This window comes from Oryx dammah, unplaced genomic scaffold, assembly GCF_014754425.2.
Source record: "Oryx dammah isolate SB20612 unplaced genomic scaffold, SCBI_Odam_1.1 HiC_scaffold_4, whole genome shotgun sequence".
Taxonomy (NCBI): domain Eukaryota; kingdom Metazoa; phylum Chordata; class Mammalia; order Artiodactyla; family Bovidae; genus Oryx; species Oryx dammah.
In genome coordinates, this window is record NW_024070188.1 from 56458014 (window position 1) to 56746371 (window position 288358).

General features: G+C 39.4%; 2 protein-coding genes, 1 long non-coding RNA gene and 1 other non-coding gene across 15 annotated transcripts in view; 3 read left to right on the forward strand and 1 right to left on the reverse strand.

The window, feature by feature from the left end:
* EPB41L2 (erythrocyte membrane protein band 4.1 like 2) overlaps positions 1-33683 on the reverse strand; it is a 207269-nt gene extending 173586 nt beyond the window's left edge. For 8 of the 9 annotated variants that reach the window (XM_040239212.1, XM_040239218.1, XM_040239217.1 and 5 more), the window contains exon 1: positions 33537-33683. The gene's annotated coding sequence lies outside the window, so the exon portion shown is untranslated. Of the gene's footprint in view, positions 1-33181; positions 33287-33536 lie in introns of those variants that run through there. The other variant, XM_040239211.1, reaches the window with a different exon arrangement.
* Positions 33684-51417: 17734 nt separating this feature from the next.
* TRNAE-CUC lies at positions 51418-51490 on the forward strand. Its single transcript has one exon. It is a non-coding gene; the product is annotated as a tRNA-Glu (tRNA).
* A 38558-nt stretch (positions 51491-90048) lies between these two features.
* AKAP7 (A-kinase anchoring protein 7) lies at positions 90049-220505 on the forward strand. Of its 4 annotated transcripts, none has more exons than XM_040239223.1 (8): positions 90049-90173; positions 96590-96718; positions 104683-104822; positions 114213-114349; positions 119988-120148; positions 136436-136548; positions 163011-163158; positions 218476-220505. In XM_040239223.1, exons 1-8 carry the CDS (start codon positions 90155-90157, stop codon positions 218670-218672), a joined length of 1044 nt encoding a protein of 347 aa, XP_040095157.1. In that variant the 5' UTR covers positions 90049-90154; the 3' UTR covers positions 218673-220505. The 4 variants fall into 4 exon arrangements, with proteins under 4 accessions (XP_040095157.1, XP_040095156.1, XP_040095159.1 ...); XM_040239222.1 differs by having other exon boundaries at positions 219350-220505; XM_040239224.1 differs by lacking the exons at positions 90049-90173; positions 96590-96718; positions 104683-104822; ... (2 more) ...; positions 136436-136548; positions 163011-163158 and adding exons at positions 185754-185920; positions 188249-188317.
* Positions 211211-211724, forward strand: LOC120863023. Its single transcript, XR_005720903.1, has 2 exons — positions 211211-211412; positions 211672-211724. It is a non-coding gene; the product is annotated as an uncharacterized LOC120863023 (long non-coding RNA).
* Positions 220506-288358: the final 67853 nt, after the last annotated feature.

The window sequence follows — 288358 nt, forward strand, 5'->3', positions numbered from 1 at the left end:
TCACTCTAGAGTAACATCAGACTTATTGACACCTTTGGAAAATTAATAATCCTTTTAAAAGAGAAAAAACAATTATGAGGCCCCTAAGAAAAGTAAAAGCCGAACAAGTCCTTCGTGAAAGGCACAGCAAGGCTTTCTGTTCTGTGTGCAGCACTCATTTCCCCCTTCTGGGATTACCCTTCCAAGTCATGTGCTATTTGTCACTAATGGATTGCGTCATCCCTCAGTGTGACGCTTTTGCTCTCTAGAGAATAAAGCAATGAATTAAAAATATCCCATTGTCTGATGCTCATAACTACTGATCTATTATTTAAAAAGGGAAAATATTTACTATAAATGTATGACGGAATCCTCATGTCTGATCCAGTACTCTGAACATTAAAACATTATCTCATCTAAAGGACATGTCCCTTCTCAAAGTCACCCTCAGACAAATGAATTTTTTATGTCTCCATAATCAGAAAAACAGAAAAGAAGATCATGCAATCTCTAAATCATACACCAAATTATCCAAAGGGATCGAACTCGGGTCTCCCGCATTGCAGACTGATTCTTTACCATACCAGGGAAGCTCAAATTATCCAAATCAGATACTAAAATTATATCAGTTTCATGGAAAAGTCTTCGGGGTACATTACCTACTGATAAATACATACTTACATATATATTTTTATCTTCATTACTGCTCTCCAATCATCCTTGAGTAATCAGATGACTCAAATATTATAAATAATTATTGGGAGTAAGTTTCTCACTCCGAAATAATCTGAACTTGTCACGTCTTTATTCCTCGTGGCCCCACTTCTCCAACCATCTGGAAGAAGTCTTTTCACATTTGTGAATGCTAGAATTACTGAGAAGACACCATAATGACTGCCCAACTTGGCTGAAGAGGACTGCAAAGCAGGAAGAGACCTCCTTGTCAGGAGGAGCAAGCTCTCCCTGGAAGTTCTGAGGATCAGTGGCTTTTGTTGCTGCTGCTGTTTCATGGACTCAGTCAAGTCCGATCTTTGTGACGCCATGGACTGTAGCCGGCCAGACTCCTCAGTCCATGGAATTTCTCCAGGCAAGAAGACTGGAATGGACTGCCATTTCCTCCTCCAGGGGATCTTCCCCACCCACATAGGGTCTGGGCCAAACTGGCGTCTCTTCCATCTCCTGCATTGGCAGGCGGATTCTTTTAACACTGCACCACCTGAGAAGCCCTTAGTTGCTTTCATCAAAGAGCAAATGTTTCAACCTTCCAATCTTCCAATCAGTATTCTCAAATGAGAATATTAAAAGGAAAAAGAAAATCCTAAACATTCCATATTTACATGGGAATTTTCTTCCCTAGAAGTTTTCCTTTCCAAAATTCTGATAAGGGCATATAAAACTTTATCTCCTTAAGATTTACTTCCCTCTTTGGTGGTCTATATTTGGGAAAAGCATCCAGTGAATGCTGAGGGCTGTTGTTTAGGACTGAAAAAGTTTAAAAGTTTAGTGATTACTTTGCCAAAATCTGAAAATATCACCACACCCCACTCCTCACTTGAGCATTTGTGTAAAGGCATTTTTAGTAAATTCTACTAATCAAATTCTAAAGAGTTACCTGGGTAAATAGCACATTAATCATGTTTTTCAAACTTTAAATTTACATTCTATAATTTCATTCTATGCAAATTTTTTTAAACATGCAGTAAGGATTAGTTATCATAGCTCTATTTTTAAACTGCCAAATTAATTCTAAAAGTTAAAAGGGCATTTCCTTCCATGGAATCCTGACTGTGAGTCCCATGTCAAAGAACGACTTAGATTTTATACATTTACTCTGGAAAATCTGAGATGCCTGTCAAATTACAAAGCAAGTGCATAAACATTCCAGTGACATTTAACTGCTACCAAACTGCTGAAAGTTGATCTTTAATAGGCCACAGCTGTTGGTGGCCATGCTGCCTAAAAGTCTGAACCAAGCTTTGACTGTCCGGAGCCCTTTATCCAACACTGAAATCCTCAGGGGAGGATTTGCTTTGTTTTGTTTTTCCCACAGAGCACCCGGAACCCAATGAGGAGAACATGTGGACTGCAGCCATCGACAAATACACACACACACACACAACATGTGGACTGCAGCCATCGACAAATACACACACACACACTATTCAGAACCGCTGTCTGTGGTTTGTCAACCACCTTAACAAAAACTATTTCTCCCTTAACTAAACAGCCAGGAGTTACCTGCATAACACTCTGCTGTATCTCATATCAACAGAAAGCAGAAAGTAAGTGGCAAGTAATTTGTTTTCTATAAGGTTTTTTTTGTATAGCAATAACATCAGAGTAAAATATACAGCCTCCCCTGCATATCTTAGATCCACAGATATCAACAGTATCGCTTTAAAATGCACTGCCTTTCTAAATAGGCAATTTCTCAAGCACTTACCTGAGTGGTCAATAATTTTCTTAATCTGGATCATTTATACAATGACTCTACCAGACTCATCTTATAAAAATGCTCTTGCAGTCAAATACAATCACATGTATATAGCAACAGCTGCTAATAAATTAAATGACATCCTTCGCCTAGAGGCACCAAATGCTCTGATTCAAGTTTACAAAGAGTGATAGAGAATACTGAAATGTAGCATAGTGTTAAATATCTACTGGACAACTCAAAAAAAAGGCAACAATGATTGAACTGTCAGTGTATGTACTTCAAAAGCAGAATTATCCAACTGTTCATTTAGACTACTAGGTAGAAAAGTAAAAAAACAAGTAAGATGAGAAAGAATGCAAAGATCAAACAAAGAAGGTACAACGGTTAAACAAATTTTAACCAACAACAATGAACAAAATAAATTAATTCCATAGAGCTGACTAGGTAACCAAAGTGGCTCCAAAATAATAGAAAATACAGGCAGCAAATTCAATATGTTGTGCCAATAAGCAGGTTGAAAGAATAGACGCTAAACTCTAAGCATTAGAATCATCTGCTTTAATTTATTGGAAATCTTACTAGTCACAAATTAAATCCAACTTACGGCCAATGTCAAACTTTCTAATTTCTTCATTCAGTTCTTCCATTATATGAATTACCACAAAAAAAAAGAAAATAATTTATAAACATACTGAAAATTCAGTAGAATTATAAATATTCATAATCAAAAGAGTGAAGAATCCAACCCACAAGTTATTAATTATATTAGCTCTAAAATGAACCATGGAAATTATGGATGTATTTTCCAGAATTCTGACAATGACGGTCTAATAATACATCTTCTATCTCAACCTTTCTCCAACTCTGAAGGCAGCATTTAATAAAATACACCAATGAGAATCAGAAAAAAAAAATCCTATTTTAATATTCACATTAAAAGGTCTATTTTCCTCCTTGCTGTTGCTGCACGGCACAGTCCTGTCTGACTCTATGTGACCCCACGGACTGCAGCCCCCCAGGCTCCTCTGTCCATGGGATTCCCAGCAAGAAACTGGAGTGAGTTGCCGTTTCCTACTCCACAGGATCTTCTTGACCCAGGGACTGAATCCACATATGATTTCTTGAGGAAGAAGAGGGCGTAACCACATCCACAAATGACAAGGTCATTGACCCCAAGAGAATAATGTGTACAGGGGAAGAGGAAACCAGCATCTGTTTAAACTATACAGCAAATCTCAAAACGGCTTCAACTCTGAGAAAGATGTCCCTAAAAACACATCTGAAAAAGAAAACCTCTCAAAGAAATGCTGACCAGATAAACTCATGATCAAATGGTTTTGTATATGTGATCACATCAGAACAACAGGAGAGGGGTGCCTTAAGACAGCACTGTGAAGTCTTGCTTGAAGAGAGTTGAGCACCAGTGGTTTAGAAAGCTGTGGAACAGCACAAGGGATTTATCCCTTCCTTTGCTTTCTTTTACGCGTCAAAATACACTAGTGTTCATCTCCTTTCAGCTCCTGAGAGTGTGAGGGGAATAAAGAAAGTAATTTGGGATCTTTTGAAGAAACTGCTTAGCTACCTTCATTTTTTTTTTCCTCTCATGCTTCAAAAACTGGCTTCCACAGATTGCAGAGTCTCAATGGGCCAAAAGTAAAAACTCATCAACGGAAGTATCCACTTTACAAAGTACATTCAGATTCATACTTCATTCTCAAGGACCAGTAGTGAGGTAGCACAACCCTTCAACTCAGCTGGTCCTCTTGCCAGGCTAACTGGCCCAAGGCAAGGACTCAGGTCCTGAACTCTAAAACCCAAGTTCTGTTTACTTAATATCACTTAAGATCCCAAAGCACAAAGAATTCGTATTTGTGAGAAACTGTATGAAAGAGGATGCTTTCTTATCTACTAGCCAGGGCAAAATAATAACAGTAAGGTAACAACCTAACATTACCAATACTGAGATAAGTATCATCATCACCATGCTTAGTCATTCAGTCATGTCCGACTCTTTTCGACCCTGTGGACTGTAGCCCTCCAGGCTCCTGCTTCCATTGGATTCTCCAGGTAAGAATACTGGAGTGGGCTGCCATTTCAATGGTGGCTTCCATATTCATATCAGATTTAAAAGTCAAGGTCTAACTACTCAACAACTACAACAGCAAAAAATTAAAAACAGGCAAAGGTATGGAATGGAAATTTCTCCAAAGATGCTCAACATCACTCAGTCCTTAGGGAAATGCAAGTTAAAACTACATTGAGACCCATTAGCATGGCAGTTATAATCTTTTTTAATGGAAAAAAACATGCACAGAAAAGGATGTGGAGAAACTGAACCCTTTGAGAATTGCTAGTGAGGGCATGTAAAATGGTACAATCACTGGAAAAAAACAGTGTGATGGTTCCTCAAAAGTTTTAAGAATTACCGCCTGACTCAGCAAGTCTTGAGGTATACACCCAAAATAATTGAAAACAAGGACTCAAACAAATATCTGCATATAAATATTCACAGCAGTATTAGGCATGATAGCCACCGGGTAGAAACAACACAAATGTCCATCGATCAATAAATGGATAAATAAAATGTGGCATAATTTCTAGAATAAAACTGCAACCTTAAAACACAATGGAATTCTGTCACATAACACAACATAGATGAACTATGAAAACATGCTAAGGGAAATAAGCCAGGCACCAAAAGACAAATACTGTATGATTCCACACACATCAAGTACCTAGAACAGGCAAACTCAGAGACAAAGCAGAGTAAGAGTTTCCTGGGGCTAGGAAAAGGGGAGGAGGAGGAGCTACTGTTTAACGGATATGGAGACACTGCTTGGGAAGATTAAAAAGTTCCAGAAATACATGGCAGTGATACTGACAACATCGTGAATACACTCAATGCTACTGAATTACACACTAAAAAGTGGTTACAGTGGTAAATTTATGTACATTTGTATGTATTTTAATGTGGATTTTTACCACAATAAAAACTCAAGGGCTAAATTTATACTCAGCAACCATTACTTGAAGACATAAGCACAGAAAGGACTCATATCATCAAATCACCCCCTAATGAATATGGGGAACCATAAAGCCAGATTTCCAGCTTCTGAATACAAGTCAGGATTAATACTGTTGCAAATTGACACTAGAGTCATATTTTCCCAAATAAATAAGAATATTACTTATGGTTTCATATCTATCAGAAACAAACTGTGAATCTGACATCTGAAGTGAACAAACATGATGGGGTTGGGTGGTATATACGCCAACTCATTAAAAACAAGAAATGAACAAAATGAAGCTCAGAGTTACTTTTTCAAAATCATACTACTGGTTAATGATAAAATAAAGACTAGAACAAGTCAGATGTCTCATTTATAGTGCTCTTTCTACACTTGGTTTAGCTTATTTTACTTATCCTCCCTCTCAAGATAAGGATAAGCATTCATTTTAAATAAGGTTATTCAAATGTCCTGAAAATTATACTTCACTTTTACACCCTGTAACCCTTAAATCTACTTCCCTTAACTGAAAGCAGTTCATTCCCATACTCGTGATCACTAATGAATTAAGCTGGCACATTTTTCTATGGGAGAGGGGAACAGTATTTCAAAAGAACAAAGACAACTAATTACCTCAAACACTAAAAAATGGAAAGCCAATATGCCTGAAAGCTTAAGGGTATCACTTTGCTAATAGGAAGAAGGCGCAAAAGATTTTTCACACCTAACTGCCTGACTATAAAAGGGCAGTCATGTAACCCACATCCATAATCAAAACGTACCTGCACAGTTTAAGGATCCCACAAGTTCGGAAGTTCTCAGTTGAGAAGAAAAAGTTCAAGAAATTCTTTGAAAGAAGAGCCAGAGACCTCTCTTTAAAAAAAAAAAAAAAAAAAAAAAACCACTCATATTTGGAAAGATATTTGCTCATACCCTGGTTGGGAGAGAAATTCAAGACTATTCAAGAAGCCAACACCCAATACAAAGAACAAAGCCAGAGAAAACAATACGCCACTGAGATGCTTTTGCAAAATCTCACAGGTAGATAAAGGTATAATATCTCATTACAGCCACTAAACATGGAAAGTTATAGAGCTCTCTTGTCCTCATCATTCCATAGAACCTTCAGTCAACCCCACACCTACATCCCCTTCTTAGATCTGGGGCCTAAACTTGAGAAAAGCTTCACACGTCACCTGTTCCTCCCCACAGCACATAAACACATTGACCTTCAGAACATAGCCACCAAGTTATGCTCCTCCCAACCGAAATCAGTAAGTATTTACTGAATTCTTCTATGATAGATGTTATAGGAAATACAGGAAAAACAAAGACATTAATGACCTGTTCCTTATTATCAAGAAATTTATGATCCAGTGAAAAATAAAAGATGTTTACCACCCTTAAGAAAAAAACAAAAGATGTTTACCAGTAAAAAAGACTACAAACACCACAGATGGGCTTGGCTTTGGGATAAAACCCATCTGAGCTCAAATCTAAGCCTTGACCCTTTCATGAGATGCTTGGATGGCATCACCGACTTGATGGACGTGAGTCTGAGCAAGCTCCAGGAGTTGGTGATGGACAGGGAAGCCTGGCACGCTGCGGTCCACGAGGTCGCAAAGAGTTGGACGTGACTGAGCGACTGACCTGAACTGATACCTCAGTCTCTATAAGTGGATAACAATACCTACCCTGTCGTGTGGTTGTAAAGTAAAAATGAAATAAGCACTGAGTTAACGAGTTGACTAGTGTTCACAGTTCTTCAACTAGTAAGCACTAGTAAGTAAGCACTCAAAGGTCAGTAATGTCATTGTTAATTATTATGAACACAGAAGCACAAATGCTGCCATGAGACAATAAATAGCACTAAAGACTGGAGGCCAGAACAGACTCTCTAACTGAGGTGATCAGAGAAAGTCTGAGAAATGCTAGAATGAGCTGCATCTTAGGAAAAGGTCTTGAGAAAAGTGAACAAAGAAAGCTGAAATATAACCCGGGTCTGAGGCTGATTTGTTGTGTGGCCTGGGTGGTGGCAGTAACTGAACATTTCAGAGTCTCAGTTTCTTTATCTACAAATTAAAGATGTGAATCAAATGACTGCTGAAATATTCTGAAACAAAGATTATATGATTTGGTGTAGGAACCAATGGGCAAAAGGAAAGAAGTAAGTAAGTCTAGGTACTGTTTATGGAATTTTCTTTTAAAAAGTCAGATATGTGACTGTACAAAAAACAGGGAAGAATCCTCTGGCTAGAGCATAAGATCCAAAGAAGGAGGGTGGTGAGGTTGAAAAACTGCTAATTTCAACTTCGCTTACAGCAAAAGGGAACTACTAGAGGTGCCTGAGCAGGAGAGCAGCATAAGAACAACAAATAGTAAAAGAACATGGGAAAATAAAGGACAGAATAAACTGGGAACTGGAGATTAAGGGTACAAAATCCAATTAGGAGACTGAAAGTCAAAGTGTTAGCAGCTCAGTCATGTCCGACTCTTTGGGACCCCATGGACTGTAGTCCATCAGGCTTCTCTGTCCATGGGTTTCTCCAGGCAAGAATACTGGAGTGGGTAGCCATTCCCTTCTCCAGGTAATCTTCTCAACCCCAGGGATCGAAGCTGGGTTTCCCACATTGCAGGTGGATTCTTTACCATCTGAGCCACCAGGGAAGTCCTTAATTAAGCGATTAAATAGATGGAATTCAATGATTCTGGGGTGGAGAGATGGAAAATGGCAGCCAAGGAAAGGATTTACATATCCCTGAGTTCTTGCCTTATCTTTAATTAGAAGTATTGGGCTAATTAATTAAAGTAAAACAAAACTTTTATTTCTTTCAACTCTACAATTCTAGGATTCAAAGATTCTAATACAATTGATCTCTGTTGGAGCCCAGGCTTTTTTTTCCCACAGGTCCCTAGGTGACATTAATGTACAGCCAAGGTTGAGAACCACTGTCTACAAGAAGGGAAAACAGACACAGAATAGGTTAGCAGTTAATTCATAGAAGGGTATCTCTGAGACAGCCAAAAGTGATGCAGATAGGATTCTAGAGTGCAACTTGGAGCTTCCTTATCCACAGAATAAAAGGAGGCTATCCTTTCCACTGAGGGGCAGGAAAGAGGAAAGGATGGGTAGTCAGTGCTTGATAGAAAAGCAGTTGTTACCAGCTGACCATCTTCATCTTCTCCATATAAGAATCTGTTTCAAATTCTCTATAAGTCAATTCACATTACTATTGGCACTTCAGAGTTTTCTCTATCTTAGAAAGATTATCAAACTCAGTCAAAATATTCACTTCTTCCAAAACAAGCAAAATATTTAATAGTATAAACTCTATTAAAACTTTAATTTCACTTACTGGTCTTCATTCAGTCCACAAACATCTATATAATGCTTTCCTCTATGTCAGTCACTGGGAATACACAAACAATATAGGGTTGTTGCCCAGGAAAAATTTATATAAGAAAAACTGACCTTTTTAGGATTTTGAAATCCAACCTGGTAATTGCCAACAGATTTCTTGGGAGAGACAGGAAATAGAGATATTATTAACTGTACTTGTGGAAATTAGAAAAGACTTCACAGAAAATGTGACATATGAGCTGTACCTCGGAAGAAATGACTCACTTTCACACAGGGACCAAGGTTTAAAAGAACTGTCTCTTAAGAATATAAATGCTTGTCATTTTTTAAAAACTTAAAAAATATCAGGTTCAACTATTAAGTATCATGACTCCTTTTTTCAAAAATGTTATTCATCTTTATATTTTAAAATGCCAAAACATTTAAAGATAATATTCATGGAAAAGAATCTTCAATAATTTCCAGTAGACATTTCAGAGAAGAGTAATGACTTTATCATTATATTCTTTAAAAATACTTGTGTAAAAACAAAACATATACAAATATACACAAAAACAAAACATCAATAAAAATGTATGCCTGTTGTTGCAGTTTAGTCACTGAGTCCTATCAGACTCTTTTACGACCCCATGGACTGCAGCCTCCCAGGATCTTCTGTCCATGGGATCTCCTAAGCAAGAATACTGGAGTGGGTTGCTGTTTCTTTCCCCAAGGGATCTTTCCCACCCAGGGATGGAACCCACATCTCCTGCATTAGCTGGCAGATTCCCTACCACTGAGCCACCAGGGATAGCTACAGGAATAGGAGGTGTGTGGAGGGTAGATTTAAAAACACACAAACACTTTTTATTTTTGTCTTGGAGTACAGCCGATTAACAATGTTGTGACGGTTTCAGGTGAACCGCATAGGGACTCAGCCATATATATTTTCATTTTGACATTTTCTTTTTATTTCTAATTTACCAGACTTCAATTTGTTTTTTACTTCAGCAATTTAATCATACATACTCCATATAAGATATCGCAAATCCAGTTACAGTGGTGGAGAAAATAACTAAATCTAAATACATACACTGGGTATTTCTCATGCAAGCCTCTATGGTCTTATACAGGCAATCCAGTACAAATTACAACTGCACTAATTCACAATTCATTAATATTACGAATGAGAAGAAATATATCAAATTCCTCCAGTTGCTCTCACCATCTGGAAAATTCACAGAATGAACTTAATTTACTAGATATAACAATATTCATAGCTTCTGCAATTAAAGCAACTGAACACATTTTTAAAGGGTTGGCTTTCTTTGAAAAAGTTAATGATCTTCTCATACATATAAAAATTATCTTAGAGGGTTATTGTACAAACCAACCACGGCTAACGCTGAAAAGAAATATTTCTAACTAAAATACAGTATAGCCTTTTATTTACATAAAAACTAAACTCATTGATGAATAAATACAGAATTCCATAATACTTCTTTCTAGGAGAAGAAACTGTTTTTCAAGGCAAAACATTTTGTTTTTATTAGTATGGTATGCAGCTGTATTATTTGTACTTCTGCCCAACATTCAGTATGTGTTCAAAGTATTCAAAAAAAACTGGCAATTCATATCCAATTCCTAACCAAAAGTCATCATAGTGTACCGGGGGCATAAGGATAAAACTGAGCCACACTTATTCTGAAAAAGAAAACTGAATGGAAAAGAATGACTGTTTATGGGATGACCATTATCCACATTACACTGGGAAAAGTCAATTTTCAAAACCAAAAAGTTTTTTTTTTTTAATGTCAGATGGTATCTTCCAGAGGTTTGAAAACATGATACAAGTATTATGATGCTGGTCCTCACAAATTCAGTTATACATTTAAACTCTTGATAAAACCTCTTCTGTTTACTCAAATGAGAGGAAATAAAACTGTCTGCAGGAAACAAGACAGCAGCTTATTGATTGAGCGTTATAAGGTTGACCTTCTCTACGTGGAATGTTTAGCCACATTTTATTGGAATAAAAGGCAAAGAGGTTAGGATGCAAACCCCTTCATGCTTCCTCTGAGGATGGACTTTATAACTGTGAAACGTGTGTGTGAAACCCTCACATTTCCAATTTACAGTCCTTTAATCCAGGGCCCAGGAAGCTATCAGAATAGGAAGAAACTAATAAAGATGTTATTTAAGGAAAAACCTAACAACATTCAAACTCTTGAAATATTTTGTTCCAGTAATAACAAAATGGTAAAACAACCTTATAGATGGTAAAAGATCACACAATATAAAATGAGAAGAGGCCTTAAGAGGTCTTCTAACTTCACCTTATTTCTCCTTATGTTGATGAATTAGGACCTTGGTATTTTACTCTGTTCTATGGCACTTTTCAATAATAAGGATGTTATTTGTGCTTCGGCTAATACAGGTTTGACCCTATTCTCCAAAGAAAATTTTAGTGCCTTTAAACAAACATATCCCTTACTTTTCAAAGCCTGATAGGGTCATGCCAAAAGGATTTAAGAACCAACTTGAAGGGACTCCCACTGGCCAAGCTTGGAACAATTTGAACATCAAAAAGAATGACTGTACTTGATGGAAATACATTGAATATATAAAAATCCACAAACCAACCAAAAAACCTTGAGATTACTATTACATATTAATGGCTCATTTTAAAATTTGATAAAGGAAAAAATTAAGTTTTTAATTGTTTACTCCTACATTTTAAATTAAAAACTATTTCATGGTAATCAAATAGCCTACCTTGATGAGAAAAAGCTATTTTTCACAGAAAATTGCAAGCTTACAAAGCTGAAAGCATGAGAAAACTCTTAGGGTAAAGAGTTCCAGTTTTGCAAAATGAAAACAGTTCTGGAGATTAGTTGTGCAACAGTGTCAATGTATTAACACTACTGAAATATACACTTAAAAATGGTTAAGATAGTATATTTTCATTATGTGTATTTTACCATAATATTTTTAATCCCATTTTATCCCATTTTGCAACTCCCCGTCATATGATTGATTCAGGAACATCAACAGATATTAACATCATTAGATGAACGACTGATAAAGAACTAAAATATTTGTATGGTGCTAAAGTCTCACTCCCTCCAGATTATTTGCCTACCACAAAGGGGAAAATATAACTCTAAATGAGGAATTTAGTTACTGTCTTAATCTTAGCTTCACTAGTAGTGGGATAACTATATTATGTGGGTCTTGATTTGATGTGATATGAAATATACAACTTGGCTATTAAGTACTCTTACCAAAATGTTTATTCTGAATCTAATCACACCTTTAGATTTAAATTCTACTTTGCAGAAAATAAAGAGTACTTTCAGTTCAGTCGCTCAGTCGTGTCCGACTCTTTGCGACTAGACTGAGGTAAATATCACCACATGGAAACAACTGGACAAACCCAGAAAAACAGAAAGATTCTCCAAGACCTTAGGCAGCCATCCTGCATCTTTCATTGTCAGAAAAAGAGAAAGGAGGAGGACTGTTTTAAATCATGAGGCTTAAGTGACATAACTATATACATGCTCCTTCAGCATCCTACTTTGATAAATGAGCTATAAAAGAAGTCATACGGATGATGGGAGAGATTTTCATATAAACTCAATATCAGATAATAGAGAACTATTAGCAATTGTTATATACGATAGCAGTGTCCCAGTTAAATGTGAAATTTTTCATTTTTTACAAATATATAATGAAGAAATTGGGGCAAAATGTTATGAGTTCCACAATTTAAGTAATTCAGAGGAAAAAATACATGGTTAGAAGTTAATGCAATGAAACATGTATCTAGGCAAAGATTATCAGCAGCAGCTAAAAACCACTAGGCAAAAGCTCCATAAGAAACTACCATGGATGGATTGAGCTGGCTGACAATACCTGAGCCCACTGATCAACCTTCATCTCAGAAAGCAAGCCAACAATCTACGGCCATACCACCCTGAACGTGCCCTGATCTCAGAAGCTAAACAGGGTTGGGCCTGGTTAGTACTTGGATGGGAGAAAGCAGGCCAACCATATATTGCCATACATCTTGAAGTGATGCAATAAGAAATAAATACCAACAACTATGATGGATTCTCCAAACCACTACCACCAAAAATCAACTTTGAGTCTTATTAAGCATCAGATCTAGCTAACAACTTACAGAAAACTCAGACAAGAAAAACAAATTAAGCACTATCACAGGAACGCAATCAACAAAATTCAGAAGGTGGGAAATTCTAAAGAAACAACCCAGTTTCTTCAACAAATGGACTGAAAAAGAGGAGAAAGAAACTTCATATTGAGATATTTAAGAGACATTATCAACCGTAATGTGGACCTTATCTGGGTCCTAACTTGAAGAAACCAACAAGAAAAACATTTATGAAATAAATGGGAAGATAAGAATAGTCACTGAATATATGATGTTAAAGAAGTGTTAAATTTTTTAGATGTGACAATGGAATTGTGGGTTTGGTCTTTTTTTTTTTTTTTAATGCTTACCAGACATACAAAAAAGCATTTATGGGTAAAGTAATATAATATCTGGGATCAGCTTTAAAACAATCCAGCGTGACAGGGTAGGAACCCAGAGATTTGTGGGTACATAAATGAGACAAAACTGACCATATGTTGATAATTGCCTAGAAGATGGGCACATGGGAATTCATTATTCTACTCTTTCCATCTCTCTACATTTACGTTAGCTTCCATTATATAAAAAAAAAAAAAATTTAAACAGAAGGCAGAGAATAAAGCCTAATCACAGCATCTTCATCAAATAGAATCTTCTTCACCTACCACCTAACATAATAAACATGAACCAAAATAAAATAAAATCCAGCAAAAGATTTACCAACACAAACCAAACAAAGAAGAAAAGACAGAAAGCCTAGGCTACGAGTCTTACAACAAATGAAAAAAAGATTCTGCTGAATTACAGCATGACTCCCGACCCAACTGTGGAAAACGTGCTGAACATGAGAGGGGGAAAAAAACTGTGTAATGGAAACATGGATACTCATCATACTATCTTCTCTATTTGTACATTTGAAATTTTCCATAATAAAAAAATAGGAAGAAGATTACCAATATCCTTCAAAAGGACCACACAGTTATTTGTGAACACAGTTATTTGATTCCTTGCATACATACCAACTCATCGGAAAAGACCCTGATGCTGGGAAGGATTGAGGGCAGGAGAAGAAGGGGACGGCAGAGGATGAGATGGCTGGATGGCATCACCAGCTCAATGGACATGAGTCTGAGCAAGCTCCAGGGGATGGTGAAGGAAAGACACAGGAGCCTGGTGTGCTGCAGCCCACGGAGTCACAGAGAGGAAGACACGACTTGGCAACTGAACCACGACACACTCCTTTCTGACCTGCCATCTTCCCATTTTTATTTTTTTACTTACAACCACCAAGGAAGAAGGGATGGGGAGTAACCACTGACAATACTTGCTTACTGAGTGGGAAATTTAACCAACAAAACTGCAAGGTCTCCACAGTGTGCTAGAATAATCAAGACTGACTTTACTGTAAAATGTCTCACTTTAGCTAAAAACCTGATTTGTGGTCTGTAGTAATTACCAAGGCATCTGCTTTCTCCCTTTCTTTTTTGGAAATGAAGCTGGACAAGAAACTTGCAATTTGTATTTGGATGTGGTGTTTGCAGGATTATCATGTTCCCAAACTTCTAAGTGGTTCCATCTGTTTTTATGGGGAACTGGGCTTAGGATGACTTTGAAAAATGAAGAACTAAGAAACCAAACCAATCATCCTTACAATTAAATCTGGTATACCCTGAGCAATTTTAAGAACAGAACTAATGAAATATTCATGCCAAAAAATATTTTAAAATTTGAACCTCTAGCTGATAAAAGCTTCTGGATATGACTACCAATTTATGGGACAGAGGAACAGGTCAAACTAAACCACAGGGATGGAATCCACAAAATCAAAACTGTAGGGAATGAGAGAGGACAAACCACCCAATTTCTTCAAAAAACTAGATTACAAGGAAATACAAAAGAGACATTCTATTGATTAAAAAGAATCACTAATTGCAATGTGTGATTCCTAACTTGGATCCCCATTTCAGCAAAAAAAAAAACAAAAAAAACTATGAAAGAAAATAAGAACAAATGGAAACTTGAATCGAGTTAGTATTTGATATTAAAGATTTTCTGTTAACTTCTTAAGTATAATAATGGTATTGTGATTTTTCTAAAAGTCTTATATTTGAATGATCAGATGCCTGGGATTTGCTTCAAGATAATACAGTTGGGGCGAAGGCAACAGAAACGTAGATCAAACAAGGCTGGCCATGAGTGATAAACTGTTAAAGCTGAGTGGTAAGAGTGCACGGGTTAGGATGAGGGGTGTCATTATACTATTCAGTTTACTTCTGTATATATTTAAAACTTCCCAAATAAAGCTCTTTGTTGAAAAAACATGGAATAAAGTTAGCTTATCAAATAAAAAATTTTATCAAAATGGGAACCAGAAAATCTTAGACTTGGAGGACACCTTAATGGTGTCACAAAATCCCATCCCTCACCCAATGACTCTTTCCCACAACTTTTAAGAGGTGACTATCAACCCTGGGGTCTTTCTTTTTATTTATTTATTTATTATTGATGGATAATTGCTTTACAGAATTTTGCTGTTTTCTGTCAAACCTCAATATGAATCAGCCATAGCCCTGGGGTCTTTCAAACCCCTTCCTATGGCAATCCCTTCCATTCTCTGCCTGCTTCAACTGTTAAAAAGTTCTTATAGTGGATCGGAAACTTCTCTTCCCTGAATCTCTTATTTTATCCATGTGAAAAGGATAAACAGATCACAGGCCACTGGTGAGTTGTGAAATCTAGTCAGCGGTTTGTAAACTGACATTTTATCATCATTATTTAGAAAAGAAAATCTGAGCATACAGCACATAAGTAAGGCTAAGAACTAAATCTACAAAACATGTCTGTTATTCACATATATACACACATAGACTTCCACTGAATAAACGGTCAAGGTACCAAATCTATTTTTAAAGTGGATTTTGTCCTAAGAAAGTTAGAAAGCCAGTGCTCAAAAGACAGTCTCAACAGGCTGCCCACCCCAGCGAGTCTTGCTCTTTCAGCTGTTTCAACATCTAGTTCCCCATGTGCTGTTTTCTCCTAACTGCATCATTCCAGGAACCCTTCCATGGACATGGACTCAGTATGTCTATGCTTCCACTCATTCTTACCCAACAAATACATACTTACTGCATACAACATATCCCTTAAAATGTAGTATCTAAAAATGAACAAAATTATTCCAAGTTAAACACAAGATGGAGAAGGCAATAGCACCCCACTCCAGTACTCTTGCCTGGAAAATCCCATGGGCGGAGGAGCCTGGTGGGCTGCGGTCCATGGGGTTGCTAAGAGTCGGACACGACTGAGCGACTTCATTTTCACTTTTCACTTTTATGCATTGGAGAAGGAAATGGCAACCCACTCCAGTGTTATTGCCTGGAGAATCCCAGGGACAGGGGAGCACGGTGGGCTGCCATCTACGGGGTCGTACAGAGTCGGACACAACTGAAGCGACTTAGCAGCAAACACAAGATATTTCACATATTCACTAAAAAAAAAAAAAAAAACCAACTTTGAGATACTGGTAGATTCCTGTAAGTCATATAAGAATTCAGAGCTGAAAAGAAAGACAGTCTGGTGAGAGACTTGAGTTAACAAATTATGATTGTAGGTGAAGTCATGGGTGATACGAAATTAGTCAAGGCTAAGCATCAAAGACCAAGAACCCTGGGAAACAGAAAAGAAATGAAGGGGTAGTCAGAAGAAAAGAAAGAACAGAAAGAATATATAAATCTTGCAAAGAACAGAAGGAATATAGAAAAAGAGCCCTAACATGTCAGGAGAGAATTTCAAAGACAATATGGTTGGCCACTAATATCAAAAATAATATAAGGAAAATGTGTTCAGTGGACTTGACGACAGAGCAATCTCTGTTGTTTCCAGAGCAACGTGGAAAAGAACAATTCCACTGGAGTGGTGAGGCCAGAAGTCAATAAAAGGAATAAAAAGATATCTACTACTTTTCAAGTAGAAGTATTGAAAAGAAGGTCAAGCTATCCTGTTTCTCTTTCAAAAACTTTGTAATAGACAACCTTTACTTCTAACAACTTTCATCTTCTTTATTTCAACCCATTTTGTAGCTAATAAGACAATCTATATAAGCCTTATTTGGTTTCCCTACAACACTTCCATGAAATCTGTAAATCTGATTAGCAGTCCTTGTCTGTCATCAGGAAGATTACAGGCAAAAATATTTTGGATAGAAGATGACAAAGATTAAAATTTCAGTAACACCACCACAGATTCCCCCTAACACACAGTTTTTCCCTAATGCTGCCATTCAGACAGCATGAAAACATTATCAAATGTTTTGCCAAAACTCTATGTCTATGTTTTTCCTATATGGAAAAGCATCTTAAATTACTTTCTCTACAAACGGAGACAAATAAATGAGCCACAGACAATATCTTAAGTGGATTTGGACCTATGATAACTGAACTACTTAAAGAGAAAAACAGACACAAGAACAATGTCACTTGCCCAATGTCACACTTAGTAACTGGTGAACTATTTCCTTTCTATCCTCTGCTACTTTCAGAAGAGGAAAAAAAAGCAGGGGCGGGGGGGGGGGGGCGGTCTGAGAATATCAGAGACCTGGTCTGTTAAACTTCCAGTCACTGTAGACCCAGGACAAACCCCTGACAAAAGTCTACACTTTTCAGGACAGCCCAACGAAGACCAACGTTCCAACAATATACCTACACTTCAAGGTACTCAACTGAAGGTTCAGCGGTACACTGAAGTACTGGCCTCAACAGCTCCTTTGTGACCTGTCAGCATTCCAGATGGCTCAGCCTTCTATTGGGGGTTGAGGGTGGGGGAGGAAGCCCCTTCAGTGGTTACCAGGTTACTTTCCACATGCTTCCACTTTTCCTCTCTTCTCCTTTATAACTAAAGCCAGGAAAGGAACATGAGTAGAACCTCATTAACAGCTTTCAAGCTTCTCAATGAAAAATACCCACCCAGTAATTAAATGATAATCTCATACAATGGTGTAGCATTGGCTCTGGTTCAAAATGGCTCCTCTGGGGAGGGGAATGCAAGCACAAACAGGGTACGAAGAGGAATTTACATATTCTCAGGGATAATGCAGGACAGTAGTTATGATTTTAGACTCAGATGGCCTGGATCAAATCCCTACTCTGCCATTAATTAGCTGAGTGACCTTGAGCAAACTGGTTAATCTTATGGTGCCTCAGTTTTCTTAAGAGGCAAACCTAGAATAACAGTACCAACCACACAAGACTTCTGTGAGGATTAAATGAATAATATGTGTAAAAGTACCTATAGGGTAGTGTCTGACACATACTAAGTATTCAAGAAATGTTATCTATCATTATCAGCATTTTCTAATTCAATAAGTGATATCTTTACAAAATATCTATTAAACTAAGTCCTAATTTAAAACAATTAAAATATAAAGTAAACTATCTCCAACATAAAAGGCATGCTTATTAATTAGGAAAAGTACTTCAACTATTAAGTGAGTGTCAGCTTTGGCTATTATGCCAATCAATGTTTTACAAGTGATTTCTCAACGAATATACAACCATTGTTTAAGGCATATACTTTCCCCGCTGTGCTGCCAGACAGAACTACACAGATGGCAAGTTGCTATGATTTTATAACCACACAGTCCCGTTAAATTTCAGTCAGCTAAAAAAAAAAAAAATGTTTCACCTGGTCTTATTCCAACATATTGCCACAAAACTATGCTAAGCAAAAGAATGTAAGGCAGAAAAAAGAACTGAGAGAGGGAAAGAAAAAAGAAAAATCTAAAAACAAAATCACTGAATCACTTTGCTGTACACCTAAAACACGACACTGTGAATCAGTCACATTTCAATTAAATAAAACACAGAAATAAAAATAAGTAAGAACATTAAAATCTAGCATTAACACAGACAGGAGCCATGGAAAAACAAGTCACAGAAGATCAATATTACCTTGAGAATGCACTAGAATTTGAAAACCCATTCAGATTTTGGTTTAGAAATTACGTTTTTGAGCACTGGCTAAAGCTTTTCCTTTATGTCCACAGCACTGCATTTAGATGAAACTGCTTCCACTGGTTAAAACTCACATGAAATTGCTTTTACTGATCAAAACAATATTCAGATATTTATTCCAAAAACATGACAACTGAATATGATGTAAATGAACTAATTTCTGTAATTCTACAAAATCAGTAATAAACATGAACTTTATTTTGGAGACCAGAGAGCACATGCCAATGGAGGGGGAGGGTGGGAATCTTACCTACTTACAAATGAAATTATATAGTATCTGGAATTTGCTTCTAAGTCATGAGAGTGGGGTGTATCAACAAGACTGGCTGGCCCTGTGCTGCTAAGTGTCAAAGCTAGGTGAGGCTTCTCTATACTTCTGAATATTTTAATTTTTTCCATAATAAAAAATTTAAAAAAGAAAAATACTTTTCTATTGCTGACAATGGTACATTTTTTCTCAAAAAAAAAAAAAAAAACCACTTCAAAACATAATCAGATACAGTAAAAGCATGACTTTAAAAAAAAACCTAACAGCAGCAACAACAAAAAGAGAAAGTCTTAAAGAGCCACACTGGGGAGTGGAGGGGAAAAAAAAAGAGCCATATTATCCTTCACTGTTCCATGTGTGCTGCGCAGAGCAAGTAACACAGATCACAGGTCTATAGAATGCTCTAGATTCCACCCTCAAATCTTTCCATTCAAGTCAGCCGCACCGAGGATGAAAGTGAACTGGCCTCAATTAGGAGAGAAGTTGGAGCCACGTCTGCGCTACACGCGCTCCCCACAGCAGCCGCTCACTGCAGAGCGGCTCCAGTGGAGACTATCTTCCCCGCACCTTTATTTTTCTGTTTGGGGGTGGGGAGAGAGGGCGGAAGGAAGAAAAAATGTTCACGTTCCCCTCTGTGCGTAATTTAAAACAGACAATCTTAGCATTAAGGAAATTAGGACTCCAGCTTTACTGATGTTGATTTTAATGGCCAAGATCCAAAAACAGTTCTGGTTACAAGCCCATGGATAAACTCCTGATTCCTTTGTCAGTGGAGAGACCCAACTCATTACTTGGCACTCTAACCTTTCCCATACACAATTTGGGCTCATTTTATTAAGAAAAAAGATGTCTGCCTTTTTCTCCCTAAGAGAAGTGAATTAAAGAACACCTTTTAAGAAAGATGTTCATTTAGCAGCTTTCCTCCCAAAGTCTAAAAGCGATTAAACAGAGTGTACTGGGGAAAAGTAAAAGATTATCATATAAAAATGGGCTCCAAAATGAAGGCTGAATATGCACCATTGTCTAGCATATGACCACCGAGCCACATTTGCTTTTCAAATTCTTGTGAAAGCATTTGGCACCGTTTTCCAATAATCCCATGGGACTTCTACTTCCTTGTTTTTTCAATAGTATTTCAAAACGTTGACACATTTATTGAACTATTTTTGGAAGACCTAGCTCTGTCTACCTTCAGGGCTCAAGATACAAATATATAAAAGCTACAGACAGCTATAAAACTTGGCAGGCTTCCTAAGTTCTCCAAGAAAACTTCAATTGGCAACTCCATTAACATCAAAAGAACACACACACTAGAGGGAACAACTCTGGACACTGGGAGACCTTGGCTGTGCCTGAAGCTCCATTACTAAATTGCTGAATGCATTTGAGAATGTTTAACTCCTTCCTAACTCACTTTCCTTACCTGAAACAGAAGTTTATGCCACAGTCAGCATACACAGTTTTATGTTGTTATCTATTAGGAGAAATCTTATTTTAAACCTGCCCAAAGTTTATCAACCTTTAGTAATCAGACCGACTTTATAATTCTTGCCAAATCCAAACAGCCACTGTATTATTGTTGATGTGACATTTATCCTTATATCGTCACTTTAAAATACCTACTTTAGCCTTGTAGTACGTAATATCAATGAAATCATAGTTTTGAGTACTTGGGTATTTTTCTGATAAACACTAACGTGTATTTAACCATTAAAAGAAAAAGATTCATCTGTGTACCACCTCAAATCATTTTAACATACCACCACATTTTGGGGAGATACTGCCCTGATCTATTTGCCTATAACATCCTCTACATTAATGTATACAGTATTTGAATTAATAAACTGCTAAAACCCACTCAGCAACTTAACCAACACTAATCACATGTACTCATGAGCCCTGGGATCATCCTAGAGCTTCTCAGACCTGTCAGCTACTACCTTATTCAGAACCTCCATTTTTCTTTCACTTTTCCCAAAAATCACACAAAAAAACCCCTAATGTGTGTGTCTTTCCATTAGAATAAGTTCCACTCTCTATTTATGCGCTAGTAATGAAAATTTTCACCCTTAAATTATTTAACAGAACTCCCATGAGTTCAAAGTTTCCTCTAATAACCAAAGAATATTCAAATAGTCAAAGAATATTCAAATTTATGTATGCCAATCATGTGTCAGTCTAAAGACAGACAAACTAAGATATTCAGTAAATTCCATAATAAGGTTGCCAATTCTGATACATATACATCAAATTGGTTTCTATTGTGTATTTTTAAATCTAGATTCAAATATATAAGTGTGTGTACTGAATTAATCCTTGAAATACCACAAGAAAAAAATATAGTACATTTTCTGAGCTCTTCCTAAGAAGCACTTTCTTATTTAATGACATATCAGTCACCCACTCCCACCCACCCTAGAGGTAGACTCAATCGCGTGACTTTTCTGTTTTTCTATATATATATAACTGAAGTTCAACTCAGTTACTGGCATGATAAAAAAGGACAATTTTATTATGGCTGCAGTTCTTACCAACTGTGAGTACCACAATAATCTTAGAAATTTATTTTTATCAGTTGAAAACCCTAAAACCAGTGGGTTGAACATGAGTTAATTTCTGCTCACTCCCAAAACCACACTAAATGACAGAAGGAAAATTAAAGGAAAAAAAAAAAAGGTACAAACCCACAAAAAAAAGGGAGGGGACAGGCCAGCAGATGAGATATATCAATAGAATTTTAGAAGATGGAAAACAGATGTACAAAGTAACTGACTTAGCAGAGCAGAGAAAGTCTAAACTTGAATTGCTACTCTGGTGGGAACCTACCAAAAACAATGTGATTGTTGGGAAGCCCTGAGAGCCTTAGGAATTGGAACTTCCAGAAACTTCTGAGGGCTGAGATATGAGAGAGAGTTGAAGACAGGGACCTGTTGGAAATAAGGGCAAGGAATGTTTAAATCACACATACACTCTCATCAAACCTTGGCAGCCAGAAGACAAGAGGTTCACTCTACAGAACTTAAAAAAGAAAAGCTTTGCATTCAGAGGGCAGAGGTGAGGTTCTATACAGTAAAACAGGGAGGTCCAGTCACTCAGTCAACAAATATTTACCAAGTGCCTACTCTGCACAGGCACTGTTGTAGGTACCAGAAATACTGGACAAAAGAATATAGAAAGATTTGCCTTCATCCAGCTTACATTCTACTGCTGCTGCTGCTGCTAAGTCGCTTCAGTAGTGTCTGACTCTGTGTGACCCCATAGATGGCAGCCCACTAGGCTCCTCTGTCCCTGGGATTCTCGAGGCAAGAATACATTCCAGTGAGAGGAGATTTAATAAACAAAAAGGAAAATATAAAGGTATCTGATGACAGCAATACACATTGCAGAAGAAAGAAAGAAAACACACGGCATTCAGGACACACTGGGGTAAAGGAGGCGGGAGCTGGGTTGTAGTTTCAAATAAATGATCGTGGAAGCCAAACTCTGATAGAGCTAAGGCAGTAAGCTGTGCAGGCATCTGCGGGAAGACCATTTCAGACAGAGAGAAAGCAAAGGGGGACATCAAGATGGGCAGGATCGGAGAAACAATATACACACACAAAAAAGAAACGGACATTATCAGAAAGAATATTTACCAGCCAAGGAGCAGCTTTGAAAATAGGAAAGCAAAAAAGTTCTGTAGAGAGATTAGAAGAAAACATTGAAGTAATTTCCAAAAAGAGGGAACAAAAGGACAAAGAGATGACATCAGAGAGAAAAAAGTAACAAAACTGAAGGCACTGCAGGAAATTCAACATCCAAATTAACAGGAGTTCCAGAAAGAACAGAGAACAAAGAGGGAGTCATTATCATAGTGGAATATTTCTGAAAGACAAGAGTTTCCAAGCTGAAAGGGCCCAGTGAGTGCTCAGCACAATGAGTAAGACTCCCAAATCACAGCACATCATCATGAAATTTCCAAACACCAAGTTCAAAGATAAAAATCCTGAAAACTTCTAAAGAAAGCAAACTAGGCACATACACAGAATCAGAAACTAGAATCTAGTCAGTCTTCTCAAGAGAACATTGGAATGCTCTAAAATATTAATACGATGAAGCAAATACCTTCAAAATTCAGAGGGAAAGTAACCACTAATTTAGAATTCTATACCCAGCCACACTATAAATGCATTCAAATTAAGAGTACAAAAAGGCATTTTAAGAGCAGGAAAAGTTGCTTTTAAATAACAAGGTCTCAAGAAATTCACCTTTTTTGCACTTTGTTGGGAAACTACTGGAAGATATACTCATGTAAAATAAGAGATAAAGAATAAGTCTGGCACCTTGAAGTTAGGAAGAAAGGAAAAGAGAAATTTCAATGATCCTATGGAGGAAAGCATGGCAACCCACTCCAGTATTTTTGCCTGGAAAATCCCATGGATAGAGGAGCCTGGCGGGCTACAGTCCATTGGGTTGCAAAGAGCTGGACATGACTGAAGGGACAGCACACACACAGGCACAGAATACAACTGCAAAGCAGTTCTAGAAATAAACCAGCCCGGGAAGGATGTTCTTCATAAAAAAATGAAAATGGTTTGCAATATAGTTTTCAACACAGTTTAGAGTTAAATTAAGGATAGGAACAAAGAAAACTAAACAAATGAGGAAGAAGTAGGCAATTAACTTCAGGATAAAGCAAAAAGTTGTAAAAGAAAGTATATGCAGCCAAAGAAGGATACACAGCTTGGCTGCCGATTATATGTGTTGTAGAAAGAGAGCAAAGTGTGTATCTGTGTTGGGGAGGAGGGAGTCAGTAAAGGAGAATAACCATCCAAGGTGGAAAGTCAATAGCTACTACTGTCTAAAATTCAAAAAGCAAGAAAATTATGGTTTTAAACAAAACACAGATAATAAAACCAAAACAACTGAAAGTAGTTGCCTCTACGGAGCAGAAATCTGTCATGAAGGGACATGAAAAGCAGGTGTCTGCTGCTTTTCTTTATAATCCCTACACTAGTACCTGACTTTCTAAATTATATACTAGCCCCCTGGGGAATGCCATTTGCACTGTGAATGAAGTAACAAAAAGTGTAAAACTGCTTGAAAAATAAAAACTGAAAAGGAAGGAGGCACACATTTTATTCTGATGTGTTTTATACTCTGGGACATTTTTCTTACATTGAAACATCAGCCTGGCAACATTACACTAATGTGAAAAACAAGATGAAGGAGGGCTCTCGCCATTCCAGCTTGAGTCAAGAATCATGCAGCTAAAAGCAGGACTTTGCTTCATAATCACACCATAACAAAAGAAACTAGAAGGCAGAAAACCAGTTAGGAAAACAAGTTTCCCTTTTGTTAAGTCAGATACTGTAGATGCCAATGAATTTCTGAAATCTTCAAGTTCTACAGAGTAATAAGCATTAATCAATTAAAGCAAGTAACTCACCCTCCCCTGCAGAAGAAACAGAAGTTTTAGCAGCACACAAGCTGAGTGCCCTTGAGCAAATTATTCTGGTTTTAAGCCTCAATTTTTCATCTGTAAAATGAGCATACCAGCTATTTCAAGGTGTTGTTATGAGAAGGCTTGGGGATACTAACATGTATAAAGCACCAACTACAGTGCTGGCTGTTGTTGTTCAGTCTGTTCTCCAAAGGTTAATTTTCTTCCTTTTTCACCTGTTTATTATCAATGCTTCCAGCCTTATCAGATGACATACAATGAAACCTAGAACAAGGCTAAGCCACAAGCATAAAATGCACTTGTCCAGCACAGACAAAGAAGACAACACAGCTGATGGGACAGCACCTCCAGCCAGGATGAAGGCTGGATGGAAGGCAAGCAAGAAGTGTCAAACAGAAGCCTACATCATGGAGGAATAGTATAAAAACAAGAAGAAAATAAAGAAATTGAATTAGACCAATTTTGTATATCCAACTACGTATTTAAAGAAAATACAAAGGAAAAGGAACAGGTTAACTACGCTGCTGCTGCTGCTGCTGCTGCTAAGGCGCTTCAGTCGTGTCCGACTCTGTGTGACCCCATGGACAGCAGCCCACCAGACTCCCCTGTCCCCAGGTTTCTCCAGGCAAGAACACTGGAATGGGTTGCCATTTCCTTCTCCAACGCGTGAAAGTGAGGTCCCTCAGTCATGTCCGACTCTTCACGACCTCATGGACTGCAGCCTACCAGGCTCTTCCATCCATGGGATTTTCCAGGCAAGAGTACTGGAGTGGGGTGCCATTGCCTTCTCCACTAGAGGGTTGAAATCGGCAAAATTCACGCTGTGAGAAACCACATAAAACAACTAACCAAATTTCTTCAATATATAAACTACTGCAGGGAGAAATAAAGAGATAAAGGGGAAACTAGAGCTTATCAGTCTTAGAAGATACACTAACCAAACAACCTAAATGGGAAAAGAATTTGAAAAAGAATAGATACATGCATATGTATAAGTGAATCACTCTGTTGTACACCAGAACTAACACACATTGTTAGCCAACTATACTCCAACATAAAATGTTAAAAAAGATGTACCAACCAGTCATAACATGAGGATCTTAACCCAATCTGGATTCAAACAAGCTTTTTCAAAAATTGATACTTAAGATAATTGGAGCTTTGAATATCAAAAATTGAATATTTGATGAAATTAAAGAATGTTCAGTGTGATGATGGTATACCAGTCATGTCTACCAAAGAGTTATCTTCCTAGATATATATACCAAAATATTGGATGAAATGAAAAAAAAAAAGGTCCTCTAAAAAACCTGAATAACATACAAACCAGGTACAGCTATGGGGTACAGCAGTGTCACACGAGGCTTCAGAGAACCAGGCAATCTGCTTCGGAGAAGGAGTGACAAACTCTGGGAAGAACCTCGAAAGAGTATTCTTTCCACATGTGACTGAGGATCTACTGCATGCTAGGCTCCAGAAACCATGACTGACTGTGAGCCAGAGATCAGCCTTTGCTAAGGGAGAGGTGGGGAATGACCTCTGGCCCTAAAGGTAGAAAAGCCCCACTGCCCGGGACACCTTCTTGAAGGTCACAGAGATTGGGTCCTTTTTGTATCTTCCAAAATTGCTATTTAGTAAAAAGAGATTCATCTCATTTTACTGAAATTACATCTCATTTACTGAAATTCATTTCACTTACTCAATGAAAATTCATTGAGTTGAGTTTTCAACTCAATAGTCTAAAGGAGCCAGGTATTTGATGCAAATCTGAAGGAAAATGGGAGGGACTTGGGCAAAGTAGGGAGAGCATGATCTGTGCTAGATGGGGCAGGAACTCAGCACTCCAAGAGAGGAGTGTGGGCCCAGTTTTGCCAAGGTCCTCCAATTTCCCCAGAGAATCCTAAAATGAAGATATTTCTGTGACTTTCCTGGTGGTCCAGTGGCTAAGACTCCATGCTCCCAATGTAGGGGGCCGAGGTCAGATTCCTGGTGTGAGAACTACAACCTACACGCCACAACTGAGTTGGCATGTCACAACTAAGACCTTGCACAGCCCAATAAATAAATAAATAAATTTCTTTTTCCAAAAAAGATATTTCTGTGAAACCTCCTGACTTCTTAATGTTGTCGACTAACTGAAAGTTAAAACACTGTTACGGGGAAAATATGTCTGCAGATCTACTTCATGTACAAAAAGATGTACTGGATGCAAAAAGGTCATATTTTAATGCCATATGTAGAGGTTTAAACACTATCAATAAGAATTTCATTAACAACTTTCTTGCACCAAGCTCACTGAAGTTACAGAGGAAGTTATAATACGATAGCATATACATACAAATTTTACACTCCAAATCAGTTACCTCCAGCAACATAATAAAAAAGACTGCAATCTGTCTGTGATACTGAAATTAGATCCAAACAGTTTTGCCACCTATATGCTTTTTAAACACTGCAAAAAGCAGTGGGTAGTTTGTTAAAAAAAATTCTAGAGATACCGTACTGAAATTGTGAAAAAAGTGGTTTTAACTTGTGATCACCATAGGAAATTACAGTTTCATATCAAAGACTGTACTTCCACACAGATAATTATTCCTGATCACTGCAGAAAAAGAAAAAGAAAAAACTGCTTACACGTATTCACATGAAACCCACTAGATCTTTTCCTAACCTAACGATCACAGAGGCCAGGCCCTGTGTGAAGCGTTTTATAAGCACTAGCTCATTTAGTCCTCTTCTAACTTTTTGAGGTAGGTTATGATTATTAATCCCCACAGTGAAGATAAGAAAATTGAGGCCTTGAAAAGTATTTTACCTAAGGTTCCACGGGCATAAACGGCAGTCTAACCAACACCAAAGTGTGGACTTGTCACTGATCTCTTCTAATTAATATTTTCACCAAAGAAATTTGTAAGGAAATAATGACACATTAAGTTCAAGGTAAGAAAATGAGAGGTCAATATTATATCAGAATTTAGTTTAACCTTGACAATGGGCTAAAATGGGATAACTAAAAGAATTCAACTGAAAGGAAATAAGCACAATAGTGGGGGCATGAAAGTGCAATGGGGTAACACACACACAGAAAAAGGAAATCTCTTAAGACTTTGATTCTCTAATCTCAAAAATAAGAATAGAACTACATCAGCAGTTTTTAACATTTTCTGTTTCCCAAAACCCTTTCAAAATCTCCTCCCGAAAATCCTTCTCTCTCTGACACAAACACACACACACACTTTACTTAACAGTCTCAGGCAGTTCATGAACCCGTGGGGCCCACTCACCCTGGGCAACACGTTCCCCACTAAACCCACACTTCTCACCTCAAGGTCAAGAATCTAAACTAAATGATTCTCACTCTCCCTTCTGGTACTTTAGGGAGATGAAGTGAAGGTGAAAAACAAGTAGTCTAACTAGACAAAAAGGAAAAGATGTAAGAATTATAGCAAAGTGTAAATTACATATTAATTTAGTAGCTTCAGGATACTGGGATGTGTACATATATGAATAGACTACAGGAAACTCAAAAACATGATTAAACTTAGCACTTTTTTATCATGGTGGTAGGTCCAGCTCCAGCTCTCATCAGGAGGTCTGGAAACCTGAATTCAGAGCTTAGAAAAAAATGATTAGAGAGTTGGTAATCAGACTTATGTGAAGTTTTTAAAATCACACTTTTCTTGGAAAAAGGCAATTAGAGGGTAACATAAGTCTTCCAAGTATTGAAAATTCTTTCACAGAGTAGACATAAAGGCCATAAAAAGAGCAAAGCAAGAGGAAGCTGGCTTTTTGGTAAAAATATGAACAATTCAGTTTAAATATCAATACAATGAACTCCCCTGACTGACCTAGACAAGATCCTACAGATGAACATGTGACAAAATCATTTTGAAACTCTTTCCGTGCCCTCTGGTTCTTAACCTGGAAAGAACTAAAACCATCCCCATGACACCCAACTTAGTTACAAATGTGAAATGTCTACTGGGCTACTAAAGGAAATCTTACTCATGATAGTTCTCAGAGCAAATAAAAAGACAATTCTTATTCTTCAAACTGCTTTCATATGACTATAAAGATTATTTCTGAGGCAATCTATATACATTTAGACCTTTATGGCTCTATCCAATACACTAGATATCGGGCTTCCCAGGTGGCACTAGTGGTAAAGAACCTATCCATCAATGCAGGAGACATAAGAGATGCAGGTTCAATCCCCGGGAAGATCCTCTAGGGGAAGAAATGGCAACCCACTCCAGTATTCTCACCTGGAGAATCCCCATGGACAGAGGAGCCTAGGAGGCTACAGTCCACAGGGTCACAAAGAGTCGAACACAACTAAAGCTACTTAGCCCACATGCACAATACACTGGAGTAAAAAATAATAATAATAATACCAAAATGCAGGGCATATGTGATTTGAAAACATATTTCTATTTTTAAAGTAACTAAGTATATGAAATTAGTCCAAATTCAATCTTTGCGGGGGAAACAAAAAGCAAAAGGGACTTCCCTGGTAGTCCAGTGGTTAAGAATCTGCCAGCCAATGCAGGGGACATGGCTTCCGGGAAGACTCCACATGCTTCAGAGCAGCTAAGCCCACAGAACACAACTACTGAGCCTAAACTCTAGAGCCTGTGCGCCACAACAGAAGCCACTGCAATGCCTGTGCACCACAGCTAGAGAAAGCCCACAGACAGTAACAAAGACCCAGCACAACCATTTAACAAATAATTATTTTTAAAAAGCAGCAGCAGTATGGATATACTCATAAGCCACCTGAGGTCTACCCCATACAAAGGGGAAAGCAACATCACTTTAAAAAAAAAAAATGAGAAAATTGAGAAAACTCACTAACACTCTCATTTAAATCAATGATATCCCAACCACCAGATATTTAGGAAAATAAAGTACAGGTTATCTACCCTCCTAGACATGAAAAACATGCATCTAAGAAACCCATATAGATTAAGCCAACCACAGAACAAGAGGAAATAGTAAGAGTAAGAAAACCAAATCCTCTATATGAAATATAACCTACATAACATTTCTACATGCAACCGTACCAGATTCTACAATGTTAATTCCAACTTTCAAAAAACCCTCACTAAATGCACTTCCAATATATTACATAAAGTTTCAACAAATTAATTCATCAAATTATTAAGTACCAACAATGTTATAGGCACTTCACATAACTCTACAAATGGACTCCCTTTCTCATATAAAATATACATACTTTATGGGAAAAAATTTTTTAAAACATTAACCATCACCATTTATTTCTAGTTGATATTAGAAATTATTTCCTTCCTTTTTGGCTTACCTGTAACATCTAAGTAACAACAGTATTTACACTTGGAAGCCATTCCCCTATACTTAAGGATACCAGGCACTGACTCCATTTTAGATTTTAATCTGGGGCACTGCTCTGTCAGAGGAATGATAGAAATCTTATGAGTATCAGGTTGCTGGTTTATGCCAAAACATGGCATTCCCAAAGGGCACTCTGTCTGGAATCTGTGGGGGAATCATATACAAATCTTCTATGTACCAAGGCCTTCCAAAGAGGCTTGGAAATGTTTGTGTGTTGAGGGGAAAAGGCTGAGAGTGGATCTGCTGACTCCTAAAGGTCCGGCCCTGAGATTCCAAGATTCTATAAACGGGCAGTAAATTAGAGTTTGGCTAGTATTTGCTGAGTACTGAAGCCAGCATAAACATTTACTTGAGGCTTTTAAATGTGTAAGGGTAGCCGGTGGTTAGGTACAGTAATTCTGAATCTGAAAAAAACAAACAAGGCCACTGGATGTGTTTCTAAATAAAGGTGGGGAGGGGGGGAGGTCAGCATATTTCCTTTGTTTTCTCCAAGTAAACAATATAGACGTTCAGAAATGCAAAATTGGATCCTCAGCAATATTGATCCCTATAAACTATATTAATGCCTTATACAGATACTAGCAATTCGTACTTCTTCAGAAAGTCCACACATATGTCAGTTCAAAAAACAAAAGAAAAAGGCCTATGCTTTCCTGTGGAAACAGAAACAAAACCAAATCTTCAAAAATATTTAGCATTCGGCTATATAAAACATAAACCCCACATTCCTAAATAAAATGACAAAGACAGAACCTCTGTAGTTCTCTAGTCAGTTATATGAGAGTGGTGATTCAGGGCAAAACCTGAACTTAAACATAACTATACAATATTACTAAATCACAGAGTAATTTTACCAATAAATATTCCAGTTAAGGACTGCTTTGTCATCTTTGCAAGTATTTTTAGTTGAAAGCAAGTGGTTGGGAAGTCCACGTGGACATGGTTCTGATTTTTAAAAAATCTATTTTTAAGATCTGGTGACTGGATAGGTTTTCTAAACTCAGTTCTTTCGAACGGGTAATTTGGAAAGGGTAAACCACAAGAACGTTACTTAAGAAGCAAAGGACCTAACAAGTTTAGCAACTCAGATCCACACAAAACTAACTTAGAAACCTCCAAATCTAATGATGGGCCCAGTCATTAAAGCCTATATGTACACAAAACTGAACTGAAAGCTACTTCTCCAAATACAGCAAGGGCTATCTGAATTCTCTTGTTTTATATTTCTATAGTTGTTTGAGGGTGGGCTTCTCTTTGCATTTGTCTCCTAAATCTGCAAATCTGCTCCTTTTCACTTGGAATTAATTTTCAGATTTTAATATACATACCCAGTTTTTTATATATATATATATACACACACCCAGTTTAATATACATACCCAGTTGAGAATACTATATAGCAGTTTAAATTTTTTTATTGTAGTAATAATTTTACTGAAATTCGTTAAATGACTTTTTTTAATCACTTTTGTTTTAGGCAATCCCCATCCAATTTAGATATCAAGAATCTGAAGTTGAGGGCTCCACTCAAACACTTCTTTTCTCTGGAAGGTCTAACTTTGACTAGAAATAAAAGATTAAAGCACTGTTATGACTAGGTCTTTCTTAAAGAGGGGTGTTTTAAAAGAGAAGAAACTGCCCCCTCCTGTTACTCTAAATGAGCAGCCTCTTGTTCTCAGCAGTCCTTCTGCACACAAGACCACTACTGACTTCAGTGGGAATTCTGCCCAAGAAGTGAGGAAGACAGGGTAGGATTAAATTAGCCCTAAATCCACCCCATTGTTCCAAGTCATTACTACTTGTACAGTTGTCCAATAACCTCTATAAAGTAGACATCTGAGATTTGACAGTGATTTCTCCAATTGAATTTTAGGACTGACCCCTGGAGCTCTGACAGGTGACACAACCTAGCTCTTTAAAAGCTGTGTCAGCCTGATGGATGTACTCAGCTGGCCCTTATCACAATCCAAGATTGTGATTTCTCACAGCAGAGTCCCGCAAACGGAAACTGAATAGGATTAAGTACTATTCGTTTCCGAGTAAAACCTGTTCACAGACAGAATTTTAAATCCCAGCTCCTGCGGCCAAAGAACTGACTCAGTTTCCCTCAAGTGCTAAACCCAAGAGGAAATGTGATAGGACGCGAGTTAAAACTCAGATTCTCCATACAGTATTATAAATCGAGAATACAGAAATAGCTGATTCTGGTGAAAGAAGGAAAAAAAAAAACAAGGGAAAAATAAAAAGAGAACTGAAAAAAATGCAAGAATAAAGGATAAACTGTTAAGATTCTTCATTAAAAAAAAAAAAAGCTTAAATAACAGTAACAAGAACAAGACGCCTGGCATACACGTGCCATTTCAGATGCGAGAAGTTCAAAAAGACTGAGGAAAGGATGTGATTCAGAAAAGAGAACATATATTCACAGATCCTCTAGGTTCTTCCTTCCCTCTTACCCCACTAGAGCTCTTAAAAACGGCCAGCTGGGCGTCCTAAGTCAGAGGGAAGGATTCACACAGACCTCTCCCCAAAATAACAGACTAGGCAAGGGCCCTTCTAACCTCGCCAAAACACCCTGGACCTCAAGGGAGATGAGAGATCTCAGAAATTACGACCGACGTCTTCCCGAGCTGCCCGGGGCAGAGACTCCTGCTGGGGATTTAGACTCTGATTCCAATCCTGCTCGCTCCTGGTCCTTACCCCAGCAGCGCAACTAAAAATGCTCCCAACTCTGCCGTCAAACAGAGGAGAAAAATAAGCCATCGCTGGTGAGATGACCTGGGTGCCGGGACTACAAGGATCAGAGAGCAAAATGTGCGTTTCTCTCCACTTTGGTCGGGAGGTCCGCGTCTGGAGGGACAGAGCGAGTGACGCCGACCGAACCCAGCTACCCTGAGCGCCCAGGCGCGCGGCCCGCCCCGGGACGCGTGGCGTCCTCGGCTCACGTTTCCTCTTCCAAAACCATCCTGCTGAAGGGCAAAGCTGCCGCCGCCGCTTGCCCCCGGCCCGGAAGGAGGGGGCCGCTCCGCATCGGGACAGACTCGCGCGCCGCGGCCCGCTCCCAGGATGGAGCCGGATCCCTCTTGCAGCCGCGCCGCGGGGCCCGGGACGCGTGACCCTGAGCCCACTGCACCCCCACTGCACCCCCGCGGGGCCGGCGCAGGCCTCACCGTGCCCCCACCTCTCTCGGCGCCGACCAGACGCGGCCCCAGCTCTCACGAAGGGAGAAGCAGGGGGACCGCAGTGGAGCGGGGAAGCGGAGATCCGGCCTGTAGTAACAGGACCGGTCTCCGGGTCAGGAATGGGGAGGAGGGCAGACAGGGAGCCGCAGAAACCCCCAACACCGGCAGCCCTCCCCCTCCCGGTGGGACCGTCCCGCCACCGCTTCCTGCCCGGGATCAGCTTCCCAGCTGCAGCCACAGGAAAAATCCGAGCCGCCCCTGCAGATCCGCAGGGACCAGACGCTCGGCCCCGGGATTCCCCCGTCTCGGGCCAGCCATTCCGTAGCTCCGCACGCCTCCTTACCCGGACGCCGCACTCAGGAGCTCGCTAGCCGCCGGGACCAGTCCCGCTTCAGCCCCAGTCTCCGGCCCGCCGCGCCCGCCTCCTCCCTCCGCTAGGTTTCAAATTGAAATTCCCTGGCTGGGGCCGTCAGAGGACTAGCGCCCCAGCCCCGCCCCCTCGCGGCGGAAGCTCCTCCCGCATCCCCGCCGGACGCGCCCCCGGTGCGGAAACCCCCGCGGGCCACGACACGCCCCCTACGCCCAGGCCACGCCCCCGCCCCCGCTAGCCCGACTGACTCTTTCTGCGGGATTAGCGGCTCGCGGTCGCCGGGTACCCAGCGCGGAAAGGATGCGTCTCTCCCTGGGAGCTACCTAGATAATGACTGCTGATGCCTGTGTTCAAGCCGCTCTTAACCCGCGCATCCAGATATTAAATGCCCTTTTATCAACTTCCAAAGTTATTTCTTAAAAGTGAATCCACTGACTAAACCTTTCTTGAGCACCTCTTCGGTGGCAGACCCCAAGCTAGGCCCTGGTGAAACAGAAATAAGGAAAACTAGGTTCTCCTCTGTCTAGAGTGGAAGAAGTGCTTTCACAGAGAGGACAGTGAAAGGGAACCGTTTATTCCTCCTGTACGAGGCACGGGAGGGATTGGGGAAGCCCCCTGGAAGAGGGGCTTTTATACTGAACCCAAACTGTGGGTAGATCTCCAGGCAGGGGCCTAGGAGCCTGGACTGCAGAGCAGAATGTGGCAGGGGAAAAAAAGCTAGAAACCCGAGGTTCAGGCCAGTTGTGGAAAGACACACAGACGATTTCTTCCGGTTCTTTTGTATAATTAGATCGCTTTCTCTCAGATTCTACTCCTTTCTTCTTCTCTGAAAGTTGGCATGTCGGTCGGACTTGTCCTGGTCATTGCCTCCAGCGTCTGCCACACATGTACCTCTTGTTCTTTGCCTCCTCCCACCTCAACTGAGATCTTTAAAGACTCCACCTCGGCCAAAGTCAAATCTTTTCTTTCCTAAACAGTCTTTTCTGAAATTACCAATGTCAAATGAAACACCAGTTACAGTACCTTTCACGTGGATATTTTCAGTTAACAAAGCATATTAACATTTTATCTTTTGATCCTTACAGGAGTTTTATGAAAAAGGCAGGGCAAGTGTTATCTTCATTACATCAAAGAAAATAAGTAAGAGTCAGGAAGATAAGTTACTTGCTAAGATCCTGCCAATGAATAATAAAAATAATAAAATTAACATTTATCGCATGCTTTGTGTGCCAGGGATTGTTCTCTGTCCCACACATGAGTTAACTTACTTAATGCCCTCTATGCTAAGTACTCAAGTAAAACTTAATAGGGTATGTTAACTACCACAGAGAGGAAGTCTGACTAGAAAGCAGTTCTGGTAAAGAAGACCAGGGAATATTATGAGACAATACTATTATAAACTTTCAGGCAGATTTACAATGAAATGAGGACTTGAAACTACACAGGTCTTGAAACTATGCAGACATTGAAACTAACTTCACATGTGTCGTGTTATTCTTTTAAAGAATCCCTAAAATTATATAAGATTTAGGGCCCATAGAACCTTAATCTACCTGTGATGAAACCCTTTTAAAATGTTAATGCAATATAATAAATTAAATGTAGGCATAATTTATAAAACATAATGTCCTTATCAGAGGAAATTATGTTCCCTGCTATATCATCTATTGAAGTTTGCAAATCACCTCTGTATACCACTTTTTATTTATTTATTTATTTATTTTTTGTATACCACTTTTTAAAAAAATTATTTGTTTATTTTTGGCTATTCTGGGCCTTTGTTGCTGCACCGGTTTTTCTGTAGTTGCAGTGAGTAGTGGCTATTCTTCGTTGCAGTGTGCAGGCTTCTCATTACGGTGGCTTCTCTTGTTGCAGAGCACAAGGGCATGTGGGCTTCGGTAGTTGCACCCCATGGGCTCATTAGCAGCAGAGCCAGAGCATAGGCTCAAGAGCTGTGGCACACAGTTGATCTGTGGCACAAGGGATCTTCCCAGACCAGGGATCTAACCTGTGTCTCCTGCATTGGCAGGCAGATTCTTTACCACTGGGCCACCAGGGAAGCCCTGCACACCACCTTTTAAGAGGAATATTGACAAGTTAAATTATATCCATAGATGGGTAACCTTGATAATGTGGGAACCAGCAAATCTTAGCCTAAAGAGACAATTAAACGTGATGGAAAGGTTGTTATCAAATATCTAAAGGCTATTATGTAGAAGAATTATACTCTGTTTTGGACACAGCCTTACTTGGCCCCAACATCTGAATGGAATGAAGCAAATTTAGCAAAGACCTAACAGGAAGTGAAGGTAGGAAGATCACAAAGTGGGAGCTATAAGGAAGTAAAGAAAACAGGTGGAACATGGTTACCATACAGATGTCAGTAAACAACAGGTGGTAGTCCAGGCAAACAGAGAAGTCCTAACAGGGCAAGAAGAAGGGACTGGACGGACAGCAGGACAAGGTCCTGAACAGGTGATATGCAGAGATGTAAGCAGGCTGGAACACTGGCTACACAGACAAGGCGATAATATTAATCCCTCAGAAAACAGACTGATAAGAGCAAGTCTGGGTTTTCCCACTAGACAGATTGGAGTAACAGGCGAGACTGACACTGAGAACAAGATAGGAGTAGATACCAGATCTGAGATTCATACTACATCCACATTTAGCATCACAGCCTTAATTCTGGGCACCATCTGCAAGCAAAGCCAGTCTGGCAATTTGGACTATAAATTCACCCAGGACTTCGTTGGTATTCTTATTTACCCACTCACTCACACAGGCATGCTCCTGAGAAATCTTGATCTCACTATGCTGGTGATTCATTCTTTTATCTTTTGCCTTCTGGGTACAAAGCCCAACCAGGTAGAAATATCTGGGTGACTCTGGATTTGAAACCTGCCCTTCTTTCCATGATGCACAGGCAAGAAGACCCGGCACTGCCCTAGCATGCTGTCTGATGGAGACGATCTCAGGCTTCCCTGTGAATGCATCCATCCCAGTTCCACTGCCAGAAGCTACAAGGACACCATGCAAATGCCAAGAGGAGTCACTCTATCACTTGGCCACTCACTGGAGCAGTTTCAGCTATCTGTGACTCCATAACTCCAAATTTTAATGACAACCATTTTATTGCTTCTGATTCTTTGCGGCTGCCATTCAGGCAGGGCTCAGCAAGATGGCTCATCTCTGCTCCATGTGGTGTCAGCTTGGGAGGCTCATCCATGAATGAAGGATCCAAGATGGCCTCACCCCCATGTCTGGCAGTTGGTGCTGCCTGTCACATGGGGAGCTTAATTTCTCCTTTACATGGACTCTCATCTTCCAGAGCCTCTCTCTCTCCATGCAATCTCTTAGCTGGATAACCCAGGCTTCTTTACATGACACCTGGCTTCTGAGAAGGTAGAAGCAAAAACTGCAAGGCCTTGCAGGCCTAGGCCCAGAAGTCCTACAGCCTCACATACGTTCCATTCTGTTGATCAAAGCAAGTCACAATTTCAGAAGACTTCTTTCATAGACTTCATCTCTTCTTCATAGACTTCATCTCTTGCTAGGAGGAGTGGGAGGGGTGTACAGTGATAGGAAGAATTATTGGCAGTCATCCTGGTAAACAATTCATCATAGAAGCCAGGTTTTTTAAGCAACCATTCTCCTTTCCATGTATAGTAAAATTTCCCACAGGTTTTTCCTCAAAAGCAACACAAGGCCCCTTTTCCATCTAAGATACGTTGTGAGATGATAATCTCCTTTTGAAAGGCCATTCCCAGCTATTACTAATAATGCAAATAAGCATATCAAGCCTGTTAGATCACAAGGAACACAACTGATACTAATGGAGAAGATTGCCCATTTCCCGGAGATCCTGGACATTGTGCAGGATTCCATGACAGAGTGAGACTTTGCATTGTTCCCCTGGTGGAGGAAAGATATATGTTCTTTGTGTGGAAAGAAGGATGAAACAGGTATTTGCTGACAGAATCGATAATGGCAGAGACAAGGCTATGTGGTTACCAAGCCATATTCTCTTTTCCTCTGGAGCACAAAACTATCTGCATCTCTGAGCCTCCTTTGCAGTTAACCGTGGCCATGTAAGTGGGTTCTCGTTAACAGGATGTGGTTAGAGTTGATATAAACTGCCTCTAGGAATAGTTCCTATTAAAAAATCCCCTGCATGATCTTTCACACTGCTTCTCTCTCTTCCTTTATTTGCCAGATTCAGAGGACCCAGAGAACTCTGAGCCCTGAGATGATAGATTCTCTAGTAAGTAAAGCCAAGATCCCTGAATGACTGTATGGAGCAGAGTCCTTCCTCATCCCCATCCATAACCCACATTGGATTATGGGCAAGAAGTAGATGCAGAATAAACCTTTATCATGGTTGCACCAATACAATTTTGAGGTTGGTTTTTTAAAATAGCAATTAGCCTATCTGCAAGACTTTCCCAGTGACTCAGTGGTTAAGAATCCACCTGCAGTACAGGAGATAGGAGTTGGATCCTTGAGTCAGGAAGATCCCCAGGAGGAGGGCATTGCAACCCACTCCAGTATTCTTGTATAGAAAATTCCATGGATAGAAGAGCCTGGTGGGCTACATTCCACAGGGTCACTAAGAGTCAGACACAATTGAAGTGACTGAGCACAGACCTATCCTGAAACTATAGCAATGCTAAACTAATTCTTCCAGAAAATAGGAAAAGAAGTAACATGCTTCAAGTCATTGTATAAAACCAAAACTCACTGAGAATGGTACAATAGGGAAGATCTTGAGGTTAATCTCAAAAAACAAGGCAGAATAGTTCTAATAGTTCTAACTGAAGATACTAGTAATATAAGGAAAAGAATGATAAATTCTCATTAAGGGTATTCATGGAAATTAGACAAAGTGGGTAGGTAGCTTTTAGGAGGAAACACATGAAAAAAGGCATTAAGACTCTAAAAAGGAGCTTGAGTTAGGATTCACTGCAGGTTTTCGTAAGATTGTTAGTTTATTAAATGTTTTATCCATTTATTATTTTAAACTTAACTTTCCCAGAACGTCTTAGCTAAGTAAAAACCCCGAAGCATGCCAATTCGATTTATTTAAATTCAAACTCAGTCAAATTGAGCTAATATTTTCATCTGGTGCACCATATGCTAAGTAGACTGGCGAGCCACCCCATCCCCACCCCACCCCCCAAAAAAGAGTAATACTTGGCTTACAACTGTTTAACCCATTTTTCAATGACACCTAAGTAAGTAGTTGCTTAGTGAAAGTATTATATATAAAAAACAATGCATACTTCATCTGAGAGCCTCATATATCCTTTGTAAGAGTATAACATTCATCCTAATGGGTTGTAAATGTCACGTACATAATTAGGGAAAAAATGTAGATGAACTAAAAGAGTGTGACTGAGTAGAATCTTCCAAAGGTGGATGGACATGAGACTTTGAGGTAAGATCTGATTGTTTGAGCTCAGTGATGTCAAGCAAAGCTGTCTTGTCAAGTTAAACTGGGTGCTCCATTGACCGGAGTGGAGTAAGGACTCACAGGAAGAATTCCAGACACATGGGAGTTTTTCAGAGAATGAAAGTTTAAGATGTGAGAATAGTCTGATTGGGACACCTATTAATTAAACCACCAACCTTGATAAAGCTTATCAACCTGGTCAAACAGCTTTCCTGTTTCTGCACTGACACCTGTTTGGACTTCCAGAAAGTCTGTGACCTCAGAGCACAGGTTTCCCAGTTGATTTCAGTTATAGCTTTAATAGAAAAAAATAAAAGGTTTTTGGTATGTCTTAGAAAACACAAACAGACAGGATAGACTTTGAAAATAAGAGTAGTGTCTAATCCTTACACCACGGAGAAAATTAATAAGGTTGTCTGGTTGTCCAGACTTAACCAAGGCGTGGTGGAGGGTGGCGGGGAGGGGTAAAGAAAACCCATAGTGAAAAATTAAAATTTCCCCAAGGGAAGACTCATCAATAATATATATGCAAATAAGACAGAGTGAAAGAAATCTATCAATCTGTGTCATTCTGTTTAACAGGTAAATGTTTAGGTTAAAATATACAGAACTTGTCTCTTACCAATAAACATGTATATATTAAAAAATTTTTGTTTCTATATGCAATACCTACAACAAAACTAATATCCTTGTACCTACATCTATGAGTACATGTAGGAGTCTTTTGGTCAATATCCTGTACCAAATTAAGAACTTTTTAATCTTAAATTGCCAAGACTTTTTGCTTTTTCTCTTTTTAAATCATGAACACTTGTTGAATCAAATAATTTTTTCTTGTTTTATTAATATGATCATAAATAATTTATTTCCATTATCTGGTTGTGACATAAATTACATTATATGATTTTCAAACATTAAATCAATTTTGCCTTCCAATAATAAAACTTGATTTTGAAGTAGTATCTTTTGTATACACTGATCTGATACATTCAGTTTGCTAGTATTGTAGCTAGAATTTTTAAATTTTCATTCATGAGAGAAATTGGACTGTAATAATTTCTTTTTAACAATACCCTTTTCAGACTTTGACATCAAAGTGAAATGAAGTGAAGTGAAAATTGCTTAATCATGTACAACTCTTTCAGACTCCATGGACTATAAAGTCCATGGAATTCTCCAGGCCAGAATACTGGAGTGGGTATCCTTACCCTGAATTTGGCAATGAGTTTATGATCTGAGCCACAGTCAGCTCCTGGTCTTGTTTTTGCTGACTGTATAAAGCTTCTCCACATTGGCTGCAAAGAATATAATGAATCTGATTTCAGTATTGACCATCTGATGATGTCCATGTGTAGGGTCTTCTCTTGTGTTGTTGGAAGAGGATGTTTGCTATGACAAGTACATTCTCTTGGCAAAACTCTGTTAGCCTTTGACCTGCTTCATTTTGTGCTCCAAGGTCAAATGTGCCTGTTACTCCAGGTATCTCTTGACTTCCGACTTTTGCATTCCAGTCTCCTATAATGAAAAGGACAATCTTTTTTTGGTATTAGTTCTAGAAGGTCTTGTAGGTCTTCATAGAACCATTCAACTTCAGCTTCTTCAGCATTACTGGTCAGGACATAGACTTGGATTACTGTGATACTGAATGGTTTGCTTGGAAATGAACAGAGATCACTCTGTTGTTTTTGAAATTGCATCCAAGTACTGCATTTTGGACTCTTTTGTTGACTATGATGGCTACTCCATTTCTTCTAAGGGATTCTTGCCCACAGTAGTAGATATAATGGTTATCTGAGTTAAATTCGCCCACTCCAGTCCATTTTAGTTCACTGATTCTTAAAATGTCAATGTTCACTCTTGCCATTACTTGTTTGACCATTACCAATTTGCCTTGATTCATGGGCCTAACATTCCAGGTTCCTATGCAATATTGGTCTTTACAGCATCAGACTTTACTTCCATCCCCACTCATATCCACAACCGGGTGTTGTTTTTGCTTTGACTCTGTCTTTTCATTCTTTTTGCAGTTATTTCTCTACTGATCTCCAGTAGCATATTGGGCATCTACAACCTGGAGAGTTCATCTTTCAGTGTCCTATCTTTTTGCCTTTTCATACTGTTCATGGGGTTCTCAAGGCAGGAATACTGAAGTGGTTTGCCATTCCCTTCTCCAGTGGACCATGTTTTGTCAGAACTCTCCACCATGACCCATTCATCTTGGGTGGCTCTACGTGGCATGGCTCATAGTTTCATTGAGTTGGACAAGACTGTGGTCCATGTGATCAGTTTGGTTAGTTTTCTGTGATTGTGGTTTTCATTCTGTCTGCCCTCTGACAATAAGGATAAGAGGCTTATGGAAGCTTCCTGATGGGAGAGACTGACTGTAGGGGAAACTGGGTCATGTTCTGATGGGCGGGGCCCTGCTTAGTAAATCTTTAATCCAATTTCTGTTGATGGGCAGGGCTGTGTTCCCTCCATATTGTTTGACCTGAGGCCAAACGATGGTGGAGGTAATGAGGATAATGGTGACTTCCTTCAAAAGGTCCCATGCATGCACTGCTGCTCAGTGCCCCTGACCCTGCAGCAGGCCACCGCTGACCCATGCCTCTGCTGGACACTCCTGGACACTCACAGGCAAGTCTGGATCAGTCTACTGTGGGGTCACTGCTCCTTTCTTCTGAGTCCTGGTGTGCACAAGGTTTTGTTTGTGCCCTCCAAGAGTCTGTTTCCCCAGTCCTGTGTAAGTTCTGGTGGCTCTATGGTGGGGTTGAAGGTGACCACCTCCAAGACAGCTTATGTCATACCCAGTTCTACTCCCGCCCCTGCAGCAGACCACTGCTGACCTGTACCTCTGCAGGAGACACTCAAGCACACTTCTGGCTCTGTGTCTTTGGGACCTCTGGGTCTTGGTGCACCCAAGGTTTGAGCCCTCCGAGCATCTCTGGCGGGTATGGGGTTTGATCCTAAATGTGATTTTACCCCTTCTACCATCTTGCTGGGGCTTCTCCTTTGCCGTTGGATGAGGGGTATCTTTTCTTGGTGGGATCCAACATTCTCCTGTTGATGGTTGTTCAGCAGCAAGTTGTAATTTTGGAACTCTTGCAGTTCTCCACCATCTTTTGGTAAATTTGGAAATTTGGAAAACTCAGCAGTGGTCACAGGACTGGAAAAGGTCAGTTTTCATTCCAATCCCAAAGAAAGGCAATGCCAAAGAATGCTCAAACTACCGCACAATCGCACTCATCTCACACACTAGTAAAGTAATGCTCAAAATTCTCCAAGCCAGGCTTCAACAGTGAACCATGAACTTCCAGAAGTTCAAGCTGGATTTAGAAAAGACAGAGGGATCAGAGATCAAATTGCCAACATCCGTTGGGTCATCGAAAAAGCAAGAGAGTTCCAGAAAAACATCTATTTCTGCTTTATTGACTATGTCAAAGCCTTTGACTGTGTGGATCACAACAAACTGTGGAAAATTCTTAAAGAAATGGGAATACCAGACCACCTTACCTCCCTCCTGAGAATTCTGTATGCAGGTCAAGAAGCAACAGTTAGAACTGGACATGGAACAACATACTGGTTCCAAATAGGGAAAGGAGTATGTCAAGGCTGTATTTTGTCACCCTGCTTATTTAAATTATATGGAGAGTACATCCTGTGAAATGTTGGGCTAGATGAAGCACAAGCTGGAATCAAGATTGCTGGGGAAAATATCAATAACCTCAGATATGCAGATGACACTACCCTTATGGCAGAAAGCGAAGAAGAACTAAAGAGCCTCTTGATGAAAATGAAAAAGGAAATTGAAGAAGTTGGCTTAAAGCTCAACATTCAGAAAACTAAGATCATGGCATCTGGTCACATCACTGCACGGCAAATAGATTGGGAAACAATGGAAACAGTGAGAGACTATTTTTTTAGGTTCCAAAATCATTGCAGATGGTGACTGCAGCCATGAAATTAAAATTGCTTGCTGCTTGGAAGAAAGACCATGACCCACTTAGACAGCATATTAAAAAGCAGAGACATTACTTTGCCAACAAAGGTCTGTATAGTCAAAGCTTTGGTTTTTCCAGTAGTCATGTATGGAAGTGACAGTTGGACTATAAAGGAAGCTGAGTGCCAAAGAATTGATGCTTTTGAACTGTGGTGTTGGAGAAGACTCTTGAGAGTCCCTGGGACAGCAAGGAGATCCAACGAGTCCATCTTAAAGGAAATCCATCCTGAATACTCATTGGAAGGACTGATGCTGAAGTTGAAACTCCAATGCTTTGGCCACCTGATGCAAAGAACTGACTCTTTGGAAAAGACCCTAGTGCTGGGAAAGATTGAAGGTGGGAGGAGAAGGGGAAGACAGAGAATGTGATGGTTGGATGCCATCACTGACCTGATGAATATGAATCTGAGCAAGCTCCAGTAGTTGGTGATGAACAGGAAAACCTCATGTGCTGTAGTCCATGGAGTTGCAAAGAGTCAGACATGACTGAGCAACTGAATTAAGCTAAGTCTTTTCCTTCTTCAGTGGAAGTTCCCAGCCCGGGGATCGAACCCAGGTTTCCTACACTGCAGGTGGATTCTTTCCAGCTGAGCCACAAATTATGTTGGCCTTATAAAACGAAATAAAAAGTTTATATTCATTTTTTACTTTCTGAAAAAGGTTGTATAACATTGGAGTTATTTTTTCGTTAACTGTATAGGTAATTCACTGGTAAAGCCATACGAGCTTAGAGTTTTCTTTGTGGAAAGAATTATTATGGGCTCATAATTGTATTAGATAATGTTTTGGTAAGTAACATTTTCCAAGGAATTTTAAAATTTCATCTAAATTTTCAAATTTACTAACATTCATAGTTTATAATGCTTTTTGTTACTTCTTTCCTGATCCAAGTCATTGTGCCTATCTTTTTTTTCCCTTGGTTCATCTTCCCAGAGGCTTATTTTATTTATTTTAAAGAAAAACTTTTTATTTTATTGGTTTTTCTAATATGCAAGTATTTTCTATCTTATTAGTATTTGCAACTATTATTTCTTTAATTTGCTTGTCTTTTTTTCCCCAAAATCTTGAAAAAGTCACTCAGATAATTGATTTTTGGTACTCTTTCTCTAATAGAACTATAAAATTCTCTTGAAATATTCTGCACATTTTCCTGTTACATTTTTGGTTTTATTCATTTAAAAATATTCTTTTAGAGGTTTTTTTTTTTTTTTTTTTACAGTATTTGATGTCAAGATTTATTGCAAAGCTATAAGATGTGTGATAATTCTAGAAAGATAGAAAAATAGACCACTGGAACACAATAAAATGCCCCAAAACAGTCCTGCACATATATGGTCATTTATTCATGAGAAAAGAACCACTGTAGGGAAATGGAGAAAGGATGGTTCTGTCAATATATGATATCGAGTCTACTGAATAACCACACAGGGAAAGAAATAAATCTTGACCCATATTTCCCTCCATACATAAAAACCAGTTGCAGGACTTTCCTGGTGGTGCAGTGGATAAGAATCTGCCTGCCAGTGCAGGAGATATTGGTACAATCTTTGATCTAGGAAGATACCACATGCCGTGGAGCAACTAAGCCCATGTGTCAAAACTACAGAATCCGTGCTCTAGAGCCCACACTCAACAACTGCTGAAGCTGGCGTGTCTGAAGCCTGTGTTCTGCAATAAGACAAGTCACCTCAATGAGAAACCTGCACACGAAAACGAAGAGTAACACCCCTGCTCTCCACAACTAGAGAAAGCCCACGTGCAGCCATGAAGACCCAGCCCAGCCAAAATGAATAAATAATTTAAAAAAAAATAGCTGTAGCTGGATTGTCAGTCAGTCAGTCAGTTCAGTTGCTCAGTCGTGTCCAACTCTTTGCGACCCCAATGAATCGCAGCATTCAAGGCCTCCCTGTCCATCACCAACTCCCGGAGTTCATTCAAACTCATGTCCATCGAGTTGGTGATGCCATCCAGCCATCTCATCCTCTGTCGTCCCCTTCTCCCCCTGCCCCCAATCCCTCCCAGCATCAGAGTCTTTTCCAATGAGTGAACTCTTCACATGAGGTGGCCAAAGTACTGGAGTTTCAGCTTTAGCATCAGTCCTTCCAAAGAACACCCAGGACTGATCTCTTTTAGGATGGACTGGTTGGATCTCCTTGCAGTCCAAAGGACTCTCAAGAGTCTTCTCCAACACCACAGTTCAAAAGCATCAATTCTTCAGTGCTCAGCTTTCTTCACAGTCCAACTCTCACATCCATACATGACCACAGGATAAACCATAGCCTTGACTAGATGGACCTTTGTTGGCAAAGTAATGTCTCTGCTTTTGAATATGCTATCTAGGTTGGTCACAACTTTCTTTCCAAGGAGTAAGCGTCTTTTAATTTCATGGCTGCAATCACCATCTGCAGTCATTTTGGAGCCCCCCAAAATAAAGTCTGACACTGTTTATACTGTTTCCCCATCTATTTGCCATGAAGTGATGGGACCCGGTGCCATGATCTTATTTTTCTGAATTTTGAGCCCATGTGTAAATGGTAAAAACAATCAAACTTCTAACTACAAAATAATATAAAATAATGTCTTCCTCATATTGGAATAGGCAATAGTGTCTCACAGCAAACTTACACACACACACACACAGACACCACTAACCATAAAGAAACAAACTGATCAGCTACATGAATATTAGGAATCTTTGGGACTTCCCTGATAGTCCAGGGGTTTAGAATTAGACTGCCAGTTCAGGGGACATGGGTTCCATCCTACATGCAGCAGAGCTCAGACTAAACCAGTGCATTGCAACTACTGAGCCTGTGGTCTAGAGCCTGTAAGCTGCAACTACTGAGCTCCTGAGCTGCAGCTACTGAAGCCTGCATGCCTAGGGCCCGTGCTCCACAACAAGAGAAGTAACTGCAAGGAGAAGCCCAGTCACCACAGCTAGAGAGTACCCTCTGTTCTCAGCAACTAGAGAAAGCCCATGAGGAGACCCAGCACATCAAAAATAAACTTTCAAAAATATATATTAGGAACGTTTGGGGAACTTCCCTGGTGGTCCAGTGGTTAAGACTTCCATTGCAGGGCGTTGGGGAACTAAGATCCCAGATCCCTCATGGTGAGGCTTCCAGAGTAGCTCAGTCAATAAAGCATCTGCCTGCAATGCGGGAGTGAAAGTCGCTCAGTCCTGTCAAACTCTTTGCAACTCCATGGACCATACAGTCCTTAGAATTCTCCAGGCCAGAATACTGGAGTGGTTAGCCTTTCCCCTTCTCCTGGGGATCTTCCCAGGAGCTCAGATGGTAAAGAATCCACCTGCAGTGCAAGAGACACTGGTTCAATTCCTGGGTCAGGAAGATCTGCTGGAGAAGGAAATGGCAACCCACTCCAGTGTTCTGGCCTGGAGAATCCCACGGACAGAGGAGCCTGGCAGGCTACAGTCCATGGGATCGCAACAGTTGGACACAACTTAGCACTCTCTTTCTTCTTCTATGCCTTATGGCATAGCAAAAGAGAAAAATAAAAACATTAATTCATCAGAAGACACCATGATAAGAAAGGCAAGTCTGCAAAGTGGAAGTATTGGAACTCATATATCTCACAGAGTATCCTTATCTAGAATATACAATACCCACAAATCAGTAAAATAAGCAAGAAAAAACAGAGAAATTGGACAAAAAACGTGGAAACTTCATAAAAACAGGATACTCAAGTCATCAACAAATATATGAAAAGATGCTCAACATCATTAATCATAACCTTGTAGGAGCTGGAGCAGTCGTGTCCGACTCTGCAACACCATGGACTGTAGTCCACCAGCCTCCTCAGTTCATGGAATTTTCCAGACAAGAATACTTGCATGGGTTGCCATTTTCTTCTCCAGAGGATCTTCCGGATTCAGGGATAGAACTCATGTCTCTTCCAACTCCTGCACTGTCAGATGGATTTTTTATTACTGCACCACCTGGGAAGCCCATTAACCACGAAGTGAAGTGAAGTCGCTCAGTCGTGTCTGACTCTTTGCAACCCCATGGATTTAGGAGCCTGCCAGGTGTGTTAACCTTGGAAAAATTCATTGAATGATGAACTTAAGAATGCACACTTTCCTATATGAACATTATACTGCAAGTTCAAAAAGTTTAATTTAAAAAAATTCTGAGAAAAAAATGTGTATCTATATGATCTCTCTGGTGTCTCTCTGCTTTTATCTTAGGCCTTCACAGCAGAGAGAATTAAGTAACTCCTCACTTGGTGAATGTGCTTCAAATTGTCTTAACAATATTAAAACCAGCTTTAAAATAGCATAGATATTACCCTTAACATTTGATTGAACAGGATTCATTTGTCTCCTTAATGCCAACCTGTTATTTATCAAGTGTGTAATTACCAGCTTTTATTTTTATTTCTGAAAAAAGTTTTAAAGGAGCATGGTTGTCAAAATTAAATATGCTTCTGTCCCTCAAAATTGTAGATAATTTTAGACCTCTTGCTTAAATAAATATGTTTAATATTTATTTCTCAGTTTTGCTTTGTATTCAGGAATATCAATTGCTGACTTTAAAATAAGTACATGGCAGACTTCCCCAGTGGTCCAGTGGCTCAGATTCTGAGCTTTTACTGTAGGGAGCAAGGGTTTGTACCCTGGTCTGGGAAGTTCCACATGGGGCAACCAAAAAACAACAACAACATACACACACACACACACATATATATACATACACATACACACACACGGTATAAATTAATTTCTCCCTATATGACCTTGATTCCCAAGGTATGTACTCATTTTTTTTTAACAGCATAATAATGTGAATTAGATGGGATTGTTCTTTTCAAGAAATTAGGGCAGTATTATAATAATGCTTGTGAACATGTGTTCATCTGAAGAAATACATCCCCCATCACATATAGGTTCCAAAGTGAGAAGTGTTTTTTAAAAAATCACAGAATATAGGATACATAGGTTGCAGGAGTATTTATTTAGGCAAAGAAAGGCTTGCCTTACTATAATCTTGTTATCCATTGAAAACCAAAAAAGGATAAAGACAAATCAAGATAAAAAAATAATAGGTTAAGTAAACAGTTTATGTTTTTCTAGTTTGGCGGCATGGTTCCTTTGTTGGATTACAAAACAATTTCAGCAAAGAGAATTCCCAGGGGAAAGGATGTGAAAGAAGAGCCAGAAAACACTGTAATAAAAGCGACTGAAAACCACTTCTAAATAAGTATTTCACCAATTGTTTGGGATATAATGGGGTTAATTCTAAGCAGGTGGACTTTTCCACTACAATAATATGTACAATATATGCCTCCTTCAAAGTTCTTTAAGCTACACTCTAAAAGTGAATTTACTATAAGGGACTTAGTGCTATCTTGTAAATCCTTCCATAAAAGAACTCTGTGTTTTCGTACTCATACCAATTCAGATGGAAAGGATGGTGATGATGAGTAGAGAGAAGCAAGCAATCCAACAAAGCTCTATCAGAAGTGTGAAAGTAATGCTAGTTCACCCCACACACTAAATGACAATGGCTACATGTCACCTCTCCACTGTATTCACCTCTCCACTGTATTATCACTTGTTTAAATTTCAAGTCTTTCTTTTTGTTGTTACTGTCTTCAGCCTTAAAATATTGTCTATCTTTAAAACAAAGAAATCAAAATTTTAAAAATCTCTCTCACACTGTCCCAAGCCTTTTTTGCTTTTATTTTTAAAATCAGCACTATTTTTCTAAACTGCAGACTCCTTGAGATTTGGAGTTTAACCACAGTAGCTAAGGTAAAGAATCGACCTGTAATGCAGGAGACACAGGACATGTGGGTTCAATCCCTGTGTCCAGAGATTTCCCCAGAGAAGGACATGGCAACCCACTCCAGTATTCTTGCCTTAAGAATTCCATGGACAGAGGAGCCTGGAGAGCTATAGTCCATGGAGTCCCAAAGAGTCCTACAAGACTGAGCAACTAACATTTTCAGTTCACTTCCACCATTTTCCCAATTGATTCCTCACATTCACTACCTCCTTAATATTCACATCTCCAGCCTACAGATCTACACTTTTTACTCCCCACTGTACACACTGTCATTCGCTTTGACATTATCTTAAGTAAACTGTTTAACTCTGTTACCAGTGGTCTGTGGGTTGACCAGGCACTGCACTTGACCCTTTGTACTAGGGAAAATATCCTTTGATGTCAATAAGACTTTTCAACATATCAACTTTGCTGGTCAATTGGTAAACATTGAAAGACAGAGATATGAACATGGGAAGTCATTTTGTCATTATTTCTATTTCATTTCCTTTATAATCTTACAGAAAAGTCTATAATCCTGTATTTATTATGAGACTATAACCATGTAAACAACTTTGAAGTTAGGACTTCAAAAACGTTTTCAACATCATGAGGTCCAACAGGGTAGAGAAGACATGCTTTATTATAAGTCTTATTTAATCAGTGAAAAACTTTGATAATAGACAGTTTCTAAACAAAATTATCTAAACATCTGGAAGCTATTAAAGAACTGAGGAAGTCAGGCCACAGTTAAATTTAGGAAGGTATTTTTATTATAAATTCCTTATAAAGTGAGTCTATGAAAAAAAAAAAGTAAATTACATTACCATTTGACCTAAATTTCTCATATTCATTAAGCCTAGACATTTAAGAATATTGTGGTTAAAATAAAATTTACCCTTTGGGAGAGCAATGACTTAGTGTTTATCTTATGATAGGTATGTAAATGCTGATTTTAGTAATCATGTTAAGGTACTATTTGTATACATTTGATGTGCATTAAACATATTGAAATATTATGGACTTAAGAGCTCAGAGTTAGCTTTAAATTCTAGCTCCACCACATATTAGTTGCGCAAACTTAGGCAAGATTTGCCAACTTGGAGCCATGATGTTCTTCTCTGTAGAGAACAGAAATATTTTTTGAGTGAACTATAATTCATTTACAATGTTGTATTAGTTTTAGGTGTATAGCAAAGCATTTCAGTTATGCATATATATATATATATATATATTTTAAGATTCTCTTCCCTTAAAGGTTATTAAAAAATATTGAGTACAGTCCCTGTGCTATACAATAAGACTTTGTTGTTTACAGTAGTGTGTATATGTTAATCTCAAACTCCTAATTCATCCCTCCCCTTCTCTTCTTTGTTAACCATACATTTGTTTTCTATATTTATAAATCCGTGTCTGTTTTGTACATAAGTGCATCTGTATCTTTTTTTTTTTTCCAGATTCCACATACAAGCAATATCATACGCTATTTGTCTTTCTCTGGCTTACTTCACTTAGCATGATAACCTGTATGTCCATCCGTGTTGCTGCTAATGGCATCATTTCATTCTTTTTAAAGTCCAAGATGATTAAGTACATAATATCCGGAAGAGCCTAGCACAGTGCCTCACACTGAGTTCATGCTCAATAAATGTTTCCTGCCTTTCCCCCATCTCTGCTATCTTGCTTCCTCCTCTTTCACCACCATTGCTAGTATGTTACACTGGCTTTCCACTTCAGAGTCTAAGGGGATGTTGCATAAATGTTTTTATAAACTTCCACATATTTCATACTTTTCCATTGTTACCAACAGTTTGAAACACTAGAGCTCCTTGGGGGCAGGAGTGTAGTGGGGAAAGTTGTGAGTGTATATTTTGTTTGGCAGTGAGTCACAGATAAAAGAAGACTCGAATCTACTGAGCCCGATGCCAAGCGTGTATGTGTTAAGTTGCTTCAGTCATGTCCCAGTTTGCGACCCTATGGACCATGGCCTGCCAGCCTCCTCTGTCCATGGGATTCTCCAGGCAAGAATACTAGAGTGGATTGCCATGCCCTCCGTCAGGGGATCTTCCCGACCCAGGGATTGAACCCAAGTTGCTTACATCTCATGCATTGGCAGGAGGGCTCTTTACCACTAGCACCACCTGGGAAGCCCAATAATACTTTACGTTTTATAGTATTTACTTAGTTTTACCCTCGTACTAGTCACATCTGCCTGCCTCTAAAGCTCATGCTCTTTTCGCTCAAAAAATGCTGTCACCTGCTTTTACAAATGTGTCTGAGGGACAGTTTTTCAGTGTTAACAGAAACTGCATTTTGAGTTTAAATCACTGACTTATGAATAGATGTAGATGGTCAGGACAGATTTGGGTGGGAATGCTACTGAAAAACAAAAAACATGTTCATGGGGAACTTGGTGCTAAACCATTTGTAGATGACCTCCTTCTGGGTTGGGGTTTCGTATGTAGCAGAGCACCTCCCTGGCTGTGATCTATTGAAAGTCAGCCCTCGACAGAAGCGTTTGTAAAAAAGGAAAGAAAAAGAAGGGGGGGGGGGGATAAAAAAAAAAGAAAAAAAAAATAGAAAGAAGAAAAAAAATAAAAACAAAAAAACCAGAAGGCATTTCTGGTGGTCCAGTGGTTAGGACTCTGCACTCTCATTGTGGAGGGTCCAGGTTCAAACCCTGGTTGGAGAGCTAAGATTCTACAAGCTGTGTGGTGTGGTAAAAAAACAAAACAAGCAAACAAAACACAGAAGGGGGAGTACACAGGACATACAAATAAATCAAGAGCAACATTACCTGAGAAACTGCAGATACCCTGAACTCTAGAAAAGAAACAAAAATAATAGCTGAGAATCAAAGCAAGGCCTGAGGCCAGAATGTACCAAAACACAGGGCAAACTGGATCAGCTTAGCCTGAGCTGTCCATGGAGAATGAATTGAAAACAGTTGAAAATACATCAAAGAGCAGGGTGTGGGGTGGATGAAGCCTGGTGATTCATGATTTAAAATCTCAGAATACAGCACACCTCCCCAGATTGGGGACAGCTTCTTAAAGATCATTTATCAGGCTGTACAAATGAAACTAAAAGGAAGACATTCTCCTACTTACAGTCAGTTTTCAGCAAGGTCCATTTTCTGTAAGGAGTGTTCCTACTCTTAAAAGCTCTGCCTATAAACTGGTCCCACTTTATTATGTGGTCATTTTATGAATGATGATAGGAAATGGAGCAGATTTATAACTCAGTGTGATAGCTTTCTTTCTCTTGCATATACCTTTACAATGACACTTGCTACTTTAAAAAATTCTTTTAAGGTAGATAGTTAAATTAAAATATTGTTCTTATGTTTGTCTAAAAGGTATATTACTAAATAGTGATGGTTAAAATGATGGATTCTGATCAGACAGATCTGGGTTTAAGCCTTGGTTCTTTCCCTTACAAACTGTGTGACTTTAGGCAAATTACCTAATCCCCTTAACTTCATTTCTTCACCTGTAAAAACTGGCATTATTGATAGCATCCATTTCAATTGGAGAGGAACAAACTGAGATGTTTGGCGAATATTTTAATCAGACAGAATCATCTCAACTCATCACACTTTTGCTCACCCTATTGGCATTGGCTTACTGACTATCTTCACAATATTTTCAGACAGATCTCCTCTCATCACCTCTACTGCTCTTGTCTTGGGCCGAATTCCATCACCTTTCCTTGGATTATTGTACTCTCCTAACTGGTTTCACTATTTCTGCTCTTACCTCCTTCAGACTTAATATGTATCCAGGATCAGCCTTTTCAAATATAAATCAGTTCATGTCAATTATCTGCTCAAGCCCTCACCCTCCCCATCGTTTTCCAAGTTACTTAGAAAAGAACCACAAAGTCCTTGCCATGTTCTCCAAGGACTCGTGGGACTTGGCCAGCCTCTCTGTCACCATCCCTTGATGCCCTCCCATTTTCTTACTCCACTGCAGCCTCACTGGTCTTCCTGTTCCTTCTGGAACACACCTTCACAACTACCTCAGGTAGATACCTTGCACTTGTTGAACTCTCTGGAATGTCCTTCCCTCGGATTCATGCAAGACTTGTTCTTTCTCCTCCTTCAGATCTTTATTCAGGGGCTACCTCCTCAGAAAGATCTTCTCTTGCTACTTTAATACTGTGCATTCTCTCTCTCTCTTCTCTGCTTTGTTATTATTTTTCTTGGTTCTTATCACCATCTAACATCCTTTATGTTCTTTACGTTTTACTTGTTGATTTGTTACCTGTTTCTATTTCTATTCTATTCATGTAGAATATGAGTTCCACAAGAGCAACAATTCCCACCTGGTTTACATCTAGCCTGTAAAACACTGCCTGGCATATAGCAGCCATTCAATAAATAAACATAGAAGTACACATTGAACCAACAAATGAATGATTGGGTCATATGACTGCAACATGGCTCCATCATGGGACACAGCTCCTTGGATGGCATTGCTTCTAAGCCAAAACCCATTCGTGACGTTCAACTCTGACCAGTAGGAAAATACCTCCCCAAAATGTAGCCCCAGCTACTTGGGTGAAGATTTTCCAAGGCCCAAAGGAAGCAAGAAAGAAAAGGGAAGCTTCTAAAATTCCTTAGTTATGTTAGAAGAGAGGAACAGAGAGAGAAGGTCACTCACAAAAGCCTTTGAGCTCTGAGGCAAGCTACCTTGATATGGGAGAGAGATGCGGAGGGGAATTTAACCATGGGAGGGCAGGACTCTAAGACATCCTATAGAAGTCTTATAAACCTGAATGTTTTTGACTATTTTCATTTCTTCCCACATTCACTCAGTCAACTCTAAACTTTTAACACAGCAAAAAATCCCACCTGCAGGAGGGGTTTGGTAAACAGCTTGAAGAAGCACTTTCTAATGCCCTGTTTACCTGCATTCCATTGCCTCATACTGCTGATCTATAGCCAAAGACGTGTTGGCAAAAGCAAATGTTGAAATCATGAGTTACTTTTTTATTCCATTACATTCATTATGATTTCTGGGAATATGTTACCTTGAGAAAAGATTTCATATGGAAAAGAGGCAGAGAAATACGAGAGAGAGAGAGCTGGAGCTGTGAGAAAGGGATTAATCAAGTTAATAGCAAGCAAAGAAAGACACGTTATCTGAATTTGAGTAACATTTTGCATTCGTTGTCATGGAATAAAAAGGGAGCTGGTGACGGTTGATTTACAAGAAGGACATTATCTTATTACAAGCACTTCTTAATATCACTAAAAGAACTAATTATATGATTTTCTTTGGTCTGAACAAATCCCTTTTTATACTGCTCTTTATGGCAGACTATATAGCATGAGTCAGAAATTTCAAAAGCATGATAATCTTCATCCTTTATAGCACCTGTTCCAATATTACACTAATCATTGGTTGATAACCTTTAAGGCTGAGAACTATACACTTAATACTGTTGTGTCTAAAACTATAGTGATGCCAAATTTAGTTGATGACATTGTCATTGCTTTCATTTTCAAATGTTAATTTTGACTTCAAATTTTTTCAGAAAAAATGCATTCTAAACAGAGAAAGCATTATTTTTCTTTTAAAAGGCTTGGACACACATACTGATATTTAAAAGATTGAAAAATGTCATATAAAGATATCATTTCCTAGTGATTTCAGGCTGTTGATAACATTCTAAAAAATCCTTTTAAAATGGGATTTCTCTTTCACTGTTGCTGATTCTTCTTTTTACTATTTATACTAATTATACAGCAGCTTCCATTTTCATTTAGAAGTATCACACCTATAAAGAAGCAGTTTTATTTTGTCTTGTTTTATTGTGATAAAATATACATAATAAAAAAAGTACCATTTAAACCTTTTCAAGTGCCCGATTTGGGCTTCGCAAGTGGCTCAGTAGTAAAAGAATCCACCTGCCAATGCTGGACACGCAGGTCCAATCCCTGGTTTGAGAAGATTCCCTGAAGGAGAAAGTGGCAACTCCAGTATTCTTGCCTGGAAAATCCCATGGACAGAGGAGCCTAATAGGCTACAGTCCATGGAGTCACAAAGAGCCAAACATGACTGAGCAACTGAGCATGCACACAAACATCCGATTCATTGACATTAAGTATCAATATATTCACAGTGTTGTATAACCATTACCACAATCCATTTCTAGGACTTTTCCATCATCCCTAACAGAAAATCTGTTAAATACTCATTAAATACCAACTAACCATTCCCCCAAATCTATTTTGTTTTCTCTACGAATATACAATATTTGTCCTTTTGTGTCTGGCTTATTTCACTCAGCATATTTTTTGAGGTTCATTCATTTTTGTAGCATATATCAGAATTTCATTCTTTTTTAAGGCTGAATAATATTCCATTTTGTGTATATACCACAATTTGTTTATCCATTCATCTGTTGATGGACCTTTGCATTGCTTCCACCTTTGGCTATGGTCAAAAATGCTGCTGTGCACATTGGTGTACACTGTTTCATTTTTAAATATTTCTCTAGAGAGTCAAAGAGCTCTTCTAATTAACTATTGCTTGTCCCCTTGCTATACAGCCACACATTAAACCTTAAAATTCACAGCAGGTAGTGGACAATTTTGCATAGGCCAATGTTGGATGGTAGGACCATAGTCTGCACCTCTGAGGCTGCACATTACAATCTAAAAATACTGAAGCTTCAATCCTTGAACCAAAGCAACCAAATCAGACTCAGGAGGTGGGCTCATGCATTGGTATTTTTCACCCTTTCTCATGCCCTACTCCTGCTCTATGATTCCATTGTGTAGACAGGGCTGAGAAACCCTGATCTACAGCAATCTGATATGAGTCATTGGCGCAGCAATCTAAGCTAGACTCCTACTAGAGTCCTCAGAGAACTGAGAGGGGATCTTATTTTACAATCCATGTCCTCTACAATTAACCACAATAATATTACTCAGCTTCTACAAGGTAGTCAATAGATAAATTCATTTCACTACTTATGCTACCAGTTGAGGTCTGGATCAGAGCATTAAAGGACGAATGGTGGCCTCTGAAGCCAGGATAACTGTGCGAGTAAAAATAAGCAGCAACTCCCCAGGGGAAAGGTAAACGTTTTACCCTATGTTACAGACTAAATATTCGCATCCTCCCCAAATTCATATATTGAAGCTCCACCCCCTAACGTGATAGTTTTTGGAGATGGGGCCTTTGGAAGGTAATTAGGTTTAGGTGAGGTCATGCAGTTGGGGCCTGGGCCAATGGGATTAATGCCTATATAAAAGAAGGTGATTACACTCCCTCTCAGTACACACACCAAGGAAAGGCCATGTGAGGACATAGCAATAAGGAGACTATCTACAAGCCAGGAAAAGAGCTCTCACTAGGAACCAACCCTACCAGACTTTTATCTGGGACTTCCAGTCTCTAGAACTACAAGAAAATTAATTTATGTTGTTTAAACTACACAGTCTACTGTGTTTTGATATGACAGCCCAAGCAGACTAAGACACTGACTTGCTGACTGCTTCTTGATACTGTCTCTCTCTCTATATATATATATATATAATTTCCCTATTGCTTCTGTTACTCTAGGAAACCCCGATTAATATACAGGTCAGTTACTTAAACAACAATAACAAAAAATAGAAGCCAAGTATAGACAGTTGTATGGGAAACAATTCAACTTCCAGACAACATAAGGCTAAGAACTATGAAAAACCTGAAGGGATCATGTCTTTTTCATCTTTTCATACTCAGTCATTCAGATTCCTCATCTACCAATTGCTGAAATTACCTATCTAAGGACAGCTAGGTCTGTTTCATTTAGATACACTGTATCATCTTCCCAATATTTAACATTTGAAAGTGAAAGTTGCTCAGTCATGTCTGACTCTTTGGGACCCCATGGACTATAGTCCATGGAATTCTCTAGGCCTGAATACTAGAGTGGGTAGCCTTTTCCTTCTCCAAGGGATCTTCCCAACCCAGGGATTGAACCCAGGTCTCTGGCATTGCAGGCAGATTCTTTCCCAGCTGAGCCACGAGGGAAGCCCAAGAATATTGGAATGTATAGCCTATCCCTTCTCCTGGGGATCTTTCCAACTCAGGAATTGAACTGGGGTCTCCTGCATTGCAGGCAGATTCTTTATCAACTGAGCTATCTGAGAAGCCCTATTTAACATTTAGTTTTATATTTATTTTAATATTATATTGCCTGCATCCTTTGTAATTATCTACAATCGTAACTTCTTTCATCGATACTAATTTCACTGGTCAGAGATTGACAAATTACAGTCCATAGCCTGTTTTTGCATGGTATGCAAGCTAAGTAGGGTTTTTATATTTTAAATGGTTTTTAACAAATAAAAGATAGTATTCTGTGGCACATAAAAATTATGTGAAATTCATGTTTCAAAGTCCATAAATAAAATTTTATTAGCACACACTTCAGTCGGGTCCAACTCTGTGTGAATCTATAGACTGTAGCCTGCCACGCTCCTCTGTCCATGGGATTCTCCATGGACTGCAAGAATACTGGAGTGGTTTGCCATGCTCTCCTCCAGATCTTCTTGACCCAGGGATCAAACCCATGTCTCTTATGTCTCCTGGATTGGCAGGCAGGTTCTTTACCAATAGCACCCCTGGGATGCCCTTATTGGAACACAGCCACATTCATTAATTTATCTATTATCAGTGGCTGCTTTCACATTGTAATGGAGAGTTAAGTAGTTGCAACAAAACGCATTAAAAAAAAGTGAAAGTCGCTCAGTCATGTCTGACTCTTTGCAACTCTATAGATTGTTGCCTGCCAGGCTCCTCTGTCTGTGGAATGCTCCAGGTAAGAGTACTGGAATAGGTAACCATTCCTTTCTCCAGGGGATTTTCCTGATCCAGAGATAGACCCTGGGTCTCCCATATTATAGGTAGATTCTTTACCGTCTGAGCTACTAGGGAAGTAGTTGCAACAAAGACCATATGGCCTTGAGAAGCTGAAAATATTTAAAATCTGGTTGGTTTTACAGAAAAAATCTGCTGACCCTGGTCCTAGATGGCAAAAGGATGCTTGTTTAGTTTCTTTTGTGTATTATCTATCCTTTCTCATCAAGGTTATGTGCCACTAGTGTTGCTTTTGACTAGGCCACTCAAAATCTGTTATATAGGAAAGTTATTTTATATTCTTCACAAATCTAGCACATAGTATATATATAATAAAGGTTTATCAGACAAATTAGTAAGTAACTCCAATGAATCTGGAAGCATGAAGCCTCAGCAAGAAGTTAAAGAAAGGCATACTTATTCTTGCTGCATATGTGAACAGAACTTGATGATGGATAGTTGCAAGAATCATGTCTATATCTGATATTATAACTCCTTCCCACCAGATTTATAAGATGTTAAAGTTGGGGAAATAAATATCCTATTATTAGAGACAGTATCATAGAATAACAGAACTGTTACCTGAAAACTGGATTTGTCTTTTCATGAGTACTGAGCCAAAAGACATAACCAGGGACTTCCCAGGTGGTCCAGTGGGTAAGACTCTGCATTACCAGTGCAAGGGGTCCAGGTGCTATCTCTGGTTGGGGAACTAGATCCCACATCCATGCCACAAATAAGATTCCAAGAGACATAACTAAGACTTGTTCACGCTAATTCACTTCATTCATGTCCGACTCTTTGTGACCCCATGGACTGTAGCCTGCCATGGGATTCTCCAGGCAAGAATATAGGAGTGGGTTGCCACCCTTTCCTTGGGGGCATCTTCCTGACCCAGGGATCGAACGTGCAACTCTTATGTCTTTAGTGCCACCTGATTTGGCCACCTGAGGCAAACAGCTGACTCATCAGAAAAGACCCTGATGCTGGAAAGATTGAGGGCAGGAGAAGAAGGGGGCGACAGAGGATGAGATGGTTGGATGGCACTACCAACTCAATGGCATGAATTTGAGCAAACTCCTGGAGATATGAAGGGACAGGAAAGCCTAGCCTGCTGCAATCCATGGAGTTGCAAAGAATCGGACATGACTTAGCAACTGAACAACAACAAAGTGCCCCCCGGGAAGCCCCAAATAAATAATAAATTAATATTTAAAAAACAAATAAACAAAAAACCCTAGGACACATCCAAACAAAAGACTGGGAGAAGGAAGGGTTTATTATTTGCAGCAAGCAAGGAAAACACTGGGAATCTTTCTTAAAACAGTGTCTCCCCGAACAGGAAAACTGAGGAAGTTTTAAACTAAGAATATTTGCATATTCTGGAGAAAGCAATGGCACCCCACTCTAGTACTCTTGCCTGGAAAATCCTATGGACAGAGGAGCCTGGTGGGCTGCAGTCCATGGGGTCGCTAAGAGTCAGACACGACTGAGCAACTTCACTTTCACTTTTCACTTTCCACTTTCATGCATTGGAAAAGGAAATGGCAACCCACTCCAGTGTTCTGGTCTGGAGAATCCCAGGGACGGGGGAGCCTGATGGGCTGCCATCTATGGGGTCGCACAGAGTCGGACACAACTGAAGCAACTTAGCAGCAGCAGAAGCAGTATTTGCATATTCATGAGGGGACTTGAACAGAGGAAAATTCAGAAAATAATTGGGGCAAAGGTCAATAGGTCCAAGCTGTAGTAGATGGAACTCTGGAGGGTCACTGTTATTCTGTCCTCTACTGGGTAGGGGGACTTAGTTCCTCCAGAACTCAAAAACAGTATCAGATTGTTATGTTCCTCCTCCTTTGAGGAGGAACTAGGACTTGTGTTTTAAGGCTAAACTATTGTTTCTTGACTGCTATTCCTTTGTTCTTGCATGCCCTTACTTTCCTTAAGATCAGTGATTTCTGAGACCTGTTTAAGGGCAAGCATTCTGAGTGACTTGAGTACAAAGCACATTGCAGCCAAGCCTTAGTTCAGTTCAGTCGCTCAGTCGTGTCCGACTCTTTGCGACCCCATGGACTGCAGCACACCAGGCCTCCCTGTCCATCACCAACTTCCAGAGTTTACTCAAGCTCATGTCCATTGAGTCGGTGATGCCATCCAACCATCTCATCCTCTGTCATCTGCTTCTCCTCTCACCTTCAACCTTTCCCGGTGTCAGGGTCTTTTCCAGCGAGTCAGTACTTCACATTAGGTGGCCAAAGTATTGGAGTTTCAGCTTCAGGATCAGTCCTTCCACTGAATATTCAGAACTGATTGCCTTTAGGATGGACTGGTTGGATCTCCCTGCAGTCCAAGGGACTCTCAAGAGTCTTCTCCAACACCACAGTTCAAAAGCATCAATTCTTCAGCACTTAGCTTTCTTTATAATCCAACTCTCACATCCATACATGACTACTGGAAAAACCATAGCTTTGACTAGATGGACCTTAGTTGGCAAAGTAATGTCTCTGCTTTTTAATATGCTGTCTATGTTGGTCATAGCTTTTCTTCCAAGGAGCAAGTGATTTTAATTTCATGGCTGCAGTCACCATCTGCAGTCATTTTGGAGCCCCCAAAAATAAAGACAGCCACTGTTTCCACTGTTTCCCCATCTATTTGCCATTAAGTGATGGGACCAGATGCCATGATCTTCATTTTCTGAATGTTGAGCTTTAAGCCAACTTTTTCACTCTCCCCTTTCACTTTTATCAAGAGGCTCTTCAGTTCTTCTTCACTTTCTGCCGCAAGGGTGGTGTCATCTGCATATCTGAGGTTATTGATATTTATCCCAGCAATCTTGATTCCAGCTTGTGTTTCATCCAGCTCAGTGTTTCTCATGATGTACTCTGCATATAAGTTAAATAAGCAGGATGACAATACACAGCCTTGACATACTCTTTTTCCTATTTGGAACCAGTCTGTTGTTTCATGTCCAGTTCTAACTGTTGCTTCCTGACCTGCATACAGATTTCTCAGGAGGCAGGTCAAGTGGTCTGGTATTTCCATCTCTTTCAGAATTTTCCACAGTTTCTTGTCATCCACACAGTCAAAGGCTTTGGCATAGTCAATAAAGCAGAAGTAGATGTTTTTCTGGAACTCTCTTGCTTTTTCCATGATCCAGCGGATGTTGGCAATTTGATCTCTGGTTCCTCTGCCTTTTCTAAAACCAGCTTGAACATCTGAAAGTTTTTGGTTCACGTACTGTTGAAGCCTGGCTTGGAGAATTTTGAGCGTTACTTTACTAGTGTGAGATGAGTTCAACTGTGCAGTAGGTTTAGCATTCCTTGGCATTGCCTTTCTTTGGGATTGGAATGAAAACTGACCTTTTCCAGTCCTGTGGCCACTGCTGAGTTTTCCAAATTTGCTGGCATTTGAGTACAGCACTTTCACAGCATCATCTTTCAGGATTTGAATAGCTCAACTGGAATTTCATCACCTCTGCTAGCTTTGTTCCCAGTGATGCTTCCTAAGGTCCACTTGACTTTATTCCAGGATGTCTGGCTCTAGGTGAGTGATCACACCATCGTGATTATTTGGGTCATGAAGATCTCTTTTGTGTAGTTCTGTGTATTCTTGCCACCTCTTCTTAATATCTTCTGCTTCTGTTAGGTCCATACCATCTCTGTCCTTTATTGTGCCCATCTTTGCATGAACTATTCCCTTGGAATCTCTAATTTTCTTGAAGAGATCGCTAGTCTTTCCCATTCTATTCTTTTCCTCCTTTTGCATTGATCACTGAGGAAGGCTTTCTTATACCTCCTTACTATTCTTTGGAACTCTGCATTCCAATGGGTATATCTTTCCTTTTCACTTCTCTTCTTTTCACAACTATTTGTAAGGCCTCCTCAAACAACCATTTGGTCTTTTTGCTTTTCTTTTTCTTGGGGATGTTCTTGATCTCTCTGCCTCCTGTACAATGTTACGAACCTCTGTCCATAGTTCTTCAGGCACTCTGTCTATCAGATCTAATTCCTTTAATCTATTTGTCACTTCCACTGTATAATCATAAGAGATTTGATTTAGGTCATGCCTGAATGGTTTTCCCTACTTTCTTCAATTTAAGTCTGAATTTGGTAATAAGGAGTTCATGATCTGAGCCACAGTCAGCTCCTGGTCTTGTTTTTTGCTGACTGTATAGAGCTTCTCCATCTTTGGCTGCAAAGAATATAATCAATCTGATTTCAGTATTGACCATCTGGTGATGTCCACGTGTAGCATTATCTCTTGTGTTGTTGAAAGAGGATGTTTGCTGTGATCAGTGCATTCTCTTGGCAGAACTCTATTAGCCTTTGCCCTGCTTCATTCTGTACTCCAAGGTCAAATTTGTCCGTTACTCCAGGTATTTCTTAACTTCCTACTTTTGCACTCCAGTCCCGTACAAATCACAAAATGACTTAGGCTTAAGCCAAAACTGAGTTCTCTTATGTCAAGAAGCCATTCTGCTTCTCTTTCTTCAGGGACTCTCTAACCATCTGCTTACAGATCTAGAAGGGAAACATGTCATACAGCTTCTGACTTTACACAGGACTGTATTTAAATCATTCTCAAAAGATGTTTGATCTATAATAATCATAATTCACAGACACTTTACATTCTTCCTGTGGTTAGGTATTTCAGAATGCCACAAATAAACTCTTATAAAGTACTTCCTTTTCTTCAGCTTCATGTATAATAGCAACTTTTTCTTTGCCATAAAGTTTTATACATATATAATTTTATTTCTTTCTTTATTTTTGACTGTACTGGGTCTTGTTGCTGCTCGGGCTTTTCTGTAGTTGCAGTGGTCGTGGAGTGGGAGCTACTGTCTAGTTGTGAAACCGTTAACCACAGATTGGGACTTGAACCCATGTGCTGGGACTCGAACTCACGTGGCTGCGACTCAAACCCAGTCAAAACCCATGGTACCTGGTTTCAGAACCTAGTGAAGCTCAGGTTCTTGATGTCTCATTACAGAAAAAATTCAGTGAGAGGCAAAGTGATAGGCAAGAAGTGGATTTAATCAGATACAGAGAGAGGCACACTCCACAGACAAGAGTATGGGCCATTGCAAAGGGCGAGTGCAGCCATGAAATGTGACAGAGTTAGTTTTTATAGGCTGGGTAATTTAATATGCTAATGAGTGGGCAGGTTATTCCACCTGTTTTGGGGAAGGGTCAGAGATTTCCAGGATTTGGGCCACTGCCCATTCCTTGGTATTTTAACAGTGCCTTGAAAACAGAAGCAGAAGATATTAAGAAGAGGTGGCAAGAATACACAGAAGAATTGTACAAAAAGATCTTCACGACCCAGATAATCACGATGGTGTGATCACTCATCTAGAGCCAGACGTCCTGGAATGTGAAGTCAAGTGGGCCTTAGAAAGCATCACTATGAACAAAGCTAGTGGAGGTGATGGAATTCCAGTTGAGCTATTTCAAATCCTGAAAGACGATGCTGTGAAAGTGCTGCCCTCAATATGCCAGCAAATTTGGAAAACTCAGCAGTGGCCACAGGACTGGAAAAGGTCAGTTTTCATTCCAATCCCAAAGAAAGGCAACGCCAAAGACTGCTCAAACTACCACACAATTGCACTCATCTCACATGCTAGTGAAGTAATGCTCAAAATTCTCCAAGCCAGGCTTCAGCAATACGTGAACCGTGAACTTCCTGATGTTCAAGCTGGTTTTAGAAAAGGCAGAGGAACCAGAGATCAAATTGGCAACATCCGCTGGATCATGGAAAAAGCAAGAGAGTTCCAGAAAAACATCTACTTCTGCTTTATTGACTATGCCAAAGCCTTTGACTGTGTGGATGACAAGAAACTGTGGAAAATTCTGAAAGAGATGGGAATACCAGACCACTTGACCTGCCTCTTGAGAAATCTGTATGCAGGTCAGGAAGCAACAGTTAGAACTGGACATGGAACAACAGATTGGTTCCAAATAGGAAAAGGAGTACATCAAGGCTGTATATTGTCATCCTGCTTATTTAACTTCTATGCAGAGTATATCACGACAATCGCTGGACTGGAAGAAACACAAGCTGTAATCAAGATTGCCGGGATAAATATCAATAATCTCAGATATGCAGATGACACCACCCTTTTGACAGAAAGTGAAGAAGAACTAAAAAGCCTCTTGATGAAAGTGAAAGAGGAGAGTGAAAAAGTCGACGTAAAGGTCAACATTCAGATAACGAAGATCATGGCATCCGGTCCCATCACTTCATGGGAAATAGATGGGGAAACAGTGTCAGACTTTATTTTTGGGGGGCTCCAAAATCATTGCAGATGGTGATTGCAGCCATGAAATTAAAAGACGCTTACTCCTTGGACGAAAAGTTATGACCAACCTAGTTAGCATATTCAAAAGCAGAGACATTACTTTGCTTACTAAAGTCCGTCTAGTCAAGGCTGTGGTTTTTCCTGTGGTCATGTATGGATGTGAGAGTTGGACTGTGAAGAAGGCTGAGCGCTGAAGAATTGATGCTTTTGAACTGTGGTGTTGGAGAAGACTCTTGAGAGTCCCTTGGACTGCAAGGAGATCCAACCAGTCCATCGTAAAGAAGATCAGCCCTGGGATTTCTTTGGAAGGAATGATGCTAAAGCTGAAACTCCAGTACTTTGGCCACCTGATGCAAAGAGTTGACTCATTGGAAAAGACTCTGATTCTGGGAGGGATTGGGGGCAGGAGGAGAAGAGGACAACCGAGGATGAGTTGGATCATGGACTCGATGGATGTGAGTCTGTGTGAACTCCGGGAGTTGGTGATGTACAGGGAGGCCTGGCGTGCAGCGATTCATGGGGTCGCCAAGAGTCAAACACGGCTGAGCAACTGAACTGAAACTGTCATGGCACTTCTGGGTGTGTCATTTCACTTGCTGATTGAGGATCAAGATCTCGATCTCCCATTTTGGTCCCATTTGATTCTAACCAGTTTGTGTTGTGTCCGTGGGCTATATCATTTTTTCAGAAGTTGTGCCCTGTCCCTTTCCTCCTGTTACAGTTGTGGTGCAGGGGCTTCTCTCGTTTCTGAGCACAGGCTCTAAGGCACATGGCCTTCCATACTTGTGGCACATCAGCTCAGTAGTTGTGGCTCATGGGCTTAGTAGCTCCCCGGCATGTGGGATCTTCATGGGTCAGGGATGAAACCTGTGTCTTCGGCATTGGCAGGCAGATTTTTTGCCACTGACCCATCAGGGAAGCCCTGGCCACAAAGTTTTATAGTTGTATCTCCCTTCTCCTCGTCATCTTATTCTCAATTTGGGGGCAGGGCTTGGTATACTTCTATGTGTTAAAGGTTATCACCACCACCACATAGCCATCCCTAATATTCATAATAATGAGACTTAATAAATTGTCTAGTAAAAATAGTAGACTTGGAGTCTAAAAATCAAGATGTGTTCTGGTTTAAGGTGGTGTCTGTAATAGAGTGGGTGCTTGGTAAATATTTGTTCTCTTAGTTCCTTTTCTCTGTGAGGCTGGTGATTTACTGACTCTGAGCCTCAGTTTGCTCTACTATAAAATGTGAGAAGAAAATACTTTCTGGGATGATATGGATATTGAAAACACTAACCCTATGAAACATTACAAAATTGCAAATTATATGAGGAAATAAGGATTTAAATATATATTTAAAAAGTACAAATGACTGTACAAGTTAAAAGATCAGAGAATCAACGTCTGCAATTTTCACCACCTACATCTAGATTTTGGAGCAGAAGTGTTAACTCTACTTAATAAACACAGACCCCTAGGTCTCTACTGAAGACCAGCTTCTCTTCATTCAAGTCAAAAGGCATTTCAGCAGTGACCTCCAGTGAATTCTAAATGAGGGTCCTGACTTGTGCTGAAATTTGCATTGGAGCTTTTTCAAAATAGGCAAACAAAAAACTTTTTTAATGTGCTTCATTAGAAATACTATTTGGCTGTCAATCAAATATTGTGAGTAAATTTGCTCAACTGTGTAGAGACTATACATAGATTTTTTTGCCCCAGGCTTTAAAATTTATTTATTTATATTTATGAATATATATGTATGTATGTATGTATGTATATTATTTATTTACTTTGGCAGCACCGGGTCTTAGTTGCGGCACTCAGGATCTTTTAGTTACAGCATGAAGAATCTTTAGTTGCAACATGTGGGATCTAGTTCCCTGACCAGGAATTGAACCCAGATCCCTACATTGGGATCATGGAATCTTAGCCTGCTGGACCATGAGGAAAGTCCCCAGGCTTTTTAATTTAATTTAAATGTTATTTTATTTTTTATCAGTGGTTGAAAGCAGCACAGCTCTATTTTATATTAGAATCTGAAGACTGAAAGTTAACTTAAATAGTTATTATTTCAAATCTCAGGGAAAAAGTATTTGGCTTTAATTAGTACAAATACATTTTAGTATTCACTTTTATAAGTAAACTCAATAAATACTTTGTTGTTGTCTTTAAGGGCAATATTTTGACTGATCAGTAATGTCCCTGTTTCAATTTCTCAGTTTGCTGTTGGAAGAGCAAAGCAGCCACAGGTGATGTGTAAATCAATGGGAACTGGAAGGGATCCCATCAAACTTTGTTTACAAAACAAAAACATGGCCAGCCTGCAAGCTCTGGTTTTCTCCGATTCCTGTTTCAAGCTACATAAGTGAAGACCAGAAACAGCTTAGTTTTACCCAAAAGTACACAAGAGTCCTGTCCCAGGGCAATATGGAATCTCTAGCTCTCTGTCTTACTCTGTACTGTGCTCTGTGCTCAGTCGTGTCCAACTCTTTGTGATCCTCTGGACTATAGCCCACCAAGCTCCTGTGTCCATGGGATTTTCCAGGCAAGAATACTGGTGTGGGTTGCCATTTCCTATTCCAGGGGAATAATCCCAACCCTCTGAGAAATCTGTATGCAGGTCAAGAGGCAACAGATAGAACTGTACATGGAACAAAAGACTGGTTCCAAATCGGGACAGGAATACGTCAAGGCTGTATATTGTCACCCTGCTTATTTAACTTATATGCAGAGTACATCATGTGAAATGCCAGGCTGGATGAAGCACAAGCTGGAATCAAGATTGCTGGGATAAATATCAATAACCTCAGATATGCAGATGACACCACCCTTACGGCAGAAAGCAAAGAGGAACTGAAGAGCCTCTTGATGAAAGTTAAAGAGGAGAGTGGAAAAGTTTGCTTAAAACTCAACATTCAGAAAACTAAGATCATGGTAGCTGGTCCCATCATTTCATGGCAAATAGATGGGGAAACAATGGAAAGAGTGAGAGACTTTATTTTCTTGGGCTCCAAAAATCACTGCAGATGGTGACTGCAGCTGTGAAATTAAAAGATGCTTGCTCCTTGGAAGAAAAGCTATGACCAACATAGACAGCATATTACAAAGCAGAGACATTACTTTGCCAACAAAGGTCTGTCTAGTCAAAGCTATGGTTTTCCCAGTAGTCATGTATGGATTTGAGAGTTGTATATAAAGAAAGCTAAGTGCTGAAGAATTGATGCTTTTGAACTGTGGTGTTGGAGAAGACTCTTGAGAGTCTCTTGGGCTGCAGGAAGATCCAACCAGTCAATCCTAAAGGAAAGCATTTCGGAATATTCATTGGAAGGACTGATGCTGAAGCTAAAACTCCAATACTTGGGTCACCTGATGTGAAGAACTGACTCTGTGGAAAAGACTCTGATGCTGGGGAAGATTGAAGGCGGGAGAAGGGGACAACGGAGGATCAGATGGCTGAATGGCATCACCAACTCAATGGACATGAGTTTGAGTAAGCTCCGGGAGTTGGTGAAAAACATGGAAGCCTGGCATGCTGCAGTCCATGGGTTGCAAAGAGTCGGACATGACTGAGCAACTGAACTGAACTGATTCCCAACCCAGGGATCAAACCCGAGTCTCCCGTGTCTCCTGCACTGGCAGGAGGATTCTTTACCACTACATCACCTGGGAAGCCTGATCTAGTCCACAGGAAATTTTCTAGTCTTGCCTCCCCGCAGGACTTCACACTGCTCCACTATATATTAGTAATGTAATGATCAGAACAAGTGAGAGGAATTCACAAGTACCTTTATGTTTCGTAAGGCCTAAGCCAGAGTGTGGGAGATAAACTAAAATTTCAGGGCCTGCTAACTTGGTTAAGTCCAGTGGCTCAAGGGATGGAAAGTTACCCAAGGGAAAGATTTAATTTCTGCAATTTACAACCCAATCACTAAAAAACAATCGTGAAACTCATGCTACATTCAATCTCAGAGAATTAATTGACTACCCTTAGGGTAATGAGTCATATCTTACTTTGCTGTTATTTAGCACCATTTCCACTCCCTTTGATTCTCTCCCTTTCTTTCATTGCAGGGATCAGATGAATGAGAACTACATTTTCCACATTTTTGCTTGCCAGAACCTTCCAAGTAGAGCTTAGGTTCTGTCAATGAGATGCACAAGTGCATGAATTAGAAGGTATAAGAGAGATAGAAGCCGTTCCTCCTTCTCCAGCAGTGGTGGTGAACACGTGAGTTTAAGACGGGGCTTTTTACAACACTTTCCATATTTCCTGTCCTCCCTGTCACCCCAGTGCGTGGGGTGGGGGGTGGGAGGCGGGAGCAACCACAATGATTGATCTAAGACCTTTTATCTTCTTGTTTCTGCATGAAAGCAAGAACTTTCAGATTCAGGTTTTCAGATTTTTTTTGTTGTTGATGTGGACCATTTTTTAAGTCTTTACTGAATTTGTTACAATATTGCTCCTGTTTTTTATGTTTTGTGTTTTTAGCCATGAGGCATGTGGGATCTTCGTTACCCAACCAGGGATGGAACCGGTACTCCCTGCAGTGGAAGGCGAAGTCCTAACCACTGGACTACCAGGGAAGTCTTCCCTGAGATTCGCTTTCAGTGAATCTGAAAACTGGTGGTAGTGTCTCTGATTTTCACTCCTTTCACAAGTTTATAAGTACTACCTACTTCTTGGTATTAAATACCTTTAGCTTTAATATTTAAATTGTTTTCCGTTTTCTTGAGGGACTTCCCTATAGCTCAGATGGTAAAGAATCTGCCTGCAATGCAGGAGACCCGGGTTTGATCCCTGGGTCAGGAAGATTCCCTGGAGAAGGAAATGGCAACCCACTCCAGTATTCCTGCCTGGAGAATTCCATAGAGAGAGGAACCTGGCAGGCTACAGTCCATGGGGGTTGCAAAGAGTTGGACACAACTAAGCAACTAACACACACTATGTTCTTGACTGAGCCTCGATTGCATATAGAAATAGGATCTAATTCAGTTTTGTATTTTCTGTAATTCTCAACAAGTATTTGTCAATAGAGTGAGCAGGATGAATGAAGAGATCTTGTTTATGTACCAAATTCTAATAATTTTATTTGTCATAAAGTCCTTTCTGGTATCATTGTATTTCTTACAATGGTACAGATCATTATTTTCACATCTAAAGCTCAAGCAAAAGAGTCTTCCTAAGGGATTAGTACAGAGTATTATCACTCACTGCCATCTGGCTGTCTGAGATAAACAAGATCTTAGTTGAAATAAACAGCCCTTGCCAGTTTAACATCATGTACAATGGGGCACTTGGGTAACATCTCGTAGTAAATAATTTCAAGAGCATAGGTAAACTAAAATAATCAGAAAATAGTATGTTTTGAATATTTACTATCCTTTTTTCAAATAAAAAGCTTATTGAGATATAACTCACATACCATACCATTCATCCATTTAAAGGATACAATTCAATGATTTTTAGTATATTCATAGAGTTGGGCAACCATCATCACAATCTAATTTTAGAACATTCTCAACATTCCAAAAAGAAACCCTGAAACCACCATCCCTTCCCCTGCCTCCCAGCCACAAATCTACTTTATATTTCTATGGATATGCATATTCTGGACATTCCTAATTTCTCCACATCCTCACCAATATTTGGCTTTGTTTGTATTTTGATTACAGCCATCCTAGTGGGTAAGGATCTCATTGTAGTTTTGATTTGCATTTCCTTAATGATTAATGATGTTGAAGAGCTTTTTACTTGCTTATTGGCCATTTGTATATTTATTTTGGTGAAGTGTCTGTTCAAATTATTTATCCTTTAATTGTTTACTTTTGTTGTTGTTTTCATTATTATCGAGTTATGAGTTTAAAAAATATATATTCCAGATACAAGTCCTTACCAGATATATGATTTGCAAATATTTTGTTTCACTGTATAGCTTGCATTTTCACCTTCTTAGACGTGTCTGTGATGCAGTCCAATTTTGATACTTTTCTCTTCTGTCATTTTTGTTTTTCATTTTATATTTAAGAAATCATTGCCTGCCCAAGGCATAAAGATTGATCCTCACATTTTCTTTCGAAGAGTTTTATACTTACTATCATTTTATTTATTTTTTTTTGACTCTAGCTTTATTTATTTATTTATTTATTTTAGTGGCTTAGCTGAGTTCCTTTATTTATTTATTTATTTTTAAATTTATTTATTTATTTTTAATTTTTACTTTACAATTCTGTATTGGTTTTGGCATAGATTGACATGAATCCACCACAGGTGTACATGCGTTCCCAAACATGAGCCCCCCCTCCCACCCCCCTCCCCACAACATCTCTCTGGGTCATTTTAAATTTAATTTATTTGACTGTCATTTCTATTATTTTTAATAGTAGCTGGACTCAATCACCATCTTTCAAAATTCCCTGAAGTTCAACAATTGGCTACTGCAATTTGGTATAAGCTAGGTCCAGCACACCATTAGTACCAAGAATGTGCCTTGCTGGGTGGTCCTAGAAAAAAGACAAATTAAAATTCCGATAAAACTCACCCATTGAAGGCAGGGGTGTCCAGGGAAATCTAACTCTGCTCTGAAAACTAGTCTTCCTAAAGGTAACTAGAAAAATAATCTAAGGCTAATTCCACGAGAAGCCTCAGAATTCTGTAGTCTTAACTACAGAAGCTGTAATTAATAAGAATGGGGTTCCTCTGGACTAACTGGGAAGACAAGTTGGGGTGGTGGTGATGGCAGCATTAGATCAACCTGTATTTTATAAAATTCCTCAAGAGGTTAGGAGACAGGAAAGTAGGTTTTAACTGCAGAGAAAGAGCACTGACTGGTAGGAAATAGATGTGGCAGGGAGCCCAAGTCATTAAATAGAGTTCAGAGCCAGCTTCCACACTTCATCACTGGATAGATCACCAGGCTTTGCAGAGTATGAAATCAAAGTTAAATGATACTAGATATTCTAAATTACATACACTGACTGGCAAGGAATATGAAAAACTGGAGGAGATATCAAGAATACCAGATTTCAGAGTTAACAAGAAAAAGGACTGAAGGACATCTGGTTCTGATAGAACATCATTTGAGATACTCTGGATGACTCCCCTTCACAACATCGACTCCTTGATCCCCTGCTGCCAAAAACAACTAGACTTACTGCATGAACTGCCTAGAAATATTTTCAATATTTCACGGAGCTGGCAAGACAGCAAGGAATCTATAGAAACAACAACAAAGAAAGAAAAAAGAAAAGACTCTGAAAAGGTAACTGACCTGTAAAACTGATTTTTACAGTAAGAATCAACTTAAGGGACCTTGAATTTATATTTTGAAAATTACACGCTGAGCAAAGGATAGCAGATAAAGCCAAGGATCTATGGGAAATCACTGCAGAGATCTGAGACTCCAGTGAACAATACCATCATTATAAGAATGAGCAAGGGAATTCTCTGGTGGCTCAGTGGTAAAGAATCTGCCTGCCAGTGCAGGAGACACATTTTGATCCCTGGTCTGGGAAGATCCCACATGTCACAGAGCAACTAAGACCGTGGGCCACAACTATTGTGCCTGTGCTCTATATCCCTGGAGCCACAAATACGGAGCTTATGAGACACAGCTACTGAAGCCTGTGCTCTACAACAAGATAAACCACCACAATGAGAAGCCCATGCTCTGCAACTAGAGAGTAACTTTGCTTGCCACAGCTAGAGAAAAGCGCATTCAGCAGCATAGATCCAGTGCGGCCAAAAATAAAATAAATAAATAGATAGAATTAAAAAAAAAAAAAGAGTGAGCAAGAAATAAATCTACCTTAAACAAGATACCGCAGATTTTTCAGTCTCAATTTTTGCCCTGGGAGAATGAAAAAAAAATTTTTTTTTGACACTTCATAACCTGAAGCAAGCCCTAACGTGAGTTTGAAGCCAATTTCAAGCTACTTATGTGTATGGTTGCTGGACATAGCAAATAAAAATAGAGGATGCCCAGTTAAATTTAAATTTCAGCTAAATGAACAGTTTGTTAGTATATGTTCCAAATATTTCACTAAAAAGTATTTGTTATCTGAAATCTAAATTTAACTATGTGTCCTGTGTTTTGTTTGCCAACCATACCTACTTGGTATGAAGCATCCAGTAGCAAATGTAAATTGTTCCTGATTAATAGTGCCCCCTGGTGACAGAGAAACAAACTCATATCCTTTTAGGAGGACTGTAACTTCAAGCCTTCAAGACTGTAACTTCAACTGTACAAAAAAAATCTTAATGACCCAGATAACCATGATGGTGTGATCACTCACCTACAGCCAGGCATCGTGGAGAGTGAAGTCAAGTGGGCTTTAGGAGCATCTCTACGAACAAAGCTACTAGAGGTAACGGAATTCCAGCTGAGCTATTTCAAGTCCTAAAAGATGATGCTGTGAAAGTGCTGTACGCAACACGCCAGCATATTTGGAAAACTCAGCAGTGGGCACAGGATTGGAAAAGGTCAGTTTTCATTCCAATCCCAAAGAAAGGCAATGACAAAGAATGCTCAAACTACCGCACAATTGCACTCATCTCACAAGCTAGTAATGCTTAGAATTCTCCAAGCCAGGCTTCAACAGAACATGAACTGAAAACTTTCAGATGTTCAAGCTGGATTTAAAAATTTAGAAAAATTTTAGATAAAATTCCCAACATCCACTGGATCATCGAAAAAAGCAAGAAAGTTCCAGAAAAACATCTACTTCTGCTTTATTGAGTATACCATAGCCTTTGACTGTGCGAATCACAACAAATGGTGGAAAATTCTTAAAGAGATGAGAATACTAGATTACCTGACCTGCCCCCTGAGAAATCTGTATTCAGGTTAATAAGCAACAGTTAGAACCAGACATGAAACAACAAACTGGTTCCAAATTGGGAAGGGAGTACAGCAAGGCTGTATATTGTCACCCCGCTTATTTAACTTATATGCAGAGTACATCATGAGAAATGGTGGACTGGATAAAGCACAAGCTGGAATCAAGATTGCTGGGATAAATATCAATAACCTCAGATATGCAGATGACACCACCCTTACGGCAGAAAGCAAAGAGGAACTGAAGAGCCTCTTGATGAAAATGAAAAATGAGAGTGGAAAAGTTTGCTTAAAACTCAACATTCAGAAAACTAAGATCATGGTAGCTGGTCCCATCATTTCATGGCAAATAGATGGGGAAACAATGGAAAGAGTGAGAGATTTTATTTTCTTGGGCTCCAAAAATCACTGCAGATGGTGACTGCAGCCATGAAATTAAAAGATGCTTACTCCTAGGAAGAAAAGCTATGACCAACATAGACAACATATTAAAAAGCAGAGACATTACTTTGCCAACACAGGAAAGCTATGGTTTTTCCAGTAGTCATGTATGGATTTGAGAGTTGGGCCATAAAGAAAGCTGAGCCCCAAAGAACTGATGCTTTTGAGCTGTGGTGTTGGAGAAGACTCTTGAGAGTCCCTTCGACTACAAGGAGATCCAATCAGTCCATTGTAAAGGAAATCAGTCCTGAATATTCACTGGAAGGACTGATGCTGAAGCTGAAGCTCCAATACTTTGGCCATCTGATGGGAAGAACTGACTCACTGGAAAAGACCCTGATGCTGGGAAAGATTGAAGGCAGGAGGAGAAGGGGACAAAAGAGGATTAGATGGTTGGATTTATCACTGACTAGATAGACAAGAGTTTGAGCAAGCTCCTGGAGTTGGTGATGGACAGCGAAGCCTGGTGTGCTACAGTCCAAGGGGTCGCAAAGAGTCGGACACGACCTGACTGAACTGAACTTCAAGCCAGGTTTCTAAGAATTTACTTACACTAAAATCTAACACAAGCTCATAATTTTTTTAAAAAATCACAAAATATGTAAGAATAAAAAGGAAATATAAGTATGAATCAGAAAAAAGCCAGGAAGTATAATCAAATCCACAAAGACTTTAGAAATTATAATTATATTTAAAATATAAATAACATGATTAATATGTCTAAAGAATTAAAGACCTGAAAACATGAGCAACAGCCTAGAAAAAAATATATGAGTAGATGTGAAAGAAAAACAGAGGTCTATGAAAGAATGAAAAATATAATGCCTGAAATTCAAAACTCAATGGCTGGGTAAATGACCTAGTAGACAAGCTATAGGAAGGGTTAGTGAACTGGAGTAAACATTTGAAGAACCTATCCAAAATGAAGCCCAGAGAGACCAAGAGATGAAGAGTAATATACAGAGGCTAAAATTAATTGAAGACAAGCAGGATTTCTAACACAAGTCAGTTAGAGTTCTAGAAGAAGGAAAGAGTATGAGGAATAGGCAATAATACAGGAAACAATGGTTGGATACTTTCTTAAATTGTTCAGTTCAGTTCAGTCGCTCAGTTGTGTCTGACTCTTTGCGACCCCATGAATCGCAGCACGCCAGGCCTCCTTGTCCATCACCAACTCCCGGAGTTCACTCAGACTCATGTCCATCGAGTCCATGATGCCATCCAGCCATCTCATCCTCGGTCGTCCCCTTCTCCTCCTGCTCCAAATCCCTCCCAGCATCAGAGTCTTTTCCAATGAGTCAACTCTTCCCATGAGGTGGCAAAGGAATGGAGTTTCAGTTTTAGCATCATTTCTTCCAAAGAAATCCCAGGGCTGATCTTCTTTACGATGGACTGGTTGGATCTCCTTGCAGTCCAAGGACTCTTAAGAGTCTTCTCCAACACCACAGTTCAAAAGCATCAATTCTTTGGCGCTCAGCCTTCTTCACAGTCCAACTCTCACATCCATACGTGACCACTGGAAAAACCATAACCTTGACTAGATGGACCTTAGTCAGCAAAGTAATGTCTCTGCTTTTGAATATACTATCTAGGTTGGTCATAAGTTTTCTTCCAAGGAGTAAGCGTCTTTTAATTTCATGGCTGCAAGCAACATCTGCAGTGATTTTGGAGCCCAAAAAAATAAAATCTGACACTGTTTCTACTGTTTCCCCATCTATTTCCCATGAAGTGATGGGACCGGATGCCATGATCTTTGTTTTCTGAATGTTGAGCTTTAAGCCAACTTTTTCACTCTCCTCTTTCACTTTCATCAAGAGGCTTTTTAGCTCCTCTTCACTTTCTGCCATAAGGGTGGTGTCATCTGCATATCTGAGGTTATTGATATTTCTCCTGGCAATCTTGATTCCAGCTTTTGTTTCTTCCAGTCCAGCGTTTCTCATGATGTACTCTGCATAGAAGTTAAATAAGCAGGGTGACAATATACAGCCTTGATGTACTCCTTTTCCTATTTGGAACCAGTCTGTTGTTCCATGTCCAGTTCTAACTGTTGCTTCCTGACCTGAATACAGATTTCTCAAGAGGCAGGTCAGGTGGTCTGGTATTCCCATCTCTTTCAGAATTTTCCACAGTTTATTGTGATCCACACAGTCAAAGGCTTTGACATAGTCAATAAAGCAGAAATAGATGTTTTTCTGGAACTCTCTTGCTTTTTCCATGATCCAGCGGATGTTGGCAATTTGATCTCTGGTTCCTCTGCCTTTTCTAAAACCAGCTTGAACATCTGGAAGTTCATGGTTCACATATTGCTGAAGCCTGGCTTGGAGAATTTTGAGCATTACTTTACTAGCATGTAAGCTGAGTGCAATTGTGCAGTAGTTTGAGCATTCTTTGGCATTGCCTTTCTTTGGGATTGGAATGAAAACTGACCTTTTCCAGTCCTGTGGCCACTGCTGAGTTTTCCAAATTTGCTGGCATATTGAGGGCAGCACTTTCACAGCATCATCTTTCAGGATTTGAAACAGCTCCACTGGAATTCCATCACCTCCACTAGCTTTGTTCGTAGTGATGCTTTTTAAGGCCCACTTGACTTCACATTCCAGGACGTCTGGCTCTAGATGAGTGATCACACCATCGTGATTATCTGGGTCGTGAAGATCTTTTTTGTACAATTTCTCTATGTATTCTTGCCACCTCTTCTTAATATCTTTTGCTTCTGTTAGGTCCCTACCATTTCTGTCCTTTATCGAGCCCATCTTTGCATAAAATGTTCCCTTGGTATCTCTAATTTTTTTGAAGAGATCTCTAGTCTTTCCCATTCTGTTGTTTTTCTCTATTTCTTTGCATTGATCACTGAAGAAGGCTTTCTTATCTCTTCTTGCTATTCTTTGGAACTCTGCATTCAGATGCTTATATCTTTCCCTTTCTCCTTTGCTTTTCGCCTCTCTTATTTTCACAACTATTATTAACGCCTCCCCAGACAGCCATTTTGCTTTTTTGCATTTCTTTTCCATGGGGATGGTCTTGATCCCTGTCTCCTGTACAATATCACAAACCTCATTCCATAGTTCATCAGGCACTCTATCTATCAGATCTAGGCCCTTAAATCTATTTCTCACTTCCACTGTATAATCATAAGGGATTTGATTTAGGTCATACCTAAATGGTCTAGTTGTTTTCCCTACTTTCTTCAATTTAAGTCTGAATTTGGTAATAAGGAGTTCATGATCTAAGCCACAGTCAGCTCCCAGTCTTGTTTTTGTTGACTGTATAGAGCTTCTCCATCTTTGGCTGCAAAGAATATAGTCAATCTGATTTCGATGTTGACCATCTAGTGATGTCCATGTGTAGAGTCTTCTCTTGTGTTGTTGGAAGGGTGTTTGCTATGACCAGTGCATTTTCTTGGCAAAACTCTATTAGTCTTTGCCCTGCTTCATTTCGCATTCCAAGGCCAAATTTGCCTGTTACTCCAGGTGTTTCTTGACTTCCTACTTTTGCATTCCAGTCCCCTATAATGAAAAGGACATCTTTTGTGGGTGTTAGTTCTAAAAGATCTTGTAGGTCTTCATAGAACCGTTCAACTTCAGTTTCTTCAGCATTACTTGTTGGGGCATGGACTTGGATTACAGTGATATTGAATGGTTTGCCTTGGAAATGAACAGAGATCATTCTGTCGTTTTTTAGATTGCATCCAAGTACTGCATTTCGGACTCTTTTGTTGACCATGATAGCTACTCCATTTCTTCTGAGGGATTCCTGCCCGCAGTAGTAGATATAATGGTCATCTGAGTTAAATTCACCCATTCCAGTCCATTTTAGTTCGCTGATTCCTAGAATGTAGACGTTCACTCTTGCCATCTCTTGTTTGACCACTTCCAATTTGCCTTGATTCATGGACCTGACATTCTAGGTTCCTATGCAATATTGCTCTTTACAGCATCGGACCTTGCTTGTATCACCAGTCACATCCACAGCTGGGTATTGTTTTTGCTTTGGCTCCATCCCTTCATTCTTTCTGGAGTTATTTCTCCACTGATCTCCAGTAGCATATTGGGCACCGACTGACCTGGGGAGTTCCTCGTTCAGTATCCTATCATTTTGCCTTTTCATAGTGTTCATGGGGTTCTCAAGGCAAGAATACTGAAGTGGTTTGCCATTCCCTTCTCCAGTGGACCACATTCTATCAGACCTCTCCACCATGACCACCCGTCTTGGGTTGCCCCAAGAGATAAATTGTTGAGAGATACCAATTCTCAGATTTAGGAAGGCCCATGCTTCCTAGAAGATAAAGAGAATAAATTCATGCCTAGATCCAGAAAAGCAAAACTATAGTGCTCCAAAAACAAAGAGATGATTTTTTAAAACTGTTGGAGAGAAGAAAGATTATTAGGCAATAATAATAGCATGTAATTGAGGTAAAGTCTCGGGTAAATTTCTTGCTTTTGTTAAGATTAGCTCAAAATCTTGGGGTCCGTTACTTTAAGATTCAACCATAGGAATTATAGAAGGCAAATCTCTCTAACGGACACAATCCAAATATCAAGAAAAAGTATAACTACTCAAAGGTTTTGGTGATGAAATCACTACATCGTCAACTCAAAAATATTGCTTAAAATTAGCTGAGGGACTTCCCTGGAGGTCCAGTGGTTAAGATCCCAGGATTCCAGCACAGAGGGTGTGGGTTTGATCCCTGGTCAGGGAGTTAAGATTCCATATACCTTTAAAGACTTTAAAAATGGTTCATATAAAAAATCTTTAAAAATAAAAAATAATATTACCTGGAAATTGCCTAGATTTCCATTTTTATAGCATAGATGAGATAAGGCTTTGGTGTGTCAGTGTGGATCAGTCAACTTGTCATTTATTTTGGAAGAAAAAACAATCAAGTCTGTCTTAAGTATTAAGTGAAGTACTCAGCTTCCTTAAGGTGCTAACTATCCAATAAGATGATTATCTATCATGGAAGGTAGGATATTTTAACTACTGCAGAAGAAAATAAATTTCAGAGTATTTTTAGCATAGAAAATATTCCTATTTGGTTGGGAAGATCAGATAAAGGGGACATATGAGATGGACATTTAAGGAAGAACTGAAATAATTTCTACCGGTAACGAAGAAGACATTTTAGGTGAAGTTTACATCATACACTAGAAAATAGTTGTTGGAAAACTTCAAGGACACTTAGAGAATAGCCAATTATTACTTCACTGGATATATTTGAAAGACTTTTAAACTTTCTTTTTTTTATCATTTCTTGTATCATCTAATTCTTAGTCATAGAAAATCTCATACTGTCAATTATACTCTGATTGGCATGCAAATAAGATTAGTCTTGCTAGTGAAGTCTTATGCAATGTTGTTTTAAATATCAATTATGCAGCTAAAAATGAGAAATACTTATACCAAGTATGCCATAAGATGACTAAATTTAGAAAGATGTGAAATCTGCTAAGACAGAATATAATATATATTAATATCTTCCTGAAAATAATTATAGCACACATTTAAAGTTAAAAATAACAAGTTTAACCATCAACTACATTAATACTTTCTAGCATATTAACAGGGCTTCCTGGGTAGCTCAGCTGGTAAAGAATCCCCCTGCAACAGGACAATGAAACCAACAAATAATAATATACAGCCCTCATTGATATATGGCAGAAGCCAATACAATATTGTAAAGCAATCGTCCTTCAATTAAAAAAAAAATACAGCCTTGATGACCCTGGAAAGTAGAAATTGATGTAGCTCTTAACATTTTCCTTTTAGTATTTAGGAGGTTTTACTAGCAAGTAATAACAACAAATTAATGCAGAATGCTCTATTGAAAAGTAAAATGGTAGCTTACATGATGTGTATGATACCAAAAATAGCCAAGGAAACATACAGTTTCAAGCTAAGAAATCTTATAAACTATCAAATGAGAAACTAATCCCCAGCACTAATCAAATTCAGGAAGCATAATTAGAGCTGTTAAGTCTAATCTTCCAATTTGGCTTGTGCCCAAAATGTGGTCAGGAGCACTAACTACTTTAGGGTATAAAAATAGACATGGTCTCAAAATCAACAATTTAAGAACATCATTATTTCTGAGAAATGATACAAACTAGCATATTCATTATGATAAGTAAATGTTTCCTTTTCACTTGACTGAAGAAGAATCATGATCTTAAATTCCTTCTTACAATGATTCTTTCTTATCCTTCAGTTCAGTTCAGTTGCTCAGTCGTGTCCGACTCTTTGCGACCCCATGAATCGCAGCACACCAGGCCTCCCTGTCTATCACCAACTCCCGGAGTTCACTCAGACTCACGTCCATTGAGTCAGTGATGCCATCCAGCCATCTCATCCTCTGTCGTCCCCTTCTCCTCCTGCCCCCAATCCCTCCCAGCATCAGAGTCTTTTCCAGTGAGTCAACTCTTCGCATGAGGTGGCCAGAATGAAAGAATTATAGTAACTTGGGCTTCCCTGACAGCTCCGTTGGTAAAGAATCTACCTGCAATGCAGGAGACCTGGGTTTGATTCCTAGGTCAGGAAGATCTGCCGGAGAAGGGATAGTATTCTCCAGTATTCTGGCCTGGAGAATCCCATGGACTATGTAGTCCATAGAGTCAGATGTGACTTTCACTTTTTTACTTCCATGTAATAATCCAGGCAGTTGATGAAATTAAAAAAAATTTTTTTGATCATTATCACAAAGATGGTGAAAGTGTTTTAGCCATAGTTCCCCAAGTTCATACACACTTCCTGAATGAATAAACCCATAATTTCAATGACATCTATAAAACTTCCAAATCACCAAGATTCTTCCTTCAGTGTCATCTTCTCCTTCCAGCAAATAACTTCACCTATTTTCATTAGGAAAACTGACATCTTTAGAGAGTTGTTTCCTTAACTACATTCTCATCCAAATACCTACCTACCTATACCAGATACCTACCCACCTACACAAACTTGCTTCCCACCTATCTCTCTTATCTAAGATCAATGCCTTCATTTTGTTCTGACTTTATACTCCTAATGTTACTCAATTGAATTTTGTCTTTATTGCTTTTTAAATTAATTTTTATTGGAGTATAGTTGATTTAATGTTGTGTTAGTTTCTGCTGTATAGCAAAATGAATCAGCTATGCATGGAAGCTAAGTCGTTTCAGTCGTGTCTAACTCTGTGCAACCCTAGGGACTGTAGCCTGTCAGGTTTCTCTGTCCACGGGATTCTCTAGACAAGAACAATGGAGTGGATTGCTCTGCCCTCCTCCAGGGGGTTATTCAGAACCCAGGGATCGAACTCACATCTCTTCCATCTCCTGAATTGACAGGCAGGTTCTTTACCACTAGGACTACATGGGAAGCCCACATATCTCCTTTATTGTATATCTCTCTTTCCATAAGCATTTAAATGGAACCCAGTTGAATGTCACTCCTACTCCTCAAGATTCAGTGAAACTGGCTTTCACATGAAGGCATGTTTGAGAGTTCAAATTCTTAGGTGCTTGCAGTCGTAGGATCAACCCTTCCAGCCTCTGAGCCCAGGAATCCTTGTGTGCTTTCTGTTCCTCAGACTTTTCTTTAGTTTCACAACAAACTCACTCACACTTAAGATCAGTGAATCAATTACTGACTCTCCTGGGGATGTCTGAGAGATGCAGGACACGTCCCATCAGCCAGCACACGCTTGCTGCCATCTTGCTCACGCAACTCACCTCTGCGTCCATCATCTCACTGCACGTCCTTTTCTGGGTTGCTTGGGAGCACCCAGTTCACCTCACTTCTACATCTTTGTGCCAGCCAATCAATTTTCCCTTTCTCCACATTGCTGATTGCTAAATTTCACCAACTATTGTCTTGAAATCTCTTAAATCTATGACTTTTGATTTTACTTCTAGGACATTATCTTAGGTTGGATTTCTGACCCTCACACATGGATTACTGGAAGTCCTCAGTGAACTAATGACATGGGGTTTGGACTCTGCTCCCTCATAAATCCTGCACAGACCTTAATGATGTGTCTTTCTAAAGTCACACTTCACCAAGTCACTTCCAAGGGCAGTTCTTTAACAAACCCCAATTCTTATGTAATAAAAATCCCAATTGCTTAGTCTGGCAAATAATTTAAGACCTTCAATAATATGGTCCTAAACTAACTTTCTCACCTTATCTCCCAGTCCTCTGACACCTGATCCAGTCACACTGGTAGACCCACTGTCTTTTGCATCTATTTCTACCATCTTGCCTCCCAAACATTGAATGTGTTACTCACACCACCCCTCCATGATCCAGTTTTCTTAATCCACTCATTTTCAGATCTGGTTTCAAATATTGCTTCGTCTTTCAAGACTTTCCTGGTTCTCTAAGCCCATGGATATCTTTGAACATATGATCTCATTTCTTTCCCCTTGTATGAGAATGATAATCATTTCTGTTTGCCGGGGCTGAGTGGTTTCCCAGGACATGGGACTTTTCAGTGCTAAAAGTGAATAGTCCTGGGTACACTGGAAGAGTTGGTCATTCTACCTGTAATTATTATGGTTCTTGCAATATATGTGGCAAGGGGCCTGGGGCAGGAAAGGAAGGCCATGCTTTTTGTACATGCCTCCTATGGAAATTTAGATGGCAGGGCTGGCCACAAAAAAACTCCAGGGAGGGGAAAAAGAAGGTGATAAGGACACTTTTCTCTTTTCAGAGCATATATTTTTTGGCCATGCCCACCATGCAGCATGTGGGGCCTTAGTTCCCTGACCAGAGATCAAACCTGCACCATGTGCTTTGGAAGCTTGGAGTCTTAAACACTGGGCCACAAGGGAGGTCCCTGATAACATTTTTTGGATCTAAGGATAGGCCAAATGGGCAGAGATCTTCAGATAAACACATAGCCAAAGGGACTCCACTGTTGCAGTTTTCCTCATGTTCTCTCTCTCTTTTTTTAAGGAATTAATAAAAGCAAGGAGGAAAAGATACATTCTGAGTAAACAAGTTTTAATAAGGAGCCAACTGGGTGGGAAAATCACAAATCTTAGAACTGAAGGGAAAATTTAAACAGGTAAACAACTTTTTCCTTTTATTGTTTCCTTGGAAACAGAATCAGAGCTATTCACTACCAGGAGAATTAAATGAAACCTAGAAGTTAAGGTCAGACTCTCTGGAGCTTTTCTGATGCCAAGTTGGAATCCAAGGTGAGTTATGAAGGTTTGGTAATATTAGCAGCATATTAACCAGTCAGAGAATTGGGTTAGAGATTTCTAATATGTCCATGTTGTATTTTTTGAGAATATTCAGATCTATTACAAAACAATTACAATATAATCATTTCCTCTGTTACAGAAGAAAAGATGAAATGAATGAATGAAGATGTATTATGTACAGATCAGTGGTTAGCAAGCGAAGCTGCTGCTGCTGCTGCTAAGTCACTTCAGTCGTGTCCGACTCTGTGCGACCCCATGGATGGCAGCCCACCACATTTCCCTGTCCCTGGGATTCTCCAGGCAAGAACACTGGAGTGGGTTGCCATTTCCTTCTTCAGGCAAGCGAAGCATGTACATGTTAAATGTAGATGCATGTTAAAAGGAATGGAAGAACCAACAAGTATCTAAAAATCATGAGGTATTAGATGTATACCAGGAACCTGTGGCCAGGAATACTTGTCCTTGTATCTTTCCATCAGAGCAGGTGTGTCAGTGGCTTAAGGAATATGCTAGAGATTGCTTGATCCTCAATTCTGGTTCTCATAAGAAGAGAAACCACACCATAAGGAGATAAAGCTGATGGAGCAGCAGAGAGAGACAGCGTGCATGAATATTGCACTCTCTAAGATGCAGGTAGGGCGGCCCATCACCCAAGTCACATCCAACTCTAAGTCTATTAATGTACTCCTTTTCTTTCCCCTTTTTCCTTACTGTAGTTTTAAATTGATTATATAAACTCTGTGACATGAGCATTTTAATTTGGTTTGGAAATGTTTCTGTTCCATGACCTCTGCACTAGCTTGACCAGTAGAAGACTTGAAGGCCACTTTGCATCAAGATAATTTCCTGTATGACACAATTTTGGAAAAACATTCATCTTTCACAAAGGTGTCCTTCTTCAGTTGGCATTCTGTTATTAAACAAGTATTCACTTTAATAAATAAATTCTATTTCTGCACAAATTTGAAGCTTGAGACAGTATATAATTATTTTGGTCAACAGATTTGTGGCATATTATTGGTTGCCCAGATTATATACAACTTGTGACAATAGTTTTAATGGGATTTGCTTATTTTCTTTTCTTTTTTTTTGCTTGGGAAGAAGCAGAGTGCCAACCATTAGTACTTGAAATTACTAATTACTTACTGTATTCCTGTGTTTCAGAAATCATGCTTTGGAGGTGAATTAGCCATGTGAATGCAGACTTAATATCCAAAAATGTAGTAACTTTATGATGATTGAAATAAATGTCCACAGGCATTGCTAATCTTATGAGTGGGCAAAACAGCAGGCAAAGGGTGTCAGACCTCCCAAATCTCCATCCTTTACTCCCGTTATTCATCTCCTTAGGATCAGGTTCAATCTTTAGTCAATTCATCAAATAAATAACTCATTCAATGAATATTTATTTGGATATGTCTGTGTGCTAGACTCTTGAGTGAGCACTACAAAATCCTTACTCTCATGGAGTTTGCATTCTAGTAGGAAAGACAGATGAAAAGTGAGTAGCTGAATAATACAATTTAGATAATGATAATTGTTAAATAGAAATTAAGCAGTTAAATGACACTAAAGAAGCTGTGGTGTATATAGTATTTTCACAAAATAATTCATAGAGAATTATTAATACATTAGCACAATTTAGTTGTGAGATTAATTGACTGAAAGTATGACCTGATAAGATCTGACAAAAAAAGGATGTTTTGTGTGGGGAAAGGACCTGGAAGTGCTTGACTGTGGATTTTTTGTCAAGAAATAGCAATGGAGTGGCTTCCCTGGTACCCCAGTGGCTAAAACTCTGTGCTCCCAATGCAGGGGGCCCAGGTTCGATCATTGGTCAGTGAACTAGATCCTACATTCTCCAACTAAGACTTCTCATGCTGCAACTAAAGATCATGCATGCTGCAGCTAAGACCTGGCACAACCACAAAACAAATAAATATAAAAAAAGAAATGACAATGGAGCAGCTGGCAACTTTGGAGGGAAAAAAGTACTTATGGAATAAATAACATATGTTCCAGATTCATAAAGAAATAAAGATGGAGAAGTCTCCATAAATAGTCCCGAGAAAGGAAAATATTTTAATTGTTACAGCAGAGAAATATTATCACTAAGGAAAATTAATACATAAGACTATATGCAAACTTTCAAATTCTCCATGCTAAAAACCACTGCACACAAATTAAAATGCAAATAAAAAATTGGAGAAAATGTTTTCAATATATATGACAAAGGCTTTAAAATCATTAAAAGAATCTTTAATAGGGAATTCCCTGATGGTCCAGTGGTTAGGACTTGGCAGTTTCACTGGTGGGGCCGAGGTTCAATCCCTGGTCAGGGAATTAGGATCATGAAAGCCACATAGCATGGCCAAAAAAAAAAAAAAATCATCAATAAATACCCAGGTTTTTATGATATAGTCGAAAAAGATAAACAACTTGGAAGAAAAATAAGCAAAACTCTTTTTAATAAAAGACAGCAAATGGTTATTAAATACATAAAACAATATCCAAATTCATTTACAATGAAAAAAATTCAAGTTAAAATAACAAGCCTACCTTTCAAATGAAAAATGAGGAAAGAATTAGAATTTCATAAACTGCTTGTAAGCATGAAAATTGGTGGATAATTTGGCAATATATATTTCAAAAGCCTTACAATGATTTATAATATTTTACCTATCAAGTCCGGAGAAGGCAATGGCACCCACTCCAGTACTCTTGCCTCGAAAATCCCATGGGCGGAGGAGTCTGGTAGGCTGCAGTCCATGGGGTCACACAGAGTCGGACACGACTGAGCGACTTCACTTTCACTTTTCACTTTCATGCACTGGAGAAGGAAATGTCAACCCACTCCAGTGTTCCTGCCTGGAGAATCCTAGGGACGGGGGAGCCTAATGGGCTGCCGTCTATGGGGTCGCACAGAGTCGGACACAACTGAAGCGACTTAGCAGCAGCAGCAGCACCTATCAAGTATCTTTCTGGAAATTTATTTTAAGGAAATAATAAAAAAATATATATATATACACAAAGATTTATAGAATAAAGTTTTATCATAGAGCTACTTTTAGTAATAAAAAAACTGAGGTGTTTAAATGAAGCTGAACAATGATAATCAATAGGCAATTGATCAAATACATTGAGTACATTTATATAAAGATTCAATATGCAGTCGTTGAAAATACAGAATTTAATGACATGAAATATTTGTCATAATACATTGCAAGAAACAAAGCAAGCTACAAAACAATATACAATATAATTCTATTTTTATAAATATATACTATAGTGATGTGTGTATGCATATATGTATCTAGAAAGATAGACTTCTGGTTGATATATTATAGATAACTTTAGTTATTCCATGAATTGAAAAACTGCATAAAGCAATAAAATTTATTTACATAAATTAGAAATTTGAAGTCAGAAATATTTAAAATAATTTAAAATGTTCATCCTGATACTTAATATTATCAGATCCTTTAACTGTATTTGGCTACTGAAATAAAACTATTATGAAATAGAGATGTTAAGTCACTTCAGTCATGTCTGACTCTTTTCGATCCTTGGACTGTAATCTGCCAGGCTCTTCTGTCCTTGGGATTCTCCAAGCAAAAATCCTGGAGAGGGTTGCCACTTCCTTCTCCAGAGGATCTTCCCAACCCAAGGATCAAACCCCCGTCTCTTATGTCTCCTGCATTTGTGGGCTTGTTCTTTACCCCTACCACCACCTAGGAAGCCCTTATGAAATAGGGGTAGTGATTTCTTCTTCTTTTTTTTTTAATGTAATAAACATGGCCTCCCTTTGCCCCTTTATTATTATTTTTTTAAAAAATTATTTATTTTAAACTGAAGGATAATTGCTTTACAATATTGTGTTAGTTTCTGGCATACATCAACATGTATCAGCCATAGGTTTACATATATACTCTCTCCCTTGAACCTCCCTCCTATCTCCCACCCCTGTCACTTTATTATTTTTTAATGTACTAAACAGTAATTTCTTAAATTCTATACTCAAACAGTTGAAAAGCATACACGTTTTCTTGTTAAGCATATGTCCCTCTTCCAACAAAATGAAATGTCATCCGGAGTCACTGTGGGTCACCAAAAGTCTCAGTTGACTTTCTATTGGGTGGTGCAGGTGGTAAAGAATCTGCCTGCAATGTGGGAAACCTGGGTTCCATCCCTGGGTCAGGAAGATTCTCTGGAGAAGGAAATGGCAACCCACTTCAGTATTCTTGCCTGGAAAAATCACATGGACGGAGGAGGCTGGTGCGCTACAGTCCTTAGGGTCACAAAGAGTTGGACACAACTGAATGATTTCACTTTCACTTTTCTATAGAACTGCATGACTTATTCTCCTGTTACCAAATGCAAGTTTATGTGCCTGATGCAGAGTGAGGCCAGACAAACCAAAACATCAGAGTTAAGAGCAGGGAAAGGATTATTGAAGGGCCAAGCAAGGAGAACGGTGGCCCAAGGTCTAGTGAAAGTCAACTTGTCCACCATCTTGGACCTATTTGGTTTTAATCAGTTTATATGTCTTTGGGCTATGCCATTCTTTTAAAGGTTGTGCCTACCCTCTTCTGTCCTGTTTCAGTATCACAAAAGAGAATGAGGGAACTAAAGAGAGAACTCACCACACAGAAGAAGACTTGCAGAACAAATACGCCAATTTAACAGCAGGTCTTGAAGGTCAGAGGTCAGATGTGGGTGCAGGTACAGGAAAAGTGTGGCAGCTTGAACTGGAACTCTTCCAATCTAGTTATCTTGATAGTGTACACTGTTATCTGGGGGAGAAAAAGAGGTGTATGTGAACTGTCTAAAGATAAACTAAGGCATATTACAAATTTTGATTTTTTTTGAGCAAAAATTGATTCAAATCTAGCAACAACTAATCTAGCAGTTAGAAAGGAGCGCCAAGGAATGGTACAAAATGAAAGGTTTTTACAGGTAGAAGGAGTGTGAACAAGAAAGTTATACTACACCAAAAACAAGTTGGTTATTACAAGGTTGGGCTTCCCTGATGGCTCAGTGATAAAGAATCTGCCTGCCAATGGAGGAAATGTGAGTTTGATCCCCTGGAGAAGGAAATGGCAACCCACTCCAGTATTCTTACCTGGGAAATCCCATGGACCAAGGAGCCTGGCGAGATATAGTCCATGGTGTCACAAAAGAGTTGGACACGACTTAGTGACTAAACAACAATCACAAATTGCAAGGTTACTTTCCTTTAGGGGACGGCAGGTATTTATCAGGCAGATTACCTACCTAGTGCTGATCAGACAGTTCCTAATTGACTGGTTTAATATTCCATTTCTGGGAGAGTAGAAACTCTAAATCTCTGGTAATATGGGCCTTAATATAAGCAACTCCATTCTGGGCTTGTTGTTTTGTTTTTAGCAAAAGGAACGTGCTATCTCAATGAATTCTGTAACTCTCAGAGGTCCAGATCATCTTCCTGACATCAGTCACTGTGCCCTATCTACTATGCAGCATAGCACATGGAAGATGAATTGGTCTGTTCATTTGCAAGAGATTGTCACCTTGAGGACAGAGAGGATCCACCATGACCAAGTGAACTACCAATCAGCTGATCTCTGGTGAAGACAGAGGACTTCTGGAAAGAAGACTGGATCACTGGGATGAGGCCTGGACATGTGGCAGCCTGGAAGATTCACCAGTGATGTTAGGCACAGTGTAGAACACTAGATGTATTCTGGAGGGGTTTCACTAAGGGCTGAAGTTCTGGCTTGAGCAAATATATTAATTCAACTATCCAGATTTAGATATTAATGTTAATAGCAACTGATTTTTAGCCTCAGGCTGGTGAAGCTTTATGACATTAAGATTACCCATGATACTGTCTTTTTTTTTTTGAAATTCATTTGGGTGTGTTGCTTTTTTTTAAACAAATAGGAGCACAGGTCTGATGGTTATAAAACTTTTATTCATTCATTCAACAACTATTCATTGAATAACCTCTATGCCCTTGGGAAATCAAACACTAAAACAGTCTGTGCCTTCAAGAGGAATTGCCTAGCAATTCAGTGCTTAGGACTGCCTCTACAAGTGGAAATTTATGTCAGTTTCACAAAGTAAAATTGATGCTCTGGTATTAGGCAGAAAGGGAAGGGCAAACAGTTCTTCAGTATGTTTCTTGGTTGCCTCCAAAAATAATCTTAATGCTAAAGTGGCATATTTTAAGCCCATTCAACTATTGACTGTGGATTTGTTTTTTTGCAGCTTTTAGTTTGTTGCTTATTGCAATTACTCGTGTTTAATTCTGGAGAAGGCAGTGGCAACCCACTCCAGTACTCTTGCCTCGAAAATACCATGGACGGAGGAGCCTGGTGAGCTGCAGTCCATGGGGTCACAAAGAGTCAGACACAATGGAGCGACTTCACTTTTACTTTTCACTTTCATGCATTGGAGAAGGAAATGGCAACCCACTCCAGTGTTCCTGCCTGGAGAATCCCAGGGATGGGGGAGCCTGGTGGGCTGCTGTCTATAGGGTTGCACAGAGTCGGACATGACTGAAGCGACTTAGCAGCAGCAGCAGCATGCTTAATTCTCAGCTATTAGATGACCAACTCCTTGAGAAAAAGACTTGTCTTATTCACATGCACACCCTCAGAACAGAGCAGACTTCAGCGGAATCAGTTCATAAGTACTATGGGCATGCAAACAAAATATCCAATTTGCTAGAATTATTTTGCAACCAGGATAATGAGGTTTATGACTTTTTGTGTATGGTTTTAATGTCAACTATTATGACTGAGGTCCTTGCTTCATTTCCATTTTAGGGTGTATTCAAGATAAGTGCTGTCTCTCGTAAAATAGGCTACATTAATTTGAGAGACATACCTGATTTTCTTACTGCAAGGTTTCTTTGCACTTAAAACTCCAGTAAAATTCTGCTCTAAAGCTGAAAGTCTTAAAAAAAAACAACTAACAAGTACTTTTCCTTACATTTTACTCATATTATTCTTCAATCTACAAACACAAGTAGCTGCTTTCAATTTAATTTATAAGCATGAAACCACTGTTAAAACTTTGAGACTGCCACAATTTGGCTTTTTTTTTTTTTTCTTGTAAAGCAAATTATTTAATTATACAGACAGACAAGGTGTCGTTCCTGTATATATCTCGCTCTTCAAATGTTCTGTAATCAGAATTCTATGTTTTGGAAGCTCTTTGCAAAACTAAAAACAAGGATCTTCAGGAGACTCCAATCAGGGAATGCTTTCAGTCAGCGACCAATCTCACCCCTTGAAGCCTGGGATGGGAACGGCAGCACTGCTGGAGATAATCAAGCCCTGCCAAAGACCGCCGAGGGCCCTTCCCGGGGGCGGAGGCGGGGTCGAGGGCGGAGGCGGGGCCGGGGGCGGAGCGTCGCCGCGCAGAGAGGAGCCCCCCCGCCCTCCTCGCAATTGGCCTTCGTCGCTCGCCGGAATCCGGGTACTGCGGGCGCATCGGCTCGGCCCTTTCCGCTCGTTCTGGGCGCCCTGCCTGGGCATGCAGCTACTTCGAGGACTGCGGCTCTGGGGGCTCGGCGCCTCCGCAGGCCTGATCGCCTCGGCCCGAGCCCCGGGCGCCAGCCGCTACCACCGCCCCCGGCCCCGCCCCCGCGCGCCGCCCGCCAGTCCTCGGCCCCGCCTCCGCCCTCTCGTCGCGCTTAGCCCCGGCTCGCAGCGCCCGGCCGTCGTCGCCTGCAGAGACCCGTCGCCCGCCACCGCCGCCTGCATGGAGCTCCCCGGAGCTGGTGAGCTCGGGCGGGCGGTGTGGGGCGACTGGAGTTTGGGGGCGTGGGCTCGGCTTGGCCGCGGGGAGGGCCCGGCCTCTCAGCCCCGCCTGCGCCCCCAGCGCTTGGAGCGCGATCCCACGCCCGCCCTGCCCTGGGGCTCCTCTTCCCGCCCTGCGGGGAATTCGGTGTAGCTGCAGAGAACCCGGTACAACCGGGTATGATCAGTGCTGCTTGTCAGCGAGTGTTTTTGTTAGTGCACGCACTGTTGGTGCGACGGGAGGCCGGGAGTGTGAACCCTTTCTAAGTTTCACTTTTCTTTCCCGATGATCTAACCTTTTAGAAACTTCATGCCGACACATACCCTCCGACGGTGTTTGTGTGATCAGCAAAATCTAGAAAAAGCTTCGTTTTTACACTTTATCACAAAGGCTTGAACCACCGCACTTAGGTTTTCCTCGTAGAATTTTATTCTCGGTGTAGAAGTGACCTCTCTAAACTGGCGCCAGATCTGCAGTAGGGCTCAGAATGAGTTTCCAGTTTATGTCAGCATTTACTGTGAACTGAAGTTGGTGGGTAGAGCGAGTTAGGGGTTGGACTTTTGGTGAAAGGCACCAACAAGCCAATTAGAGAAAAGGTGCTCTTCTGTGAAGGAAATGTCAACCCACTCCAGTATTCTTGCCTGGAGAATCCCACGGACGGAGGAGCCTGGTGGGCTACAGTCCACGGGGTCACAAAGAGTAGGACACAACTGAGAGACTTTCAAGTTTTTTTCATGTGAGATTTTTGAAATATAAACGCATGAAAATGAAAGTGAAAGTGAAGTCGCTCAGTCGTGTCCGACTCTGCGACTCCATGGACTGTAGCTTACCAGGCACCTCTGTCCATGGGATTCTCCAGGCAAGAATACTGGAGTGGGTTACCATTTCCTTTTCCAAGAGATCTTCCCGACCCAGGATTTGAACCCTGATCTCCCACATTGTAGGCAGACGCTTTAGCGTCTGAGCCACCGCATAGATATAAAAAGCATGAAAATCTTAAAATGTTATGTAGTAACCGTTAACTAGTGTAAATATGTTTACAGTTGTTGAGGGAATGAAATGATGAAGACCTTGGGAGGTCAATGCTGAGGGTGGGAATTTTTGAGATGCGTTTATAAACGGAAACTTGTCAGTGTCAGAAGGGTTTCCCACCCCAGTTCCTTCAGTGTGTGGCCTTGGAATTGAGGATGCTGATGGCATGCTTTTAAGATGTTCGTGGAGTTTAATGCCTTTTTACATTGCGTTTCAGATATTATTAGCTTACTTTGTCCATTTCTGGCTAGTAATTTGGGTTGTAATTTTGTTCCTTTTTCATGATGTGGAAACCAAAGAATGGAGGTCAGGTGACTTGTTGACAGTGTCAACATTTCTCCAGCTGTAAGATGTTTCTGTTTTTAGTAGCTAGGCCAGAACTGGCATGGATGATGGAACTGACCCTTTCCACTGATTCTTGGGAACTATACCAACTATATATCTATTGTTTAGTTCCTAAGCTCTGTTGACTGTTTTGTGACCCCATAAACTGTATAGTCCAACAGGCTCCTTCTGTCCATGGGATTTCCCAGGCAGGAATATTGGATATACCTTCTTGGGGAATATACCTACCTAGCAGAGTGAGAAGAAGAGAATTTTGCTTAATAAAGTTGTGCTTTGTTATCCAGATAGGAAACTTATAATCTGTGTGAGGAAGGGCAGACTATTCTTTTTTTCTTCTATTGGTCTGTCTTTGATGAAGTCATTTGTGGAAGTACACATGTATTTGAATATTAGTGTATACTTCATGTACAATTTTATAATGTATTTTAAACATATGCATTAATTGTTTTCTTTGAAAACTAATGACTCTATTTGAAACATTTGAATAGCAGGAAATGTATTGAATACAACTGTGTCAGCCTTTTTGTCTATAATTGTACACATAGTACAAGTGCATATGCATTCTTATATCTGCTCTTTAAAATGAAAATGCTCTTCTTAACCAGAACAGATACCAGGCAGATATCTGGGCATATTATATTATATAAAATGTGTATATTATAATATAAACTGTGTATGTGAACTTTCCAGCAGTGCTGTTGCTGGCAGGTTTTGGTGGTTGAGTAACTGGATTCAGAGTCTAGCCTCAAGACCTGTAACCTGAGGCAAGTTGCTTAATTGGCTAGTCTGTGAAAAGAGTTTAATATTACCCTGATTACAGGGTAATATTAAACTAAGGGAGTTACCATCTTCTGTAAAGTGCTTTCAGCAATGCCTGGCATAGACACTTGCTCAAATGTTAGATATTGTTGTTACTGCTAGTAGTGGTTAACCAGTCTTACCTCTTTTGTTTTTGGCCACGCCATTCAGCTTATGGGATCCTAGCTCCCATACTAGGGATCGAACCCTTACCCCTACGTTGACATCTCAGAGTCTTAGCCACTGAACTGCAGGGAAATCCCCCTCACCTTATCTTTACGGTTTTAATTCACTTAGCAACATTACTCTTGTTAAACCAAATTTTAAATACAGTGATCACTTTATAGTTTAAGTCCTTTATTTCAAGGTTGGTTATTATTGTATATATTTATTTCTGGCTAAGCTGGATCTCTTGTGGCACACAGACTTTCTTTAATTGCAGAGAGCCGGGGCTCCTCTTCACTGTGGTACACATGCTTCTCTTTGCAGTAGCTTCTCTTTTTGTTTAGCACAGGCTGTGGATACCCGGGCTTTAGTAGTTACAGCGCACAGGCTCAGTAGTTGTGGCTCACAGGTCCTAGAGAATACAGGCTCGGTAGTTGCTGCTAGCAGGTTCTAGAGCTCCAGCTCAATGGTCCTGGTGCTTGGGCATCGTTGCTTGTGGCACATGAGTTGAATTTAGTTGCCCTGAGGCGTGTGGAATCTTCCTGGACCAGGGATCAAACCCATGCCCCCTGCATTGGCAGGCAGATTCTTACCCCAAACTGTACCAGCAGGAAAGTCCAAAGGTTGGTTATTTTAAGGCAGTTTTTCCAAAACAAAAATATGTACTTCTGTAAAAGAAAATGTCATTATGATTGTTGTTCAGAGGCTTGCTTGGGTGTGTCTGACTATTTGTGACCCCATGGACTGCAGCACGCCAGGCTTCCCTGTCTTTCAACTATCTCCTGGAGTTTGCTCAGACTCATGTTCATTGAGTCAGTGATGTCATCCAAACATCTCATCCTCTGTCGCCCCCTTCTCTTCCTCCCTTCAGTCTTTCTCAGCATCAGGGTCTTTTTCAGTGAGTTGGCTCTTTGCATCAGGTGTCAAAGTATTGGAGCTTCAGCTTCAGCATCAGTCCTTCCAATGAATATTCAGGGTTGATTTCCTTTAGCATGGACTGGTTGGATCTCCTTCCTGTCCAAGGGACTCTTAAAAGTCTTCTCTAGCACCACAGTTCAAAAGCAGCAATTCTTTGGCACTCAGCCTTCTTAACAGCTCTCACATATGTACGTGATTACTGGAAAAATAATAACTTTGACTATAGTGTCTTTTGTTGACAAAATGTTATCTCTCTAGGTTTGTCATAGCTTTCCTTCCAAGGAGCAATCGTCTTCTAATTTTCATGGCTGCGGCCACCTTCCGCAGTGATTTTGGAGCCCAAGAAAATAAAGTCTGTCACTGTTTCCATTTTCCCCCTTCTGTTTGCCATGAAGTGATGGGGTTGGATGTGGATGTGTTTAATTCATGTCTGCCAGCCTTTGCTGAAACACTGGAGCTTAGAGAACTGGAAGAAGTGTTTTAGATTTGAGCCCTGTTGAGAAACATTATTCTATAGGATGACGTAGAACATGGAGTTCCAAGAGCTACTTGGAAGTGGTATTCTCTTATTTTTGAGTTAATAATTCATGCGACACCATGGACTGTAGGCCACCAGGCTCCTCTGTGTATGGGATTTTCCAGGGAAGAATACTGGAGTGGGTTGCCATTTCCTTCTCTAGGGAATCTTACCAACCTAGGGATGGAACTCAGGTCTTCCATAATATGGGCAGATTCTTTACCAAGTCTGAACCACCAGGAAAACCTGTTAATAATTCATATCTCAGTTCAGTTCAGTTCAGTCGCTCAGTCGTGTCTGACTCTTTGCGATCCCATGAATCGCAGCACGCCTGGCCTCCCTGTCCATCACCAACTCCCAGAGTTCACTCAGATTCATCTCCAGTGGGTCAGTGATGCTATCCAGCCATCTCATCCTCTGTCGTCCCCTTCTCCTCCTGCCCCCAATCCCTCCCAGCATCAGAGTCTTTTCCAGTGAGTCAACTCTTCGCATGAGTTGGCCAAAGTACTGGAGTTTCAGCTTTAGCATCATTCCTTCCAAAGAAATCTCAGGGTTGATCTCCTGAGAGATCAAAATGGACTGGTTGGATCTCCTTGCAGTCCAAGGGACTCTCAAGAGTCTTCTCCAACACCACAGTTTAAAAGCATCAATTCTTCGGCGCTCAGCCTTCTTCACAGTCCAACTCTCACATCTATACATGACTACTGGAAAAACCATAGCCTTGACTAGACGGACCTTAGTCGGAAAAGTAATGTCTCTGCAGCAAAGTAATGTCTCTGCTTTTGAATATGCTATTTAGGTTGCTCATAACTTTTCTTCCAAGGAGTAAGCGTCTTTTAATTTCATGGCTGCAATCGTCATCTGCTGTGATTTGGAGCCCCCCAAAATAAAGTCTGACACTGTTTCCATTGTTTCCCCATCTATTTCCCATGAAGTGATGGGACCGGATGCCATGATCTTCGTTTTCTGAATGTTGAAGGTTTTCAGCTATTTGTTAATTTAATAGAAAAAATTTTGTGTTTCAAGTCAAGTGTGTCTAGACTCTTGTTGATTTTGACACACCATTGCATTCAAGAATTTTATTTATTTTTTAAAAAATTTAAAAATCTTTTAAACATTTTATTTACAGTGTTGTGTAAGCTAAGTGATCAGTGATGATCTTTTCTATGTAGGTTCATTTGCCCCAAATATAGCTATGTATAGATTTATTAAAACTTTTGTTTAAACATAAGCTGTGTATTTTTCAACACAAGTGTAAAAATAGAAAGGAAACATTTACTTGTTCTCACATATTTCAATAGCTATGAATAGATTCATGGTAAACTAACACTTGTTGAACAGCTGCATGCCAGGCACTCAAGCTTAATAAGGTTTGAACTGTAATATAAATAAATCGCATTATTGAACATACTATTAATTTTTTTGATTTTGGTGTTGAACATGACTAGTTGATATAAAAAAAATCAGCAATAAAACGGTTTTAGCTGTCTTTTTTTGCTTTATCTACAAAATAGGTATGTGTGTGTACACCTGTGTGTAGAGTGTGTGTCTGTAAATAATATTAAAGATTACTAAAATTACAATAAAAATTTAGTTTTTTTGGCTTATGTTAACTATAACTTATCATGAATATTTATTATCTTGAGTATTGTAAGCCATATTCTTAATGGAATGTGTTTTTAAAGGTCTGATATATGAAAATAGAGGGTTATAACAGAATGAAATAAGTGACTTCTTTAATATCTTCAATGGTAAATTAATCATTAGTCAATATAAAGAATAAAAATTATGTAAGTATCCCAGGATTTTGTTCAGTTCTGGTTCAAACAACATTTGTGTCTAAAAGCATGGAGGATAATGGTATGGGGAGACCACCAGCTGATAAATTTAGCAATTGACTTTATCAGTTTAAACAGACACCCTCTTTCCCTTAACCTCCTCCTGAGGCATATAATTGTTCTACCCATTATAAGAAAACAAAAAAACAAGGACCAAGTGTGAAATGTCACTCTAGTATTAGTACATGTCTTTGGAAGAGCTGTCAGGGAAACTATAAGATCTTTTTTGCTTTTAACCGTTGAATTTCTAGAAAAGCATATTTAGAGCTATGTATTTTTAATGTGTGAATTTTAATATTTGAATTTCCCATGTTAATATGATAATGGAATAAAAAATTTTTTTAATCTTTTCTGAAGGAAAAATAAAAGTCAGAGTTTGTATAGATGAGAACACATAATTGATGTTGTTAACAAATAAACATGAAGAGATTGCCAGAATCTTGGTAGCTTGTGTTCAAAAATTATGTGAAAAATGTAGTTTTGGAGTTAAGAAAATGTGTCTTACAAAGGATCTTGAGGTTTGTTGATTAACTCAACTTTAACCCTGAGTTGAGTACTGTGCTTCACGAAATTATTAAAGCGGTTTAACATAAAAATAGATTTATAGAAATGTAGAATATGGTATAACTAAATAAGTAGCTTACAGTATATTTGAATACCAATTTTACCATTTCTTAACAGATGTTAATTTATATTGAGTTCAGTTAGTTGAATTGCTTTAGCTTAGGATATGAATCAAAAAGTAAATAAAAATAATACAGTTTTCTTTTTGTGATGTTATAGGGGTGAATTCCAATGAATGTGAAAGTGTTTCAAGCAAAGAAAAAATGTCAGAAGAATTTGAAGCCAACACCATGGATTTTCTGGTAGATTTGCCATTTGCTACCGTAGATATTAAAGAAGATAGTGAAAGTAAGTACTTTATTAAATAAATATGTGTTTAGAAGCAATGAACAGTAAATTTAGTGATATATATATTTTTTCTTAATAAATTATTTTACCTTAAGTATTGTTGTGTTTTTGAGTTTGGGTTGTTAATTAATAATTGTTTGGCTCCATAGTATAGAATCCACCTGCCAGTGCAGGAGGTGTGAATTCAATCCCTGGGTTGGGAAGATCCCCTGGAGAAGTAAATGGCAGCCCACTTCAGTAATCTTGCCTGGAAAATCCCATGGACAGAGGAGTCTGGTGGGCCACAGTCTGTGGGGTTGCCAAAGAGACGGACACAGTTTAGTGACTAAACAACAACGGTAACAACTCTCAAGATGATCGTAATCCTTAACTATGAACCTAAGGTTAAGTTAAATGATAAGGTTAAGTTAATCTTAACTTAAATCAAGGTTCAAAACAGAGTAGTTCAGTGAGTTTTCTTTCTTTCAGTCATGCATCTATCCTAAAGGGGGCATTCAGTTCTCCTCATTGAAATGATCATAATCCTTATTTTACCTCACTGAATTCTAAGTCTAGCTTTGTAATTATTGCAGATTTTAGAGATACTAGAAATCACCATATTATGTACTTATTCAGTTCAGTTCAGTTGCTCAGTCGTGTCCAACTCTTTGCAACCCCATGAACAGCAGCACGCTAGGCTTCCCTGTCCATCACCAACTCCCGGAGTTCACTCAAACTCACGTCCATTGAGTCGGTGATGCCATCCAGCCATCTCATCCTGTGTTATCCCCTTTTCCTCCTGCCTCCAATCCCTCCCAACATCAGAGTCTTTTCCAGTGAGTCAACTCTTCGCATGAGGTGGCCTAAGTATTGGAGTTTCAGCTTTAGCATCATTCCTTCGAAAGAACACCCAGGGCTGATCTCCTTTGAGAAACCTATATGCAGGTCAGGAAGCAACAGTTAGAACTGGACATGGAACAACAGACTGGTTCCAAATAGGAAAAGGAGTATGTCAAGGCTGTATATTGTCACACTGCTTATTTAACTTACATGCAGAGTACATCGTGAGAAACTCTGGGCTGAAGGAAGCACAAGCTGGAATCAAGATTGCCAGGAGAAATATCAATAACCTCAGATATGCAGATGACACCACCCTTATGGCAGAAAGTGAAGAGGAACTAAAAAGCCTCTTGATGAAAGTGATAGAGGAGAGTGAAAAAGTTGACGTAAACCTCAACATTCAGAAAACGAAGATCATGGCATCCGGTCCCATCACTTCATGGGAAATAGATGGGGAAACAGTGGAAACAGTGTCAGACTTTATTTTCTTGGGCTCCAAAATCACTGTAGATGGTGATTGCAGCCATGAAATTAAAAGATGCTTACTCCTTGGAAGGAAAGTTATGACCAATCTAGATAGCATATTGAAAAGCAGAGACGTCACTTTGCCACAAAGGTCCGTCTAGTCAAGGCTATGGTTTTTCCAGTAGTCATGTATGGATGTGAGAGTTGGACTGTGAAGAAAGCTGAGCACCGAAGAATTGATGCTTTTGAACTGTGGTGTTGGAGAAGACTCTTGAGAGTCCCTTGGACTGCAAGGAGATCCAACAGTCCATCCTAAAGGAGATCAGCCCTGGGTGTTCTAATACTATTAGGTTGTATATTAAAAATACTTCAATGTTAAGTATTTTAAAGGGTTGATTAAAACCTCATTTACTTGAAAAAAAATTTTAACAGAAAAATGTATGTCAAATAAAGATTGAATCTTAGTACTTGGTCTAGCAAGTGATTGTCTTGGGTCAGTTTTTAAAAAATTGTAAATTGTGTCCTGTATTTCTCTAATTTATTGGAGATGTCTGTAATATTTATTCCAAATTTTATTATTAAAGGACTTAAGGCAAATATTTATCCCAAATAAGAAAAAATGATTGGTGCCTGGCAAAGGATATAAAAGATAAAGCTCAGTTAGTAAATAAATATATGGAAAATTATTCAACTTCATAAGTATCAAAGGATGTACATTAAAATATGATTGTAACTTATCAGATTGGGAATATCACTCAAAAATAATACTCTGTGATTTTAAGGTTTTATCTTTGTGGCTTCTGACAGTGTATTGTTGTAGTAGTCCTTTTAGAACAGGGTTTATTGGGATCTTAAGCAATGTTCATATGTGGGGTGGCGTCGCTCATGGAATTCCTAGTGTAAGGACATAGTCTTACTTGTGGGAAGAAGTTTTATTTATAAACATGTGTCACAGTGTTTTTAAGTAGTAAAAATATTGCCTGAAAACCCAAATGTCCATTTGACTCTGGCTGAATAAGCTATACCAGTGCCTTTAGGTTACATAGTATTGAATTATATATTATGCAAATATTTCTAGAAACTATGTAATGGGGAACATTTCTAAGTCACTTCAGTTGTGTGCAACTCTTTGCAACCGTATGGACTGTAGCCCCTCAGGCTTCTCTGTCCATGGGATTCTCCAGGCAAGAATACTGGAATGGATTCCCATGCCCTTCTTCAGGGGATCGTCCTGACCCAGGGGTGGAACCCGCGGTTCTTACCCATGGCCTGCTGCCTTGGCAGGTGGGCTCTTTAGGGCCACCAGGGAAGCCCACGTAGTATCGAATTGCATATTATGAAAGTATTTCTGAAAACTGTATAGTAGGGAATATTTCCTATGTAAAATGCAAAGTGAAAAATTAGGGGGGAAATATATGTAATGTTAGTTTACAATTATGTAAATACTTTAGGTGATCGTCACCAAAATTCCTAGTGATTGTGTTAAGATAGTAGGTTTCTGAACAATTTTTTTTTCTTTATTCCTTTTTCTCATCTTCAAATTTTATGAACTCTTGATTCTTTTCATGAAAAAATATGATTAAAATTTTGAATTGTGGTTAGAAACTTGATTTTAAAGATGTGTGCTTCATCGATTCAGTAAACAGGGAGCTAGAGAAACTCATTTTTCTTTGATGTTATCCACCAAGATTTTACTAATGGTGTTAAACTGAGGCAGTTACAAGTGAGGGCTGTGGAGTCAGACTGTCAAGGGACAGAATTTACTCCTACACTTTCCTGTTGTGTGCTTTGAGCAGGTGTCTGGGCTCACTTTCACTATCTCAAAAATTGGTATAAAATGGTAGCTGTCTCATAAGATTGTTGACAGGATTCAACTAACTTATTAATAATGTAAAGTCCTTCCAATTGTGTGTGGCAAAGCACTTATCTCCATAAATTTTTATTAATTTAATCTTACCAAAATTTTTTGCCAAAATAAGTATTTAAGAATATGTCCCTTGAAAGCAGTATTTTATAATAATACCATTGAGTGCTTCTAGCCCATCACTAAATGCTTTACATTTCTTTGCTTAATTCTCACAGAAAATTAGAGGGGTAAATTATTTCTTTAGAAAGTTTTAGTAATTTGCTGAAGATTATTCAGAGTGCTTAGTCACTCCAGTTGTGTCTGACTCTGTGACCCCATGGATCATGGCCCGCCAGGCTCCTCTGTCCATGGGATTTTCCAGGCAAAGAGTACTGGAGTGGGTTGCTATTTCCTTCTCCTTATTCAGAGTAATTCTGTGAAATGTAGAAAGTAATAGTCTATGTTGTATACTTAGATTTTAAGTGGATACTTCAGAGATTTGATGGCATAAGTAGTAAGAAAACAAGAAAAAGAATATAAAAGCAAAATTGAATTCACTCAGTCTTTTGGCTAACAGCAAGTGTACAAACAGTCAACCAACAATAACAGATGGACTACATTACATTAATTTCTCTCATAATTCATTTCCTTGTAGTTTTTTGAGAGAATTAAAAAGCCTTTAAGAAAATTAGATAATTTACATTAAAATGACACACGTGGTGCTTTAGGTAAAAAAAGTCAATGCATGGATGAGTTACAGCCTTTGTCAACAAGACCAGATTCATTAGAGCACATTAAAATGGCTACTGAAATCATTATGAAAATTAACAAGTATAATAAATTAAATTTATGGGATGGGTTTACAAGCTTTAGTACAACTAATATTTGTTTTTCTGCTGAACAGTAGAAGTTATTCTAAATAATCCAGAGAAAGATTCAGGGCACATGGCCAAAGCTTTCTACATTTTGCTTCTGTTGTCTTTGATCTTTAATGTTTTTATTGTAAACTTGATGTGACTTGAATACTTTGCTCATTGTATTTTCCTATGAATTAAATAAAAGTGTTACTCACTCAGTTATGTCAGACTCTTTGTGACCCCATGGACTGTAGCCCACCAGGTTTCTCTGTCCATGGAGTTTCTCTGTCCATGGAGTCAAGAATACTGGAGTGGTCATTCCCTGCTCCAGGGGATCTTCCTGACCTAAGGAAAATAAAAAGGTAATAGTAAATTATATTTTGGAACTTAGATTATGATTTAAAAGTTATAAGTAAAATGAAGTTCAGTAAGGAAAAAGGGATTTTATACCCTGGCCATACAAATAAATCTGCTAATGAAAGGCATAGAAGATATGCAAACAAGTGTCTGGCAAGTTGACCATAAATCAGCAGGACTCACTGAAATAGAAAAACACAAGCATACTATGACAAGTGTAAATTAAGCTGTACTATAACAATAAATACAGGATTATTTCCCCCCTTTATTTGTCCAGCTCACACCAGATTATTTTAAACTTTACCCTGTCTGTGAGGTCTAAACAAAAAAAAATTTAGATAATCCAGTTCAAAGGAAAGCTTGATAGTTATTGATAAAAAGGAAGCAAAGGGAATTTAGAAAAACGATGTACTTCTTTATTGGCTCAGATGGTAAAGCGTCTACCTGCAATGCGGGAGAGCCTGGTTCGATTCCTGGGTCGGGAAGATCCCCTGGAGAAGGAAATGGCAACCCACTCCAGCACTCTTGCCTGGAAAACCCCATGGACAGAGGAGCCTGATAGGCTACAGTCCATGGGGTCGCAAAGAGTCAGACACGACTGAGCGACTTCACTTCACTTCACTTCTTTATTTTTACCAAGAGGTTGTATTCTGAACTGGGGGCTTTCTGCTGTATCATTCTCATGATACCAGAATTGTTAGAACTATTATAAATTGTAACTATTACCTTCAGAGATTCTGATTTTCCTTCTCTGAATATCTGCAAAATGGACTTATGGAACATTTGAAATGGCAAAAATAAGTAGTTACAGACAGGAGGACTCTAGTTTTAAACAGGTAAGCTATAAAACAACTTAAAATACTGAAGACTTCAGTGGTCTGTTCTTCTGCTTAGTACTGTTTATATTGAGTAAAATACAGCAAAAGTATGTCTTATGTTCAAAGTAAGAAATAGATTTTGCAATGCCACCCAGTATACATATATATGTAAAAAACTGAAATTTCATGAAGTAATACTTACATATACCAGAAGCAGTGTACTGTTTACCATTCTGTTATTTTGTTTTGCTTTCCTTTCCATTCCAATCTGTCCATTCTGGTTATTAAAAAGTACTTTTAAAAATTATCTTCTCTGGTGATTTCATAACCCACTAATGGGTTGATACTTGCAGTTTGAAAAAAGAAAAGATAGACTATAGGTTCCGGATTCTCTTTCTACTGTGTTAATTTTGAGATGAACTAAAGGTTCTAACATCAACTGGATTATTAGTTTGGCCACCGTTCTTTATTTAATTTCTGCATCTCTTGTGTCTCCTGCATTGGTAGGCAGATTCTTTACCAACTGCGTCACCTCAGAAGCCCAGTTTCTATATAAAATATCTTAATTAGTACAGAGGTAATAGCAGTTGGCTCTGTTATTCCAGATCACAGATTATATTAAAATTGGTTTCCTTTTCCTGAGTACCAGTTTACTAACAGCAGATGGAGGTGGGCTTGGAATGTATTTAGAAATAGATTTAAAATATGTGGTACTTCATTAGCATATTATATTGTGGCTTCTGTTTAAAGTTTGTTTAGTTCATGTTACTACAAAGTAAGGACTGTTTCTTATATGTATCTGAAATTACAAGCAGCTCAACATATTTGATTTTCCAAATGAAAAAAGCTGCATGGAAGTAAAACCCAGGGGCATCACATGAGGCAATTCAGATACTGCTCATACTTGACAGGTGGTGCTAGTGGTAAAGAATCTGCCTGCCATTGCAGGAGACACGGGACACAGGTTTGATTCCTGCGTTCCCCAGAGGAGGAAATGGCAACCCACTCCAGTATTCTTGCTTGGGAAATCTCATGGACAGAGGAGCCTGGGAGGCTGCAAAGAGCTGGACATGACTGAGCATACACACACAAGACAGTGAGGATGAGAGCGCTGTCAATCTTTTATAAAAGTTCTGACAAGCTTGCATGTATGAAAGAAGCTAATTTATATTTCAAATTTGTATTATCTGTGAAGGTATGTCATTTTAACCATATTAATCATTGTGCGTATTGTTGAGAAGTGTAATAGAGAAATGGATGCACAAACAGACCAGTGAATTCTATCTTAACCTGTAACAATACAGTCAGACTTATTACCCAGATCACCTAGTTCATAATTGACCCATCTTCTATGTCTCCTAGGGTTCACAGATATGTTGATCCTAGAAAGAAAGCATGTCTGTTCCCACAAATGCTTAATTTTAAAATTTTAAACATTTTCTACTATTTTTCTTAGAAGTTCGCGTTAAAATATTATTTGCAACATTCATTTAAAATTATTTACTATTAACATTTCAAAGAAAAACAGAATAAGGACAGTTTCTTCTGCTCTTTGATTTTGTTCATAGTAGTAACTACTTATCTAGAACCACAAGAGGAAAGCAATTTGTTCCAGTGGAAATTATGCTAGAAGGAGAGCTTTGAAAGGTCCGGATAGCAGGTTTGACTCTGTGACACTGAGCTGTTTTTAAAACTTTTTTTTTCTCTTCTGTTCATTATATGTAAAATAAGGAGTTTAGTTAGATATCACAGATCTTGTGCTCTTGGTCACTATGGTTTGTTAGGGCTGATCTCAAAGATGAAACCAACTTGATAAGACTGAATCTAAGGCAAAGTACTTCCTCCTCTGCAAAATTATACCTCCGAAGATATAGTTATGTTTGCAGTTTACAAAGTCCCTATGAGGTACTCTACTGTTCAAGAAGACACAACCTGAAATATAAATTAATGGTAGTTTTCCATGCATGTGGAAGCCCCTGATAGAATCTGTTAAAGAAAAAATAATCATTTCACACTGATTTGAAAATTACTTCTAGGAGTATAGTTTCATAATAAGAATTGTTGGTTGTTAGAGATGTCTTTTGAAGATGACTTTAAAAAAGCACGCTAAGTGTTTTTCAAGTTAGGTATGGTCAAGGACTATTTTTTTTTCTTTAGTTTCTTATCTGTTGCTGGCTGATACTTTTGTGAAATATATAATAAAACATTAATTATTAGAAAAAAACATTAAAGAAAAGATCTGTAAAACAGAAGCCAGAATTTAACAGACAAAGTTACTTTGCCTACTTGCTCTGAAAGTTTATAAAGCATCCTTTCAGTTTTTGCTAATTGTTTGTAGTGTGACATTAGCCAAAAATTGAACTTTGAGTGGCACTGCTGCAAAAGTTAGGAATATACATATTACAGGATGGATAAAAAATGATTTTTCCTAGCATCATGAAAATTGTGGCAAGGGGAAGAGAATGGTTGTTAGTTACACTTCAGATCAGAGGTTAGTACACCATGGCCCATGGGCCAGATCTGACTATCTGCTTTGTAAATAAAGTTTTATTGGAAAACATCTGTACCCATTCAGCTGTGTTTTGTCTACAGCTGACTTGGGTAGTTAAGACTGTATGATCTGCAAGGCCTAAAATATTTATTATGAAGTCTTTTACAGAAGAATTTGCCAATTCCTATTTTAGATTTGAAAATGACAATTATGAATGATTGCTAGTTGTATAGTGCTTTTTTTTTTTTACTAGTTATATTATCTTTGTTTAAATGCATTAGACATATTATTGTTTCACTTTTTTTCTCTAGTCACTGATGTTCCTAAAGTAAATTTGGAGAGAAGTAAAAAAAATGAATGCAACAATAAAGAGCAAATAAAGAAGAGGAAAAAAAAGCGAAAAGATTATCAACCCAACTATTTCCTATCCATTCCAATCACCAACAAAGAGGTGCTGTTTTTTTTTTTAAAGTATTTTTACTAGATTTTATTCTAAATTATATTTAAGGTGCACTAAATGCTTGTAAGCTCTGTTACTTTCAGCTTTTAAGAGTCTTCAGTGGCATTTTAGCTGGGCAGGAAATATGGAGTATACACACACGCATAGGGAATATAAAATACAGGGACTATAGAATATATTTAAACAATAATTTTGGAAAATATTATTTAAGCAATCATATTTAAATGACAGTTTTACAAATGCCACTTAAAAAAATGTTGCCAGATAGCATATCAAGGTTCTTTCTAAAGTTTTATTCATCATAATGAAAGAATGTTTTAGAAGCAGAGAGCTGGTTAAAAAAAAAAAAAAGATTCTGAAATCTCTGTGGGGAAAGTAAACTGGGATTTGTTGCTGCTTCATCCAGTTTATGGTAATGATTATTGCAATATAGTTTCTTCAAAAATTACTCATTGTTCTATCAACTTAATGGTGTACAATAAACTTGGTAGAAATCTATTAAAAGTCTGAAAATTTAATGTGGCATCAATAATAGGAAATGAAACCAGCCAATTGGCCCACAGTAAGATACCCTAATATATGACTGAGACAGAAAACTATAGTAGCTAAGCCTTTTAGAGTGAGATAGGAATTGTAAGCTGTCGTCTATGGGGTCACACAGAGTTGGACACGACTGAAGCGACTTAGCAGCAGCAGCAGCAGCAGGAAAGAACACCTCATTTGGAAGTCTGACTGTTTCTTTACTTGGCCCTTTTAATCACTTCAGAGCTATATCTGAATTCCTGTTTGATTGTGAACTCTGATCTCTTAACTGGGCATATTTTCAGGTTGTTTCTCCCTTTATTTAACTAGAATGTTTCTACAGAATGCTAATGAATTTTTAAAACTCAAAGCAAGCAAAATTGAAATAAAAGAAATTAGTATAAAAGAACAAATTCTGTTGGGGCATTCCAGGAAACTTCTAGTCAGTGAGGTATAGTTCACTTGGGAAGAAAAGGTACATAGAAAGATAAGTGGAATTACCTAGCAATACAGAACTTTAGAGTTTGATACAGTAAAGAATCAAAGTTTGATTTTACTGGTATGTAGTGGTGGGTTCAAAATTCTCCAAGCCAGGCTTCAGCAATATGTGAACCGTGAACTTCCTGATGTTCAAGCTGGTTTTAGAAAAGGCAGAGGAACCAGAGATCAAATTGCCAACATCCTCTGGATCATGGGAAAAGCAAGAGAGTTCCAGAAAAACATCTATTTCTGCTTTATTGATTATGCCAAAGCCTTTGACTGTGTGGATCACAATAAACTGTGGAAAATTCTTCAAGAGATGGGAATACCAGACCACCTGACCTGTCTCTTGAGAAATCTGTATGCAGGTCAGGAAGCAACAGTTAGATATGGAACAACAGACTGGTTCCAAATAGGAAAAGGAGTACGTCAAGGCTGTATATTGTCACCCTGCTTATTTAACTTATATGCAGAGTACATCATGAGAAACGCTGGACTTGAAGAAACACAAGCTGGAATCAAGATTGCTGGGATAAATATCAATAACCTCAGATATGCAGATGACATCACTCTTATGGCAGAAAGTGAAGAGGAACTAAAAAGCCTCTTGATGAAAGTGAAAGAGGAGAGTGAAAAAGTTGGCGTAAAGCTCAACATTCAGAAAACGAAGATCATGGCATCCGGTCCCATCACTTCATGGGAGATAGATGGGGAAACAGTGGAAACAGCATCAGACTTTATTTTCTTGGGCTCCAAAATCACTGCAGATGGTGACTGCAGCCATGAAATTAAAAGACGCTCACTCCTTGGAAGAAAAGTTATGACCAACCTAGATAGCATATTCAAAAGCAGAGATATTACTTTTCTGACTAAGGTCCGTCTAGTCAAGGCTATGGGTTTTCCAGTGGTCATGTATGGATGTGAGAGTTGGACTGTGAAGAAGGCTGAGCGCCGAAGAATTGATGCTTTTGAACTGTGGTGTTGGAGAAGACTCTTGAGAGTCCCTTGGACTGCAAGGAGATCCAACCAGTCCATTCTGAAGGAGATCAGCCCTGGGATTTCTTTGGAAGGAATGATGCTAAAGCTGAAACTCCAGTACTTTGGCCAACTCATGCAAAGAGTTGACTCATTGGAAAAGACTCTGATGCTGGGAGGGATTGGGGGCAGGAGGAGAAGGGGACGACAGAAGATGAGATGGTTGGATGGCATCACTGACTCGAAGGATGTGAGTCTGAGTGAACTCTGGGAGTTGGTGATGGACAGGGAGGCCAGTTGTGCTGCGATTCATGGGGTCGCAAAGAGTCGGACACGACTGAGCGACTGAACTGAACTGAACTGAGTGGTAGGTTAACTGTAAAATAGCCCTTAAGTGTTTAGCCGATGGCAAGTTTAATGTTTTTGACAACTATAGATTATATTAAAATACTTGTAAGTTATTCAGACAGGTTTTCTATAAGATTTAGGATCATGTGTACCTACGGGCATTATAGGAGAGCAGGTTAGGTCCTGAGGAAACTGCACGTGAAACAAGCCAAGTGACATCCCACATATTTTGTGATTGGAAGAGATGCCAGTTTCCTTATTTTGGTTTCTTGCTTAGAAATTGTTCTACTCCAGAATCTGTGTGTATAGAAGCTGGGCAAGCTCTTCTCTAAATAGCTATTCTTGGTTCCCCTGGTCGGAGCAGCAGCTCTGCATTCCCTCCAGCCTGCCCCAGCTCCTGCCAGCGCTGGGCCTGCTTCCCACCTCCTCCAGTAAAGACTGGTGGGGTGATGTGCTAGGATAAGGCCGGTGGGGAAGGGTACTGAGGGGAAAGAGGGTGGAGAGATTCTTTTCTTCTGACACTTAGATTGGTCACAAAGATGGGAGGAGGAGATGAAAGAGAACCATCTGCAATCTTTAGTTTTTACCCTGTAAGTCACTGTAGCCTTTGTTTCTGCCTCTTTGCTGCTGGCAGGTTCTGTAGAAAGTGGGTGTAGTACAGGCTTTGGAGCCTGACCAACCTTGCTCAGATACCAGCTGGATCACAAATGCCTCTGTGGATGTTGGTCACATTACCTAATTTTTGTAGTTTCAGTGTCTTGAGGTGTAAAGTGAAGGTGATAATGATTATTTTCTATACCCAAATTTGGACACATCACCTTCATCCTTGTGTACTTCAGTATCTTCCCACTGATACTTGGATAAAGACAAAGGCTTTACCATATTCTAGAAGGTTCTATATGGTTTGACCTTCTCCACCTCAGCCCCTCTGACCTTGTTTGAACTTGCCAGTTCCGCCTGCCTGCAGGAAAGCTTTCTCTGGCTAGAAGTTTTCTTTTCTCTCCTTTTGGTTTTGTTAATGCCAAAATCTCAGCTCAAACTTCTCCTACCTGTGAGCACCCTGACTAGGTCAACCCCTGCCCCCCACACCATTGCCATCCTTGAAATCTGACACTTGTTAGTCCTCCTCACAGTTTTACAGCTCCTTCGCAGTACCTAGAGCAGAGCTTGGCAGGAATAGAGGTACACACACACACAAAATACTGTCATTTCAGGGCAGAAGATGTTTGCGGCATACCAAATTCCAGCCAGAACAAATTTACAAATAATAGATACAGTGTTCCACATGCTGGTTTTCTGTAATATAGGTTCAGTGATCTTTTGTTTTCCAGAGTTCGATGACTTGTAATAGTGGGGTACACAAGTTTCAAATAACCTGGAAACCAAAGAATTTAATGTTTCTCTCAAGAGACTGATTTGTGGGTAACAAAGCTTAATGCCTATATAGGGAGAAGGATTAGGGACTAGGACAAGATGAGGAAGATCCAAAATATCTTCTGTATGAGAACCTTTTTTGTTTGTTTGTTTGAAAGTATCTAATGTTAATTTTCTTTTGAAACTGCTTATGGGCTTTTGTGGGGAGTCCTGGGAAAAGGAGCAGCATTTATAACATTGTTTCAATGGGAGACTGTATTCCAAGTTCCAATTAAGTGACCTGCAAACAAGCTTTTGGAAGCTAGCACATTGACAATGAGCTGCTCTACTTTTGGCCTCTACTTGTTGGCATCTAGTTTTAAAGGAAAAAGGATTCAGACTTACATGGGTCTTTGATTTTTAAACACATTAGTAGACATTTGGAATGATTTAGTTTTGGAAGGTCATGATTTTCATATTTTTAAGAAATAGATTTGGAAAATGAATTAGAATGCATAAAAATATCCTAATTGCATGTATATGAGAATGTGTTTCTCCATTACCTACAATTACACATTAATTTAAAATTAACGAGAAATTGAATGGTATTTTAGTGAATCCTAAATATTTCTTAACTGACTAGAATTGCTTAATTATTAGTTCTGGGTGGATTTGCCCATATATTAGTTTTGTTTACTTTCTTATAAGAGGTAATAATATAAGTCAACATTGAAAAATGCAAAGGAAGCTAATTGAAATTAAGAATGCATTAATGTTTTGGTAAGATGACACTTATACCAATGGAAAAATATGATACTCTTTAGGAGTTTTAAAAGGCATTTGTTACATTTAATTCTGTATTTCATTTTGTAATGTGAAAATTACTGGTCTTATGAAAAGATGAAATATGATTTACACATTCTGTTCCTTTCTGGGAAATGTAATTGTGAAAATACATGATGTCATCATGCATGTTAAACACTTTGGTAGATATAGAAAATTCTCCTATCTTCAGATGATTTTTTACTTTTACTCTACTTACCACTTTATCATCAAATTTTCAAGTTTTTTTTCATCCTGTAGACAAGCAAGAAAAATGACTATATTCATCTTTGAAGAGATGTTAGGTAGCCAATTGATGTGATAATTCTGTTAAACCTTAATGAGGCAGCAAATTTAGAAATGATGTATGTTAACAGCTTAGGACAAAATCCAAAAATAATGTCAAAAGATGAGGTAAAGGACACTGTCCTTCTGTGTGCAAGACTATAACCACTCTCCCTCACATACTGACTTGAAGGCATTTTCTTTGAGCTCATGTATGCTTTAAATCAACTAGAAAGCTTAACATAAAAAAATGAAATTTCTTGTTGCTTTTACTTTTAGGCATGTGGAATATGGCTTCATGGTGAGGTTTAGCAGTTGTATATCTTTTTTTATTCTCTAAATACAAAGAAATTACTCAATGAATGAAATATTTAAGATTTTAATAAGCTTTTATTTTTTAAAGTTTCTTTCAATATCCTATTTAAATATGGCTCTGTAATGTTAGGCTTAAAAAATGTGCATTGTTCAGTACTGCCAGTGGCTGGGGATTATGATAACAGATAAGCTTCAATGGCTTTGTAGAATTTTAAACAGTGGCTATAAAAATTAGTTTCCTTTGGCCTTTAATGACATTGGTACTTTTAAAAATGGCATACAGAGAAGAGTCTGAAGTAGTTTCCTTTTTTCTTTTTATTGTTTAAGAATGTAATTAAGAATAAAAACCATTAAAATTTTTTAAAGATGATATCAAGGAATATATAAATTAATCTGAGGCATCAAAGCATAGTTAACCTAATCAAGTAATGTATATTTATCTTTTAGAATTTTCATAGTTTGAGGTTAATTTTGCATTTAAATACTGTGTGACTTCAGAGAAATAGACTTCAAAAGTTTTATGAATTTTAATTTGCAGTTTTATAAGCTACTGGATAATTCAAAGATATGAATGGTCTATAACACTTTTGCACTAAATAATAGGACATTGCACTAAAATGCTGAATATACAAATGGATGGAAATTTTTGAGCATTGTCCTAAATTTATATATAATTAGTATTTGAGCTTAGAATAAAGACTAAATTTTTATGAAAATACAGATACTCTACCCACTAAGTGCAATGGCAAACCCCAGATGTGACATTGAAAATGTCTCTAGGCATTGAGAGATGTCCCCTGGGGTAGAGAACCCCTGATTTTGATAATATTGGCAGTGTTGCAGATCTTTTATTAGGCAAATGTGGTGAAGTGCTTTCTTTAAGCTTGTCTGCCTTTCTGTAGCTTGTGTGTTCACCTTTAACACATCCCTGTAACTTTTGTAGTTTCAGTGTCTTGAGGTGTAAAGTGAAGGTGATAATGATTATTTTCTATACCCAAATTTGGACACATCACCTTCATCCTTATGTACTTCAGTATCTTCCCACTGATACTTGGATAAAGACAAAGGCTTTACCATATTCTAGAAGGTTCTATATGTTTGACCTTCTCCACCTCAGCCCCTCTGACCTTGTTTGAACTTGCCAGTTCCGCCTGCCTGCAGGAAAGCTTTCTCTGGCTAGAAGTTTTCTTTTCTCTCCTTTTGGTTTTGTTAATGCCAAAATCTCAGCTCAAACTTCTCCTACCTGTGAGCACCCTGACTAGGTCAACCCCTGCCCCCACACCATTGTCATCCTTGAAATCTGACACTTGTTAGTCCTCCTCACAGTTTTACAGCTTGACAGTTTGACGGTGCTTTACAATTGAAAAGAAACCAAGACTCAGTGAGACTAGGTGATGTCTGTGGGGTTACACCTGAGGCTGACCTGTGATTAAAATCCAGGATTTCTGATACAAGTCCAGCACCCTTAATTTGCTTCACTTTGTATTAAAAAGTTTTCATCCTAAACCGCTTTTCCACGATTATTGAAGCCAGAATTACCATTTGCGCCAGCTAGTATTTGAAGATGCAGTTATACTGTTCTGAGTCTGACATTCTAGAGCATGCACGATTTACCCAGCACTGGGCTAGCTTCTTGCCACGTGAACATGGATCTTCTTCAGCTGCTTCAGTATTCCTGTAAACCAGTCTAGGACTTCACTGCTCCTGGAAAAATCTCTCAGAAGTTCACCTGTAAAATCCTCAAAGAGTAGTGTGGGCTTACACCAAAGGCTTTTTTGAGCCCATGTGTTCTGTTGGGATTTCCCTAAAGCTCAGATGGTAAAGAATCTGCCTTCAATGCAGGAGACCCGGGTTCGATCCCTGGGTCGGGAAGATCCCCTGGAGAAGGAAATGGCAAGTCACTCCAGTATTCTTGCCTTGAGAATCCCATGGACAGAGGAGCTTCGTGGGCTGTAGTCTAGGGGGATATAAAGAGTAGGACACGGCTGAGTGACTGACACACACACACATGTGTTCTATTACACAGGATCCAGTAAGACTTCCTCAAAATCTCCTTTAAATGTCCTTTTTCCCTTGATGTTTCATGACTTGAGTCAGTACCCTCATGTTGCCCCTATCCTTGTCTCCTCTCAAAAACACATTCCTTGTACCTTTTCTTCCACAATTTTCTGGCCAATTTTCCTCCTCCTCTTTCTCACTCCTGGATCTTTTCCTCCAGATATTTCCCTCATCTTGTCTCATCTATTGTAATTTATCTTTTTCTCAAGTTCCTTTGCTATTTTGGGTATTGAAAGTGGCTGTTGAAAGTGAAAGTCACTCAGTCATGTCTGACTCTTTGCGATCCCATGGACTATACAGTCTGTAGAATTCTCTAGGCCAGAATACTGGAGTGGGTAGCCGTTCCCTTCTCCAGGGGATCTTCCCAACCCAGGGATCAAACCCAGACTTCCCACATTGCAGGCATATTCTTTACCAGCTGAGCCACGAGCAAAGCCCAAGAATACTGGAGTGGGTAGGATTAAGATCTTGAAAATTTTTTTAAAAATCTTCTGTGTTTCAGTTTATTTTAATGGAGACAATACCAGTACCTTCTTCACAGGATTGGTGGGAGGCTTAGTGAACTAATAGATGTAAAGTGCTTACTCTAGTGCCTGGAACCTAGTGACCACACAAGAAGGGGACTGTTGTTTCAACGTTGTGTTTATTTGTATTACCCGGAACTGTGGTGAGACACAGAGAGGAAGAAATATGTCCTCGGGGACATCATTAATTTGATCAATGTAGAGGTAGAGGAAACTCTGACTGTAAGACCTTTGTGTATTATTATGTTAGGAGCATTTGAACTACCAGGCTATCAGTATTCTTTTGTTGGGTGTCTCCGAAGTGACATCTTACCTTGGGAAATCTTAGGTGTTATTGCGTATCGTCCCACCAGGAAAATACTGTTTCCCTTGTTACTGTTGTCCAGGTTGCAAGGAATAGAGACATGCTGAGGTTATTTGGGTGAAGAGGATTTATTGTAAAGATCTGTGGGAAGTCAGATCCCAGGCCAGCACCCCATGATTTGCCCAGTCACAGTCTGCAGATAATGGAAAGATTGTTCAGTATGAAACAGCTTGTCTGTATGGGAGCAGCTTGCTGTGCTCGTGATTCAGCTCTTTCTTATCTCTGCTGTCTTTTGGGGGTTCTGCTACTATTGCCAGTCTCCTCTCTTGTCTTTTTCTCTCTAATCCTGCTGCCTCCAGGCTTCTATGTGCACTCTTTTCTCTGGGGATCGCTTGGTTTGCTAGTTTATATTCAAGCTATTTTCCATTTAGAAATTGGGCCAATATTGTCTCTGGGCTTCCCAGGAGGTGCTAGTGGTAAAGAACTCACCTGCCAGTGCAGGAGACTTAAGAGACACAGGTTTGATTCCTCGGGCGGGAAGATCCCCTGGAGAAAGGAATGGCAGCCCTGTCCAATATTCTTACTTGGAGAATCCCATGGACAGAGGAGCCTGGCGGGCTGTAGTCCCTAGTGCTGCAAAGAACTGGACATGACTGAAGTGACTTAGCACACACAGTATTGTCTCTAGCTGGAAATAGAGGAGGGAAAAGCCATCATTCCTCTTTGTTCTCAGTAGGTTGAGAGGGGTGAGCTGATGAGGGACCAAGGATTTTGCTTGGATAAAGACTGTAGTTTTTTAAACATAATGTGTTTACCGTTCTGTGCAGCTCTCTACCATGGTTATGCCCCGCCTCACATGTCTAGGGAAATGACAGTGGTCATTCCTGTTGAATTATTGCTGTCCTGAAAAATCTTAAAGGCCATGAAGAATGGGTTCTCAGACACATTCATTTGGAGACAAATAAATATTACTGCCAGCAGAAATGGAATGTTGTCTGCTGATTTGACCTTTCTGTGGCAAGAATAAAACTTTTATTTTTAGGAAGGATCATAATGATAGTGAGTCATACTGTATATTCCAAGGATAAGTTTCTGAAAAGATACATAGCCATTGAGTTTTTCCACTCAGTCAGGGATCTAGTCTGTAAAAGAAGGATGTTGGGCTTGATGCTCTTAAGATGGACAAGCATTGTGTAATTTTTAAGACATTTATACATCCCATTAAACTTTCCGAGTTATCCCTCCAGGATATTTAAGAATAGGTAGACAAGCATGATTTGATTGAGAATCCTGACAGTGTTCTCATTTTAGTCGTTACTTATTTTCTTCTCAATTTAAATGTTGCTGTAAGGAAATGTTGCTTACCTAAACTCTGTTTTGTCTGTATGTGATTAGATTACAAAAGGAATTAAGATCCTGCAAAATGCAATAATACAACAAGATGAGCAACTGGCCAGAGCAATGAGCAGTGATGGTTCCTTTCATATTACCCTACTAGTGATGCAGTTATTGAATGAAGATGATGTAAACATGTGAGTACTACATCTTTCTGGAATATTGCTTTCCAAGTTATTACTTTAATATGGAGTAAACATAACAGAACCCAAAGAGGCACTGAAATTCTAAAGAAACATTCTTTGTTATAATTTGTTGCAGTCAACAAGCCAGTGGACAGAATTAGCTGTACAATATTCTTCCTAATCTGGTTTTTTTTTTTTTTTTCTGCTATGACACATGGCTTGCGGGATCCTAGTTCCCCAACCAGGGATTGAACCTTTGTACCCTGGAGTGGAAGTGCAGAGCCCTAACCACTGGACAACCATGGAATTGCCCCAATCTATACTTTTGAACTGTGTTATTGTTATCAGATGCATTGGTTATGCAGTTATTTTGTACATGTTAATTATGTAAGCACTATGGAGTCTGACCATTTAGGTTAGGATTCCAGGTAAAGATTCTGGAACCTTGTCTTAATAAGCTGCTCAATTTTGGGCAAATAATTTTTTAAGTAAATGGAGAAAATGATAGTACTGACATATGTAAACACTCTTAGTATAGGGCCTGGCACATAGTAGGCACTTAATATTATTAGCTATTACAGCTGTCATTTACTAGATCAGTGGACAGTTTCACCCCCCCCAATTACTAGAATATTGTATACCCTGCACCCCTAAACTCAGAATTGTGCCACGCAAGTTGAGTATGAGTCTTTGATTGCCGTTTTCCAGCCCGCAGTGGAGAAACCTTGCTCATCCTCTGCTTCTCTGGGACACTGTTGGAATGAGCACCCCTTGTTCTGTGTAGCTCTCTGGATTAAGCTCAAGGTTAAGCTCTTTGGATAGCCAAAGCCAGAATTACAGGTTACAGCTTACTTCTGTTTTCTACCCTGACATATATAGTCTCCTGAGGGAATGAAGAATAAGACTTGGATGGGGAGGGGGTGAGGAAAAGGGGAAATATAAGGGAGAAAATAATAAAGTAGTAACTCAAGATATACAGTCAAATTATGATTCTAGTGGTGCTATCTTTTAAATAGTAGAACTGCATATTTTTAGGGATCAGTCTTCTCATCTGTCCCAATGGGCTCCACCCAAGAGCAGATACATTGACAGAGAGGACCGGAAGGTTTTACTTAACTCACGTTCACTGTTCGCTTTGCCAATCAGAAGAAAAAAAAGAAATATTCTGATGCTCTTAATAGAGAAGAAGGCAGAGAAAATATGACACAAGAAGGTGCAAGCCCAAGAGAAAATGGGTGGCACTCTGTATGTTAGAATGGTGGACGAGTCAGGGTTCCCCAGGGAAACAGACCCAATCGGATGGATCTTCATTTGTATATATAGATATATTGATGTAGCTATATATACACGACAGCTGTATGTAGAGCTTTATTTTAAGGAATTAGCTCAGGTGATGGTGGGGGCTGACAAATTTCAAATCTACAAAGCAGTCTGCCAGACTGGAGACCGGGGCGAGAGTTGTATTTCGTAGAGTCTCAAGTCCGAAGGCCGTCTGGAGGAAGAAGTCCTTCTTCCCTGGGGGACCTCAAAGAAGAATGTGCTTCCACACAGCCAGGAGGTTAGCATCGAGGGAGATTTCTAACACAGGGACCTCAGGTAGTTCCTTCAATTCCCCTTTGCCTATCAGGGTATATACTAATAGATGAATCCAGAAATTTCTTTGTTCCCTGGTAGGTAGACTTGGAAGTTCACAGAGAGTCAGTGGCTCAGTAGGAGTGGGATAGGGACAGTGGCGATGCCAGGTATCCATGCCTCCTGATCAGAGGCCCCCGCAGAGGTCTCATACTTCAGCAGGGCCTGCCAGTGCAGTGCCCAGGAGGGACATGTGACTTCTCGTGGACACCAGCGAAAGGTACCTGGGGATATGACCAGGCCAGGCCCCTGAATCGGGCATCTCCGAGAACCCAAACAGCAAGCAAACCAAAGACCTTCTTCAATCTTTATACAGAAGTATGCTGGGTTCCCTGGGAAGGAGGAAGGGAGAGGAAAGGGAAAAGCAATCCTGAAGGGAAGTTTGAGTTAAAGAATAATTGAACCTCAAAGAGGCCTTTTTAAACCAAAGAAGACTGAGTTACCGTTGATTGATAAGTTTAAGTTCTAGCTGTATCATCAAAAATGGGTCTTGGCCATGGCATGTATATATATTTCAGTCTCTGCTCATCAGCCTCTATTTCCCAAACAAGTATTATTTTATTTCCTTAACAAGTGTGAGTCTGGCCACACAGAAAGGTCATCTTTCTTATACATATGAAGAAGCTGAGAGTTCTAGGAATTAAGCGAATGCTGGTCAGTGGAGAAACCAGAACTAGTTGGTTTTTTTTATTATTGATTGAGGGAGGGGTTGGGATGGAGACAGGAGGGAGAAGATGAGCGCAAGTTCATGAAGGAGGTGGAAGAGATGAGTCTGTTGCAAGAATGGCCTCCTGTATGTAGCTCAGTTGGAGAAGGAAATGGCAGCCCACTCCAGTGTTCTTGCATGGAGAATCCCAGGGACAGAGGAGCCTGGTGGGCTGCTGTCTGTGGGGTCTCACAGAGTTGGACACGACTGAAGCGACTTAGCAGCAGCAGCAGCAGCAGCATGTAACTCAGTGGCCTTTACTGATGAACACACAACTGGCTAGAAATACTGTTAAGTGCTGTGCAGTTGGGTTGGGGTGAGGGTGTATGTTCTCAATATATTATAATGTCTACATTTCTCATTGGAGGTAGGACTGCCTTCTCTAGGATACTTTTAGAATTATTTGGGAGGGGGGTTGATTTTAGTTGTCACAGTTACTAAGGAGGGCCATGGGCATTTTATGCACAAGGGTCAGTGTTACTAAACCACCTGCAGTAAGTACATGGAACAGTCCTGAACTAGGAAGCATTGTCTTGCCCTAAATCGTGGTATCATTTGAAGAGTTACTGTCCAGAGCATAGTGACACTCTGAGTCATTTAGCCCTGTGTTTACAATATGTGTTTGCAAATTTCAATGTTGTGTAAAAATTTAAATGGTTAGCAAGTCTGCTTGGTGTTTGAGGAATTGAAGTCACATCCTTGTGCTACTTTATAGTACTGGGAGTGGTAGCTCTGCTAGAAAATGATGACCGGATACTTGCAACTTAGGAATTATTTTTTACTAAGTTGCAATGAAAAATTAAGAAATATTTGAAGTTTGCTATACAGACAAGATAGTATTTTGCAGTTCAACCAACATTGTTTATCAACCACATATAAGATACTGAACTAAGTGCTTTGGAGGAAATAAAGATGAATCATGAATGGATCTTGTGCTCATGTATTATACATTATAGTTGACTGGGTCATATGGATCCAAAAAACTGTAATAGAAAAATGTAAAAAAAGTGGTATGTTTCATTAAGTATAAAATATTAATGGAATTTCAAAGGCGAGTAGATTTTCTTCTAGTTTGGGGAACCAGGGAAGTAAGTGTTGGTGACTGAAGTGTCAGCTTTTAAGTGATGATGAGATTCAAGGTGTGGCTTCATTTTGGGTAGCTGTATAGTGAGTGAAGCGACTGCCTACAATGCAGGAGACCTGGGTTCAATCCCTGGGTCAGGAAGATCTCCTGGAGAAGGAAATGGCGACCCACTCCAGTATTCTTGCCTGGAAAATCCCATGGATGGAGGAGCCTGGTAGGCTACAGTCCACGGGTTCGCAAAGAGTCGGACACAACTGAGTGACTCCACTTTCACTTTTCATAGTGAGTGGGTTTTCTGCAAGACACTGATTGTGTGAAGGGATTTCTGAGTCCCTAATCTTTTATCTTTCATCCCATACAGTATAATATGCTAGACATCCGTATTGTCAGTTTCTTGTTCTATATCCTTACTTTTCAAAGTCTAGTATCATATTTTAGGTATTTAATATAAAGTACTGATCAATGGGTCAGTTAAGGAGTATGCAGAAACTTTTTTTTTTTATGTAATGAATTTCTTCAGGAGATGGCACGCTTTGTGTCTTCATAGTGCAGAAGAAAGAAATAGAAATATATTAATCCAGATACTGATTTGAAAGGATGGCTGTCCTGTCTTTGTTTTGAGTACAACCTTTGGGTCTGAATTCTAGTTTGAGAATTCTGTTTCCTACATACCTATACTCTGTTTAGTTTACTATAAAGAAATCTTTCCATAAACAGATCTTGAAAAGATACTCTATTTAAAAGAATTTTAAAGTCAGTGATATTTACCAAGAGGCACTGTGACTCATTTTCACTCTGTGACCAGTGACATCTCATTAGGATAAATTTATTGGTTCATATTACTACAGAGTGGAAAAACTGGACTGAATTTGGATCATTTATATTTCTTTAAAGAAAAATGGAGTGTAGAATTCACTGTTTCTGAAAACTCCTGACCTTTAGGATGGCCTGCTTTGCTATAGAGTTATATTTAAAATGAGTATCTTGATATTCATCCCCTGGGTTATGGAAGATGAGCCAGAGTAGCTGTTCTGTTTCATATGCTTGAATTCAGCCCATGGTGAAGATAGTACTGCAGTAGCAGCGTGTCTTTTAGGATGAACATAAATACAGTTAGGAAAGATTGGATTTCGGATGTGAATTTGGAGGTCCAGTGAGAAATGTTGACATTTCTAAAGCTATTTTGAAGTATTATATATTGTTTGACAGAGAAGTAAGACCCAGTATGGAAACTGTGGATGAAAATCAGTTACAAACTTAAAGCTAATGTAGAAATATGAAACATCTAGAAAAATGCCTAAGTTTCTTGTCACACGTTTGACATCTTATTACCATTGATGAACGAATTAGTGATCAAGATAATTTAAATTAAGGTGGTTCACCAGAAGGGTATTTTAAACTCCTCTCCATAATGTAAATAAACCCCTCTCTATAATGTAAACTGTCTTTCTTTCTTTCTTGAGTGATTGCTGCCCTCTAGTGAGATTTTAGTTTTTTCTCATTATAAAGTCCCTGTACTAAAATCCTCTTAGTATGGAAATAATTGATCTTAATTTTCAAAATGTTCCAAAGCTGATAATGTCTAATTCACTAATATAGTAAACTTTTATTTTTATAAAGAAAAAATAGTGCATTTGAAACACAGAATAGCCCTTTAATCAGATAGACTAAACATATACAGCAAATTTATGTCACTGTAGTTGTAAACTTGTACTTTGGTCAAGTCTAATTAATTGTCTTATTATGGAGACTGTTATATTTTAAAGAGATAATATATTTTATGTTTTAGTAAAGTGCTTCACAAATAGTAAATACTATGTAAGTATTAGTACTTTTAACAAGAACCTTGAACTTTCACATAATCTGATATAAACTTTTGTAGGTATTAGGTTTTTCTGGAATATATTGTCAATAGTTTTTATCTTTAGTCGTGCATGCAATATTTCCTTGGTTTAAAACCTTTTGGTAAACTATAACATAACATCTTCTTTTGTATCTTTAATATAAAATAAATTGCAATTAGGTAAAGATTAATTCACTTGTATAAATTTTGTCTAAAATTAATATTAGTTTTATTTTGATCATATGGATTTGATTTTGAAGGTATTCTGAGCATTAAAATAATTAGTACAAATACAAAAATTAATTTGTCTAAAACTCTTTTCTCATTTGGTTTTGTATATTTTACTACTTATTATATTACTAATAAATATATTGTCTCTTGCCAGTGGTATTGATGCTCTTTTGGAATTAAAACCATTTGTAGAAGAAATCCTCCAAGGAAAACCTTTGACTTTGCCCTTTGAAGGGGTTGACACTTTCGGAAATCAGGTTGGATTTGTGAAGCTGGCAGAAGGAGATCACATAAACTCACTTTTGGAGATAGCAGGTAAAACAAACAGCAATATACTTACATGAAATCTCATTGTTCAAGAAGAAATTTTTTTCTCCCAATTCTTATAGTAGAGATTTGACATCTTTCAATTTGGCGGGGGGGGGGGCAATGTAGCCTCACTTTATGAGTAACCTACTTCAGCATTTGCTTGTGTAGATAAGTAGCCAAATAAAAGGCCAGAACAGTTACTGTTTCTTGATCCTTTGACTCGGGGGAATATGTTGATTCTGGAAGATGATGGACTGGACTCAAGTATTTGTTAGGACTATCCTAGTCATAAGTCTGAAGGATCCAGTGCTTATCATGACATACAGCTGGCATTAAGTAAATATTGAATGAGTTAATTAGAAATACCAATTACCTGTTCAGAAGCTTGTGGGGATTTTCAGCCCCATTTGGGAGAGTCAGTAGATGAATCAGTGACATTTCCCTCTGTGCTACCTTTTTTCCTTCCTGTTTAGGTACCACTGTCTAAGCAGAAGGCCCGTTGGTGGTGGTAGAAGGTCTAACATCCATTGGAGAACATGCTGCTTTGTGCAGCACAATTGAAAATGTTAGGGAAATTTGTTGTTCAGTCTTTCAGTTATGTCCTAATCTGCCACCCCATGGACTGCAGCACATCAGGCTTCCCTGTCCTTCACCATCTCCCAGAGCTTGTTTAAACTCATGTCCTTTGAGTTGGTGATGCCAGCTAACTATCTTTTCCTCTGTCATCTCCTTGTCCTGCCTTCTGTCTTTCCCAGCATCAGGGTCTTTTCCAATGAGTGGGCTCTTTGCATCAGGTGGCCAAAGTATTGGAGCTTCAGCTTCAGCATCAGTCCTTCCAATGAATATTCAGGGTTGATTTCCTTTAGGATGGACTGGTTTGATTTCCTTTCTGTCCAAGAGATTGTCAAGAGTCTTCTCCAACATCATAGTTTGAAAGCATCAATTCTTTGGCAGTCAGCCTTCTAGGGAAGTAGAAGCAGAAAATTATAAAACCTGGAAGAGTGCTTTTTTGAGATGATCCAGAGATCGTAGTTTGGGTGTTGGTGTACGTACTGTAAACAATTTTTATTTTTTTCTCTCCTGTCAGATCATTTCATGTCATCCATTTCAGGTTCAGTAATCCTTAATTCATAACACTCTCTGATGCATTGCTCCATGCTGGGCTTATTTTTGTCCATCTATCTGTCTTAAAATAATATCATCTGGGAATCCACCACCTAAAACACAAGCGAGAACCTTGGTAGTAATCCCACCACATTGTCCTTTTCATCAGTCTGTCCTTCGGCCGTCCTTCATTTAAGCTAACCATCTATCATCCTGAAGTCAGAGTTTATTATTTCTTTGTATTCTCCCAAATTATATGTGTATTTTTAATCAGCTTTAACCTTACATTTAATAAAAAGGATATCATATTGTATGTGATCTTTTGAGACATACTTTTTAGAAAAACTCAGTATCATACTGTCTTTATATAGTTGCCCATTCAAAATTGCACCTGTTTTTGGGAGGAGGTAGGCATGAGGGTCAGATTTCATTTCATTGTTAAGTTTTTGTTTTGTGGAGCAAAGTATATATAAATAACAAACAAGCAAGCAGTTAAACAATATTTATGAGTCAAGTAGGACTTAAAATCATCAGTTGGCCAAGGAGCAGGCAACTCCAACAGTTTTGATGGCAAAGCATTTGGGAACCCATGCCTTCCACTGAACAGACTTAGCTGTTCCTCCTGAACTGCTCTGGAGAGAATGCTAGATTCAGGTCTTTCTTTTTGTAATATAAATATCTCTGAGCTCAAGAAACATTTCTAATTAGTCATTCATTCATTGTTCTTTTAAATAATTCAATGGGTGCTTGCAACATTGAGAATTCCATCCATTCTTAGCACATAGTCTCATAAAAGCAGTTTCCAGTATTGATGAAAGATCCATTGTGTGAGGAGGAATGTGAAATCTTGCCAACTTTAGTGTGACTATGAGCCCAAGAGTGTTGGCTTGTCATTTTAGAAAAGGCCACTGCCCCTGTAATTCACTTCTAGATGCCAGAGACTGTTTCTTAAAAATATGTATACTTTTCTAAACATTTAAACAAAACATTACAAGAAATGGAAAATGGAGGGAGAATAGCACTCTGTCTCCCTCATATAATCAATTGCTTTTAGTTTTTTTTTTTTTTTGTAAACTGCGCTGTTGCTTTGGATTATACTTTCTATGCAGTTTGAAAGTGAAAGTTGCTCAGTTGTGTCTAACTGTTTGTGACCCCATGGACTGTATAGTATAGTCCATGGGGTTCTCCAGGCCAGAATACTGGAGTAGGTAGCCTTTCCCTTCTCCAGGGGATCTTCCCAACCCAGGGATGGAACCCAGGTCTCCCGCATTGCAGGCAGATTCTTTACCAGCTGGGGCTTTCCTTGGGGCTTAGCTGGTAAAGAATCTGCCGGCAGTGCGGGAGACCTGGGTTCCATCCCTGGGATGGGAAGATCCCCTGGAGAAGCGAAAGGCTACCTACTCTAGTATTCTGGCCTAGAGAATTCCATGGGCTGTATAGTCCTTGGGATTGCAAAGAGTCAGACACGACTTTCACTTTCTTTACCAGCTGAGCTGCAAGGGAAACATAAGAATACTGGAGTTTGTAGCCTGTCCCTTCTCCAGTGTATCTTCCTGACCCAGAAATCATACTGGGGTCTCCTGCATTGCAGGCGGATTCTTAACCAACTGAGCTATCAGGGAAGCCCCCCTTTTATGCATTTTAAGGAATCTAAATATTTGAATATGTATATGGAAAATTCCATTGGAGTTTAGTTACAGCCTCAATTTGTATAATGTCCCGATGTTCAGTATGTGGAATTTTGGTCAGTATTTTACTTCATTAAATTTATTTTTTAAAGAATGCCTCAGTTTTAGTCTTGCTTTAGTCCAGTAAGATCAGTAAAATAATGTCACATTTGTTTTGTGTCTTTTATAAACTATTTATTTAAATATATTACAACGTTCAGAAGAATATATTCTATTGACCATGATAATACATTTCTTAGAAATTGATATAAACTATGTATATATATTAATATATGCTTATACCAGTATATTAAAATCTTACTTGTTCAGCATAATGGAGGCAGACCTAGTTTAACTTAATATAAAGCAGGAAAATTTTTAAAGAACATATATATTTAATTATTAAAGTGTTGATAAAGAAGTTCATATTATGAAGTAAAATTAACTTGAAAAATAGTGAAAATTATAGTTCATGAATAGTCTGATCATTTTCCTGGAGTTTTTCAATTTTTAAGTTAAAGGAAACAAAATCTTAAAATTCAAACTATACAGTTGGTATGAAAAAAGACTGAATTTCAGATACTAATATTTGAACTCGTTATTGAAAAATTGTAAGATAAAGAGTAATTTAGAATTAACATATAAAATTAAAGAAAGTTATGCATTTTGTGAAGAAGGAAATGGCAACCCACTCCAGCACTCTTGCCTGGAAAATCCCATGGGTGGAGGAGCCTGGTAGGCTACAGTCCATGGGGTCGCAAAGAGTCGGACACCACTGAGCGACTTCACTCACTCACTCATTATGCATTTTGAACTAGTAAAGTCTGATTCTATGAGCTGCTAGTACTACTATATGTTTTTGGTAGATGCTGATGGGCTGAAGAGATCACGGCTATCTTTGCCCATCTTGTATAAGTAGCCTTATGCTGTTTGCCGCTTGAGGGAGCTGGTAAGATCTAGGCATTCAAGGCTGTGTGTCTCAGTTTCCTATCTTGACCTTGAATGATCCTGTTTTTCCAGAATAAAACAGTACCTTCTCTTTTCCTAGCAGTACACAATAGCTCATACAGCTAAGAAGGTATTGAAAATTATGCATTTATATGTCATTTCTGCACATTTTACAGTGATGAAATTGCACTGAAAGCTTTTTGCATAGAAATGAATATGTGATGATTTCATTCATTTTTTTTTCATGAAATGTAATTTTGCTAAAAAGTATGTTAGATTGAGAGATTGCTAAAAGTTTAGCCTGCCTGGATTATAATAGTTCTTGCAAATCTTTTTTTCTTTTTTTAATGAGAAAAGAGTGCTTGGTTAGCACGATAAAAGATTCCAAGTGCATTTATCTCATAAAAGGAAAAATGAAAGATTTTTAGGATGTTCATTTGAACATTACTCTTTCTCTTATTATGACTATCATGTCCCCCCAAAGATGGAGAGTATATGCCCTGTGCTTCTCCTTGTGGAGAATCTGTTCAGGTGCTGGGCACTTGGACTTCTAACCACTACAGGCAGGTGGACATCCCAGTGGTCCTGCTGACCGTTCTGTTGAATGGCCTGGGCTAAGCTGTCTTCAGACACATCAGAAAACCCTAGTTGCACCTCATTTAGAACTAAGCAAAGACAAGCTCTTCTCCCCAACCAGAATGTCTGAATCACAGACATGCTTCCTAGAGGACCATCAGAGCCTCTGTCACACGCCCTGCCTCTGTGCAGGCCCCCAGGCACACATCCATCTATTCTCCCCTTTCATCTCTCTTTTTACCATTTCTATTGTACCATAGAGGGGGGAGATTGTTTTTCTTTCTGCCTGCCTAGCTTCTTCCCAAGGGACCCTGTAGACTTAGACTGACAACAGATTAGCAAGGGAAAAGCATCAAAGTTTATTAATGTGTCCAGTACACATCCTGTGGGAGAAACCACAATGAAGCGGAACTCAGTGGGGTGGCTAGAATGTGGGCTTAAATAGCATCTTAATAGAAGAACAATAAGTTTGTAGAGAAATGACAAGACAAAGGAAAAGGATTTGAAGCTTTCATGGGTGGCAGACTGTGGGGAAGTAAATGTGTGGGGTGGGAACTCCAGTGGAGTAAGGTTTGTTTGTACAGGTCCACTTTGGCAGTAGGCATTCCCCACGAGAGAGGATTTTTGGCAGTCCTCATTTTTCACAAGGGTCTGCTTTTGTTCGGACAAGGGAAGCTTGGGGAAAGTTTCTTTCTGCAGCTGTTGATTCTCTTTGTCTCTGCTCAAAGTATGCCTTATGCCCAAGTGGTGTATTTCTGGGGGACATATTCTGATCCCCTATATCTTTTATTTTACTTGATTTTCAATCAGATACTTAAATGGATTTACCTTGTGTGGGGCTTTATTCTAATCATCTTGCAAATGTTAATTCTTTTAATCTTAACAACTCTATGAGACAGGGATGATTATCATTACCCCCATTTTTCAGTAGGGAAACTGAGATACAGAGAGGCTAAATAATTTGTTAGTAAGTGATAGAGCCAGGACTCAAATCCAAGCAGTCTGGCTCCAGACTCCATGTTCTGTTTTTAAATTGTTATTATTATTTATTATAGTGTATGTGTGATATATGATACACATAAGGAACAATATTTGGTACAGAATAAATGCTCAATTAAGAAATGTTCACTGTCATTATCATTGTTACGAGATAGTCTCCAAAAGTATTCCTTTTACTGGTTGTATAATATTATGTTGCATCATAATTTATTTTCCTGTTCTCTTGTTGTTAGGCTTTAAAAAAAAAATTGAGGTACAATTGATACATAACATTGTATTTTTTTCTGGTGTTCAGTGTAATGATTTGGTATTTGTATATATTGCAAAACGATCACCATAATAAGCATAGTTAACATCCATCAGCACACAAAGTTACAGATTTTTTTTTCTTGTGATGAGAATGTGTAAGATTTACTCTTTTAGCAGCCTTCAGATATGTAAGACACTATTGTTAACTGTAGGCACTACGCTGTATATTACATCTCCAGCACTTATTTTTTTGCATCTTTTGACCTCCTTCAGCCATCTTGTCACTCTCACCAGATCCTCTGTTCTTAATCACTTTGCTCATCTGTTACACTGTAAATTAACAAGGGGACTCCTAACCAGCTTGTGGAAGCACCTTCCTGCCTAAGCTGAAGCCCAGCTCCAGTCGAGGTCATAGCTTCCTTGTTTCACCAAATGCTTTGCAACATGGAACACAGAGATGTCACCCACTTTCTCTCAGTTCTCTTGCTTTTTCTGTTTTGCCCTCACACAGAGGCCTTTTCTTATTGGTGTTTCATGGTGTCAGGTTTTGTTACCGTCTCCCTCTCCTTTCTGCAGTTGTCTGAATATTTCCTCTTGTGCACTGAGGGCTTCGTTCCCTCTCTTGCTGCAACTCTATAAGCACAGCCATCCAACCATCCTGGCTCAGAGTGAGCTGTGGAGTCAGTCAAGAGCTGACTGCCCCCGACCCCAACTTTTCCCCAATGCAGCCTTAGCAGTGATCAGCTGAGTGACTTTAAGCAATATATTCCTTACTTAATTTCCTTATTTGTAGAATGAACATAATTGTAACTATTCTCAAAACAAGATAACATATGTGAAGTGCTTTGGTATAGTGTTTGGCCCATGTACAATGTTAAATAAGATGGTAGCTATTATCATTAGTAAAAAATAATAATAATTATCCCCACTACTACCATTACAGCTAATACTTTCCTTGAGATCCCTTGCCTACTTTGACAGTGGCCTCCAATATTTCACTCCAGCAATTTATAAGCACAGTGAAATCTTTGACTCTTCATCTGCCAGAACTACTCTGAGACCTTAGATCAGGTAGGGCTGTTTATTACAATTTCCCAGATCCTTGCTTCAGCCCACGGTATCCTGGTATTCTGGTCTCTGGCTGAAGTCTCCTGTCTTAACTGTGGTTCTCTCTTTTTGGCTCACTGTGCTCCAGATACACTGCTTCATTTCAGTGGGAAAGGAATTGAATAAACGCAAAAAATAAAAAAACAGATGAAATGGTATTACTTAGGATTACAAAGTATCTTTATTATTCATTTTGCTGTTCTTTTATATAGCAAAAGTCTCCTTGTGTTTAAAATACATGTTAAAAACTTGTTCCTCTGACAATTTGCTTCTTTAGCTGAGGTGAATTATATTATTCACGGAGCATTTTTAGCTGATTTTTGAAGGATATCTGATGTATTTGCTATGTGCTTTTCTATTTAGTGATTGAAGGAATGTCTGTGTTACTAGGAGGAATCGAACAATTTCTTAAAATATTCATAAACTTCTCTTCTGGAATATGAGTTAACATAAATGAAAAATGACATGTGGTTTTCAACACTAGCAAAAGCTTTTCTGATCTCAATAATAATATTTCTGAAACTATTACCCAGTACTCTGGCTAAGCAACAGATTATACTATTAGGAATATAAAATCAATACTAAGAAGTATCAAAAATGCCAAATGAAGGTGGCATTTTCCCCCCTTATTTCCATCCTCGTAGAGAATATACTGTTGAAAAAAACACATTAATAGAAATGAAACGTGCTTTGTGACAAGTATTATTTAAGCCAGTATTGTGAATAGATACCCATCAAGGTCCAGTGAATAATGAGAACTGTTGAGTCAAAATTTGATGTTACTGAAGCCAATAATTTAGAAAATTTTGTTTCTTTAGAATCAATTGAACATAATGATATATGAATAAAATAATATGTAACAATGAATATAGAGAGTTAATGAACCATCCAAATGCCTACTGTTTTGACTTCTGTTAACAAATCCCTGTATTTCTTATATTTTTTCCTTGTAGCTCTTGTATTTTTTGATAATTCTTAGCATTAAGTCTTTCTCCTTATTGGGATAAAATCTGTCCCCTGAGACTGTAAGCCCCATGAAAGCAGGGACATGCTTGCTGTCTTCAGGACATTATGTATCTGACAAATATGGAAGCTGCTCAGTAACTAACTGAACAAATAAATTTTACACCTTTTACATCTTCCTGCCATTTCTGTTTTGAAGGCTGGTTTGAACATGTTGCTAATCTGCCATGTGAAGTTCTTCTATGTGGTAATTCTTCAAATACTTGAAGACTTAGAAAATATGCCCTGATCTCTTTAGTCTCTTTAGTCAAATTTTGGGAGTTTAGTAAGTTTGTCCATCATGGAATATATTAAGCCCTAAGACATTGTCAATGTTTGACAATTTTTGAGAAATAAAAATGAGTTTTATAATATTCAGTTTAATGTTTTGGTTTTAAGTATTTATTATTGTTTTATTAAAAATTTTTTAGTCTATTTAAAACAGTTGAGACTATGTCAGAAGAGAGAGGACCAAAGCTGTTATGTGATAGGGTAGTTGAGAAAAGATACACCTGTTTGTAATTTATATGACGGCTTCTCTGGTGGCTCAGTGGTAAAGAATCCGCCTGCAGTGCAGGAGAACTGGGTTCGATCCCTGAGTTGAGAAGATCCCCTGGAGGAGGAAATGGCAACCCCCTCCAGTATTCTTGCCTGGAGAATCCCATGGACAGAGGAGCCTGGCGGGCTACAGTCTATGCGGTTGCGAAACTGTTGGACATAACTTAGTGACTGAACAACAAAAGCAATTTATAGGGACTAAAAGATGATAAGTTAATTATAACAGTACAGGCAAACTTTGTTTTATTGCTCTTCATTTTATTGTGTTTCACATACTCTGGCCTTTTTTTGTTTGCTTTACAAATTGAAGGTCAGTGGTGACCTTGTGTAGAGCCAGTCTATCAGTGACACTTTTCTAACGTTTGCTCACTTAGTGTCTTTATGTCACATTTTGATAATTCTCTCAATATTTTAAACTTTTCATTATTATATTTGTTATAGTAACCTGTGGTCAATGACCTTCAGGGTGCAATGAACCACGCCCATACAAGGCAGCCAACTGAATAAATGTGTGTGTTCTGACTACTCACTGACTGGCCGTTTCCCCATCTCTCACTCACTCTTTGGGCTGTTCCTTGAACAGAATGATACTGAAGTTAAGCCAGTTAATAATCCTACAGTGGCCTCTAAGTGTTCAAGTGAAAGGAAGAGTTAATCAATATGGCAGATTTCATTCTTATTTAAGTAATTGTCACAGCCGCCCCAACCTTCAGCAGCTACCACCCTGATCAGTCAACAGCCATCAACTTCATAGCAAGACCCTTCACCAGCAAAGAAATTACCACTCACTGAGGGCTCAGACGGTGGTTACCCGTTTTTAGCAATGAAGTGAAATCGAAGTGAAATTGCTCAGTTGTGTCCGACTCTTCGCGACCCCATGGACAGTAGCCTGCACCAGGCTCCTCCATCCATGGGATTTTCTAGGCAAGAGTACTGGAGTGGGTATCAGTTCAGTTCAGTCACTCAGTCGTGTCCGACTCTTTGTGACCCCAGTGAATCACGGCGCCTCAGGCCTCCCTGTCCATCACCAACTCCCAGAGTTCACTCAAACTCATGTCCATCAGTTGGTGATGCCATCCAGCCATCTCATCCTCTGTCATCCCCTTCTCCTCCTGCCCCCAGGCCCTCCCAGCATCAGGTATACATCCCCTCAAATTTGTGTGACTCTATTGTGATATTTCGGGGAAGGCAATGGCACCCCACTCCAGCACTCTTGCCTGGAAAATCCTGTGGATGGAGGAGCCTGGTGGGCCGCAGTCCATGGGGTTGCTAAGAGTTGGACATGACTGAGCGACTTCACTTTCACTTTTCACTTTCATGCATTGGAGAAGGAACTGGCAACCCACTCCAGTATTCTTGCCTGGAGAATCCCAGGGACAGGGGAGCCTGGTCCGTCTATGGGGTCACACAGGGTCGGACACAACTGAAGCGACTTAGCAGCAGCAGCAGCAGCAGCAGCATTGTGATATTTGCTTTATTGTGGTGGTTTGGAACTGAACTGTCAGAATCTCCAAGGCACACCCATGATTGTTATAAATACAGTCTTCTTTAAAACATGTGTATGCTGGACCGCTGTCTTTTGTTTAGGCTGCCCAGGATCTAAACTCTTCCTGCACTGTGATGTCACATACCTTCTTTCACAGGTTTTGCCTTTTTGGTTCTACATCATCTTGCTTTGACCCAGACTTTGACTCAGAAGCTAGCAACTTGAGCAACAAACTACCGTGCAGAATCCATTCTGGGGATAGGTGGAGTCGTCACTGTCGAAGACAGGTGGCAGGGTTCTCGCCCTTCGTGTCTGTGTGTGTGTGTGTGTGTGTGTGTGTGTGTGTGCATGTGCACGTGCGTGGCTTCAGTAATGCCAGCTGGGTGAGGTTGTGGTGTCTCTGGACTATTAACGGGGGACATCTTGGCTTCCTGGCCTTCCAGCCTGGAACTTTAGTCCTCCCAGTGTTATTATATAAATTCCTTCCCTGCTTAACTCAGCCAAAACTGTTATCTGTTGGTTTCAGCTAAGAATGAATGTTTTCTTGGTATTCTAATGGTCTATTGCTTAACCTTTTCTATTACCATAGAAGAGACGGGGAAAATCATATGGTGGCAGGGAGTTGCAGTGAAGGGTTTTTAGGACATGCCTCAGATTTACAGAGTGTAATCAAAACAGCATATGTAGCACATACTAGCATTTGGTAGATATTAGACAAAATAACAAAGTAAGATTTTAAAAATGCAGTGAAATAGTATTTTGAACTATTGAATTTTTATCTGTGTGTTTCTTCTTCCCTAGCTTTTATGCCTGGCCTCCCTCTAAGCAGTGGCACTTACTGTGTTCAGAAGAGAGAATACAGCAGAAACAATAGAGAAAGGACTTTGAGGTTTCAGCAACTAAGCATAATGGTGTTTTTTCCTGCCCGAGTGCTAGGAAAGATTTTCTCGTTTGGATGAAGAAGAGAGTTAGAGGCCAAACTCGAGTGTGAATTCTTGTCCCTCCATCACCCTGTGAATGAAGCAGCAAAGTCGCACAAGGCTGAGAGCAGGAGTGACCTGCGCTTTGTTTCTGAGACATGTCCACAGAGGCAGCAAAGCCAGAATTCCCTGTGCCCTCAGAGTGGAGGTGGAGCTAGGATGACGCTGTGTGATGACGGATGGCTGTACAGTATTCCTATCCATTCTGCCTTGGCCTCGGGGAATTCTGCTTTTTCTTTGTGTTCAAGAGTAGCGGAAGGGTGGAAAGGGCCCTCAGACAGCTCCATTGAGTTTGAGTTTATGAGCAGTAGGGTGAAATCTCGTGGACCCAAGAATAGTTACAGAAAATAACTATATATGGGGACAAGGAAGGCTCCAGCTTAAAAAATCAAGCCTTAGGGACTTGCCTGGTTGTCCAGTGGTTAAGACGCCGTGCTCTCAGTGCAGAAGGCCGGGGTTCCATCCCTGGTTAGGGAACTAGATCCCGCATGCCACAACCAAGAATCTGCATGCTGTAACCAAAGATTCCACGTGCTGCAATGAAGACTGACTATCCCACATGCTGCAACTAAGACCTGGCACAGCTAATAAATAAAATATTAAAAAAAACCCAAGCCTGGTACATGTCCCCCCGCTCTAAACACTCTGACACTCTGTTTAGCTGTCTTCCCTTCAACTAATACAGCCCCAGGGAAAGAGAGGAGCACTTTGAGTCTCCCAAGCCTCAATTTCTCCTACTAGAAAGACATGTATTTTCCAGCTGAAATATAGCTGGGTAAAGAAAGTCACTATCATACATAAGTTTCCCTTGCTTAAAACACTCAAAATTTTCTACCATACTGAGAATACAATCTGAAGGTCTTATTTACCATGCTTCATAAGGCCCCTGACTGCTTCTCTAAACCTATTTCTTACTTCTTCCCCAAGCCTCCCACCCTGCTCCAGTTACCTATCCTTTTTACTGCTCTTTGACCTACTCACCACTCCTCACTCTGAAAGTTGTTCCTTCTGCTGTGAGCTCCTTCGTCCCAGAAACACACACGATTCTCTTCTCCAGGTGGCTTCTTGAATGTCTCACCTTCAGAACAGGATTTCCAGACCACCTTCTCTGAAATAGCAATCCCTTTTCTTCCACATCACTTTGTATACCCCTACCACTTTATTTTTCTTTGTATCACTTATTGATTCCTGATGCTGCGTGTTTGTTTGTGGCGCTCTCTCTCTCTGCTCCATGAGGGTAGAGGGTTTATTTTATCCATTGTATTCCCAGCACCCAGAACAGTACCTGGTGTATCTTTTATTTTTAAGGACACCTTTCCTTGAATCATTAGATCATCTTTCATTAAGTTCATGATTTTAACTGTTAGAAAAATTAGGACATATTTAACATTGATAAGATTTAGCTAAACGGAAAAAGGACCATTTCTCACTGAATATTTAGATTGACTGTGGTCTTCGTTGAGATTCAAAGGTATATTCTGTGTCGTATGTTTTACCAGTTTCCATTAAAAAAATTACTTTTGGCTGTGCTGGGTCTTCATTGCTGTGTGCGGGCTTTCTCTAGTTGTGGTGAGTGGGAGCTACTCTAGTTGGAGTGGAGAGGCTTCTCATTGTGATGGCCTCTTGTTGCAAAGCACAGGCTCTAGGGATGCGAGCTCAGAAGTTGTGGTGCACAGGCTTAGTTGCTCCTTGGCATGTGGGATTTTGCCAGACCAGTGATAGAACCCATATCCCCTGCATTGGCAGGCAGATTCTTAACCACTGGGCCAGCAAGGAAGTCCTACGGTTTCCTTTTTTTTTTTTTTTAAATGGACATTATTGGTGGGATTATTTCTACTGAAGGGACCCTGTGCAGGTTTTTTGATCATTGCTTTTCAAACTTTTTTTTTTTGGTATATGTTGGAGTTCTTTAAAAAAAAAAAAAAAAAAAGAAATGGTATTTGGGAGCTCAAAGTGTAGAAGAAGGGAACTTCTCTGACTGAAACTGATGTGCATGGGCATGGTGGGAGACGGCAGAATCCTCTGCCTTCCTCTTCCCCTTGAAGTTGTAGAGGCGGCTTCTGTGCCCTTCCCTGCCCCCTCGGTTCAAGCTGAGGTTTCAGCCAGCTTGAAGCATGACCAGGGTAGCAGTTAGGGCACCTGGATTTCACTTCCTTCTCCACTGCTCACAAGGAGTGGGACCTTGAGCATCAGTTTCTTATGTTTCAGTTTTCTTGTCTTTAAAATTATCTTATGCATTAGCCCTGATTTTAAGATAAAAAGACCAAATAAGAACTTGTTTACTAAGGTCTTTGAAAGGGATGGATTTTTCACATGTCTGGCAAAGTAATCTCCCCTCTTACTTGTGCACTCTATGATGATGCTTGTGCACGTGTAGCAATCTTATATTGCTCATGTGTTGTCAGTTTGTTACCATGCTTATTTTTAAACTTTTTATTCAAAAGTAACACATGCTCATTATAATCATTCATACAGTTAAAGAGGTATAAAGAAAACATTACTATTCTCTCCTACCTCTATTCAATCTCAACTTCCATCTTAAAGTATTCTATACTATTCTGTGCTAATAAAAATATAAATATATAGAATTTATTTTCTTTGTCTTTTTAAATATTTTATTTAAAAGTTGTTTTAGTTTTTTTTTTTTTTACTTTGTTTTACTTTACAATTCTGTATTGGTTTTGCCATACATTGACATGAATCCACCACGGGTGTACATGAGTTCCCAGTCCTGAACCCTGCTCCCACCTCCCACCCCATATCATCTCTCTGGATCATTCCCATGCATCAGCCCCAAGCATCCTGTATCCTGTATGGAACATAAACTGGTGATTTGTTTCTTACATGATAGTATACATGTTTCAGTGCCATTCTCCCAAATCATCCCACCCTCTCCCTCTCCCTCAGAGTCCAAAAGTCCATTCTAGACATCTGTGTCTCTTTTGCTGTCTCGCATACAGGGTCATCATTACCATCTTTCTAAATTCCATATGTATGTGTTAGTATACTGTATTGGTGTTTTTCTTTCTGGCTTACTTCACTCTGTATAATCGGCTCCAGTTTCATCCATCTCATTAGAACTGATTCAAATGTATTCTTTTTAATGACTGAGTAATACTCCATTGTGTATATGTACCACAGCTTTCTTATCCATTCATCTGCTGATGGACATCTAGGTTGTTTCCATGTCCTGGCTATTATAAACAGTGCTGCGATGAACATTGGGGTATACGTGTCTCTTTCAATCATGGAATCATGTTTCAGATATAGTAACCATGCAATTTGCCTTTTTTTTTTTTTTTTGCTTAATAGGTGCCACAGATGTCTTTTCAGGTTAATATATGTAACTTGAATTCATTCTTTTGATTATGGCAGTTTTTAGTATGCATGCATGCGTGCTAATCACTCAGTTGAGTCTGACTCTTCGTGATCCATGGGACTGTAGGCCGCCAGGCTCCTCTGTCCATGGGATTCTCCAGGCAAGAATACTGGAGTGTGGGTTGTCATGGCCTCCCCCAGGGGGTCTTCCCGACCCGGGGATCAGACTGGCATCCCCTGTGTCTCCTGCATTGGCAGGGAACTCTTTACCACTGTACCACCTGGGAGGCGCAATAGCAACCGTTTCTTTACTGTTGAAGGTTGTTTTCAGCCTGTGATAATTCAAGCAATGGTAAATATCTTTTCTATAAAATCTTATGTGTTGGTACTTGTTGTTTATTTTTGTATGTTTTCCTAATATTGGAATTGCTGTCAAAATGCTTGTGCAGCTTAAACTTTCGTAGTTACTGCCCAGATTATCTTTCTCTGTGGTGGTGGTAGCTCTCACTCTCCAACAGTCATTAGTTCTTCGAGTATCTTCTCTACTTCTCTCACCTTTTTCAGGGAACTCCACTTACACACGTATTAGGCAGCCTAAGTTGCGTCACGTCTCACTGATAAACTATTCTCTTGTTGTTGTTGTTATTTCTTTTTTTCCCTCTGTTTTATTTTGAGTGGTTTTTATTGTTATGTCTCCCAAGTTCACTGGTTTTTGTTGTTGTTGTTGTTATTCTGTAGTGTCTCATCTATTTTTCCCAGACCTTGCATTTTTTACCTCTAAAAGTTTAATATAGGTTTTTTTTGATCACTAGCATCTCAACTTTTTAAACATAAAGAATACAATTAGAATAACTGTTTTGAAGCCCTTATCTGCTCGTTCTAACATCTATGTTAGTTCTAAGTGGCTTTTGATTAATTGATTTATTTTCTTCTTCATGGGTTATATTTTTCTGTTTGTTACATGCCTCTTCGTTCGATATCAGGCACTTGTGGGGTGCTGGATGGTTTTGTCGTTCTATAATTATACTTGGGCTTTGTGCTGGGACACAACTAAATTACTTTGATACAGGTTTTTCCTCTTGAGTTTTGCTTCTAATATTTGTTAGGAGGGACTAGAATAGTACCAGGCCAGAGCTCATTTTTCCTTTCCACTGAGGCAAAATCCTTATTCTTCCCAGTGTCCCATGCATCTTGAGGCTTTCCAGTCTGGCTGATGGGAACAGACACACTTTCTGACCTTGGGTGAGAGCTGGGAGTGTTCTATCTAATCCTTTCAAGTGTGTTTTTCAGCTTCAGGTAGTTTGCTCACATACCCATGCTGGTCACTTCTCTGCTGAATCCACTCGGGGGAGCCTTTGCAGATCTCTGGAGTTTTCTCTCTGGAGCCCTCACTTCTCTGGCACTCTGTCCCATGAGCTCCAGATGTGTTGCTCTTTCTACTCTTGGCTTTTTTTTTCCCTGAACCTAGTGTGATGACTGGGCTCCATCTGGGTTTATCTTCCTTGAATAGGGGACTCAACACCCAGGGGTGTAAGTTGGTTAATCAAAGGGCTCACTTCGTTTTTTTCTCATCTCTAAGGGACCATTCACCTTCATTACCAGGTGTACAGCATCTTACAAACCATTGCTTCATATATTTTGTCCTTTTTTGTCCTGGTTGTTTCAGATGGGAGGGTAAATCAGACTCCTGTTATTCTATCTTGGTTAGAAGCAGAACTTTTGGATATGAGGAGTTACAGATAACCTAGTTCATTTTATATATATATATATATGGGCGCCACTAGGATATTGCATGAAATCAGCATCATATCAGTCAATTATTTTATTTATTAAATATTTCCTTTTCCAATTGTTCCTTTTGTGTGTTTTACCCAAAGTTTTTTTTTTTTTTTTTTTTAATTTATGTTTTTCAACCTTTAGTTGGAGGGTAATTGCTTTACAAAGTTGTGTTGATTTCTGCCATATTCCAAACTTTGACATTATTGCAGATTTAACCATCATAATGTATTTGGCATCATACACATTGTAGTTTTTCCTCTCTTAAAAATCATATCTCAAGCCAGTTTATTACCTTTGTTGTAGAATAATTTATTTTTATGATTAAAGACAGCCACAGTAGCATTTTTTGTTTACATTTTAATTTTATTGGAGTATGGTTGATTTACATGGTTGTAAATTGATTAGTTTCAGGCATACAGCAGAGTGATTCAGTTATACATATATTTATTCCTTTTTAGATTCTTTTCTCATATAGGGTATCATATAGTAGCATTTTTATGCTTCTTTTTATTTTCTTCAGATGCTGCAAAAAGGACATTTCAAGAAAAAGGTATCTTGGCAGGAGAAAGCAGAACTTTTAAGCCTCATTTGACCTTCATGAAATTGTCCAAGTCACCATGGCTCTGGAAGAAGGTGAGTGGACATTTTATCATCAGCCTTGTTTTACCACCTACAGCATGAATGACATTCGTAGTGGGTTTTGACACCCCTGCCACTATTGCTCCTGGGATTCCAATTGGATTTGGTTCCAGCTCCCAAGGATGCTGAGTTGGCTCATGAGGCTCCATGGAGGCCATGACTGCTGTCTCCTCCTTTGCCTCTGTGGCTGTCAGCTGCACACTCTGACCATCACTCACTGCTGCTTCATCTGTTGCTACATCTTGTTTCATCCCTTGAAAAGCTTGGGGGGTGGAGCCAGAGTTGGGTTTTGCTGCGTTGTTTTCTTCTGATTGTTTGCCGCCTGCTGCCTTCAAAGCTTCCTCCACCGGCCTGCATACACTGGTGCTGCTCCCTGTAGCTGGGTTCTTCAAGGTCGGACATGCTCTGCTCCCCTCCCCACTTTTATGTAGCTCTTTTGAAGTTTCGACAAAGCTGCTGCTCTTTCAGAAGTTGTCTCCACTGAGGGTATGGAGCAGGTATTGCAGGGACTGGGCAAGAGGGTAACAGAAAGGCCTCCCTCCCTAGCTCAGTATTTGAAAGTACTCCCTGGGAATGGTCAGCAGTGACACAAGCCAGGGGACATGTCTTTTGACTTTCCTTATCTCAGGGCGACTTGCTGCCTTCCTAAGCCATTGCTTCCTTCTTCCTCAGAGGCTGGAGGCACTTTGAACTTTTATCTGGAGTCGCAAGCAGTTCTCCTGGAATCCTAAGGGCACCCTTCCTTGTTTCTCCCATTTCAGCCTAGGGAGGTTGTCATGCGAATTAAGGCATCTGCTGAGCTGCTCTGATGTACCAGAGTTTTGGAGATGGGCCTGCAGATGGGCATAGTATTCACTCCTGCTCTCCATAACCCTTTGCTGCAGTTCAGACTTGATTTGCAGCTCTATAAATGAAGGTCATGTTATTAGTAAGTAGATCTTTTTTTCTAAATTCAACAGTTTGTATTTAATGTCTGTGCTCAGAAAGTCTTTTTGGTCCTGTAAAACGTGTTTGGGTGGTTGGCCATCCTGTGGTTATGAGTTTACTACAAACTTTTGTAAAAATCACCCTATCCCCCAGTATCTTGCATGTTTTTTTTCCTATGCTCAAATTAAATAATAACTATATTAGATAACATTCTAGAATATTTAGGTAGAAATAATTTGTGTATATCATAGATTTTGGAATTAGGAATGATGAAAACTGACAAAACTTGTAGACTGACAGTTTACTCTTTTACTCGTTATCTTTCTTATCTTGCTTTCACATGGATTGTCCTCTTCCCAGTGGTTTCAAACTTAATCCCAGAATGACAAATCAGTGGTGAAGGTAATACCAACATTTCCAAATGTTTCTGTCTTTATTAACTTTGAAATGAGAGCACCCAAGATGTTTATCAAAGGGATGCTTAAATTAACTCTAGAATTTATATTTCAACATTTCAGACTGCATGCATTTTAAGTGGTTTCTTGACAGATGATTTCACAGAGTCTGCTCCTTTTACTTTATAGAAAGGGGATCTGAGACTCAGAGCTTAAGTGGCTGAAATGAGATCACACTGTTCTCAGTTGCAGAGCCCCATCCAGAATCTATTTTCCTCTCTCTCAGCACTGATTCTCTTCTGAGTTTTCATTCTGGGTCCACTCATTTACAAGGGTGAGACCATTGATAAAGTCAATAATGGAATGTATTACCAACATTCAGTTTACTTAAGGTTGATAATGAAATAAAAGGGGCAGGGTAGAGGGATGTTGAATAATTTTTTTTTCACTCATATTAAGAAGTTTGTGTCATTTCAAGTACTTGTGTTTTAAAAGTTATTTTAATTATAAAAGTGTTAGATGAATATATGCTCACTGAAAAAAATCTATCTACAAATAGACCTACAGAGTGAAAGATAAATTTTTTTCCCTCATCACCAATCTCTCACTCCCTTCCTTCCAATATCATTTCTCTTTTAGGTACCATTACTAGTATATCCTTCTGGCCTTTTCTTATTCCCTGCAAATGAAACTATCCTTCAAATAAAGAACTCTCCTTCAAATTTCCTGATATGGAACTTCCTCTGCTACAGTATGGTGTTCTGGTTCTCAAACTAGAGAATTAAGTTTTCTAACTGAGATTCTGGGAAACATAAGACTTTTTTTTTTTTTTTTTGACAATTATATATTTTTCTAACACCAGGAGGCATTTACATATATATGTTAGTTGTCCATATTCTTAGTCTCATGAAATTCTAGTGGAATATATCTCATAAGAGAGTAGTAAAAGTAGTATGCTTTTTTTTTGACTGGGCTGTACAGCTTGTGGGATCTTAGTTCCCTGACCAGGGATTAAACCCATACCCTCAGCAGTGAAAGAATGGTGTCTTATGCACTGGATTGCCAGGGAATTCCCTTGAAAATAGTTTTGTATATCTTCAAGCTATTTTGATTATCACTGTGTTTTCAAAGGGCTTCCCTGGTGGCTCAGAGGTTAAAGCGTCTGCCTGCAATGCGGGAGACTAAGGTTCGATCCCTGGGTCGGGAAGATCCTGTGGAGAAGGAAGTGGCAACCCACTCCAGTATTCTTGCCTGGAGAATCCCATGGAGGGAGGAGCCTGGTAGGCTACAGTCCATGAGGTCTCAAACAGTAGTTTTTTAAATCAAATGAATGAAGCCTCAGAAAAGCTTCTTTAAATTGTTTTGTCTCTGAAATAGCTAAAATTCAACTTGTTTGCATCATTTCTTCAGAGTATGTTTGTTTCATGTGGTTAGACTCTATTTGTTTAGGTCAGTGCTTTTTATAGTGCTTTATTTTGGTTTTATTTTTCACACTGAGTGGCCTTGTATTGGTGTTTCTGTGATTTGACATTGCAGAAACTGGTTTGTTAGAAGTGTGTGTTAACACTTGGTGGCAGAAGAGGACCAGCTTCAAATCAAATATGCATCTTAAGGCGGATCCAGGTTCCTCAAGAAATAAATGCAGTCTTTTCATAAATAGAACAGTTGTTTTTAATCATAAATTATTTTCTGGACTTCTTAGATATTTTTCCTGAGTTATAACTCTTTCAAATTACTAATATAGCACTTAAACTATCAAAGCTGTAGATTATTAATTGGCCCTTTCTTATAGCAGTTTTTCACAAAGTCAGACAATGAGAGAACTTTAGAATGAAAGAAATGATCTTTGAAATTGTTTGCTCCCTTTTTCACTTTGACTGGTTTGCTTTGAGTGCAGAGTTTGATATGTACATAGCTAAGGGCAGAGGGTAGTTATTGGACCCTGTGATGATGAGGTTGGGGAAAGCAGGGAAGATCCCCTGGAGAAGGGCATGGCAACCCACTCCAGTATTCTTGTCTGGGAAATCCCATGGACAGAGGAACCTGGTGGACTACAATCCATCAGGTCATAAAAGTTGCACATGACTCTGAGTGCATGCAACAAAAGAGGGCCTGCCAGGTTGCACTGCCGCTGTCTTCTTTTCTGAAAGAAGGCACTTTAGGGGCCCTTGGTAAGAGCAGGCTTTTATTATTCCAGACAAAAACTGGTCTTAGAAATATCCTTGGTATAAGTTAAAGCAAGTCTGATTCACAGGATGGCAGAGTAGAAGGACGTGAGCTCATCTTCTCCTGTGAGAACTCCAAAATTGCAACTAACTGCTGAGTATTCATCAACAGGAGAATGACTGGTCACTTGGACCACAGCCTTGTCTAACTCAATAAAACTATGAGCCATGCGTGCAGGGACGGTACTGACAGAATGTGGTCCACTGGAGAAGGGAATGGCAAACCACTTCAGTATTTTTGCCTTGAGAACCCTGTGAACAGTATGAAAAGGCAAAAAAGATATGACATTGAAAGATGAACACCCCAGGTCAGTATGGCCAATATGCTACTGGAGAAGAGTGGAGAAATAGTTCCAGAAAGAATGAAGAGGCTGAAGCAAAGCGAAAATAACACTCACATCCTGTGACTGGTAATGGAAGTAAAGTCCAATACTGTAAAGAACAATATTGCATAGGAACCTGGAATGTTAGGTCCTTGAATCAAGGTAAATTGGAAGTGGTCAAACAGGAGATGGCAAGAGTGAACATCGACATTTTAGGAATCAGTGAACTAAAATGGACTGGAATCGGTGAATTTAATTCAGATGACCATTGTATCTACTACTGTGGGCAAGAATCTCTTCAAAGGAATGGAATAGCCCTCCTAGCCAACAAAAGAGTCCAAAATACAGTACTTGGGTGCAATCTCAAAAATGACAGAATGATCCCTGTTTGTTTCCAAGGCAAACCATTCAATATCACAGAAATCCAAGGCTATGCCCCAACCACCAATATTGAAGAAGCTGAAGTTGAATGGTTCTATGACAACCTACAAGATCTTCTAGAACTAACACCAAAAAAAAGATGTCCTTTTCATCATAGGGGACTGAAATGCAAAAGTAGGAAGTCAAGAGATGATACCTGGAGTAACAGCCAAGTTTGGCCTTGGAGTACAAAATGAAGCAGAGCAAAAGCTAACAGAGTTTTGCCAAGAGAACACACTGGTCATAGTAAACACCCTCTTCCAAAAACATAAGAGATAACTCTACATGTAGACATCACCAAATGGTCAATACTGAAATCAGATTGATTATATTCTTTGTAGCCAAAGGTGGAGAAGCTCTATACAGTTAGCAAAAACAAGACTGGGAGCTGACTGTGGCTCAGATCATGAAATTCTTGTTGCCAAATTCAGACTGAAATTGAAGAAAGTGGGGAAAACCACTAGACCATTCAGGTATGATTTAAATCAAATCCCTTACGAATATACAGTGGAAGTGACAAATAGATTCAAGGGATTAGATCTGATATATAGAGTGCCTGAAGAACTATGGATAGAAGTTCATAACATTGTACAGGATGTGGTGATCAAAACCATCCCCAAAAGAAGAAATGCAAAAAGGCAAATTGATTGTCTGAGGAGGCCTTACAAATAGCTGAAAAAAGAATAGAAGTAAAAGGCAAAGGAGAAAAGGAAAGATATATCCATCTGAATGTACAGTTCCAAAGAATAGCAAGGAGAACTAAGAAAGCTTTCCTCAGTGATCAATGCGAAGAAATAGAGGAAAAGAATAAAATGGGAAAGACTAGAGATCTCTTCAAGAAAATTAGAGATACCAAGGGATTATTTCTTGGAAAGATGGGCACAATAAAGGACAGAAATGGTATGGACCTAAAGAAGCAGAAGATATTAAGAAGAGGTGGCAAGAAGACACAGAACTGTAAAAAAAAAAAATCTTCATGACTCAAATAACCACGATGGAGTGATCACTCACCTAGAGCCAGACATCCTGGAATGTGAAGTCAAGTGGACCTTAGGAAGCATCACTACAGACAAAGCTATTGGAGACGATGGAATTCCAGCTGAGCTCTTTCAAGTCCTAAAAGATGATGCTGTGAAAATGCTGCATTCAATATGCCAGCAAATTTGGAAAACTCAGCAGTGGCCACAGGACTGGAAAAGGTCAGTTTTCATTCCAATCCCAAAGAAAGGCAATGCCAAAAATGTTCAAACTACCACATAATTGCACTTATTTCACACACTAGCAAAGTAATGCTCAAAATTCTCCAAGGCAGGCTTCAACAGTATGTGAACCGTGAACTTTCAGAAGTTCAAGGTGGATTTAGAAAAGGCAGAGGAACTAGAGGTCAAATTGACAACATCTGTTGGGTCATAGAAAAAGCAAGAGAGTTCCAGAAAACATCTGCTTTATTGACTACGTTAAAACCTTTGACTGTGTGGATCACAGCAAACTGTGGAATTTCTTAAAGAGATGGGAATACCAGACCACCTTACCTGCCTCTTGAGTAATCTTTATGCAGGTCAAGAAGCAACAGTTAGAACTGGACATGGAACAACAGACTGGTTCCAAATTGGGAAAGGAGTATGCCAAGGCTGTATATTGTCACCTTGCTTATTTAACTTATATGCAGAGTACATGATGTGAAATGCTGGACTGGATGAAGTGCAAGCTGGAATTAAGATTTCCAGGAGAAATATCAATAAACTCAGATATGCAGATGACACCACCCTTATGGCAGAAAGCGAAGAGGAACTGAAGAGCCTCTTGATGAAAGTGAAAGAGGAGAGTGAAAAAGCTGGCTTAAAACTCAACATTCAGAAAACAGAGATCATGGCATCCAGTCCCATCCCTTCATGGCAAATAGATGGGGAACCAATGGAAACAGTGAGATGCTTTATTTTATTGGGCTCAAGAATCACTGCAGATGGTGACTGCAACTATGAAATTAAAAGACCCTTGCTCCTTGGAAGAAAAGCTATGACCAACTTAGCATATTCAAAAGCAGAGACATTACTTTGCCAACAAAGGTCCGTCTAGTCTAAGCTAGTAGTCCCGTATGCATGTGAGAGTTGGATCATAAAGAAAGCTGAGCGCCGAAGAAATGATGCTTTTGAACTGTGGTGTTGGAGAAGACTCTTGAGAGTCCCTTGGACTGCAAGGAGATCCAACCAGTCCATCCTAAAGGAAATCAGTCCTGAATATTCATTAGAAGGATTGATACTGAAGCCAAAGCTCTGATACTTTGATTACCTGATGCGAAGTACTGACTTATTAGAAAAGACCCTGATGTGAGAAGGATTGAAGGCAGGAGGAGAAGGAGATGACAGAGGATGAGATGGCTGGATTGCATCACTGACTCTATGGACATGAGTTTGAGTCAGCTCTGGGAGTGGATGATGGACAGGAAAGCCTGGGTTGCTGCAGTCCTTGGGGTTGCAAAGAGTTGGACATGACTGAGCAACTGAACTGAACTGAACTGAACTGATGTTAAAGCAGATTGTTTCAGTAACCTATTTCTGAATCTCCCAATGCCTAACAACTTAAAAATTTTAGTGGTTTTTGAGTCTCTTTTCATATTATCAAGTGCACTTAGTTCTGAGGCTATAATATGGAATTCTCTTTGGATTTTTCTTAGTTAAAAATCAGTAAATGAAAACAACACAATATCTCTTTTTGTTTTAATTTTTTTAAAGCTAAAAATGCGGTGAAATCTCCTGTGAGATGGAATTGCAATTTCTTCTGAGAGTCTAGGTGCCATTAGTCAACTGTGTCGTCTATTGTGTGTCAGAGCACTATATATAGCAACTGACTTCAGTTTTGTTTCTAAGGCATTTTTCAGCTTCATGCTGTTCAGTTGTCTGTTTCTGTGTTTTGAGATAAACCTAAGTATGCCTTTTAATTGTTTAAAAATTGGAAATGCTGTCTTCAAAGGTAGACTCACTAAATGTTCATTTGTAACCTTTCAGTAATTTATACATCTTTGAACATTGAAATTTATAGCAGAAAGCAAAATTATTTTTAAGGAAGAATTCTGGGATTTGACTCATGTCAAAATACCAGAATGGCTCCTGGTTGACCTTTATTCTGTCAAGAGATTTTGAAAAATTTGAAAACTCTAGAAGAAATGACCCAGTCAACCTAATATTATTAAGTCTGTGCGGAGTGGAATGGAGATTTGAAGTAAGTGTTTTCATTGACATTTCCTGAAAGTTTTCTGTGAAGACATCTTTCAGGGTTTTATGTGAGGTAAGGATTCTGTGATCAAGTGCATGTTAGCAGTGATGGTTTAAAGTTAATCAGAGTCTTTATTTCAGGATTTCTTAGGATCTCCGAAATGTGAATGTTTACTGTGAATCTTAAGAGCTTCCAAAAACAAAAGTTTAATGTTTTGCCTCTGGGTCATCTGTGGCTCTGTTCCACATTGTCTTTATTCACGACCTTGGTTTAGCAGCTTACATCTAGGACTTAACTGGCCTTTGACTGAAGGAGAGAGAGTGATGGTGATAAACAGCTGAACGTTTCTGCTAAGAAGTGATTAGAACGTCATTCCTGTTCATGTCTTGTTGGCCAAAGAAGATCACGTGGTACTTTCCGGGTTCAGTGGAGCAGGATATATAACCCACTTGCAGCAAAGGATGCCACAAGAAGGGCAGTGAATATTTTGAACATTATACATCCTACCTGAGCATCGTTTCCTAAATGTACTTGATAAGCGTGGCCTTTTTTTCATCTCCCATGTTGTAGCACATTGTTCAGGCAACGCTGGTGTTGATCATTCAGGCTTAAATTATACCTTTTTTTCCAAACATACAGATTCAGTGGCCAGTTTACTTACTGTCTAGCATTTGTATCCCAAGGCAAGATTCTGATTTAAATGCCATTAAAAAAAAAGCAACAGAGTTTTAGAGCTAGGATTAAAAGATCCAATAATGAAGTATTTGAGGTAATTAGAGTTGCATGGGTTTGCCTTCAGTTCAGTCCAGTCACTCAGTCGTGTGCCCGTGTCCTCTTTGCGACCCCATGAACTGCAGCACGCCAGGCCTCCCTGTCCATCACCTAATGCTGGAGTTCACCCAAACCCATGTCCATTGAGATGGTGATGCCATCCAACCATCTAACCCTCTATCGTCCCCTTCTCCTCCTGCCCTCAATCTTTCCCAGCATCAGGGTCTTTTCAAATGAGTCAGCTCTTTGCATCAGGTGGCCAAAGTATTGGAGTTTCAGCTTTAACATCAGTGCTTCCAGTGAACACCCAGGACTGATCTCCTTTAGGATGGACTGGTTGGATCTTCATGCAGTCCAAGGGACTCTCAAGAATCTTCTCCAACACCACAGTTCAAAAGCATCAATTCTCCTGCACTCAGCTTTCTTTATGATCCAAGTCTCACATCCATACATGAAGTGGAGAAGGGAAGTGAAGTTGCTCAGTCTTGTCTGACTCTTTGCGACCCCGTGGACTGTAGCCCGCCAGGCTCCTCTGTCCATGGGATTCTCCAGGCAAGAATACTGGAGTAGGTTACCATTTCCTTCTCCAGGGGATCTTCCCGACCCAGGGATCGAACCCCGGTCTCCCATATTGGAGGCAGACGCTTTAACCTCTGAGCCTCCAGGGCAGCCCATCTGTACATGACCACTGGAAAAACCATAGCCTTGACTAGATGGACCTTTGTTGACAAAGTAATGTCTCTGTCTAGGTTGGTCATAACTTTTCTTCCAAGGAGTAAGCGTCTTTTAATTTCATGGCTGCAGTCACCATCTGCAGTGATTTTGGAGCCCAGAAAAATAAAGTCAGCCACTGTTTCCACCGTTTCCCCATCTATTTGCCATGAATTGATAGGACCAGATGCCATGATCTTCGTTTTCTGAATGTTGAGCTTTAAGCCAACTTTTTCACTCTCCTCTTTCACTTTCATCAAGAGGCTCTTCAGTTCTTCACTTTCTGCCATAAGGGTGGTGTCATCTGCATATCTGAGGTTATTGATGTTTCTCCCGGCAATCTTGATTCCAGCTTGTGCTTCATCCAGCCCAGCATTTCTCAGGATGTACTTTGCATATAAGTTAAATAAACAAGGTGACAATATACAACCTTGACGTACTCCTTTTCCTATTTGGAACCAGTCTGTTGTTCCATGTCCAGTTCTAACTGTTGCTTCCTAACATGCATACAGGTTTCTCAAGAGGCAGGTCAGGTGGTCTGGTATTCCAATCTCTTTCAGAATTTTCCACAGTTTATTGTGATCCACACAGTCAAAGGCTTTGGCATAGTCAATAAAGCAAAAATAGATGTTTTTCTGGAACTCTCTTAACTATATTAAAATATGAATGTTCCCTCTATCTCAACTATTACTGTTAGTAATGGGCAACATTTTTCTCAAGTCATTTTTAGACATTTTGAGACCTCTGTTGATTTTGTTTTTCTAGTCAAGGACAGAATGGAGCATAATGATCTTATATGAAGCTGGCAGGGTTTATTATTTATGGTTAAAGACAAAATGGATCATATGATCAAGAAAATGTAAACTTTATTCCAAAATGGTGTTGATGTAAAATTAGCTTGTATATAGTAACAGCCATTTGCCAACCCACCTGAATAGTCACATAAAAGCAAATCAAGCTAAGATTATTTGAATGATAATAAGATTTTTCTCTACTGCTACAGAGTGGTCAAACTCCAGTGCCCAGTCACCTCTTGTTAAATATCATTGACTGCATAATAAAAAAAGATAAAGCTGTATTTTTCTTGAGAGCCCCATTTAGCCAGAAGTATAACTAGTTTTAGATGATGCCCAAACTATTTTACACTGGAATTTTATTTCCAATCCTAAATATGAAAGGATTTACTTTGACCATTTTTTAGAACCATATTTTGCCAAGGAGAGGTACCTCAAAAATAGAATAATACTAAATTGATCAATTCTTCCAACTCGATTCTTCCAGCCCTATAAATTAAAGATGAATAATATTGTTGTTTTCTCTTTGCAAGGGCAAAAATTCACATTATCTATAGTTAAAGACTTAACAAATCTAGCTTGTAGCATCTATAGCAACATTTTAGTTTATTTTATATTTTCTTTTTTTTTCAATTTTTAAATTTTATTTTATTTTTGCTTTACAATACTATATAGGTTTTGCCATACATTGACATGAATCCACCACAGGTGTACATGAATTCCCAACCCTGAACCCCCCTCCCACCACCCTCCCCATATCATCTCTCTGGGTCATCCCAGTGCACCAGCCCCAAGCATCCTGTATCCTGTATTGAACCTAGACTAGCGATTCATTTCTTACATGATAGTATACATGTTTCAATGCCATTCTCCCAAATCATCCCACCCTCTCCCTCTCCCACAGAGTCCAAAAGTCTGTTCTTTACATCTGTGTCTCCTTTTATAGCACCATTTTATATATTTATTGTTTATTGTATTTTTGGTTGCGCTGGGCCTTCCTTCCATGGGCTTTCTCTGGGTGTGGAAGGCAGGGCTGCTCTTCAGTTGGAGTACGCAGGCTTCTCGTTGCCGTGGCTTCTCTTGTTGAAGAACACGGGCTCTTAATGCATGGGCTTCAGTAGTTGCAGTACATAGTCTCAGTAGGTTTTGTGCATAGGCTTAGTTGCTCTGCGGCATGTGGAATCTTCCTGGACCAGCGATTGAAACCATGTCCCTTGTATTGGCAGGCAGATTTCCATCCACTGTACCACCAGGGAAGTCCAACTTTTTTAATTGTTAGTAAACTCTATGACACCATTTTGGAGACCCATCTTTAAGGCTTTTTAAGTACATCTGTGTCTTTACATTGACCTCAAGCTGATGGCCAGTGTGTGAAGGTACTTTTCTTCCTTCCTTGGCTACAGCCTTCTCTACAGCTGAATTTGATTCTGATTTGTTACATGACTTTATTTAGAGCAGAACATTTAATTCAGAGTGGTTTCACTTTTGTCTCCAGCACAGCTGTGGGATCTTAATCAGCCATTACCTGGGGGAATGTTCTGTGACTTTCCCTAGTGGTCCTGGACCTTTAGCAGCATCCCTCCTCCCCCACCTTCATACTCCATCCTGTTTTCATGACTTGGTCCCTTTAGATTCCATCTTGCTCCTCGTCCTCCCTGACCTATCCTGATAATCAGAGAATCGTAAACAGGACCTTGTGCTCTTGAATTTCCAGTGCAGATATTTCTAGAACTTAATTCAGAGGAACCAGATAGGGGCAGTAGTCTCCTGGTAATTAGCTGAGTGGATACAAAAATCATGTGAAACATATTTCCCAACAGATTGTAACTTTCTACCAGGTATATCCCTACAGGCATGTGCTTAAATTGTACACAATGGGGATGAGGTCTACATGCAGGGAATGGTGTCAGGTTTGGCTGGTCTACGTTTCCTGGGTGATGAACGTACTGGGTAGAGCAGAAAAGCAAGTGGAATATGCCAGTGTTTATGATCTTTGGCAAACTATCATCCTAACTGTCAGCAAACTATCAGCCAGGCTCCCCTTTCCATCATCATCTCCTGGAGCTTCCTCAAACTCATGTCCATAGAGTCAGTGATGCCATCCAACCATCTCATCCTCTGTCATCTCCTTCACCTCCTGCCTTCAGTCTTTCCCAGCATCAGGATCTTTTCCAGTGAGTCAGTTCTTCCTATCAGGTAGCCAGAGTATTGGAGTTTCAGCTTCAGCATCAGTCCTTCCAATGAATATTCAGAACTGATTTCCTTTAGGATGGATTGGTTGGATCTCCTTGCAGTCCAAGGGACTCTGAAGAGTTTTCTCCAACACCACAGTTCAAAAGCATCAATTCTTCGATGCTCAGTTTTCTTTATAGTCCAATTCTCACATCCGTACATGACTACTGGAAAAACCATAGCTTTGGCTAGATGGACCTTTGTTGGAAAAGTAATGTCTCAGCTTTTCAATATGCTGTCTAGGTTTGTCATAGCTTTTCTTCCAAGGAGCAAGCATCTTTTAATTTCATGGCTGCAGTCACCATCTGCAATGATTTTGGAGCCCCCCAAAATAAAGTCTCTCACTGTTTCCATTGTTTCCCCATCTATTTGCCATGAAGGGATGGGACCAGATGCCATGATCTTAGTTTTCTGAATGTTGAGTTTTAAGCCAAGTGATGTTTATCAGTTCAGTTCAGTTCAGTTCAGTCACTCAGTCGTGTCTGACTCTGTGACCCCATGGACTGCAGCATGCCAGGCCTCCCTGTCCATCACAAATTCCAGGAGTTTACCAAAACTCATGTCCATTGAGTTTGTGATGCCATCCAACTATCTCATCCTCTGTTGTCCCCTTCTCCCGCCTTCAATCTTACTGAGCATCATTGATGTCTATGGATGCATGTAAAAGATTTTGCCAGTGTATATGTAATCCCTGCTACATAGTCTAGGTTTTCAGTTCTCATTTAGGTTGTATCTGAGGCTATAGTTTGGTCTAAAATTCTGTCTGTGGATAATCCAATCAATTTATATGAATGATTCCATACTTCTGATCTCTAGGCTATAAAAGCAGAACACATCCCACCACAATGTAAGTATGCTGCAGTATATAGGCCAGTGTTACAGGACAAGTTAAAATTATTCATTAGGATTTTTCATGAACTTATTTCTGAATGAGCTTTTGCAGAACAGCTTCACTGTCATCTTTTGTTGTTAAGATCCTGAGAATTTCTTGCACCAGTGACTTGCTGATATTTACTTGCTTAATGTTTAGAGAATTGTCGATTAAATGGAAAGCTATTGCAATGAAGAACAAAAACACCTTAAATTGAGTCATAAGTTTATAGTTTGTATTTGGGGAGAAATTTGGTGACGGGATATTTTATGTTTTATCTTTAGTTTATAGAAATAAATGGTTACATTGGTGAATTCAGGAGAACATGTTATTATTTGCTCCAAAGAGCAAAATATTAGGAAAACAGATGTGATTAGGAGGAGTAGGATATAACTTGTTTACACTTGAGTAACCCTAGGCTGCACTGAGCCAAGAACACAGCTGGACCTTGATCAAGGGGAGTTGAGGTTCCAGCTGAGATTGGGCTGTCTAGGGAGCATTCCTAGATGCCTTAGTTATGGGTCTCTGCTTAATTGAAATGAAAAAGTTCAGTTCAGTCACTGTCATGCCTGACTCTGCAACCCCATGGACTGCAGCATGTCTGGCTTCCCTGTCCAACACCAACTCCCAGAGCTTACTCAAACTCATGTCCGTAGAGTCAGTGAAGCCATCCAACCATCTCATCCTCTATCATCCCCTTCTCCTCCTGCTTTTGATCTTTCCCAGCATCAGGGTCTTTTCCAATGAGTCAGTTCTTCCTATCAGGTGGCCAAAGTATTTGAGTTTCAGCTTCAGCATCAGTCCTTCCAATGAACATTCAGGACTGATCTCCTTTAGGATGGACTGGTTGGATCTCCTTGCAGTCCAAGGGACTCTCAAGAGTCTTCTCCAACACCATAGTTCAAAAGCATCAGTTCTTCAGCACTCAGCTTTTTTATAGTCCAACTCTCACATCCATACATGACTACTGGAAAAACCATAGCTTTCACTAGATGGACCTTTGTTGGCAAAGTAATGTCTCTGCTTTTTAATATGCTGTGTAGGCTGGTCATAGCTTTTCTTCCAAGGAGCAGGCATGTTTTAATTTCATGGCTGCAGTCACCATCTGCATTGATTTTGGAGCCCCCCTAAAATAAAATCTGTCACTGTTTTCATTGTTTCCCCATCTATTTGCCATGTAGTGATGGGGCCAGATGGCCTGATATTAGGTTTCTGAATGTTGAGGTTTAAGCCAACTTTTTCACTCTCCTCTTTCACTTTCATCAAGAGGCTCTTTAGTTCTTCTTTACTTTCTGCCATAAGGGTGGTGTCATCTGCATATCTGAGGTTATTGATATTTATCCCAGCAATCTTGATTCCAGCTTGTGCTTCTTCTTCCAGCCCAGCATTTCTCATGATGTACTCTGCATATAAGTTAAATAAGCAAGGTGACAATATACAGCCTTGACATACTCCTTTCCCTATTTGGAACCATCTGTTGTTCCATGTCCAGTTCTAACTGTTGCTTCTTGACCTGCATACAGATTTCTCAGGAGGCAGGTAAGGTGGTCTGGTATTCCCATCTCTTAAAGAATTTTCCACAGTTTGTTGTGATCCACACAGTCAAAACTTTGACATAGTCAATAAAGCAGAAGTAAATGTTTTTCTGGAACGCCCGTGCTTTTTGATGATCCAGCAGATGTTGGCAATTTGATCTCTGCCTTTTCTAAATCTAGCTTGACCGTCTGGAAGTTCATGATTCATGTAGTGTTGAAGCCTGGCTTGGAGAACTTTGAGCATTACTTTGCTAGTGTGTGAGATGAGTGCAGTTGTGTGGTAGTTTGAACATTCTTTGGCATTGGAATGAAAACTGACCTTTTCCAGTCCTGTGGCCACTGCTGAGTTTTCCATATGAGAAATGAGAAAAGCCACACACAAATATCAGAAACAGTTATATGGCCAAACAGCATATGATTTCTTATGCTCTACTTGAGAAATCTTGAGGAGGAATTGAGGTTTGCTAAGTAGACAAAGAATGAGCCTAGATGGGAGCAGTGTGTGTTGTAAATAAAGGTATTGTAACATCCCTGTGCTTTTGCATTGAGTCTGTGACTTTGAGAACTTCCCTGGGTGCCCTCAACGTGTTCTTTTCTGGTTAGCATGTCATTCATAGTCAGTATACATAGGCTAACTGCAACCAAATTTGTGTTTCTGCCTCTGATCTTTTTGATTCCAGCAACTCATAAAAACAATACCACAAAGCAATGCAGCATATTCTCTTGGTACTTTTTGTGAAGTGGCTTGTTTTACTGGGAGTTGTCTATCACCTCTTCTCTGTGACAGCTTTCCTTGCCACTTGATACCCCCAAGGATCATCCATCTCTTCTCAGTGTTAGGACAGCAAGAAGGAGGTGTCAACAGTAGATTCAAAACAGCTCTAGCAGCTTTGTTTCTACTTATTACTTGCTGAAAGGTGCAATATTGTAAATGTTAGATATAATGCTGGGGTAAAGAGTTCCTACTTTTTCTTTCTCTAAAGCCTCAAGATTAAACAAAGCAGTAGTGCTAAATGCAAGTATATAAATAGAGGGATTAAGGGGATGACCTTTCTGCAAAGCCTCATGGTGAGATGCATAGATGCTCCAGCATTAAGTAACTTAAAAAGAAGAACTGAGAAATACTGGATGCTCAAATAAACAGCTGGTTTAAAAAATGCAGATAATCTCTGCCAGTGTTTTAGTTGATTATTTGCATGTTAGCAGTAGAAGAATTCTTCTCACAGTCTGGATACTTTGGATAATTTTTACTGTGTGTAAGTAACATTATGAACTCTTTGCCATCTCCCTTTATAAAATTCATTTACTATGGATATATAATTATTTCTTTATTAATACTAATGCAGCATATTAAATGTAGGTGTTTTAGATGCTAGAAATTCTCAAAGCAATTTTCACATTGGTTTTAGCAATGATAGTATATATGATTATATCTTAAGAATGGTTAGTATGCTTAGAATTTTAATCTTGTAAATAATGAAAGAGCTTGAATATTATCATTCTGTTCTTTTTCAATTTATTTGTGTTCTCCACTTACCCGGAATCTGAATCCAAGCTCTCCCTCTTACTAGCTGTGTGTCCATCAGTAAGTGACCTGATTTCTCTGTGAATCAATTTCCTTATCAGGGGATAATAATGGTACTAGTCTCAGAGGGTTATTGCAGTTATTAAATAAGCTAATAAGTTCTTAGAGTAGTGCCGGTACATAGTAAATACTATGGAATTATTTTCTAGTATTGTTAAACTGATGGTAGAAAGCATCGTTTGTTTTTTTTTTCAGATTGGTACAGAACAATGAGCAAAGTAGAACTGTTTTTTCTATTTCCCATCACTCGTTAACTTTTTCATCTCTGAAGTTACTGACATGCCTGAGGCAGAGTGTTAGGGCCCCACCCATGTAGGAAATAGGCATTGCTAGACAGAGGGTCCAGGCACAGCCCAGGCTGACAGGCTGGCTGAGAGCAGCAGGAGGAGGAGATGGGAAAGCTGCAAGGCAGTTCTCAGCCAGGGATGCTAGGCACTGGATCTGAAACCGCCATGCTATTTGAGAACACACTGGCAGTGTGGTGGAGACTCCTCATGTCTTTTCGTCCCTGTCATGAACAGGCTTAGATGGACTGAGCCTGAATGGGAGGGGTCTCCATTTTCCCCACTGAGAGGGGCTGAGGGAAAGACTGTAGCCGACGAGGAGGTCATCAAGTGTCTGTATCCGGGGAAAGATGGAAGCAAAACAGTACAAATAAGTGAAAAAATGTAGTTTTGCCAAGAGACAGAGTCATGGCACGCTTGGGGCTGGTATGCGGGGATGACCCAGAGAGATGTTGTGGGGAGGGGGGTGGGAGGGGGGTTCATGTTTGGAAACGCATGTACACCCATGGTGGATTCATGTCAGTGTATGGCAAAACCAATACAGAATTGTAAAGTAAAATAAAAAATAAATTAAAAAAAAAAAAAAAAGATTTGTAAAGTAAGATTTGCTCCAGGGAAGCCCCTTGTGGATAGAGATTCTTTTTATATCTTTGAATCACCAATATGTAACTTTTCACTAGGAATAGTGATCATTAGGAATAATTTTAAGGGCTTTCCCTGATGGTACAGTGGCTGAGACTCCATGTTTCCAATGCAGCGGGCACAGGTTCAATTCCTGGCCAGGGAACTAGATCCTGCATGCTGCAACTAAAATTTGGCACAGCAAAATAAATAGAGAAATGAATAAATATTTAAAAAAAGAAAATGTGTGGGCTCTCTGGGAAATAGAAAGTCACTGAAAATCCACTTAAAAAATTTAGTTTTCTAACTGGTATCACTGGTATCACATCATTCTAACTGGTGTCATTTCCTGCCTCTAACTTCTTATCACTTATGAAAATTAACATAAAAGATTATCATTCTTTTATCAGCTGATGCCTAAAATGACAGGCCAGTTTGGATTGGGTCTTAATTTGCATCTTGAATTTTGATTTCATGCCATTATTACAGAAAACATGCATTTCTTTCAGAGCTGCTGGATAACAGAAATAAACTATTGGAAAATAACGGAGCTCCAGGAATATCAAACTTAACCTCAAAAAAACACTTTTTTTTTTTGGTCTGATACGCAGCCTGCTCATTTTTCCATCATGGGAGTTGTAATTATTATAATAAGATAACCAGTAACAATATGAAATTATCTTTTATTACAAAAAAATTAACCTTAAGACTGGCATCCTATTGTTTTTCTGATCACAATAACTTTGTTGTAGAAACTAAATTTGAATAATAAGTATTTTATCTTTCAGAACCTTAGCTGAATGATTTTCACATTCAGATTGTTAACTAATATGAATTTTCTTATTTTGTGGCTGTTTACTTCCATAGAGATGGATGCATAGGAGTGTAAGACTGAATCCTCTTTGGTGCATATTAAATTTTGCACATCATTTAACATTTAAATGATATGATGAATGCTTTCTGAGTAATTAATACCCATGAATTATCAGAAGCACCCATCAGATGATTGTAAAAATACTTACACTCTCAATGGCATTTTTCCTGTATTGGCTGTTTGGGTGCCAAGTAGCAATCGAGAATGAAGTTTCTCAGGGTTTCATGGTCCACTGTATCAGAAATTATCATGTGGCTGTGAACAGCACTGATAATTCTCCCTAAACCCTACCTGAAACTAGGCCAAAGGGAAGTAAAACTTCAGTCATTTCTGACGATTAATTAAGATAGTCTTGAAAAAATTTTGTTTGATGTTTCTTGCCACTAATTTATTGTTTCAAAGTGTGACATTCTGTCTTTAAATTCCTATTTTCTCCTTCAGTGTTATGATGTATAATTGATAAGTCAGTTATATTGGTTACAGTTATCAATACAAAGCCTTAAAAATACACCCTGTTCCTGTTAGGTCCAAGGCAAAAATAATTTTCAAGCATAGTACTAGACAGTCACCAGGCGTATTCAGCACTCCAGGAGGCAACACCCTTAGCATGGTTTTGTTGACGATACCCTACATGTTGTTTGAAAGAATCCCAACTCTCTCAGCCTTTACAAGTCAGATTTTCCTGCCTCTAACCATTTTTGAGGCTTTTCTTTGTGCTTTCCTAATATGTTATGGGCTTCCCTCGTGGCTCAGATGGTAAAGAATCCGCCTGTAATGCAGGAGACCTGAGTTCGATCTCTGGGTGGGCAAGATCCCCTGAAGAAGGAAATGGCAACCCACTCCAGTATTCTTGCCTGGGAAGTCCCATGGACAGAGGATCTTGGTGGGCTACAGTCCATGGGGTCACAAAGAGTCTAACATGACTTAAAGACTTAACAACAACAACATGACTTCCATCTTTTCTTTAAAATGATGAGGTACCTTGGAAAGGGTCTGGGCTATGAAGAAGGGAAGCAAAGACTAATTTGTGGTCTAAAACCTGAAAACCATCCTTTTTAGCTTTAAAATGTAGCTTTGCAGTCTGATGTCTCTGGTACTAGTTTGAGAACCCTCTGGATCCATTTGGAAAATTAGAGGCTGCTTAGTCTTACTCTATAGATACCCAATTTTGATGTACTTGTTTATTTTCTTTGAATGGAAGTCCTTTCCTTATTATGAAGGAGAAATACCACCTGCTGCCGTTGGATAGTCAGACTAATTCACATAGATTTTACTAGAAAAGAAATATATTTCCAAGGGACAAAAGAGCCTTAAAAAAGTCCTGCAAAATATATTGTCAAACAAAAATTCCCTGGAGAATAAGGACCATGCTAATATTATAAAACAGACAAAGCTGTTCTGGATACTTTTATTATTGAAGATGTTTTCTGATCAGAGCATATAACTTTTAGTGCCTCCTAAGGTCTCCTGCCTCTTTGAACCACAGCTCTCTCTGTAAGTTATGGGTTAAAGCACTAAGTTCATTTCACTCTCCAGTAAAAAATAGCTTCTTAAGATTCATGTTGGAAGTCATCTGTGGAGAATTCTTGCAAAACAGTTGGTACTTACTTTTTGCTAAAATTAAATTAATTAGCCTAACAGATTAGAGTAGCTTTTATGTTTCCTTTATTCCTTATTTTTAAAAAAAAACAGTGACATCTTACAAAACTGAAATGGAGATTATAGTGGCCATACAATGCTGGCAATGGTATCTTGAAAACTGAAGGTCTTAATTTTTCTGCTAAGTTATCACTAATCTTTTGTTTGTTCAAAGGGAATGAATGACACCGTTTCCCCATCCCATCCCCACACAACAAACACACACAAATGAAAAAGCATTTGAAAGAGAAATAAGATGGTCAGTTTCTGTTTACTCAGAACTTTTCCCCCCTGAGATCTTACCTATGATTTTCAGTTCAGTTCAGTTCAGTTCAGTTCAGTCGCTCAGTCATGTCCGACTCTTTGCGACCCCATGAATCGCAGCACACCAGGCCTCCCTGTCCATCACCAACTCCCGGAGTTCACTCAGACTCACGTCCATCGAGTCCATGATGCCATCCAGCCATCTCATCCTCGGTCGTCCCCTTCTCCTCCTGCCCCCAATCCCTCCCAGCATCAGAGTCTTTTCCAATGAGTCAACTCTTCGCATGAGGTGGCCAAAGTACTGGAGTTTCAGCTTTAGCATCATTCCTTCCAAAGAAATCCCAGAGTTGATCTCCTTCAGAATGGACTGGTTGGATCTCCTTGCAGTCCAAGGGACTCTCAAGAGTCTTCTCCAACACCACAGTTCAAAAGCATCAATTCTTTGGTGCTCAGCCTTCTTCACAGTCCAAATCTCACATCCATACATGACCACAGGAAAAACCATAGCCTCGACTAGACGGACCTTAGTCAGCAAAGTAATGTCTCTGCTTTTGAATATACTATCTAGGTTGGTCATAACTTTTCTTCCAAGGAGTAAACATCTTTTAATTTCATGGCTGCAGTCACCATCTGCAGTGATTTGGAGCCCAAAAAAATAAAGTCTGATAATGTTTCTAATGTTTCCCCATCTATTTTCCATGGAGTGATGGGACCAGATGCCATGATCTTCGTTTTCTGAATGTTGAGCTTTAAGCCAACTTTTTCACTCTCCTCTTTCACTTTCATCAAGAGGCTTTTTAGTTCCTCTTCACTTTCTGCCATAAGGGTGGTGTCATCTGCATATCTGAGGTGATTGATATTTCTCCCGGCAATTTTGATGCCAGCTTGTGTTTCTTCCAGTCCAGCGTTTCTCATGATGTACTCTGCATAGAAGTTAAACAAGCAGGGTGACAATATACAGCCTTGACGTACTCCTTTTCCTATTTGGAACCAGTCTGTTGTTCCATGTCCAGTTCTAACTGTTGCTTCCTGACCTGCGTAGAGATTTCTCAAGAGGCAGGTCAGGTGGTCTGGTATTCCCATCTCTTTCAGAATTTTCCACAGTTTATTGTGATCCACACAGTCAAAGGCTTTGACATAGTCAATAAAGCAGAAATAGATGTTTTTCTGGAACTCTCTTGCTTTTTCCATGATCCAGCGAAGCAATTTGATCTCTGGTTCCTCTGCCTTTTCTAAAACCAGCTTGAACATCAGGGAGTTCATGGTTCACGAATTGCTGAAGTCTGGCTTGGAGAATTTTGAGCATTACTTTACTAGCATGTGAGGTGAGTGCAACTGTGCGGTAGTTTGAGCATTCTTTGGCATTGCCTTTCTTTGGAATTGGAATGAAAACTGACCTTTTCCAGTCCTGTGGCCACTGCTGAGTTTTCCAAATTTGCTGGCATACTGAGTGAAGCACTTTCACAGCATCATCTTTCAGGATTTGAAACAGCTCCACTGGAATTCCGTCACCTCCACTAGCTTTGTTCGTAGTGATGCTTTCTAAGGCCCACTTGACTTCACATTCCAAGATGTCTGGCTCTAGATTAGTGATCACATCATCATGATTATCTGGGTCATGAAGATCTTTTTTGTACAGTTCTTCTGTGTATTCTTGCCACCTCTTCTTAATATCTTCTGCTTCTGTTAGGTCCATACCATTTCTGTCCTTTATCGAGCCCATCTTTGCATGAAATGTTCCCTTGGTATCTCTAATTTTCTTGACAAGATCTCTAGTCTTTCCTATTTTTTTGTTTTCCTCTATTTCTTTGCATTGATCGCTGAAGAAGGCTTTCTTATCTCTTCTTGCTATTCTTTGGAACTCTGCATTCAGATGCTTTTATCTTTCCTTTTCTCCTTTGCTTTTCACCTCTCTTCTTTTCACAGCTATTTGTAAGGCCTCCCCAGACAGCCATTTTGCTTTTTTTCATTTCTTTTCCATGGGGATGGTCTTGATCCCTGTCTCCTGTACAATGTCACGAACCTCATTCCATAGTTCATCAGGCACTCTATCTATCAGATCTAGGCCCTTAAATCTATTTCTCACTTCCACTGTATAATTCTAAGGGATTTGATTTAGGTCATACCTGAATGGCCTAGCAGTTTTCCCTACTTTCTTCAATTTAAGTCTGAATTTGGTAATAAGGAATTCATGATCTGAGCCACAGTCAGCCCCCAGTCTTGTTTTTGTTGACTGTATAGAGCTTCTCTATCTTTGGCTGCAAAGAATATAATCAGTCTGATTTCGGTGTTGACCATCTGGTGATGTCCATGTGTAGAGTCTTCTCTTGTGTTGTTGGAAGAGGGTGTTTGCTATGACCAGTGCATTTTCTTGGCAAAACTCTCTTAGTCTTTGCCCTGCTTCATTCCACATTCCAAGGCCAAATTTGCCTGTTACTCCAGGTGTTTCTTGACTTCCTACTTTTGCATTCCAGTCCCCTAGAATGAAAAGGACATCTTTTTTGGGTGTTAGTTCTAAAAGGTCTTGTAGGTCTTCATAGAACCGTTCAACTTCAGCTTCTTCAGCATTACTGGTTGGGGCATAGACTTGGATAACTGTGATATTGAATGGTTTGCCTTGGAGACGAACAGAGATTGTTCCGTCGTTTTTGAGATTGCATCCAAGTACTGCATTTCGGACTCTTTTGTTGCCCATGATGGCTACTCCATTTCTTCTGAGGGATTCCTGCCCGCAGTAGTAGATGTAATAGTCATCTGAGTTAAATTCACCCATTCCAGTCCATTTTAGTTCGCTGATTCCTAGAATGTCAACGTTCACTCTTGCCATCTCTTGTTTGACCACTTCCAATTTGCCTTGATTCATGGACCTGACGTTCCAGGTTCCTATGCAATATTGCTCTTTACAGCATTGGATCTTGCTTCTATCACCAGTCACATCCACAGCTGGGTATTGTTTTTGCTTTGGCTCCATCCCTTCATTCTTTCTAGATTTATTTCTGGAGTTATTTCTCCACTGATCTCCAGTAGCATATTGGGCATCTACTGACCTGGGGAGTTCCTCTTTCAGTATACTATCATTTTGCCTTTTCATACTGTTCATGGGGTTCTCAAGGCAAGAATACTGAAATGGCTTGCCATTCCCTTCTCCAGTGGACCACATTCTGTCAGGCCTCTCCACCATGACCCGCCCATCTTGGGTTGCCCCGTAGGCATGACTTGGTTTCACTGAGTTAGACAAGGCTGTGGTCCTAGTGTGATAAGATTGACTAGTTTTCTGTGAGTATGGTTTCAGTGTATCTGCCCTCTGATGCCCTCTTGCAACACTTACCATCTTACTTGGGTTTCTCTTACCTTGGTGTGGGGTATCTCTTCACGGCTGCTCCAGCAACGTACAGCTGCTGCTCCTTACCTTGGACGAGGGGTATAGTCTTACTAATAATTATCTATAATATATTATAGATATATTATATGTCATATATAGATATATGATATATCTATATATCTATCTATAGCTATATATCTATATATCATATATATCATATAGGTATATGATACAACATTTACCATATTTCACTGTTTTAAGCACTTTTATATATTGATTCATTTAGTGCATATGAGCACCTAGAGGTAGGTATTATTGTTAGCCTCATTTTACGGATAAGGAAACTGAAATGAAGCCACATGGCTGAGAAGTAGCCAAGCAGGGACTTGCACTCATGCACTAACTGACCCTCAGCATTAGGCTCTGCTGTCCCTCATGGACTTCTGCTCACCAAATCAAAAGAAATCCATTCATTTTCTTTCTTGTTGAACTATGAATGAACAGCATTTGATGTTGTCAGCTATCCTCTTCTTGAAACTTTATCCTCCTTTGCACTTGTGACAGTTATTTATTAAGCCCTGCTTCATGTCAAGCACTGTTCTAGGGACTGAGGATAGTGGTGGTAGTTTAGTCGCTAAGTCATGTCTGACTCTTGCAACCCCATGGACTGTGTAGCCTGCCAGGCTCCTCTATCCATGGGATTCTCCAGGCAAGTATACTGGAGTGGGTTGCTATTTCATTCTCCAGGGGATCTTCCCAACCCAGGAATTGAACCCGGGTCTCCTGCATTGCAGGCAGAATCTTTACCGACTAAGCTATAAGGGAAGCCCATAAGCTATAAGAGACTGAGGATATTTCAGAGAATAAAAGTCAGACAAAAAAAAAAAAAAGTCAGACAAAAATCCTTGTGTGGAGCTCCTACTCTAATGGAGAAAGAGAGCTAAAGACAGACAGTGACATAAACATGAACTACATAATATGTTAGAAGATGGTAAGTGCTATGGAGAAACATAAGTATGTATAGGGGGAGAAAGAGAGAGAGGATTTGGGAGGACTGCTTGGGGAGGAGGGATGGCATGGTTAAGTGAAGCCCTACTATTGTTCAGTTGCTGGTTGTATCTGACTCTTTACAACCCTATGGACTGCAGCCCACTAGGCCTCCCTGTCCCTCATTATCTCCTGGAGTTTGCGCAAGTTCATGTCCATTGAATCAGTGATACTATCCAACCATCGTCATCCTCTGCTGCCCTCTTCTCCTTTTGCCTTCAGTCCTTCCCAGCATCAGGGTCTTTTCCAATGAATCATCTGTTTGTATTGGGTGGCCAAAGTATTGGAACTTCAGCTACAGCATTAGTCCTTCATTGAGCATTCAGGGTTGATTTCTCTTAAGATTGACTGGTTTGATCTCCTTGCTATCCAAGGGGGTCTCCAGAATCTTCTCTCTCACCACAATTCCAAAGCATCAATTCTTAGGCATCTTTTTATATAAAAAGGTAATAAGTGAAGCCCTATTAAGAAAGTAATATTTGAGCAGAGAATTAAAGGAGATGAGGATGAACGGTGAAGATATCTAGGGGAGGAGCATTTCAGGAGGAGGGGACAGGCAGCACAGGGACTGTGAGGTAGGTTCTGCCTGGCTTGTTCACAGAAGAATGAGGAGGTTGGGGAGGCTGCTGAGGGATGAAGGCGAGAGTGGTGGACACGAGGCCCATGAGGTCCAGGGATAGCAGACCAGGACCCTGCAGGCTGGTTGGGGCAGTTTGGCTCCTCTGAGAAAAATGGAGACCTTTTGGAGGATTTTGAGCAGAGGATGATATGATCTTGGTGTATGTTTTCATAGGATCAGTTTGACTTCTAAAGAGAAAACAGTGGGAAAACAGTTAGGAAGCTCTTGGGATAATCGAGGTGAAAGAAACAGAAGTGCTTGGACAGAGGTGGCAGGGGAGTGGTGAGAACTGGGTGTGTTTTGAAGGTAGAGCCAACACGATATGATTGGAAGTAGGGCTAAGGGAAAGAGGAGAATCAAGGGTGACCCCAAGGTTTTCAGCCTGACCAAGTCGAACATGGTTGCTGTTAACTGAGGTGGGGAAGTCTGAGTGAAGTGGTTAGGAAAGATCAGGAGCTCAGTTGAAACACATAGCTCAACAAAAACATGTTTTGTATATATGTGTGTGTGTATATATATATATATATTTTTTTTGCTGAGGCATGTAGGATCTTAACTCCCCAACATGTTCAACAATAAAGAATTGAGTGAATAAATTATATCTCCATATAATGGAATACTATGAAAATATAAAAGTATTTTTCACATTTATTTATTACTTATCAATATGACATATTAACTGAAAAAAGCTGATTATCAGATAATACTCATGGTACAACTCATGCATAGGAAAAATAAAATACATAAAATTTTAGTAGTAGTTTGGTGTGTTTTAATTTTTTTTTCTATCTGCATTTAAAATTTTTTTGTGATTTTTGTGAATAAAAAGGGAAAGTACATATTCTAATTATACTTTAGTAAGATTTATATAAGTATAATTTGAAAATAACATACATGCATAGAGAAAGACTTGAAGAATATATATATCACAGGGTTAATGTATTTTATTAATATATAAATAACAGGGTCATAAATGATTTTTCATTTTCTTTTTTTTTTCTATATTCTTTATATTTTCTGAGTTTTAGAAATGACAGGTATTTCCAGGGCAATGTAAATGTATATATATACATTTAAAGGAAAAGTTTGCACATGGCCAGCTAGTAAACTTACCCTGTAAAGTGACTGTGTTTTGGGACTATGTTTGCCCTGTAAAGTGCCTGTGTTTTGGGACTGTGAGGCAGGTATAGGACCATGTGTAGTAAGGGGAGAGGGAGACATTCTTTCCCATGTTTGGGGGAACTACCAAGTTACTAATTTTTCGGCAACAAGCCCTATTTCTGCTATGAAAGCACACAGAATCAGGAGGGGCAGGTGGAGAAAAACTTGAAAGACCTATTGACTCCAATTTGAATAGCCTTTAATTGTCTTTCAGATGATTCTTACATAAGGAGTTTAAAAATTACATCCATTTATTAAAATGGATGCAAATGTTACGTTCTACACACTATAAAATGTTAGGTTCCATGTCACTGAAAAATTCTCCCATTTCTCCGTTGTCTTTGGAGATGATTTCTCTTTGCTGGATATCTCAAATTTCAACTTGATATACCTTATTATTTTTGCTCAACACTCTTCAATTTTTAAAAAAAAAATACAACTCATTCCAGGCAGAGAGACTTTAAAAACAACTTTACAGCAATTTTGTGGTATCCATTTTCAGATGCCAGCAGGCAGGACTGTATATCAAAATGTACTATCAGGTTCTAAGAAAGTGATAAAGATATGAATTGGTTGCCTAAATGAAATGATTGATTGATGTGATTTTTGTCTTGTCATTTCAAGGGAGTGAAAAAAATAGACCCCAAATTGTATGAAAAATTTATCGGCCATAGATTTGGAGAAGAAGTGGTTCATCGTATAGATCTTTGCTCCATGCTGAAGAAAAAGCAAAGTAATGGCTATTATCACTGTGAGTCTTCAATTGTGATTGGTGAGTGGCATTTAAAAATTATTATCTTTGGTTTTGATTTTTTCAGCATCATTTTGTTTTGGCAAATGTTTATGTTGTATGTTTTTCTCAGTGACATATTTTCCTAAACATTATGTTTTGACAATAATACATTAAAAATTTTATGGAACATATTTAGTATTTATATTTATCAGTCAAGATTTCAGTACCTATAGTTTTTATACTTCTGTGCTTTAAAATATAATCATCATGAAGTCTTGAAATGTTGATTCAAAATTCATTTCAGTGTAATTTTATTTTGTGAATATGAAGAAAGCATTTTCATCAGTGGAGGCCTATATGATCACAGCCTTCTATGCCAGGTATTTTCATCTTTGGCTGCTTTTAATTAGGAACAGACTGTGCCAGGCCAGAAAGTTTCACTCTGAGAAGAAAAGCATAGGTGGCCTGCAGAGATTGAAAACTTGTCTTTCAATTTCTTCCTTAAGAAAAATATGTTTTGAGGGGAGACCAAGATTCATGCATAAATGCTCTGTCATCTTATGAGGGAGATGGCTTGTGATGAGACAGATTCATACACAGTTATGTTTCCAAGTACAGAGCATGTACACCAAAGGAAGAATGTGAAAAACTAGAACATGGGTATTTCTCGTTTGCAATGTGGCTGTCTTTCAAAGGAACCTGATCTGTTGTGACTGAAATTTACTATTTCAAGCTGGGCAATCTTCTTATAAAATTCTGAACTTGTATACTTTTTAAGTGACGTGAAAATAGAGAAGATAAAAACATGTATCTAAATATCTCAAGGATCTTCAACCAAGGTACTTTCTTGCCACCATCAAGGTCAGCTTGAAGAAAACCTATGGAAATATACATCCTGAAAGAATCTTTATACAGAAAGTATTTTAAAAATGTTCAAGAAGACAGTTTTATTTCTAAATTCTCATCAGAGAAGCCACTTTACCTTCCAAAGATCTTAGCCCTCTTAAACAGAAGATATCCAGTATGTCATTCGAATTCCGTCTTCTGAAACATATCAAATGCGTTTTAAGGAAGACTTTTTTGTTTTCAGAACCTCTGTAAGAGAGCTGGCTTCCATCAAAGTTTTGATGCGGACCAAACATTTCTCTTTAGGTTCACTGTAAAAAGCAACTTTAAATCCTTCCTGAAAAAAAAATAAAATAAAATAAATCCTTCCTGCATAATACAGATTTTGGCTAGCTTTCCATATCTTCCCTGTAATTACTTTAGACCAACCTTGAAGGAGAACTCAGTGCTTCATCGCCTCTCCCACTCCTGTCTTTTTTAAAAAGAGCAATATGCAGATTTTACTGAAGGTATTGTGGGCCTGCATTATGCAGCTCACAGCATGGATCTCCAGTATTGCCATTACACAGCTCTGTTCAGCTCACCCCAAATTACTATGCTCCACTCACTGAATTTTCTTTTACTGCTCTTTTCCAGCTTGGTTTCTAAAACTCCCCTTATCCTAGGCAATTTCGCTCGACTTTTTCTCTCAGGCTCTTTATCTCTCATCCTTTTCTAATTCAGGGTAATTTAGCTTCTTTCAAATTGCACCCATATGGATCATTAAGATTATTTTTAAAAAATTTTTGCCTGTTACACATAATCTATATTCTCCTACCATTCTGAACATTAATGTCGACATTGAAAATGATAATTATTTTATAATCATTGACTAATTTTAATACACACTAGAGTCTTATATTTGCTGTGGATAATTACTGATTTTCTTGATCTTACCCGAGTTTTACAGCAGAAAATATTGGGCAGGATTCAGAACTCTTTCTTTGTGAGTTTCATTTCTTGTTCAGATTCTTTTTTTTATTATCTTAAATTTTTTTTATTGGAGTATAGTTGATTTACAATGTTGTGTTAGTTTCAGGTGTACAGTGAAGTGAATCAGTTATACATATATATCTATATATCTCCGGCTTCCCTGGTGGCTCAGAGGTTAAAGCGTCTGCGTGCAATGCGGGAGACCTGGGTTCGATCCCTGGGTTGGGAAGATCCCCTGGAGAAGGAAATGGCAACCCACTCCAGTATTCTTGCCTGGAGAATATATATAGCCACTCTTTCAGATTCTTTGCCCATTTAAGCCATTGCAGAGTACTGAGTAGAGTCCCTGTGCTATACAATGGCTCCTTATTAGTTACATATTTTATATATGGTAGTGTGTATATGTCATCTCAATCTCCCAGTTTATCCCTCGCCCTCCCTTACCCTCTGGTAACCATTGTAACTCTATTTCTGTTTTGTAGATAAGTTCATTTGTACAATTCTACCCTTTTTTTTAGATTCCACATATAAATGATATCTGTCATATGATATTTGTCTTTCTCTGTCTGACTTGCTTCATTCAGTTTGACAGTTTCTGGGTCCATCCATGTTCCTGCAAGTGGCATTATTTCCTTCTCTTTTTTGTGGCTTAGTGATAATCCACTGTATCTGTGTTCCACATCTTCTTTATCTATTCCTCTGTTGATGGACATTTGGGTTGCTTCTGTGTCTTGGCTGTTGTAAATAGTGCTGTTGTGAACACTGGAGAGCATGTATCTTTTTGAATCATGGTTTTCTCCTGATATATGTCCAGGCATGGGATTGCAGGATCTTATGGTAGCTCTATTTTCCGTTTTTTAACGAGTCTCCATACCGTTCTTCATAGTGGGTGTGCCAGTTTACATTCCCACCATCAGTGTAGGAGGGTTCTCTTTTTTTTTTACCTCTCCAGCATTTATTGTTTGTATAATAGGTTTTTGATGATGACCATTCTTATCAGTGTGAAGGTGAAAGGCTCTCAGTCTTTTCTGACTCTTTGTAACCCCATGGACTGTAACCCACCAGACTCCTCTGTCCATGGAATTCTTCAGGCAAGAATACTGGAGTGGGTTACCATTTCCTTTTCCAAGAGATCTTCCCGACGCAGGATTTGAACCCGAGTCTCCCACGTTGTAGGCAGACGCTTTAGATGTGTTGCCATGCCCTCCTTCAGGGGATCTTCCCAACCCAGGGATCAAACCCCGGTCTCCCTTATCACAGATGGATTCTTTGCCGTCTGAGCCACCAGGGAAGGCCTCCTGACCAGTGTAAGGTGATATCTTATTTGTAGTTTTGGTCAAATAATTAGTGATGTTGAGCAGCTTTTCATGGGCCTTTTAGCCATATGGGTGCTTTCTTTGGAGAAAGGTGTTTTTTAGATCTTCCACCCTTTTGTTCAGATTTATTTGGCTCACATTTGGTATGGTTGCTCTTTAATTTGATCCTAATTCAAATATAATGTCTGTTTCCTGAACCTTGAAACCAGTCTTGTGTTGTATACAGAGAATGGGACAGATTTCATATGATCGTAAAATGTGTTCAGAATTCTAGAGTAGAATTTGGGTTTCAGGAACTCTGGGAACCTCCTGAAGTTATTCATAAAACTGTATATATAGATACATATGTGAATTTTGGGGGGGAGAGAATTTTTAGATTTGCATATTTCCTATCTTAATTTGTTAATGGTGCATTCTTGGATAATACTGGATTTCAAATAACTGATCTTCTTTTCAGCTGTCTCAGTTATATTGTTTAGGATATTTTAAAAATACGAATGACTATATGCTTCATTTCCAAGATTTGCAGTTGACTTTTATCATATTTTCCTGCTCGGCTCTTCTTATGGATGTTTTCCTTCATTTATCTCTTTGATGATTTCAATATAATTAATTTTGAAAATTCTTATCATATTTGAAGATCCAGTTCCTTGGGTATGAATTCTTCTATTTGTTGGATCTTCTGTGGCACTTGATTTCCTCTGGTGCTTTTAAAGTTTTTTTTGAGAACTCATTTAACTATGTGTGTTTCCCACTGATAACCCCATGTTGTGGTTTTGCAGATGTCTCAGCCCTGGTCCCACAGGGTAAATTGCTTTGTATTAGGAACTGGCAGCAGCAAGCTATTTTTGTCCATCAGGAGTTGGATTTCATTCTTTTTGTGTCTCTTAATAGTTTGTGAGGATTTTTTTTTAAGAGTAAAGATTATTAGCCTTTTGCTGTATTGGCTTCAGATATTTTCCAGGTTTTATTTTGCATTCAGTTTTGGTCACAAGAAATTTTTCATATTAGATGTTTTTTAGTTTTATAAAATTATAGATACAAAAATTCTGTGATTTCTTTAATTATTGTGACTAGAGTCATCTCCAAACTAAAAATTTGATACATTTTCATTTATATTTTCCTCTGTTCTTTTGGTTATTTTTACATTTGAGCTTTTCATCTATCTGGTGTGATCATTAATTAAGTACTCAGACACTCAGATTAAGAAAGAAATTTAAAAAGAAAAGAAAGAAATTCAGTTATTAAAAGTGGGTATGAAATAGAGCTTTTGTTTTAGGAAGTTTTTTTTAGAATATTTTTTTGCATCCCACCAACCTTACTGTTGGAGAAGGCGATGGCACCCCACTCCAGTACTCTTGCCTAGAAAATCCCATGGATGGAGGAGCCTGGTAGGCTGCAGTCCATGGGGTCGCAAGGAGTTGGATACGACTGAGCGACTTCACTTTCACTTTTCACTTTCATGCATTGGAGAAGGAAATGGCAACCCACTCCAGTGTTCTTGCCTGGAGAATCCCAGGGACGGGGGAGCCTGGCGGGCCGTGGGGTCACACAGAGTCAGACACGACTGAAGTGACTCAGCAGCAGCAGGAGCAGCAGCCTTACTGTGTGTTCCAAAGATCACCACTTAGCAACCCTTCATGTTGTCTTGGGCTTCCCTGGTGGCTCAGTTGTAAAGAATCTGCCTGCTAATGCAGGAGATGCAGGTTTGATCTCTGGGTGGGGAAGATCCCCTGGAAAGGAAATGGCATCCCACTCCAGTATTCTTGCCTGGGAAATCCCACGGGCAGAGGAGCCTGGCAGGCTACAGTCCATGGGGTTGCAAAAAGAGTTGGACACGACTTAGTGACTAAACAACTACAACATGTTGTATTAATACTGGACTAACACAGGGCTTTTGTTTGTTTGTTTTTATAATTGCTGCCAATTTAGGGATAATTTTACTTTAAAAAAATCTGGGTTTCTGGTGCCTTTGAACAATCAAAAAATATGGCCACACCTCTTTCACAATCTTGAATGCAGTGATTTCCTGGGTGGGTAGTAGGTATACTTTGAAAGCAGCTGCCTTTTGTCACCCCCTCACCCTTGTTCTTCTTTTACGATTTGCTTAGCTCAGTCCCACTACCTCTGTGGTTCCTGACAGCATCTGAGTTTGGATCTCCTGGCAGCTGCTGCTGTTCCCTGGGCCTGCTTTACGTTTCCATGCTGAGCATTTTCCTCTCCAACTTCTGATATTGTGCATCTTTATGTGGAGTCTTGGGGGGAAGTTTGGTAGGTTATGGAGGCAATAGTCATACATTCAGATGCAAGGAAAAAGTACTACTTTTTAATTCAACCAAATTCAAAAATTTGGTTGATAATATGCTTACTTAATATTGGGCAGTAACTTCTTGCAAACCTAACTGCATTCATTAATCATTTAAAATGCAATTTTTTTTTAAAAGTGTAAAACCAGTCCTTCCTGGTGAATCCAGGAATGAAATATAGCTCAGATGTCCTAGGGTGGTGAAAGCTCTTCTCTGTGAGCTACTTACTGGAGTTGGGTGTATTAATTTTTCCCTGGCAGCTCTGTTCCATTTATATTTCCTTTGGGAAAGTAATTGACTAAATGACACTCTTTGGAAGATTGATGAGCAATTTAGTGTTTGCAAAGACTAGTTTACTTTCAGCTGTCAGATATTTCTCATAGGAGGCAGTGGAGAATTTGGAAAGGTCTGGAAGGTTTTTTTTTTTTTTTTTTTTTCAGGCCTGTGTACTTCTATATAACTTCGGCAAGCAGAGGTACAAATATGATTTTCTGAGAACCCCAGCTGTTTAATAATAATTACTCATCATTAATTTAATAAATGTTATAGAGTATGTACGATGTGTGTACTCCTCTTGGGTCTCACGAGATACAGAGAAGTGTAAGACATAGTCCTTAAGAGTATACAGTGTCACTGGGGAGCTAAGACTACATCTGAAAAATGGAGAGGGAAGAGGAGAAGGTGAATAGAGCTTCATCCATAACAATGATGGGTTTTGATAGGACACAGTGGAAGAAGCATATAACTTTAGCTTATAGGAGAGCTGGGGATGGGGAGTTTCAGGGCTTGGATAAATAGGATGAGATGGATAGTACAGAAAGGACACTGTCCAGGAACAATAGGTACAGTTTACAGGGGAGAGAAGCAGTGCATTAGGAGGCAGGGCAGAGCAGAGGTGATAATAGTGATAATATTAAGTGGTAGGATAATAGTAATATTAATGATAGGAGTTTATAGTCTAGTTAGCTGAGGAAGGTTTATGTGTTTGAGGAACTGGTGAGGGAGCTGGGAAAGGAGATGGGCACAGTTGAATATACTGAGTCAGTGAATAGGTGATAAAGGAGACTAAGTAGATAGATGTGGGATAAAAAGAGGGTGGAGTTTAATACTCAACATAAGGACACAAGATTGGATCTTAAAGCTAAGACGTTCAAATAGTTCCAGACTGCAGAAGAGGCACTGGGGGGCTTGGCTGAAGTAGAAGCAAGCAGGCCCATGCAGGTGTGGCGCTGGACGAGAAGAGTCATGGTCAGTAGGTCAGAGTCAGCACAGCTGAGTCAGCAGGATGTACCCAGTGTTAAACCGGTCAGACTAGCAAGACACCAGACTCAGATTTTATGGGCCGAAACACTAGGGGGAATTCTGCGTGAGCTGAGTCAATGAATTTATTCTATCCAGATGTCCCTGCTTTTTGAGAATCACTGTTAAAAGACCTAGACAACTCAGGCCAATCTTGTCAGTCTTTAAAGGCTTGTCATGGTCCATCCAGTGATTCCCATTGGTCCTATGTAGATGGTGGTTCAGCCAAACAAAAAGGATGTTTGGGGGTTATGTCCAAGGAGACCCTCAGATTTGACTTTGGTGTCCCAATCTTAAGTGCTCATTTACCATTTGCGGCCAAGGCAGAGCTTCAAAAGCTCTGGATCTTGCCCAGTTTGGTATGTAAGTGTAGGGATCTTCTCTATGGAAGGTAATGTTGTCACTGTAATTGACCCACTGATTGATGGGTCAGCAGTTTTTCTTCCTTGGGTAAGAGGCATAGCTAGGACACCAATCTTTGAGCTTTCTAGAATCCTTAAATCTGAGCCTTTGTCATTTAAGTGATAAGTAATAAATTTCTAAAATGTTTAATTTGAAAGTGTTTATATTGCTAAAATGTCATATACCCACTTAAAGGTCTACTTAGTAGGTGGGGATATTGGCAAAATATATTTGTTTAAATATCTGTCTTTTTTCTCATCAGATCATTTATTTTTATTAGTAAAAATGTATTTCATTGTGCTTATCTTCTGAGTGATTTAATAGTCTAATAATTTGTAAGGTTATACTTTTGTTGAGCTTTAAACTCTTTTAAAATGACTTTAGTTCACTTTAGTTCACAAAGATTGATCCATGGATCCCTGGCAGGCCCTGAGGTACTTTTAGGGTCTGTGTGAGGGCAAAACTACTTTTATAATAATACTAAGATATTATTTGCCTTTCCTTTTGGGATTAAGATTTACACTGATGATGCAATATCATTCATTGGTGGGTAAAACTATGGGTGACCAGTGTGAATCAAAGCAGTTGCAAAATAAAAAGCCAATTTAACCTAAGAATGTTCTTGCTGAGTAGTAATAATTATTAATTGTATTTAATCTCCACCTTTGAGAATGTATCCTTTTAATATTTATGTAACAAAACTGAGAGGTGCTCATAAAGTGCCTCCATATATTGAAGTCGGAGGTTGACTCAAGGAAAAGCACAGTGTGATTGTTTAAGCTGCAAGCTAAGGTAGCCACTTCCCTTCATGGAACACCATTTTTTTTCTCAAAAAAGGACCCTTTAAGACATTTTTTGTTTCCACATTTAGGTATTTGGCAGCAATTTTCTTGAAAAGAAATAAACCTGTCACATCAAAGAAAACTGACATCGTTTACCACTAATAATAAAACTCAAGCTTTCAGACAATAGTAAGAATTTAAGAAAACTGGTCTATTACTGTGAGTAGACAGATTCCTAAACTTCCCCACTTTTTTAAATGGAAAATTTTATACAGAAAGAGAACAGAGTAGAATAAGGAACTCAGTTTTCCCAGGTTGTTTTTATCTATCAAACTTTGTTTTTACTTTTTTGAGACATAACTTATACTCAAAATTTGTACCTGTTTAAAGTCCTGATGTTCAAGCTGGTTTTAGAAAAGGCAGAGGAACCAGAGATCAAATTACCAACATCCACTGGATAATGGAAAAAGCAAGAGAGTTCCAGAAAAATACCTATTTCTGCTTTATTGACTATGCCAAAGCCTTTGACTGTGTGGATCACAATAAACTGTGGAAAATTCTGAAAGAGATTGGAATACCAGACCACCTGACCTGCCTCTTGAGAAATCTGTATGCAGGTCAGGAAGCAACAGTTAGAACTGGACATGGAACAACAGACTGGTTCCAAATAGGAAAAGGAGTACATCAAGGCTGTATATTGTCACCCTGCTTATTTAACTTCTATGCAGAGTAAATCATGAGAAATGCTGGGCTGGAAGAAACAAGCTGGAATCAAGATTGCTGGGATAAATATCAATAACCTCAGATATGCAGATGACACCACCTTTATGGCAGAAAGAGAAGAGAAACTAAAAAGCCTCTTGATGAAAGTAAAAGAGGAGAGTGAAAAAGTTGGCTTAAAGCTCAACATTCAGGGAACGAAGATCATGGCATCTGGTCCCATCACTTCATGGGAAATAGATGGGGAAACAGTGGAAACAGTGTCAGACTTTATTTTGGGGGGCTCCAAAATCACTGCAGATGGTGACTGTAGCCATGAAATTAAAAGACGCTTACTCCTTGGAAGAAAAGTTATGACCAACCTAGATAGCATATTCAAAAGCAGAGACATTACTTTGCCGACTAAGGTCCATCTAGTCAAGGCTATGGTTTTTCCAGTGGTCATGTATGGATGTGAGAGTTGGACTGTGAAGAAGGCTGAGCGCCAAAGAATTGATGCTTTTGAACTGTGGTGTTGGAGAAGACTCTTGAGAGTCCCTTGGACTGCAAGGAGATCCAACCAGTCCATTCTGAAGAAGATCAGCCCTGGGATTTCTTTGGAAGGAATGATGCTAAAGCTGAAACTCCAGTACTTTGGCCACCTCCTGCAAAGAGTTGACTCATTGGAAGACTCTGATGCTGGGAGGGATTGGGGGCAGGAGGAGAAGGGGACGACCCAGGATGAGATGGCTGGATGGCATCATGGACTTGATGGACATGAGTCTGAGTGAACTCCGGGAGTTGGTGATGAACAGGGAGGCCTGGCGTGCTGCAGTTCATGAGAATCAGACATGACTGAGCGACTGAACTGAACTGAACTGAAAGTGTGTAAGTTGATGAGTTTTTAACATATGTATGCACCTGTGAAACCATTATCATTATCAAGATACTGAAAATTTCCCTTCCCTCAGACGTTTACTTGCTCCTCTTTGTAATCCATAAAAACTTTCCAAGTAAGAAGATATGATATTAATGAATTTTTTGATGTTATATAATGAAATATGTCAAAATATGGAGAATCTTTGTAACTCAGTGAATTTGTATTTTTAAAATGACTGATACGTGTTGTTACAAAGACGTGTGGATAAAAGATCCATTAATATCCAAGATAGACCAAAAGATTTGACTGTAAAGAGTATGAAAGTTTATTGATCCATTTTAAGATTCAACATTCCAATTAAGCTTTAAGAAACTACAACTTGTTGAGTTTCAGTGTAATATCAAAGAAGTCCACAGTTATCTGAAAAGGCTGTTATTCCCCTGCCTTTTCTTTCTTTTTTTTATGTTCCATCCTCCACTGTTTCTTTCTTTTTATTTTTTATTTTAATTTTTACTTTATTTTGCTTTACTATATTGGTTTTGCCACACATTGACATGAATCAGCCACGGGTGTACATGAGTTCCCAATCCTGAACCCCCCTCCCACCTCCCATCCCATATCATCTCTCTGGATCATCCCCGTGCACCAGCCCCAAATACTTCTCTGTGAGGCTGGATTTTTCTTATACTTCAAATGAAACAACATATTGCAACAGATTGAATGCAGAAATAGATATGAGGATAAATCTTTGATTAAGCCAGACATTAAAGAAAGTCACAAGAATGTAAAATAATGCCATTCATCTCACTATAAAATTTTTATTTAAAAATATAGTTATTTTCACAAAACATTTGTGATGACATTATATATATAGTGAATTTATCATTGATAATTTGAAAAGAATGAAATATATTTAAAAATCTTTTAATTTCTAATGTAGTAAATATACCAAATAAACAAAAGCTCTTGGTAGGGAGAGATTGTAGATAAGTATTAACCGTGTAGCAGAGTCTTGAGGCCAAAACATTTAAGAACTTTTGCTTTAGTACATATATCCAAGAAAACTATGAAAAAATTTATTCCTCAGACAACTCTCCGAGCTTAATTTTGATCAATATTTCCAACTATTTCTTTGAACAGATTAATTTTGATTAACAGGCTACTGTTATCAGGTAACAGGGTACTCAGTTATCTCTCTATAAAATATAAACTGGTTAGATTCCTCTCTCCTTAATTTTTTTTTCATCCCTTTTAAATTTCCATTTTAGCATCTTGTGGTTAAAAATGTGACAGGAAGAAAAATACCCAAGCCTGACAATAGCATATCGATGTGAAATGATATGTTAAAATCATATTGTGTGAAATTTATATTCTATAGGAATATAGGAATGCCTCTTTTGTGGTGGACAGGGCCAAAAATTTTGGTCTTGTTTTCTTTTGTACAGACTGACAGGGAAATGATTAAGAAAATTTCATCTCTACTTAGACTGTTTAAGGTGAATTTGTTTCAAGCATGTTAGCAGAAGGAAAAGTAAAAAGACAGTTTATCACCTAAGGGAACTGTACATTGTTTTTTCACTTGAAAACTTTAGCTGCTAGAAATTTTCCCTGTTCAAAATTACCATGTAATTTAATAAGAGCTGAGTGCAAAGCATTTAGTTATTTACTCTATGGCACATAAATTGTGTGACCATGTAATTTATCATCCACATGGTATCCTTGGAAGTGTGCATTGCTGAGTTAGAAGAAAACCAAGTTATCCTGGTTTAACTGAGACTTATGTCATCCTACTTAGATATCATAATGTTCTTGAAAAGCAGAACCTTTGACATGGTAGAATATTATATTTCAAATGCCAGCCTTGTTCCTTTTTATAATCTAATAGTTCTCTTTTTACAGATTTTCTTGATGAAACCTGTAAGAAAGTTTCCCTGATGAAACCTGTCTACTAAAAAGAAATTATTTGAAATTTCATTGTTAAGCCCAAATAAAAATGAAAGAGAACTAATAGTTGGAACTCCCAGCTTACTTTTTTACATCTGCTTGAATTAGAGGAAGTTGCAAGATAAGTAACTGAGCAAATTAATCTTAGTGATGGCTCACTGTATTTTAACAGGTATATCAGTTATTAATCTGATGCTAACACAAAGTGGCAGCTGTGAAGGGTGTGTTGAAAATCCAACCATCTGTTGGCCTGGTTTCAAACCTTATGATTTATATTAGATGCCTTGGGAATCTTACATATGAAAGGGGTAGTGCTATGTGGTAAGTTTAACTGACACATTAAACATCACTGCTAGAATGATATAGTGATAATTTATGATATTTTATGATCTATGTGTATAGCCTTTAAGTGTATTTTAGGAAACATGAAAGTAAATATTGAATTCCAAATAAAAAGAAAAATAAATGAATGAAATGATTAGAGGGCAGAGTCTGCAGTCAAAGGGAACCATTAAGATATAGGAAATTAATGTTAGGAAAGCCTTCTGATTGCCAAACATTATGGGTAACTGGCCCATCACATCACCTAATTGCCTGAGAACATTTTTTTTTTTTTACCAAGCTAGTATATTAATGTTTTAAAAGTACTTAGCACAGTGCCTGACATAAAGTTATAAAAATGTTAGTTATTAAGATTAACAGCAGTAATAGTTATATTAGAATACTTATTGTAACAGTGTTTATTCCCGACATCAGAACACCCACTCAGATTATTATGAATTTGCTTTATTTCTAATGCTTTCCTTAAATTAGCATGGTATTAACACTGGTATCTTTCAGAAATAAAAATACTCTATATAAATAAAATGCCTGCATATACACGCACGCATACACATACATGTGTTTCTCCATCAGGTACCTTTGTATGCGTGCTCAGTCACTCAGTTCTGTCCAGCTTTTTGCCACCCCAAGGACTGCAGCCTGCCAGGCTCCTTTGTCCATGGAATTTCCCAGGCGAGAATACTGGAGGGTTGCCATTTCCTACTCTAGGGGATCTTCCTGACCCAGGAATCAAACCTGCGCCTCCTGTGTTTCCAGAGTTGGCAGGCAGATTCTTTACCACTGAGCTGCAATATTTTATATTGCATATACATATTTATGTGTAATTTATGTGTGTAAATACAATGGTAGAGATAGAAAATGGACTTTATGATTTTGGGGGCTATGAAAAAAAGACAGTATAGTGTTATTTCTGTTTTGTATAAAATACCTAAAGCAGTAACTGTTGCTAACAGAAAGAACAGCATTTTGTCAGTTCATGAACTGTGGTTCTGTTTCATCTTACGTTGACTAAGGTATTCAGGGAAATGTTTTGTTTTGGTTCTGGCTATGAGTAAAGGAAACTACATTTGATTATCACATGGTTCATACCAGGGAACCGTAGCTGCCAAATATTTTTTCATTGCTAACAGCTCCCATAATAGCCAGAGCTTTTACTTAAGTCAGTCTTAACCTAATACACTTTAGAGAAAGAGAGTTCACAGTTGTGCCCCAACTATGCATTTTTAGCAAGAATTTAGTTTATAAGTATGGCATGAGTGAGTGAAAGTCACTCAGTCGTGTCCGACTCTTTGTGACCCCATGGACTGTGAGTCCATGGAATTCTCCAGGCCAGAATACTGGAGTGGATCACTGTTCCCTTCTCCAGGGGATCTTCCCACCCCAGGAATCGAACCTAGGTCTCCCGCATTGCAGGCATATTCTTTACCAGCTGAGCCACTAGGGAAGCCCTGAGAATGGCATTCATTTATCTGTATAGGATAGGTGTTTAAAAAAATTAGCATGTCACCCTTTATCGATGATCTACTTTTCAGGACTTTTTCTTTGTCAGAATTATTTAGACCTTTTCAATCATTTTTCTAATTAAAAAACATATTTTTAAATTATTTTATTTTTGGCTGCACTGGGTCTTCATTGCTGTGAGTGGGCTTTCTCCAGTTGCGGCAAGCCAGGGCTATTGTCTAGTTGCTGTGCGAGGGCTTCTCATTGTGGTGGCTTCTCTTGTTGCAGACCATGGGGTCTAGAGTGCAGGGGCTTTAGTAGTTGCGGCACACGGGCTTAGATGCCCCGCAGCATGTGAAATCTTCCTGGACTAGGGATGCAACCCGTGTCCGCTGTATTGGCAGGTTACAATGTGAACCTAACCTAGTGAAATAGGTTACTTCTTTGGACCACCAGGGAAGTCCCACTTTTCTAATTTTAAACAGACCAAACAATAGATACCACGTTTCTATTAAAAGTTAAATATAAAACTCTAGAGGCCACAGCTGAAACTCCAGTACTTTGGCCACCTCATGTGAAGAGTTGACTCACTGGAAAAGACTCTGATGCTGGGAAGTATTGGGGGCAGGAGGAGAAGGGGACGACAGAGGATGAGATGGCTGGATGGCATCACTGACTTGATGGACGTAAGTCTGAGTGAACTCCGGGAGTTGGTGATGGACAGGGAGGCCTGGCGTGCTGCAGTTCATGGGGTCGCAGAGTCAGACACGACTGAGCGACTGAACTGAACTGAGAGGCCACAGAAGTTTGCCTGTTCTGAGTCCATTTTCTTCCCACCCTGATTCCTGGTTGGCAGAGCCCTTCCTTCCCTGTGAGACAGTGAACCTCAGAGCACATGGGCTCCACTTTAGCCCTTCAGTTGATTGGCCCCATTCTTCTTGCCAATGATTAGGAAGTGGCATGTGACCCAGTTCTGATAAGTGAGGGCAAGTCTTCTTGGGATCCCAGAGAAAAGTTTTTTTGTTGATGCATAATTTGTTGGGAAGAGGACATCATTATTTTTAGCTGGAAATTGTTGAATATACACGTGACCCTGGACTTAGCAGCATCTTAACCATAGGGACACTAGGGGACTTCACGCCTGATGCGCCGAGTATGGGAGACTGGAACATGACTCTTGATGATCTTCTTCTTTTTCAAATTTATTTTTAATTTGAGGATAATTGCTTTACAATGTTGTGTTGGTTTCCGCCATACAGCAACGTGAGTCAGCCAAAAGTATTCGTCTATCTCCTCCCTCTAGAACCTGCTTCCCAAACCCCCCTTGATGATCTTCTTAAGCCACAGAATTAATCAACCTAGAGCAACTCTACCTTAGATTATAGGGGGGTAGTGACATTTAAAAAATTTCTTAACCGTCTGAATCAAGAGTTTCATGTTACTTGCAGCTGAACGCATCCTAACATATAACACATTTTGGATATGAATTACAGAATGTATTAGCAGAAAATAGACTCAGTGTTTTATGTATATTCAAACACAGTTCTGATAGTTACTAAAACTTTATGGTTGAATCTATAAACAGAAAGAATACTGACATAGTGTACCAGATGAATGTCACCTAGGCCCTGGTGGATCATGACAGGTCCTGAGACCTGCCAAAACCAATCTTGGTTTAACTGCATTTCATCTAGTATAAGAAAGTTTTCTTTTCATTATCTTGGGGATTCCCTTTCATTCTTCTGTATTACTTTGTGTTATTAGAGGAAAAAAGAATTAATAATTATATCCTGAGTCATTAAAGCACCCTTTATTTGAAGTCTTCAGATGCTTCACATTGCAGGAAAATGTGACTGACTGTTGTGCTGTCAGTGAATCAAGACAAGCAGTGAACCACTTTCAGAGCTAAATATAGATTTGAGGATATTCTACGTAAAGAATTAGGACCTGTGGAAAATAAACCCAATAAGTTGAGAACTGTAAAACCAAATTTTGTGTTGTTTACACTGTTAAACTACAAATAAACTCATTACTTATTGGTTAGCTTTTTGAAATATTTTTTTTTTCTTCCCTTGAAGGATGTGTCTTTCTCTCTGAAAGGTGCATGGCATTAGAGGATTAAAGGCACTTGAATGAGAAAGCAGCCATATCGGATAATACAAATACTGGCCAGCAGATTAAGTGTATTCTCTGCTCTTCTTTCTTTTTTAAAATAGGTTTTAACATGCAAACATTGAACTTGCCTGTGAGTAAGTAACTCCTGTCAGCTTTTGTGAATTCATTGTTACCGCCTGCAAAGGACGGACTGCAAAACGCAGACCTGAAGAGTATCTGTCTAGAGTAGATGACTGTTACAGGCCTTTGTCCCCCTGGTGCTGCTTTGCCTTCATAAAACTGCCGAATAGGATTTTCACAGTGTGAATTCTGGGCTTTCTCCTGCTCCCTTCATCGTGCCTACATATGTGGGCCTCCTGCCCTCCTTTGGCCCAGGCTTTCTCTCTCACCTACTCTGGTAGCACCCCCCGATTCAAGAGTTACCTTCACCCCAAGAGCTGATGTGATTATCATGTTAGCACATACTCAGTGCTTCATAAATAGTGCCGGGAATCAGATAGATTTGATAAACGGTGTAATATAAATTCAAGGTGTCTGTGTATAAACACATTGTAACTTCTCAGCCTTCTCCCAGCCCTACTGCTGTCTGTTCTCTGAGCAGGGAAATAGATCATCCGCCCTAATTTATTCTCACCATTAAGGAAAAGGCTTCAACTACATCCACTGTTTGAGGTTGGGCCACATACTTAGAAAAGAACTCACTGAATGATAAGCATGGAGGAGGCATTTGAAAATTGGCCCTCGGCAGGCATGCATTAGCAGAGGTTGGGAAGGACATTGCAATTGATAAGGAAGGACTCCTTGTGCAGCTCTGATTGTCTGCTTGTTTCCTCTTTTTTCCTAAATGCACATATGCTGTATAGGGTATATTTTTCACATATATGAAAAAACACTTTCTCTTTCCAATTACATACTGAAATTGCAGAGCATATGGCAGTTTGAAATACCTATAACTTTCAGTTTTTGAGAAAAACAGCTAAAGCACTGTAGAGAGAAGTTAAAAAGTCTTTGTTGAAAATATGATTAAACAGGAATAATGGTAAAAAATAATTCTTGGCTTCCAAATTTCAGTGAGATCAAGGTTCTTTTACCTGGTAACTTAAAAGGACTTCACCAGTGAGATTTACAGATCATCCTTAAGGCTTTTCAGTTATCATTTTTCAGTCTTTTTCCCTTGCAGACAGATACTCATAAGAACAGGTTTCAAGCATCGATATATAATGTTGTAGTTGCGGAACCTTGCGCTTTGGGTACAAAATGACTACACAGATGTAGCATGATTGAAAAATGGAAGCACATCTGTAGGATAGATAGATATGCTTACTGTGGATTGATTATCGAAAACTGAAATTGGGTTTTACGGGAACATAGAGAAACAAAACAGTATTAAGTCCATTCAGCTTTTTCAAGCCCAGATTAGCTGTTTGTTTTTTTTTGGTACCCTGATGTCAACATTAAAAATTGTGATATATTCCAAAACATCCCAATTTTCGTGAATTGTATTTCCATCAGTTGTCAAGCGCTTCTTGAACTTATGTACCTTTTCACTGAAATGGTGACATTTCTTGGCATAACAGTTTCCATAAGCGTGCTACCTGTTTTATAAGGAAGTCTTCCTGAAGTGTGTTTTCTGTGCTTAAAGGCACATCTCCTAAGGCTTGGTTCCAGAATTTGGAGGGATAAAGCATTTTCCCCCCTCTGTTTACACTTCATGATTTTATGTTCTCTTTATCTCCCTTCTTTTGAATAAAGGAACATTTACCTTTTATTTTCTTTCTCATTTGTTTCTATAAGTTGTTAAACTCAGGTCTCCTCTCTTAATGAACTGGAGGTCTCAGAAGAATTGGTCATTTCTACAGTTTCATAGAGTCAAAATATTACAGTGAGATTTTTTTCTTCATCTTGAGTCAGACTTTTGTAACAGGGTTGCTCAGAAATCCACATATAAATGTTTTCAGTTATAGATAGGACATAAAGCCAAACAAGGACACAGAGAATAGAGTCTTTGGTCATAGTTAAGAATTATATTTTTCATTGGAGACAGTAACCAGAGCTGATATTTCAAAGTACATGAAGAAGAGACAGCTGCCACCCCCTCATGCTTTTAGTTGTATTCCTGCTATTGTCACCACTGTAATAAAAATTCAAACAGCTATAGCTGATATGGGCAACTGTCTTCACCATGGTTGGTTTGTAGCCAGGCCTATGAGAAAAGATAACATGAAAAGGTTATGTTTTTAAATTTATGAACATGAAATCATAGCAGATATATTTTATCATTGACGTTAAGCTTCTTTTTAAGTCTAGTTATGGTAGATCTCTATATATTACTGAAAGGAATCTGTTTAACCCCTTAATAAAACCCCACTAATATTTTTGGGGATCACTTGTGAATGGTCCGAGTTACTCCTTTTTCCTGGAAGATGAATCCTTCCTGGGGTCATTCTGGTGCCCTGTGTTCTTCATTGCATCATTTCCCCAAGGCATGGCAGGCAGCAGGGCCAGGCTCCAGCTCCAATAAGGGATCTGTCTTTAGGTCCTTTGTTTTAAAATAGGATTATATTACTCTTGCACCATTAATAAAAGGATTTGGTGACAAAACATAAGAAAACAAGGCATTTAAAACATATTGCCATAGAGCTTGGTTAAATAACTATTTTTCTGAACATTATTCTGAAATTGTAAGAGGTTTCATAAAGTGTTTGCACTGGCCAGAAAGTTTTTCCGTAAGATGTTATGTAAAATCCTGAATGAACTTTCTGGCCAACCCAATATATACCTGATACTACACACAAATTATATTAAATAACATGGAACTCTGCAATGAGATGCATACATCCTGAGAAAACCATTAACCAAAAAAGACGCAAGTACCCCAGTGTTCACTGCAGCACTATTTACAATAGCCAGAATGTGGAAGCAACCTAGATATCCATTGGGAGATGAATGGATAAAGATGCTGTGGTACATATATACAATGGAATACTGCTCAGCCATGAAAAGGAACAAATCTGAGTCAGTTCTAGTGATGTGGACAAACTTAGAGCTTGTCATGTAAAGTAAGTCAGAAAGAGAAAAACAAATATGTACATTAATGCATATATATAGAATATAGAAAAAAGGTACTGATGAACCTATTTGTAGGGCAGGAACAGAGACGCAGATGTAGACAGATCTGTGGACACAGTGGGGAAGGAGAGGGTGGGATGAACCAGGAGAGGAGCGCTGAAATATAGACATTACCACGTGAAATATAGACATTACCACCTCTTTTAGGCAATGGCACTCCACTCCAGTACTCTTGCCTCAAAAATCCCATGGATGGAGGAGCCTGGTAGGCTACAGTGCATGGGATCGCGAAGATTCGGACACAATTGAGTGACTTTACTTTCAGTTTTCACTTTCATGAATTGGAGAAGGAAATGGCAACCCACTCCAGTGTTCTTGCCTGGAGAATCCCAGGGACAGGGGAGCCTGGAGGGCTGCTGTCTATGGGGTTGCACAGAGTCGGACACGACTGAAGCGACTTAGCAGCAGCAGAAGCAGCATGTAGTTTTGATTTGCATTTCTCTAATAATGAACAATGTTGAACATCTTTTCATGTGTTTGTTTGCCATCTGTATGTCTTCTTTGGAGAAATATCTGTTTAGGTTTTCTGCCCATTTTTTGATTGGGTTGTTTGTTTCTTCTGATATTGAGCTGCATGAGCTGCTTGTATATTTTGGAGATTGACCCTCTGTCAATTGCTCTGTTTGCCATTATTTTCTCCCATTTTGAGGGTTGTCTTTTCATCTTGTTTATGGTTTCCTTTGCTGTTAGCAATTATTTTAAATTTTAAATTACTACTTGATTCTTTTTGTGAGTTAGGGAAGAGTGGGGTATGGCAGAAAGTGAAGAAGAACTAAAAAGCCTCTTGATGAAAGTGAAAGAGGAGAGTGAAAAAGTTGGCTTAAAACTCAGCATTCAGAAAACTAAGATCATGGCATCTGGTCCCATCCCTTCATGGCAAGTAGATGGGGAAACAATGGAAACAGTGACAGACTTTATTTTGGGGGGCTCGAAAATCACTGCAGATGGTGACTGCAGCCATGAAATTAAAAGATGTTTGTTCCTTGAAAGAAAAGCTATGACCTACCTAGACAGCATATTAAAAAGCAGAGACATTATTTTTCCAACAAAGGTCCATCTAGTCAAATCTATGGTTTTTCCAGTAGTCATGTATGAATGTGAGAGCTGGACCGTAAAGAAAGCTGAGTACCAAAGAATTGATGCTTTTGAACTGGGGTGTTGGAGAAGACTCTTGAGAGTCCCTTGGACAGCAAGGAGATCCAGTCCATCCTAAAGGAAATCAGTCCTGAATATTTATTGGAAGGACTGATCCTGAAGTTGAAACTCCAATACTTTGGCCACCTGATGCGAAGAACTGACTCATTTGAAAAGACCCTAATGCTGGAAAAGATTGAGGGCAGGAGGAGAAGGGGACGATAGAGGGTGAGATGATTAGATGGCATCACTGATTCAATGGACATGAGTTTGAGTAAACTCCAGGAGTTGGTGATGGATAGGGACGCCTGGTGTGCTGCAGTCCATGGGGTTGCAAAGAGTCAGACACTACAGAGTGAGTGAGCTGAACTGAGGTGGGGCTTCTACCTTAAACTATTCAACTTAATTATATACTGTTATATTCCCAAATAATTGGGTAAAATATGACTACTTTCTAGATCCTTCTGCATGATACTTATTCACATTTGAGAGGGGGACATGGAATGACAGGGGGAAAGTTCTATTTTTTGACTAGAATTTCTCGTATATATGAAATAGTTTGTTTCCTAAATGAAAAATTCCAGACACATGAATTTCTTAGTTATTTTGAATTAAAAATTTATGTATATGAAAGCTCTTATGAAATCTATAGGAGTGAAATCACATTTAATTTTATGTTGAAGGAATCATCTTTATTGAAAAAACTCACAACTATGCAGTATGAAAACTATTCTTAGAAATCCTGAGCTCAGTCAGTTCAGTCGCTCAGTCGTGTCCGACTCTTGAGACCCCCATGGACTGCAGCACGCCAGGCCTCCCTGGCCATCACCAACTCCCGGAGCCTACTCAAACTCATGTCCATCATGTCGGTGATGCCATCCAACCATCTCATCCTCTGTCGTCCCCTTCTCCTCCCACCTTCAATCTTTCCCAGCATCAGGGTCTTTTCCAGTGTGTCAGTTCTCCGTCAGGTGGCCAGAGTTTTGGAGTTTCAGGTTGAGCATCAGTCCTTTCAATGAATATTCAGGACTGATTTCCTTGAGGATGGACTGATTGGAGCTGGAAGTAGCCAGAAACGTACAGTGTTAAACTGCAGCCTTTTAGAACTGAGATAAACCTTAGTGACCTTGAGCACAGACTCCATCCCCTCTTTGAGGTTAAACCATATGCTAATTATTTGCGCACAGAGTTGGACATGACCGAAGCGACTCAGCAGCAGCAGCAGCAGCAGCAGCAAGCCAGTTTTAAAATTCCTTTCTTGAGTTTTTCAGTAGTTTTCTAATCTTTTATTATGCTTAGTTCACTTTTAATGCTTATGGGGGAAAAAAGCCTCTAACATTTTATAACTCCATCCTCCCCGACCCCCTTTGGATTTCAGGACATCCTGGGATACATACTGTTGCTTAGCTAACAATATATTTTATAGGTTTCATGCTTAATTGTACGTTTTCAGTAGTAGTACCAACAAGGACTAATTAATAAAGTCAAGTTGGTAGAGTTCATCACAGGACATTATCCCCTGGAGGTTGCATTGGAGTGAGGGGGCTATTTGCTTGAACGTGACAGGTGTAAGCAGTAACTCAAGATGGCAGCTAGAGGGCGCCAGAATTGGGAGAGGCGGAGGTGAGATTGCTAGCTGGTGCTGGAAAGACTTGAGATGTTCAGTCTATTCTCTTCTCTCCCTCCTCCCAACCACCACCTACTCTGCAATAACGAATTAAAATTTTATAATGAGTTTACCAGATTTACAGATGAAGATATCAAAACTCAGACAGAGAGGTCAGCGTTTCAGAAATGTTAATACCGGACGGATCTGAGATTCAGACCTCTGGCTTTTTATTTCTAAAGGTTCTATCCCTACACCAATGCCAGGATTAGGGGATGCCAGGAGTTACTCATGTTCCTCAGTGAAGTGTGTTCACTGCAGATGTTTCTTTAACACACAAAGTAATGCTTAGGATTTAAAAAATAGTTTTGTTTTTTCTTCCAGACTGTATACTCTTTTTTTCAGATAAGTAGGAAAGTAGACACTGCATTCAAAACCAGGGAAATTTTCATCATCACCCACTGCCTTCTCCTTCCAGTGCCCAGTGAATGGGTGTGAGTACCTAGCTGGAAAGTCGAGGAATAGAGTAAGAATTTGGATGGTATTCCTGGCACCATGAGCTGTCTTTCCTTCCCATAGTGTTGCAAAATAAAGCTCTTCCCTATGCAAGATGACAGATTTGGCACAATTACATGAAATCTTTACATGAACGATTACATGAAATTCAGAATATATCGTGTCTGGAAATCAGCTGTTTTGCCATCCCTGAATTTGCTTAACCACCTTAACCACCTTGTGTTTTTATTCAGAAAAGATGCTATTATCGCTGATCTTTTTCTCAGTGATTTGGGGCATTTTCTGGGCTACTGACATACTTTGATGCTCTAATTTAAAAATTCATGGTATTGCTTTAATCCTTTAGTAGAGAAACACAGCAGTGTTTAAAAAAGCAGATATTTAAATGATAAAATCATTTATCTCCTCCTCCACTTCGCCATTTCTACCCTTCTTGCAGCTTGAAGTTCCTGGTACTCCAACTTGTGTTTTCTGTGTTCTGCAAAGTCAGGTTTCCTGTTTCTGAAACAAAGAAATAAAAATTCCCTGGGGATAAAAGAAAGCTCTTCCTCTCTAAGTAACAGAATGTATAGTCCCCCCTCTCCCGCTTTGAATTTCCCTGTATAATTACCGTATCTGTCTGCAGGAGAAAGGACTCCTTGTGGTTTGTTCTCCACTACCTTTCTTAGAGACCTATCTGCAGAGCCGCGCAGCGCACGTGGCACTCATCTCAGGGCGAGAGCTCCCAGTTTTAGAGAATTAGGCGAGCGTAGGGCCGCTTCTTTCCCCGAAAGCCAGTCTCGCTTCCCCGAAAGCCAGCCCCGTATCAGCTGTGTGGGGCTGGGGCCCGGGGAGGTGGAGCCTGCCTGCTCCCAGCGGCTGCGAGTGCCCCTGTCGGAGAGCATCCCCGCCGCAGCTCTCCCTGCTCTTGTGCTGCTCCGAGGAGTGGAGGAGGCAGGGTGTGCTCGCGGACCGTGGGGTAAACTGCAGTTGCTCTTTGGGGAACCCGGAGAGAACACCAGGCGGGAGAGAGAGCGCCAGTGCCATGGGCCAGCTCTGCTGCTTTCCTTTCTCAAGAGACGAGGAAAAAATCAGTAAGTGGGTTTTGCACTGTGCTGAATCCTAAGTGCTTGGCTATTTAGAGTGACTGTCTTCTTCTACGGGTAGTGGGTTTGTTTGTTTTTTTTTCCCTTATGGGAAACAGGAGAATAAGGAGCTGTGATTTTTTACGTGTATTTCTTAAAAGGGTGGGTAGGTGTATAGTTAATAATTAACTGTCAGAGTACAGTCACTCAATGAATAGGGCTGTGTTGAAGATCTAGAATTTCATCTTCCTTCTGTTGGTATTTTACAGCTTATTTTTATCACACTATCTAGAGTCTTAGTTTTGAGTTTCTCTGCATGTCATTGCGTGCAATTCGACAAATTATACAGGCCAGACTTCATTTGCATTCTCTGAAATTGAGATGTTTTCAGAGCAGTGCTCAATAATAACATATAGAGAAGTAAAGCTGGCTCGGAAATGACATGTGTTATACATTTGCAGATATTTTCATGTGTCCTCTGCTTTGTTCTCCATGGAGGGAATTTGGGTGTAACTGTAAGATCCCTCCAGACGATGGATGCCACTTTGACTTCTGCAAAAACCTTGCTGAATATTCTTAAACTAATGTCAGTCAGGTTCCACATCTGCTTATGGCCTAGAAAACAGAACTTAAAGTGATGACATTTGCACTGAAATGTTTTCCTCCCTGACTTAAATGTATTCAGTTACATTTCAACTTTGTAAAAAAACAGTACCCACATTGTAATTAACATCCTGAATAGATTTGCCTTACACTAGTTACCCCCAAGTATTGAATTTTTACTTCTTTTTCAGTAAAAATGTTCACAGACGTGCTTATTAAAGTTTGCAGCCACATTTCTCTTACATCAGTGCTTTATTGAAATTTAAATAGGTCAACAGAATCTCTCAATATCAGATTCAGATACTCAAAGATTCACATCTGGCTTTTATTTCCTGTTCCTCAGGAAACTAGCCAGAGACAGGTTTAAAAGTAATGAATACATATCTTATACCTGTGCACTTGGGAAAATAAGCCAGGTTTTACAAGAACTCTCCTGGGAATGCTTTGGAATAAATGTTAGGAGACTTTGGAGTATTTGCTTATTAACAAGAGTCCACAGCTGTGCTCTAAATTTTACTGGTGAAAATGATACTCTGTAGTATACAGTGGTCCTGAGCTGAAAAACTGACATGACTTTGTACAACAGAGTTGTTTATTTTCTAAGAATGAGCACTGATATTCATTTGGCACCATGAAACTTCATATATTTGTCAGAATGATCCATTTGTATAACTGAGGCTTTTGGTTGATTGATGGATTCCTCGAGGTCGATCTGCATAGGAAAAACCTTGGTCTGGACAGATGTAGGGAGCCTTTCCCCACTTCCTGGTCCACTGCTCCAGGTTTTCCTAGAGTTCCTGCTTTCCTTGTGTTCTCTTTTTTCTTTTTCCCCGTCTGTGAGCAGCCTTCTCTTTTCTAATCATAGAAGCCAGGCTTTACCTTGATGAGGAATTTGCTCTTTTCTTTCTCAGCTGGGACCCTGGGAATGCAAAGTCTTTTGTTTTACATACAGCCCCTCTCAATATTGATCAACAGGAAGTACTTTGGGGGGCTTCCTTTCTCAACTTACAAACATTATATAAAGAAAATGAAGACAAGACACTGTGTCTGAAGCGAAGTTCAAGTCCCAAATTACAAATTATGGTTAGAGTCAAAGCATTTGTGCCCCCTCTCCTCTCATTCATGCCTACTGACCCCTGGCTTGTCCCCATCCTCTCCCCATTATTCTTTCATCTGTCTTTGATTTTGTCATTGCTTCACTGTTTTCTTCATGCTCTATTCACATACTCCATCAGCTGTTGTCTGGTGTTGTGTTTAATTTCTTTGCTACAGGGTGGTCTAAAGAGAAGTTTCTCTGCCAGGCACTGCTATGCTGATGGTCTACCAATACTTAAAAAGGGGACTTGCAAAAAAAGGCAGAGAAATTCTTAGCTAGCATGCTTCAAGAAACATGTAAATTAGCACTAACATAAATATTCAGTTCATAAGTTGTGTTGATTGCATGTAAAAGAACCCATATTAGATGTTTGGGAGGGCCTGATCTTGCTACTGGATTGTGCAGTAAGCTTCTGGGTCTTTCTCATTTTTGTGAGCCCACCTAGTAGCCTTGTTAGCTTGCTCTGAGCTAAGTGAGGACCTCCAAGGAGCAGAGCACAAGAGTGCTTATGCCCACACCCTTCTAATTCCATTGTAAAGGGTGATGGCCCCAGAATGTACCTTCTGAGAGCAGCTCAAATGAGGAATTAAATGAGTTTTTGGTAAATGTTTACATTTGTGGTTGTTCCCAAAACACAGGCGAGTTGGAAAGCCCGTCCTCTATAGCCCTGCAGAGATACAGAAGGGAGGGACCCACCTGGCCAAGTGGTAAGAGTCAAATGTTCCCTTTCCCCTCCTGCTGCTGTTATATCCTGCCTTTGCCCTTGGTGGTGGTAGAGAGAAAGTATCCTCATCTCATTGATTTATTAGTGCTACTATTTTAAGCAAGCAAACTAATGTTTTTAAAAAATCAACTTGTGCAAGGGCGATGTTTGTGTGAAAAGTTAACTGTATGCACAGCCAGAAATCTTGATAACGGGGTGAGTAGTCAAATCTAGTAGAACTCATCATGGTTTGTTTTTCGGTAAATGCAGCACAAAGCAGCTAGACCATTTTTGTTTAAAGCCCAGCAGTGGAACATTTTCTCAAACTGTATACTTTTTGGCCACAATAGGTAGAATAGACTGACAATAAATGCATATTTCTTGGAAGATTAAGCACTTTCTCTTGCTACACAGGACCATACTTACCATGAATCGTTTCAGCAGATGTTGTAGGATTAATCAGTGTTGTAAATAGTCTCTGATGAAGATTTTGCTGAAATCTTTTACAGTACTTGTGTTCTTTGAATTTTACCTCATTGTCTCATAGTGAGCTTCCTGAAGGGATTGTTCTTGAACAGGAATACAAGCTTATTGGCCCCTGCAGTTTGTCAGTCTCACTAAAAAACCTGAAAAAGAAGCTTTAATCCCTATAAGAGATACCTCTATAGCTAATTCAGAAGGCGTTTTACTTGCTCCTTTCCTGTTGCAAATTTTCCCATTTTAAAGTAGAATGAAACAGGTGAATGTCCATCCTGTGGTGATTTGTCAAAGGGACATGTGTTAGCGGAGGATAGAACAGCTAATGGTCGGGTGCACTGACAGCTCAGTTACGTTCTAGCCCTGACCTTCTAGGATACTGAAAATAAGAGCATTAGTATGTATTTTAGGGCTTCCCAGGTGGCTCAGTCGTAAAGAATCTGCTGGAGTAGGAAATGGCAACCCACTCCAATATTCTTGCCTGGCAGAAGAGCCTGGCAGGCTGCAGTGCCTGGGGTTGCTTAGCATTGGACATGATTGAGCAACCAAGCACATGCATGCATACACACACACACACAAAGAATTTGTATTTTAACAGGAAACATATCTTAATTTTATGTGTTTAAATAATACATAGACATTTTATTTTTATGTATGAAATATGTTTCCATACAGTCATTCTGTGTTCAGTTCAGTTCAGTTCAATTGCTCAGTCGTGTCTGACTCTTTGCAACCCCATGGACTGCAGCATGCCAGGCTTCTCTGTCCATCACCAACGCCTGGAGCTTGCCGAAACTCATCTTGATTGAGTCAGTGATGCCATCTTTTCATTTCATCCTCTGTTGCCCTCTTCTCCTCCTGCCTGCACTCTTTCTCAGCATCAGGGTCTTTTCCAATGAGTCGGCTGTTCACAAAAGAGGTGACCAAAATATTGGAGCTTCAGGTCAATATTAGTCCTTCCAGTGAGTATTGAGGGTTGCTTTTCTTTAGGATGGACTGGTTGGATCTCCTTGCAGTCCAAGAGACTCTCAAGAGTCTTCTCTAACACCACAGTTCAAAAGCATCAGTTCTTTGGTGCTCAGCTTTCTTTATGGTCCAACTCTCACATCCATACATGACTACTGGAAAAACCATAGCTTTGACTAGATGGACCTTTATTGGCAAAGTAATGCTGACAAATAGCTGAGTCTTTCTGTGTGGGGTGAGTTAAACAGATCATTTGTACTTTTTTATAAATATGAGTCAAATCTGAAGATAGTTTGTTTCTGATGATTTGGAATTTGATTATCAGCTCATTATAGACCCAGTAAATACACTTCCTCTGTAATGAATGAGACCGTATGTACAACTGTAGTCACCTTAGATGTCATCCTGGAAGACTCTGTTTTTATTTCCATCATTGCCAGGAAGGGAAGAAAGGGACTCGGAATTTCAGGCCTTTAATTGTTGAGCAGCCTTACGGCATTTATCTGCGTAGCTGCCCTTCCTCTGAGGGACTCCCTCCCCTTCTCTGTGGGGTCTGTCCATCATGACATTAGGCTTCCCTGCCCTGGGACATGTGCACACGTTCAAGGGACATGTGGTCCATGTGGAGTTGACCAGAGTCTTTCGTAAGAGTTGATCAAGGATCTGTCTTCCTTTTGGGTTGTGAGTGAAAGGGATGTAAGCACAAGATTGCTAGCTGATAGGGAGTTAGGGGGAATCTTCCTGAGAGTGAAGCACAGAAGAAAGAGGCCAGAGAAGGAGAGAGAAAAAGAGACAGTCCTGATGATATTGTTTGAGTCTCTGAGTTCAGCTGTGGCTAAGACCTGTATTTTGTGAAGCAATAAATCCTTCCCCTCTTTTTCTGTTTAACTTGCTTGGGTTAAATTGTTATCACCTGCAACCAAAAGACTTCAGATATATTCTAGAAGATACTCAGTGTGTCTAAGAGTACATCCATTCTGGAACAAATATTTCTAAACCTCGTGAAGAAACCAAAAGCCTTTGATTTCTTCTGAACTTTCATGTTCCATTTTAGTGGCAATGAAATTTATGGGAGCTGTTAGAAAGAGTAATTCAGTTCACTTCAACTGATAAATATTGTTGAGCAGATCACATCTGGAAAGCTTTGAGCCAAGTGGAAGATACAGTGATGATACATGGTCCTTATTGTTGGAGGATTCCTTTTTAAATTCACTTGATTCTTTAAAAAGAGGTGTGTTGGGTTCCAGTATTTACCATGCCTTGAAGGGAGAAAGTTGGGGATGAAAGATCATGATGCTCTCAATCTAACAAGCAAAGCCACACCCATTCATTTCAGGGAAGTTACCAGCCAAGTCCAGTGAAACTGAGTTAATTACCACCCAGGGTAGAAGTTACCTCAAGCTCTTATCACAGGCAGTGGTTATAGCTTGACTCAGGCAATCACAGTTTCTACAACAGACATTTTAGCAAATACAGTTTTCCTTAACAAACATTTATAATGTCAAAGGTACAAGTTAGCAGACCTTGGAACTACAAAGCCAACCTTTCTGGTGTATAGTAATGTTGTTTGCCCTTAGCAAATAGTCATAGGCAAAAACTGAACTATATGATGAAAATATAAAGAATAAGTATAGTTTTAATTATATAATGAAAACATAAAGAATCAGTATAGTCTATGCCAACTAGGATATAAATAATATTAATTTTACAAAAGGCTGAGTCAAAGATATTTGAAGCTTACAATTTTCTGTTTCTGAACACTGTCCCCCAAAACTTATGACTTTAGTCAAGGACATTTGTTAACCTCAAACATGTATACATGAAAATTAGAGTGCTGGGAGAAAGTGGTGTAAACACAGGATGCTTTGAGTACATGGAGAGAGGGTTTCATATGCCCAAGAAAGAACTCACCCCGTTGGTAAGAATCTGATGGCTGGTGGCTCAGACGGTAAAGCATCTGCCTACAATACGGGAGACCCAGGTTCGATCCCTGGGTCGGGAAGTTCCCCTGGAGAAGGAAATGGCAACCCACTCCAGTACTCTTGCCTGGAGAATCCCATGGATGGAGGAGCCCGGTAGGCTACAGTCCATGAGGTCACAAAGAGTCGGACACGACTGAGCGACTTCACTTCTACTTCTACAGCAGCCTGTGTCCCCCTACCCCGACTTTGTGGTAAGGTAGTTGGTGTTGGCATTTGCTGTGTGAATTACACCAAGTTTCAATTTGATATCTTACATCTGACTGTTAGAGCAAAAATAAAATTCACACTTTCTAAGCATTTAAAATATTCAGCTAAATTTAGCTGTGAACCTTAGCTTTTGAAGAGTTTTGATTGATGTTTATGATAAGTAATAAACTGGCAAGTAGATGATCTGTTCATCTAAAACTTTCTGTCTAGATCTGTAGCAGTCAGACCTTATTTAGAATTCTGACAATCAGGATTGTGTCCTGAGGAGGCCAGGATGGCGAGGAGGCTGGAAACCGCATCATAAGAGGAAGGCTTCAGACTCCAGCTGCTTAGCTAGGATGGTCAATTAATTGTCTTATAATATTTGGAGGATTCTTTAATGTGGAAGGGAAAGAAGATATTCTCTATGGCTCCAGGGTGGTAGAATTAAGACAGTGAGTGTTCATTTTAACTCATTTTCTTCTGGTGATTTTAGGAGCCAAATGGTAAAGCTACATTAAACCCAGTAGTATTCTAATTATATTTGCACAGCTCTTGTTTTAAATAATGAAAATACTGAAGTGAAGCCCTAAAGCAGAAAGAATTATAATCAGATTTTACCTTAATAATTTTTAATATGTTGCCTAAAAGAAGATAATTTAAGGCAGAGTTTTCAGACTATTTTTAGCCATCAAACTTTTTCTTTAAAGTGAAGTGAAGTGAAGTTGCTCAGTCGTGTCTGACTCTTTGCAACCCCACAGACTGTAGCCCACCAGGCTCCTCCGTCCATGGTATTTTCCAGGCAAGAGTGCTGGAGTGGATTGCCATTTCCTTCTCTAGAGGATTTTCCTGACCCAGGGATCGAACCCAGGTCTCCCGCATTGTAGGCAGATGCTTTACCACCTGAGCCACCAGGGAAGTCTTTCTTTAAATGGAAAACCAAAAGTTTTATGAAAAAAAAAATGCCTCTTTATTAATTCATATTTTATAATGACTATTAATGCCTGTTTTAAATTAGTACCTTTAGGATCAACAAACTTGCTTTAAAATAGAAATAGACAACTTTGGGTTCTTGTCTAGGTACACTGTCATCTTACCTAAGCACCACATAAAATACTGCATATTGAACTCCATAGTAATAGTGAGTGAAGAAGTGAAGTGAAGTGAAAGTCACTCAGTCATGTCAGGCTCTTTGCGACCCCATGGACTATACAGTCCATGGAATTCTCTAGGCCGGAATGCTGGAGTGGGTAGCTGTTCCCTTCTCCAGGGAATGTTCCCAACCCAGGGGTTGAACCTAGGTCTCCCGCCTTGCAGGCAGATTCTTTACCAGCTGAGGTACAAGGGAAGCCCAGTAATAGCGAGTATTTGGTATCAATAAGTCCTAGAGATAACAAGCCAAGGCATAACTGTGTGTTGTATGATTGTCTTCATGAATGAAATTTTTATGAAAGCATTTTGTCCAGATTTATATCAATTTTAAATTAATTTTCTATAATATGAGTATAGTGAATTTAAGATAAAAATTCATTGTGATGCTGTTGTATACCCACTACTGTATAACATACACTATACTTCAATATAAAATTAGATACAGAGATTTTTAGGTTTTATAAAGAAAACCTAAAAAGATATGTAAAACTATATGAAATTTGAATAATAAATTAAAAAACATATCAAACTAATTGTTTTATGAGGAAACAAGTTCATGAAATATGCAGTTTTAATTTTTAAAAAAATCAGACTCCTATCTGCTTTTAACTTTGTACCTGTTGTCTTTGTCATTCGTGACTTCAGTTCAGTTCAGTTGCTCAGTCGTGTCCGACTCTTTGCGACCCTGTGAACCGCAGCACGCCAGGCCTCCCTGGCCATCACCAACTCCCGGAGTCTACCCAAACCCGTGTCCATTGAGTCGGTGATGCCATCCAACCATCTCATCCTCTGTCGTCCCCTTCTCCTCCTGCCCTCAATCTTTCCCAGCATCAGGGTCTTTTCCAATGAGTCAGCTCTTCGCATCAGGTGGCCAAAGTATTGGAGTTTCAGCTTCAACATCAGTCCTCCCAATGAATACCCAGGACTGATATCCTTTAGGATGGACTGGTTGGATATCAACAAGGGACTCTCAAGAGTCTTCTCCAACACCTCAGTTCAAAAGCATCAGTTCTTCAGCGCTCAGCTTTCTTTATAGTCCAACTCTCACATCCATACATGACCACTGGAAAAACCATAGCCTTGACTAGACGGACTTTTGTTGACAAAGTGACGTCTCTGCTTTTTAATATGCTGTCTAGGTTGGTCATAACTTTCCTTCCCAGGAGTAGTGTCTTTTAATTTCATGGCTGCAATCACCATCTGTAGTGATTTTGGAGCCCAGAAAAATAAAGTCTGACACTGTTTCCCCATCTATTTGCCATGAAGTGATGGGACCGGATGCCATGATCTTAGTTTTCTGAATGTTGAACTTTAAGCCAACTTTTTCATGACTTAGGCCTCTGTAAATACAACATTGTTGGGGGAAGTAGTTTGTGTCAGGTAGGATCCAGTCAAAAAAATAGGAATTACACCAGTTATTTTAAGAGTATTTAACCCAGGGAATTAGTTAAACATGTTTTGAAGGAACTTTTTTTAAAAATCAGGTTTGGTTACAGTAATTCGGACTAGTTGTTAATAAGATATTTCTCACCCAGATCAATTTAACTTAAAAACAGCAAGTTATTTTAGACTAACTTACAGTTTATGGAAATGCTTTAAAAATAATATATTCTGTTGAAGTTTGTTCAGTATGTATTCTGCAGTCTTTAGCGTGATTTTTTTGGTGAATATTTCTTTTCCCTGAAGTTTTATTGAGATAAAATTGACATAATTTTGGCATATTTCTTTTAACCAGTATTTGAAATTAAAAAAAAAAATTTATTGGAGCATGGTTGATATACAATGCTGTGTTAATTTCAGGTGTACAGCAAAGTATATCAGTTATACATATGCCCACTCTTTTTTAAGGTTCTTTTTGTTTACAGGCAAATACAGAGTATTGAGTAGAGTTCCCTGTGCTATATAGTAGATTCTTGTTAGTTATCTGTTTTATATGTCGTGTTATGAATATGTCAGTCTCAATCTCCCAATTTATCCTGCCCCTGGTAACCATACATTTGTTTTCTATATCTGTGATTCTCCTTCTGTTTTTTTTTTTTAAAAGGCTTTTCTCACATAGACTTATTTGAAATTAATGATGTTCACAGTCAGCACAGATATAGGGACAGGTTAGTGAATTCGGTGAGAGTTAAACCTTCAGCCGGGTGGAGATGAGTGTTTGGGAGTGATCAGCTGTGCTCTCATGACTTTGGGGATTAAGGAGAACCAAAGGCTCAGATGCCAGGAGACAAGGCAGTCAGTAAACTGTTCAAAAATCTGAGGAATTCTTTCAGGGATCTGGGAACCAGTCAGTCAGAGCAGAGATAGAGAAGGGCAGCAAAGAAAGTCAAGGCAGTGAGAGGCTAGATGCTAGGAAGTCACACGCTGCTGTGCTTAGTTGCTTGGTTGTGTCCGACTCTTTGCTCCCCCACAGATTGTAGCCCGCCAGGCTCCTCTGTTCATGGGGATTCTCCAGGCAAGAATACTGGAGTGGGTTGCAATGCCCTCCTCCAGGGGATCTTCTCAACCCAGGGTTTGAACCCAGTTCTCCTGCATTGCAGGTAGATTTTTTACTGGCTGAGCCACCAGGGAAACCCAAGAATACTGGAGTGGGTAGCCTATCCCTTTTCCAGGAATCTTCCTGACCCAGGAATCGAACCGGGGTCTGCTACATTCCAGGTGGATTCTTTACCAGCTGAGCTACCCAGGATGTCACATATCTAAAGGTACTTTATGCCATAAAACATAGATTGCAGTGTCTCTGATATGTACAATGCCCTCGAGGGTCATTCATGTAGCTTACAACTTGTATCTTCCCTGAGATTTCATATATGGGAATTAGAAGAGAAGAGCTTATTCTACTGGAATGCTGAAAAATGCTCCCCAGAGCTGACAGAAGTCCTATCCCCACTGAGTAAAGCCTGAGAAGGTGAGGACACAGAGGTTGCCTGAAGCCACTGCCCCCACCAGCAAGCGAAGCCTGAGAGTGTGAGAATGCAGAAGCTGCAAGAAGAGATGGAGAGACAGAAGGCTGACAGTGTCTCTAAGTCAGTCTCAAGGTCAGCTCTCCGCCTTCCTTGTTTGCATATGTAACCCAATAAATTTTCCCTTTTAATGAAAGAAGGATAAATTTGCCTTCATGAATGGGATACATGGTGGTGGCGGTGGCTTCAGGCAACTGCTGTGTCCTCACCTTCTCAGGCTTTTCTCAGTGGGGATAGGACTTCTGTCAGCTCTAGGGAGCATTTTTCAGCATTCCAGTAGAATGAGTTCCTCTCTTTTGTTTTTCATATTTAAAATCTAAGGGAAGATACAGGTAGTAAGCTACACGACCCTAGAGGGCATTGGACATATCAGAGATGTTGTAATTTATGTATTATGGCATAAGGTACCTTTGTATACTAAAAAAAAATATCTTAAGAACAATTTTTGAAAGCTAGAAGTGAAGTACGTTGAGGAAGATACTTAAAAAAAAAATGTATGCATGTATCATGCGATCCGGAGGTAGCCCTGGTAGACCAGCAATCCCACTGGAGCCATATAGAATGTGAGATGGGCAATTAGTTGAAGGGGTGAAGTAAACGGGATGTTCTTCCCAGAAAGGCTGGAGGAATAGGCGAGGAAGGGGTCTGGGGGAGTGGATGTGGCCTGAGCCCTGTGGGAGCGGGCAGCAGTGGAGCTGATCCTTAAAGGAACCCTGATTTGCTCTTTCTCCTCTTGACAAGAGGAACTACTGTGTTTCCCCTTTCACTGAATCTCAGGAAGCTCAAATCCATTTTATGGCCCTCATGATCTGCCTTTCTGTGATCTGTGTTTCCTTCTGTTCTTTACTTGCTACTGTAATTTATGTGTTTTCTTCATCCTGATTTTCATTTTTTACTTATAGTATACCTTTTACTGTAGGTTTTTTTTGCTATTAATTATCTCAAGTCTTTTGAATATTAGACAATGAATGGATGGAAAGAAGCACTGTGACTGAAAGTACCTGGTTGCTACCAGGAAGATAAGAATAAAGTTGAGGCTACAGAGGATTGTGACATTTACCACATGTGCATAACACATGTTCTGATGTTGATATGTTCCTGGGAAGTTGTCTATATACACTAAACTTGATGTGATTATTTTTATCCATTGTGATTTTAAAGTACAGAAAAATCGCTACTTTCAATGCTTCCCTTTTAATTTGGTGCATGTAGAAACATAAGTAGTTGCTGGAAACACAAAAGCACCACTCTTAGAATTGAAAGAAGGCAGTCTTTCCCTTCTCCAGGGCATCTTCCCAACCCAGGGATTGAACCCAGGTCTACCACATTGCAGGCAGATTCTTTACCAGCTGAGCCACAAGGGAAGTCCAGGAATACTGGAGTGGGTAGCCTGTCCCTTCTCCATTCATCTTCCCAACCCAGGAATTGAACCAGGGTCTCCTGCACTGCAGGTGGATTCTTTACCAAACTGAGCTATCAGGAAATCCCTAATAGCTTAATAGAAACTTAAAACCATCTCTATCTTCTGTTTCAGTTATTGTCTGTTTATATGTCTGCTTGAAGGCTTTTTATCAGATTCATGAGCAGTAGCCCTTCTCTTTACCTAAGGAGGAACATTATTTAGTTGCAAAAGAATATGAATGTAAGCTATATAGAACGATGCATACCTTTCTTATTTGCAGTCATTCCAATTGTATAAAGTGAATAGGTTGCCCATATCATATTTGTTTATGAGCGCCCTAAGCAGGGCGCTCATAAACAAATAGCCTTATAGCCTGATAAATTGAAAGAGGGTTGCAGTATTTATTTCATTTAAATCAAAACTATAATTGTAGCTAATTTTATTGAATACTGTAAGGGGAGCACTGTGCTAAGGGGAGCACTGTGCTAAGTGCTTTGTGTTATTATTTCATTTAATTTTCACAGCCCTTTATTCTCATACAGCACTACTGTTATTCCTGGTTTATAAATACAGAAAATGACCCTTAGAGGGGTTAAGCCAGTTTCACAGGGATACAGAGCTGGTGAATGGGGAAGTGAGAATTCCAGTCCATGTATTCTGACCCTGTAACTAAAAAGGAAGCATTCTAAGTATTTTCCAGTTGGAAGTCTCATTTTTAGAGCTAAAAATGTCATAGAACACATCATAGGAATAATTTTAGTTGCCAGACAGGGGGACTTCCCTGGTGGCTCAGACAGTAGATTTGCCTGCAACATGAGAGACCCGGGTTTGATCCCCGGGTTGAGAAGATCCCCTGGAGAAGGAAATGGTTACCCATTCCAGTATTCTTGCCTGGAGAATCCCATGGACAGAGGAGCCTGGTGGTCTACAGTCCATAGGGTCACAAAGAGTAGGACATGACTGAGCAACTAACACTTTCACTTTCAGAGATAAAGAAGCATGGAGGTATAACGGCGGAAGTGTGGTTTGAGACACAACTTTGTCATTCTTGAGTTGTGTAGACTTGGGCAAGTCTCATGGCTTTTCTGATCCTTTGTGTTCAGGGTGGGAGTAAAATAGCAATAACAATAGTACACTTTAGATTTAAATGTGTGAGGAAAAAAGCCAGGCACATAACAGGCAATTAATATTAGGTTATTATTATTATTATTAAAAAGATTAGTAAATACAGTTATTACAGCCAGAGTTATATGCTGTGTGTCATGGAAACATAAGTATGCAGAGTCTCAGGACTCATTATACAGGACTTTACTAGGTCTTAGAAGAAGCTGGTGATGCAGGAACTTGACTCTTCAGCCTCTAAACTCCTGGGAGGAGACTCTAAGCAGGGGTGGTGGGGGCAGCTCTGGTTTCATCCTCAGAGAAGAATGGTGATGTCGTGGAGATCATCTCTGATCTCCTTCTTCTAAGCATCTTTTCGGTGCCCAGTTTCCCCAGGAACATCAAGCTTGCCTTTGTGGGAACTGGAGAGGGAGTCCAGTGTGGTAGTGACTGTCTTTTGTCCACCCCTGTACCATGTGTATCTTTCTACCCAATTCCTGAAATTCCTTTGACTAGGAGCAGTTCTTCCCCATTTAGAGGCAAACCTCTACCGCTGGAAGAAATGAATTTACCATTACAGACCATCAGTGATTACTCAGCAAGTTCACCTGCTCATTTAACTTCCTATAGTATCAATTTACACAATCAGAGAACTTGATGAGTAGTTCATTTCAGTTCAGTTCAGTCACTCAGTCATGTCCGACTCTGCGACCCCATGAATCGCAGCATGCCAGGCCTCCCTGTCCATCACCAACTCCTGGAGTTCACTCAGATTCATGTCCATGGAGTCAGTGATGCCATCTAGCCATCTCATCCTCTGTCGTCCCCTTCTTCTCCTGCCCTCAATCCCTCCCAGCATCAGAGTCTTTTCCAATGAGTCAACTCTTCACATGAGGTGGCCAAAGTACTGGAGTTTCAGCTTTAGCATCATTCCTTCCAAAGAAATCCCAGGGTTGATCTCCTTCAGAATGGATTGGTTGGATCTCCTTGCAGTCCAAGGGACTCTCAAGAGTCTTCTCCAACACCACAGTAGATATCACCAAAGAGAATGTAAAAAAAATCATTTGATTTTTGTCTTTTTGGAAGCCTCTAGTAAATTCATAGTCGTAGGTCACTGAGAAAAGAAAAGTATATCTTCGATTACCTTTAGGATATACTTTTATATTTACTTTTCTCAACCATTATTTCTGAGGCTGAAGTAATCAATTTATGAGTTCACTGAGCTTCATTTTTTAAAATGTAACAAGACCATGCATAATGAACAGTTGGCTGCACAGGCGAGGGCTGTGGGGCTCAGATGAGCCGGGTGGTTAGAATTGTAATGGTGGGGGTGGGGGAGCAGTGGCAATGCCTTTGGCGCCCCACACCTCTCTGTAGGCCCACTCTGTCCCCCTCAGCCTCTTTGAAGGTGTGTGGGGACAGCGGAGCAGAGTGACTTGCCCCGTTTTACAGTGGGGGAATAGTTCTTTTTGCTCAGGACTCAGTGTTTGAATGTGTGCTCTGTTTCTTTGTTTTTATTGTATGCCCAGAAGAATGGCCAAGGATGACCGTAAATTGTCAGTTTTCTCTTGATTTTGTTTTAACGGTCAACCATCTCATCTTCATGTTTTGTTTAGCCTGGAAATGCTCTGTTTGGCCCAGCAGCATTGCTGGAATAATAGCCTTTAGACTCAGTCCACAGTTTTTCTCAGTGCTTACAAGCCAAATACATCATCCTGTGCATCTGGATTTCCTTGGTCAGACTTTGAAAATTAGGTTTTGGGAGCCATGAAAGAAAGATAACAGAAGCAGTTTACCCTACTTTCTGTGTTGGCTAGTTGAATCATTAGTTGGAAAATTTTTTAGCATGAAACACACTCTACATGATCATACCAAAAGCATTTGCTTTAAGATTGGGCAGTTAGCTGAGTTAAACAGAGCTAGGTTTTGAATCGTTAAAAAAAATCTGATTTCTTTCAACCTGTGTATGATATTTCAAGTATTTATGGTGCTCTTAAGACTTCCCAGGTGGCGTTAGTGGTGAAGAACCCACCTGCCAATGCAGGAGACAGTGCGGGGTTCATTAGATCCCTGGGTCAGGAAGATCCCTGGGAGGAGGAAATGGCAACCCACTCCAATATTCTTGCTTGGAGAATCTCATGGACAGAGGAGTCTGGCAGGCTGCAGTCCATAGGGTCGTAAAGAGTTGGACACGACTGAAGCAACTTAGCACGCATGGTGCTCTTGATCATATTGTAGTTAAGCTTAGGTTTTGTCCCTCTCACTAAGCTTAACGACTGGTTATTTGCATCAAGCCTAAAACAGAATGAAGCAAAATCACCGGTTAGTGGCATAGCTGATGTTTTCCTATAAAATAATAGAAATGTTCTGAGACCCAAGCTTACATTTTGAAGCATTAGCAGGGTTGTAAAAATCTGATTTTCTTTACCATTATACCTCATGGTTTGAAATAAGCAATTGCTTGAAGACCAGCCATAGTAATTTCTGTGTATGTCAGAATTGAGAAGTATAATTTGATCATAGTAGATGCTCTAGAAACAAGAGATGAGCAGATTCCACAGCATGCCCTGCAGGAGCCTCCGTGGTCCCTCCCGCACACATTCTCAGCCTCATCCTTCTCCATCTCTGTCTCTTCCTCTGTCACCACCTACAAGACTGCATTCTGAAGTTTCCCTTACTTATTAACACATAACTTCTACCTCTACTCAGTTGCAGGTTTCCTAAGGGCAGGGTCCATGCCGGATTCATTTCTGTATTTATCATAACACTGCTTATCACAAATAGAGGGTGCTCAGTGACTGTGTGGCCGGAAAGATGAAAGGAAGCAAAGAGGAGAGCAAGGAGGGAAGAAGGAAGGAAGATGGAAGGAAGGGATTACACTGCATTCATCAACATCGATTGTTGTTGTTGTTTAGTTGCTAAGCTGTGCCCGACTCCTTTGCAGCTCCATGGACTGTAGCCCTTCAGGCTCCTCTGTCCATGGAATTTTCCAGGCAAGAATACCGGAGTGGGTTGCCATTTCTTTTTGCAGGGGATCTTGCCAACCAAGGGATTGAACCCATGTCTTCTGAATTGGCAGGCGGATTCTTTACCGCTGAGACACCAGTGAAGCCCCCAAATCCATTATTTAGTCTAAAAGTTAAAAAAAAAATTTAAAAATTTCAATCTGCTAGCAAAACCTTCTGAAACTTTGTTTTCCAGTCAACCAGTTGTTAAATGATACAGTATTTCTCACACATATACCTTCATTTCTCCAGGATGAGGCTGCATCAGGGAGTTGTGGAGAATCTGCTGGGGGGTGGGTGTCGTGTATCAACTCATCTTTCTGATTTCAAGTGGGAGCTGTGGATTGCCATCACTTCTACATGGTATTGGTAGGCATTTTATCTAGCTCTTGTATCTCCATGTTCTTGCTTGTCATAATGGAAGAACAGCACTTGTTTTAACTCATGAGGTTTCTTTGAGGACCAAATAAAAGAATGTTCCTGAAAGCACTTTGGAAAGGGTGAAGTGTTACCTAAACAGATGGAAGGATATATACCTGCTATTGCTGTGAGTGACGTGGTACCTTTTTCCCAGCCTGTGGAAGCTCTTGATCTGGGTGTGTCCTTATTGCTTATAAAAGAGGTGAAGTGATATATACAGTTATGATTTATTTCACCAGTTAGATTGATGGCAACCTTTATGCTGCTGATTACATTGGTGAACATTACCTTCAAAACAGGAAAGTGACCTTTATTTCTGCTTGAATCTGCCACTACCCTGGAAGATCAGCCTAGGAAAGATAAGTATGGTTTATCATGGGCAGATGTATTGGTCAAACACATGAAAATTAATTCTAGTTGGTCATACCTCTAAGTTTTATGTGGTGTAGTTGCTCAGTCATGTCCGACTCTTTGCGATCCCACAGACTGTAGCCCACCAGACTCCTCTGTCCATGGAATTCTCCAGGCGAGAATACTGGAGTGGGTTGCCATTCCCTTCTCCAGGGGATCTGCCCAGCCCAGGGTTCAAACCTGTATCTCCTGCATTGCAGGCAGGTTCCTTACCCTCTGAGCCTCCAGGGAAGCCCTAAATAAAAGAATGAATAACATAAACATAATTATTTTAAGATTCAAAGCAGTGCCCATTTTCTAGCCTTCTTGTCTCTCTGCCAGATAAGAGCATGATTATTTGAAAATGTATGCTCTGTACATGTCTGAAACATGTTCATTTCTTCTTTGCCGTGAGAATCACTTTCCAATGATAGCCAAAGAAGTTGAGACTTCTTTGCACCAGGACTTGGTTTTGGAAGGTCTACTTCTTTATCACTGCTCAAACTGTACTCCACAATCATCTTTGTACAAAATGACATAGAGTGGTGCTGAGCAGACCATCAGGGGGTATAGGGAACTCCTTATATTTCCACCTGAGCAAATACAGGAATCAAAATTCAGGAGGAAACAACCACAGTTTCTATTTAATAGAGAGCAATTTATGATACGGAACAGCAGATAGACACCTACAGACAACACAAGGCAAAACAAGTGAGGGAAACAAACCACCGAGAGCAGAGTGCCCCTTGGAAATAGATTTCAACAACAGAGTGATGATAATCATCTGTCAATCAAGTACTAGGGAGCAATTTAGTTTGCAGGCTTTGAACATATTGGTGCAAATGATACGTGTCTGAAACACTGAAGAGGAGAATGAGAATGATTTCGGTTTATTCATGCTCAGAAACTACCCCCGTTTCTTTCTCTGGGAATTATTTTCAAATTTTGATATTGAGCACGAGAGAAAAAAAACATGATTCAGAAAGAGAGCACCCAAGACTCTGAAGCCTGCCGCTGGGAGAGAGCAGATATCATAGTTGAGATGTGACTCTTAGAAGAGCTGAGGGAGTCATGCTTATTACTCACTTCATGCTAATTGCAAAGAGTGACAGGGTGCCAGTCCATTCAGCGAGCTCACATGTTGAATCAACCCCTCAATAGTCCCTCATCGTGGGGAGGAAATTGTTCTCATTAGTATTTTATTAATTGAGGTAGAATTTGCATACAGAAAAATCCACTTTTTTTGTGTGTATAGTTCTGTGAGTTTTAATCAACACATACAGTCATATAACCACCACCACAGTCAGCAGTGGGAGGAGTTGCATGACCCTTCATATGTTCTCGGGCACCTTTGTGACTCCTGTCCTCATCCCTAGTTCCTGGAAACCACTGGTCCGTTTCAGTACTGATGGTTTTCCCTTTCTCAGAATGTCAGAAAGATGAGATCAGGCAATAAGCAGCCTTTTGACTCTGGCCTCTTTCACTTACATTAATGCACCTCAGCTTCATCTGTGCTGGGGCATGTATCAGCATTCATTCCTTTGTTTTGCTGAGTACTAACTAGTCCATCGGGTGGAGACACCACAGCTTATTGATCCATTCACCAGTTGAAGTTAATTTCAGTTGTTTCTAGTTTGGGGCATTTGTGAATAAAGCTACTGTAAACAGTCGTGTAGATTTTCATGTGAGCATAAGCTTTCACTTCACTTGTTTTCAATTCTAGCGAGGAATGAGATTGCAGGGTTGCATGGTAAGAGTATGGCCAACTTTCATAAGATAAACTTTTATGTGAAATTTCCAAAGTTTTTACAAGCTGACTATGCCATTTTTGCATTCCCACTAGGAACAGGAGTTCCACTTGCTTCAAATCCTTACCAACACTTGATATTGTTTATCTTTTAAATTTTAATTTTAGTGGATGAGTAGTAGTATCTCATTGCGACTTTAAGTTGCATTTGCCTAATGGCTAATAATGTTGAGTATCTTTTCATATGTTTAAATTCGCCATCTGTACATCACTTGGAAAGTAACATTTCAATTCTTTGGGGTCATTTTTTATTTTATTTTGTCTTACTAAGTTGTTGGATTTTGTATTCTGAATGCACTTTCTTTATATATATATTTTGCAAATACTTTCTCCCAGGCTGTGGTTTGCTTTTTTTGCCTTAACAGTGTCTTTAACAAAAGCAAAAGTTTTACATTTTGATGATGTCCAATTTATCCTTTTTAGGGAGTACATTGTGGTTTTCATCTCCTGGTTAAAAATCTTTGCCTAATCCGAGGTCACTGAGAAGTTCTATATTTTCTTTATAGTTTTAGCTCTTACACTAAGTCTGCTATCCATTTTGAGTTCATTTTTATATATAGTGTGAGATAAGGTTTGAGGTTCTTTTTTTATATAGACAATCATTCTAAACACCATTTCTTAAAAAGACTATTCTCTCTGTGTTGAACTGTCTTGGTGCCTTTGTTGAAAATCAGTTGGCCACATGTCTGTAAATCTATTTCTGGATTATGTTTTGTTTCATTGATCGATATGGTTGTCTTTAGGCCAATACCACATTGTCTCTATTTCTGTAGCTTTATATGAGTCTTAAAATCAGGTAGTATAAGTTTTCCAACTTTGTTCTTTTTTACAGAATTGTTTCCGTTGTTCTAGTTTCTTTACATATTCATATACATTTTAGAACTCATCAATTCCTATGAAAAGGGCTGGTGGGGTTTGGATTGCAGAACTCTGTAGTTTTTGCATTTATAGAGCAGTTGATAGAGAATTGACCTCTGAAATATATTGACTTTTTTGAAGAATGAGTATAGTTTATTTCTCTATTTAGGTCTTATTTCATTTCTTTCAGGAAATGTTGCAGTTATTAGCATTTTGGTGTTGCATACACTTTGTTGAATTGTCCCTAACTATCTCACATGTTATGCTATTAAAAATGATGTTTTTGAATGTCAGTTTCTAGTTGTTATGACTAATATATATATAATAGTTGACTTTAAAAACATCTTTTAAAGATATCTTGCTGTTACTAATTTCTTATTTGACACCATTGTACTGACCACATGCACTGGATGAATTCAGTAATTTAAAATTTGTTGAGACTTGTTTTATGACTCAGAATATGATGTCCTTTTATAACTGTTTTCTGTACATCAGAGAAGAATGTGTTTGTTGCTATTGTTGGGTGAAGTGTTCTATAATTATCTATGGATAGTTAGGTGGATTTGGTTACTAGTATTCAAGTCTTCTCCGTTTCGGGTGAATTTTTCCCTCCTTGTTCTGTCAACTGTAGAAGTGGTCTTGAAATCTCAAACTGTAATTGTGGATTATCTGGTATACTTTTAGTTCTGTTGGTTTTTGCTTCAGGTACTCTGAAGCTCTTGTTATTAGGTGCATACACATTTATCATTTTTATATCTTGTTGATAAAATTGACTCCATTATAATTATAAAATGTCCCTCTTTATGGCAGATAATATCCTTCTTCTTTTTTTTTTTTTTTTCTGTCATCTACCTTGTCTGGTATCGGTTCTCTAGCTTTCTTTTGATGAGTGTTAGCGGGGTACATCCTTTTCCATCCTTTTACCTTTAACCTTTCTGTTTCTGTATATTTGAAGTAGCATTTTTGTTGACATCATAGTTGACTCATGTTTTCTTATCCAAATGAACAATCTCTGACTTTCTGCTGGTGTATTTAGAGCATATTCTGTTTTATATGATTATCAATATGGGTGAGTTCAAATCATCCACTTTGCTTATTGTTTTCTACTTGTCTCCTTTGCTCTTTGTTCCTTTTTCTTCTCTTTTACCATGTTATTTTATATTAAAAAGTATTAGGATTTCATCTTAGGTTCATTATTAGTTTATTAGTTATGCTTTTTTATTTTTACTTTAGTAGTTGCTCTTGGGTTTTAGAACATATATCTTTAAGATGGTTTGCCTTCAAATAATATTATTTCTTCTTATCACATTTAACATAAGCATCTTATGACAATTACTTCCATTTCCCCTCTTAGTCTTTGTGCTATTGTTACCATACACTTTATTTCTATGTATTTTATAAATTCCATTTAAAATAGTTATGTCTTTTAAGGAGATTAAGAATGAGAGAAAGCTTTTTATTTTTATCTGTATATGTACAGGTTTTAGTTCTCATCTTTGAATAGATCCAAATTTCCATCTGGTCGCATTTCCCTCCTGCCTTAAGTTTTTTCTTTAACACTTCTTCTAGTGCTAGTTGGCTGATGACGGATTAATTTAGCATTTACATGTCTGAAAAAGTCTTTCACCCTCACTTTTAAAAGATAATGTGTCCAGATAAAGAATTCTGGGTTTCCTTTTCCCTTCCTTTTAGTAAAGATGTTGTACTAATGTCTTTTGGCTTGCATTGCTCCTGATGTGTGGATCTGCTATCATTCTTGTCTTTGTTCTTCTGTATAATGTATCCTTTTTGCTTTGGCTGCTTTTATGATTTTCTTTTAATATTGGTTTTCAGCAGTTTGATCATCATGTGACTTGGTGTGATTTTCTTCACATTTCTTGTACTTGATATTTTCTGAGCTTCTTGATTTTAAGGTTATGGTTTTTATTGCATTTCAAATATCTGGCCCATTATTTCTATATATATTACATGTTTTTCTTTATATAGATGTGTATTTTGCACTCCCCTTTCTCTTTCCTTATTAAATTGGCCCACAGTGGCGTTTAATTCCTATTTCTTCACTCTCTGTAATGTGTCCCTTTGTTTCCTGTTGCATTTACCACAGTTCAGGTCCTCATTGTTTCTCTTTTTGTCTGTTGCAAAAACTTGTCTTTATTTCACCCCTCTCCAGTCCTTCTTCTATATTCCACACAGTCTATCACAGTGAGTTTTCTGAAATGTGCTATGCTTAAAACCCTTCAGTGGTTGCCTATTGCCTGTAGAATGCACTTAGACTCCATAGCATGGTCCATAGAGCCCCTCATCCCTCCCTGCTCTGTAGCCTTTTCCCTGTACCACCCCCACCCCATGGATGGCACTCTGAACTCTTTATGGCAATCCCACAGAAGTGCCTCCAGTTCCCCAAGTGCATTGTGCATTTCCATCTATGTACACACTCATGCCTTTGTTATGAGACCTTCGTGCCTCCCTTAGCTTGTGCCTATAAACGCCTCCTCATCAAGCTGACATACCTCCTCTGTGAAGCATAATAACCTTGTCATCCCTTTCCACCTCCTTTGGACCTTGAACACGCTCTATTGTCTTGAGGTCATTGTTTATTAGTCATCCTGTAGGCCGACTTATGTGTGGGTAGAGACTGTATTATATTTCTTGTTAAATACTTAGTAATGGCACGGAGCAAGCACTTAGTAAGGTGTTTGAGTAGATTGATGATTGGTATTTAGTAGGTATTGAGACCATTCTTCTTAAATTGAACTCAAATTTAAACATAACACATGTATAAAAAGCACTGACACAATAATTATATTTTGAGAGCCTACTGTGTTATAGGCACGACGTTAGGCACGCTCCATACCTTACCTCTTGTGTGTACAACAGCGGTACAAGTATTATCCTCATAAGTGGCCCACTCATGGGAAACTTAAGTTTGGAGAGATTATGAACAAGGCTGTGCAGATAGAAAATGGCAGAATGGAATTCAAACTCACGTGTATGTCATATTTTTCCCTCCTTAAATGCATATGAGGAGTTCTGCCATGTCACTGATGATAATTCTATCATATTTGATGTTACAGACAAAAAAGTCTATCTAAAAGGCTGTTGGTATGTCTGGAAAGAGTTCTTTGGTAGACTGTTTGGCCTACAGACATCCAGTGCTTATGTCTTGTCTCATCTGTCATATGGCCATGTGGTGGGCACTCTTGAGGTAACAAGTCACAGAAATCTTCCCAAGCCATGGGATGTGGAGTTTCCTACAGAGAGGGGTGAAAAGGCTTTAGGCGGTGACTTGGGGAACAGTGGAAGGAGGGAAAGACTCTGGAGGTGCCAGCTGTGCTAACAGAAGTTTCAAGGGGCTCAGAACCCGTAGTCATCATGATAGCTTTGGCTGGGGCCACGTGCCTCCACCCAGTCAGCTGCAGGTCACTGCCTGTCGGACCTTATCTCCTCTTAGGTTCCCCCCCAAGGCGACCATTGATTTTTAGCCTAACTGCAATTCACCCCCACCCCTCCAATTTAAAAATGTTGAGTGTAGTGGTCTCAGTGTAGTGGTTGAGTGTAAAAATGGAGTGTAGTGGTCTCCAGAAGCTGCAGGGGTTGTCCTTTCGTACATAAACATCATGATTTTAAAATTTATTCTGTACTACTGAATTTAGAATAAAATTTACAAAGGCATGGTTCTTTCCTCTTTGGACTTTATATTCTAGAAAACAGTTAAACTATGGTCTTGGTGTTTTAATTCTAAAATTTTCTGCTATGTGTGCTGGGGGTGGAAAGCTTTGGTATTTGACAAAAGAAGGGAAATTTTGTTACAGCAACTGTTTTCCACAGTGTTGGCACATAAGGGTCTGAAGAGAGTGTCAGTTTAAATGTGCACTTGGGGACAATTCTTGGCCTGTCCCTCATCTCAGAAGAGTTGCATGTGGTGTGCAAGGAAGCTGAGCATACCACCTCAACTTTTTGAATAGCCTGTGGGTCTATATTTAGTGTTTCTTTTAGTCTAGGTAGGTGAAAGAAAAGGTAAGCTCAGCTAATAAAAAGAATTTTGCTTCTAAGAAGGATATATTATGCTGCAAATTGAAACAAATTAGAACTTTTAATGTAGTTGCCTTCTCTCCCTTAGGTCTTACATGATGTTGTAATGAAGATTCTTTTGGTTCTTAAAAAAAAAAATCTATTAGCATGACTTATTCTTGTCGTGACAAACAGGCACCTGGATTTTGGCAGTGGGTGGAGGGTAGTGATGGTTTCTGGAGCCCTTCATGTGATGTTAATTAAGGAATTATTGGGTCAACTCACACATAAAAACAGCTGACCCACATTAATACTGACCTTAAATTATCCCAGTAGATATAATTGCTACTCTCCTTGCTGCCACAGAAGAGGTCATTTTTTTTCATAATCACAAATATAAATTTTATTTAAGTGCTGACTTGTTACCAGAATTTAAAAAACTAAATCTTAGGTGTATACCATGGACTAATGGTGTTACAACTCTTATGGAGAGTGGAATTGCTTACTTCAAGTTTATTGAAAAGTTTCTTAAGTCTGTTCTTTTAGGGAAAGTATTGTATTTGGTGGACTTGATAGCATTTCTCATTTCCTTTCCTTTTTATTTTTAGAATTCTCCTGAGAAGTCAATTAAAGATATTCGGGGGAGGATTTCTAAAAAAAAAAGAAAGAAAAAAAAAAAACAGTGTCAAAGACAAAGATTAATCTGTCATTTTAAGTAGGTATGATAGTAAATAACCTAGGTAGAACCAGAAAGAATATTTTTGTTGAGAGGTTGTTGCATACATTGGTAATATATTTTATGTGTACTTTTGCTGGAAAATGGTGGTGGTGGTGTTTAGTCTGTAATCATGTCTGACTCTTTTGCAACCCCATGGACTGTAGCCCGCCAGGCTCCTCTGTCAAGGGGATTGCCCAGGCAGGAATACTGGAGTGGGTTGCCATTTCCTTCTCCAGGAGATCTTACCAACTCAGAGATCAAACCCTCGTCTCCCACATTGAAGGTGGATTCTTTACTGCTGAGCCACCAGGGAAGCCCCTTTGTTGGAATATCAAACTATAAATCGTATACACATTGAACTTCCATTGTTAACTAGGCTTCAGGGAAAATGAATGCAGTCATTTATCCTAGAGGTCTCTGTGGGAGACAGATACCTTTTTTCAAGTAGTAGGCAGAAAAAGAACATAGCATAACTTTATTCCTAAAATGCCTCTTCTGATTAATCTGAATTAAGAACCTACAAGTAAAAACACAAATAAGGTCTCACTGGAATGAAGATACACATTTCTTGAATCACTGTATTCTTACAGGGCTCTATGATGAGCCTTCTGATAGCCTCTTCCCTGGGCTAATGTTGATTGTCTGAGGATGCTTTGTGGAAATCCTAGGTGAGCCAGGGATCCAGGACAGATCTTGGAGATTCATTTATAAATGTATTTTTGTCACTTGGTTAATTAGTTTGTTATTGTAGATTGTTAATATTTGACTGGATATTTTGGCAGACTGGCTAGTTTCATCAAGTGGAGAGGGTGGCGATTTTTCATATGGATATTTGGATTAATGGAGTTCTCTGCACTCAAGTTTAAATTTCTGGCCACTGTGTGCTATCCTTATTGGAAAATAGGAGCATTTAAAAAGTTTTGCTGCTGCCTGCGGGGACTTTAATCAGCTATTCTCTTGACTGACAGATATTTATTGAACTTTTATTGCATTCAATAAACTGTGCCGTGGAGTAGCAGAGCAAGAGATAACAGAAAAGTAGGGCATGGTTTCTGCACTCAAGATGTGTCTTTAGCAGAGCAGATAACTGAATCAGTAGTCGGTGAATAAATACATTGATAAGTAATGCTCATAATTTGTAATGAAATTTTAAAAGGAAAAGCAGTGGGACTTAGTTTTGTCTCTCTCCTGTATCACCATAGGCTAAAATAGCCAAGTATATAGTAAATTCTCTATGCACCCTTGTTGAATGAATGACCAAGCAACCAGGTATTATACGTGCAGTCAGAGTTATTGTAATCCAGTGGAAGTTCATCCCTTTTGGCTGGGTTAGCCAAGGAAGGCTTTGTAAAGTAGGAGATTTAGTTACTGAGACAGGAAGGACTGCCTAGAGAAAAGGGATTGCCTAGAGGAAGACATTCCTGAGGAGATGCTGCAAGTGAACAGTGGAAGTGTGGCAGGGTCGGTGGTCACCAAAGGTAGATTTTGAAAAGCTTTGGATAGCACGTTTAAATTTTCCTGTAGAGACAATGGAGTGTGAAAAGGGATGTATTAGAAATAAGAATCTAGAGGTGTTATACTAGATGCATTGAAGTTGTAAAAAGCCCATGGATAAGGCTTGGTGATGAAGTGGATTGATAAGGAAAAGGGAGGAGTTAAAGGTGGTGCCGGAGAAGGCGATGGCACCCCACTCCAGTACTCTTGCCTGGAAAATCCCATGGACGGAGGAGCCTGGTAGGCTGCAGTCCATGGGGTCGCTAAGAGTCAGACACGACTTCATTTTCACTTTTCATTTTCATGCATTGGAGAAGGAAATGGCAACCCTGGAGAATCCCAGGGACGGGGGAGCCTGGTGGGCTGCTGTCTGTGGGATTGCACAGAGTCAGACATGACTGAAGTGACTTAAAAAAAAAAAAAAAGGTGGTAACATTCTTGTTTTGAGCTTGGTTGACTTGGATAATGTAATAGTAAAAGCATAAACGAAAAAAGGAAAATCAGAAGGGAAAATTAATGTTTTATGGGAAGATTTTTCTGTTTTAAATTTCTTAATGTTTAAAATAACAGGGACACTTCATTGTAAGCTGAGAAAAATCACAGAAGCACAGATCTTTTTGACCTGAGAGGCATCTTGGAGACTGAGTTATCATTAGACTTCAGTCCAACCCTGTTGTCTTATTGATGATGTATCAGTATGTGATGAGTGATGTTATCTTATAGCCACCTGGGGTCAGAAAGAGCCCCAGGAATGCAGTCTCTGGCTTAGATGCAGAGCACAAACAGGGTGGCAGATGAGGAATCATTTACAATGTATTGAAGGGTACTTAAGAAATACTCCTTCAATTGAAGTTTGGTTTCCTCTCTTAAATTTGAAGAGCCACTGTAAAATAGTTCCAGGTAACACACCTGGAGGTATCTGTAAACACTGTGTTATAAGACTGGTAGAATCCTTTAAATATTAGGCAATGTACTCATTCATTCTTACTAATAAAAATAGTCTTATTGTTGTTGTTCAGTCGCTCAGTCATGTCCGACTCTTTCCTACCTCATGGACTGCAGCACGCCAGGCTTCCCTGTCCTTCACCATCTCCTGGAGCTTACTCAAACTCATGTCCATTGAGTCAGTGATGCCATACAATCATCTCATCCTCTGTTGTTCCCTTTTTCTCCTGCCTTCAATCTTTCCCAGCATCAGGGTCTTTTCTCATGAGTCAGCTCTTTGCATCAAGTGGCCAAAGTATTGGAGTTTCAGCTTCAGTATCAGTTCTTCCAATGAATATTCAGGATTGATTTCCTTTAGGATTGACTGGTTTGATCTCCTTGCTGTCCAAGCAACTCTCAAGAGTCTTCTCTAGCCCCACAGTTCTTGCTCCCAAATGTGGTATTAGTAGTGCCATGGTAATAATAATTTCTTTATCTTTCTTTTAATAATTTGACATATTTAATAACTTCTGTGTGGATATCACTGAGTTGAAGCTTACTCAATTCTAAGCATATTTTACACTGCAAATATTCTGTCTAGGAATTTTTTAGCATGGCTCTGGAGTGTCATATTGTCACTTTTGAGGAGGCAGCAGTTGCTAAGGCCCTCACTGGTAGCATGTCCAGATGGACCTGTAACCCATCTCTCTTCTCCTTGGATGTTGCTAGGAATGATGGTATCAGCATAATTGGCCTTGGACATGTGTTAAATAGAAGTGGTGGGGCTCAGAAGGAGGGTTTAGGTGCCAGTTCTCACTCTTGGCATATATGCTTTTGTATTCCAATCCCTATTACATGAGGATAGAAAATAATGTCCATCTTCCTGCTCACACCCTTTGTGTCTGCCTGACCCAGACCCAAGGTTGTAAGTATAACATTGGGCTTTTGGCTTCTGGAGGTCATGGGTGTTATTCCAGAAACTGAGCTGACATTTACTATGTGAGGATTCTAATTACTTCTTTTTTTTCCAGCCTTATTGAGATATAATTGACATATAACATTATATAAGTTGAAGGTGTTCAGTGGTGATGATTTGATAGCATATCTATATCTATAAATAAAATGGAATGTTTTCTACAACAAGATTAGTTAACACATCTTTCACTTCACATAATTATAGTTTTGTTTTTATGTTGAGAACATTAAAACTCTATTCTCATAACATGTTTCAAGTTTAGGATACAGTATTGTTATCTATAGTCACAATGCTATACATTAGATCCTAAGAATTATTCATCTTATACTTGAAAGTTTGTTCCCTTTGACCAACATATTTCCCTGCCTCACTGCCCCCTGGAGTGAGGGGCAACCTCCATTCTACTCTCGGTTTCTATAAGTTCAGTTTACTCCATAGGTAAGTGAGGTCATGCAGTTTTTGTCCTTCTCTGACTTGTTTCACTTAACATAAGGCCTCAAGGTTTATCCATGTCACAAATAGCAGGATTTCTTTCTTTTTAATAGATATGCACCATATTTTCTTTATCTGTTCAACTGTTGATGGCCCCTGAGGTTGTTTCCATGTCTCTCTATCATGAAATATATTACAATGAACATGGGAGCACAGATACCTCTTCAAGATAGTGATTTCATTTTCTTCAGATATTTACCCAGAAGTGGGATTGCTGGATCATATGATAATTATATTTTTAATTTTTTTTAATGAATCTTCATACTGTTTTCCATAATAACTGCATCAATTTAACATTTTTACCAGTAGTACCCAAGGGTTCCCTTTTCTCTACATCCTCACCAACATTTGTTATTCTGTTTTTTTTTCATAATAACCATTCTGACATGGGTGAAGTGGTACCTCCCTGTAGTTTTGATTAGCCTTTCCCGATGATTAGTGATTTGAACACCTTTTCCTGTACTTGTTGGCTATTTGCATGTCTTCGTTGGAAAAATATTCAGATTCTCTGCCCACTTTTTAATAGGATTATTTGTATTTTTGTCATGAAGTTTTGAATATGAAATCAGGTGATTTGCAAATATTTTCTCATATTCTGTGTTGCCTCTTCATTTTGTTGATCTCTTCTTTTGTTGTGCACAAGCTTTTTAGTTTGATTTAGTCCCGCTTGCTGATTTCTGCTTTTGTCACTTGTTCTTCTGATGTCATATTCAAAAACAATCATTGCTAAAACCAGTGTCAAGGAGCTTTTCTCTTGTGTTTTCTTCTAGGAGTGTTAAGGTTTCAAGTCTTACACTTAAGTCGTAAATTCCTTTTGAATTAATGTTTGTGAATGATGTAAGATAGGGGTCAAATTTCTTTTTTTTTTTTTCCCATGTGGATATCCAGGTTTTCCAACACTACTTATTAAAGAGACTGTCCTTTCCCTATTATGTATTCTTGTATGATTGTCATTGTCAAATATTAGTTGACCATATATGTGTGAATTTATTTCTGGGCTCTTAACTCCATCCCATTGGTCCGTCTGTTTTTACACCACTACCATAGTATTTTGAAATCAGGAAGTGTGATGTTTCCAGCTTTGTTCTTTCTCATGATTGCTTTGGCCATTTGGGATCTTTTGTGTTTTAATATGAATTTTAGAATTTTTTTAAATTTCTGTAAATAAATGCCGTTGTAATTTTGATAAAGACTGCATTGAATCTATAGATGGCTTTTGGTAGTATGGACATGTTAATGGTATTCACTCTTCCAATCCATATATATGGGATATTTTCCATTTATTTGTGTCTTCATTTTCTTTGATCAGAGTCTTACAGTTTTTTAGTATATAGATATTTCACTCCCTTGGTTAAATTTATTCCTTAATATTTCATTGTTTCTGCTGCTATTTTAAATGGTATTATTTTTAAAATTTCTTTTTCAGATAGTTTGTTGTTCTGTATAGAAATGCAGCTGATTCTTGTATGTTGATTTTATATCTTCAAACTTTACTGAATTCACTTATTAGGTCTAACAATTTTTAGTATTTTCTGTACACAAGATTATGCTGTCAGCAAACAGAGGTGTTTTTCTTTCTGATGTGGATGTCTCTTTTTTTTTTCTTCCCTGATTGCTCTTGCTTGTTCTTCCATTACTATGTGGAATAAGAGTGGTGAGGGTAGGCACTCTTGCCTTGATTCTGATTTTGGAGGGAAAGCTTTCAAACTTTCACCATTGAATGTGGTGGGTTTGTCACATATGGCCTTTATTATGTTGGGGTATGTTCCTCCATGGGCCTCCCCGGTGGCGCTAGTGGTAAAGAGCCCCGCCTGCCAGTGCAGGAGCCATTAAAAAAAAACCCGGGGGTTCAGTCCCTGGGTCGGGGAGATCCCCTGGCAGAGGGCAAGGTAACCCACTCCAGTATTCTTGCCTAGAGAATCCCATGGACAGAGGAGCCTGGTAGGCTATAGTCCATTGGATCACAAAGAGTCGGGCATCACTGAAGCGACTTGGCCTGCACATACATGTTCCTCCATATCAAGTTTGTTGAGAGTTTTTGTCACGAAGGGATGTTGAATTTTGTCATGTGTATGTGTTTTTTTTTTTTTTTTACCATACATTGAAATGATTATCTGATTTTTAACCTTCATGTTGTTAATGTGGCATATCACATTGATTTATTTGCAAATGTTGAGCCACTTTTATATCTCAGTGATAAATATCCCTTGACTGTGGTGTATGATCCTTTTAACATGCTGTTGAATTTGGTTTGCTAGTATTTTGTTGCGGAGAAGGCAATGGCACCCCACTCCAGTCCTCTTGCCTAGAAAATCCCATGGACGGAGGAGCCTGGTGGGCTGCAGTCCATGGGGTTGCTAAGAGTTGGAAATGACTGAGTGACTTCACTTTCACTTTTCACTTTCATGCATTGGAGAAGAAAATGGCAGCCCACTCCAGTGTTCTTGCCTGGAGAGTCCCAGGGGCGGGGGAGCCTGGTGGGCTGCTGTCTGTGGGGTCGCACAGAGTCGGACACGACTGAAGTGATTTAGCAGCAGCAGCAGTATTTTGTTGAGTTTTTTGCATCCAAATTCATGAGGGTATTTACCTGCCCTTTTTTTTCCCCTTATAGTATCGTTATGTGACTTTGGTATCAGGGTAATGTTGATCTCATAAAAGAGTTTGGGAGTGTTATATCCTCTTTAGTTTTTTTTTTTTTCTTTCTGGCAGGGTTTGAGAATTGTTATTAATTCTTCTTTAAATGTTTGGCAAAAATTAGCCATGAACCCAGACTGTCCTGGACTTTTCTTTGTTGCAGGTTTTTGATTACTGATGCAATCTTAAATTTGTTATTGGTCTCTGGAAAGTTGTATGTTTCTAGGTTGTCTGATTTGTGGCCTACAATTGTTCATAGTAGTCTCTTATGACATTTTTTCACCCCTGTGGTATCAGTTACAATGTTTCTGCTTTCATTTATAGTTTTGAATTCTCTTTATCTTGGTAAGTCTATTTAAAGATCTGTTCTTTTTTGTTTTATCTTTTCAAAAAGACAACCCTCTTGTTCCATTGATCTTTTCTACTGTTTTTCTATTCTCTATTTCATTTATTTCTGCTCTGATTTTAATGTTCTTTCTGCTAACTTTGGGCTTAGTTTGTTCTTATTTTTCTAGTTCCTTGAGATATCAAGTTAGGTTGATTACTTGAGATTATTCTTTTTTCTTAATGCAAGCATTTATTACCATAAACTTCCCTTTTAGCTCTGCTTTTGCTGGATGATAAGGTTTGGTATGTTGTGTTTCCATTTTTGTTTGTTTCAAAATAAATGTTTTTAATTTCTCTTTTGATTTCATCTTTGATTCGTTGGTTGTTCATGAGTGTTTGTTTAAATTTTACATATTTGTGAATTTTCCAGTTTTCCTCTTGCTGTTGATGTCTAGTTTTATACCACTATAGTTAGAAAAGATACTTGGTTTGGTTTAGTTTTTAAACATTTGCTGAGACTTGTTTTGTGACCTAACAGTCTGTCCTGGAGAATGTTTCATATGTGCTTGAGAAGAATGTATATTCTCGTGCTGTTGGATGGAATGTTCTTTATATGTCTCTTCGGTCCATTTGGCCTCAAGTATAGTTCAAGTCCAATGTTTTCTTGTTGATATTCCGTCTGAATGATCTATCCGTTGTTGAAAGTAGAGTACTAAAATCCCCTACTATTATTACATTGATGTCTATCACTCCCTTGAGATCTGTTAGCATTTACTTAATGTACTTGGTTCTCTCTGTAAAGCGTCTGCCTACAATGCTAGAGACTTGGGTTGGGAAGATCCTCTGGAGAAGGAATACTCAATACTTCAATACTCTTGCTTGGAAAATCCCATGGATGGAGGAGTATAGTAGGCTACAGTCAATGGGGTCGCCAAAAGTCGGACACGGCTAAGCGACTTCACTCACTCACTTAATGTACTTAGGTGCTTAGATGTCTTTGCCACCGTCACTCATCTGCCTTCCTGGGTCCACAGTTCAATGGAAGGAAATGAAGGACTGAATGGGCCTGGGAGGTAAGCCTCTAGTTTTTTTCTTTTACTCAGTTAAGAGAGACAGGAAGGAGAGTGAGTACGAAATGCGCAGCATTCGACCAGATGAGAGCCAGCTCTTTTAGAGAAATATGAGAAGATAATTAAACCTTGATCATCTCTAGCAGGGAAGCAAAATGACCATAAAATACTAATATCTAGTAATTTACTGTCATAATCCTAATTCTTCTGTAAGAGTTTCCTATTTTTTAAATTGTAGTGATAATTCTGAAATTAAAAAGAATACTAGTTTAACATGCTTATTTTAAACTAGTTCCTAGCAGTAGTCGCCACCGTTGTCTTCATGGGAGTGCTGAGACTTTGTTAACAACTGTCCAGGCCAAGTATTATAAAATCACTGCTCCTGTGTGCTTAGTTAATTAGGAAATCTTGGTTACCTAACACTTGATAGCGGTGAAGTACGAACAGATTCATCTTGCTGGTGATTTCACATGTCTAAGTCTCCTGGTGGTGGGTACATGGACTTTGTAGTAGTGATCAGCCTTGGATGAAAGAAAAACAAAAATCCCATGTAGAACTGGGGAACTTCCAGCTTTGCTAGGTAGGGTATTTTTAGACTGGGGCTAATGAACTGCTTTTCAACCTGAAGTCTTCAGGGACAGGCAGTCTGCAAGTACCAAATGAAAAGCCAAGCCAGAATTATAGATCCAGTTTACCAGATTGAAGGCCACTTGCTCTTTGTAACTAACTGAACTAGCTGGCCCCTGCATGCCGAGTTTCTATGGCAATATGATCTCAGTGACCTCTCTTCTCTGTTGTGGAATGTAGGTGATAAGAATGGAGGTGAGCCTGATGATGCTGAACTGGTAAGGCTCAGTAAGAGGCTGGTGGAGAATGCAGTGCTCAAGGCTGTCCAGCAGTATCTGGAAGAAACACAGAGCAAAAACAAGCCAGGGGATGGGAGCTCTGTGAAAACGGAAGAGGCTGATAGGAATGGCACTGAGAGTGACAACAACAGGAAATGAGACCCAAACGCAGGCAGGAGCCCCTGCTCCGTGAGAAGCACCCCTGCCCTCCTCTGCCGAGTCGATGGACTGATTCGCATTGTGCTGTCTAAGTGTCTTGTCCAGTCTGTGAAGATTGCCTAATACTTTTCATGATTGACGTGTTTGCATTTCTGAAGCACAACAGAAGAGGAATGGAGAACTGGGACTATCAGAGGAAATCAATTTACGATGGAAGAATGGCCCAGGTTTCACTTGCCCTCTGCCGTGGCTGAGGGAGAGGGGACTTTGGGTTATGCCTTGTGGACTCAAATTAAAGGCCATGGAAGAGGCCTTGACGTAAATGGAATACTGCCATTTCAATTGCCTAGCAGGGCATTTGACTACTTTATCTGAGGCCAGAACACACACAGAGCTGACAAGTGCTATGATTAAAGTGATCCCTGTTGAAATATATTACCCATAAGTTGGTCCCCAATGTTTCATGTTTGTCCTATGTGTATTGTTGCTATGCATTATTTACAGTAATTTGATTCTTGTAAATGATATATTTTGGTGAAATGCAACCTTTTCTATAAAATGTGGGCAGCATTTTAAAGGTTTCTTTTTAACCTTCTTTTGATAAGTCAGTATGCCATATTTAATGTTTTTCATTGGCATTTGTACGTGAAATGTATCATATAATGTTTTTCTCATAGGCCCGAAACCTATTGGAATCCGGGACTTAATTAATGAAGCTTTGCGTCGAGAGAGGATGGGTCTGCAGTCCAAAGTGAAGGAGATAAAAGCACTTTTATTAAAGCCTGAGATTCAGGCCAAAATCAGGAGGGAGCTTTTTGAAGGAAGATTCATTAACAACAGTAATCAAGGAAACGATGTGGATTTCAGTGCAACTTTGACATAAACTCTACGTTGCTATCATGGTACTAGAGTTTATGATATCTTTCCAGCTCATTAAATAGCTCTTTGGTGAATACCAAAGAAGTGTTCTGATAGTTTGCACAACAGCAAACCAACATTTGGTAAGGAATGAACAATTTCTTTCCAAAGAAAACTGAATTCTGCACTGTTATTTTTAAGCTAAACTTGTGTTTTAGAATATTTATCTCTGTAATATCAAGATTCATTTTATAGAAAAGACTTCTTAATTAGCTGTTGTGAGACGTTCCTTGAGTCCTCACAGATAACATATACAGACTGTGAAAAATCATTTACAAAACAAAACAAAACAAAATAAAACCCAGTATTTTAAGGGTTATTTGTTTCCTGTTGACATGACTTTTGTTGTTGTTCAATCAAAAGAAGCATTGTTCACATGTATCTATATCTATTGTTACTTTTAATGAGACTTTGAATGTTTATTGATCACTAGTACTTGAATGAACATTTATAAATGTAATTATTGCAGTCACTGGTTAAGAATGTTTTATAATTTCCATATGTATTATTTTTCAATGATTGAAATGTAGTTTGCTTTTTCATTTCTTACTGAATATTTGGGGTTTTTATTTTCTACTTTTCTGAAGATAAGCTAGCCCATGTCTTATTGTATCCCTTATAATCTGAATTTGCTTGCACTGGTTCATTTTTAAAGAATATTCTTGAAAATTTTCCTTCCCATATGATAATCACTGGTAACAGCTTTTTCTATAATCATTGTAAAATTGCTGCTACTAACAGATCATGATGGAGGGGGAAATTATTAGAGATCAAATATGTAATCATTTCAAAGATAAAATCCAGTTTACTCATGGATTTTTGCTATTTTTTCACTGGGTAAATTATATTACATTTATTTATAAGTGAGTTTATGCATTTTCATGCCTCTTAATAAACGTATTGTTTTCCCTTGTTGCCTTTCTCCATTTATTTTTTTTCTTCTTAGAATCTGAATATATTGAAGTCAGAAATAGGGGCTCTGATAGTTTCAGTGTTTTTAAAGACTATTTTGTATTAGATATAGTTGGATAACAATATTGTGATAGTTTCAGGTGTAAAGTAATTCAGTTGTACATATCCATGTGCCTATTCTTTTTCAAATTCTTTTCTCACTTAGGTTGTTACATAACATTGAGCATAGTTCCCTGTGCTATGCAGGAGGTCCTTGTTCAGTGTTTCTTAACTTTTGTGTTCTTATCCTACTTGCTAAGATAGCACAGTAGTCAGAGCACCTTTAACCTTAGACTTTTAAATCACTCCAAATCAGTCAGCTTCACAGAGAATATCAACAGAACATTAAAGGCAAAGAAAATCTCAGTAGCATCTCATAAACTGCTCACAGTGGGTCACTCCAGCAATGTCAGTAGCAGAGATAAGACAGCATGTGCATCCAGATGTGGAGACCTGGGTGCTGGTTACCATGAGCCTCTCCGAGGGTAGAGGTTTTATTGTATGTAGACGACTTCTTTGAGTTAACCCTTGAGGTGGGAAGCAAAGATATTTGGGAGCTTGCCTTGTTCTTTAAGAGAGGAAACAGTCATAAGGAGATAAAGTGCTTTATCCAAGGCTACACTGCTGCTAGGCAGTTGGACCTGTGCTCGGACCTAGGGCCCCATCTCAACATCCACTGGTCAATAACCTGTTAATAGTATTTTAGGAGAAACAGCATGCTAAGTTATTAGTATTTTAGGAGAAGCAGCGCATCTTACAGCATATCTATAGATCTCTTTATCCTCAAGGAGCTACTTCAACACTTCCCAACAATTTGAAAAGCTAAAAAAGTATCCTTTTTGCAATCTGGAGTTACATGACTTTCTACACAACTTACTGTTTTTTTTTAATTAAGCATCATACCTCCCAGGTGTTACATACCTGGCCACGAGCCAAGTGCTCTAGGCACATTATTATGTTTCTTCCCTTCAGTGACCCTGTTAGGAAGTTACTAGTACTGTTTCATAGGTTAGGAAATTAGGAGAGTGGGGCTCTAAATGGTTAAATGGCTATTTATAAAGCTAATAAAAGGTAGGGCTCAATTTAGACTTGGGTCTATTCTACTTCAAAGCCACGCTGTTTCCACAACGCAGCAGTTCCTCTCTCCACCGAGTACAAGTCATTTCTCAAGTTAAGAATATGGAACAAAAGGAAGTCATTTTCTTTTGACTAAATCATCTCCCTTGCAGCCCTGAAGTTCTATGAACATAGGAGAGTTGTCAGCTGATGTGATGGAACTGGAGAAAAAAAACCCAGGTATTTAGTTTAGGGGTTAAAGATCATAATAATATATTACTAGTGAATTTTTCATTTAATCAGGTTTACAAAGACAATGAAAAGTGTACAATAAAATAAATCTTGTTTCCATTTAAAAAAAATCTAAGTATGACATTAATTTGCAAAAATTAAAGTTTGTGATGGGAAATATTCAAAATGACTTTTTCCCCATTTAGTCAGAACTGGAGAAGAATCGTTTATTGGGTCACCGAGACAGACTGTGTTGTCCTTGATTGGTGTAGTATTTTATATAGCCTTGTCTTCTGACAAGGGGGCTGCGTGGTTGGTGAAAGAGTGTCAGTTTGGTCCAGGAGACAGACTGTGGTCTCTAGACCTGGACTGCACCAACAGTGATTCTCAACAAACCAGTTCCCTTTTCTGAATTGAAACAGTTTGGTGATAGGTGATTTTCAGGGATCCTAGTTTCTTTGTGACTTTATTTTGATGGTATTCATGCTGATGCCATGTCTCAACCAGATGCCCATATGTGAGACCTTCTTGCTTACGCCATTCTAGTACATCTGTTGTCAACAAGAGATTGAGATTTCTAGAAGGCTTTGTCAGCATCATGTAGGCACAAATATACTTTTATGACCAGATCCCAACATTTCCTGTCACTGGTAAAATAGTAGACCCTATATGAATATTTTTAAAAATGTCAAAAAAGTAATATTTTCAACAGCAGGACAAGACTCTGCTAGCTTTGAACTTAGTCTTATTTATAGCATAGATAGCCATGATAAACATTGTGTGTTGAAAAGCAGAGACATTACTCTGCCAACAAATGTTTGTGTAGTCAAGGCTAGGGTCTTTCCAGTGGTCACATGTGGTTGTGAGAGCTGGATGGTAAAAGAGTGCCAAGGAATTGATGCCTTTGAACTGTGGTGCTGGAAAAGACTCCTGAAAGTCCCTTGGATGGCAGGGAGATCGAACCAGTCAATCTTAAAGGAAATCACTGAATTCTCATTGGAAGGACTGATGCTGAAGCTGAAGCTTTAGTATTTTGGTCACTTGATGAGAACAGCCGACTCATTGGAAGTCCCTGATGCTGGGAATGATTGAGGGCAGAAGGAGAAGAGAGCATCAGAGGGTTAGATAGGTGGATGGCATCACTGATGCAATGGACATGAACTTGGGCAAACTCTGGGATATGGTGAGGAACAGGGAGAACTGGCGTGTTACAGTCCATGAGGTCACAGAGTCAGACACGACTGGGCCACTGAACAACAGCAACAATAGCATCTTAGATGATTGTTGTATTACTCTACTTTTCGTTGTAAACTTCAGACCTTTGAAATATTCTAGTTATAGCTAGAGCATACTTAAGATTCAAACTATTCCCTCTAAAACCCAAGTGTGCTTCTATGTGTCATCTCAGCAGCCAGATGTTCCCATAAGGAGATAATTAAAACAGTTTTGACTTCATATTCTAGATGTGCTTTCAGACATAAGACTAATACATTATGTTTGCACCTCTATAGTTGATTACCAATTCATAAACCAGTTACCATGTTAAATATAACAAATTAAAATTTTATTTCTTTATATACTCAAAAACAAACCTATAATATCTCCAAACCTAGTATCAGTTTTATCTTTGAACAAATTGTGGGTGCATTCCTGAATTCCAACTTTTCCAGGTATTCGTATAAAAAAGAAATAAACCCAGTGTACTTTAAAAAATAGTTTACAAGTCCTTACATGAATTTGATGACGGCACACATTCTTAACAAGACAGACCTCTAGACGATTCATTCACAATAAAGATGAATGTTAGAGCAACTCGCTCTTGAGTCAGTGAATTTAAAATTCACAACAATTCTTCCCTGGAACACTATTTTGGTGATAAGAAAGCTTGTTTATAAGGTAATTTGAGAGCTAAAGAAAGGTGCTATTATCATCTCTTGTCCTCAAAACTACTTATTTGCAGTCATTAAATGTAACTGATAAATTCAAGCAATTTGGAATTATTTTAAAATGTAAACTGCAATACTCATTGAAAGGTTATGAAGTTCTGTTAAAGCATCAAAGATAGATACACCAAAACAGAAATTGATTCATTGTTTTTGGGAAACATGTTGCTTACCCTTTAGTGGTTCAAATGATTTCTGAAAGCCCACTCTTCTATGACACTGCCCTATATATCTATATGTAAAATTCTTTGACCCATCTTTGTTTGCAGTCTCATCCATTTAAGCTGCTTCACTGTTCGGCATGCTTGTTCTTAGGTAACTATATAGTAAATGGGTGCGACATTTCCAATTACTCCCCACGCTTCCTGCCAAAAACCACATGGGCGCAAAATCACCATGGTTATGTCTTTGAACCAAAGAACATTTACTTTTTTTTTTTCTGCCTTTTTAACCACAAATATATGATCTCTCCCCATATTTAAGTTTTTTGGTAAATGCTCACATAATATATATAAAGTTGAAGGTGAGAGGACCGAAAAAACAGACTTATAGTTCGATAGGAATTACAGTGCTGAGGAAAGAAACAGAAGTGATATGTACACACCAATCCAAGAATTATCTGATATGCTAATTGAGGTAGGGAAAACAATGACTATGCAACAGTGGGAGAGACTAAGGATATCTTCTAAGATTCTGGAAGACAGTTTTGGAGGCTATTTTTACCAGGTCCGAGCTTGGGAAATGTCTTTATAGAAGAGGATGTGATGAGGGCTTTTGATAGTTTTGTGGGCATTTCTCACAGTTAGTGACTGCACAGCACCTTTTGAATACCCTTTCTTGTTTGAGGAAGCCCCCACCTTGTGATCCCCACTTCTCCAGGGAGAGGTCTGCAGTAGAGGCCAGGAACCCTCCTTCTCAGTCTCCTTTATCACTGGGGTTCAGCCATAAGCCTTGGGCTCCACCAAGCAAGAGAGAGACCCTGCATGCTGCAGGGGCAAAGTCGCAATTTGGGGATCCTGTGCCCTATGTAGGTGTCACCTGCTGGCAGAGGGTAGAGGCAGGACTGTTCGCTTGGAGCATCTGACAGTGGAATGAGGCATCTTTCCTGCTACTTGGCCACCCAGCCTGATTCTTTGGACATTCTGGGGATTCTGTGAGTTACTGAATATCCTTTGCTATAAAGTTCCCTTTCCACTTAAACTAAACTGATTCTGCTGTTTGTAACTAAAAGTCCTGGCTGATACAGGCCCACACTCCACTAAGTCAGTATTTCAACACAGGGCACGACTTGGCATTTTGAATTGGACATCTCTCCTAGCGTGAGACGGGTATTTGTGATGTAAGAAGCTGCCATTCCTGACCCCCAGGGACTAAATGTCAGTAGCAGACCCCAGTTACTGTGACAAATAAACATCCCCACACATTTCTCAAATCCCCTCCAGATGAGGGCAACATGACCCCCCACTTGGGAAACACACTATGTGCTCTCTTAGCAGCATAAAAGAGTTCACACGCTTCCTCTCATGCCCATTCTATCAAGAGGTAATTCAGGTCTTAAAAAGGACATGCTCATTGGGGCTTTGTACACTATTACATTCCTGGATAGAAGCAGGACAATGAAGCCATCTGCATGTTTTAAGTGACATGGATCGAAACACCTAGTTGCTGCATGAGAAAAATGGTGAAAGCGTCGATTGTGATGATAAGGACACCATTGTTGAATCACCATTGTGATTCTTTGGGCACACTTAGAGAATGAAAAAAGATGACCTCCAAAGTGAAAGCTATGTGGCATGATTAACATATTGTTATAATAAAAAAGCTATTTCTCATTTATTTTATTCAAAAATAAACATTTTGCATAGTATGTTGAAGAGCAAAAGTTTAATAAACAGATGTAGAGATACTTTAATCAAAGAAATCTGAGAGATATGTTCGAAATCTAAAAATGTTTTAATATACCAAAAATATTAATTTTCCCTGAGCAGATATGGTAGAAAGATTTCAGCTATAGAATGGGAAAGCACTGTTCCTGTAGGGCTCTACTGAAACCTGGAGAAGAGCGGCTTCCTGAGTTAAGTGACACACGTGGAAACAGAGAAAAGTTCAGTGGAGCATTCAAATCAAAGGAATATAATAAATAGACACAAGAGAATGAAAACATTAGTGATAAATTGTGGAGAATTCAAACTTTATGTTTTAAGAGAAATTACTAGTCTTTAGTGCATTCAGAATGTGTCTTTAATGTTTATGCTAAATAGCTGTTGTAGTTTGTTGTTTACCATAGAGAAGTATTACCCCCCCTGTGAATATCCTAGATCTAATCAGAAGGAAGTGATATAAATGAGAATGGCTCAGCCGGGGGTAGATTATTGCTTCCAGTTCTTCCCTGTATCCTTCTCATGACTGCCTGTTTCATATGGCTTTACAGTGAATCTCACCAAAGGCAGAGTGTATTTCTCTGCTCTATGGATGATACCTTACTTGGCCAAGTGACTTGCTTTGACCAATGGGATGTATGTGAATATGAAGCAGGCAAAGGCTTGAAATGTGGAGACTTGTGAAGCAAACCTGAACCAGACCTGCAGCCTGGAGCCAAGCCCTGCCAAGTGCAGTCGTGACTAGCAGACCCACCCCTGCAGACAGGTGAGTGAGAACCAGATGCTTGTTGTTCTATGCCACCTGTTCTTTTGTTACGCAGCAGTATTGTAGCAAAAGCTAACTCGTGTAGGACCTACAAGTCAAACTGAAACACCACAACAAACGAGCTAAATTGTGCTTTTGAAAAAGGCAGTAGCATCCAGAGAGGATGTACCATTTTGGGGCTGTATGGATTTCATATTATATAATTTATGGTATTTTCGTTTTTAAAAATATACATAATATGTTTATAATTGCTTTTAAATATTAACAGTGATAAGTTCCAAGAGGGATTACAAGTGAAATTACTTCCTAATTTGTGCATTTTAGTAATTTTGCTATCTATTGTTGTTGTTAAGTTGCTAAATTGTATTCAACTCTTTGTGACTCCTTGGACTGTAGCCTGCCAGGCTCCTCTGTCCATGATGTTCTCCAGGCAAGAATAATAGAGATTTTAGTAATTTTACAATCTATATTAAGCATTTATTCTTATAGATAAAATCTTAAATGCTATTTTAAAATAAAACTAATCTATTCAGATATCACACAATTCATTATGTTGCAGCTGTAAGAAATTACTGCCTGAAGATCACCTTACTCACAAAACTCACCCCATTCACTCATGCATTCACTCACTTTTTGGACATTTCCTCTGGGCCAGATATTGAGCTGGGTGTTCAGTATGCAAAAATATCTATGTTAGAATGATACACAACATGTTGATATAGGTGTATTTATTCCTCTCTCTATAATCTCTATTTCCCTCATTTTCAGTAAGATCAAGATTGCCAAAATGTTGGGTTTATTTTATTTTTTCCAACTTTATTGAGAAATAATTGATGACAATAATTAAAATATATAATGTGGTGATTTGAATACATATCCATTGTGGAATGATGACCAAGATCAAGAAAATTAGCATATCCCTCAGTTCACATGTTTAACTTTTTTTGTGTGAGAATGCTTAAGATCTAGTCTGATCAAATGTAAAGTATACAATACAGTATTATTAACTATAATCACCATCCTGTACATTTGATCCTCAGGATTTATTCATCTTGTTGATTTATATCTCCTTGTTTCCTTCTTCCGCAACCCCCAGCTACTACCATTCTACTCTTCATTTCTATAAAATCAGCTTAAAAACCAGACTCCACATATACGTGACACCATACAGTATTTGTCTTTCTCTATTTAGCTCATTTCGGGCTTCCCAGGTGTGCTAGTGGTAAAGAACCTGCCTGCCAGTGCAGAAGTTGTAAGACTCAGGTTCAATTCCCTAGGTCTGGAAGATCCCCTGGAGGAGAGCATAGCAGCCCACTCCAGTATTCTTGCCTGGAGAATCTCAGGGACAGAGGAGCCTGGGGACTACCATCCATGCGTTGCAAAGAGTCAGACAGGACTGAAGCAACTTAGCACACATGCACTCAGGCGTTTGGCTTATTTCACTCAGCAGAATGCTGTCCAGGTTCCTATGTCCTGGCATCACTGATAACCAGTTACAGGACAAACTGCTTCTCAGAAAAAAACCAAACAGTAATTATTTTATTACAGTTTCTAGTGATTCTTTTAAAGAAGGAAGAATGAAAGAAAAATTAAGACAAATTGTGGTGAGACATACCATTTTGGTGTAAAAGAACAAAAATACCCTGTTATGTCTGTATCTTGCTAGTTGTGTATTTTAGAATGGTGGCCACAAAGTGAGAGAAACAAGTAAAACCCAGGAAAGTGGGAAAATTGGATGCTTCCCACCAACCATTAGTTTGATTAAATTCTTTAGGTAAGAGGCTTAAGAACCTCAAGTGATGCTGAATTAACAATGGTGTAGTGATACTGAAAATACTGCTGTAATGACATTCTAATGATGTGAAACAATAACGTTATAATGATGCTGATTAAAACAGCATTATAGCAAGGAGAATCTCGTATTGCTACAAAATAAGGACTCAAATTACTTCTAAACCAACTAAAAATTTCACAAAATTCACTTTTTTTATATGCAGTTTTATAAGTTTTTACCCATACAGATGCTTGTAATGACCACCACAGCCAAGATACTGAATGATTTTAATAACCCAAAGAATACCTTCCAGCTACCCCTTTCTTCTTAGGCCCTCCCTTCACTCCAAACCCCTGGCAATCACGTGGTCTGTTCTCTGTTATTATATTTCTGCCTTTTCAAAATGCCACAGAAGTGAAATCATACAATATGAGTTCGAGATTCCTACCCATTGGAAACTGAGTTCTTTCACTTACCAAATACAGAAATGTTTTTTATTTTTAAAAGAATGTTTATTTTTGCCAAATACTAGATAAAGGAAGAAGACAAAAAAGACTCAGTTACTGCAGGACTTAAAAGGATAGCATCTTGACATTTTTAAAGAAATGGAGAAGTAATTAAGACACTGCAGAAACACTGTTTTCCTTCATATATAAGGAGAGCTTCTGTTTAAAGCAGATGGATTTGGGTTTGCCTTTTCTATTTTGGGTGTATTCAAATATGTGTCCTCTAGATGCACGATGAAAGAAAATTCACCCCCCTGCAGCCTCCCCTTAGTCTCTGCATATGGAAACGTAATTATTCAGTGCTTAACTAAATTTTTTATCTGGGCATTTGAACTTATTCTATGGCTAGTGAGATAAATCCTTAGCAGCATATTTCCTTGTTCCTTGGAAAAACACTGACCTTCTAAACGGTCATAAATTTATTCAGCCCAGGCTGTGTGGCATAGCGCATTTATGTGCAACACATAATCGAGTTGGATCTATGAGAGGTGAGAGGAGCCATGCTTGTATTTTACTGTCTGTGGGGCATTGCCAGCTTCCATCAGTGTGCTTCCACTGCCATTATAAGCAATGCATTTTCTCTGCTGCTGAGCTCTGCTCTTTCATATAATGGAAACCATTATTTATGGAGGAAAGTAATACTGTGGTTTAGAATTCCCATAGAAATGAACATATTTAGCAGATCGAATTCATACATGCTGAGTAAAAGCAGCAACGTCCATTTCCAGCTGTAAAAACACACACGTGCGTGCGCATGCACACACACATTCATATGTGCTGTGGGAGTTGGGGAGAGGTGACTTTCAGGGAACAATGTACATTGCAGAAGGGTTCGCTATTGTGTTTCCAGTGGTATGCTCCCATTGAAGAAGCGGACGTGTTGTGAGATGTATAAGACTGGGCTTCCCAGGTGGCGCTAGTGGTAAAGAACCCGCATGCCAATGCAGGAGACATAAGAGATGTGGGTTTGATCCCTGGGTTGGGAAGATCCCTTGGAAGAAGGCATGGCAACTCACTCCAGTATTCTTGCCTGAAGAATCTCCATGGACATGGAGGGCTACCGTCCACAGGGTCGCACAGTCAGACATGACTGAAGTTTATTAGCACACATGCACATAAGATGGACTAGAGCCTAGAGAATGGCTGTATGAAAATGTAGCCTTGAATGAAGGAATGAAGAAATCTGGCTTTCTTCAGATGGTTAATGTCAGGCCATTTGAATTGCTCATGTTTTCCAGTGAGCTCAGTTCTGTACTTGCAAGATTTTCTTTAAAATGTATTACAACACACTACACAGAAATTTGTTTTCAGTTTTAATTTTCAATTGCATTTCCTTTGAGGTTGACTGTATTCTCTATTTGTCTTTTAAATGCTTCAATTTGAAATTATGAAACATTTGTGATCAAGAAGCAAAGAAGTTCAATAACCAAGCAGAACACTGAAATATGATTTCTATTTTTATCTCCAGTGTTGTGCCAAGCAGACTGGGAAACCCTTCCCTGGTTTGTACTGCATCAAAGACTAAAACATGAGTAGATAATTGTCTGTATCTCATTGGAAAATCAAATTGACTACATTTTTTTGTGGCTGGGCTACCCTGTTTTGAAATCAGAAAGGTGGTAATGAAAGATCTGTTTTGAATTGTATAGGGAAATCAGATTGACTACTTTCTTGTGGCTGGGCTACCCTGTTTTGAAATCAGAAAGGTTGTAATGAAAGATCTGTTTTGAATTGTATAAGAAAATCAGATTGACTGCATTTCTTGTGGCTGGGCTACCCTGTTTTGAAATCAAAAAGGTTGTAATGAAAGATCTGTTTTGAGTTGTATAGGTTTGGCTACTATCCAAACAGCAAAAATGGCTTCTTTGTGCTCTTATTACACCTTGAACATACTCTTATAAGCATTGGCTTAACACACTTGTTTCTCCCTTGGGTGTCTTGGAGGCCTTCAATGACAGGGACTTTTCTTTGTAAACACAGAAGTTCATTAAATATTTTTAAATAAATATTTACATATTGAAAATTATAGTTTTTTTCCCATTGTTTCTAGACTTAAAAGGCAATATACGATGGCTTTGAAAATGAAAGTTTGTGGATCTAGTCTGCTATAAAAATACTTTTCAATTCATTTTTTGAAGCCAGCATAACTATGATACCAAAACAAAATGCAAGGAGAAAAAAAACACTACAGATGAATATGCCTCATGAACACAAAAATAACAAAAACTTAGCAAATAAAACCTAACTCTGTGTGTGCATGTTTATGTATTAAGTATAACCAAGTGTAGTTTACATTAAAATTGAAAGGTTGATTTAATATTTGGAAATCAATGTAATTTACCATGTTAAAATAAGGGAGAAACTGTATGATCATTTCAAGAGACACAGAAAAAGCACTTGACAAAATTCAACCCTTGAATTATTAAAAAATTTCTCAGTAAGCTAGGAAAAACAAACTTTCTCATAAAGGGCAGTTATTAAAAAGACGTCACTAACATCATCTTTAATGGCGAAAGACTGAATGCTTTCCCCATAGGGCCAGAAATAAGCATGCCCACACTCAAGATGACATCTGCTCATCTTTGTACTGGGGGTTCTAGCCTATATAGTAGGTAAGGAAAAAATAAAGTAATACAGATGGGAGAGGAATAATTAAAATGGTTTTAATTCACAGATGGCATGTTTATATAGAGAAAAATTAGAATCTATTAAGAAACTAGAAGGATTAATAAGTTTGGCAAGGTCCTAGGATACAAGGTCAATATATAAAATTCAATTGTAACTTTAATGTATTAACAATAACAATTAGATACTAAAATTTAAAAAGTCATTTACAATAGCATTCAAAAACATGAAATGCTTAGGAATAAGTTTTATAAAATATGTAAAAGACTAATACAGTGAAAACTATAAAACACTGACATTAAAGAAATTAAAGAAGACTCAAATAAATAGAGATATATCATGTTTATGAATTAGAAGACTCAGAAGTTGGTTCTCCCCATATTGATTATGGATTCAATGCAATCTTTTTAGGTGATATTTGCTTTCACTTTAGGTGGACAAGATTTTTCCTTTGAGATGTTTCATCTATATGTTCTGCTGAGCTGGAATGCCAATGTTGAGTTCATTGTCTCTGGAATTTATACTGCATGTAGATAGAACAATATTTTCTTTTACTTACCTTTTATTAAATTTGATATCTTGGAAATATACTTGTCTGGGTAGAATGTTTTGTTTGGTAGCAAAGATGATATTTTAAAATTAAATTATGAGGATTTTCTGGTTTTAAATTAGGCCTCCATAGAAACCATTCAAGAAATAAAATAGGTGAGTGAGCTACTAATAAGTATTTAAGTTCAGTTATTTCAAGGTCATTTGTTACACTAATTGCCAAAACATACCTTTATCCTCCTTTTCATTAAACAAGTCCAGTAACTATGGTCTCAGTTGGCAGTGGTTAAGTTCATAGTGATTTAAGACTCAGGATATTTTCTTTGGAAATGAAGTTGACAGTAATGTTGTCTTATTTTTTTATTGCCTTGCTTCTCAAAAGGTAGTTCATAGACCAGAAAAATGGATAACCCCAGGGTGCATGTTAGAAATGCAGAACCTCAGACCCTATCCCAGATTGATTCAATTAAAATCTGCATTTTCAAATGATTCATAGGTGATTCCATGTATGTTAAAATTTAGAAGTGTTGCACATCTATTTTCTATTACAAAGCCTCCTGCCAGTCTGGGCTGGCACATTTTGTCCTGGAGAGGAATGAATAGTGAGAGTATCATCAATAAGTGTTATAATATCACTAGGACAACCTCTGTTCAGACTTAACACATGAAATTGCCAATAACTTAAAAAAATTTTTTTTAATTTTTAATTGAAGGGTAATTGCTTTACAGTGTTGTATTGATTTTTGCCAAACATCAATATGAATCAGCCATAGGTATACCTATGTCCCTTCTCTCTTTAAACTTCCTCCCATCTCCCTCCCCATCTTCCTCCCATCTCCCTCCCCAACAACCCCTCTAGGTTGTTATGGTGATCTCCAATGACTTTGATTCACTATTTTCCTTGACAAGATTTAGAACCATAACGAATTATTCTCAGTTAATGTATTATTGAGGACGTCCCTGGTGGCTCGGTGGTAAAGAATCTGCCTGCCAATGCAGGAGATGCAAGTTTGATCTCAGGGTTGGGAATATCTCCTGGAGAAGGAAATGTAAACCTACACCAGTATTCTTGCTGGGAAATTCCATGGACAGAGGAACCTGGCAGGCTATAGTCCATGGGGTTGCAAAAGAGTCAGACACAACTTAGTGACTAAACGACAACAAAATATATTATTGAGATTTCCCAATTATATATATTTGACAGTATAGATAATTTAAAATTACATATGCTTAGTGAAATCTCTATATGTAATTGGGACATAGATAATAAAAATAATTTTATGACTTGCCTTCTAATTTATAAAGGAATAATAAAAAATTCCTGTACATCCTGGGTATCAGTTCACTCACTCATTTGTTCATTCATCTATTCCCTCATTCATTCCTTGATTATTTATTACCTACAGTGTATCAGGTGCTATGTTAAGTGCCAGGGATATGAAGTAGAGATAAAACAGCTTGAAAGGAAGGAAGTGCCATAAAGCACTGGGTACCATGATGATGGCATCAACATAGTCTCAGGCTAAGGAGAAATTCTGCCTTGGAGAGGCAGTGTTTAGGAGGAGCTCAAGAGAGGAGACACCACTTGAATTGACTGTTGAAAGTTAATTGGGGAGGGGGTCAATTTGTAGAGAAAGTGACCATGTTTTTTAAAAGCCATATATTGTTAAAGTCCATTCATGTGGTGTATTGTGTGTGTGTGTGTGTGTAGAGGGTTGTGTGAATGTACAGGGGCTTTATAGATATAAAGAAAGTCATTAAAGGATGGCCATCAAAATGTGAATAGTGCTATCTCTGGGTATTGGCATTATAGGGAAAATGAGTAGATCTAGAATTAAAATATTTCTCATTTGAAGGGTAGACAAGTTTCTTTCTGTTCCTTAATAGTTAACAGTTATATACCATTTTAAGGCATCTAAAACATAGTACTTTTCTTGATTCTCATGTCAACCCTATGAATCTAGTAATATAAGTATCATTACTTTTATTTTATAGACATGAAGACAGAGGCTCATAGACTCTAGTACCTTATATAGGGCCTCATAGATAGTAAAAAACTAATTTTACTCTCCTGAATCTCAGCCTAAAAATCTTGTAGGAGTGGTCCCTGACTTGTAGTTAGCAGACTATCTGGAATCTGGTTCTAACAATATCCTATGGGAAAGCAGGGTATGCTGTGAAATAATACATCTATGTGGTCATTAGAATTTAAATACCACTTTCCATAAATTGCAGCAAACTTGTAAAATAGGTTACAATACTGTTAACCATGTGTGATGGGAGAAGAAACTGAAGCTGTATGAGGCTGACTGGCCTAAAGGATGCAAAATAAGTGTTCAGCAGCCCTGAAACTCCCTCTTTGTCTTCTGCTCTGTTACATCATAGTCACGAACCTCACTAATCACTCTTAGATCTCAGTGCCAACATGCCTAGTCTTTGAGAATAACCACTCACCCAGGATGAAGAAATTTCAGAGTAGCTTTCCTTTCTTTCTTAGGATTTCTATCTCTTCTGTCTCACACTCTTCTGGCAAATCTTTGGATTATATGCTTATTGACATCCTGATACATGCAAATAGCGGGTTTCCCTGATGGCACAGTGGGTAAAGAATCTGCCTGGGATGCAGGAGATACAGCAAATTCAGTTTCAATCCCTGGGTCAGGAAGATCCCCTGGAGGAGGAAATGGCAACCCACTCCAGTATTCTTTCCTGGAAAATCCTCCCTTGAACAGAGAAATTGGACATGACCGAGTGACCATGCGTATGCAAATGGCTTCCCAGGTGGTACAGTGGTAAAGAATCCACCTGCCAATTCAGGAGATGCAAGATACCTGGGTCCAATCCCTAGGGCAGGAAGATTCCCTGGAGTAGGAAGTGGGAACCCACTCCAGTATTCTTGCCTGGAAAATTCCATGGACGGGGGAGCCTGAAGGGCTACAGTCTGTGGGGTCACAAAGAGACAGATAGGACTGAGTGAGTGAGCACACACACATGCAAATTGCTTTTTCCTCTCTCATTTGTTTTCCAAGTTTGTTGAGGACTAGACAACATCTCACACATCATTACTTCATCCACAGCACCCAACACAATGTCCTGCAAATGCAAAGTGCTCAAGAGAGGGCTGTTAAGTGAGCGAATGAGTGAAAGAACGAATGGGTGAAGGAACACTGTGGTGATATGCCTAAGGTCACACAGAGAGCAATGTGAGACAGAAGCAGAATGAAAGCTCATGGCTGCAAACCTGGAGATAAATTGATGCTGCTCAGCTTAGTAGCAAAACCTTGAGATGAAAAAGTTACAACAAATGATACCAAAAAGCCAGACTTAGATCTCTTGTCTGGATCTTGTTTCATGGATGACACCTGGCAGATTCCATATTTGGGATTCCATTTCCATACAGAATTGAAGTTTGATCAAATTTTTAATCAAAGAAGTAAAAGGGAACATAAAGCAACTGCCTATGCAGTGTCTGTGCTGGTATTCAGCCCTGGTGGACTGTCTTGAACTCTGCCACCCAGTATCTGCTAGACATTATAGAATCCAGTTAACCTTTCCAGACTTCAGTATTCCCCACAGCTGATCAGTCACGTTTGTATGTGGTGAAGGTTCTATTTCTAGATAGTCTCTAGAGATTTTGACTTTATGCTTCCATGTATAGCCACTGTTCTCTTTCTGATTCTCAAAGACTAGTTTTTCTCAGATTTCATGAGTGATTACAGTGGTAGGTTTGCAGAAACTGGAGAGTTGTGAACAATGAAGGTGCTCAAAGAAAGACCGCTAGAATAACAGCTTCTGCTGCTGCTGTTGTTTAGCCTCTGTAAGTCATATCTGACTTTTGCAACCCCACATACTATAGACCATCAGGCTTCTCTGTCCCTGGAATTTTCCAGGCAAGAATACTGAAGTGGGTTGCCATTTTTTTCTCCAGGGAGTCTTCCTGACCCAGGGATCGACCCCATATCCCCTGCCGTGGCAGGTGGTTCTTTATCACTGACCCACCAGGAAAGCCCCAAAGGCTCCTGCTAAAAGAGCTATAATTTAAAATATTTGTTCAGCAAATATATATTGAATACATCTAGTATGTTATGTCTCTGGGTTATGGGATGAATAAAACAGTTACATAAGAAACTTATCATAAGTTAATGAGAAGCCCCTTTATTAGGGGGCGTAATTCAGGGAAGGACATGAAAATGAATCTTGCTCAGTCGTGTCCGACTCTTTGTGACCCCATGGGCTATATAGTCCATGGAATTCTCCAGGCCAGAATATTGGCATGAGTAGTCTTTCCCTTCTCCAAGGGAGCTTCCCAACCCAGGGATCAAACCCAGGTCTCCCACTTTGCAGGTGGATTCTTTACCAGTTGAGCCACGAAGGAGGACAGCAAGTATGAAGTCTAGATTTGGAAAAACTGAAGGCAGCCTCTGTGATTAGGATGTGGAGAGTGAGGGCAGGATCATGGAGAATGTGGCTAGGAGACTGACCGCAGCTGTCAGGACTCGTAAAATGCAATCTAAAACAGATATTGGGGTTTAGCAACATTGCTGAGCTCCAGTGAGCTTCTCTCTTTGGAGGAGTAGTGAGACAGCAACCACAGCAGAGCAGGTGGAGGGTCGTACAGCAGATGAAGCCATGGATGTGATGAAAATGGGCACCATTTTGAGAAGTTTGGTTATGAAAGAGGGAACTAGATGGGGAGGAAATTGGTTGATGTTCTCTTCTGTTTTTAATGAGAAAAGACAGAGTGAAGAGGCAGAGGTTGAAGACCTAGGAGAGAGAAGGAAGGGGATTCTCACCAGTTGAGATACTAGTTGAGGCCTAGGTGAGGAGAAGTGCTCGTTGAGGTACAGCTGAGGTGCGGGATGTGGAGTACATGTAGATTTGGCCTTAGGTAAAAGGGCACACTCCTGTATTTTAAACCCTGGACAGATCATGAGGAGGGGTGGGATTCTGAGGTTTTCTTAGTGGATTCCTGAAGAAATATGTTCCCTAGATGCCAGAGTGATCAACTTGGCTGCATAGTCTACATGACTGACCAAACCAATGGAGAGCTCTGAGATTATGCCAAAGCCCCACTGAGTGTGTAGCACTGGAAGGAGTGTTGGGAAATATCCATGTGATACTCTGAGAAGCTGGAATCCTTGTTAATGTAGCTTGCTTTCTGAGAACATATAATGCTTTGTTAGGTACTAGCAATGGCACCCCACTCCAGTACTCTTGCCTGGAAAATCCCATGGACGGAGGAGCCTAGTGGGCTGCAGACCATGGGGTTGATAAGAGTCGGAAACGACTGAGCAACTTCACTTTCACTTTTCACTTTCATGCATTGGAGAAGGAAATGGCAACCCACTCCAGTGTTCTTGCCTGGAGAATCCCAGGGACGGGGGAAGCCTGGTGGGCTGCCGTCTATGGGGTCGCACAGAGTCGGACATGACTGAAGCGACTTAGCAGCAGCAGCAGCAGTCTCCGCTGATTTGGAGATGAAAACTCTATAAATAGAAAGTTGGCCGTAGGCTTTATAGTAAAATATGGATATTGATTGTCCAGTGTCCTGTGATGAGCTGAAGGTGTAATGGGTTGTAAAGATCGTTGTTCTACGGTTTTTCCCGTTTCTACCAGATGCTCCTTCTCTACTCACCCTCCCTTGTTTTCCTTTTCCCAGTGATTCTTACCCCTGCTACCCGTGGAGACAGATCTCTGTTGGGCCCTGCTTGCCCATAGCCTTGAGCTGATAATTTTTATCTCAATTCATGTTATTCTCAAATCTAGCTGAATCTGTTGGAAAAGACCCTGATGCTGGGAAAGATTGAAGGCAGGAGAAGAGGGTGACAGAGGATGAGATGGTTGGATGGTATCACCGATGAAATGGATACGAGCTTGGGCAAGCTCCACGAGATGGTTAAGGACAGGGAAGCGTGGTGTGCTGCAGGCCATGGGGTTGCAAAGAGTTGGACATGACTAAGTGACTGAACAATAGCAACAAGCCAAATCTGTACTAAGGTATAAAAAGACTCTTCAGTGAACTAGGTAATCTTGTTTGATGATAACTCTAAGTTATAAAATATAACTCTAAGTATCTGCTTTCTATAATGATTCAGGTACCAGACTTCATTGGCAGCAGGAGTTCCTCCGTGACTGGGTGGTGCTGACGGTCATTTCCGACCAGTCCTCAAAAGGCTCCAAAGGTCTTCCACATGTTCTGTTAACTCTCTCCAGTGACACTTTAAACTGTGGCTGAGGCCTGGAGTCTATTAGACTGAGCAGGGACTGGATAAGAAATCCTGCACCAGGCACATAGCTAATGTAATTACTTTTACTCAGAATTCTGCTGTCTGTCCAATCTGGTCATCAACTCTCTTTTTCCAGATTTGGCATCAGCAGTGGAAAGAATAAATTAGGATGGTACTCTTTTCTGAGTGATTCACACCGCCTTTACCAAAGAGATCAATTGGTTTTTCTGTTTCCTTCGATAGCCTTCTGAATATTTTGAAAATACCTTCCTCAGTATAATACCAGAATTATGTGAATAAATGAATAGACTCTACAATCACTGAATACTTGCCATGTACCATAGATTTTAATATAACACACCATAGCAGAGACTCAAAAGGATTAGCTCCAGGAATTGGCACCGAATTTAGAACTTTTTCCATGCTACAATAATTAACAAGTGACTGTGGAAGTTTGGCTACCCGTATATCTCAGTCTCTATGTTGCTTTCATTATCATAGCACAATATAGCATTGGATTCTTATGAAAACATTTATTATAACTATTTTAAACAACAACCTTCCAAGTTGTCTCTTCTTACAGCCACAGAAGAAAAATAAAATATCATTGAACACCAACAAACTGCATTTAAGTGTAAAGGCTTAAATATTTTTAAGCATTAGGAAATCCAAAAGAGTTCTGATTTCTCCTTCTGTGCTCCTCCTCTCCCACCCCAATTCACTTTTTAAATTGAAGTATAATTTTATACTATAAAATTCACCCATTTTAAGGGCATAGTTTACGTCTTTACATTTTAACAAAACCCAAAATAAGTTAGAAAGTAAAACCACTTATTGAGGTTTTTTAAAAATTTCACAAAACATAAATATGGAATAAATTGGGAAAGCTATCATATTCTTCTGAAGACTTTAAACTTGAATTGGTTTATTGGTGTACTGCTTACTACTTTTAAGGATCAGTTAATTCCTATACTCTAGAAAGGAATTTGGAATAGAGAAAAAGATTAAACATTACTTTATTTTTATAAGATAGGCACAATCCCAATATCAAATAGATACAGATAAGATTCTATACATGAATCTCATATACATACACACATCTACAAAAAATTACAAACAAAAGATTAAATAGAATTTAGTAGCTTGTACAGTAATAACCTACCATATATAATGGGATTTATTCTAGGAATACATTGAGAGTTAAATCTAATGTGAGGAAGCTTTCTGAAATAAGAAGAATAATTAAGAATGAAACATGTTTATCTCAAAGTAGGTCAAATAAGTATCTGAGAGAACCCCCTCATTTTTACCATTTAAATAAAGTAAAGCAAAATCTTTGTAAAGTGAAAATAAAAGGCACATTTTAAAAAATGTGGCAAAGCATATTAATGTGAAATCAATGAAATAGAGCCTATTTAAGTGAAACTCAAAAATCTTCCCTTTAAAATAAAAAAGATGATCCTTTATAAAAATTATTATTTAATAATATTCTAGAATTTCAGGTCAATGTAATAAGACATGAAACTAGACTAATAATTAGAAAGGAAGTCTCTCAACATTATTATTTTTGGATGACATCACACACTTATTGTACATTTTTATACATAGACAACTCAAAAGACTTGACATAAAAATTCCAGGAATTAATTTTAAAATTCAATGAAATGGCAGAATGTATGATAATCACACCAAAAATCAACCATTATGTCAGATATGAATTTTAATATAATAAAAAGGAAGTGTCACTTAAAATTGCAACCAATATTTAAAATATCCACCAAAGAACTTAGTGTTGTTCATAGTATTGAGAAAATAATTGTATTTTTTAGTATTGATAAAATAATTGTATTTGTTAGTATTGATAAAATAATCCCAAAGAAGTAGTTTAAGAAGAATGCAGATTGTCCTAATATTGAGCTCTGGGGAGGGGTGGAGTGGTAAGGTGTGGGTAACTTCCACAACAAGAATTTGTAAGAAGTACAAAAGCAAATTTTTTCTAGACGTCATTTTACTTATTCATCAAGGTTTTCCTAAGTTATAATCATGCCTAGTGGATGAAAGCAGAGAAAGGGCGAATAATATATCTCAAATATATGGTTATCTGATGATCTAGTTTGATTTAAAGACAGACTAAGAGAGAAAGAACACAGAACTGGCCTGGGAGGAATAGCTGTTGGTGTTGAGTGATATGAACAAAGAGGTTCATTAAACTATTCTGTCTATTCTTTTCTACTCTTGTGAGTGTTTGAAATTTTCTGTAATAAAAGATTAAGCAAACAGAACTAAAAGAGTAGTTCTTAACATAAGCCTAACTAACCCACTGAGGGATTTCAGTGACTGAGTAACCCTCCTGGAGTCATATACAGAATGTTGTGTGGATGGACTTACATGGACTTTTCCTAGGGAGAAGGTCGCAAACTCTGATCAGATTCTTAGGAGTCTGTTTTGCTAACATCAGAGCCATTGGAGTAAATAGCTTTCCTAACCTTTAGCTGATCTTCCCTGGTACCTCAGCTGTTAAAGACTCTGCCTACAAGGCAGGAGACCCCAGTTCAATTTCCTGGGTCAGAAAGATGCCCTGGAGAAGGGATAGGTTACCCACCCCAGTATTCTTGGGCTTCCCTGGTGGCTCAGACATAAAGAATCTGCCTGCAATGCAGGAGACCTGGGTTTGATCCCTGGTTTGGGAAGATTCCATGGAGGAGGGCTTGCCAACCCATTCCAGTATTCTTGCCTGGAGAATCCTATGGACAGAGGAGCCTGGCAGGCTGCAGTCCATGGGGCCCCAGTCAGACACGAATAAGCACAACACAGCACAACCTTTAGCCAACCCTCTGTGAAGATTATTTTTTGCAATTAATGTTTAAATTGAAATTGGAAAATAGAGTTCTTGAGGCTATGATCTCTTGCACAGACCCTGAAGTACAAATGAGATTTGCCAAACCATGATTCTTGAAATCATTCTAATGGAAGAATTTGTGACTCTTAAGGAACCTAAGCCTTTGTAGGAAAGCAGAGTTGGGAAAATTGAGGTGGCAGGTAAAACCATGAAAGCTGTTACAATATGCTGTAAAGTTATTAAAGCAACATAATAGTAGTGACATGTTAAATACAGCAAGTTAAAGTAACATTTTATGTCTTAAAAGAGTAATTATGGGCATTGTAAAATTAATTTCCATTTACCCTTTCTAATAGGAGAAACTTATTCATTATCCCCCATTGAGCTGCTTTCAAATTCATTGGCTTTGCTGCTGATAATACACATTCTAAAAAGCTCTTAGAATCCTGCCTCCCACTGCCTGGTTTGCCTCCATCTTGGTCCAAATGTTCAAGACCTTTTAAATTTTGTCACTTGAAGTTGTTGATCACCACCCCCCAAGTCAACAGTGTTCTAAATACAAATAGAGTGAAATAGCACTTAAAAATGCTTTAATACCCTCTCTTATCTCTAAGACTTGGGTCTGTGACAACTTGTTTTCTCAGCTTCTAATAAATCATAGGGCTTCCCTGGTGGCTTTGATGGTAAACAATCTGCCTGTAATGCAGAATATGCAGGATATGGTTTCGTTAGAAAACTTCTATTCTGTCATTCACTTTGTCACTGTTCTTTTTATAAGTAAACCCTCTACAGTATTCTTGCCTGGAGAATCCCACGGAAGAGGAGCCTGGCAGACTATAGTTCACAGGGTTGCAAAGAGTCGGACACAGCTGAGCAACTATGCTGCTGCTACTACTATTTTAAAAAAATGAACAAAAGTCCAAAAGTATAGCTGTGATGATGATAATGATTGGTAATGATTATTCTGTGCTAGAGCATGTCCTTGGCATGTATTAACATGTGCAGTTCTTATGTCAGCCCTACAGGTAGTATCAGAAAAATTATCTAAAACTTAAAAATATGTGAAGAGGAACATGTGTATACCCATGGCGGATTCATGTTGATGTATGGCAGAACCAATACAATATTGTAAAGTAATTAGCCTCCAATTAAAATAAATAAATTTATATTTAAAAAAATAAATAAAACTTAGAAATATGTAAAAGAAATCAGTGGTGTTTTTCCAAGGTATTGCTGGGATTGCACGTTTGATTTCCTGTTGCCTGAGTAGACTATTTTACACTTTATACTGGCAGAGGTTAACTTGTAGATTTGTGTTGAGATGTAACTTGAGATTTCTATTGGATTGGTGGTCTGGGGGTGTGAGGATAGTGATGATCCCAAAAGTTATGGTTTATTGTCCTCTTCAGTTCAGTTCAGTTCAGTCACTCTGTCGTGTCCGACTCTTTGCGACTCCATGAACTGCAGTATGCCAGGCCTCCCTGTCCATCACCAACTCCCAGAGTTCACCCAAACCCATGTCCATCGAATTGGTGATGCCATATAACCATCTCATCCTCTGTTGTCCCCTTCTCCTCCTGCCCTAAATCTTTCCCAGCATCGGGGTCTTTTCCAATGAATCAACTCTTCTCATGAGGTGGCCAAAGTATTGGAGTTTCAGCTTCAACATCAGTCCTTCCAGGGAACACCCAGGACTGATCTCCCCTAGGATGGACTGGTTGGACCGCCTTGCAGTCCAAGGGACTCTCAAAAATCTTCTCCAACACCATAGTCCAAAAGGATCAATTCTTTGGCACTCAGCTTTCTTTACAGTCCAATTCTCACATCCATACATGACCACTGGAAAAACCATAGCCTTAACTAGACGGACCTTAGTCAGCAAAGTAATGTCTCTGCTTTTGAATATGCTATCTAGGTTGATCATAACTTTCCTTCCAATGAGTAAGTGTCTTTTAATTTCATGGCTGCAGTCACCAGCTACAGTGATTTTGAAGCCCAGAAAAATAAAGTCTGATGCTGTTTCCACTGTTTCCCCATCTATTTGCCATGAAGTGATGGGACCGGATGCCATGATCTTCGTTTTCTGAATGTTGAGCTTTAATCCAACTTTTTTACTCTCCTCTTTCACTTTCATCAAGAGGCTTTTTAGTTCTTCACTTTCTGCCATAAGGGTGGTGTCATCTGCATATCTGAGGTTATTGATATTTCTCCCGTCATCTTGATTCCAGCTTGTGCTTCGTCCAGCCCAGCATTTCTCATGATGTACTCTGCATAGAAGTTAAACAAGCAGGGTGACAATATACAGCCTTGACGTACTCCTTTTCCTATTTGGAATCAGTCTGTTGTTCCATGTCCAGTTCTAACTGTTGCTTCCTGACCTGCATACAGATTTCTCAAGAGGCAGGTCAGGTGGTCTGATATTCCCATCTCTTTCAGAATTTTCCACAGTTGATTGTGATCCACACAGTCAAAGGCTTTGGCATAGTCAATAAATACTAACTAACTTTGTTTCTAATCTGCCTCTTACCCAAATCTTTGTTAAATTGCCCATAAATGCCTACTTTCTTAAATGCCCTTTGGTCCAGTTTTAATATCTTACTTTTCCCTTGTTAAGTAATGAGTTAACTAAAACTTTTGACATGTGCATTTTTTAAAAACCTTTTGAAAGTCATTCTCTAACACTAACCATTTGCACTATAATTTTCTAACGATTCGTATTGTGTGGACTATAGCTAGTTTACTCAATATATTCTGCTCTAGGATGCTGATGTTGCTGCTAATATGTTTCCTTTTGAGACAAAAATGCTGTATTAAATATTCTGTGGCTAAGCCTTTGCATTTCGTTGAATTATAACTGTATAAATGAAATTTCTCTGTCAAAATTATCATTTTAAAGACATTTGTTAGACACTGCTCAGTTGCCCTCCAGAAATTTTGTACCAGTTTATACCTTACAGAACATGAGAATACCCATTTTCATTCTTCAGGTTCCCCTTTCCCCTTAATGATTCCCAATAGGAGTGACTCATACCTGTAATAAAAAAGGAGAAATTGATGAAAAGGTATAACAAAAATTTTGAGAAGGAAAGAACTGAGAGTTGGGGATAGATAATTTGCTGCATTATGTTGTTTAAGAAATTTGTTTGATTGTAGTGTAGTTGAATTGTGTGCATGTGTGCTCAGTTGTTCAGTTGTATCTTGCTCTTTGTGATCTTATGGACTGTAGCCCGCCAGGCTCCTCTGTCCATGGGATTTTCCAGGCAAGGATACTGGAGTGGGTTGCGATTTTCCTTCCCAACCCAGGGACCTAACTTGTGCTTCCTGAATCTCCTGCATTGACAGGTGAATTCTTTACCATTGAGCCACCCGAGAGCCCTATAGTTGATTTATAATGTAGTGATACAAATATATATATTGGCATATATACATTTTTCATATTCTTTTCTATTATGATTTATCACAGGATATTGAATATAGTTCCCTGTGCTATATAGTATGACCTTGTTGTTTATCCATTCTATGAATAAAAGTTTGCATCTGCTAATCCCAAACTCCTAATCCATTCCTCCCTGACTCCCATGTATTACATATTAAAGGCAGATGGTATTATTTGCCACTCAACCTGAGTAGGGTTGGCAGTGTTTATTTTCTAACTGATCTAATTAATATGCTGGGACGACTTTCCAGTTCTGGAACACCTAATCGTGGCCTGGCTTCCCTGGTGGCTCGGATAGTAAAGAATTTGCCTGCAATGCAGAAGACCATGATTTGATCCCTGGATCAGGATGATCCCCTGAAGAAGGAAATGGCCACCCACTCCAGTATTCTTGCCTGTGGAATCCCATGGACAGTGGATCCTGGTGGACCACAATCAATGGGGTCACAAAAGAGTTGGACATGATTGAGCAACTAACACTTTCACACTTAATTATGGCCTGGCACAAATAAATAACCCAGTTCCAGTTCCAGTTCAGTCACTCAGTCATGTCCAACTCTTTGCGACCCCATGAATCGTAGCACGCCAGGCCTCACTGTCTATCACCAACTCCCAGAGCCTACTCAAACTCATGTCCATTGAGTCGGTGATGCCTACTTAAACTCATGTCCATTGAGTCGGTGATGCCATCCAGCCATCTCATCCTCTGTCATCCCCTTCTCCTCCTGCCCCCAATCCCTCCCAGCATCAGAGTCTTTTCCAGTGAGTCAACTCTTTGCATGAGGTGGCCAAAGTATTGGAGTTTCAGCTTTAGCATCAGACCTTCCAGTGAACATCCAGGACTGATCTCCTTTAGAATGGACTGGTTGGATCTCCTTGCAGTCCAAGGGACTCTCAAGACTCTTTTTCAACACCACAGTTCAAAAGCATCAATTCTTCGGTGCTCAGCCTTCTTCACAGTCCAACTCTCACATCCATACATGACCACTGGAAAAACCATAGCCTTGACTAGATGGACTTTTGTTGGCAAAGTAATGTCTCTGTTTTTGAATATGCTATCTGAAGCGTCTTTTAATTTCATGGCTGCAGTCACCATCTGTAGTGATTTTGGAGCCCCCCATAATAAAGTCTGACACTGTTTCCACTGTTTCCCCATCTATTTGCCATGAAGTGATGGGACCGGATGCCATAATCTTTGTTTTCTGAATGTTGAGCTTTAAGCCAACTTTTTCACTCTCCTCTTTCACTTTTATCAAGAGGCTCTTTAGTTCCTCTTCACTTTCTACCATAAGGGTGGTGTCATCTGCATATCTGAAGTTATTGATATTTCTCCCAGCAGTATTGATTCCAGCTTGTGCTTCTTCCAGCCCAGCGTTTCTCATGATGTACTCTGCATATAAGTTACCCAGAGAACACATAAATTTCAGGAATATCTTTTCCTTCATAAAACCATAATCTATTTTTATAATGAAAATTAAAACATTTCCTGAGTTAAATAATAAAGAAAAAACTAGGTGAACTTAAATTTTTTTTTAGTCAGTACATGTTTTGAACTTGTATAACATGGCAGTTTCCTTTATCTTATCCATCAGAAACTTAATTCTATTTTCAAGGCATGAAAAATGTAAATTCTCTAGATTTGTGATTTCCTAAAGTTCACTAGAATACATCATGAGAAATGCTGAGCTGGAAAATACACAAGCTGGAATCAAGATTTCCAGGAAAAATATCAATAACCTCAGATATGCAAATTACACCACCCTTATGGCAGAAAGTGAAGAGGAACTAAAAAGCCTCTTGATGAAAGTGAAAGAGGAGAGTGAAAAAGTTGGATTAAAGCTCAACATTCAGAAAATGAAGATCATGGCATCTGATCCCATCACTTCATGGGAAATAGATGGGGAAACAGTGGAAACAGTGGCTGACTTTATTTTTTAGGGCTCCAAAATCACTGCAGATGGTGACTGCAGCCATGAAATTAAAAGATGCTTACTCCTTGGAAGGAAAGTTATGACCAACCTAGATAGCATATTCAAAAGCAGAGTTATTACTTTGCCAACAAAGGTCCATTTAGTCAAGGCTATGGTTTTTCCAGTGGTCATGTATGGATGTGAGAGTTGGACTGTGAAGAAGGCTGAGCGCCGAAGAATTTATGCTTTTGAACTATGGTGTTGGAAAAGACTCTTGAGAGTCCCTTGGACTGCAAGGAGATCCAACTAGTCCATTCTAAAGGAGATCAGTCCTGAGTGTTCTTTGGAAGGAATGATGCTAAAGCTGAAACTCCAGTACTTTGGCCACCTCATGCAAAGAGTTGACTCACTTGAAGAGACTCTGATGCTGGGAGGGATTGGGGGCAGGAGGAGAAGGGGACGACAGAGGATGAGATGGCTGGATGGCATCACCGACTCAATGGACGTGAGTCTGAGTGAACTCCGGGAGTTGGTGATGGACAGGGAGGCCTGGCGTGCTGTGATTCATGGGTTTGCAGAGTCGGACACGGCTGAGCGATTGAACTGAGCTGAACTGAACTGAACTGAAAGTTCACTATGAGGAAAAGTCCTATAACACCGCTGTTGCTACTCCCAGTTTTACAGTCTTTCAGTGCTTTATGAGTATTTATTTTAATAGTCAGTGAGAGATGTCACAAAATCCAGACAGAGGGTGGGTTGCTGGAAGTCTGTTTAGGGCTCAAAGAACTAAGAGGAGAGGGAGAGACAGAGCAGGGAGGAGAATCCAGTGCTTTTGGAAAGAAGTTAAATGCATTTCCTTTTTGTTGGCAAAGAGTATCTGATAAGAGTGAAAGCATTGACACTATCTTGAACACCTCATAGCTTTCCATTTTCATTTAGGCCCAGAGTGATCTCAAGTTGGGATGAAAATATACATATATTAATTAGTGTAAACTCATTGATAACGCTCAAACTTGGACAAACCTAAGAGTCTGATGGTAGACTAGGCAGCCTTTGCCCCAGTACTTTTGCCCCAGGGAGGTGGGAACCAGGCAGAGAAAAGAGGAGGATGTAAGAAGGGGATGACTGAAAAATCAGTGAATCCAGGGGACTGTGCTCCCATCTCACCAAATGCCTTACCTGATATCAAACCTGTGTTTGGAAAAACATGCCCCTCTTACGCTGTTCTAGGAACTGCATGTTATTCTTCTTTGGGGTGTTTTCTGAACTTCCGCTAAAAGCACTTAGCTCCTTCTGATTCTTAAACACATTCCAGGCTTTCATAACCATTAAGGTGAACAACAACCAAAGGGTCACCGAATTCATTAACCTCAGTGCTTGAATATCCAGATGTTGGGGGATGTTTACCAGAAATTTTCCCTAATGAGCCAAGCCACTTTGGCAAAGGGGTTTTGGGTGTTGTAAGAAAGGCTTTCTTGCAAATTTGTTCAAGAATATCCTGTTTGTTCAAAGGGCCAGACCTCAGGTCTGGGATACTAAAGATTTATTTCTAAACTGAGACATTTTCAAGACAAAAATACACGTCTGGTCAGAAATTAAAATTGAATCCAGAGTAAAGCTCAAATAACAAAGAGAGTTTAAAGGGTCAAGATTTCTGCCTACTCTAGAATATAGTTTTAGGACACCTGGGTGTGGCTTTAATGCAATGAACAGATGGGGTCCGTGTGTAAACATGCAGTGAGCTGTAGAATTTTTACTCTCCCCAACTCTTAAGTACTCTGCATATCTAAATTCCCATGAAAAACATTTCAACTGAAGAAAAGGAAACACAGAATAATGAGGTGGGGTTTTTTTTTTGGCCATGCCACACATGTGGGATCTTAGTTCCCCACCCAGGGATCAAATCCACACCCTCTGCATCCCTTCGTTAGAATTGCAGTCTTAACCACTGGACCATCAGGGGAATCCATGAACAATGATTTTCTCTAAGCTTTTCTATCTGATTTCCTTGAGGAGATCTAATTTTTTTGAAGTTGACCATTCATAGGAATCTGCCTAATGTGTCACCCCTTGCTTCTGCACTCACTAAGACCAGCCCAGTGTTCCAGCCCAGCACTTGGGTAGGGATAACACCACAGGCATGACAGGCCCTGGGGACCCAGAGAAACCCTGAAACTTCCACAGTTGGGGGTCCCCTGGGATATTGCTATTGTAGTACCAGCCAGAGACAGAAGAGGAGAGCCCCATGAAGAGAAGGTTTAGAGGAAATACTGGGCCAACCCAGACTCCTAAAGGCTTTTTCTGAATGGGATTATATATAATGAGTTTGTACCCTGGGATGTTAGAATTATTTGTCCTAGGATTAGGTAAGAGCACGATTTGTGTCTGTGAAAGAGGTCAAAACAAGTGACTGAGTATGTTTTCTCCAACATCAGATATCAAATTTAACCTAACCCTAGACAGCTGGACAATCACATAATTTCAGGGTTGCCTTACACTTTACTGCCTTTCTATCACAGAGGAAACACATGTGAACGATGGGAAATGGAAGCTAAGTGGTACTTTTTAGGTTGGGGTGATAGATAAGAGGACTGTGGCTCAGAGGGTGTAGTCAAGAGTCCTTGGGAGTCACAGAGAGCATGCCAGGTCAGTACTGGCAGGAAGGGAGTGTCCTGTCCAGTGACGCATGGAGACAATGAAGCATCTCGGGTAACAAGAACTGGAGATAGACCTGCACCTCCAGGCTCTTCCCTGAATATTTCCCCTTCAGTCTTTCCAGATCTGATGTGACAGAAGAAAATGCCAAAGATGTTTTCTTATGAGTAGGGGGTATGATCCAGAGGACATTCAGGGAAGTCTTTAGAAAACAGTAATGTTTGAAAGGTCTGAGGTCTATTGTTTCCAAGTCATGTTGTTACCAACTGAACTTGGGTCTGCCCACCTGCTGAGCAGCAAAGCCAGTTTATTGACACTGGGTTGTGGTGAAGGAATCTACTGTGTTTAGTGCAGGGCTCAGCAAAAAGAACAGGCAGCTCATGGGTAAAAGATCCAAACTCTCCGATGGCTTTCAGGGAATTTTTTTTTTTTTTAATGTATTTACTTATTTATCGGCTGTGCTGGGTCTTTGTTGCTGTGCATGGGCTTTCTCTAGTTGCAGCAAGCTGAGGCCACTCTCTGGTTGTAGTGCTTGGGCTTCTCATTGCCGTGGCTTCTCTTGTTGCAGAGCACGGACTCTAGGGCCCAGTGGTGGTGGCACGTGGGCTTAGTTGCCCCGCAGCATATAGAATCTTCCCAGACCAGGAATCGAATCTGTGTCCCCTGCATTGGAAGGTGGATTCTCAATCACTGGACCTCTAGGGAAGTCCCAGGGAAGGGTTTTTAAAGGCAACATCTAGGGTGAGGGCTGTGGTGTGCATGGCTCTCTTCTGGTTAGCTGGTGGTGAGACAAAATGTGGTGTTTCAGGAAACTCAATCATCAACCTTCTGGTTCCAATCAATTTGGGGTCACATAGTCACTAACCTCCACCTGGGTGAAGGTCTTAGTTCCTTCAGAACCACTCAAAGACTCGTGTCACATTGTTAGTATATCTCTTGGGGAGGAACAAGGATTCTGTTTTATTGCTGAACTGTTACTACTTTTCTTGCTTAATTGCTTTTCCTTTGTTTCTGCCTTCCCTCACTTCAGTTCAGTTCAGTTCAGTTGCTCAGTTGTGTCCAACTCTTTACGACCCTGTGGACTGTAGCACACTAGGTTTCCCTGTCCATCACCAATTCCTGGAGCTTGCTCACATTCATGTCCATCACGTCGGTAATGGACAGTCATCTCATCCTCTGTCACCCCCTTCTCCTCCTACTTTCTCAATTTTTCCCAGCATCAGGGCCTTTTCTAGTGAGTCAGTTCTTCACATCAGGTGGCTAAAGTATTAGAATTTCAGCTTGAGCATCAGTCCTTCTAGTGAATATTCAGGACTAATTTCCTTTAAGATTGACTGGTTTGATCTCCTTGCAGTCCAATGGACTCTCGAGTCTTCTCCAATGCCACAGTTCAAGAGCATCAATTCTTCAGTGCTTAGCTTTCTTTATAGTCCAACTCTCACATCCATACATGACCACTGGGAAAACCATAGCTTTAACTAGATGGACTTCCGTCGTCTTCCCTCACTTCCCTAATTAGTAACTCCTTGAATTTGCTCTTTGGAACTCAAGGAATACCTAGGAGACTAAGTATTCTACAAAAAAGAAATGGAAGACAAAGAGGGGCTTTGTTACCCCAGAGGACCCCACAGGATCCTGGCTGGTTTCCCTGTTACTTCAGATACAAATTGTGGTTCTGAAATAACAAGGCTCAGGATAGAAGTACCTGAGCTTTCTGAATAAAAGTACCTTTTGAAAAGCTCTTAACCAAAGCTAATTTAATTTTTATACATGTTCCCTGTGTTCTTTTCATTTCTCAGAAACCAATTTCAGAGGTAAATAGTTATCTGTCAATTTCATTAGATTAGACAAATGTAGTATAATTGTATAATTCTTCACTATTTCCCAATTACTCTTCTTTTGCCTCAGATTGCTGAAGGAGCATTTACCAATGATATTAACTTGTTGGTTTAAATCCTAGGCAACTTCATCTCCAAATAAATTGACATTTATCTTCTTTCAACATGATCCTACACATGTAGGGTTAATATTTATCATACAAATAAGTACTTTATGCACATGGGTTTATTTCCAATTTCTTTTCCTCTTAGTGCTTCAATGTCTATTTTATTCTGATATCTCTCAGATTACGGTAGCCTCTCTAGGGAAACTCTTTTCAGATTGAACTCAAATATTTTCTACAACAATTTCTAATCCAGAAATACCAGACAATGAAATATATAGATTTCAGGCCTTATTTGGCATCAGTATGAAGCACAATAAGTGTATCTTTCATACTAGTTCAAAACAAACACTAATAAAGTGAGCTTTAAAATCTATATTGATTATTATCTATAAACTCCTAAGGTTTGAAAAAAGCTGTTAAAATTTTGGGATGGACTGTACAGCTGGATGCCAACAATAGCAATAATAACAGTTCTGTGTCCCAGGAGATGAATTAAGCTCTTTTCATGCCTTCTCCCATTTAATCCTCACAATGCATTGAGAGATGGATGTTATAGATAAAAACAAGCCCATAGCTAGTAGGAAGCAGATTCAAGATTTGAACTCAGGTTTTTGGTACTAGTGCCTTATCTTCCCAGAAAGTCTCCTTAGTCAGATTTAGATTCATAAATACATAAATGTAGTCTTGCCTTTCCTCAAGATTCATTAGATCTCATTCTTTGATTTCCACAGTTTTCTAATTTCCTAATTTAAAATGTTGTCTTTACTAATGGCCATACATGATGCTATTTAGCATCAAGGAAACAGGCTGATAGTATGAGTACTCTACTTGCTATCCATAATTTTTTGAGAATTCATAGATTTGTCTTGGCAATATACCTAAATTCTAATTTGTGGTTGAAATGACATGACTGGACATGGAAACTACACTTTGTGTCTAACTATTGAATAATTTGATTCTAATTCCTAAGGTTTCCAGAAGGCATAACTTGCTTTGTCTTATACCTGATTCCTTCCTGGGGAATTTCATGCAAAAGATTACGAATTTTTCATGTCTTAGAAATCAAATCTGCTTTAACGTCCCTCTGACCTTGATTGCTTATTCAGCAAATGATATACTCTAGTCACTTGCAGAAACATGCTTTGTAGGTAACATGCCTCCAGAATTCCCTGTTGGCACAAACTGGCGATGATAACATGAGTTTCTTACTCTTCTCTTTTGACCCCATTGTACTATTGTCTCCTGGATATGTATGTAACTTTGGGTGACTTCAAAGGTTGATAGTGCCATTATTTAGTTTGATTTATCAGCAGCCATTTGGATTCTGAATATCTCATTTACACTGAATCAGGATTCTAATTATCAATAGTTAACCCAATAGGTGCCAGATTTCAAAAGTATGTGTTTTCACTTCTAATTTTGGTCCAGGAATAGATTTTAATGTTCAGAAGAGTGAAATCACCTCAGCTTTCAGTACACAACACATTAACCATTATGGTTTCTTTGGCTGCTCTGAAGTTCTTCGAATTTGCACATATTTGATTTTGTTCTCAAGGTGTCCACCAAGACCTGTTCTTATACTATTAGAATTGAGTAACCACTGAAGAAATTCAGCAAATGACCCTTTGACTTTTTATATTATTGTCTTGCAATAAAGTATATTTCAAAGAAAAACTAATATAGAAAAGAAAATCCACAAAATAATATATCAGAATTGAATCTCATGTTCTTTGCAACTTCCCCAAGGCCAGCTTTCAACCTACACTGTTTTCACAATAAAGCAGCTGATTTCACATAACATCTGTCGCTATGGTGACAATAGAACAATGATAGCCGGAAAACTAATAGTGTTTTTCCAACTTGCCTTCTGGAATGTGTATCGGACACAGAAGCAGCAGCAAAGCGTTTACTGAAGGGAGAGGTCAGCGAATCCATCCAGCAAGGCATAGTCTTTGTTTCAAATCAAGAAGGATAAGGGCGTTTGCCAACAGTCAGTCTCGAGTTCCTGCATGTGTCCAACCTTTACCTGTGTGACTGCCGAAATTCCTTGAGAAGAAATACAAAGAACATCAGTAAACATTGCTAGGGAGAAGATGGTGGAAGGAAAGAAAAAGGGTTGGAGAGATGAAAACATAAGTAGCAATGTCTTGGCTTCAAATGATGTGAAGTGAAACAAGCTCTGTGGGAAGGGAGAGAAAAGCAGTGGGAGTGGGATCCTGGTATAAGGCATGGAGGTACTGGAGCTGGCTCTGAGCTGTGTGGCAGCTGACGACAGTCTTTGTGGTTAACAAGACTACACGCATTAGCTTTCCATATGGTAACGCTTGTGATGCCCCTCTGGCTGTGTAACACTAATTAAGCTCAGATTAAAATATGGCAGGAGGGAATTCCCTGGCAGTCCAGTGGCTAGGATTTAGTGCTTCCGCTGCTGGAGCCCTGAGTTCGATCCCTGGTCAGGGAACTAAGATCTGGCAAGCCAAGTGACCTAAAATGAAACAACAAAAAATGTTCGGACACATGGATGCATGTAAAGTGCTAACATGGGTTACCTTGGAGGTGGGGTTGTGTAGGGGAAGGAGGGAAGAGAGGCAGTTGGGAGCCAACAAATAAAAAATAAGCATGGATGCCATCCCCGTTTTGAATGTCTCTAAGATTACGGAAAGATGTGTGCAGATATTAACTCTCCTTCATACCTTTGAGGGGGCTTATGTAGCGCAGACAACCTGAAAGGGTTTTTGCCTGGGCGCTTGGAGTGAAGGGCTAAAAGGAACCAGAAGAAAATATATAGACTGTTCCTTGAAGCCCCAGCACTCAGTTCTAGATCTTTACCCCACAGATTTCTTATGCTTTTTTTTTAATAGAGGAGAGACATGGTGATAATGTAGGGAATACTCTTCTGGAAAGGCAGCAGAGCCAGCATTATATCCAAGAATTAAAATAAACAATCACTGAGTGACTTAAGGAAACTATAAAAAGTTCTGTGTTTAAAAAATCTTATTTACAGATGCCTAAAATTTCACCTATAATTAGGCAAGGGGTAGTTAATAAATTTCAATTCATGGAAACCCCCATTCCAAAGGTTGCCACTATCTAGTGTGCCATTCTAATTATTTATGACTATGTATCAAACCATCCCAACACCTAGAGACTTAAGACAACAATAAACATTTTCTTATGACTCTTCATGTCTGTAGAACAGGCATTCAGGAAGGGCTCAGCTGGTTGAGTCTGGCTCAGGGTCTCTCATGTGGATCAGTCAGACAGTGGTTGGGGCAGGGGAGGTCTGGAGCAACTGGGGACAGACAGAGCATCTCTCTCTCTTTTTATATATACGCAGTCTTCTGCAAGCCTTCCTCACTGCACGGTGGCCTCACGGCAACTGAATGACTGAAGACCTCAAGGATGTGTATCCCATCTTCAAGAGTGAGTGTTTCAGCCAAGAAGGCAGATTCTATGTCACCTTTTGTGACTCAGCCTTGGAAGGCCAGCAGAGTTGCATCTTCTATGTGGTGTTGGTTACAAGTGAGTCATAAGTCTGCCTAGATGCAATAGGAGGGGAATTAAATCCCACATCTTGGTGGGGGAGCAACAGGGTTCTAGGAAACACATGAAATGAGAGATACACTTGTGGTCCTCTTTGAGAAATGCCATCGGCTGCCTGTGCTTTATTGTAAGGATTTTAGGGCCCAGGGTGTATAGGAATGCTGTAAAGTGGTTTTTTGTTTGTTTGTTTCTCTCTCTCTCTTTTTTTTTTTTCTGTTTTGTTTGTTTGGGTATTTTTGGCCGAGCTGCTCAGTTTGTATGAACTTATTTCCCCAGTCAAGGACTGAACCCAGCACCTGGCGGTGGAATCACAGAGTTCTAACCGCTGGACTGCTAGGGAAGTCCCATGCTGTAAAGCTTTGACGTGTAGGAGTAGGTGTGTGTGGCAGAAGGTGCCATGTGATGGAACCCTGGTTCACTTGTATTTTTCCTCCTAGCACTATGCACTTTCTTTCTCTAGCCCTTTTATAAATTGAAAGTATCCTAACAGTAATATTTCCATATTGTTTTCTTCTTTGACAGAACACGTGGTCTGTAAACAAAAGACAAAACAAAAACACAGGGAAAAGAAACAACCCCTTCTCCACGTAAAACCCAGAGTGATTTCGAGAACAGAGTGGAGCAAGAGACCACACAGAAAAGGTTGAGGGAAGAAAACCCGAAACTGGAGGCTGGTTCAAAAAGATATCATAGGAACTTGCAGCTGTAAAGGCTACATAATGCAGAGGCAGTCTGGGTAGTATTGGGGTGGAGATTGTTTGGGGGGGTAGACTTCTTAGAAAAGAGAATAATAAAATTTGACAGAGTTTTTCTACATAGAAATTAAAAGCTTCAGTATGGCAAAAGAAAACATCAAAGAAGTCAAAAGTCAACAGTCTGGGAAAGATGCTACACCCTTCGTGGATTCATGTCAATGTATGGCAAAACCAATACAGAATTGTAAAGTAAAATTTAAAAAAAAAAGATGCTTGCAATAAACATAGCAAAGGATTGTATTTCAAAGAGCTTCTAGCAAATGTGCAAGCAGCTTATAAACAATCCAATAGAAACATGGCCTAAGGATAGTCCACAGAAAAGAAAGGGAAAATGTCCAATAAATATATGGACCTTTGTCATCTGGGAAATAAAACTGAAACAAAAGCAAGCTATCATGCTTAACCATTAGATTCCAAAATTAAAAATGATAATATCAAATGTTAGCTAGGGTATGAGGAACTCAGATACATTGTTGGTATGACTGTAAATTGCCATAATTTGTATAAAAGTTATCTGGCATTTTTATTAAAATTGAAAATGCATATATCTTTAACATAGCTGTGTATACTTCTGACAATATATAAAGTAGAAAAAAATTGCATATAAATGTATACATTAAAGAGCATTTATTATGGCAATTTTCTTATTTACAAAAGCTGGAAAAAAATCCCAAGACCTGTCAACAAGGCAATGATTGAATTTTTAAATGATGAAATTTTAGTCTATTGAATTCCATGTAGTAAAGGAAAATAACAAGGCATATCCTCTGTACCTTGTCTTGGCTATCATTCAGTATATAATAAGAGTGAAAAAGTTATAGAATAATATGCATAGACATATTGTTATTTATCTTATGAATAATATAAAGAAAATGATAAATATATATGCATATGATTATTTAAATGAAGTATAGAAGGAATCATTTGAAATTTTCAGTGGGATACAAAGTGTTATTAACACCCATTTAAGATGAGATGGGAGAGAAACTTAATTTTACTTGACAAGCATCTTCATCTTTGGAAATGTTTCTGTAAGCCTGTATAGGTGTTTGATCCAAAGACTAAAGAAAAGGAATGTTCATTATATGTGCTGGCTAGCCCACATCCTAATCAAGTAATTATCTATTGAATAAAAAAATGAATATATTGAATCAAGGGAGCCTGAGATTTCCTCAGTTAAATCCATTTTTAAAAAATCATACAGATAATACTTTTATTCTTTTTCTGAGAAAGATCATTCCAGTAAATCAGGTTTGGATAATTCAGGCCTATGTAGTATCATCAAAATAATTCTAGTAAAAAATAAGAGACAGTAAAATGTAAACATCTCTACTGCTGTTTTATTTAGTCGGAGGATTGAAGATTTACAGCACAGATTTTCCAGCTCGATTCAATTTTTCTGCGCAAATTGACTAGAAAATTCTCATTTCATGCAATTACAGCAGTTTATCACCTTTCATTATAAAATGTTTTCCTTTAGGAATAGACCATTTTTGAGAGCGTTTTCTGGAGTGATTAAAATCTTGTAGTTAGCACTGCATCCTTTTGAAAATGGAATTTGAACAAAATCCAAGAACAGTTTAAAATTCAACTTCTTGCTTTGGAGGACTTCATTATAAAACCCATCAAATACTAACAATGTACCCAGTAAGAGTCCATGTTTCTATTCATTGTTATTTTTATCACCTGAAGACAACCATGGCTTAAATTTTGATGAAAATTCTAGTTCTTCCCACCCATGATTATCACTATCTGAAGTTAGGTGGTCATTTATGGTCCTCATTGCCAAGAGAGAAGGGGAGAGGCTCCTCCTCCTCCATGATGGCCTCTTCCTTAGCATCCAAAGCTCCTATTACTTATACCCTGGATGGTGAGTTCTTCACCACTCACACAGCAAACAGGAGCAGGATCTTCTCTGGAGATAATGTGAGACCCTGAGCCTTATCTCCTGGCTGCTCCATGAAGGTAGAACACTTACTAGACAAAGAAGTGTCCATGAACTCCTGCTTCCCCCAATTCCCATGTTCCTGTCCCATCTGGGAGCACGACAGGATGGCTGTGCCCTTTGAGAAAGGAGCAGTCACTTTATCTCCCACCTGCAAACAGGTTGGGAGGCTTATGCAGACGTTGGTAGGGTAGTTCACGCGATAGAGGCAGGATCACCTCAAGTGCCTTTGAGAGTGTTTGGTCACAGAAAATACGGTACAATGCGAGCATTTTTGTGCAGATAGAGAATTTTTCCAGGCCACAGGAGGGAAGCTCAATTTAGAAGGTCTTCTTACCTGCCAGACTGAGGGAACACACAGCCTCCCTGAACCGGTGACCGGCAATCCGCAGGAGGCTCAGAGCTGAGGAGTAGACTGTGAACCGCTTATTTTCCTCTGTGGAGAGACATTTTTCAGAGAGATCGGGACCCTGAGGGAACCACTTTAATTTTGTGTAATTAGGGAGTGAGATAGACCACAGAAATTCAATTGAACAGTTGCCGTGTCTGAGAGCCAGGCTTTGAGCTATTATAGGAAGCCTGGAAATGTTGGGATGCTGGCATTATATGTCATCTAATGAGGAAATGACCATTCCAGCAGGACTAGCCTAAAATAGAAGAGGATCAGGGCAAGGTGCAGGTGCCAGACAAATGGGGAAAAAAAGACTCAGACCAGACCAGGAAAAAGATAATTCCTTTAACCATCTCTGACTAATGATTTTACTGATTCCCAATGAGGAGGAATTGAAAGTTAATAGAAATACCACAGGATATTCAACTTGTAGTTTCAATAAGTTGGCATACATATTTATGGTTAAGTTACTTTTTAAATAAGTTTTCTGTAATTCTTGTTGTTTGTGAGAAGAATTAATGTATGTGAAAAGAATTAATGTCTCCTTCCATGGGCTTCCCAGGTGGTGCGGTGGTAAGGAAACCATCTGCCAATGCAGGAGACGCAAGAGATGTAGGTTTGATCCCTGGGTCAGGAAGATCCCCTGAAGGAGGGCATAGCAACCCACTCCAGTATTCTTGTCTGGAAAATCCCATGGACCGAGGAGCTTGGTAGGTTACAGTTCATGGGGTCACAGAGTCTGAGTGACTTGAGCACAGAGCGCACAGGGTGTCTCTCTCCACAGGTGTAAGGTAAGTGGAGGCAGCTGAGCCATATGGTTCCGCAGGTACTGAACCCAGTATAGAGATGCAATAGAATCACACACATCAGTACTGGCCTCGATGAAGCTGACAGACTGCTGGCCTCACCCAGCCTGGGTCCTCGGAGCTGCTCAGTGTTCCTCTGAGACATGATCACTATATTGCTTCTTCCACTCATGGGCGTGGGCCAGAGGAGGTAGGGAAACGATGAAATCACAGGCAGTAATTAGCCACACTGTATTGGTTGATCAATTGAGGAAAAGTCATAAAGTTCAGTTCAGGTCACATTTGTACATTTTCTAAGGCAAAGTTTCTTTTGGCTGTACTTCGTCTTCATTGTGGGCGTCGCAGGTGGCGCTAGTGGTAAAGAACCCGCCTGCCAGTGCAGGTTCCCTGAGTTGGCAAGATTTTCTGGAGAAAGGCATGGCACCCCATTCCAATATTCTTACCTGGAGAATCCCATGGACAGAAGAGCCTGGCAGGCCATAGTCCATAGGGTCACACAGAGTTGGACACCACTGAAGCGACTTAGTATCCAGGCCTGCACAGTGGTCACTGTGGTGCAAGGCCTTAGTTACCGCTTATGGGGTCTTAGTTCTCTGACAAGGACTCAGCGACTGAACTCCCTGCTTTGGGAACATGGAGTCTTATCTACTGGACTGCCAGGGAAGTCCCCTAAGGTGAGGGTTTAAAGACCCATTGTTGTCAACTACAGATTCTGATTCAGTAAGAGGTCTGCAGCAGGGGCCCAGAAATTGCCTTCTCTCTAAGCACCTCAGATGAGCGTAATGCAGGGGGTCCATGGTCCACAGTTTGAGAAATGCTGCTTTGAGAAAACTCTAGGTCTTGAGCTAAGCAGTTTGCAGATTTATTGCAGAGTAAACAATTGAAATTTCACAGTGGCTATTTCCAGTCCAGGTGTGTAGACATGAGCTGAGATAGCAGGTGTTGTCAATAAGCAGAGTTTTGGGGGCCAATTGGCCTGTCACTCTTTGGGTTGCTGAAAGCATTTTCCACACTGTATAGTGATTTCCTTCTCAGAGATGCCAAGTAAGAATCTCATAAATATGGAAAGGGAAGTATTTTCATACAGATTAAAAATCATACCCCAAGTTCAGCCTCTCTAGCACTCCAAGTAAATCAATAAAAATAAAAACTAAAATATACAGAAAAAGATACCACTGTACAGTAAAAGAGGCAGTGGGAATAGTTGTGAAAATGTCAGCAAAATGCACTCCAGAAAAAACAGTGTGGGCCTCCTGGGTGCGGTGGTAATTTGAAGACATATAGGACTCGGTTCTCTCTATGAGTAAGTACATTTTTCAGGCACTCAAATTAACACCATATATAAATGCTTCAGTTCAGTTCAGTTCAGTCGCTCAGTCGTGTCCGACTCTTTGCGACCCCATGAATTGCAGCACGCCAGGCCTCCCTGTCCATCACCGACTCCTGGAGTTCATTCAGACTCATGTCCATCAAGTTGGTGATGCCATCTAGCCATCTCATCCTCTGTCATCCCCTTCTCTTCCTGCCCCCAATCCCTCCCAGCATCAGAGTCTTTTCCAATGAGTCAACTCTTCACATGAGGTGGCCAAAGTACTGGAGTTTCAGCTTTAGCATCATTCCTTCCAAAGAAATTCCAGGGCTGATCTCCTTCAGAATGGACTGGTTGGATCTCCTTGCAATTCAAGGGATTCTCAAGTGTCTACTCCAACACCACAGTTCAAAAGCATCAATTCTTCAGCGCTCAGCCTTCTTCACAGTCCAACTCTCACATCCATACACGACCACTGGAAAAACCATAGCCTTGACTAGATGGACCTTAGTCAGCAAAGTAATGTCTCTGCTTTTGAATATGCTATCTAGGTTGGTCATAATTTTTCTTCCAAGGAGTAAGCATCTTTTAATTTCATGGCTGCAGTCACCATCTGCAGTGATTTTGGAGCACCCAAAAATAAAGTCTGACACTGTTTCCCCATCTATTTCCCATAAAGTGATGGGACCGGATGCCATGATCTTTGTTTTCTGAATGTTGAGCTTTAAGCCAACTTTTTCACTCTTCACTTTCACTTTCATCAAGAGGCTTTTTAGTTCCTCTTCACTTTCTACCATAAGGGTGGTGTCATCTGCATATCTGAGGTTATTGATATCTCTCCCGGCAATCTTGATTCCAGCTTGTGTTTCTCATGATGTACTCTGCATATAAGTTAACTAAGCAGGGTGACAATATACAGCCTTGACGCACTCCTTTTCTTATTTGGAACCAGTCTGTTGTTCCCTGTCCAGTTCTAACTGTTGCTTCCTGACCTGCATACAGATTTCTCAAGAGGCAGGTCAGGTGGTCTGATATTCCTATCTCTCTCAGAATTTTCCACAGTTTATTGTGATCCACACAGTCAAAGGCTTTGGCATAGTCAATAAAGCAGAAATAGATGTTTTTCTGGAACTCTCTTGCTTTTTCCATGATCCAGCAGATGTTGGCAATTTGATCTCTGGTTCCTCTGCCTTTTCTAAAACCAGCTTGAACATCAGGAAGTTCACGGTTCACATATTGTTGAAGCCTGGCTTGGAGAATTTTGAGCATTACTTTACTAGCGTGTGAGATGAGTGCAGTTGTGCGGTAGTTTGAGCATTCTTTGGCATTGCCTTTCTTTGGGATTGGAATGAAAATGGACCTTTTCCAGTCCTGTGGCCACTGCTGAGTTTTCCAAATTTGCTGGCATATTGAGTGCAGCACTTGCACAGCATCAGTGTGTTATATTTTTTCTGAGTATATATTTACAACAGAAAAAAGTCTTTGGTGTGCTGGCTAAAACAAATCAAAGTTCTTCTCAAGAGACCTTAAAAAATGGAGGGCAGAATACTTTATGGAGATGACACTATGTGGAGCTTCCCTACCTTGGGATCAGGAGATTTATCCCTCTTGACCTCTACATTTATGATGGATATTTTTAAATTGGTGCATCCCTGAAATTCAAAGCTGATTTTGAAGTTCTTCGCCTACCTCCTATAATATCATTATCGATAAGGCCAACTCTTGATGGTTATTGTAACTCTGACCTGGCTTAGCAAAATCTCTCCCATAACCTAAACCTCAGCTATAATGGTGTGTTAGCTGACATTACTTAGTTTGAGCTTTATCTTCATCAGTCACTGATGAAGTTGCTGATAAACCATGAGGAACAAGACACAGAAAAAGTGAGACAAGTGGGAAATATATGTTGGTAAGATACAACAAATCCTGATTCCTGACTTTGTGGATCTTAATAGGGTATCTATGGTATCTCATTGACCCCAAACTTCACATCTACCTTGAGGGAGCTCACTACTTCATATGCACCTTCTAGTAAGTAGAGCCTTAATAGATATTGCAGGAAAGTTACTATGTTTTGTTGGTGTTAGTCACTCAGTTGTGTCTGACTCTTTGCAACCCCAGGGAGTGTAACCCCCCCACCCCACTCCTCTGTCCATGGAATTCTCCATGAAAGAATACAGGAGTGAGTATCCATTCCTTTCTCCACAGGATCTTCTTGATCCAAGGATCAAACCCAGGTCTCCTGCATTGCAGGCAGATTCTTTACTGTCTGAGTCACCAGGGAAGCCCCTGAAAGTTACTAATAGACTGGTTCCAAATTGGGAAAGGAGTATGTCAAGGCTGTATATTGTCACCCTGCTTATTTAACTTATATGCAGAGTACATTGTGTGAAATGCCAGGCTGGATGAAGCACAAGCTGGAATCAAGATTGCCAGGAGAAATATCAATAACCTCAGGTATGAAGATGATACCACCCTTATGGCAGAAAGCAAAGAAGAACTAAAAAGCCTCTTGATGAAAGTGAAAGAGGAGAATGAAAAAGTTGACTTAAAACTCAACATTCAGAAAATGAAGATCATGGCATCTGGTCTCATCATTTCATGGCAATTAGATGGAGAAACAATGGAAACAGTGACAGACTTTATTTTCAGGGGCTCTAAAATGACTGCAACCATGAAATTAAAAGACTCTTGCTCCTTGGAAGAAAAGCTATGACCAACCTATACAGAATATTAAAAAGCAGATACATTACTTTGCCAACAAAAGTCCATCTAGTCAAAGCTATGGTTTTTCCAGTAGTCATGTATGGATGTGAGAGTTGGATTATAAAGAAAGTTGAGAACCAAAGAATTGATGCTTTTGAACTGTGATGTTGGAAAAGACTCTTGAGAGTCCCTTGGACTGCAAGGAGATCCAGCCAGTCCATCCTAAAGGAAATCAGTCCTGAATAATCCTAAAGGAAATTAGTCTTGAATATTCACTGGAAAGACTGATGCTGAAGCTGAAGCTCCAATACTTTGGCCACCTGATTGGAAGAACGGATTCATTAGAAAAGACCCTGATGCTGGGAAAGATTGAAGGCAGGAGGAGAAGGGGACAAAAGAGGATGAGATGATTGGATGGCATCACAGACTCGATGGACATGAGTTTGAGCAAACTTCGGGAATTGGTGATAGACAGGAAAGTCTGGCATGCTGCAATCCATGGGGTCACAAAGAGTCAGACACAACTGAGCTACTGAACTAGAACTATCAATATTAAGTAATAATAGAATTAAAATCTATCTTTCTTTTTAATTCATCTCATCTCAACCCTTGTGTTTTGTTTTTATTTTTAAATTGAAGTATAATTTCTTAACCTTTGTGTTTAAAGACAATTCTCCTTTTTGGAGATTTTGTTTGATCTCTTACTCTACCACATGTACCTCAATCTCATGCCACTCCCTTTATTTGGGGCTGCCTCACCATGTGGCATGCAGAATGTTAGTTCCCCTACCAGATATTGAACCTGTGTCCCCTGCAGTGGAAGCATGGATTCTTAACCACTGGACCTCCAGGGAAGTTCCCCATGCTCCCCCTTATTCTCTATCCATGTAGACCGTCCATAATAGAGTATCCATGTTTAGGTGGTTGTGGTAAGCTTTTTGCTGGTGAACTGAGGGTAAAGAGAGAGGGAAGTAAAAGACACAAAACACAAAAGAGCATTCTTTTTGAGAAAAAACAAATCCCAAACCTGTGTAAAAATACAACAGTTCCTACTACTTATGTTTATGATGATTTTACATCACTTATTTTTTTTTGAGTTTGTGTCCTTACCTGTGAAATGTGAACAATACCTCCTTCCATGGTCATCCTAAAGATCAAATGAAATAATTAGGGTTGTCGGGTTTAGCGAATAAAAATGAAGTTAATTTAACTATGCCCCATGCAATATACTAAAAATACTTTAAAATTATTGGTTGTTTACCTTATGTCCTATACTTTTTCTGATACCCCTAGAAATAATATGTGGCCATTTGTTGAGTACTTTTCACGTGCCAGGGACCACTGCTGCTGCTAGGTCACTTCAGTCGTGTCCGACTCTGTGTGACCCCATAGACAGCAGCCCACTAGGCTCCCCCGTCCCTGGGATTCTCCAGGCAAGAACACTGGAGTGGGTTGCCATTTCCTTCTCCAACGCATGAAAGTGAAAAGTGAAAGGGAAGTTGCTCATTCATGTCCGACTCTTCGCGACCCCATGGACTGCAGCCTACCGGGCTCCTCCGTCCATGGGATTTTCCAGGCAAGAGTACTGGAGTGGGATGCCATCGCCTTCTCCAGCCAGGGACCACTAGGTACTTCAATTTGGCTGAAAGCAGTTATTACTAACCCCATTTTGCATACAAGATGTGGAAGTTTTCCAAAATAAAAAAGCTAATAAACAGCACAGTCAAGATTCAAATTCACTATACCATGCTGCTTCTTTAGTTGATTGGAAGTGTTTTGAAATTGGAGAGTATGCAAGTGTTTTATTATCATAAATTGTCTCTCTGTTCCTGACTCCTCCTGGGTACAGCAAAAGGAATTATAGAGAGTGATGGGGATATGGAGATTAAGAGGTGCCATCAAGTGTAGGAAAAAGGATGTATTTGCCTCTCAACTTTTAGGATGACGGTCTCTTGCCAGGAAATATGCTGTGTTTCTAGGGATAAAAGGCAAGGGTGTAGGGGCTCTGTAACAACATCACAGTGGATGAGGCAATACCGGAGATTGTCCACACTACCAAGCCCATGCCAGAGCAGGAATTTGTTGACTAGCTGGGCCTTAGAATAAATTAGTTATGTAAGCAACCATATTCACATTTTTACCTTCTTCAGCAGCTTTCAAATAACCAGAATATCCTAAATAATGGATGCGTGTGTGCTAAGTTACTTCAGTTGTGTCTGACTCTGTGCAATCCTATAGACTGTAGCCCTCCATGCTCCTCTGTCCGTGGGATTCTCCAGGCAAGAATACTGGAGTGGGTTGCCATTTTCTTTTGCAGGGGATCTTTCCAACTCAGGGATCAAATCCATGTCTCTTGCATTGCAGGTAGATTCTTACTCCTGAGCCACCTGGGAAGCCCCAGTGAAGCTGGTCAGTTCAGTTCAGTTCAGTTCAGTCGCTCAGTCATGTCTGACTCTTTGTGACCCCATGAATTGCAGCACGCCAGGCCTCCCTGTCCATCACCAACTCCCGGAGTTCACCCAAACCCATGTCCATCGAGTTGGTGATGCCATCCAGCCATCTCATCCTCTGTCATCCCCTTCTCCTCCTGCCCCCAATCCCTCCCAGCATCAGAGTTGTTTCCAATGAGTCAACTCTTCGCATGAGGTGGCCAAAGTACTGGAGTTTCAGCTTTAGCATCAGTCCTTCCAATGAACACCCAGGACTGATCTCCTTTAGAATGGACTGGTTGGATCTCCTTGCAGTCCAAGGGACTCTCGAGTCTTCTTCAACACCACAGTTCAAAAGCATCAATTCTTCAGAGCTCAGCTTTCTTCACAGTGCAAATCTCACATCCATACATGACCACTGGAAAAACCATAGCCTTGACTAGATGGACCTTTGTTGGGTGGCGGCCGAGAGGAGCTATCCCACATCTGAGGTCAGGGGCAGCAGCCGAGAGGAGCTACCCCACATCCAAGGAGCAGTGGCTACATGGGCGCAGGAGGGCTGAGAGGAGCTACTCCAAGTTCAAGGTCAGGAGGGGTGGCTGTGAGGAGATACCCCTCATCCAAGGTAAGGAGCAGCGGCTGCAGTTTGCTGGAGCAGCCGTGAAGAGATACCCCACGTCCAAGGTAAGAGAAACCCAAGTAAGATGGTAGGTGTTGCGAGAGGGCATCAGAGGGCAGACACACAAACCATAATCACAGAAAACTAGTCAATCTAATCACATGACCACAGCCTTGTGTAACTCAATGAAACTAAGCCATGCCGTGTGGGGCCACCCAAGATGGGCAGGTCAAGGCCACCCAAGATGGGCAGGTCTGACAGAATGTGGTCCACTGGAGAAGGGAATGGCAAACCACTTCAGTATTCTTGCCTTGAGAACTCCATGAACAGTATGAAAAGGCAAAATGATAGGATACTGAAAGAGGAACTTCCCAGTCGGTAGATGCCCAATATGCTACTGGAGATCAGTGGAGAAATAACTCCAGAAAGAATGAAAGGATGGAGCCAAAGCAAAAACAATGAAGCTGTTAGGAATATTAAAATTAATGTAAAATACTAAATACAATTTGAAGGTGTGTATACTAGCTAGCAATGACTCAGATTTTTATTTTAATGCAGTCTGTGTGCAAACAATGTGCTTGAGTTCCAAATGGGGTATAATTATTTTTTCCCTGTTTGGTCTTTTTAAACCCTAATTTTTCACTTAACAAATTTCTTTGTATGAGTCAAGAACAACAACCTTGCCTTTTGTGATTTCCAGCAAACACAGCACAAATATTTAACAAATATATATCATGGTGTGGATTGTTTTGTACCACATGCATAAGAAATTTATGGATTTAAATTTAATTTGAAAACACAATGAATTCAAGGTACTATTCCCAACACAGTTGGGTAGATGAAGATTTAAAAGTCCCACTCTTTAAATTTGATCTGTCTGCAGGGTATATTATGCTGTTTTAAGTCAAAGAGTGTCCCAGAAAGAGACTAACAAAATTTCCGATAAGATGGATAATATTTTTTAATATCCCACTTCCAAAAGGAATTTAGAAATAAGTTTTTTTGCTCTCATGTAGTACTAGAAAAAATCACTTGACCGATGACTTGGAAAAATTAGCAGTGATTTCAGTATATCACAAAGATCTTATCTTCTATCACAGCCTGCTTTAGCATGCTTGAGTTGTATTATAACACATTCTGTCTGATTTACAGATGGAGGGTAAGATTATTTCTACCTTCTTAGTCCACATGATGATGAACTCTGATCATTTGAAGCAGTTCACTATGGCAGAATGCCTTCTCTTTGCCAGTGCTAAGAATCCTATTTAATGGCAAATTATAAAATCTCTGAGTAGCTCCCAGATGAAATAGTTTGTTTGTGTTCTCCATAACAAATCCTTCCTTTGAAGTAACTGCTATTTCAAAGGAGACTGTAGGCATTTAAAAAAATCTGGGTCACTCCTCATGAACTCCAGAAAGAAATCTATGATAGACAAGGCCTAAGGACCTATCTATGGCCACTGGGAACTGTGGGGAGTTGTGAATAAAGGAAGTGGGGGGTCCAGAGTGGCTTTCAGACTCTGACTCTCAGCACCAAGATTGCCAAATACTGAAAACCGTGGGTGGGAAAAAAGTGAAAAAGAGGTCTTTGTGCAAATGTATAATTAGAATGCTAATCTTATTCACAGTAATAATGAGGATGTTCATATCAAGGAAAGGATGACAAAAGAATTGGTTTACATGGGACGATAATTAAAGCTCAGCAAATAATATTTTTTCCTCTAACATTGACCGTTATTGAAGGAATAGTCACATTAATGTCTTTTTGGTTAAATTTTTTTTTAATGTCTCACATTGATATTTATTAAGGCCAAAGATCATTCACTATATTTACCTCTGAAAGGTCAAGGATTCAAGCAGCAGAAAGCAAGAGGATTACTTTCTAGGTTATCAAGGTCACCCAAGTACATGTACAAACTCGGAGACACTCTTGGTACTTTTTCTTTATGTTTCTTTTAATATTTTCTAGATATCTTATAAGAAGCACATTGTATGGTGAGGCAGTATAAGTAAGAGTACAGACACTGGAGCTGAGTCATAGCTAGACTCTGCCAATTACTGCTTTGGGAACTTGGGGAAATTACCTCAATTCTCTGTGTCTCACCTATTCATCTATACATAGGGTTTAACATCAGAATATAATCATAGTTCTGATCATACTCACAAAAACTGAATATTTCAACATCTGAATATAAATTGGGTGGTTATAAACATTAAATCAGTTAATATAGCAAATTAACAGCATCTAGTATGCTAAAACTTTCAAGAGCTATTGGCTGTTAATAGTTTTTACTTAGTGACTTAAAAAAAAGACAAAAAACTTTTTGTATTACTTGATGATGATGATTATTAGTGAATATTGCCAAATTCATTTCTACCATTTAACAGCTTCTGGGTTATTTCTCCAGATTGACATTTACCAACCTGGGTAACACCTCCAGGTAACACCTCAGTACTTACTGAGCATCTGTCCCCTGCCTCCTAAGCACATTGGCTGGTACAATGGGGTTCACTGAGGATGTTCTGAACTTGGGTGATACTGACTTACAGGTGTAATTGTTTGGTAGGGCTGCCATAGCAAGGACCACAGATGGGTGGTTTAAACAACAGAAATTTATTTCCTCAGAGTTCTAGAGGCTAGAAGTTCAAGGTCGCGGTGTCCACAGGGTTGGTTTCTTCTGAGGATCTTTTTCTTTGGCTTGTAGGTGGATGTCTTCTGGTGGCTTCACATGATTTACCCTCTACTATGTCTCTCTGTGATATCATCTCTTCCTTCAAACCTGCTGGACTAGGACACACACAAACCTCCTCATTCTACCTTAATTACTACATTGAAGGTTCTAGCTTTGAATAAGTCACATTCTGAGGTACTGAGGGTTGGGACTTCAACATAGGAATGGAAGAGGGCAGGGGGCACAGTTCAGCTCATAACAAAGAGTTTTTCTTTCTAGGTGGAAGATGGAAGAGAATGATGAAAGCACTGCAGTCGGCTGTCAGCAGATTCAGCTCAGTATTGCCTCGAGGTTTGGCATCAAGCCTGTTCTCCCTCAGCGGATTTTATGAAGTTCTGGTTCAATAGCTCAAGTGACTGCTTGCATCATGTCACTCTTTCTCTGACTTTTTGATACAGTTCTGACAGACTCTAGGGCCACTTAATTCACTCTTAAGGCAGTGTTACCTAAAAGAAACATGGCCAGCCATCACAATTGTAAAATTACCATATGCATGACTAGAATTTCCTCAATACCATAAGAGATTATATACAATATGTACAATTATGTGTATAAGATTTCCATCTGTTTATGTTTTTATTTTATTTTTTTGGCCACATGACATGGCATGTGGGATCTTAGTTCTCCAACCAGGACTGAAACTCCATGCTTCCTGCATTGGAAGCATGGAGTCTTAACCACTGGACCACCTGGCAAGTCCCCTATCTATCTTTTTAAAGGCACTATTATTAAAAGCCCCTTTCCCTCCTATCCACTTTTCTAGTATCGCCATATCTCTAGTCTCTCTCTTCTCCAAAATTCCTGAAAATTTCTTCTCTTATCTTCGTCCTAGCTAGGCACATCTTAGTTATATTCCTCCTGATCTTCTATCCCAGTTCTGTATCACAAAAGCTCTAGGGACAGCTATGACAATAACAAGCATTCCTTGGAAGATATGGGAGCAAAATAAACTGAGAATCCACCAACAGAATTTCCTTTAGCAGACGAAGAAGGGGACTGGCTGGGCATTCTCAGGATGATAAATTGCTCCTCACGTAAGCATTGCCTTTCTCGATCCTGACACCAGCTCTGGGCTAGGTTCTATTCTTATCTCCGTTTTCAGATGAGTAAAATGAGGCTTAGAGAAATTAAAGAGCAAGGAAGTATCAGACTCTGAACTTGAATGTAGGCCATCTTATCCCAAAGCCTACACCCTTCGTCACTGCCCACATGGAACTTTAATGTGGCTGGTATGTTTGCCATTATTCTTGGCCACCCATCATTTGAATGTCCTTGCATCCGAGACTACTCCTCATTATTTTGCTGAGTTCATGTGCTGTGATAGAAGCTGGCAGTGCCTATATCCCTTTCAGCTAGGGCATGGCGCATGCATTTGGCCCTGCCAGTCCAATGCCACAGCCTGCCCTCTACTTCCAACCCCATCAATGTCCCTAAAGTCACACAGATGTTGCTTTGGAAGCTAGTGACATAAAGAAGCAGAAACCATATTTAACACACTCTGGGGACAGTGGCAGCTCCATATTTTATCTGCAGCTGATAGTGTCTGAGACACAAGCAGTGCTTGGCATCGTCCCTGGACCACGTTTACCTTGTGATTTGGCAGGTGGCCCTGTCTCAATGCCCCCAAGCCTGCTTCTCTGGCTTACCCAGAGATTCTGTGAGTCATCCAACACCATTGTAATGAATCCTCTTTCTGCCTAATTTAGCTAGATATAGTTTCTATTGCTTGTAAAGATGAACTCAAACTGATTTGAGTGCCAAATGAGCTTTTTTGCTTGTTTCCATCAAGCTCCATTAGTCTCCAATTTCTTCCAAGAACATTCCTTGCCTTATCTTCCAAAGAACTTCTCTCTCACACTTGTTCCCAGGAACTAAAATTATGTCTGTAAGGTTTCAACATGTGACTGAACCTGGCTTGACACTTGCTGCTAGACCAGCTAACATCACTGCTTTCCCGACATTGCCTGGTCCTCACTCCATACATCAAGTGCCTGCGGCAGATATGACTGTAAAGATCAGAATGCGAAAGAGTGCAAAACCCAGAGCCCACTGTCAGGAACAGAGAGCTTGGTCCTGTCAATGAGACACACACACCGACGAATTCTATAGCATCTCCTTCCTCTGCTGTCTCCTTTCCAATTTTCTTTTCATAGATTTTGAATGTGCCAAGCCATCTTGATGTTTTTTTGTATTACAATCACAGTGAAAATATTTATGAGAAAGTCAAGATGCTTTTGGCTGACAGTGACTGAAATCTGGCTCATGCCAACTTAGGAATTCTGTGACTCCTGAGGATGAATATGGCTTCAGGCACAGCTAAATCCAGGTGCTCCAATGGTAGAACCAGGGCTTGGGCTTCCCTGGTGCCTCAGACAGCAAAGAGTCCGCCTGCAATGGAAGAGACCTGGGTTTGATCTCTGGGTTGGGAGGAGTGCCTGGAGAAAGGAATGGCAACCCACTCCAGTATTCTTGATTGGGAGAATTCCATGGACAGAGGAGCCTGGCCAGCTACAGCCCATCGGGTCGCAAGGAGTCAGACACAACGGAGCAACTTTTTTGTTTTCTTCTTTTTCTTTTCTCTGTCATTTCCTCCCTTAATGGGTCTCTACTTGTCAAGCAAGATGGTTGTCTGCCTGTGCTTAGATGCTCAGTCATGTTATAGCCTCAGACAGTTTAATGACAAAACTGTCTATAGCCTGTTTAACTGTAAACCTGTCTATAGACTGTGTAACTGTTTAACTGTCTATAGCCCCAGACAGTTTAACGACAAAAGTATAAAGCATATTTCCCCCAAACTGTGAAATACACCTTTCTGGGGAGGATTCTGATGAGCTAGCCCATGTCTATGGTGGAAGAGGCTGGAGTGCCATAGTGGAAAGATTTACTGGTTCAGCATACTGAATTTGGCACATAAATCTCAGTGCAGCACTTACCCCTGGGAAGTGACTGCCCACAAAAGAGCAGTCTAGCTCCTGCTTTGCATGGTGGCAAGACTGTCGGATATGTAAACAAATAGGGAAAATCTTTCCAGGGGGTGCTGAGTACTATGAAGAGAAAAAAGGAGAAGGATATCTTGAGCATGATTGGCTTAATCCATTATGTCAATCATATCACTTAAGCAGACAAGGCACCGAGCCCAAATCTCATTTTGTTGCTATTTTTCTAAAGATGACTTTGAATGACTGATCTTTTAGAGTACACAGTGGTCTCTTCTAAGATGGAAATATTTTAGAAGATAATATGAAATGAATCTGAAAAGAATCATTATCAGTGACTTAATTTAGGAACTAGTCAGTATCACTTAATAAACAATAAGGTAGAAATGCCTTACCAGCTTTCCCTCTGCTCAGGACTGAAGGAAGATTTTAGCCAAGCACATTCTGCATTGCTGGGGACATGGCAGGCTATCAATGAAAGTGAGTGTTCCTCAATTGTGTCCGACTCTTTGTGACCCCATGGACTATACAGTCCATGGAATTCTCCAGGCCAGAATACTGGAGTGGGTAGCCTTTCCCTTCTCCAGGGGATCTTCCCAACCCAGGGATCAAACCCAGGACTCCTGCATTGCAGGCATATTCTTTACCAGCTGGGCCTCAAGGCTCAATAAATGTCACTCAAATTTTGGGAAAAGGTAGGCAAGATGATATGTTGGTTTGCTCTAAATGGAAAGGGGGAAGACTAGTGAACGTAAAAGGAAAAGGGAGAGAAAGAGAGATCCAGAAAGATCATGATAAGCTGGTTCTAAATTAGGTGAAAATGCTTGCTAGTGGCTAGAGAAATGTTTTTAAGATTGTGGTGATGACTCTACCGCACAATTGAACTCATCTCACATGCTAGTAATGCTCGAAATTCTCCAAGCCAGGCTTCAGCAATACGTGAACCATGAACTTCCAGATGTTCAAGCTGGTTTTAGAAAAGGCAGAGGAACCAGAGATCAAATTGCCAACATCTGTTGGCTTATCTAAAAAGAAAGACAGTTCCAGAAAAACATCAATATTGCCAATGTCAAAGCCTTTGACTATGTCAGTTCAGTCAGTTCAGTCGCTCAGTCGTGTCCGACTCTTTGCAACCCCCTATGTGGATCACCACAAACTGTGGAAAATTCTTCAAGAGATGGGAATACCAGACCATCTGACCTGCCTCTTGAGAATCTGTATGCAGGTCAGGAAGCAATAGTTAGAACTGGACATGGGATAACAGACTGGTTCCAAATAGGGAAAGGAGTACATCAAGTCTGTATATTGTCACCCTGCTTATTTAACTTCTATGCAGAGTACATCATGAGAAATGCTGGGCTGGAAGAAGCACAAGCTGGAATCAAGATTGCCAGGAGAAATATCAATAACCTCAGATATGCAGATGACACCACCCTTATGGCAGAAAGTGAAGAACTGAAGAGCCTCTTGATGAAAGTGAAAATGGAGAGTGAAAAAGTTGGCTTAAAGCTCAACATTCAGAAAACTAAGATCATGGCATCTGGTCCCATCACTTCATGGCAAATAGTTGGGGAAACAATGGAAACAGTGAAAGACTTTATTTTGGGGGGCTCCAAAATCACTGCAGATGGTGACTGCAGCCATGAACTTAGTTTAAAAGACCTTGCTCCTTGGAAGAAAACCTATGACCAACCTGGACATCATATTAAAAAGCAGAGACATTACTTTGCCTACAAAGGTCCATCTAGTCAAAGCTATGGTTTTTTTAAGTAGTCATGTATAGATGTGAGAGTTTGACTAAAAAGAAAGCTGAGTGCCAAAGAATTGATGCTTTTGAACTGTGGTGTTGGAGATAACTCTTGAGAGTCCCTTGGACGGCAAGGAGATCCAACCAGTCCATCCTAAAGGAAATCAGTCCTGAATATTCATTGGAAGGACTGATGCTGAAGCTAAAACGCCAATACTTTGGCCACCTGATGCAAAGAACTGATTCATCTGAAAAGATCCTGATGCTGGGAAAGATTGAAGGTGGGAGGAGAAGGGGACAGCAGACGATGAGATGATAGGATGGCATCACCGACTCAATGGACATGAGTTTGAGTAAACTTCTGGAGTTGGTGATGGACAGGGAGGCCTGGTATGCTGCAGTCTATGGGGTGACAAACAGTCAGACATGACTGAGCAACTGAACTGAATTGACGACTCTTTCACTTAAAGTTATTTGTAAAATGTTTAGACAAATTGGCTTTTCGGATGCTCAAAAATGAGTCAAATTTTTTGCTTTTAAAAAAAAGGAATAAGCACGTTTCTCCCTATTTCTCTTGAAAATACAACTAAAAGTCCTGGATATGACATTTATAGCAAACACAAGCAGACTCTGAAACGTGGAAAGAAGAAGGCAGACTGCCTAGGGACCTCGGGACACAGGAAAGAAAGACACATGGTGAGTTCTTTGGGTTTTCTTTTAGTTTCATGTATCTCAGACCAGGAGCTGAAAGAACCATCACCCAGAAAAGCCCGTGAGTGTAGATTAACTCACTAAAAAAAAAAAATCCCTGACAAAAGTCTGCTCTTTCTAGCCAAATAAGGAGAGCAGCAGCCTAGCAAAACAAAAACTTTTAGACAATAATTATTCTACTTCAGCCTCACCTCTACTCACTCATCATCCATCAGGTTTAGTGGGGAGTCTAGACTCTACCTCTGTTAGGCTGCTGCTGTTAAGTCGCTTCAGTCGTGTCCGACTCTGTGTGACCCCATAGACGGCAGCCCACCAGGCTCCTCCGTCCCTGGGATTCTCCAGGCAAGACCACTGGAGTGGGTTTCCAGTTCCTTCTTCAACGCGTGAAAGTGAAAAGTGAACGTGAAGTTGCTCAGTTGTGTCCGACTCTTAGCGACCCTGCAGACTGCAGCCTACCAGGCTCCTCCATCCATGGGATTTTCCAGGCAAGAGTACTGGAGTGGGGTGCCATTGCCTTCTCCCAGGTGTCAATTCCCCTGCTAGGATGGTGTCAGAGAATGCTGATGAAGGAATGAGAGCTTTCATCCCCTTTAGTACAAGACCACTTCTTCACGGTATCAGTAATGACCAGTGGAGGGTCTGCACTTCTGCCCAGCCCCACAGTGAAGAGAATGTTTACTGGAGAGGCAGGCCTCTCATCAATGCCCGGCAGTAACAAGGTCACTCCCTTCCCTGTGGTGTTAGTGGAAGCCACATGGGGAGTAGAATCAAAGCAGCCCAACCCTGTCAGCCAGGGAGGTATCCATGGAGGCTGGGTGGGTACAGGGATCTCCTGGCTGTGGCCAGTAGTGATGAAGAGGCTCCTCACCTTTAATGGAGACCAAGTGGGGACCTTGAACTTCTTCTCCCACCTGGAGGTGGTGCCTCCCCTTCCTATGCTAGAATGGTGTCAATGAAAGCCAGCTAAAACAGAAAGCTTAAATAAGGGCTGGAGTCTCATAATGTAATACCCAAAATGAATGGGTTTCAATCCATAATCACTCATTATATCAAGAACTAGGAAGATCTCAAACAGTGAAAAAAGACAATAAATATTGTATTTTGCTAGGGCTGCCATAACAAAATCTCAGAGACTGGGTGGCTTAAACAACAGATATTTATTTCTCAGAATTCTGGAGGCTAGAAGTTGAAGATCAAAGTGTTGGCAGGTTTGGTTTCTCCTGACAGCTCTCTCTTTGGTTTGCACATGGCCATCTTCTTGTTGTATCCTCACATGGCCTTTACTTTGTGCACACACACACCCCTTGTGTCTCTTCGTCATCTTGTAAGCATGCCATCATATTAGATTAGGGCTCCACTCTATTAGCCTTTCCCAGGTGGAACAGTGGTAAAGAATTGCCTGCCAATGCAGGAGACCTGGGTTCCATCCCTGGGTTGAGAAGATCCCCTGGAGTAGGAAATGGCAAACCACTCCACTATTCTTCTTGCTAGGAAAATTCCATGGACAGAGGAGCCTGGTGGGCTACAGTCCATGGAGTTGCAAAGAGCAGGACAATCACCTCTTTGAAGACCCTATTTCTAAATACAGTCACGTGGATTAGGGCCACCTATAAGACCTCATTTAACATTAATTACTTCCTTAAAGATCCTATTTCCAACTACAGTTACATTCTGAGGTGCTGGAGGTTGAGACTTCAACAAATAAATTTAGGAAGGTGCTATCATCACATAATAGATGCCAACATTAAGATGTTAGAAATTTTAGAATTAATGACTAAAAATGCAGCCATCAAAAAATGCTTCAGTAAGCAGTTATGAACACACTTGAAACAAATAAAAAATGAAGCCTCAGCAAAGAAATGAAAGTCTCAACAATGCAAGAGTAGTTGTAAAGAAGAACCAAGTGGAAACTTTGTAAGCAAAAAATATAATAAAAATATAATATATAATATATATATATAAAATAAATTAAAAAACTCAGTGCATGGCTTCAACAGAAAATGGAAGAGTCAGAGAAAAGAATCAATGAACTGGAAGAAAGAACAGTAAAAATCTCCCAGTGTGAGCAGTAGAGAGAAAATAGACTGGGAAAAAGCTCTAATTCTCAGGGACCTATGGGGCTACCACAAAAGATTTAACATTTGTTATTTTGGAGGTCTGGGAGAAGAGGAGAGAAAGAGTGAGACTGAAAAAGTACTCAAAGAAATAATAGTCGAAAAGCCCCCAGAGTTGGCAAAAAGCCATAAATCTATAGATTTCAGAAGCTGAGTAAATTCCAGAAAAGGTGAGCACAAAGACATTTATACCAAAACATACCACATTTAGGCTTCTGACTACTAACTACAACCAGTAAATGACTAACTGTGCTCTTCTGCACGTTTTGTTTATAGGAGGTTGGCAGTGCAGTGATTGAAAAATGTATAAACTAAGATCAGGGGACCTGGTTTGAACTTCAGATATGCTATACCAACAGGCTCATCCTGTACCAAATTACTGCATCTCTTTGTGTTTCAGATTTCTCATCTGAAAAATGGGGTAATAGTATGTTCCCCGCTCACTTCCATAGAAGTGTTGTCAGAATTAAATGAGAACATTTATGTAAAATAACTGTCACACAGCAGGCACTCAATAAGTGTCATTTTCTTTTCCCTTCCCTACTCCTGACCTCTCTTAATCAATGAGAAGGCCAAGGGCACTAAAGTTGGAATGTCAAAGCCTTCAGACCAAACTAGCTAAGCTCTGATTCCAATTATGAGAAGATTCATTGCACGGCCTAATTTCTTTGTCATTAAAATGGTTATTTTTTTTCTTCAGTTGATCCTTCAGCATACCTTGTTTCTTTTTTGTGGAAACAGTTTTAGCTTCCTGGTTAAGAGGCTAATTTCTGGAGTCAGACAATCTAAGGCTAGGCTCTGGGTCCACAATTAGGTCAGTAAATTACTCAGGGTCCTTAAGACTCACTTTCCTCAAATGTGTTACAGGATACAAGTTTTGCTAGTGCCTTAGGGCTGCAGTCCTGATTAATGAGTTAGTATTCGTAAAGAGCTTGGAATTGTGCCTGATCTAGGGAAAGTGCTCACTGGGGTTGGTAATTATCTGTTGGACAGATATGCATGGATTATCCTAACACCTGGGGACCGACCATACCTGGGAGCTACTTCTTCTCCACAGAATTAGCCTTAGAGCCTGATTCTCAAGTAGAGTTGCTGCCCCTGATCTTGCCTTTCCACACTTCACCCCATTCTCCTTCACTGGTGGAGAGTTTAATGTCTCAGCAAGTGGGTACACTTTGAATTTAAGTTCCAACTGAATTTGGTTAGAGGTATAGTGTACTATGGTTCTCCAGAGAAACATCAATAGGATATATATGTACACACACCCACATATGGAGAAGTAGAGAGAAAGAGATAGATTAACTTTAAAGAATTGGTTTATGCATCACCAATTCAATGGACATGAGTTTGAGCAAACTCCAGGAGATGGTGAAGGACAGGGAAGCCCGGCATGCTGCAGTCCACGGGGTTGCAACGAGTTGGACATGACTGAGTGACTGAACAATGACAACAAATATGAAGGCTGGCAAGTGTGAAATCTATAGGGCAAGTTGGTAGGTAGGGAATTCAGAGAGTTGGCATTGAAGTTTTGAGTCTAAAATCTGCAGTCTGCAAACTCAGGTAGGGTTTCTATGTTGCAGTCTTAAGGTTAAATTCCTTCCTTCCTTCTTTGGGAAACCTCAGTCTTTGCTCTTAAGGCCTTTGATTGGATGAGGCCCACCTCTGTCATGGAGAGTAATCTGCTTCACTCAAAGGAAGGAAGTGTTAGTCGCTCAGTCATGTCTGAATCTGTGACACCATGGATGGTAGCCCACCAGGCCCCTCTGTCTATGGAATCCTGCAGGCAAGAATACTGGAGTGGGTTGCCATTCCCTTCTTCAGGAGACCTTCCCAACCCAGGGATTGAATCTGGGTTTCCTGTATTGCAGGCAGATTCTTTACTGTCTGAGCCACTTTTGCTCAAAGTCTACCCTTTAAAACATTAAGTTCAGTTCAGCCACTCAGTGGTGTATGACTCTTCGTGACCCCATGGACTGCAACACACCAGGCTTCCCTATCCATCACCAGCTCCCAAAGCTTGCTCAAACTCATGTCCGTCGAGTCAGTGGCACCTTCCAACCATCTCATCCTCTGTTATCTCCTTCTCCTTCCGCCTTCAGTCTTTTCAAATGAGTCAGTTCTTCACATCTAATGGCCAAAGTATTGGAGTTTCAGCTCCAACATCATTCCTTCCAATGAGTATTCAGGACTGATTTCCTTTAGGATGGACTGGTTTGATCTCCTTGCAGTCCAAGGGACTCTCAAGAGTCTTCTCCAGCACCATAGTTCAAGAGGATTAGTTCTTCGGTGTTCAGTGTTCTTTTTTGTTGAACTCTCACATCCATACATGACTACTGGAAAAATCATAGCTGCAAAGTAATGTCTGTTTTTTTAATATGCTTTTTGGTTAGTCATAAATGTTAATCACATCTAAAAGATACCCTCACAGCAACATCTAGACTGGTGCTTGACCAAACAACTGGGCACCATAGCATAATCAACCAACACATAAAAGTAACTGTCACATACGGAGGAACTAATCTGACATTTATGCAAGCCATATGCCTTATTTAATGTTTGTGACAAATTACATGCTATTCTTCCAATTAGATTACTACTTGAGAGCATAGTAAATTGTCCAAAAGTGCAATATTAGAATGAACAAGTCATTTCTGTAAAGAGTGCAACATCACGTACAGTTACTTCTTGGGATCCATAGGGAATTTGTTCCATGACCTTTGAGGATACCAAAATCTGTGGTTTCTCAATTCCCTTTTATAAAATGGCATGGGAATTGGTTAAAATCTGTGCAATCCTCCCATATACTTTAAATCACCTCTAGATTATTATGATACCTAATACCCATCGCTTTATGGGAAATAGATGGGGAAACATTGGAAACAGTGTCAGACTTTATTTTGGGGGGCTCCAAAATCACTGCGGATGGTGACTGCAGCCATGAAATTAAGACGCTTACTCCTTGGAAGAAAAGTTATGACCAATCTAGACAGCATATTGAAAAGCAGAGACATTACTTTGCCAACAAAGGTCCATCTAGTCAAGGCTATGGTTTTTCCTATGGTCATGTATGAATGTGAGAGTTGGACTGTGAAGAAAGCTGAGCGCCAAAGAATTGATGCTTTTGAACTGTGGTATTAGAGAAGACTCTCGAGAGTCCCTTGGACTGCAAGGAGATCCAACCAGTCCATTCTGAAGGAGATCAGCCCTGGGATTTCCTTGGAGGGAATGATGCTAAAGCTGAAGCTCCAGTACTTTGGCCACCTCATGTGAAGAGTTGACTCATTGGAAAAGACTCTGATGCTGGAAGGGATTGCAGGCAGGAGGAGAAGGGGACGACCGAGCATGAGATGGCTGGATGGCATCACTGACTTGATGGACGTGAGTCTGAGTGAACTCTGGGAGTTGGTGATGGACAGGGAGGCCTGGCGTGCTGCGATTCACGAGGTCGCAAAGAGTTGGACACGACTGAGCGACTGAACTGAACTGACTAATACATTGTAAGTGCTATATCAATAGTTGCTGCACATAGCAAAATCAAGTTTTGCTTTTTGGAACTTTCTGAAATTTTAGAAGGAATATATTTGATTCACAGTTTGTTGAACCTGGGATGTGGAACCCAAGGCTATGGAGGGCTGATGGTACTGTTATCTTTCAGAATGTCAGCTGTCTGACTCTGCTGATCTCAGGTAACTGTCTACTGCTGACTTAGTGCAATGATGAGGCCAACGGATGGTGCGCCTCTTGGGTTTGCAGCAAAAATACTTTATGGGTGATTTTCTTTTTCCTTCCATAAATGCACTACTTCAATTCCGGTGGAGACAATTTTCATTTCTTCAGTTATGCTGCATATTTAATCTTATTCTATGGTGATTTAATGCTACTAATAGATCAGTGTTCTGGGCAGCTCCTAAGCTAACTCAGACTGTAATTGGCTCTGTTGTAACAGACTCACTTGGCAAGTCTGACTAAAACACAAGGATTATTAGCCCTTTCTGATAGGAGAAGCACCTCTGAATTTGAGCCATACCTCATCTATTTCATACATATCTAAGCTGAAAGCCTTAGGTTCCTGTCCTGGACAGAGGGAACTACTTTAGAGAATTCAGAAGGAGACCCGGTGAAGTCTTCATTTTTTCCCCTCTGATACAGAAAAGCCTTTAACAGACTTAATATTAGGTAATTTTAGTGAAATTTAGTGACCAAGAATTATGAGAAAACAAAATTATAAAATAATATACTTATCAATTTTATGTGGACACATCAGAGTGTTTTCATAGTTAATTAAGAGAGGTGAAATAGGGTTAGAGTCACCTAATCCAAATCCTTTGTTCTTAGATGATGAAGTCAAGCCTAGAAAGATGCTGTGTTTGTCAATTCATTCATTCATTGCTAGACAGTGGCCAAAACAAGACAAAAACCAAGCATCATGGTTTCCAGACAAGGGCTTTTTCTACCACGTGCCATGTGAAATTATTCTTCAGTATATTTAGCCTTTTCTTTCTTAAAATTCCTTTAAGAATTAATTATGAAATACAGCTTTGCTTCAAATTATAAAACTTTAGATGGAGGGCAGGAACATACAATCAAAATACTCAGATGTTTATATTTTTCCATCACTGCTTTTCTCCAAATGTTTTTATTCTCATGATTTGAGTGATTCCCCTGAATACTTAGACTGCATCAATAGATGAGAAGGATCTGAGCTCTTCTGCTGAACCCATTTATTCAACAAAGCACCAAGCAGTGTCCTAGCTACTGGGATTATAGAGATAAATAAGAAGTGATTTTTGCTGCAAATGGGGCTTTGCTGAGTTGGAGAAAAGCACATAAAATCAAATATCCTACACAGATGATGCAGTAAGCTTGGTAATAGGGGCCCAACATGAATAGAGGACCTTGACTCTGAATGAAAAATAAATGCCTTCAAGAGCACCTTCTTGCAAAGTACCATTTGAAACAGTCTAATAGGATGAGTGTGTTTCACCAGGTAAGGGAGGGAGAGGCCTTCAGGGTATGAGGAAGGGCCCACAGGGAGATGCATAGAGCATGGCTGGATTGAGAGACAAGAAGTTGATAAGGTGAGAGAAGAGGGTGGAGAGGGAGAGCTTGGAGTCAGTGGGGGAAGGTCTTAGGTTGCATGCAGAAGAGCACTTTTACTATGGAGGGTTTTATTGTGAAGGTAAGAATATATCTGATACAATGTCCCATCTCGGAGACTTTCAGACCGAGGGGACAGGGCTTGACACAGTTAGGTTTACTTTCCTGAAAGATAATGCTGATCCTCAGCTACTTCAGCTAGAAATGAGATAAAATATTCCTGCTATGATAGTTGATATAGGAATCAAATAGTGTATGTGAAAGTGCCTGGTAAGTTATACCTCAAGTTATCATGTGAAATATTTATTCACGTCACATGATGATAAAATCAAATGGTGAAACTTTCATGAGAATGAATATTGGACAGACAGCACACTTCTAAACCTCTAAAGCATTTAGTCCTGAGGATATTTCTACCAGATTTTGCAGGACGTAACAAAGAATGTAGCACTGATGCCTCTCTCAAAATCACCTCGACTAAATAAACTTGGCTTTAAATTAGGGTCTTTACAAGAAACAGCATAGAAACTATATCTGCACTGGCTGTGAAACCTGTTTCAAACTTTGGCCATTAAATATCTCAGGGTTTTTTTTTTATTTGAGTAAATGCATTTAATTAACTAATCATCATACATCATGATCATAATCATTAGTATAAGTTAATATCAACTAAGGAAATAACAGAAGATACACATAAAGATTTGTATATTAAAATGCTCATTGGAGTGTTATTTATAATAAGGTAAAATTAGAAATGACTTTAATGATCCTTTGTAGGAGTTGAAATTCAATTATGGTTTGTTTACATGGTAAAATGTTTTTAATTATTGAAAATCATGACTTCAAAGGCTAATGATATGAAAAATTCTTCCTAAATTTAAGTGAAAAAAAAAAATGGTATGGCATACCATTTGCTTCCTAGTTGAGGGTTAAAAAAACAGTCAATTTTTACCTAAAGATTGAAAAGAATAGACCAGATTATGTTTACTTTTTTCTGTATAAAATTATTATAAAAGATTTTTCTTAAAAAATTTTATTTCAAACTTAAAAAAAATTGTTCCTAATTCTATAATGAAGAAAAATAAGTACAGTTAAAAAAATGTTTAAGTAATTTGTGCTAAGAAATTATTAGCCTTGATTATTCTTCTGTGGTTTACATTTTCATATTTTTAATGGGGTTTCTGCATCAACTATTACTTCCAGTCTGGGAGATTTTACTCTAGTATTAATAACTAGAAGTTTCTGTGTTCCTCAACTCCATTTTCTCTGAAAGAAATGAAGGATCTCTGTATATTCTCACCACTTTACTGTCAATTGTTTTATTAATAAAACAGCTAATTTTATTTCAAAAAAACATTTAATCTGGCCTGGCAAAATATTCTGAGTGATATAAAACCAAACATGCTGAAGACACAAAAGAAGTTTAATATGTTATTTCTGCATATAAAGAGTTTGTAATTTGTGTGGGAAGATGAAACAAATTCAAGGGACAACTAGGAGGTAAGAATCATAATAATTTCATAAGATTAATAGTGATTTTCTAAGATTAGTCCACCACTCTAATTTTGTAGGTGGTGAAAATGAAGCTGAGAGAATAAGTGACTTTTCCAATATCACACAAGGATGTAGGAACAAGGACCCAGGTCTCCCAGTTCCACTGAACTGTAAAAATGCCATGTATTACAGAAAATCTAAGAGGAAACCCATGTCAGCTTCTGTGAAAGAGTATAAGGGAGAAGGGAAGAGGAGGCTCGTTAACAAGAATCCCCTGGGCTATGACTCTTCTTTGGTAGGTGACAAGTCTGTAGAGTCCTTCAACCATTGAGACCACCATCATTGGTTGTGTCCCACTGACTATAGTAGTTAGTCTCCTGCAACTCAGGAGATGCAGGAGACACAGGTTCGATCCCTGGGTTGGGAAGATCCCCTGGAGGAGGGCACTGGCAACCCGCTCCAGTGTTCTTGCTTGGAGAATCCCCATGGACAGAGGATCCTGGCTGGCTATAGTCCACGGGGTCACAAAGAGTTGGACATGACTGAAGCAACTTAGTATGCACACATAATAGTTATATCTGTGATATCAGACACTACATGATGTTATCCATGTATATCACTTTTGTAAAAATAAAAATCAAACGTTCAATTGGACTGTGAATTAGGATGCTTTCAGTTGTAAGCAGCAGAAACTCAACTCAAATCATAACGAATCAAAGAGGGAAGGAATTTGTTGACGCATAATTGGGAAGTCACAGGTTTTAAAGCTGGCAGATTCTAGAAACCTAGATGCTGTTGTCAGGGCTCTGGTTACCTCTTTCCATCTCACCTTGTCTCTGCTTGACTTCATTCCTTGGGCAGGTGTTCCCCAGGTACTTGATAAGATAGCTTCCAGATATCAAGACTCATACCTGACTGTTTAAGAACTCCTTGGAGATGTCTCCTTGGAAAGCTGTAGCAGAAAAGTCCCCAAAAGGAAAGGTGCTTATTCTCCAGGCTCTGCATTTGCTTATCCCCAAGTCAGGCTCTTTTGGAAGAGAATCTGGTTCTTCGCGGATTCCTAACCACCTGAAAAGGACTTCTCTTGGTAAAGAGGTACCCTATTAATAGAATGGCTGGGGAAAGGGAACAGGGTGCTCATCAGGTGTGCACTGTGGGATGTAGGGCCAATGACCTAAGTACTGGCCATGTAATATAGATGATAAATACAAAGGAGAGAGAAGTATAATAATAAGCCTGCTAGCTCAGTTTTCCCAGAGAACTTAGGTGATGATACACCCTGAAAGTGTGAGAGTTTGTTGCTCAGTCGTGTCAGACTCTTTGTGACCCCATGGACTGTCACGGGCTCCTCTGTCCATGGACTTCTCCAGGCAAGAATACTGGAGTGGGTTGACCATTCTCTTCTCCAGGAGATCTTCCCAACCCAAGGTATTGAACCCAGGTCTCTTATATTGCAGGAAGATTCTTTTCTGTCTGAGCCAACAGAGAAGCTCATTCTGCTGCTGCTGCTGCTAAGTTGCTTCAATCGTGTCCGACTCTCTGCGACCCCATAGACAGCAGCCCACTAGGCTCCTCTGTCTTTGGGATTCTCCAGGCAAGAATACTGGAGTGGGTTGCCGTTTCCTTTTCCAATGCATGAAAGTGAAAAGTGAAAGTGAAGTTGCTCAGTCGTGCCCAACTCTTAGCGACCCCATGGTCTGCAGCCTACCAGGCTCCTCTGTCCATGGGATTTTCCAGGCAAGAGTACTGGAGTGGGGTGCCATTGCCTTCTCTGAAGCCCATTCTAGGGTAATACAAAATTCTGTTAATGATAGACTGTGCTGTGTAAGTCGCTTCAGTCATGTCTGACTCTTTGAAATGCTATCAACTGTGGCCTTCCAGGCTCCTCTGTCCATGGGGATTCTCCAAGCAAGAATACTGGGGTGGGTTGACATGCCCTCCTCCAGGGGATTTTCCCAACCCAGGGATTGAACCCATATCTCTTGGATCTCCTGCCTTGGCAGGTGGATTCTTTACCACCACCACCATCTAGGAAGCCCTAACAATAGACTTAATGAAGTCTAATGGAAAAGGAAATCTCCTTTTAAGAAAACTCACACTATATTCACAGAGACAATATTTTATGACATATATTTATAGGGGTAGTTGTAGTGACCAGGGGCTTCCCTCGTGTCTCACATGGTAAAGAATCTGCCTGCAGTGAAGGAGACCTGGGTTCGATCTCTCAGTTGGGAAGATTCCCTGGAAAAGGGAGTGGCTACCCACTCCAGTATTCTTGCCTGTAAAATTCTGTGGATAGAGGAGCCTGGTGACTAAGTGGTAAAGAATATACTGCCAGTTCAGGAGACCTGGGTTCAATCCCCGAGTCGAGAAGATCCCCTGGAGTAGGAAATGCAACCCACACCAGTTTTCTTGCCTGGATTATCCCATAGACAAAGGAGCCTGAAGGGCTACAGTACCTGAGGTTAAAAACGGTAGGACATGACTGAACACGTATGCAGTATGTAGTGACTAACCCAGTTCACCCGCAGCTATTAGGAAAAAGATACTTTTTTTTTTTTTGAACAAACACTTAGATTGGAGTCTACAAGACAGAGTTTTGATAGCAAATCTCTTTAGATAATGACCCCAAAGACTAATACCATTAATGGAGATTTTAATTAGGCAGCATAATTTCTAAAAGCAGTAGGAAAAAATGCCCCAGCATTACCTGTAAGTGAAAGCAAATTCTCTTATCACCAATGTGGTAGTTGCAGAATTTATCACAATAATAATTCCTCCTGACATTTGCATTATGCTTTCCACTTGTCATATATTAACTCAGTTGATCTTTATAAAATTCCCAGGAAGCAGGCATTATTATAATTGTTTACATTGAATAGATAAGAAAACTGAGCGATAGAGAGGTCACACAGCTAATGATAGGTGGACTTGAATCCTTCCATTGGTGTTTTTTGATAGATTTAACAGGAAGAAAACAGGTCTGATGAAAGAGAACTGAGTTTGAATCCTGCCTTCAAAACCTACTAACTAGGTAACTATGTCTTTTTGACCCTTCTTTTCTCAGAAGTAAAAAGGTGATAATCATATCTAACATAATGGGTGTGATATTAAAAATCATCTCTCATCTGAGATACTCTGTGGGTTTTCTTTCCCCAACTCCATGTGCTTAAGTTTAGCCTTGAGATGGAAGTGGGGAAGAAGAAAGAATACAGGCTGTCCTTCTGGTGTGGGTGTGCAAAGGAAGAATCTTTCATGGGAAAGGGAAGTAAAAATGTACCCTGCATCTTCTGGCTTGAGGATTAAAAAGGGAAATGCAAGTGGAGGGAAAGGTCAGAAGCGAAGTTTTCCTTTCTTCTTCCATTTTCTTAGGGTGGAAGGGATGTGGGTGAGCCCAGGGACTGAAGGTCTTCTGTCTGCCTCCATTTACTTTCACACTGGAAGGAAATCCCCCTGAAAGCTGGTCTAGCCGTGTCCTGAGTGGTCCTATCAAAGAAGCTTGTGCACAATGTAGTCAGGCAAAGCCCCTAGGCTGCTCATGGTGGGAAGATGTGTGGCTGGGAATTTTACTAGTCTCCCCAAAACTGAGGACTCCAGGTGGACAGAGGTACCTAAAAGATGCATAGGAGTCAGAGGTGGAGATTTAGATTTGGAAATTCTACATCTAATTGAATATGTTTGCTTTTCCTTGTGAAAATAGATTTCTGTTTTTATTAGTGAATTTTCTCTTTTAGAAAATCTTTTGGGGGCCATTATTTCTCACTCTGAAAACAAGACATTCCATAATGTCCTTCAGAAGGATTGACCCAGTTCAGTTCAGTCACTCAGTCGTGTCTGACTCTTTGTAATCCCATGAACTGCAGGACGCTAGGCCTCCCTGTCCATCACCAACTCCCAGAGTCCACCCAAACCCATGTCTATCAAGTCGGTAATGCCATCCAACCATCTCATCCTCTGTCGTCCCCTTCTCCTCCTGCCCTCAATCTTTCCCAGCATCAGGGTCTTCTCAAATGAGTCAGCTCTCCACATCAGGTGGCCAAAGTATTGGAGTTTCAGCTTCAACATCAATCCTACCAATGAACACTCAGGGCTGATCTCCTTTAGGAGGGACTGGTTGGATCTCCTTGCAGTCCAAGGGACTCTCAAGAGTCTTCTCCAACACCACAGTTCAAAAGCATCAATTCTTTGGCCCTCAGCTTTCTTTATAGTCCAACTCTCACATCCATACATGACCAATGGAAAAACCATAGCTTTGACTAGACAGACCTTTGTTGACAAAGTAATGTCTCTGCTTTTTAACATGCTGTCTAGGTTGGTCATAACTTTCCTTCCAAGGAGTAAGCGTCTTAATTTCATGGGTGCAATCACCATCTGCAGTGATTTTGGAGCCCAGAAAAATAAAGTCAGCCACTGTAGCATGGAATAAATAGTAGGTTATAAGGCAGGACAAAAGATACATACTTTTAAGACTAGTACTGTATGATTTCATTTATCTAAAACACACCAGACTCCCAGAAACAGAGGACTGGTGGTTGCCAGAGGGGAAGGTATCTGAAGGTACAAACTTCCAGTTACAAAGTAAATAAGTTCTGAGAATGTTACATACAATGTGGAGACCATAGTTAATAAAACTGTATGGTATATCTGGGGGCTTCCCTGGTGTCTTAGATGGTAAAGAATCTGCCTGCAATGGAGACCTGAGTTCAATCCCTGGGTCAGGAAGTTCCTGACCCTGGAGAAGGAAATGACAATTCACTTCAGTGTTATTGCCTGGAGAATCCCATGGGCAGAGGATCTTGGCCAGCTATAGTCCATAGGTTTGTGAAGAGTAGGATACAACTGAATGACTAAGTACACACATCATATATTTGAAAATGGCTGAGAGAGTAGATCTTAAAACTTCTCATCACAAGGAAAAACAACATGTTTTTCTGATGTTAACAAAATGACGATGTTAACTAAGACCTCCTGTGGTGATCATTTTGCTACATATATAATCATTGTGTTCTAGTCTGTAAAGTAATCCAATGTTATGTGTCAATTATATCACAGGAAAAGGGGGAAAAGAATATATGAGGCTTCTCAGGTCCTGCAATGGAAAAGAATCCACCTGCTAATGCAGGAGACGCAAAATATGTGGATTCGATTCCTGGGTCTGGAAGATCCCCTAGGGTAAGAAATGGCGACCCACTCCAGTATTCTTGCCTGAAAAATTCCATGGATGGAGAAGCCTGGTGGACTGGCAGTGCGTGGGATTGCAAAGTCAGAAACAACTGAACACATAACACAAAAACAACAATGTTCTTTACAATCAGTTATAGTGATTTAGTGCCTTTGTGTGGAAGGCAGTGATGCTGTTTCAAAACAAAAAAAGTCATTACACTTCTACCTCTGCTCTGCTGGCTCTGCATTTTGCTCTAGGGGCTGATGTGCCGAGGTTCTAGAGGGAATGGTTTGTACGTAGTTAGATTGTCAGAGTCACCAAGTCAAAAATCCAAACAATTACCAGCAGACAATATTTTAAATACATGTGTCTTTCCAGACTTCACTTTAACAAAGTATGGTTCCTTTGGCCAGACCCTGTCATTCAGAGACAAAAAGTGCTCTTCTTTTGAACATGATCTCTCCTCTCAGTGTATGTTCATGGAGGGCAGAGTTTCTTAACCTCATCAAGGTGGCTATTTGGGGCTGAATAATTCTTCCTGTGGAGAGCTGGTGTGTACACGGTAGGATGTGTAAATAGCATCTCTGGCCTTCACTCAGGCTTCCCAGGTGGCGCTAGTAGAGAACCCGCTTCCCACTGAAGGAATCATGAGACATGGATTCAGTCTCTGGTTTGGGAAGATCCCCTGGAGGAGGGCACGGCAACCCACTCCAGTATTCTTGCCTGGAGAATCTCATGGACAGAGGAGCCTTGCAGGCTATGGTCCATAGGGTCACACAGAATCAGATGCAACTAAAGCGACTTGGCACACACGCATAGCCTTCACTCATAGATGCCAGTAGCAACGATCAAAATGTCTCCAGACATTGCTAAATGTCCCATGGCATGGAAGAAAATAGGGGCTTGGAGGAGGGTACAAAGCCATTGAATTGAGAATCACTGAAGCACAGTGACACCCGTGTGTTCGGTGTCACATA

Excerpts from the sequence above, each read along its gene's own strand:
- AKAP7 (XM_040239222.1), top strand. Across the intron at positions 120,149-136,435 it reads CTCACTTTTGGAGATAGCAG|ATGCTGCAAAAAGGACATTT; the intron begins GTAAAACAAACA and ends TATTTTCTTCAG. Across the intron at positions 136,549-163,010 it reads CACCATGGCTCTGGAAGAAG|GGAGTGAAAAAAATAGACCC; the intron begins GTGAGTGGACAT and ends TGTCATTTCAAG.